At 44.1% G+C, this 288,358-nt stretch overlaps 4 protein-coding genes and 2 long non-coding RNA genes across 30 annotated transcripts; 4 read left to right on the top strand and 2 right to left on the bottom strand.

Moving 5' to 3' along the window:
• The first annotated feature begins 72,422 nt into the window (after nucleotides 1–72,422).
• Nucleotides 72,423–78,089, top strand: LOC118097139 (uncharacterized). The gene is made up of 2 exons (XR_004694010.3): nucleotides 72,423–75,732; nucleotides 75,771–78,089. It is a non-coding gene; the product is annotated as an uncharacterized LOC118097139 (long non-coding RNA).
• A 7,133-nt stretch (nucleotides 78,090–85,222) lies between these two features.
• Nucleotides 85,223–97,154, top strand: LOC148686903 (uncharacterized). The gene is made up of 2 exons (XR_015948209.1): nucleotides 85,223–85,357; nucleotides 97,102–97,154. It is a non-coding gene; the product is annotated as an uncharacterized LOC148686903 (long non-coding RNA).
• Nucleotides 97,155–98,156: 1,002 nt separating this feature from the next.
• On the bottom strand, nucleotides 98,157–119,109 carry RBM5 (RNA binding motif protein 5). 2 transcript variants are annotated; one of them, XM_035105989.3, is made up of 25 exons: nucleotides 119,016–119,109; nucleotides 118,046–118,110; nucleotides 113,639–113,864; nucleotides 113,012–113,215; nucleotides 112,808–112,877; nucleotides 112,304–112,377; nucleotides 110,106–110,189; nucleotides 109,241–109,301; nucleotides 109,019–109,084; nucleotides 107,760–107,920; nucleotides 107,221–107,318; nucleotides 106,937–107,024; nucleotides 106,725–106,802; nucleotides 105,743–105,815; nucleotides 105,290–105,378; nucleotides 104,828–104,906; nucleotides 104,271–104,362; nucleotides 103,343–103,504; nucleotides 102,704–102,850; nucleotides 102,551–102,625; nucleotides 101,562–101,741; nucleotides 100,853–100,927; nucleotides 99,680–99,777; nucleotides 99,460–99,589; nucleotides 98,157–98,790 (listed from the first exon to the last, which is right to left on the bottom strand). In XM_035105989.3, exons 2-25 carry the CDS (start codon nucleotides 118,060–118,062, stop codon nucleotides 98,665–98,667), a joined length of 2,553 nt encoding a protein of 850 aa, XP_034961880.1. In that variant the 5' UTR covers nucleotides 118,063–118,110; nucleotides 119,016–119,109; the 3' UTR covers nucleotides 98,157–98,664. The 2 variants fall into 2 exon arrangements, with proteins under 2 accessions (XP_034961880.1, XP_034961881.1); XM_035105990.3 differs by having other exon boundaries at nucleotides 113,012–113,173.
• Nucleotides 119,110–121,065: 1,956 nt separating this feature from the next.
• On the bottom strand, nucleotides 121,066–175,153 carry RBM6 (RNA binding motif protein 6). Of its 8 annotated transcripts, none has more exons than XM_088662140.1 (21): nucleotides 175,103–175,153; nucleotides 170,992–171,099; nucleotides 168,222–169,755; nucleotides 167,745–167,834; nucleotides 166,947–167,016; nucleotides 158,572–158,645; nucleotides 136,175–136,249; nucleotides 133,702–133,762; nucleotides 132,490–132,783; nucleotides 131,848–132,008; nucleotides 130,901–130,998; nucleotides 129,970–130,012; nucleotides 129,545–129,602; nucleotides 127,638–127,729; nucleotides 127,396–127,548; nucleotides 126,045–126,134; nucleotides 124,707–124,961; nucleotides 123,809–123,883; nucleotides 122,747–122,844; nucleotides 122,218–122,347; nucleotides 121,066–121,321 (listed from the first exon to the last, which is right to left on the bottom strand). In XM_088662140.1, exons 3-21 carry the CDS (start codon nucleotides 169,179–169,181, stop codon nucleotides 121,196–121,198), a joined length of 3,003 nt encoding a protein of 1,000 aa, XP_088518266.1. In that variant the 5' UTR covers nucleotides 169,182–169,755; nucleotides 170,992–171,099; nucleotides 175,103–175,153; the 3' UTR covers nucleotides 121,066–121,195. The 8 variants fall into 8 exon arrangements, with proteins under 8 accessions (XP_088518266.1, XP_088518268.1, XP_034961877.3 ...); XM_088662142.1 differs by having other exon boundaries at nucleotides 132,490–132,777; XM_035105986.3 differs by having other exon boundaries at nucleotides 168,222–169,533.
• A 5,371-nt stretch (nucleotides 175,154–180,524) lies between these two features.
• On the top strand, nucleotides 180,525–197,492 carry MON1A (MON1 vesicular trafficking associated A). Of its 14 annotated transcripts, none has more exons than XM_035105974.3 (8): nucleotides 180,534–181,133; nucleotides 182,146–182,255; nucleotides 184,051–184,189; nucleotides 186,325–186,490; nucleotides 190,051–190,518; nucleotides 192,288–193,053; nucleotides 194,541–194,688; nucleotides 195,161–197,433. In XM_035105974.3, exons 3-8 carry the CDS (start codon nucleotides 184,157–184,159, stop codon nucleotides 195,299–195,301), a joined length of 1,722 nt encoding a protein of 573 aa, XP_034961865.3. In that variant the 5' UTR covers nucleotides 180,534–181,133; nucleotides 182,146–182,255; nucleotides 184,051–184,156; the 3' UTR covers nucleotides 195,302–197,433. The 14 variants fall into 14 exon arrangements, with proteins under 14 accessions (XP_034961866.3, XP_034961865.3, XP_088518261.1 ...); XM_088662134.1 differs by having other exon boundaries at nucleotides 180,697–180,812; XM_035105979.3 differs by lacking the exon at nucleotides 184,051–184,189 and adding an exon at nucleotides 183,882–183,999 and having other exon boundaries at nucleotides 180,697–180,812.
• A 4,033-nt stretch (nucleotides 197,493–201,525) lies between these two features.
• MST1R (macrophage stimulating 1 receptor) lies at nucleotides 201,526–258,519 on the top strand. 4 transcript variants are annotated; one of them, XM_035105970.3, is made up of 21 exons: nucleotides 201,526–202,104; nucleotides 205,380–206,697; nucleotides 226,723–226,911; nucleotides 227,611–227,733; nucleotides 229,582–229,752; nucleotides 232,345–232,523; nucleotides 237,968–238,142; nucleotides 238,713–238,858; nucleotides 240,883–241,044; nucleotides 241,866–241,959; nucleotides 244,076–244,303; nucleotides 245,345–245,491; nucleotides 247,520–247,682; nucleotides 248,673–248,765; nucleotides 249,222–249,413; nucleotides 250,079–250,159; nucleotides 251,249–251,430; nucleotides 254,233–254,342; nucleotides 255,325–255,490; nucleotides 256,685–256,821; nucleotides 257,838–258,519. In XM_035105970.3, exons 2-21 carry the CDS (start codon nucleotides 205,489–205,491, stop codon nucleotides 258,070–258,072), a joined length of 4,182 nt encoding a protein of 1,393 aa, XP_034961861.1. In that variant the 5' UTR covers nucleotides 201,526–202,104; nucleotides 205,380–205,488; the 3' UTR covers nucleotides 258,073–258,519. The 4 variants fall into 4 exon arrangements, with proteins under 4 accessions (XP_034961861.1, XP_034961858.1, XP_034961859.1 ...); XM_035105967.3 differs by having other exon boundaries at nucleotides 249,219–249,413; XM_035105968.3 differs by having other exon boundaries at nucleotides 201,648–202,032; nucleotides 249,219–249,413.
• The last annotated feature ends 29,839 nt before the right edge of the window (nucleotides 258,520–288,358 follow it).

Genomic DNA, 288,358 nt, shown 5'->3' with positions numbered 1-288,358 from the left:
TCCCCAAAGAATGTTAGCCCACTGCACAGGTTGGTTGTGGGGATAAAACATCACTTTGAGACCCTTGGGGGAAGAGCAAGATATGAATGAAGATATTGTACCTATGGGCTGGCATACCCCCAAAGTGTCTCTGAGTTGGATGGCCTATCTAGATAATGATTTTTGCTGATTAGTAAATGAACAGCTGGTGCAGGTATTGTGGCAAATCGCTTCCTTAGTACTCAAGCAAAATGGGGCTTCTTCCCTATGGTACTTTTAACCATGGTGTGGAATATGCTTATGTGAGCATCTGGAGCACCTCTGGCATGATGTCTGTGACATCACAGGCCATAAGTGACACAAATCAGACCTCACCTGGAGTATTGTGTCCAGTTCTGGGCACCACAGTTCAAGAAGGATACTGATAAGCTGGAACGTGTCCAGAAGAGGGCAACCAAAATGGTCAAAGGCCTGGAAACGATGCCTTCTGAGGAACGGCTTAGGGAGCTGGGTATGTTTAGCCTGGAGAAGAGAAGGTTAAGGGGTGATATGATAACCATGTTCAAATATATAAAAGGATGTCATATAAAGGAGGGAGAAAGGTTGTTTTCTGCTGCTCCAGAGAAGCGGACACGGAGCAACGGATTCAAACTACAAGAAAGAAAATTCCACCTAAACATTAGGAAGAACTTCCTGACAGTAAGAGCTGTTCGGCAGTGGAATTTGCTGCCAAGGAGTGTGGTGGAGTCTCCTTCTTTGGAGGTCTTTAAGCAGAGGCTTGACAGCCATCTGTCAGGAATGCTTTGATGGTGTTTCCTGCTTGGCAGGGGGTTGGACTGGATGGCCCTTGTGGTCTCTTCCAACTCTATGATTCTATGATTCTATGAAATCCCTTCCACACAGCACTGAAAGCCCTCGCCTTGAAGTTGCCTTGGTTGTAATTTCGAGCTTTCTCGGTGAGAAAGCACCTACCAATTAGAAAGCATCTACTAGTGAGAAATTGCATCTACCAATTAAGACATGCTAATTTAAATTTGTTTGCTTATGAATCTGTGAATCAGCGTTAGTGAAATGGCCAGGATACTTCTGTTTCTCACATAGAAACTTTGGCCTATGTAGGATGATACGGTGCACATTATTATATCACCCCGGTGGGAATTGTAGTTTGCAGCAGCAGAAACCAATGAAGAGACTGGGCAAGTACTCTGTGCTCAATTTCTTTTCATCTGCAATAAGGCACCCCCACAACCTTTTTCCTGCAGCCGTCTCCCACCTACTACAGTGAGGCTGCCGCCGCCCAATGCATGAAGACAAGATGTTGCTACATCAGGGTCTGTGGCAGCAACAGAGCCTTTAAAAACAAAATACTTTTTTGTCCTCTGGAAAGACCCTGACAGATGCCGGATTGATGGAATAAATCAGAAGAGTTGAAGGTTCTTCAGACTTCTTCCAGATGTTTTGGGTTTAGTAAAAAAAGGAAAAGAAAAAGAGTTTGCCCCCCTGCCATCCTCGTAAACGAAACCCACATTTATTTTCATCAAGATTCAATTAAAATCCGTCCTTTCCCCCCGCAAGGCTGGGTGATGCAAGCTATGAGGCATGGCTTGAAAGCGACCTCATATCATACGCTGCTTTTTCTTTTCTTCAGGAACAACAAAGACAAATCGAAGCAGGCAAACTTCCCAAGGAGCTCAAGTTTCCAAAAGCTCTTCATCCATAGCTAGGTCCAGATTTCTGAGAGAGCCGACTGCTGACACCTGAAATATCATAGCACAGATCGAGGGTGTCAGTGGCACGCCAGAAGCTATTAGCTGCAACACAGGCATAGGTCTAAACCTAAGATGCCCCGGGCAACCCCCCAGGGAGAAGCAACCGTTCAAGTCCTAGAAACAGGTCTCCTTCATTCCATTTCATAATGCTGAAAAAGTTTCTGTGCAGCAAATACGCTTGCTAAAAACCTCATTAAATGTATACAGGAGCTGGTAGGGCACCCAACATGGCTGAAAACAAGAACATTTCTTCCAATGCCTTAGTCAAAATCAGAGAACCCCCACAGTTTGTGTGTGTGTGTGTGTGTGTGTGGGAGACCATAGCTTAGATGTAGATCATACACTTTGCCTGCAGATGGTCCCATGCTAATATGCTGGCATAAGAATAGGGATGGAGGAGAAAGTCAAAGCCAAATCTAGCAAATTTGCGCTTTCCGAAACAATATGAGAACTGAAGCACAGGGAGCCTTCAAAATTCACATGTACCAGAATTTTGTGAGGCAGTTTTCCAACCAGCCAATGTTCACAAAAAAATGCATATATTAAAGGAAAGTGTTGATTGGAATAAAGATATTAGTAAAAATAGCATACAATATGCATTATGTTAGAGGAAATTGCTTGCCATAGTGTATATGTTAGTAAAAACTGCATATAAAAATGTGTTTGTTAGGAGAAATTGGCACTAAAATGAATTTTTTAAAATGAAAAATGCAAATTGTCTCAAAATGGGGAGAATTTAATTTAAGATAGAGGAAAAAAGAATCTAAGAAAACTCAAATGGGCAGATTTTCCATGTATGAAGGAATTCTCATGTATGAAGCCCTGGCGACTTGCTGCCAGACAAATGGGCCACTAGTCTAAGTGTAAAGAGAGCTTCCTAGGAACCTGTGTCCTTTGGGATTGGTCAGGGAGATCCTGATAAGATAAAAGGTTTGTGATAAATTTCTTTACCTGGTAAGATAAAGTCCTTGATAAAACCCTGATAAGATAAGGCCCCTAGGGTGCAGCCACACCCCAGGCAGTAAATGAGTTTGGTGTACCTGCACAGGCTTCCCACCATGAATTGTGAGACTCAGTAAGGATGTGGACCGAACTACACATTACACACCAATGTGCCCCTGCTTATTTGGAAACCATGACCACCCAGGAGATCTGAGCCTGCTTAAAATGTCTCATCCAGACATGTTCTTGTTGTGTGACCCCCAGAAAAGAATGCAGGCATGAGCCAGCATTAAGAAGGGGGAGTGAGAGTGTCAATGAGAAGGAGATGGCTGCCTTGAGAACAGGGTGAAGAAATTGGTGATCACTCTCTGTTTGCAATGTGGGTAGTTCTGGATGTCAAGGTTGCAAAAGGTAAGCTGAAACCTCTGTTCTACGATAGAAAGGTTTGTGGAAAGCAGAATCTTCAGTGCATAGAGAAACCTACAACCTGAAAAGAACCCGATCACCCCACCTTACTACAGATCTTGCCAGTTTTTATTTTTGTCCACCTGATCAATTCCTGAGCAGGGGTTTTCCTTGCCTGCCTACCAGGCTCCACCCTGTCACCAGAGGCAGATGGCACACAGCCAAGCGCCTCATTCTTTCCTCTGTGGCATGAGCCTATTCAGCCCTTCCCAGTGCATAGTCCACACAAGCCCCACAGTGAAGCATCCAAGTGTGTTCTCAGGCTCATTTCCCTGCATTTGCAGGCTTCGGCTTTCTCCAGGGTAAAATGAGCAGTGTCCAGGGGCCAAAGCAAAGGAGCCTTAAGGAAAAGGAGAAACTACTATGCAGTGTTTAAGCTCGGTTGTGGCAGAGTTTGGAGAGAATGGAGAGAAACTGAAAGACAGTCAGCGTTGCCCTGTTCTGCTCAAACAGCCCTGGAAGAAGTGCATGCTAGCATCATCCCACCTTGGATCAGTTTCTTTTGCTTTTAATCTAAACAGGATCTTCAGAGTCTTGAGGAAATCTACTTAAAATGCACATCATTCCCCCCTGTCAATTAAAACCACATTCAGTACCTGCCTTTCATTGCCCAGAAATCCGAACTCTACAGAGCCCCCAAAACAGACTTTATGTGTATGTACCATTCTAGAGTTAGGCAAAATTGCTCCAGAAGTAGCTGTGGACACCCCAGTTTTTCTACTGGCAACTCTCCAGTTATCCAATTACAGTTGTTATGGTTTGATATGAGAAGGACAACTATCTTGGCCATTTCACTTATGCTAATTCACAAATCTGTAAGCATTAGGGTGACATCCCTTAACTGGTTGAATCATTAACAGACTGCAATGCAGTCTTGTGCACACCAACCTGAGAGTTAGCCCTGCTTGACATAGATTTGAGAAAATATATACATAGGACTGTGTTGTAAAGCTGTGGGGGGGGCAAATTATTATCAGCAGGGGCTGATCACTCTTGTTGGCATGTGTTCATTAGGGATTTGGTGCTGGTATAATATTACTTAGATGTTTCCTTGCTCACAGTGACAGTATACCGGATCAAGAATGAACCCTCAAGAGATCCAGAATGTGAACCCAGGTTGAGGAAATGCCCATTGATCATAGGCACCATACAGCCACTCTAAAGCTGCGTACACACGTCACCTCCGAAGCACATTGTTCCCCTCAAGAGAGCACCGTAGTTTGTTAAGGGTTGCTGGGAATTTTAACTCGGGCCTCATCTGCACTATACATTTATCATACCACCTTCAATGGTCATGGTCTCTCCCAAAGAATCATGGGAACTTTTGTTTGTTAAAGAGTGATCAGAGTTGTTCGGAGAACCCTATTTCACCCAGAGAGTTATAGTTCCCAGAGTTCCCTGGGAAGAGGGATTGACTGTTAAACTACTCTGGAAATTGTAGCTTTGTGAGATATGTAGGAGCCACCGAACTGTTCTGACCTCTGAACTCATGTTATGGATGACTGCTAGCCCCCCTGAGACATAATAGCAGCATCATATGCTTTTAGTAGTGTCAGTAAGAATAGGGTTTTAGGCCTCTGTTTTGGGGAACAGTTGGGGACTGACAACACCACAGATAAGGTATCTCTTTTCCAAAGGGATCAAGGCTGCCCTTGCTAATGAACAGTCGCTCAAAGTCCCTGCCTCTGACATCCAGGAAAACAGCTTCTCAAGAAGCCAAACACAAGAGCCTGAAGAGGGAGAGCTTGACACTTACCCAACTGCCTTGGGGTATGTAAGGATGGGAGCTCATTAGGAAAGAACGAGCTGTGCTGTGCCAGCTGATTTTGCTGAAAACACTTCTGTAATGAGGGTCAGCTCTTTGACAGGCAGAGAGCCCTGCTTGAGCTCACCTGAGCATCAGCAAACTGATGCAGCAACTCACTGTGGGCTCTTAGACTTCCATTGTCACCACCACCCCACATACACACATGCATCTCATGTCCTTTCCATGGGATTACCAGTCAACACCCAGACCCAACTTCCCTCCAGTAGGGATGCTTCTTAGCTGAAAGGGTAATCATCAGGCTCCCCCATAAATATTTCACATTCACAGTCTCTGGGCGCATTTCAAAACCCATTTATTGACCCATTCACCCTTATTTGTTTACACAGAGCTCCCCTGGAGGTTATACAATGCCTGCTGTTTATTGAGCATTCATCCTATTTGTTTGTGTGGAGGTTGTATACAACTTCCCATCAATCAATTATGTTATCCCACATTTTCAGGTGTGTTTCCCCATCACTTTCCTTACAGTGAAAAGTCAATTCTTCATTTTTAAAAGTGGGTTTGTTACACCAGAGTGCTTTAATCAATTTCAATTGTGCAGAACTCCCACAAAATATCGCTAGTTTGGAGGGGGGTCTCTGTTGATTCAGTGACAACAGGCTAAGTTTCACCTCAGTTTAGGTCCCTTTAAACCAAAAGACCTTTTATCTCTAAACCATTACCAGAAAGGGTAGCGGCAGTATGGAAGCAATCTTGCTAGGAGGGGGATTGGGAAAAAGAGGGGGGAAGAAAGATTTATGCAGAACCAAAATTCCAAATGGTTTCAGCGGGAAATTTACACATACATTCTCAAGCCTGCAGTAATGTTTCTCACCCTAGCATACCAAGAGATGGTTATCTTGCAGGGACTTCTTTCATAGCATCAATGTTTTCTGAAAGAACTACCTCAGTTGTGAGGGCTCCCAATGTAAGTTATTTACGGAATGGATTTAATAGCCTTAGCCTCTCCCTTGGAGATGTTCTGTTATCAGATTCCTTTGTTCCTTGCTAAAAGCAATGGCAGGTTTCCAAGTCTATGAGCCTTTGGCACATAACCATTACCTTTACCCACACACGTTCACACAGAGAGAGGTGGGGAGGGGGAGAAGAGAGATATCTGGATAATAAGTAAAATATGGGAGGTAGGGCTGTTTTACCCAGCTACAATAGGAAGTCATCTTGGAAAGCCCTCTATGAGGCAACTGCCCCCCATGCAAAGGCATTTCCTGCACCCTGGCCCATTGCACAGATCTGCTCTCGCCTCTCGCCACACATTTTGTCTGCAAGCCACAGTAAACTGCTGCCAGAATTTTGAAGGTAACAAACAGACAATCACGGTAAATTTTTGAAGGTGGCATGAAGACAGATCATGGGGTGGGATCCCCAGTGGTATGACAAACTGGGACAACGTGGTGAAGAAGACGCCACAGAAAAGCAAGTCTTGAGCTGTGGTCTCAAGCACTGTACCTCTGCTGTGTCACTTTAGAAAAAGAGGGAAATAAGAGAGGCCAAGAGGCTGCCAGATCCCCTTCTGTTCCACCCGTTGTGAAATTTGCCTTCTGCAGTGATGTAGTTTCATCATATACAATTGCTCTTGCCATTTCAGCACAAATTTCCTACACGTACGCTCTCTCCACCAAAACTGATGAACAACACTGTACAGTTTTGCCATTGCCTCCCAGTGCGTAGGGAGGGAAACTTTGCATGGAAAAATAAATAAACAAAGTTCAAGGCACAACCGAAGCCAAATCTCCTCAGCTGAGAAGCCCCGAGGCCAAAGAGCTAAGTCACTGCAGAAACTTGGATCGTGTCTTCTTCTAAAAGCTTTTTGATCCTTCCCCGTAAATCAGCATTCTGTGAAATCAGGGTGGCCCTCAGCCTCTGCTGCCTTTTCTAGACAGATCATTTGTCTTTCATTTTGTAGGTAACAAGCAGCAGCAGCAGCAGCAGCAGCAGCAGCAGCAGCAGCAGCAGCCCTCTGTCACTGGGCAATGGGATTCAGCAAGTGTGTGCATGTGGGTGGGAGGGAACCAAAGATCTGGAGGAACACTTTTCATTTTTCATCATAGTTACACATCAAGCTGGCATGGCATGATGGCTGGAAAAAAAATCTATAAATTGCAATCTAGTCTACACAGGCTTCCAACTGTGTAGGCGGAGAACACGCTTGGTGGGTTAGAAGGTAGTAGAACTTCCCATGCAGGGAAAATGTGTGTGAATTGCACCTCCAGCCCCCCTCTGTGCTGTCTCCATCCTGCCTTACTTCCACTGGTTGTAGCCATTGAGTCATCAGCCTCTGCTACCCCAAGAAATCCAGCAGAGTCCTGCTTTAGTGACAAGTACCGTACCAGAGTTTTGAGAGATGGTGACCTTATCGCCATCAGAAGCTAATGGGCCAGCTTAAAGCAAACACGTGCATCTCCCTTACACAGGACTTGCTCATGGGACACCCAAGGGAGGCCATCCTCCAAAATGCAAATCCTCAAGAGCAGCACAACTCCACAGAGCCTTCGCAAGGTCCTCCTGTGCCTGCATTTCTGAACTTGATTTATAGCTGTTATTAATAGCTGAAGCAGTCCCAGCACAGACAATTAAAAGGCCGTTGCAATAAATAAACAATCATTGTGGTGCCATAAAGCCACAAGTGGGAAGGCCAAGCAAAACTGTGAGCTGACTGTGCCAGAGGGGACCTGGCTGTTCCCCAGGGGTTGAGCAGCTGCAGAGGCTGTGAAAAGCAGAGATCCCAGCCCTGGCTGCACTGCTGCTCTGCTGCAGGCAGATCCACCTGCTTCAGCCTGATGGCAATCTTTGCCAAAAGTGACACCCTCCTGGGGAGCTACAAAAAGGCAATGGAAAAGCATGACTTTGGATTGGAAATAGTCATCATGCCATGGTCCAGCCTGAGATGAAGTCTCTCCTTCTTTTTCTCACATAGAGGCATCTAGAGAAAGGAGGAGGAGCAGGCATAAATGACCAGCTGAACATCTAGCTCCAAGACTCCGAGAAGCTCATTCCTTCTCTTTGATATTTTGCGGAGAAGTCGACCCGGGACAGTTCCTGCTGCCATTGAATACATAGGAGCAAGGCTAGTACAGCATAGCAGCTGAGCATCACTGCCTTTAAAATGCTGCATTCCACCCTATGGGGTTCTCTTCTGGCATCTAAGATGGGTGCAGATTAGTACATGTGGTCCCAAGGGCAGCCTCTGAGACTGGAGGATCCAGAAAAGAGAACCTACTTAAGATCTCTCTCTCTCTCTCTCTCTCTCTCTCTCTCTCTCTCTCTCTCTCTCTCTCTCTCTCTCTCCCTCCTTCTCTCCCTCCCTCCCTCCCTCCCTCTCTCTCTCCCCCTCTCTCTCTCTCTCTCTCCCCCCCAGCTTGGGAAAGGATTCCTAGCCCTAGCTCCCTATTCCACACACAGTCTCAGTGAAGGCTTCATTGCTACAGTCAACAAGCAAGTCTAGTCCCACACCCTGTCTTAGCATAACAATGTGCTTCAGGTTAAGCGCCTAGTACAGCTATTACTATTACGCAGGTGGCGTTGTGGTCTAAACCACAGAGCCTAGGGCTTGCCGATCGGAAGGTTTGTGGTTCAAAACCCCGCGACAGGGTGAGCTCCCGTTGCTCAGTCCCAGCTCCTGCCCACCTAGCAGTTCGAAAGCACATCAAAGTGCAAGTAGATAAATAGGTAATGTGATTGATCGGGCGGGAAGGTGAAATATACTCAGAGTTGAGAGTGAAGTTAATGCTCTTTATTCAGCTTGTAGTAGGAAAGGAGAAGAAGAGAAGAATGGCTCTTTCCTCAAAACATCTGCTTATATACATTATTTACACAATGGTCCTTGCGTGATTGGCTACTTCGGGGTTGCACCTGTGGGCCAATCAGGTTGGAGATTGACTTCTGCCAGCAGCCTGATTGGCTGCTCCTGCAGGCCAATCAGGTTGCAGATTGACTTCTGCCAGCAGCCTGATTGGCTGCTCCTGCAGGCCAATCAGGTTGCTGATTCACTTCTACCTGGAGCTGGATTGGGTGGCTCCTGCGGACCACTCAGACTGCTGCATTCTGGATCCTATTGTTCTAGGATTCAGCTCAGTACATAACAGAAGGTAAACGACGTTTTCATGCGCTGCTCTGATTTCACCAGAAGCGACTTAGTCATGCTGGCCACATGACCCGGAAAAACTGTCTGCGGACAAACGTCAGCTCCCTCGGCCTTTAAAGTGAGATGAGTGCTGCAACCCCAGAGTCGTTCGCAACTGGACTTAACTGTCAGGGGTCCTTTACCTTTACCTTTTTTTACAGCTATTGCAGTCCATCAAATGCCTGGAGAGAAGCTCAGTGGAAAAGACTTGGCTGTGGACATAACAACATAAGCCCTGCTGGATCTAGTCCAGCATCTTGTTCTCTCATTGGCCAAGCAGATGCCTGTGGGAAGCCTGCAAGTTGATCATGCACCTGGTCGGAAAGGACCCTGGTCACCCTTCAGTCTCTGGCAGAGCAATTTTGTTACGTTCAAAGCAAGCGTTCCAGGTGAGGTGGTAATTTATGAGCCAGTTATTGCAGTGCTGGGGATTCCACCTCTGTGCACTGGAAGCAAGCCCTGCAATTTCCTGTCCATATCCTGGCTTGCTCCAGGCAAGGACTGAACGCTTCCCACAGAAGGCCCCAGAGGCAGATGCCCCCAGTTTAGCAGTGCGCCGTGTCTGCACTGCTCATTTGTCACACATCCATGGCAGATGAAGCAGGAGGGATGATAACCGTTTAAACAGAAACACTGTGGCATGTAAGATGCTCATACTGATATATTCATACTCAAAGCTACCTGCAGTGCTGATGGATGCAGAGCATGCAGATAGGTAAAGTGCCTGCATTGCATCAGATCTGTTGGTCTGGGCCTCTACAGCACCATGGATCAGAGCCCATAGCCCTCCAGATGTGCTTGACCTCCATCTCCCAACATCACTGGCCATGCTGGCTGGGGCTGATGGGAGTGGGAGTCCAATGACTTCTGGAAGTCCACAGGTCCCCTATCTCTGCATTGCAGGCACTGGCATAGAGAAACAAGTGGCTGTAGGCAGCAGGACAAGCCTTCCGTCTTCCCCGGAACGCACATCTCCTCTTGGATTGCTTTCCCTTCCCTCATAGTGCTCAATAGCCAGAGCTCTGCAGGAGTTTTGGCAGCAGGATCCCTACCTCTCTTGAGAAAACATGCGGTGTTTGTGTTTGCTTGACCCTTCACTCCTTGGGGTTGGGATGCAGGCCAGACTGTCGTGCGAGGGAAATCCCTGCCGCACACAGAGCAAGCAGCAAAGAGGGTCTCTGTTTGGAACTTCCCCCGCCTCTTGGGTCACCCGCCAGATGCATCAGAGAGGTGGGGGATCCCTCAAAGCAAAACTCTAGGAAAGTGCTGCCTACGTTTTTTTCAGCTGGACTTCCCCCATACTTTCTTGTCTACGCTGATTTCTCTCTTGGGTGTACTCTCCGTCTTCTCTGCAGAATTGCAGGGCATGAAAGGGGTGTAAGAAGAAATCAAAATTGGGGACCCATTGCTTGAGCATTTTACTAGGCTGAAAATCATGGGTTGAAAACATGTGCAACAGCTATGGTAGGGAACCTTTGGCCCTCCAGGTGTTGCTGAACTACAACTCCCATCATCACTGGGCATTGGCTATATTGTCTGGGGCAGATGGGAGGGAGTTGTAGTTCAGCAACACCTGGAGGGCCAAAGGTTCCCTGATCCTAATGCATAAGCACCAGCGTTTTCCCCCACCCCATACACTGAGGGCAATGGAAGCCAATCCATTGAATGACTGAAGGTTTGGGAAATCCTACATATTAATGTTAAGTATAATTGTTTAATTGACACTGAAATGGAAAATGCCTGAATGTGTATTACTGAAGGGGATTTTCCATGGGGCTATATTATGCACTCAGAACTCCTTGGTGGGTTGATAATTAACTGTTGATTGTTCTCTGCTCTAAATTGCATGTGTGTCTTTGATCATGTGATGAAGGTATTTGGTTGCAAATCTCCATCTTGGAAGGGTGGTAGATGTTGCCTTTGGTTCTCAGGCCCTGTAAGAAGAAGATGTAAATGAAGCTCTCCAGAAGCATACAGCTTCAGACAAAACGGAGCCTGTAAGGAGAGAGAGAAACCTTTGATTCTAGTTCTGTTTGGAATTATCATTTATTTCTAGGATGCTGAGTGTGTGCTGGATAGCAGAAGGTATTGTATGGAATTATTTGGATGTATATCTTTGATGTTTTTGTTCTGTTCTGAAGAAAGTTCTGCAAGTTAAGTTTTGAACAATCTAATGGGTCTAGAGCAGGCATCCCCAAACTGCGGCCCTCCAGATATTTTGGCCTACAACTCCCATGATCCCTAGCTAACAGGACCAGTGGTCAGGGATGGTGGGAATTGTAGTCCAAAACATCTGGAGGGCCGAGGTTTGGGGATGCCTGGTCTAGAGAATGTTTCATTCCAAAAGGAGTCAGTTTTTATGCATCCAGATGCTTCAAGCTGCACAATATTAATATCTGCAATCATTAATAGGTTGGTAACAGTGAGCATAATCCACATGTTGGTTGAAAAGGGGTCAAGCACATGATGCTTTGCATGCGGGACGTCTCAGCCTCGACCCCTGGCATCTTCAGGTAGGGCCGGCAGACACCCCCATCGGAAAGTTTGGAGAGCTGGTGCCAGTCAGTGAGAAAATGCTGAGCTAGATGGACTAGAGGCCTGACTGTGCATGAGGCAGCTTCTCATTTTCTTGCATGGACTTGGGCTTCTCTTGTTACAATTTGGAGTAGACAGTGATCTGGACCGTGTGAAGGATCTTATGAAAAAGGAAGAAACCAGGCATACTGACGTGTTTGTTGTGAGCGGAAAGGGGGTCAGGCTGGGTGTGTGATTTAGTGCTAGGTGGTGGAGTCGTCACGTGAAGCCTGAGCAAGTTCAAGGTCCAAAAAAAAAGAAAAAAAAGAAGATGCTTTGGCATTTGCTGCTTGATTGCATAGAGTGGCACGTGAGAGACACAGGCCTTTGTCTAAGAAGGATCCTTGGCACATGGTGGGTGTGGTTGACTTAGCGCCAGACAGTGCCTTGGGCAAAACAGGTGTTGTATCAGAAGGGAGCAGAGAGAATGTGGAGCACATTCTGGGCAAAAAGATCCCTGCATTGCAGGGGCTTCAACGAGATGATCATCGTGGTCCCTTCCAACTCTATGATTCTGTGAATGAGAAAGTTGTGCTTAGGTATAAGCTCTGGCACAAACCCTTGGCTCTTAAAATTAATGGAAGATGGGAATCATTGGAAGGCAAACAGTGCGGTACCACCTTTTTTTTTTTAAAGGCAATTCATTATATTACTTAAATTCCTTTCTCACTCTCTCCCAAAGGCCTATGGCTGCCACCCAGTCATATTTTAGAAGCACCCTCCACTATAAATAGAAAACTTGTGTTCCTATAAACATACTATCTCATAAAGAAGGAAATTTATAGTGGAAAACAGTGGCTGTCTCACGAATGCCAGTCAGAGGAGCCAGGCAAACAACAGCTAGAGGGGTTGTGACACGTCCGCTTGCCAAGACCTGCTGGGAGATCAAAGCACATGGCCTAATCCCTGCACATGGGCCCATGAACCCACACCAGGTTATATATAAACAATAATAAACAGCCTCATGACAAATCCCCATTAGGTGATTTAGGCAAGGGAAGAGTGACTTGTTCCAGGCAAGTCAGTGAACTTCATAGTGGAACAACTAGATCTGAATTTGAGGGTGGGGCACTTCCAAACCATTGCAATTTTTAGATGGGTTTCAAATTCAGGTTGCACAGTTAAACCTGATTTGGAACTCTGGCACAACAAGCGCACTTCCTCCCAACTGCTATACTTTTTGTAACAAGGAAAGTGCACCGGAAAGTGTAGGGTAAGACTTGCTTTGACGCAATGTCATCTTAACTCCTCAGCAAACAAATCAAAATGGATGCTGAATAAATAGCTGATGTTGTCTAACCTCCTTACAAACACATCTAGGTGAATGCTCAATAAATAGATTGTCCAGAAGTTCCCTGGGTCTCTCATATCCACAGACTGGTCTATTAACAGCACCTCCATAGCTTCCAAAATGGAGGCATGGGGAAATGACTGCATCCTATTGGCTGACAAGGGAATGCAAATGGAATCGAATGAAAGGAAACCCAAATCCTATACACCAGAAGTGGAGAATCTTTTTCAATCCTTTCCCCCTGGTCATCAGCCATCTGGAGGCCATGTGCCACTGGCAGGTGGAGCCAGAGGCAAAAGGGGGTGTGAGGCAACGCTAACTCCTGCTGTTGCAGAGTATGCTACATTCCAGCCACACAAAAGTGACAGTACCCACTCCCCCTCATCCCTCCGCATCTCTCGATTCTGGCAAGCAAGAGGCATTACTACAATTCAAGGACACATTTCAGCCTGGGGAGAGGGGTAGGGCCTGGGCAGAGGTGTGGCCTGGGGAGAGTATTGCTGAGGGTCAGGTTGTTGGTGGAATGTGAACTATGGGTTAAATCACAAAGTGTTTGGTCTCATGTCCTGAGTTAGCACATCCACCACGTCTAGATGTTCTGAGATAAGAGAGCAGGTGCACCGGGTTACCACGGCAACAGGGCAGAGATCAGGTGTATGACTTGCTGAGTCATTCACCATCCTGTTGATTCAGGAATGTAGAGACATGGCGATAGCTCAGTTGGTAGATCATGATACCCTTAATCTCAGGGTTGTGGCTTTGAGCCCCACGTTGGGTGAAAGATTCCTGCATTGCAGGGACTTGGACTAGGATGGTCCTTGCTGTCCCTCCCAACTCTACCATTCCATGACTCTATGGCACCAAAATGATAATAGCCTCAAGGGCATTGCTTTCATTATGTTCCTGTTCCGGTGTCCTGTTGCATGCCCTGATGTTATCCTGTTTGTTGTCAGGGTCTGACTCTGAAACTGTGAGAGTCAGGGGGAAGGTTGTGGGTTTTTACACAGCAGCGTTAGCTAGCATGGTGATAGTGTTACCTGATGTTCAAAGATCAGAAGAACTATATGTGGATAGAACTATATGTAGATAGTGGTGTTTAGGTTTGTCTTGTGTCTGGAGACAATGAACACTTTGCTACCTTGAACCATGTGGGAGAGGAGTTTTTCGCTTTCCTGGGGACTCTGGAAGAAGGGAGCAGGAAAACTCTGAAGACTCTGCTGGGGCTCCACATACTCTGCTGATACATCACACAGGTTGAGGTGTGGTGAACTATTAAGTGACTTCCACAAGTCACCAACACAGGTAAGGAGGCATGGACCGCCACATTTGGCCCCTGGGCTTGAGGTTCTCCAACATCTCTGAGTAAGCTCAACTGAGAATAATACGTTAGGAGGAAACTAAGTTTTAGTCACAGTAGACCAACTGAAATTAATGGACCCAACTTAGAGATGCTCGTATATTTCAGTGGGTCTGCTCTGAGTGAAACTTAATTGAATACCACCCAACTGAGACTTGTAGAGTAAAGCAAAAATTGTACAGTAATTGTACAGTAAAGCAAAAATTACAGTGAAATCATTGAGGTGTCTAAAGGAGACAAGGCAGTAACGGGTGATTATAGATTGGGAAAATGAGTTCCAGTCACACACACACAAAAAGGTAAAAATTCTAGATACCCTAAACGACATCGAACTGATCACGGGGAAGGAAGGCAACCCTGGACTTAAACTTAGGAACACCTGGCACCTGGTGCAAAATGTAAGCGCTGCTAAACTGATTGGAACAATGACCACAGGGCTATCAAATTCAGCCCATGTGGGAGTGGACGGTTGCCAAGAAAACGCTGCACTGTCACATCTGACTTCAAAAGAGAAATGTCTAAAAAATGATGGGACTGGTGAAAAGGAAGTTGAAACGGAAAGTCAAGGGGATCAGATTTCTCCAGAATGCTTGGGAGTTATTCAAAACTACAGCAATAGAATAATAGAATCTCTTCTGCTTATGTACATACTGCACACCACGAAAGGTACCACCACAGCCCAGAGCTTGCCAATATGGTTAACAGGTATAATTAAGAAAGAAATTAGGCGAGAAGGACTCCTTCAGAAAACAGAAGCCTTGTCCAAACATGAATCATAGAATTGTTTAGATGGAAGGGACTGTGAGGGTCCAACCCCCTGCAATGCAGGAATCGTTTGTCCAAATGTGGGCCATGACCCTGAGATTAAGAGACCTATGCTGTTCCCACTGAGCTATCCACCTTATGAGAACTGCTAAAAAAAAAATCATTTTCTTGTAATGTTAAATATTCAATGAGAATTATATGACTAAACAGGTAGGGAGAGTGCTCTTGTGCTTATGAGCTTCACTTCAGCGTCTGTTTGGCCACTGTGAGAATAGTATGTTGGACTAGATGGGCCCTTGGTGTGATGCAGAAGGGCTCATCTTGTGTGGCAAAAACTGACCTTTCCAGGAAAGAACACAGCCAAGGATGATGACGGGTATTTAAAATTCTACAATTCACAATTTCTCCTCTAAAGGACATAAGATATTATGGTTAAATACCATGGCGATTTTTAAAAAATGCATAAAATTAACACTGAAAAACTTTTGCAATAACTGAACTTTGTAAACCTTTTGTGGCCTGGGCAGGCCTGGAACTAGTTCCCAGGTCTTGTTCCTCTCTAAGGAATCAAGTTCAGCCTTCATGGCATTTAAACATGGCTCAGCATCCTCGGAGGTTAAACTTTGGACCTCTTGGAAGCTTGAAGGTTCCCAAACCTTCTCTGAGTTACTAACAACAGCTGTATCTGCTTTGACTGTTTTAGCAAACTCTTCAGCATACCTTTTGGGTGGTTTACCCTTTGTGGCCCTTTCAGATCTGTGTACTATACACAAGTCTTCCATGCTAGGCTTCTCCTTTTTAGGAGAATGGTGGGCAGGCCGCAGGTCGTCCTCTTATATACCTACTGGGCATAACAAGGCATCTGACCCTCACCTGAATCTCATAGCTCTCCTGTAGCTGCCTCTGATTAGTTATCATTTAACTCTTGGGGGAATAATTAGCATCACACATCATGTGCATGGAAGTTGCCGAACCAATTAACCAACTAGAAGGATTACTGTTAATAGCACCAGTTTTCCTATAACTTGATATTGCTGGATAATTTTGATGAACTGCAAAAGCATTTTTAGTTTGCTTTCTGTTACCACCCTGGAACTTTTCTTTATTAGTGCCACTTTGTTTTGTACGATTCCTTGCAAATGAAGGAAAACAACTTTTCTGCTTGTATTATAATTTTGGTTACTGAGGACAAACAAGATTGTACAAAAACAAGGCTGGGCGCAGGCCTGGCCAGGACATAGGCGTCTTGGCTGTGACAAAGGTGACCTGTGTGCTTGCTTGATTAACAGCTGTTGGGAACTTCAAGGTCTCTGCTCTCCCTTCTTATGGTCTTTGTACTGGACCTGGAGACTCCAATAGAGAGCATTCCATGTCAAAAAGGAGGGCAAGTGGGCACTCTATCAAATGACAGGGCAGGAGTTACATGGAGCAGGGCCTTTTCACTGGTGGTGCCCAAACAGCAGAAATTCCATGAGTTTCCATCATGTTCACTAGGAGCCAAAAATCACTGCCAAATGAAAGGATCTGGAGCTTTCAGATAGTTACCACGGCTAATAGCTCGAGACAAAAACTGTTTGCGAACTTCCCCTCACCTCCTCTGTTAGTGACAATGTGGTGAAATAAAAAACAATTCCTTCCAGTAGCACCTTAGAGACCAGCTAAGTTTGTCATTGGTATGAGCTTTCGTGTGCATGCACACTTCTTCAGATACCAACGCTCACACCAATGACAAACTTAGTTGTTCTCTAAGGTGCTACTGGAAGGAATCTCTTTATTTTGTTTCAACTATGGCAGACCAACACGGCTACCTACCTGTAACTAGAATGTTGGTGAAGTTCAAATTCAGTTTATAAATTATTATTTTTTGAAGATTTGTTCCATACAGACTTGAACAATTTCACCAGGGATGAAGGGAATGGGTAACAAATAAAACAGTCTTCCAGAGGTTACATAGGAGTAGATTTCCAAAGGCTGCATCTTTAAGGGGCTTGCCATATGCCTTGAGGCCTCTTCTCTGCTGGGGAAGTTCAGCAGGCATGAAACCAGAAAGGCCATTCCAGCCTGATGGATGGTGCAAGTTCCAATCAATCAGCAGGCATTTCCCTTTCCCTGCAAGAAGGATGATGTGAGCCCACAATAACTTACACATCAGTGTAGGAGGGCGCAGGTGAAAGTGCATCCTTCCTCGGACAGCAGCCCTTTCTCCCAAATGGCCCTTAACCAGAATTTACAGTGTCAAAATAAGGTGGCAATTTGGGTATTGTGGGTACCCAACTGGAAACCACCAAGAGCTGTTCCCTGCACCTAAAGCTCTCCACTATTTAGAGAGGCTCTGTTCCAGGCCCTTGCTCCTGGCAACTGCTCAAGAAAACATCATCTCTCTGCACAAAGCTATTTATGAGGCGTAAACACCAGCCAAAATCAACCTGGGCAGCTGAGGGTGTGTGCGTGTGGGGGGGATAGAGACCTGTCCCCACTCACTCTGTTCTTCCATACAGTGAGCGACAGAAGTATTCATTCCTTTGCATTCTCCAGCCCCAGGGCCTTCCTGCACGAGGTCAAATGCACGTCCCAGTCACAAGTCAGCCCTCGTCTCATACTTCAAATAGTCATGTTCTGGCGACAACAGCACCCATCATTCCATTAGGTGGCCCTCGGGGCACCATTCTTCCAGCTCCTCATCTTTACAATCAGGATAATTGAAGAGGCCTACCTTGTCTGGATGCTTTCCATAGGCTTTTTAATCTCACGGTCGTGGCTTCAAGCAAAAAGATCCCTGCGTTGCAGGGGTTTGGACCAGACGGCCCTTGGGGTTCCCTTCCAGCTCTACAATTCTATGGTTCTATGCAAAGTGTTTTGAAGAACATAAATGCTAAATATTGTCTGTTTAGCCTGATAATTGACCTCCATAGGTAGATATGCACTACAGAGCAGGAAAGGGGGGAAGGTTCAGCCTCCAAAGTATTGTGTGCATCCAATAGGTGCCGAGGCAACTTGTGCAGCAGCCACATAGTAATCACAAGAGAGGCGAACGCACAACTTGCAGAAGCGTTTCGTTTTCCCAGATCGGAAACAGACAACAACTCTGCAGCGGGAGCATTGTGAAAATGTGATGTCCACAACCACAAGAGGAGAAGAGATCCTTAGTGGGCAAAGAATAATAGAATCACAGAGTTGGAAGAGACCACAAGGGCCACCCAGTCCAACCCCCTGCCAAGCAGGAAACACCACCAAAGAATTCCTGACATATGGCCGTCAAGCCTCTGCTTAAAGACCTCCAAATAAGGAGACTCCACCACACTCCTTGGTAGCAAATTCTACTGCCGAACAGCTCTTACTGTCAGGAAGTTCTTCCTAATGTTTAGGTGGAATCTTCTTTCTTGTAGTTTGAATCCATTGCTCCGTGTCCACTTCTCTGGAGCAGCAGAAAACAACCTTTCTCCCTCCTCTATATGACATCCTTTTATATATTTGAACATGGCTATCATATCACCCCTTAATCTTCTCTTCTCCAGGCTAAACATACCCAGCTCCCTAAGCCGTTCCTCATAAAGCATCATTTCCAGGCCTTTGACCATTTTGGTTGCCCTCCTCTGGTCACGTTCCAGCTTGTCAGTATCCTTCTTGAACTGTGGTGCCCATAACGGGACACAGTACTCCAGGTGAGGTCTGACCAGAGCAGAATACAGTGGTACTATTACTTCCCTTGATCTAGATGCTATACTCCTATTGATGCAGCCCAGAATTGCATTGGCTTTTTTAGCTGCTGCATCACACTGTTGACTCATGTCAAGTTTGTGGTCTACCAAGACTCCTAGATCCTTTTCACATGTACTGCTCTCAAGCCAGGTGTCTCCCATCCTGTATTTGTGCCTTTCATTTTTTTTGCCCAAGTATAGTACTTTACATTTCTCCTTGTTTGCTTTGGCCCAGTTCATCTTGTTTGCTTTGGCCCAGTTGTCTAGTCTGTTAAGGTCATTTTGAAGTGTGATCCTGTCCTCTGGGGTATTAGCCACCCATCCCAATTTAGTGTCATCTGCAAACTTGCTCAGGATGCCCTCAAGCCCATCATCCAAGTCATTGATAAAGATGTTGAATAAGACTGGGCCCAAGACAGAACCCTGTGGCACCCCACTAGTCACTACTCTCCAGGATGAGGAGGAGCCATTGATGAGCACCCTTTGGGTTCGGTCAGTCAGCCAGTTACAAATTAAGGGGAAATCCACATTTCCCATATGAATTGATCATATGGAATAGCACTCACCCACCCCTGTTTTGAGCCACCAGTTGGCCTACCCTGCCTGTAACTGCTCCTCTTTCCCCCAGTTCCTTGCTAGGAATTCCTCCTCGCTACATCTGGAAGAAACTATAAAGAATGCTGCATCCGTGCCCACCTGCTTCCACTTAGGAATAAGGAATTACTTGCCTTTTATTTGAGGGGAAAGAAAAGATTTAAATCCCTGCTGCCCCTTTCCCACCTCCCACTGCTTTGGCTCCCCTGCACCCCACCCACCCCCCACCTTTCCTGCAGCACATATGCTAGGATGAGCTCAGGAATGCAGTTTTTATTCCCCGGACCTTCCATGATTTACAAATACAGTGAAAGGACTGATTAGTAATTGTCTACACATTTGTTCACACACTATCAGCGGGATTAAGGATTTTTTATTGCATTAATTTTATTGCATTTCCAATTTTATTGCCTTTACAAATGGTGATAACAACCTGCGATTGTGCGAACACTCTGGCTTAATTGTAATCTGGAATAAATAAGGGCTCAACCCGAGTTGATAAGGACAGTCATAAACTGGCCCTGGAGATATGCAGAAAACAGACACCTGATTATATGTTCAGAAGGCTGGTTGCTGGCTAATGATTGCGAGCATTTAAAATCAAACAAACCAGAGATTGGGGAAAATGTATTCCTTTTTAGCATTCATATTTTGTCTTTAAAATGGCTGTTAAAGTATGCTTAAAGGGTAAATAATCTGCTCTTTGAATGCATCCAAATATTGAAACTAGTCCGTGCCCATAATTGTATTAACAGAAGCCTTGATATAAATAATCATTATTCCACATGGCATTCCTTTATTATTCCAGTGATCTGGAATGCAATTTAAAGAGTATGGAATCATACCTTCCAACTTCCTATTCTGTTGTTGTTGTTGTTGTTGTTGTTGTTGTTGTTGTTGTTGTTGTTGTTGTTGTTGTTAATGTTATTATTACTTTATGTATACCCTGCCCATCCAACTTGGTTTTCCCAGTTTATTATGTATAAAATATAATAAAACAGTAAACATCAGAAACTTCCATATACAGGGCTGCTTTCAGGTGGCTCAGGGCTAGGATAATGCCATACCCTCCAACGTTTCTCTGATGAAAATAGGGACGTCCTAAGGAAAAGTGGGACTTTCTGGGATTGATTCATAAACTAGGATACCTTCTGTAAATCCAGAACTGTCCCTGGAAAACAGAGACACTTAGAGTGCCTTTGGTATAGAGATCCTGTGAGTTTCATCAAGGGACGGTTTGTTTTGCCCAACCATTCAAAGGAAACACCCCACAACAAGGCCAATGGCACCACTGGGCGATTTGTCCCAGAAAGGATTAAGCGAGGCAGAGGACTCCACTAGGATTTCAGCTGGCTGTCAATCCAGAGGCCCCGATTGTCCTTTGAAAAGCTTTAAAGCAGCAAGAGACATTGTAGCTGGAGAATCATTATAGAAATAAGACTGATGTAAGATGAAGGGTACTTTTCCAAAGTATCAAAGAGCTATTAAGAAGTTATTATTACCCCGTGTATATATAGTCTATATCAGGGCTGGCTCAAGACATTTTGCTGCCTGAGGTGAACCAGAAAATGGTGTACTCCCCACCTGGGAATAAGATCCATTGAACTAAATGGGACTTTCTTCGGAGTAGACCTTGCATGGTTTGTTAGTGTGCATAGCTGCCAAGTTTTCCCTTTTCTCGTGAGGAAGCCTATTCAGCATAAGGGAAAATCCCTTAAAAAAGGGGATAATTTGGCAGCTATGGTTAGTGTGTGTGCAATATTTATAAACAATTAAACATTACAAAACGCCATAGTGGTATGCAACGATAAAACAATAAAAATACCGCAGTTATAAAGAGACAAAAGAAACTTTGGAGTCAACTCATCCTTCTGAGAAAGCTTGTAAAAACAAAAGTAAGAAGTTTTAAGCATCTGATGGAATGTGCAGAATGTCAGAGCCTGTCTAGCTCCAGCAATGGTTAGTGACTTTATAAATCATTCTCTAGCACAAAAGCTACTTTTAAAGAAACTGTTACCTGCACAAAACCCCACTTGAAATTTGGCAGGCTTAATCCATTCAGTAGGATAATCTTTGCCTGCAAATTTCACCTACTTAGGTGAAAAGCGAAAAAGTTCTAGCCATTGTTAGATCCACTATTATAGACAAGGGGGGTAAAACTAAGCTTCTGATTTAACAGATAAGATATGGAGCTAAATAATGAAGCAAGTTGGAATGACACGGAGCAGATCTGAAACTGATTACCGGTAGGCTGCTTCCAAGCATTACAGATACAGATATAAGATGAACATTGTGTTTACTGTACACCCAGGGTAAATGCAAACTTTGGGTGCTATCTAATAGCTTTGGCCTGATAGCATGAGGATTTATGCTAGTTCAACACAACTTTCCTTCTTCGCTCTTCTTGCACATCCCATGCTCTCCCCAAATTGGAAGGCTGAGAAGGCCCCATTGCACTACAGTGGTACCTCGAGTTACAAACGCCTCAGGTTACAAACGCTTCAGGTTACAAACTCCGCTAACCTGGAAGAGTTACCTTGAGTTGAGAACTTTGCCCCAGGATGAGAACGGAAATCGTGTGCCAGCGGCACAGCAGCAGCAAGAGGCCCCATTAGTGAAAGCACGGCTCTAGTTAAGAACAGTTTCAGGTTAAGAACGGACCTCCAGAATGAATCAAGTTTGTAACTAGAGGTACCACTGTAGTGTAAATCTTTTCACTAACAGAACAAGAGAACTGGTGCCACTTTGGATATAAACCTCTGTTGTTATCTCTGTTTCCAGCACCCCTCTGACTACTGTCTCTAATCAAATAGCTTTCGTACCATTCAAAAGCCCGTACAAAGCTCAGACACTTTAGATCAGGGGTCCCCAAACTAACGGATGTGGCTCAAACGCCTTCTTAATCCGGCTTGCGGACGGTCTGGGAATCAGCATGTTTTTACATGAGTAGAATGTATCCTTTTATTTAAAATGCATCTCTGGGTTATTTGTGGGGCCTGCCTGGTGTTTTTACATAAGTAGAATGTGTCCTTTTATTTAAAATGCATCTCTGGGTTATTTGTGGGGCATAGGAATTCGTTCATTTCCCCCCCCCCCCCAAATATAGTCCGGCCCCCCACAAGGTCTGAGGGACAGTGGACCGGCCCCCTGCTGAAAAAGTTTGCTGACCCCTGCTTTAGATTGTAGATTACTTTTGAAATTGTGTTCTGTTTTTAGCTTCGTCATCTTTTGTTTCATTTCGTTATGCTTATGTGTTGGGATTTTAAACTGTATTTACATGTTGCAGGAATTAATTACTCATGCTTTTGTACATGGCCCTGGCCTCTTTCGATGAAGAATGCTTAAGAAACAGGACTGGGATCCTGGACAAAAGAAATGTCTGCATATGCAACAATGGCTCTAGTATGCTGATTTGCTCAAAACTATCATAGTGCCAAGGCCTGCTGAGAAAAAAATAGCTGGTGCTTCTAAAGCAGGGATGCAAGTTCCAGAGCCTGAAAAGGTTTCTGTGCCTTTAAGCATTGCATAGAATGGATAACTCCACTTGGTAGAACTTTTTATGCTGTTCTTAAAGGTACAGGAGTCCCCTTGAAGTCTGGTTCTGACTTCATTTTTCTAAGGATGATCCAATCTAGTCCAGCTGTCTTCCCATCTCTTCTTGTCCATTGCCCGCCCCCCGCTGAGTTCCTTTCTGGCTGGGGTCTGACTAATGTTCATTATTTCATAGCACCCATCCTTCAGCCAAAGGAGAAAGCCCTACATCTGTGTACCAAGAGAGCCCTGATTAAAGGCCACATTCCTGACCATTTTGCTTTGAAATCAAGATGGGCTTGCATTACTGCAGGGCTAAACACTGCTATTTTCTTCCTCTTTCTAACCGGCTGGGTTTTCGTAAGCGGAGGGAGCCAACATCTCATTAGGGTTTTCTCTTTAAGCAGGCAGTCATGTGGAGCTAATCAGGATAAACAGTCCACAAGTGGCACCAAAAATGGAGCAGGAAGCACGTAGAAGGATGAGAGGGAGCATTCAAAGGGCAAAGGGGGCACAGGAGGGGCACTGCGAGGAGACAAAGGGAGGTGGGAGGAAGCAGGGGAGTCCATTGCAATTTTGACTCAGGGGTACAGATGAGGGAGAAACCGCATTTGAAGGTGAACCAACCTAATGGACATGTTCCAAGTGCAGTTCCCTAGCCAAGCAATGTGAGTTGTGCATAAAATTTATATATTAGTGTAAATAAGATACGAAAGTGTGTTATAGTCAGGAAATGTGAATATTAGTGAAAACTACATACAAACTCGAGTATCAATTTGCACCGAAATGCTGAAGAATCTTGATGGACATTGCTATGGAAGGTTGGGGGATCCTCTGGAGCAGATTTCAGGGGAGAGTAGAGGAAGTGCTGTTGTGGGGGTGGAGTTTGGCATTCCCATTGTTGTACACAAACTGCTGCTTTTTTTGTAGGCTCTGATTGCATGACGAGCTGGTGAACATATGGAGGTCAGAGGTGGGACCCACCATTGTGATCCACTCCTCACCCCAATTCATCCATGTGCTCAGTATATCCTGTTTGGTCTTGTGAACAGGGTGAAAATGGCGGTGAGCTTCCCATAATAAAGCATTTAGATTTTTTACGTCACAGCCACCAGGGGGCACTAGGAAGCACCATCCTCCCAGGCATATAAAGTCACTTCTATTAAACTCCTGCCAGATCCCTGCTTTCTTTGGATTTACCAGTGAGCAAATGCTGCCCTCTTGTGGCCACCAGCAGGAATCCTGGCTAAGTACACCATGGAGTCCTTTTTCCTGCGCCGAGGCAGCCAAGGCCTTCTCTCCCCCCAGAGCCCCATTGTTGAGAACGATAGCCAAAGCAGCCAGGATAAACAGTGGATTTACATGCACAATGCTTCGCTCTTTGCAAAAGAATTCAAAGCGACAGCCTCCACCCCAATCCGGCTCCAAATGTCAGAGCTGAGTCCGATCCTCTGGTCTTCATTATAGAGCAGCTTCAGCCCATTGTCTCTTTGCCTTATTAATACCGTATGCACTCTCGGCAGCAGGCATCGTGCATGCAAAGAACAGAGAGCAGAGCCCTCGAGACGAAGAGCTGTGCAAATCACAAAAGCCACCTGCCTGCCTTTGAAGAGCATCCTCTTCAGCCTCTCTCACAGAGGGAGACCTCCTGGCTCTTGATCCTTAGAGGGCTGTTGCAGCAGGAAAGTCATCCTTTGCTCCACAAGTGTCCATCAATGTCTCTGCTCCACCTCCCCACCCCACCTGGTTGCTTATTTCATTCAAACCGTCTGCAGTCATTCCTCCTCAAAGCACATGACATCTGAGCTTTTACTCAAGCTCCATAGGTGGTTCCCAAGCATTTTCTAAGGAGAACCCTTCAAGAAACTTCCCAGCAGGGGATTTTGAGTACATGCCAGGGTGGGGGTATTAGGACTCCTCCAGGCAGCCTGTTTACAGAGCATTCATCCTGATTTCCAAAGTTAACAAGGAAATTAAACTATCTCTGGTCTTTACTGAGACTTCAATCTGATTTGCTTGTGCTCTGTTTCTACACCTTCCCATTGATAATGTGTTCATTGCACACTTTTCAGTGCAATTACCCGTCACTTTCCTAACAGCAAATAGTCTGGTTGATATTCTTTTTTAAGCAAGTTTTGCTGCACCAGAGCAGGCATCCCCAAACTGCGGCCCTCCAGATATTTTAGCCTACAACTCCCATGATCCCTAGCTAACAGGACCAGTGGTCGGGGAAGATGGGAATTGTAGTCCAAAACATCTGGAGGGCCGAAGTTTGGGGATGCCTGCACTAGAGTGACAGACCACTTTAATCCACTTTATCTGCACAAAGCTTAAATCTTGGGATGTACTTTACTTCCTTCTGCAAAATACTGACAGTCTGGAGGCAAGCCCCAAGTCTGAAGATGGCAACTGGGCTAATTTTTACTAATTCAAACAGCACGGCACCTCCAGGGAATGAGTTATGAGAGTCAGCATGGGTGGCACAATGCAAATGACAGATTAATTGGCAAATATTTTACATCTTTCCCTCTCCCCTCACTGTTGCTTCTTGCATACTTTAGCATTAAATGGCTCAACCAGCAGCGGAGGAAATGACCATTTATGTATAGATTTACCGTGTTTCTCCAAAAAAATAAGCCATACCCCAAAAATAAGCCATAGTGATAGGCAGTTTAACCTTGTAGGTTAAACTGTACCATACTTAATAATAATAATAAAAGACATCCCCTGAAAATAAGCCACCGTGTGTTTTTTTAAGGAAAAATAAATATAAGACGGTGTTTTATTTTTGGAGAAATACGGTAATCTCTCTGCTGGGCTGCTGACCAACCTGCTTGATTTTGCAATCTTAAGCATACTTGCCTGTAAACACCACTCACAAATAAACTGCTCACAATCTCAAGTAAGTATGTTCAAGATTGCTGTGACATTTTCTGTCCTCTAAGCTCACAGCTGGAAGCCATGCTTCCAGTCCTGTGAGTAGGTCACAGAATCCAATGCCGTTCTCATCCATATCATTATCAGCAAGGGGTTTCTATCTGATAAACCAAGATTTGGCTTGAACTTGGCAGCTCTATTAAATGAAAATAGTGTTCCAAATCAGCTGGTAATTGTAAGACCAGGTTGCATGCAATGCTAAGCCAAACCATGGATTAGTGTAAACAAACAAACCTGTGGGTTCCTGGAGTGAAGATTGTGGCTGCCGCAGTCCTCCCTGTCGCTGCTACGTACCCAGGACTAAGTCCTGGCTTGGCACATCATATTTATTTCAAAACCTGGGTGCATGGTTTATGTGCCCCACCACCACGATAAACCACAAGCAGTAAACAGGACTTGGGAGGAGTGCAGGGGCTAGGAATCCATGCATTGGCTTGCTTGCCATAGTTTGGCTTGCTGTTGCATGCGAACCAGGTCATAATGCACTCTGCAGTTTCCCACCAAATTCACTGCACCTCATCTGGGTTTTTGAACGACTGCTCCTCCAGCTTCCTACCTCAACCCCAGTCATAGGAAGAAGCATTCCCACAGGAACATAGGTAGATGCCTTATACCAGGTCACACTATTTGTCGATCTTGCCCTGTATTATCTATACGGACTGGCTGTGGCTCTCCAGGGTTTCAGACAGGGGACATTATCAGCTCTCCCTGGAGTTGCTGGGGATTGAACCTGCCACCTTGAACCTGCCAAGCATATCCTCTGCCACTGAGCTACGGCTCTACAAAGAACAGGTGAATCAGGATGCAAATGCAGGTGAAGGAGAAAGGTGAGAAAGACGTGGCCAAGAAGGGGAGGGAAAGGCAGGAGCAGGCAGCAGAAAGAGAGGTGGGTTAGGGCCGAACTTGACATGGGGTTAAATGCGTCTTTGCACTTGGAATACTGCTCTCTGTAAATGCAGGGGATTCCCTCCCAAGGCAAATATCAGCTTCAGGGGAGTGATTTTCTTCAGGATCAGACAGGGGAGAAAAGGGTTAAATCCCCCCTGTCTGCTGCAATTCCCACAATTATCACACATACCAGCTGATGCAGTTTGCATTTAAAAAAACCTGCAGGTTAATTGCATAGACCAGTGGTTCCCAACAGGTTGTCCGCGGACCCCCAGGGGTCCGCGAGCTATGCCAGAGGGGTCCGCAAGATGCTATTAGAATAACAAATATATTAAATATATTTCGTATGATAACAGATTTTTTGTTTTGGCCGCTTCCTGCATGAGCAGAGTCTAGCGCAAAACTAGAATTAGATAGAGGCAGTAGTTCTGCTGTATGCCGTTAGGTGGCGCTTTACAAACACTACTGTTTTGCAAAGAGGCAGCGCGCGCATTCTACTAACGCTCACCTCCCCAAGATGCTTTGTGCGTGTCGGCTTCATTTGTGCGCTACTGCGCAGGTACCCTGTCTTCTCCATTCCCCTCCCTCCTCCCTGGCGCGCGCTGCCTCTTTGCAAAACAGTAGTGTTTGTAAACAAAGCGTTGTTTTTCGCGGAAGCTACAGTTCGTGTAGTTAAAAAGGGACCGTTGGTTAAAAAGTGGTTCGTTAAAACAACAAAGGCCTACAGATGAAGAGGAAGAACTGTAAAAAACGTATAAATATAAAATATAAAAAGACTCTTAATTTGGCTCTCACTTTTTAATTTTAGGATTAGGCTCGATGAGGGGTCCTCGAGAAAATTTTGTTGGGAACCCCTGGCATAGACACTTATAACACATTGCCCCTTTTTTGGCCCTCAGTGGGTGATGGGGGAAGAGAAAGAGACAAAGAAGGAGCAGAGAGGAAGGAGAGATTCTTCCATGGTTCACTGGTTGGGCAGCAAAGAGGAGGAGTCGGAGTCAAGCTGCGCAAAAGGGATTCATGCCCTGGAATTCTGTGTACTGTAAAGAGTCCTGAAATCGCATCCTTCTGCCTCCAGTGTGTTGGTCAACAGCCAGTTCTTTACTCTTCTCGGCTATCAGATGGGCTTCTCTGCCTCAAAGCTAGGCTCGCATCCATTACTGGCGACCTTCAAAGGCAAGCAAAAACTCCAAGCGACTTTGATGAACGATGATGTTAAGAGAAGCACCTACTCGGTGGAATCTATACGCCACATTTTTTTGATATCACACTTGCTTTAAGGAGTTCAAGGCGGGCTTCTTAGCTTCTTCCCACCCATCGCAATGCAAGGTTATCCTCACAACAACAGTCCTGTAAAATAGGTTAAGCTGAGAGAGAGTGACTGGCCTCAGGTTTTCGACAGCAGTTTCTCACGAAGGCCCAGGAGCTACGGAGGTACTTGAGCCAAGTCCAGACATTAACTGGATGCCAGCTGACTATTGCAAATATACCTGTTGGTTTGCCACACTAAAAGTATTGTTAAATAAGTCAGGGCTCCTCCAGGCAAGCTGCTTATTCAGTTGATTTGCTTGCATAAAGCTACCGTGGAGGTTACAAGGTGTCCAGACTTTACTGAGTATTCATTCTGATCTGTTTGCAGGGAGGTTATATGACAATGCACATTCATCCTGATTTACTTGGGTGGCGCTTATGCATCTTCCCTGCAAACCATTTCTTCATTCCACTCTTTTCAGTGAATTTCCTCATTACTTTCCTAACTGCAAAAGCCTCTTTTCAAAAGACAGTGGGTTTTAAGTGCTAGGGTGATAGAGTTCATTTTAGTTCATTATCGGTTATGCAATTGAATCCCTCCCATAAAATATCCACCATCTGGAAGCAATCTCATTGTTACTCATTAATATATCTCCAGCAGGATTTGAAGAATATTGCTAGGGTAGTCAACTATCTCCCATTATAAAGGACTGCCCTCTTTTTCTTCTGATTCCCAAAACTCTGAAATATCATATATTCTCATGTGAACATGCCAGGGTACTAAGATCCTCAGGTGGGCACTTTCTCTCAGTCAAACCAACATCAGGAGCAGAGTTGGTAGTGAAACGAGAGCCTTTTCTGTGGCTGCTCCCATATTGCGGAATTCCCTCCCCAAAGAGAGTAGGTTGGCTCCTTCTTTGTCATCCTTCTGCCAGCAAGCTAAGACATCCCTATTCAGTCAAGCCTTTGGAAATGCTGATCACTGGACTACATACTGGCAGAGCAAACTGTATTCTGCTACTGGTTCCCCATGTGTTCTGATGTATTTTTATTTTTGTTTTTAACTAGTTGGTTCTTAATACTTTGTATTTTATAATGATGCTTCTAAATCTAGGATGCCACCTTGAATCCCACCTTGGGAGAAAGGCCAGTTATAAATGCATTAAATTAAACAAATTAACTAAATAAAATTGTCCAGAGCCCAGTTTATAAAACCATGCTCTGTGAACCATGGTGGTCTGCCAACTGCATTCATGTAGTCAATGGAAAGGTTGTGGTCAGGGCCAAAAGTCCTACCATTAGGCAAAGTGAGGCGACTCCCTCAGGCGGCGGTAGCCGTGGGGGGGGGGGCAGTAACACTGCAGAACACTTGAGAATAACTTCCCTTGGCCTTGAATTATTTTTTCTTACAAAGGCTGCCTTGACCAGGGCCAGATAATCAAACAGGCTGACACTGCTGTGGCTTAGGATCCATGAAGTCCACTAATTTTCCCCTTAAAAATTGCCTGTTGAATGTCACTTTCCGAACCCAACCTGAGGCTAAATAAAGCCGACATACGTTACTCCCGACTTCACAGAACTTTCTCACTGGAGACAGGCACATCCATCACATTAGAAAGGCAAAACTACAATGATTGAAGTATGAGTTATGTACGTGCTTTGATTTGTAGAGTAACAGAAGTTTATTAAGTGGGAGACCCTCAGCCATTTTCAAGTGGTCAGGGGTGGGGGTGGGGGTGGGAGTTTGAGAACCCCTGCCCCAGAGTAATGACTTCCTACCTTTGTCCCCCTTGTTCACACCTCCTGCTCGGGAGGCCACATGCTTGAATTGCCTGCATGGTGGAGGGGTGTTCTGTCTGAGCTTTCCATTTCATTCCCTCCCCACCTCCACCTGGAGTGTGATCCTGCATGAATTGTGTGGATTTGGCAGTCCCTGACACCCAACACCTCCCAGGAGCTGCTCTGATACCAGCCTTCCCTGGCCGCAGCACAAAGGCTCCTTCATCTCCCTGTGAATCATGCTGTGTAAAGGATGGGTGGGGAGGCAAGATGTGGGCTTCACCTGAGACCTGTGAGAAACTTCCCCTGGCCACCCAAGAATGGTGTCAGGATGTTTATGGACTGTCAAAGGCAGGTGAGAAAGGAGTCTGCAGCAGAGAGGAGGACTACCACAAACACTGGTAGAAAGACAGGCCGGTGAATACATTTGGATATACCTTGACTGCTTCTAGTCCGGCTGCCTGGCCTCTCTCTGAGCCCCAGCAACTCACTCAAATGCATACAATTCAATTATTGGTTAAATAGTATTTGCAGTAAAGGTGCCCTACAGGATGGTCAGGTCACTGCAGTGAGGGTTATATGGATGGGCATAGCTAGGATTTATGGTTTTTTTGGGGGGGGGGAGGTTGATGTTGGGTGTGTGTGAAACTGAGCTATCTGAAACGTGATTGGTCAGTTTAGTGTTTTTATTTATCTACTTGGTGGCGGTAGCTGCCCCCCCTGGTTATGCCCATACTGTAGTTATATGCTTATCAGGCAAGAGGAAAGGTGTCCATCTTTGCAAGAGCAGAGAAATGTGCATGCCTGAGATCAGTGGTTATTCTGCCAGTATTCCTCCCCACCCCCACCATTTAATCCAGATTTACCTTTTCCAAGGAGGAGGGGAACTGTTGCCAACAAGAATCCATTTACGATATTAAGCCTCCGCCTGGAAGCATCCTTACATGGGAACCTGATCCATCACCACACTGTACATGCAAGATCTAGGTAAGGATGTGGGATCTCATCTGCATGGGTGAGAGACTGGGACACTCAAATCCTGCTCTCGGTGCATCAAAGGCATGAATGACAGCCCAGAACAAGAGCTGCTGTCAATGGAGGGCATCAATCCAACCTGCTGATGGAACGCAATTCTAACCTCTGGTGATTGCCAAATCCCGTTTTCCCCTGGGCTTGTTGCCTACATTTTCTGATCACCTTTGGCGTCCCTGCTGAGCTTTCTAAAAAGAACGTTGCCTGCACAGTGGGCGGCAGCAGTTAAGGATGCCAATTAAATTACATGGAAGTAAGCCATAACACAATAATAATAGCCCGGCCAATAGCAGCCCTGAGACATTGGCAGCATTTCCCTTTGTCCCTGCCTCCCTTTACTTTACCTGCACAAGACCCAAATTACCCAGAACCGCTGCTGCCTCAGGACCCCTGGAAGCTGCCTGCTGGAGCCCCTGCTGAGCCCAGATGCTGAGAGCAAAATGGTTTCCTATGCTCCTAAATTAAGTTTTGCCTTTGGAGGATGAAATTGCTCGTAATCCATCTAAACACTCTTCTTCCTCCCTCCTCCACCCCTCACCCCCTGCTGGCTCTCTGCCTCCAATGTGTGTGTATTTCTCTCTCTCTCTTTCTCTCTCTCTATACACACACACACACACACACACACACACACACACACACACACACACACTGTATATATCTGGTTTGCATTAGAAGCAGGAGCTAAAGCTCATCTGGTTCCAGGCCTGGAACCAGATGAGACAGCACAGGCAATGTGGGGAGAGGAAAGGCTATGTAGATTCACCCCAAGCTGGTCAAAAGAAGCAGAAGGTTGTGGGTTGCATCTCTGTGGAGATTTTGCACAGGGTTTCCGAGGTAGCCCCACCCCCTCACAAGGGTGTATCCCCAAGGCCCTCAACTCGTGCAGCCTATCCCTGAGGCAAAACAGAGCCAGTTCCAGGACCCAAGGTGCTTTCAGGTGGGGACTTGCAAACGGGTCATTGAGATTTTGCAAACACGTGGTTGGCAACAGGGATGTTGAAAAACACCACCACTCAGGGGTGCTTCCAGACTATTGCTGTTTTGTGGGTTGGATTCATTCACATACCAGCATATTCAGATTGCAGGATTAAACTTGATTCAATGTTTTTGTTTTTGTTTTGCAACAAACCTGTTTCCCACCTCCAAAATTGGGATTTTTGCAGCAAGGAAAGTGACGGGGAAATGCACTGGAAAGGGTGGAATAAAACATGTCTGGTGTAATGTCTTATAACCTCCACACAAATGAATCAGGATGAACGCCCAATAATTACGTAAAAGGGAAAGGACCCCTGGATGGTTAAGTCCAGTCAAAGGCGACTATGGAGTGCAGCGCTCATCTTGCTGTTAGGCCAAGGGAGTCGGCATTTGTCCACAGACAGCTTTCCAGGTCATGTGGCTAGCATGACTAAATCGCTTCTGGCACATGGAGGACTGTGACAAGTGCCAGAGCGCATGGAAATGCCATTTACTTTCCCGCTGCAGAAGTACCTATTTATCTACTTGCACTGGTGTGCTTTTGAACTGCAAGGTTGGCAGGAGCTATGACAGAGCAAAGGGAGCTCACCACCATCGAGTGGATTTAAACCACTGACCTTCCGATTGGCAAGCCCAAGAGGCTCAGTGGTTTAGACCACAGCACTACCCACATCCCCTTCCAATAATTAGGTCATCTGCAAGTAACCTTGATGGATTTTTCCTTGAAATGGTAACTCTAGATTAAACTTGGGGGGGGGGTGGATTTGGGCTGGCAGTTTGACGCCAATGATGTGTGGACAGTGCAAAAAACAAACAACAACCCCCCAAACCCTCACCAAGATGCATAAGGAGCACCAGTCCCACAATCAGTATCTATCTGGAACTACCCCCAGGTTGTGGGATATGAAGGGCAGGTGACATCCAGGGAACAAATCTGAATTTACCCAGATCCTCTTCCCACATAATGGCTGCCACACTCCTGTTCACAACTCCTGTGGACAGTCCATAACTCATTCACTGGGCTGTGTGAATGCAGGCAGCAGCAGCAGTGGTTTAGCTCAGCAGGGGAGATAACCAGGAAGAAAAGATCTGGTAGCAATATCTGAAATGCTAGGGCTGAACAAGGATGAAATGGTCCTGGTTTTTTCTTTCTTTCTTTCTCTCACTCCCCCCCCCCCCGCCTCTGCTTCTTTTAAAAATTAGCACTTAATGTGCATTCCACTGTTGAGGTATATTCTGTCTGCTTATATCCTGGCAGGTTTATCTCCTGCCCTTCATCCAAGGACCTCAGCTTCTCCTTCTCCTTCTCCTTCTCCTTCTCCTTCTCCTCCTCCTCCCCCTCCCCCTCCTCTTCCCATTCTATCCTCAGAATAACTCTGTGATGGAGCCAAGGTTGAACAACAGTGACTTCGCACTATACCTTCAGAGCACATCCAAAGCACACTTTTCCTCTCAAAGAATTCTGGGCAATGCAGTTTGCTAATTTACCCTTCACAGGGTTACAAGTCCCAGCAACTCTTAAGAAACTGCAATGGTTTTATATATATATATAAAAATACAATGTGTCTGGTCCAAGGTCACCTAGTGTGTTTCATGACTGAGTAGGGATTCAAACTGGATCTCCTCAGTTCTAGTCCAGCAGTTACACCCCACTGGTTCTCACATCAGTGGATTGCCACACATATGCCACAAATATAAATGCAATGCAATGGGGCATTTTGGCATGGACAGGAAGACATTATCTCACCAGACCATCAGGAAAGGGGCAAAGGAAGTGCTCTTGCCTCTGACCCCAGCTTCTGGAAGCATCTCAGTCTGAATTTCTGTCTGGAAAATTTGCCACAGATTTCAGTGTGAGAAGGAGGACCCCATTTGCCCAGGGCTGGCTTGCAGTTTGCCATTGCTGCCCCAAGTAATCTATAGTGTTCACCCCCCACTCAACCTGAGCTTCAGAAGCGAACATTTTCCACCTCCAACTTGAAAGTGAGTGGAAATGAGGGGGAGGGGGGGAGAGAGAAAACACTCTGTGTCTCTAGCTACTGAAGTCTTTGCAGTACGGTTTCCATTTCCCTTGCCCAAAGAGCAATATGGAGGGGAGGGCAGGATAAAAAGATCAGTCGGCAAGTGGGGAAAAAGTGAGGGAATAGCAGGGCCTTTGATGAGAAGAGGTTTTGAAGTAAGCCCCGTGCAGGACGGGTTTTCATCCCAGAAACTGGCAGCACCTCGTGTTCTGAGGTAGCCACACAGTCTCAGCCTGTCATGGGACAGTTGGATGCAGAGGAATGGTGGGAGGAACCATGGCCCCAGGAGTGGGGACTTTCAGGCCTCAGGGCCTGAATTCAATCCTCCATGCACCTCTGTCTCGCTCGGGGGGGGGGGGTTGTCTCCACAGGCCATGCCTCTCCATCAGCTTCCTCGAGTGCTTTTTCCTGGCTGAACTGTGTCTTTGCACTGTAAGGGTGTCTTTTGCCTGCCAGGTTTGAGATGTGCCAGGGTGTGGCCTATGTCACAGTCACATCTGGGCCCCACCAATCATCAAAGTCCTGTGGCCTCTGTGGAAGGTGGTAAGGCAAAGCCAACCGAGACCATACCTGGCCTTGAACTAATATGGTGCAGTCCAGAATGGAGCCGTTAGGGTAGCTTTCCCTAACCTGGTGCCTTCCAGATGCTTTGGACTGCAATTCCCACCATGCCTGATCACCATTAGGCATACTGGCTGGGGCTAAGGGGGACTGCAGTCTAAAACATTTGTGAGGCTGCACCAGGTCTTCTAGCAGGCTGGCAAGGAGAACATGTGTGGTCCTCCAGATGAAGCTGCATTCCAGCTCCCATCAGCCCCAACCAATATGGCCAATGGTCAGAAATAATGGGAGCTGTAGTCTAGAGCCATAGATTCCCTGCCCCCTAGTGGGCATTATCAGGGCAATGTTGCCTCAGACTGAAGCCAGGCCAAAGTCAGAAGCATCATCACGTGCTTCCCTACAGTAGCACCTTAGAGACCAAGTAAGTTTGTCCTAGGTATGAGCTTTCGTGTGCATGCACACTTCTTCAGATTCAAAGATGGTATCTGAAGAAGTGTGCATGCACACGAAAGCTCATACCTAGGACAAACTTAGTTGGTCTCTAAGGTGCTACTGGAAGGATTTTTTTATTTTGTTTTGACTGCGTCAGACCAACACGGCTACCTACCTGTAACTAGTGCTTCCCTATTGGGCCCTTGGGTCACCTGACTCTGTGGCACCGGGAGCTGCAATACCACCCTCTGGCCACCTGGAGTGATGTTGGCAAAGTGCAGCAGAGCACCAGCCAGTGGCTCCCTCCTTGGGTGAGCTGCCATAGCCGTGGTGCAGAAGGGAAGCTGGCTCTGTCCTGCTGCCGAAGTCCTCAGTGCCTGACAGCAGATGAGACAAAGCAGAGCCAGGCTAGATTAATATGGCAGAGCCACAGACAGTCCCTGATAAACATGGATGTGCTGCTGCTGTCAAGAGAGAAGAGCTCTCCCTTTCCTCAGGATGTAGCACCCCCAGCCGCACCACAGCCTACAGGGGATCTTAAGCGCATGGGGCTGATGGCTGGCCTGCTGTCTCAGCCGATTGGGTTTCAGACAGGAAGCCGAGTGTGGCCTGAAACTCTGCCAACTGCTCCATTTAAGCCCTCGCGCCCCCTCCCTCTCCTAATCTCTTTACGGGCAGGTCTGAGCATTATCTCTCCCCTCAAAGGGAAATGGCAAACGTTTTCCATTTGCTGCAGGCTGGGGGAGCCCCCTGCCATATGTTGGGTATTATCCTTTCCCTGCAGGGGGGCACTATTACACATCACCTTGATGTGAGCTCCCCAAACTGTAATTCTCTGCCATTAGGCAAAGCTGCTTTTCCCATCCACAGTTCAATGCCGCTCAGGACTCCCTGCGGGTTTGGCAGCCAAGCGAAAGCGGACATGAGAGTAATTCAGACTGCACCATCAAGGCAAGGGGAGAGGAAACGATCAATTACTCACAATGATTCCACGAATGGGCTGGAGATTCCTCACTATCCTCTGTGCCCTGTCAGTGTCAGGAGGAAAGGCAGCAGAATGGTGAGCTTCTGCTATATACCAGAGCCCCTCAAGCAGCAGCTGAAAGCGGGGCACTGTCCCTACAACTGTGCCACCTTGTATCTGAGTCATAATGAACTTAGCCCTCAGTGGGAAAGTCCACCTAGTACCTCAACTGGGCAGGACTGGCCCTACCGTTTTGCAGAGGGAGCGGACTGCCTCAGATGGCAAATACTGGGCTGAGAATGACAGTGCGGAATTGGAGGACAGAGCCATGAATGTCAGGTTACTAGCCCCCTGAGCACCTAAGCTAGGTGTGGTGGAGGAGGACACTCCATCTCTGGTGTTGGAAGTAAGATTCCACTGTAAGTCTGGTCAGCTTCTGAATGTGGAATGTGTTGTTGGATCTTTCCCTTCATCTTAGGTAGGGATGGGGAAGAAATTCAATTCAGGCCACATTTAAAGGCGAATCTGCCTAATTGGAATTTTCTGAAACAACACAGTCATCCTTTGAAATTTTCACTTCTCCGGATTTTGCCATGCAGTTCTTCTTCAGTCTAGGGATGTTTACAAAAATGTGTGCATTAGAGCAAAGTGTGCATAAAAACACATATACTGTAGTGAAATAACATACAAAATGCATGATTTTAGGGAAAACTACCTTGTAAAAATGTGTATAAAGGTAAAGGGACCCCTGACCATTAGGTCCAGTTGTGACCAACTCTGGGGTTGCGGCGCTCATCTCGTGTTATTGGCCAAGGGAGCCGGTGCAGCTTCCAGGTCATGTGGCCAGCATGACAAAGCCGCTTCTGGCGAACCAGAGCAGCACATGAAAACGCCGTGTACCTTCCTGCTGTAGTGGTACCTATTTATCTACTTGCACTTTGACGTGCTTTCGAACTGCTAGGTTGGCAGGAGCTGGGACCGAGCAACGGAAGCTCACCCTGTTGCGGGAATTTGAACCGCCAACCTTCTGATCGGCAAGCCCTAGGCTCTGTGGTTTAACCCACAGCGCCACCCACGTCCCAAAAAATGTGTATAGTAGGCAAAATTATACGCAATGTGTGCACATGGGGATAAATTCACATTAAAATGTTGATGGATTTTCAGGAGAACTTTATTTTAAAAATAGCAAACTGCTGTAGAAATGTGGAGCACTTAAGACTGGGGGAAAATGAGAAATGGAGAGAAACCAAAACTGATTGATTTGCCTTTCCCTAGTTTAAGCCTGGTGTGCTCTGGTCCATGGGGTCACGAAGAGTCGGACACGACTAAACGACTAAACGACTAAACAACAACAAATTTTAAGATAGGAAAATATTTTGGACCAGCCAAGCTGAAAACCAGGCCTTGGGAACCTTTGGCCCTGCAGGTGTTGCTAGAGGACTACAACCACCATCATCCCTAATGATTGGTCGTAGGGGCTGGGGCTGGAGTCAAACACTGGGGGACCACAGCTTTCCCATCCCTTCTGTGCTTGCCCTTGAATAACTAAGTTCTAAGGGTCAATATTCACTGAGGCTAAGCCCCAGTCTATCTACATGCCATGACTGCCACTCAATGCAGGTTATTGGATGTCGCCTCCATGTGGTACTGCTCTATGACCAGTGGTGAAGCTCACACTGCAAGGATATAAGTTAAATTACTGGGGAAAGAGACATAAGGATTGGAAGTAGAAAACAGGACTGCTGAGGGACTCTAGCAGAGTTGGGGGTTGGGGAGAGGAATGAGGTTGCTGGAAAAAGGACCAAAAAAGAAAATTATGGAAGCAGAAACAAACTTAAGAAAAATCCTTTGTTTAAATGACTATATCCATGTGCCTGAGGAGCCCCCCTCCCTTTTCTGACACAAGCCCTTGTTGCTGGGCCATTTATCCAGGGTACAGTTATTCTGAAAGACAAGTCTAATAAGGATTTCTCCAGCACAGCTCAGTCCGCCAGTCACTCACTCAGTCACGCACTGAGCGCAGGAAAGCCATGCTTTAAAGGCTTTTTGTTAACAAGAGCGTGTCAGAAAGAGAAAATGAAGGGGGGGGAAGGAGTACAATTTCCATGCCAGATTTTCTTCTGGCACTGGAAGAAATGTTCTTTCACAAAGTCCTATTGTTTTAGGCAGCTCTGACTGAATAGAGTTAGGGCACAGGTGAACTATTAAACAAGAAAGAAAGGTAGGTCTCAATTTTTCACAGTTTCAAATCTCTTGCTACCAAGCAAAGCGTAGCTGGCCAAAAGACTGTTTCCTTGCAAGGTGAAGGAAGGAGAGGGAGAGAGTGTCCCTTTCACAAGAGCAGGCAGAGAAAGGTCACACAGCTCCCCGGCTGCTGAACCACAAAGCTCAAGCACAACCATCTTCCAAAAGCTATGCAAGACTCTCCTATTTGGGCCAGCATTTATTGGCTGGGTCCCATCAATAGTGGACTATTTTACATCACACACACACACACACACACACACACACACACACACACACACACACGAGAAACACCCTGAAAGAATGAAAAAGGGACATTTATTTACCTCCTGTTTGAAACTCTGGACAAGGAGACAAAATAATGGCCAGCAGAAAACCAGCCAAACCGTATGAGTGTCGCAAGAGTTCCCCTTTCACACGCTTAAAGGAGCCTCACTAGGGCAGCGGGGATTTGTGACAGGAGCCAGAAATGCAAGTCTGAAAATGGAACTGGCTAAATATACTCCATGGAAAGATGTGGGAGCTCCCACTCCACACCCTTTAACATTTATTGGCTTGGCAGGAGGACAGTGGGTGTCCCAGGGGCAGAAAGGAACCTATTCGCTTGTATAGGCAAGCAGTACTTGTTAATGTATTTTTCTGTGGGTGTTTGTGCATGCTTAAATATCTTTGCGTCTATGCATTAGAGACGTATAGTCCATTTAGAAATATGTAGTCTTCTGAACATGGGTGAAGAGTCATTTGTTGCTCCACCCACCTGTTGCCCCTGTTCCTGCGCACCACTGGAAGGCAGGCCCCAGAACGTTGCTCTTGAGAGAGTGCAACTCTCAAGATGAAAAAGGTGCCCCAGCCCTGGAATAAATCAACATCAAATTATGCAACTGCAGAATGGAGAGCGGCTCAGAAGTAGGACTGCAATCCATTGCAGCACTTCATTAGGCTGCATATGTAAACCAGGCCCCTGTTTCCAGTTGTTGTTCCTGTGTGATGTCCTATCTGCACGCTTTGCATGTATGTATTGGGGATGGACTGTAGCTCAGTGGTAGAGCATCTGTTTTGAATTCGGAAGGTCCCTGGTTCAATCCCCAACATCTCCAGGTTGGGCTGAGAGAGGTCTCTGCCTGAAACCCTGGAGAGCTGCTGGCAGTCAGTGTGTAGACAGTACTGAGCAAGATGAATCCATGGTCTAATTCCATACAGGGCTGATTCCTACGTTCCTATCAATGTACTTAAGAATGAGAAATACAGTCGTACCTTGAAAGTCAAATGGAATCCGTTCCTGAAGTCCGTTTGACTTCCAAAACGTTCAAATACCAAAGTGCAGCTTCTGATTGGCTGCAGGAAGTTCCTGCAGCCAGTCGGAAACCGTGGAAGCCCCGTTGGATGTTCGGCTTCCAAAAATAGTTTGTAAACCGGAACAGTCACTTCCAGGTTTGCGGTGTTCAGGAGCCAAAACATTTGAGAACTAAGCTGTTCGAAAACCAAGGTACGACTGTAATCAAATTGCAGCATTAGCTGTAGCATATGGGAACTGCATTTGGATTACGGTAGGGAGGAGAAGGGAATTCTGTCTCCTTAGGACAGTTCGCACGTCATGCATCAAGGGAAGGTAGCAAAGTTGTGCCAAAGAAGGAAGGGATTTGGTATATGTTAAACTGGGTGGGTGGGTGGGGGTGACAAGTGGGGCTTAAAAAAAATGTAATGTGTTATGGATGGTCCCTGCTGATGAGCTGGCTGGAAAAAGCCGGTAAGAACTTGCACTACAGTTTGTTTGTTTGTTTGCTTGCTTGCTTGCTTGCTTGCTTATCAGCTTTGTCTGTTTAAAGAATTTATATGGGAGGACAAAACCCTCCCAATTACAAAGGTAATTCGAACCATCAAGCAATTTTTAAAAATACAAATACAACCCTCCAACTTTTAAAAGTTGAGTGGTTTCTACACATCTTGAGCTCTCATACTCTTCTCCCAACAGCAAGGCCAGACAGCCCAAGCACATTTAGCCTGCACTGGCTCCATGGCCTCCTAACAGCATATAGATCTTGGACGGTATGGAGCCAAAAACCGGGATGCACATCTTCTGGGACATACTCCCAGGTGTGTCATGTGACCCATGCTGTGTTCTCAACCCCCCAAATGTGCTTTTTCGAGGTGATATCTTGTGCAAGATCACAGCCGCAATGAAGTGCTTTTTCAAGGCGCGAGCACAGCACCCAAAATGGCCATCATGATTTCACGCAAAAATAATAGGCTGTCCCGTTTTTTTCTGAGGCACTTGGGAGGTGTGTAACAGCACATCTGGAAACAAAGAGGCCTAGCAGCAACAGAATAACTCTTGGCAAGAATGTGACTTCCTGACAAGCACTTTGACAATGGAACCAATTTGACCGAGATAGGTGGTGGGCTCTCCCTCACTGGAGGTCTTCAAGAAGAGGGTGAGGCAGCCATGTGTTATGGGTGCCCTAGTTCTGGATTTTTCTGGACTACATTTTCTGGACTATTTTTATGGGCTTGGACTACAACTCCCATCAGCCACAGCCAGCTGTGTTCCAAAGCATTTGGAGCATGTCAACTTGATTAATTAAAGTAACAGGATTTATATACATATTTAATCATCTTTGACTGTAGGCAGTTTACATAGAATCTAAAGTGTGTATTTTAAAAGCAAACAACAAGAACAGGTTTGCCTCGACATTTATCAAAATATAAGTCAAATCAGCAGTTAATAACATAAAATAAAATTGCATGTTATAAATTGCATGCCTGGGTAGGCTTGTCAAGTTGGCAAAGTCTGGAGTAGATGGTCTCTAGGTGGACCCTTCCAGCTCTGTGCTTCTATGACTACTTTAAAAGTGAAAGATTGAACCCATCACCCTGAATTCGAGAGGTGTGAAGTAATAGGATGTGGTTCCTGGAGGGTTAAATGTTAGAATAGATTTAATATTTGTTTGCAACATATCCAACAGCAAAGTAAAGCTCAAAGCAGCTCATGAGGATAACAAATAAATTAAATGTTTCTGTCAATATATGCATATCAACAGAATTATCTAAGAGCCCAATAACACATCAGTGATGAGAAAACCCCCAACAAATTCAATAATGGTGGTGAGGTTGATGATGGTGTATCTGTAAATTGCAGAATCCTTCTCCAAAAACAAACAAACCACAAAACATTTGCAGAATCCTTTGCATGTGTTAGAAAAATCACAGAGCAGTGGTACAGCCCAGGGCTGCTAACCCAGTGAGCGGCACACAGGTCAGCCTAATTGGTCAGGTGAGAAAGGGAAGGAGTTTCGAATCCTAGCAGGTGTTTGCATTTATGCGCCTGCCTATGTGAATGTGTGAACAGAGAGGAGTGAAAGAGCATGCCAGGAGTTGGGTGTGGTGGCCAGGAGCCACTGTGAACTAGCTCCTCATCTATGATCAACATTCAAGAGGTAACTTGAAAATGGGGGCAGCAGGGGGATTAAAAAAGATATCTCTGGTTCATAGTCGTAAACACTGCATAGTCCAGGGAGAAATTTCACGTCCTGTAAGAATCCTTCAGGATTGTTGCATGGTCATTCTTCTGTGCCTTTTCAGTTTTCCAGAGACTTCTTGGCACAACAAGGCATGGCAGAAGGATGAGGGGCCCATTCATAATAACTTATGGCCATTTTGTTTCCCACAATGCCCCTCACTGGAACTCTCCAATCAGGAGCAGCAGCCAGAGGTGAGGGAGCTGCTGTGGAATCCATACACCTCACAGTTTAATAACAGCGCTCCTTTGGGGGAGAAAATAAAAGGGACCAAGAGGGGAGCAAAGAGAGGGAAACACTGAACGGAAACACCTGCTGAAGCTCTGGGGAGCGGAGTGGCTGCTGCGCTGCAGCCAGGATGGGCCTTGTTCAGCCAGGAATGCTGGAGCTGGAGACGGCTGGGTCTGCTGCCAGCCGAGGTGTTAATAGGGGCTTACACTGAAGGGGCTGCCGCAAGGAGAGACAAAACAGCCCGGCGAGAAATAGGTCACACCTGCTGCTGGAACAGAAAGAGGCCTCTGCGCTAATGTGTGTGTGTGCTGTGCACATCCATGTTCCTCAGACAAATGAGATTATGAAAATAGCTCTGTGGCCCTTGGCCCCCCTGCCCAGGTAGTCTTCACGAGACAGGCTACCCCCTCATCAAGATCCTGGGGTCAAGTTGCCACATCAGCGTTTTCCAAAACAGTATGCAAACCAAGTTTTGCTATGCAGCTCTCCAGCCAAGAAAGGCGTACAAAAAGTGCATGGACTAGGGTAAAATGGCACAAAAATCAGTATATTAGGAGAAGCATGCTGGGGGAATTTTCATGCTGATGTTTTTTTTTAAAAAAATCAGAAATTAATGTGGAGAACTGAATTTAAGATGGGAAAAGCGGGAAGCAGAGAAAAGCTGAAAACGACAGATTTCCCCTGTAGCTTTTTGCCTGGTCTCTCCGGAATAGAGGATCCCATTAAAGGGATCAAGGGAGGTGCTTCTGTTCAGACATCCATGCGGGGGCAAGGATGCACTCTCTAGCTCAGGCATCTCCAAACTGCGGCCCTCCAGATGTTTTGGCCTACAACTCCCATGATCCCTAGCTAACAGGACCAATGGTTGGGGAAGATGGGAATTGTAGTCCAAAACATCTGGAGGGCCGAAGTTTGGGGATGCCTGCTCTAGAAGCAATCCAGAGGGGGAGTTACTCCTTGATCTGGGTCAGGGACTCCCTCACTTCCAGTTGACCCCAAAATGTAAGTTCTTCTGGCAGGCAAACCAGAAGTGTTGGGATCTACCCAATGCCTATGCCAAACTTCTTACACCTGTAGTTAATAAATTGTGGCCAGATTTCACCCAAGTATTTGTTGTCAAGCCTCTTGTTCTTAGTATTCAGCATAGCTGCCAAGTTATCCCTTTTTTAAAGGGATTTTCCCCTAAGCCTGAATAGCCTCCCTCGAGAAAAGGGAAAACTTGGCAGCTATGGTATTCAGGAAGACCGAAGGGTGGGGGGGGGTGCCTTGCCAGGCAATACTAATGTAATAAATAAAATAAATAAAGTGTCAAGCAGAACAGGATAAGTGTCCGCCCACAATTATTTTGGTTCAAGGAACAATGGTATTTTCTACACAAGAGCAACACAGCAGTTGGCCAATGTGAAAACAGGATGCTGTACTAGATCCAGGCCTATACAAAAGTTCCTTCAGAGTCTCTTGCCCTTATGATTCTTGCCTTCCACACCCAGGGCCCATTTCCTCTCCTTAGTTATAATGGCCATCACTTTACCTTGTGCCCCTGGAAGGCATTGATGTGTTTCTTTATTAGCTCCTAATATTAGTAAGGTTTTTTTCCTTTTTAAGCCACCTGTTGCATGACTTATTCATATGATAGAAATATATACAAGCTTGTTGGGAGTTTAGCTGAGCAAACTTGGCAGGTTTTCTACATGTGCTCAGACTTGGAGGCAGAACCCAGCTTGGAGAGCTGAGCGCTCTCAAGGAATGAATTACTTTGATCCACGTGAGAATTATGGTGATGGGATCAGAGGTGATTATTACAATGGCTCTTTGTCAAGCTATGGGACTTGCCTAGCCGCACAGTGCCTGCTGCCTTGATCCTGCACTCTTTAGCGCCATCTGTTGAGGTCTTCAAATTATGTGTCACAGGTTGAGGTGGTTTCTCAAAGAGTTCAAGTTTTACAAGGGTCTTCGTCTTATAATATGCATCCATTACTTCCCCTTAGAGGGATGCAGATGCAGAAAGTGTATACGAATATGACTGGGGGCTGTACAGCTGTTATTGTAAGTCTGAATAAATAATAGGGTCCTTATCCACTTTCTAGTTCACATTAGCAGTCACATTGCTCTATCACTTAATGGATGCTTGGAAGTGATCCATGTTAAAACACATCCCCTTTGCTCCTTGAGTTAAGGCAACAGACCTCCCAGGGAAAGTGTCTGAGACTGAGAAAATTTATCCCAGCAGAATCACAGTAGACCAGAATCTGACTTCTTAATATTATGAACGCTAAAGTCATATAGTATGTCTTCCCCGCCTTGAAATAAACATGCTTCTATGCCAATTGTATTCATATAACTAGAGGGGGAAATCAGGACAGGACTGAATTCTACTTTTTAAAAATTCCTACACAGTATGTCAGCTTAATTTTCCCATACACTTGGCCATACAATAAAAGAATTCTTCCGGTACAATTTCCCACTGTAAAAGTTGGCAATCAGAAAAAAAGAGTTGTAGATCGCAATGAAATTTTCCTGCACACTGGAACAACATGGAATTATATTTTCTATCACATACCTAGTATGCTCAAAGCAGTCACACACAGAGGAGTGGATCATCAAAATGAGCCATGGAATAATCTGAGATGTTTTGCATAGATGAATACTTCCAACACTTTAATCACAAATGAACTTGTTTTGGGGTGAGGTGGAGACTGGAATTTGTGTGCTACAGAAACACAGTCAATGAGCAGAGTAAAAAAAAAAAGCAACAGAATGTTTGGCAGGTAAGTCACGGTTTTGGTTGGATGGAAGTAGGGAAGAACACTACTTCTTATAGAAAACTAAGACTGCAACACCTTACATACTTACCCTGCCCCCTTACACACACACAGCGTTGCTGCCATGGAAGCACCCTCATTGAAAGAATCTTCTGCAGGATTAAAATAATAAATTCTGAAGTCTGGGGTAGCCTCAAATTTCTGTGCCTTCATTATAGTTACAGTTAAGACTTCTTGTTTTTATGTGCCTGGGAAAGATAATAAGAACTGACGACACACACACATACCAATAAAAAAATAAATCTTGCCTTTATTCCAGTCAGATATTACCTGGCCAGCAGCCTGAGATCTCCGGCAGTGCTGGCTTGTTATTTAGTTTCACTCGTTTACAGATTTGCTATAACAGCAAAAAATGTAAAATTGTAGTGTAGGGTTTCTCACTTCCTTTTTTAGTACGAGAAAAAAGACTCATCACAGAGTAGGTTAACAGTTAGTGCTGGTTTTGAGATACTTTTAGCTGTACATTTTCACAGCCTGGGTCTGCCAGTTACTAGCAACAAAGCAATGACAAGCCAGGAAAATAGATTCACCTCTACTGAGGGTTGTGCCCTCCAAAATAGGAGAAGCCACTCTGAATTATATTTGAGCGACCTGTAAACCAGTCTGAGCTACAGTGAGCTGGTTGTATTCAGCTAACCTTTTTCACCAGCAAGAATTTCCACTTGTGGAAGGGACATCCCCCTCCTTCTCCCTGTGCATGCTCCATACCCTCCCCAAATCTGCTCTGGAGGGTTGAGGAAAGCTCTAGAACAGATATAAAGGTAAAGGTAAAGGGACCCCTTACCGTTAGGTCCAGTTGTGGACGGCTCTGGGGTTGTGGTGCTCATCTCACTCTATAGGCCGAGAGAGCCGGCAGACAGCTTCTGGGTCATGTGGCCAGCATAACAAAGCCGCTTCTGGCAAACCAGAGCAGTGCATGGAAATGCTGTTTACCTTCCCACCGGAGCAGTACCTATTTATCTACTTGCACTTTGATGTGCTTTCGAACTACTAGGTGGGCAGGAGCTGGGACTGAGCAACAGGAGCTCACCCTGTCACGGAGATTCGAACTGCCGACCTCCTGAACGGCAAGCCCTAGACTCTGTGGTTTAGACCACAGCGCCACCTGTGTCCCTAGAACAGATATAGGGAGTGCATATTGAGAGGAGAGGGAGGAAATCCTGCTGCAGAAGCAGAAATCCTTGTGCTGACAGGATTCTTTGTTGGATACAACCCAGAGACTGGGTCTTACCAAACAGGCCAGAAAATTCAAACTGCATTAGACCCCAAATACACAACTGGAGTGCTTCAGACAGATTCTATCAGAAGCAACCAGCTACCTTTTGGATCTCACAAGCCTCCACTTCTAGACCTGCTTAACATGGAGCAGATTTTATTACCCAAATTAGATTCCCGCAAGGAGCAGCATTTGGACTAGATGAACCCCAAACCCAATTTTTTAAAATTCATAGAAAACAGAGGCCATCCCACAAGAGGAATCTGTATGAAGGAAGCTAACAGAATCTCAGTGACAACTGACTAGGACCGGAACTTCCGCAAAGGGCATTAATTCAGGCAGATGAAAACCTTGCACATTCTTTTGCTCTGCTTTTCTTCTCTCCTCTCCCACTGCCCCCCCCCCCCGGCTTCAACTCTTTACACATTTGCAATCTTGCAAATATTTTTACTGATTGCTTTGCATCTTCCGTCAGGAGGGTTGCCAGATGAAAATTGCATAACAGATGGCTTCCGTGTCTGGCTCAATGTGATCCCAAGATGTTCTGAAATAAGGCCCACACGTTATATTGGATGGAATTGTTCTCTTACGGAATAAGGAAACTTCCTTTGGAGCACGAGAGATTCCTTGGGGTACCTGGCATCCTACCTCTTTTAAACAATATACCTCTGAGCTTGTGTGTGAAAATGCAGCAAGGTGGTGGAGCATCGTCACGTAAATAATGAATGAATGAATGAATAAACCTTTTTTAAGGTTTATTTAAACGTCCTCTCCCTTTCTCTTTGGGAGACACTGTAGGTGGAAAACAATGGCTTTAGGAAAGCAAATTCAGTGAATAAGGCAGGGCAAACACACTACAAAAGTCTCCCAACCTCTGCTCACTTAAGATTTCCTGTGGCTGAGGTTGGGTATATAGCAACATGACACTTGGAAGTGTTAAATATTAGAACAGGGGTCAGCAAACTTTTTCAGCAGGGGGCTGGTCCACTGTCCCTCTGACCTTGTGGGGGGCCGGACAATATTTTAAAGAGATAGAAAAAAAGAACAAATTCCTATGCCCCACAAATAACCCAGAGATGCATTTTAAATAAAAGCACACATTCTACTCATGTAAAAACACCAGGCAGTCCCCACAAATAACCCAGAGATGCATTTTAAATAAAAGCACACATTCTACTCATGTAAAAATACCAGGCAGACACCACAAATAACCCAGAGATGCATCTATATATATATACATATATATATAAATAAATGTAAACTGGCCATGTAGGTGTGTCTCCACCTTTCTCCGAAACCGCTTGACCGATTGCGTTCAAATTTTGACACAATGTCCCAAGCGAATATGCAAGTGACCATATACAGTTCGCATAGACAGATGTCACACCTGGGCCAGGTAAAAACTCCAAAACAACGTGTTCCACAACTCACAACTCAGACGAAAGTGCATGCTGGGAGCACAGGAGAGGTTTCAAAACAGCGCCCTCTAGTGACGGCTACACTGGTACTGCAGCTAGGAAAGCTTCCCTCTCCACAGCATCTTGGCTCGGCTTTGCAGACTGGGCCGAGTGGAGGTGGGGGGGGGTCACCTGGGTGGGGAATGGGGGGAGGGGCGGGATAGGTCATGGATTGGGACAGGGTGGGGTCAATCACAGGGATTAGCCGGGGGTGGGGGAGGAGGGGTGGCATAGCTCATGGGTCGGGACAGGGTGGGGGGAGTCACAGGGATGAGCCTGTGTAAACAGAACACGTGTAAAACATTTCAAAAAATGAAGGGGGACTCTGAAGGTGAGGGGAATCTGAAGGGGGACTCTGAGGGTCCATTTAACAGACTGAGCCACAGCAACGTGTGGCCGGGCCAGCTAGTTTTAAATAAAAGGACACATTCTACTCATGTAAAAACACCAGGCAGGCCCCACAAATAACCCAAAGATGCATTTTAAATAAAAGGACACATTCTACTCATGTAAAAACACGCTGATTCCCAGACCGTCTGCAGGCTGGATTTAGGTGGTGACTGGGCTGGATCTGGCCCTCAGGCCTTAGTTTGCGTACCCATGTATTAGAACTTTGTATCATCATCATCCCCCTTATCCCAAATTCTTTGCTTATAATGCTCTCTCTCTAGCCCCCCCCCCATGCTCTGCACATCCCTCCTATTCATTCCACCTTTCCCTTCCTCTGATCATATTGACTGCTTATCCTGTCACTGCCTCTGTCTGGCAGTTCTGGCCCCTTGACTGCTCTGGGTGCTCAAGAGCAGCTGCCATTTCCTCTCCTTTCCTGGCAAAAGCTGCACAGTTGGCTTCTTCCTCCTGGCTTCCAGCTGCTTTAATAAACCCTTTGACGGAGGGTCTGGCTGCCTGCAAAATAGATGGAAGCCGGGGGGGGGGGCAGAACAAGGGTGAACCACCAGATGTCTATAGACCACCAATGAGATCCCCCGTAAAAGCTCAGCATACAATGGCTCAGATCTCCCTGCTGGCCACAGCACATGGATTTTTCTCATGCTCTTACATTGGCCAAACTTTCTCTTTAGGATGTCACCAGTTCAACTAAGCTTGGTCGCTTTCCCCTGCCTTTGAGAGGATTCTTCCCACTTCACACATACCATTTACCCAAATGCCATGCTTGACTTGCATTCTGGCTATTCACAATATCAGAACGGGCTGATATTTCAACACTGCTACCCATGGAAGCATATCCTGATCAGGGGTGAGGGGGTGGGAGGCAGGCTAGGCTTTCCAGATCAATAAGAACCCATTAAGGAAGGCATTTCCAGTCAACGCAATAGAATATAGGTTTGTTATTCGAAATCAAAGAGGGTTTTCTTCCCGACGCGAGCTGAGCAGGTTATCTTTGTACCGACAGTGCACTTGGGTAATTTCAGTCTCTTGTCTTTCGGGGAACCCCACACACTTCTTTAGACAGTAATGTGTGTTACTTCACTTACTTCAAAATGTGGCAAACCAACTCTGATGTTGGGGACCCTCCTGCTTATGCTGCTATGTGTGTGTGGGGGGGGTAACCGAGCACAATTCAAAGTGTTGGTGCTGACCTTTAAAGCCCTAAATACTGGCCTTGGCCCAGTATACCTGAAGGAGTGTCTCCACCCCCATCGTTCAGCCCAAACACTGAGGTCCAGTGCTGAAGGCCTTCTGGCGGTTCCCTCACTGCGAGAAGTGAGGTTACAGGGAACCAGGCAGAGGGCCTTCTCGGTAGTGGCGCCCACCCTGTGCAATGCCCTCCCAAAGGTGTCAAGGAAATAAACAACTATTTGACTTTTAGAAGACATCTGAAGGCAGTCCTGTTTAGGGAAGTTTTTTATGTTTAATGCTGTATTATGTTTTTAATATGTTTTTAATATTCGGTTGGGAGCTGGCCAGAGTGGCTGGGGAAACCCAGCCAGATGGGCAGGGTATAAAATTATTGTTTTATACCAAAGTCCTGACTTGAGGGCACCACTAGTTACACCAACTACGGAAAAGAAACCAATATGGGAGTGCATTCTGCAGGAAGGAAACGTGTCCGCTGCGTCCCCCACAGGCGTTGACCTCGATGAAGTGACGTCTCCTTCAGAGTTGCCCACACTGCTCTTGAGTGGGAAGTGGCCCGGAAGCTGATGTTCTCACCCTTGTCATGGGAAGTCAGTGTTTTTCAAGGCAAGGTGCCAACGTCAGCTTCTCTTCCAAAAGTGAGAAAAAGAAACACCAAGTGCTATGGTTCAGCTAAGTCCATTTTCTGCTCTGTGCTTCAGTCCTCAAGCACCTGACCTTCCCTCACCTCCTCAGAACATCTGACTTTTTTCACAGCCAAGATAGCAAAAAAGTTTAGGAATGAATAAACGCCACTTGGGGCTGTGTGTGCACTAAAGATCAGGTGCAGGATGAAATTAATCCAATCAAGTCAGGATGGGGAAGCTCCTTGACTGGGCATTTTTTAAATCACTCTGCTGTTCCTTCCCAATAAAGAGATTTGCAAATCCATCTTCTGAAAAGGGTGTCCTTTTGTTGCCCAAGATCAGAGAATGAATTTTTGGATTATTATTTTTTTAAAGTCCAATTGCCACAACCATATGGAGGCTGGCAATCAGAGCTATTTTTCAGCTGGAACTCACCAAAATCCAGTTCAGGCACATCTCAGGTGTGTGCCATTCCCATTCTATTTTTTTAAAAGTTTTTATTTATACTTTTCAAATTTATACATTTCATTAGTTTTTCAATCATTTTAACATCTCAAAGTTTTACTTCCTTCCCCCTCTTTCGGCGGTTCCTTCTGCTCATTTAATTATCTACTTGAAATATATACTCTTATGAAACTGCAGGTTATTACAATAACCCTGCCAATGTTTTTATCTGTTTGCAATTTATCTGTAAATATTTAATAAACCATTTCCATTCTTTTATAAAAAAGCTTGTTATCTTGATTTCTTATTTTTCCGGTGAGTTTCACCATTTCTGCATATTCCGTAAGTTTTTGTATCTATTCCTCCATTGCTAGGACTTCTGCTTCTTTCCATTTTGGGGGCAAGTAGCATTCTTGCTGCTGTAGTAGCATACATAAATAAATTTCTATACAATTTAGGTAGATCTGTCTCCATAATTCCCAAAAGAATTGTCATTCTAAGAGAACGAGGGAGGTGTTCATGGTGAGTTCTGGCATCTCTTTTGCCAGAAAAATAGCACTGCTTGCAATAATGAGAGGATGCTAATATTCATGCAAGTTCAGAAAAGAGGCTGATATTTACTGTACAATCAGTGCCACTTTCTTGTTCCAAGGCATGGGAGAAAACAGTGTTGCCTGCTTAGCTATCATGGGTGTTCTCCAGCATTTAGAAGACCAGCAAAATTAAGAACTAATCCTCCAAGGACAATTATGTACAAATCTCAACACAGTGCCATTTCTAATCAAATCCCGGGCACATTCCTGGCACCTGTTGGGATGGAAGAGAGTTCTTATGGGTCAGCTCGTCCCCACCCTACAGTAATGTGTCAAAGTAAATTCCCCCATGCTTAGATAAGCACTCGGCAAGAAGCAATAGGTCATTAACTTCAATGGAAAGCTAAACATCAGAGGGGCACACTCTGTCTAGAGCACAGTTGTCTGACAGCGCCAGACAAGAGACTAGCTCTTCCTACGGCCAATGGCTGCCTACAATCAGTGCAACGTCTCCAATGTGAACCAATTCAAAGTTCGTCTCACTTTGGTGTATTCAACAATGATTCTGAAAATCTACGCTGAAGACTGGACTCAGTCTTCAGGATCATCTCATGATAACAGATGGCTATTGGCTGGCACTTATGCAGCTTTCTTTGGCTTCATTTTAATAGATGGCATTGGGGGAAATTAATCCAGTCGTTTTAGAGAGGAAAAGGAGCACTGCTGGCTTTGTGGAGCTATAGAATTCTGAAATCAGGAACATATGTGATATTCTGTGAATCCAAAAGAAACATCTCTATTCAGGCTGCATTAGGCAGTCACTCAGATACCATGTGTATAATTACATTTGATTTGCCTGATGATCCTCACATAGAGGTCTAAGTAGGCTGCAGTGAGAAAGGACGGCAGTGATTTATTTCAGTCACTTATACTTCCCAAGGGCTTCACATACATGAAAAGCAAGGGCAATCTGAGGTGGACAGAGGTTGCATCTCCCTTAATGGCTTGTATAGACAATCATATTTCAAGAGCCACATCACCATGAACTTGAGATAGTAATGCAATAGCTATGCTAACAAAACCTTTGGACCCTTGGTTTTATTCTGAAGCAAAAGCAACTGGCTACCATCCTCTGGATTTGGGTCAGCGGTGGCAGGGCTGTGCCATTTCCCTCTGAAACACCACCCCTGGCTGCTATTTGCAACGAACAGCACCTTTGGGGGTGGGGTGGGGGGTGGAATAAGATCAGGTGGCTTTTCAGCAGAAAACTGCTGTGGGACCCCAGTCCACACTAGGAGGCCTTGCCAGCTGCTTTTTCTTCCAAATTAAAGTGCCAGTGCTGAACACCCTTTTTAAAACCACATTTCATTCCAATGTCTCAATATGTTGTTTCCAGGCTTCCACGTTTTTTGGCCAAAGTTGTAAAAAAAAAAGCAAGCTGTTTTTGAGCTATTTTTATGGAAAATCAGCAAAAATAGCACTGCCGATATGGGCTACCATGCATCCAGATTTATGTGGGCATTTTCCCAATTCCCACCGGGGCACTGCTGCCAAAAGTGACCAAGTTATAAACCAAGTTATTGCCCACCCCGCTTGAGCAATTAATAGAAATCTGCAAACCAGCTGCTCTTCATCCCTAGAACTCCATTGTCAAAGAGGGAAGGTTCAATGCTCATTTTGAATTTCACAAAGAGGGCTCTTGCCTAAACTGTCTATATAGGTACTGTATACGGTGCCCCCTGGCTGGACCATTCAGGGAGTAATGCTGCATAGTCCTACGGAACACAGCTGGAGCCTTGGGCTAACTTCTCAGTAAACATGCATATAACTAGAGCATAGGCCTTCTGCTTTTGCAGATTCTGTCCTGGAGGACAGTAGGAAACTCTGCAATAACAAGTGCACCTCTAATGCTGGGTTGTAACCAAAACGAACTCAACCTGATCTACACCCTGCCTTCTAGGCAGATCAGAGATACTCAAGCTAGTGCTGCTCCCAGGGTAGGACTTTGGGAAAGATGTCTAGTGCCCCCACAGCTGCAGAATGAGCAGGAGGACCCCAAAATGCATTAAGGCTGCATTTTGAAATAAGTGAAGTAAGTAAAGAAGTGGGGGCACTAAGACCATTAAGTCCAGCCTCTAAACTTACCTTGCTAGCACCACTGTCTTTCACCTGGGGATTTGATGAAGCTTTTCTTTCAAACAATGGAAATGTGAAATCCTGGGGAACATGCACTGGGTAGGGCTTCCTAAGCTTATATAGGCAACCTTTTAAGGTTTCCTTTCCATATATTAGTCACAGCATTGTCCTCTGAGCATGGTACCTAGGCAGTTTCTTTCCAAATGCAAACCACAGCTGTGTGATCTCCAATGCTAATCATACTCAGAGTATTGGGTTTACTCTGCGTATGACTTAGTTGGATATCACCCATTAGCAAAAGGTTGTTTTTGTTTTTGGAAAAAAGCAATAAATTCGTAGCAGAGGGTGAAGAAAAATAAAACCCAGTGTTCCTAGCCAGGAAAGGAGGTTAAGCAAGAACTGAACCATAAAGAAATCACTTTTCAACTGTAACATAAACCAAGGCAAAAAGAGAGGTTAGTTTGCGGCTCTGGTGACCTGAGGTCAAATGGCATCTTAGACTCTAGACAAGCAGGATATCAAACCCTGCAGGTGTCCGCTCTCCCCACAAGGGCCTATCCGCCCTGGCCAGGGCAGGGTCAGCATTCCAGGGCTCTGCCTGATAGGCTCAGGGTATAATGACATCTCCATCCGATGCCAAGAGCCATCTAAATGCAGAGCTGCAGCAGGGTTGTGTCAGCCAGGCCATGGGCCTGAGAAATGATGTGTTCTCAGACACCACTGGAGCAGGCTCCTTCCCCTGGGCATGCCCCCTCCCCCCCCCAGCTCTCATGTACAGTACACAAATCACACACATGCTTCACACTAGGTTTGGAAACCACAAGACGTCTGTGCCCCCTACGCTCCAGATTCCTTTCGCGAATTCATGCTGTGAGAACAGAGCTGCGGTTTCCTGTAGCCTGTTGCCCATGTGTCTGGAGCTGAGCAAGCCCCTGGATGGAACCACTGTTTGCAGGGGGTTTCTTCCCAGACTCTATAGCCTGAAGGAGGGAGAGAGGAGAGGGATCATTGGAAGCTGTCTCATACTGAGTCAGACCACTGGGTCCAGCAAGCTCAGTATTGTGTGCAGAGACTGGCAGTGACAGCGTTTCAGATGGGGGTCTTTCCCCTGCCCTACGTAACCTAAGGAACTCAGCTACATATATAAGGATAAAGCGCTTTGTATGCATTATAACACCATGACACCAGAAGGTTGCAGAAGCAAGATAGATTAATGTATTATGTGTTAAGATTTAGCTATAAGATAGGATGTTATTATGCTCTTAAGATTAAAATTATATCAAGAGGTTTTGGAAATTATTGATTGAAAAGGGATTAAGAGTATTATTTAGATTAGATAATTATGAAAAAGATTTGGTTACAGGTAGGTAGCCGTGTTGGTCTGGATCGAAGTAAAATAAAAAAATTCCTTCAGTAGCACCTTAAAGACCAACTAAGTTTTTATTTTGGTATGAGCTTTCGTGTGCATGGACACTTCTTCAGATAGTATCAAAATCAAAAGATTGGTATCAAGAGTTAGAAAGTGCTAAGTAAGCAATATATAGAAACGTAGAGGGGAGGGAAAGGAGGAAGTCGAGAAAGATATGGAATATAAGATTGAGTGAAAATTTAATCGTTTTTGTAGTTATGTATTGTTATGTTTCTTTGTGTTTTGGGATTTTCTTGTAGTTTGTATGTTAGTTGTTTTCTATGTTTTGTTATTATACAAAATTAATAAATATATTTAAAAACAAAAACAAAAACACCATGACACCAGATGGAGCTGTGGAGTTCTGTTTTTCGCCAACGGAACTTTCCTGTATAACATTTACAATGTGTTTAATTGAATCGCTTCTTTGATATGTCTAGATCCAGCCCTAGAGATGTTTGGGATTGAACCCTGGACAGTTTGCATACATGTGCTCTACCACTGAGCTACAGCTCTTCCACGAGGAAGGAAAGAAGAGCGGGTGGAGGGAGAGAAAGAGATTTAGGAGGGTTTTTTGCTCAGCCCTGTAGTTTAAAGTTAAGCAAAGAAATATGTATTGTATTTCACAAATATAGGCAGCAGAAAAACAGAAAGAGCAACTAGTATGAGAAGCAGAAGAAAGGCAAGATACCCTTGTGAGGAGTGGCTCAATGTGATAATTGCCTACTTTCAAGAAAACCAAATGTTTCATTCATTTGATTAAATATCACAAGCATCGCTGCTAAGGTAGGAAGCTTTCAGCAACATTCTCTGGCTAGGAAAACAGCTTCACATTGTTTTGGCAGCAGCTCTGTTGATTCTGGATTTCCCCACTCACCATACACTGGGCACACCCCAGCCGTGTTTGGTTTTCCCTTTAGTTTGTCTGCTTACTTTCTGGTTTGAGAAGAGCCTCTTTTTCACCTGCACAAGTGGATGCCTGTTCTACTGGGCCCCGGCATAAGATCCAAAACCCACATCATATCAGGGATGGAGAAAAGAGCTTAATGCAACTCTCAAGAGTTTCCATCAGACCCTTGGCCAGGAAGATTTGAAATCAAACATATTTCAAATTATTTCAATGAAAAAAGAGTGCACTACTTCACTGGTCATTTTTTTAAAAAAAAATCTTTTCAGGAGAACTATCTGAAGATGTAGCTTGAGTATGGAAAAAACCCCAACATGTTAGGAGTTTTTGCTTGTGAGATTTTGTCCATTTCTTGGTTCAATCAATTTGTAATGTAAACGTAAAATGGCACTGGCCAGATAATGATCATTCACCTTAGCGATCCTTCAAGTTCTGCATCAGCTGTGATGAAATGTTTACATAAATGCAAGAGAGGCTGAAAGACAGTTTAAGTTGCATGTATGAAAATACTTGCAATTAAAATCGCTTCCCTTTGATGTATTTTGTTTTAAAGAGCAAGTTGTATAATTCGGCTTATATAATTATTCATTGCTAGCTCTATCATCCCCAAATCCCAACATTCCTGGTACCCAGAGAAAGACACTCAAAGAGTTGTTGTTGTTGGCATCTGCCTCAAGAGACAATGGAGTGTCCCTCTGGGGGGTGAAGAAAAACCGCTGCATTAGCAGCACCAAAGTGACCTCTCCAAGGTGCAAGCAGACTTTACCCTAATCTATGCATTTTTGTACACATTACTTGGCTGGAGAACTGCACTGCAAAATTAAAAGGAATGCAGATTTCCAAGGACACCTGTTTCGGTTTGATTCTTGTTTCAGAAAGTGCCAACTAAGTAAGTTCACATTTAAATGTGAACTGAATGAAATTTTTCTCCCCTCCCTAAGTGCTACATAGCCTCCTTAGCTGGTTGGCTAGGAGCATAGCTGCCAACTCTCCCATTTTCCCCGGGATACCCCCGTTTTTAAAGCCGTTTCCTGCTGTCATCCCAAATAGCAAAATATCCCGTAATTCCCCCGGATTTCTTCCGGTGCCGCTCTGCCCATGTCTGGGCACTGGAAATCGGGCAGCGCCAGCACCGGAAGTTGCTTCTATGCATGTGTGGACATGCGTAGAAGTGACTTCCAGTGCTGGCGCTGCTGATCCTGTATTTTTGTAACCGGGACTTGGCAGTTATGGCCAGGAGGAAATGCAGTCCTCAGCCTGAAAAGGGTTCCCCACCTCTGCCTTAGAAGTTCTAGAGCAGGAATCCCCAAACTCAGCCCTCCAGCAGTTTTGGGACAACAATTCCCATCATCCCTGACTACTGGTCCTGTTAGCTAGGGATGGTGGGAGTTGTAGCCCCAAAACATCTGGAGGGCTTGGAGTTTGGGGGTGCCTGTTCTAGGGCATGTTCAAAATAATGGCTCCAGAAGAACAGCTTTTGCAATGTGAGATGCTTTTGTGCATCTCTGGGGCAACATCAAAGTGCAGCAGCAACAACAACAACGACAATTGTATTATTTATACCGCGCCATCTGGCTGGGTCACCCCAGCCACTCTGGGCATCTTCCAGCATATACAGAAACAATAACAAAAATCATACATTAAAAACAACACAAAAGGATCAGTTTGAAAATGGATGGCGTAATGGATCCCTTCCATTGTGCCACGAGGCACTGGATGCCAGAATTATTGTTCATCCCAAGGCAACAGATACTTTGCAGATGAAGTGTGTGTAGAAAGTAGCTTTGCCCAAAGATTTGACAAGATATTACTGCTCAAAATGAATGAGAATACAAGGGATGTTTGTGAAACAGGGTTGTGTGGAGCTCGGTGCTGCCTTTCAGGAGTTGGCTGACTCACCCTGGGAAAATGAGCCCTAGCAAATGTCAAAGCTGCCATAATGATCCCTAGCAAAAGGGTAACGACCTGCCCAGCTCTAGGAAACTTAGTGAGCGACTGGCAGCAAAATTGCAGGACTCAGTTCTGTGAGAAATATGTGCACTTTGTAACCTCAAGGGGAAAGACCTAACAGAGCCAGGTATTTAGAGAGCCAATTTCTAGATACTGCATAATTGTCAGGCCCAACCAACCCTTGGTTCATCTGGCTTGCAAGAAGCAATCAGGGTTGGGGAAGCAATGGCAGGGTTGGGGGAGACAATGGGTACATGTTAGGAAGCCCCAGCCCGGCACCATCCAGATGTAGGAGCACAAACCCAAGCTTATTGAAACAGCTCCTGGAGAACAGAGTAGAGGGTACACAATGTTTGTACAGCGTTAAGAGATGGTGATTTGAATTATGGTGCTGGAGGAGATTCTTGAGAGTCCCATGGACTGCAAGAAGATCAAACCTCTCCATTCTGAAGGAAATCAGCCCTGAGTGCTCACTGGAAGGACAGATCCTGAAGCTGAGGCTCCAATACTTTGGCCACCTCATGAGAAGAGAAGACTCCCTGGAAAAGACCCTGATGTTGGGAAAGATGGAGGGCAGAAGGAGAAGGGAACAACAGGGGATGAGATGGTTAGACAGTGTTCTCGAAGCTACAACCATGAGTTTGACTAAACTGCGGGAGGCAGTGGAAGACAGGAGTTCCTAGCGTGCTCTGGTCCATGGGGTTACGAAGAGTCGGACACGACTAAACGACTAAACAACAACAACAACAAGAGATGGTGCAATGATGCTCAGGCAGCCATGTTTACCCAGGAACTCAGTTTTGCTCTTTTTACTGAAGCACAGAATTCTGCCCTTATAAGACTCACCCATAATGGTGCATGGATTGCAACAGAGCGTTCATTTTCAAATGGCTTCTAGCTGGTTCTAAAGGAATTTGGTGAGCAATCAGTTTTATAAGCTATGTGTAATAAATCATCTTGAACAGTGTTCGAGCAAGTATAAATATACAATCTATGCAAATTCTCACACATCTTCGTGGCAAATCTTTTAACTGTATACATTTTAACATGGTCTTTCTTTCTGGAGGCATTTTGCAGTGATGTGCTAAGGGCCATACACTAGATCATGTTATTCACACTTTTTAATGCTGCCACTTCACTTTCGAAGGAAAAGCAGCCATGCAAGGCTCTGATCTAGTGCCACATTCCTGAACCAGATTTGGGCCCCACCCCAGTTTTCCCACTGAAACCAGGGCCATGGCTGTTAGTTGTCCCCAAAGTTGCCACCTGTTGTTTGTCTGTTTTCTCAAAGGTCTTGTTTGATCTTCTAAAAAGCAAATGCCAAAATCAAAGGAAGCCTAGGTGAATCCAAAAGCCTTGCATAGTCAATTAAAATGCCCCAAGTAAATTGGATCATTGTATCTTCCTAAAAGTCAGGATGTTATTTATGGCTAGCAGCCAGAAAGCTATTTAGCTTGTGACTGACAATTATTATGGGGAGGAAATTTTAAAAAATGTAACATCTTTAGAAGAACAAAAATGGTTTTCTTTTATTTTGTTAAGCATCTCATGTACCCACCCTTGAAAACTGTGTTTGCACATTTCCTTACCATGTTAAAAATTTCCAGAGGGCTAGTCACACTAGTCACCTGCAGCAAAAATAACAAGGAACACCATAGAACCTTAAAGCCTAGGCTTGAGCTAGAGTCTCCATCATGTAATGGTTCTGGTCCTTCATCTGATGAAGGAACTTAGTCCATTAAATCTTATGCCACAATACATTTGTTAAGTCCTTGGTTTCCTAGATAAAAAAGAAAATCCATTCTGTGGATAGCTGGTAACATGGCAAGGACCAGGTTTCATGGTTCTCAGCAGTCTACACGGTGCTGAGAAAAATGACTTCTTAACACTGAGTTTGTGGGGAGAATAAGAATGAATTCAAACCAGCCATTTCTGAGCACTGGCCCTGTGATTTTCAGCCAGATCAAGCTGAGTTTTCACTTGTGCTGCTATGTGTAGCACTGCCCAGTACCGGAGCCATGAGCAGAAGTCAGCGTGGAGCAGATAGCTGAATGCCATCACCACTTGTGATGGCATGTGAACAGATGGCTTCTCTGTGTGTCATCAGTGGGTGCCCCCCCCAAGTTTTTAGTGCTCTTACAACAATACAAACACAAATACAATGAAACTTTGTGGAGTGGCACGATCAGATTACAACCACACAATGCAAACTGAGTGAAAACAGCACAATGTGTACAAGCCTCTACTGCAGCACTAAGACATCCGGAATTCATAACCTAGCCGCTCTATAGGCAGGCAGGGGGGCAGTATTATTGCTTCTGTTTATGTAGATAATAAATGGAAACCAAACTTTGTCAAAATGGTCCTGTTTAACCTGGCCTCTCACCACTCTTCAGTGTTTGGACAGGGCACAATCCCAAACTTTCCCTTCCATCTCAACATCCATGGCCCATTGGGGTGAGAAGCAATTTTGTGTGTCGCCAATGTTTGCACAGAAGGTCTCCCCGCGTAGCACATATTGCAGCTCAAAAGTCAACATACCCTGGTCAAATGGCCAGCCTGTGATGTGTAGAAATGGTTGTGGGAACAGGCCCTGAAAGAGCAACCCTTTGCCTGTCTTCCTTACTTTTGCTTCCCATGCTGACATTTTGCAGTGACTAACTATTAACGCATCCTGTTTGATTCTGCTTGTTGTCACCACCCCACGCAGCATCTTAGAGGTGTCAGCTAGGATAAAGATGCTTAGGTTCATCTGGTCTCAGCTCATAAAACCAAAGCCATGGTGGGCAGGAATCGAGCTGTGCACATAGCACTCCTTCCCAAAGGTCTGTCTGATGGATCACAGCACAGCCACCAGCCCTTAAGCCCAATTCCCTCCAGCAGATGCCATCTCCGTATTGATTCACCAGAGCCGTTTAAGCTCACACCCCAGGTCCCCCACCCCCAAGTTATGGAAAGGTTGGCCCTTCACAACTCCCGGCCCTGCAATATGGTTCATCATCATACAAAACCCTCCCTCCGCCACCCTCCTCCCATGCCTCTGTCAGTTCCTTCTCCTTGCATGTTCCCGCTGTTGGAAACATGTTTCTCCATCTTTGATTCTAAGCCTCCATAATGACCTCATGGCTTTGCTGCACAGAAAGAGCTCTGGACTTGCACGAGAAAGGGGCCAGAAAGATGCCAGAACCAGGCAAGCTGTGTGTAAACTTATCCCCCAGAGACCGGTTAGGAGACTGATTTAATTAACACAAGCAGCACATTAAGAGCGGCCAAGCAGTGTTCCCAGGTTGACATTCTCCAGACACCCTTTTGTCAGGAGAGCTCTGGCTGTCATCACCAGAACCAAATGCTCTTCTGACATGGCCTGGCTACCCCCTCACTGGGGAGACAAACCTATCCAGACACACAGGCTGCATTCAGCTCAAACCCAGGTCTCGGTGCTCTTGCTTGATCGGTGGGGATGACTTTGACACCATCTTGAAGAGCCCCCTGAGGAGCACAGTCTCAAAGCTGACTCCATAGGGGGGGAACAAGGCATTGACCAATGTTCAGCTAGACACTATGTGCAAAGGCCTAAGATGCCATAATGGGGCCTTGATTACCCAAACCTGAATTTGATTGCCTTATATCAGGGATAGCCAATTTGGTGCCTTCTCCCAGGTGGCGCTGTGGGTTAAACCACAGTCTAGGGCTTGCTGATCAGAAGGTCTGCGGTTCAAATCCCTGCAACGGGGTGAGCTCCCGCTGCTCGGTCCCAGCTCCTGCCAACCTAGCAGTTTGAAAGCATGTCAGAGTGCAAGTAGATAAATAGGGACCGCTCTGGCGGGAAGGTAAACGGCGTTTCCGTGCGCTGCTCTGGTTCGCCAGAAGCAGCTTTGTCATGCTGGCCACATGACCCGGAAGCTGTCTGCGGACAAACGCCAGCTCCCTTGGCCTATAGAGCAAGATGAGTGCTGCAACCCCAGAGTCGGACACGACTGGACCTGATGGTCAGGGGGCCCTTTACCTTTTTATGAGTTCTTGAACTCTCTCAACAGTCCCAGCCAGCATAGCCAATGGCCAGGGATGATGGGAGCCCGGTCAAAGCCAACAGAGAAGACGCCACCTTCCATCTGGCAGCCACTGCTTTCTCTTGCAAGCCCTGCGTGGTGCTTTCAAAGGCCCACTTGCCTGGAGTCCACACACACACACACACACACACACACACACACCTCATATTTGACCCACAAGGCTAGGATCTGATAAGGATCTGGCCCACACAGCCTAAAAGGGGTTCCCTGCTCAAGGTTTAAGCTAACTGGCAGTGGTTTTTCAGAGTTTCAGACAGGGCTTTTCCCAGCCGCTGATGCCACAGATTGAACCCTGGAACTTATCCATGGAAAGGATGTGCCAAACAGCTGAGCCTCAAATATCCAGTACTTTTTCCTTCTGGGCAGGGCTTGTCCGGGATATAGATAAAGATTTCTTGTTACGTATTGATTTTGAGTGAATTCAGCAGCTCCACAAAGAAGATCACTGAGGTTAAGTATCGAATTTCATAAACAACTGAATGTCTGACCACCAGCTCCATTTGTTGCCTCCGTTTCGCTACCTGTGAATTTGAGACACCTCCCTGCCTTAGCCTGGGGCTATCTGCCAATAATTAATTGTTTGCATCTCATCAGCTCCCCACCCTGTCCTGCAAACTGCCATGCCAGGAATGCAGCACTCAGGATAAAGCACAAAGCCCATTTCTGCACATGTTATCCTCTGGAATGCTACATTCCTGGCACAGAATGTGTGACATGGTGAGCTGGCTCAGCGCATCACGCTGACAGAACTGCAGGGGTCATTGCTGGTGCGCTAATAACTGCCTCTGTCACCAGGTGTGGTGTGAAGGCAATATGGAAAGTGGTTAAGTAGGTGAGAAGTAGCTGGGGAGGGGAGGACTGTGGAAAATATAGCCACTTACATTTCTGAAGCCGTGCACAATTTGATCCTAGTCCACCATACACAATTTGATTTCACTTGACATACCTATGCCCCTCCATTTTCATCATGCTGCACCTCAAGAACATAAGGAGAGCTTGCTGGATCAGGCCAGTGGCCCATCTACTCCAATATCTACCCTCACAGTAGCCAGCCAGATGCATGTAGGAAACCAGCAAGCAGGACCTGAGCGCAAGAGCCCTCTCCCCTCCTGTGGCTTCCATTCACTGGCCTTGAGAAGCACGACTGCCTTCCACCATGGAGGCAGAGCATAGTCATTTTGGCTAGTAGCCATCAATAGCCTTATTTTGACACCCTTTAGTCCAGTCATCTTTTAAAGCCATCTGGGTTGGTGGCTATCACTGCCTCCTATGGAAGCAAGTTCCATAGTTTAACTACCGTATGTGCTGCAAGAAGGAGAGGAGGTGGGAAATGGACCTTCCAGAATATCACTTCAGCCAATTGCCAAAGAAGTGGGAACCCTGGCTCTGAAATCCTTGCAATAAGAAAATGCCAAATTCTGCTTTTTAAAAAAAGTGTCCATTTTAGGATAAGGGTGCAGTAAGTAGGCCAATGCAAAAGCCAGCACTTGTTCATAATAAAATTAAAAAATTCCTTCAGTAGCACCTTAAAGACCAACTAAGTTTTTATTTTGGTATGAGCTGTCGTGTGCATGCACACTTCTTCAGATACACTGTGTATCTGAAGAAGTATGCATGCACACGAAAGCTCATACCAAAATAAAAACTTAGTTGGTCTTTAAGGTGCTACTGAAGGAATTTTTTTTTTTTTGCTTCGACTCAGACCAACACGGCTACCTACCTGTAACTTGTTCATAATGTTTATTTGTTTGGAGCACAGATCCTGAGTTCGCGTTTGCTCAGCATTGACTTGTCCTATTGTGCTCTACTGAGCAGACTCTGCAGCTCCAAGGGACCCTTCACTTTGACGTCATGCATATATTTTAGATGACTTCTTTAATGTGCACCACACAGGCAGTTCTGTCCATTCACATTTGGGATTTGGGGCCTGGTCCAAGGGCCAGAAAAATGATTGGACCAGTTCTCACTGACTTCACTGGAATGCTCTGGGCCAGCCCTTTGGCGGGATGTAGAGGACGTGTGGTGCTTAATTGAGGCTGTTATTGGTTGGGGGGGGATTCATGTTAAAATGCAAGAATTGTCTAAGCAGAACGAAGGGCAGCAGCTGCACAAATATAACCTATATGGAATAATTGATCTGCTGGATTGTGCAGCTGGCTTTCTTTGTGAGCCGATCCAAAGTTCTCAAATTTACTCATTATTCCAAAAAATCACTGGCAAAATTCTTTGTGGAAGTCTCCCGCGGGAATTCTTTCGTGAATGTCTGAAGTGCACGCTGCTTCAGTTACACACATATCCAGTTACACACATCTTGGCTGGAACTATCTAAACACAACACAAATTCCAAATACTACAACGCAACGTTGCAATCTGAAATTCATTTCCGCAGAACTGTTAATCTTCACCTTCTATTTATAAAGCTCAGTCGGTTACACTTGCGAGGACTGAGGCAAATATACTGCAGCAAGGCCTGAAGTTGTCCACTTTGGCTTTCTGACACGGAAAACCCCTCTACCAAAGCTCTTCCTACGAGATGAGACAAGAACAGGTGAGACCTGCTTCCGTGGATCTGGCAGGCCTGAAAGACCCTTGGTGCCTATTCCACAGGTGGCCAAGCCTGTGGTGATGCTGGGCAGGAGAATCCATAGACCCTGTTTTATCTTAAAGCAGGGATGGGAAATCTGTGGCCTTCCAGATGTTGTTGGAATCCAACAGGGCTGGCCCAAGGCGATTTGGAAACTGAGGCAAAACACAAGATCATGCCTCCTCCATTAGGGGTGAGTGAAGATCTACATCAGGAACAAGTGGGGAATCAATGGTCGAACCTTTCAAGGGAAAGGGATCCGCCCTGAATCGCACTGTGTAGGTGCAGAAGCCAGAAGACCTCAGAGGGCAGCCCTTGCCATTTCCTCCCTACGGTTGGGAGGAGACCAGCAGTGCCTCATATTCACCAAGAGGCTGCTGCAGAGGTGGCATTATGGGGGGTTGCTGAGAAATGCACAGCGGCAGCAGTGATGGGTGATGCACTCCTTGGAGGCGGGATCTGCTGCCCCTGTGGGTCCTGCTATGCCTTGCCTCATGTCCAGCCCTGGACACCAAATCCCATCATTTCCTGACCACTGGCCTTGTTGGCTGGGGCTGAAGGGAGTTGGAGTCTAACAACACTTGGAGAAGGGCTATAAATCCTGGTTATGGACATAAGGAGGAGTCCCCATTATCCCCAAACATTGTAGTCCAGATGTTTTGGACTACAATTCCCATCATCCCTGACCACTGGTCCTGTTAGCTAGGGATCATGGGAGTTGTAGGCCAAAACATCTGGAGGGCTGCAGTTTGGGGATGCCTGCTCTAGACCTTCTTCCAGGCAGTGCTCAGAAGATGAGAGTGAAAACCAAACCAAGGCATTGGGACTTGGTTTGTCCTACAATTGGCTTCTCCACATGGCTTTTTGAAATAGTGCACGTGGCTATTTTCAGAGAGCCTGAGACTGACTCCTAGTCAAATTTCAGGACGGACCCAAGACCAGCCACACTCAGACTGAGTTAAGAAGAACTCCTGCCTCAAAAGCAATTGAAAACCAAATGGAGCAGTGGGCTTTGGATCAGGTGGTCTACCTGGCTAACTAGGGCCAAGAGGACCAGCACACACAGAGCATATTCTCTAACACATCATGGTGAAAAACTGGGACATCATTCAGGGCCGCAGTCCCACACAAGTCACGTCACCTGCGTGAAATCGCAGCCCCCAAAAGCGCTTTATGGGGGGGATGAGATGTGCGGAATCACACAGGATTGCGGTGCCCAAAATGGCCCCTGTGCTCTTGTGGGGGGAAATGGGATGTCCCGGTTTTACCAGCACAGTTGAGGGGTAGAAGAAGTCCTTGGTTAGAATGTGCTTTAAGCAAAAGGCTAGCTTTGGATGGCCTCCAAACTAAGCAAAGCTAAGGGGATTGTCAGGGGGCCTTCCTACAGGGAGCCTCCTCCCCTCTTGCTGACCAGCACTTCGCCCAGTGAGAGCAGCAGCAGTGGGTCAAGTGAGGGAAATCAGGAAGTGAGCTGGACAGAGGTGTCAGGGCTCAGCGATGTTGGAGAGCCCTTGCGCCGCCAGGACCAAGAGGTGGAGGGGAGCAGGCAGCCCCTTCCGGCACCTGAATTAAGGTGCGCCACCAAACGTAAGGTCGATAGGAGGCGTTTCAGGGTGCCCAAACTCTTATGCCGGTCCCGTAGCCAGAAACGTCCACTCCCGGATTCTGCAAGTGACTAGGAGGTCATGTTTTCTGCTATCTCTGCACTGTAAATACTATGCACAATAAAAGTCTTAAAGACAGAGCGGGCTTGGGCGTCTTTACTCAAGATTGGCCGCAACAACACCCTTACAGGGATGCAACAACCCTGAAAGGCAGGGTGCCTCTTCGACTCTCTTCTGCTGCACCTTGGAGCTCCTTCCAGCCTTACTGGCAGCAAACCAGCATTGTGAACCCCCCCCCTTTACAGCTACAGCAATAATAATAAATAATAATCTGCAGCAGCTCCAGTATGAATTGCCAAGGGGGTGGGGATTCATCTGGGCAGCTTTACGTGTCATGTGCAAAAAAATCACAACCTAACCACTTACTTACTTACTTACTTACTTGGAGAAAAATGCTGTGAGGTCATTTGCAAAAGCGCCCTTTCAAAGAGTTATATATGGGGCTCCTTTCTGTGGCCATGGTTACTGTGCGCCATGCTCTCACTTTGCCTCAGTGGCACTAAGGCCTTGGCTAGGGTTCCAGGAGAAGAGGAGGGGACGGAGGGGCCTGAATTTCCTGCTTTCCCTTGCAAATCACCTCATTCTTTGGGGCTTCTAAATGACTAAAGCAGCACACCGACTCGCACAAAAGCAGGCCTGCCCTCTCTGTCAAAGACATCAAGTTAGGAAGCCGGGAATGAGAAATAAAGACAGTTTCCAAGAAGCACATGCGCACATGTTGGCCTCCCCACAGGGTGTCTGCCGCATTCCACGCTTGCGCCTGTCAAAAACCCTAAGCGTGCCCTAATCACCCCCCTCCTGGCAGCTTGTCCCAGAAATCAGAATTAATCAGGTTGTTAGACTCCAGGCATACTTTCACTTCTTCGGGACGCAGATTCTGCAAATGGAAAGTTTTATGTGTAATGCTTTATTTCTGTTTTTCTTCTCTTCCTTCCTAACTCACAGAAGAAAGAAAAGCTTGATTCCTTCACTTTCCACGACGGTAGAGGAGAAGCCTCAGAAACACTTCCAAATCACAGTACTGCCATTAGGGGAAAGCAGGGAACGATTGCTAGCGGGTTACTGTAATAAAGATATATCCTGCAATTCCTGCATTTGGACAGTGGATGGACTAGTTCAGCAGAGAGGGGGACCTTCCAGCCCATGGGCCTAATTCACCCCACCTGGTCTCCCCACTTGTCCATTTAGCACAAGCCATGCCCACTTGTCACACGACATGTGACATCAGGTGCAGGGCAGGTAAAGCTGCAGCGCCAGTTTCAAAGAGAAGAATCAAGAGCTTGTTCCAAGGCTGACAACACAACACTGTTTACTCTGACTCCAGTGCACTCCCACCACTAGTGTCCGAAGCTGCGAACCTGTGACACTAGTCACAACCCACAGGTTTCTTGTAGTCTTATAAAGAAATATGGCCGTTTGATGCATTTGCCCTCAAACCAGCTTCATCTGATTTGGAAAAAACAACAACCATAAACTGCAGTTAAGCTGAGGTGTGTACATTTGAGACAGCCACTGCACATGTGCAGATACCCACTTCACTGACTGGGAGTTTTGGTTTCCCATGGGGAAACAAAGAGATGCACCTCAGGTTAACACAGCACCCACCAAAAAACCTCTCTTGAGTAGCTGGGAACTCTCAGGAATGGTGTGTCTGGAGTGGAAGCGGGGAGTGGGGAGAGTACAGGGTTCCTCCCCCTAATTTTCTGTTTCCCACCCCTTCTCACCCTTTGGCATTCTCTCCCCCCCCAGCCTTTCTGACCACCACCCCCTCTCTCCAAGCCATGCCCCTAACCAGCCCAGCTCCACTCCCTGCCTGAGTGTTTCTGCCTGTCCAGAATGTGTGCTTGAACTCTGACAATGCTTCTTGCCTGGTTGGAAGATCAAGAGGGGTGTGTGGTCATGCGGAGAGAACAGCCTAGTGTACAAAGGAGAATTCAGATTATTTGATGTCCCACCCACTAGTAGTCACTGGCAGGAAGTAGAAGTAGTAGAAGATGATCATTTTATGACTAGCCCAGTTATGAGCCAAACTGGAAGCCCCCAGTGGTGTTAACCAGAACGCCACGAGGGTTTATCACCCTCGCTCACCCCAATGCTCCTCCCCATATCCTGCAAGAGCTCTAAAGCACCCCCTCCTTTCCCTCCCATCTGCTAATTGGGTTGTTGGCTAAAGTGATGGCTGCCCATTGGAGATCTCCTCCAACCCCTTGCTCTGACACCAACCCCTCTGGCAGAAGCAGACTGTCCAGCTCTAGGTATGGTGCGTGAAGAATGCAGAGCCAGAGCCAGAACGAAATGGAAATGAGGAGATAAGAGGGCTGAGGAAGATAAGAGGAAGGATCTCATTGCAGGCAGTTGCCTTAGTAATCTGATGGGCAGCAAGGAACTTGGGACATCTGCTTAGAGTTCAGCAGTATCTTCCTCTATGCTCAGCCTGGGTCCATGTGTAAATAAAGCCTCGATCACAAAACACCAGCAAGGCTCCAATGATCTCACTGCAAGGAGACGGAACCTGAGTCCACCCTGGCTCCACGGTGCTCTCTCTGCTTGGCAAATGGATGTCACAATGGAAGAGCCAACATTTTGGCCAGAGAATGATAATCCAACAATATCATTCATTTGGACCGCATCAGTAATGCTGATTTAAGGCATTGTTTTTTTTGTTTCCTTTCAGATTTAATATTGTGGTTCTAATGTATCTTGTACATTACCCCTTCAAGTAAAGGGGGGTTATAAATACCGTAGATAAATAACCTATGGGAAATGAGCAAGGTCCCAAGGGAAGAAGAATGGCAACTTAAGCTAACGGGCTATGCGCAGCTTGCAGACTTAACAGACAGAATAAGAGAACGAGAAGAATATACGTTTAGAGAAGATTGGAAAACGTTTATTGAATATAGGGGGGGGATCGTGTATACCTGAAAACACTGGCAGCATTAAGATAAATTCAACTGTGTAAATATGTTTTGATGGATGCAATAATGGAATACTGAATGGTTTAGTTTTTGTAAAGTATGCAGGGATTTACGATATGCAAAACGAACCATCTTCTCAATCCAATGCATATGTACCAGTTGGACAATAGAATGGTGGTGGTGGGTAGCTGCACTTCTTTTGAGCCTCAGGACTTTTTGCATTAGGAGAGAAGTATGCTCCAGAATTACACAGTGTGTGGTACTTGAGATGGAAATATGCAAAAGCCTCTTCTGGAAGCCTCTCGTGACAGTCTTCCCAGTAGCTTTGTATCAGTGGGTAGGAAGAGAAACCTATGTACATTGAAACATATGTACTTACCTTTTCCGAGTCAGACCATTGGTCCATCTCGCTTGGCATTGTCTACACTAAGGTTACCATATTTTTTCCAATGAATCCGAGGACACTTCATTGAAATGAGTTGGAACCTTAGTCTACACTGACTGGCAGTGGCTCCTTAGGGAGCTGGGTATGTCTTAGGGAGCTGGGTATGTTTAGCCTGGAGAAGAGAAGGTTAAGGGGTGATATGATAACCATGTTCAAATATATAAAAGGATGTCATATAGAGGAGGGAGAAAGGTTGTTTTCTGCTGCTCCAGAGAAGCGGACACAGAGCAATGGATTCAAACTACAAGAAAGAAAATTCCACCTAAACATTAGGAAGAACTTCCTGACAGTAAGAGCTGTTCGGCAGTGGAATTTGCTGCCAAGGAGTGTGGTGGAGTCTCCTTCTTTGGAGGTCTTTAAGCAGAGGCTTGACAGCCATCTGTCAGGAATGCTTTGATGGTGTTTCCTGCTTGGCAGGGGGTTGGACTGGATGGCCCTTGTGGTCTCTTCCAACTCTATGATTCTATGATTCTATGATTCTATGATTCTAGTGGGTTTTGTGGCGGGTCCTCTCCCAATCCTACCTGGAGATGCAGAGGACTGAAGCTGGGACCTTCCGGGCTGCCTGCCTTCCCAAAAGGAGTGGCTTCCTCCAATAGGGCTCAGCATGCAGACATCATTCCAGACAGGACAAAATGTCCCTTGTTCGAAGCCCTTGTTTCACGAGCATCCTCCTCCCACTCTTCTAACCTTAGGCATCGCAAACACAAAGGCCGCTGTTACAATAATAGACTCCTCATGTCTGCAGCGTTAGATCAAAGGTCTCCCTCCCGCTCTGCTGGTAGCGTTCTAAAGGTTAAGACTTCAAGGGAAGATTGAGTTCTAAATTTGAACTCGTGTAGTACGGGACAAACCTGCAGAGTTGCCTCCACTTATTACTACTAGCTGAGCAAAAGCGTGCCCTCCCCCACTCAAAAACAAAACAAAAAATACATGTAGCAAATGTTTGCTGAGAAAATGAAACATGAGTTCTGAACTAACAGTGACTTTTACAGATAAAGAGCTTTCGACAACTTGTTCCCTCTTAGTCATCATGGCAGTCATTATAAGGTCTAACCTTATAATCCTAACACACAAATGTTATTTACAGTCTTAGGGCCAAACTATATGTTATGTCAACAATGTGGTTTGCCCAGATGTTCATGCTTTTTCCTTCAGATCAAATTAGACTGTGTTCCTCATCCAGACTCAGAAGGGGAAACTGCACCTGCTGCAGGGGGGACTCTCATTCATACCCCACCCCACTCCACTCCCGGTCCAGTTCTGGATAAGCACCCCCACAGCTGCTATTTGTGAAAGAAAAACCCTGCACTTTAACACCAATCATGTTATCAATGTAATGTGTAGTTTGACCTTTGCATACCTGTGGAAATCTAGACTTTCCTTCAAAGTAGTCTTTCTCAAATTCCATTGCTTACATTTTGCTTGTTGGTAGTGCAGTTTTGTTGACTATCAATTGCGTTTCCCCCTCTGTGTGAATGAAATCAAGGGCTTCTTCAAGAGCCAGTGTGCTGTAGTGGTTAGGAGTGGTAGACTCATAATCTGGTGAACCGGGTTCGCGTCTCCGCTCCTCCACATGCAGCTGCTGGGTGACCTTGGGCTAGTCACACTTCTTTGAAGTCTCTCAGCCCCACTCACCTCACAGAGTGTTTGTTGTGGGGGAGGAAGGGAAAGGAGAATGTTAGCCGCTTTGAGACTCCTTCGGGTAGTGATAAAGCGGGATATCAAATCCAAACTCCTCCTTCCAGACAGGTTTCCTTCCTTCCTTCCTCATTTATTTTGCAACACGTCATTGATGCAATAATGCTGCGTGAGTGGTGGATGTATGCATCATTTAGTTTTATTAATGGTTCTGGAATGCTTCCCCTATGCTACCACATTAGTGCCATCTAGAGGGGCACTCTTGCTCTGTAGTGCAACAAAAGTGGGACTGCCCCGCTTAAAACTTTGTGGTATGGAAACGTAAAGGATTTCACTCAGCAGGAAGCTACAGAACATGGATTGATTGGCAAGGAAGCAAGATGTCTGCCTGAAACCTTTTGCAGCAGCAAACAGTGCCAAAAACTGGATCACAATAACCACCCCAACAGCATCATGAGCACAAATCACCACAAATGCACAATAAACAGCATGTCTGGGGAACTCCCCCAAAGCCACAACTATATACCATTGCATATTATCGTCAGGACTATGGGGAGGAAGAAGAGGAACACAGTGAGGGGTGTAGCTGGACTGGGACACACCAGGGCAAGCTGGGGATGGGGAAGAAGAAGAGGAGGAGTTTGGATTTGATATCCCGCTTTATCACTACCCTAAGGCAGTGTTTCCCAACCAGTGTGCCTCCAGATGTTTTGGGACTACAACTCCCATCATTCCTGACCACTGGTCTTGCTAGCTAGGGATGATGGGAGTTGTAGTCCCAAAACATCTGGAGGCACACTGCTTGGGAAACACTGCCCTAAGGAGTCTCAAAGTGGCTAACGATCTCCTTTCCCTTCCTCCCCCACAACAAACCTTCTGTGAGGTGAGTGGGGCTGAGAGACTTCAAAGAAGTGTGACTAGCCCAAGGTCACCCAGCAGCTGCATGTGGAGGAGCGGGGAAGCGAGCCCGGTTCACCAGATTCCACCACTCCACCACTCTTAACCACTACACCAGGGGAGGTTGATGTAGGAAGTACTCACAGAGGATGGCGAGGAGATGGGGGTCAGTGTGCAGGAACCAGAGCAGCAGGACCCATCGCCAGAGCCAGAGGGGCCCCTGTCCCCACAAACACAGTGGGCTCTGAGGCATAGGGAGCAGCAGGAGTAGCACTCCAGGAGGCTGAAGCAGGCAAGGGCCCACAGCCCAGCTCACTAGCTGGCCAGGTGGGGCTCGCTAGCTCTGGGAGGAGGTGTGCTATTCATCAGTTGGAATAGGCTTGGAACAGGTGAGGGTCACACGCCTCATCAAGCCAGATGCTGCAATAAGCATGTAAAGTACAAAAGGTGCTGTGTCTGCTCAACTGCCCATGTCGATGGACCTCAGCTTGGATGGTACAGAGATCTCTGCAGGACTTTGCTTTGGTTTGGACACTGGAGATGTGGATTGACCCTGGAAAAGGGGATTGGTGGACTGACTTGCTGCCAGGTAGGCCAGGGGTTAAGGACAATCACCTATTGAATCCTCCCCTAAGTAATCCATTAGACAATAAATACTGGAATCAAGTATCACATTTGGTAACTATATACAGCTAATATCAGAAGGTTAGGGTTTGATATTTGAAGTCTGAGGAATAGTCAACATCAAAATGCGCAGAGGAGAAATTGGCAGGCCCATTTTGGCATTATTTGCCATGTTTGATGGGGCGTTTGTGTGTGTTTTTAGAGCTCCGGTGTGAGAAATCACATGATTTGCAACAGCCTCTCCTTTTATTAAAACCAGATGCCTTGAGCCCCCTTTGTGGTTGTGGAGGGAGGTTAAGAAGCCAGCCCTTTTGGATTTGTTACCACAAACACTGAAGATGAAGTTTAGGGGCGGGAAAAGGTTGCTACATCCCAATTTCAAGGCTCTCTGCTGTCAGTCACGAGGCTTGTGATGTTCCAAGCAAGTGCAGGTACTGCCTTTTGTAATTCTCTTTGAGAAGCCAAGGCCTAGGGCGCTTTTCGACTCGAGCCACAACTTTGCAGTGAGCTGGAGTGATGTGTTGCTGTAACTTCAAAGAATCTATTGATCCAGGTGGAGCAAGCGTAGACTGTGCCAGCACTTTGTAATTCTGTTTGACTCCCCCCGCCCTCCCCAAGGCAGAAATAATAGTTAGGGAGTGGGAGCTGCAGAGGAAAGAAGGAGAGCCAAGCGGTTATAAACAAGGGAATGAGGACTCGGAACTCCTGGAGCCTATTTTCGTCTCCTGGTGATATAGAAATTCTAGCTAAACCACATTTTGTTCCTTTGTTCCATCCTGTCTAGCATAAACCACAAGAGCACATCCTGTAGAAGCTTTGTAATTTACATGGGGGTAGGGAAGTTTTGTTATAAAAGCACTCTGTGTATGCCCATGGGTTGGGCAGAATGAGAAACTCATTCTCACTGCCACCATTTATTGCAATAAATGTTTTAATAAATCTGTTTTATAATATGTACAACTGCCTGAGATTTCGTCTGGTCAATTTGGGAAGCCAATCATCCATATAACATTTCTGGTGACCTTACATTTCTGGTGCCGTGACTCGGATGAGGGCATTTCCCTGAACCAGAGGCAGTCCCCTTTTGCCCCACTGGACAGGGCGCAGATTCCTAACGGCGCCTCTGGTCTGGTGCACACCGGCAGACTTTTTCCGGAGGATCAGAGGTGGCCCTTGAGTTTCCGTGCCCTGGACGAAGAGGCAAAAGGACCGAGGTTGGAAGGGAAGAACAGGAAAAGCCGGCTGGGGTAAGTAGAAAGGGAAAAGGTACCTTGAAGGGAATTGGCCCCCTTTAATGAGGGGAAGGGAGATCCTGATCACATCTCCAGCGTGTTGGTAGTACTCAGTTAATCAGAGGTCAACTGGGAAAACCAGGCGCTTTGGGTAAGAGGCAAAGGGAGGAGGAAAATGTGTATGTTAGTAGTCAGTAAGGAGGAGGTCCCCTGACAAATAGATACTTAGGAAACAAGGAAAAACTGGGAGGTAGAGTGTGGTAAAGTGTCCAATGCATGGTATGTGTGGCAAAGTTTGCAGTGTGTGTTGTGAATGAGGGGATACTTTACAGGGCCATAAATGGGAGGAGTATGGTAAAGAGGAGGGAAAAATGTGATTTCCCTAGAATTCATGATAGATAAATTCAGAATGTCATAAAAGAAATTTAATTTACAAGTCCTGCCAACAACAAGTTCAGAGAAAAAAAGGTGGCGTCAACCAGTATCCCCCCCCCCCGAGAGAAGAAAGGCATTTTGAGAAAGAAGATGAAGAGAAAGGCAGTGGTTAAACAGCAACAAATAATGGCTCAAGGACCAGTGAGGAACCAGAAGGGGTTCAAAGGTCACTGGTGAAGGTCAGTTGCTAGGACGGAGATGTCTCGGTCAATGTAAAAGAGGAAGGAAGAGTGTTCGGAGAAAGATGGGACAAGGGGGTCCCAGCAGAAGAGAGTTCGTCGGTTTGGCAGGCATGGCAAGGAGCCATGGTCAAGGTGACTTAAGAGTTACCTGCATCTGGACTTTGTTATAAACATAGGCACCCAGTATTCTGTTTTTAAATATCCTTGAAACAGCACCAAAAAGCCAAAAGAAGCATCAGACTGATTTTATGCCTAAAAGGGCTGTACAAACAGACAGCGGAGGATTGGTTCAGAAAAATCATCTCTGCAACCTTTAAAATGCTATTCACCACACTAGAAATGAGGCTACCGCCGCACAGGATACTGACAAAATGCCAGTAACGGTGCTCAGAAAATGTTTTCATATGCTTCAGCTGGCTTCAAAAAAAAAAGAAAAGGAAAAAATCATGTACTTAAGTAGTTCACAATGCAAGAGACAATAGATTTTATTTGAACAATTAACATCTTTTCCCCAAGTCCTGTTGGAACTGTGCAGACTTTAGTTTTTGGGGAAACTTACAAGAATGGGGAAAAAGAGACATTTGAGTCCTTCTAAAAGCAAACTACGTTTAAAGGGTTTAACCCTCCTACCTGCAACCCCATTTCATGTTTTTGTGACAGCAACATGTTGGAAAATTTGTAGAACTGCATATTTTAATGAAATGAATGTCTGTCAACTAAAGAATTCAGGATAAGGTAGAAGGAAGTTATACTGAATTGAGATTTGTGTGTAAAGACATTGTTTGAATCTAACACTACGTTGGAAGACAGGCTGCAACATCTCAATAACTCTCAAACCTCCGGCAGAGATGTGTGGCGTAACCCCCCTTATTTGGTTACACAAGTGATTCTGCATGATTTGTATTTGCACAACTTGTTTTCTCCTGCAACCTGCACTTAGAGACTGTGGCTGTGCCTGGCTGGTGTTGCCATTTCGGACATTCTATTGTGTGACATTGTGTGACCAAGACCGTTGCTGTGAAAGTAGGGAGAAAAAGATGTTATGCTTTGGAGGTCCATGTTTCGGCTTACAAAAACACTACTGCTCTAAATGCTTTGACTTTAAAAAAAATTTATGTCTCACAGAAACAGCCCGTTGCTACAAAGCATCTGTAAGTTTTTCTTCTTCTAGAAACCACAAGACTTTGCATAATTTGAAAAACAGGCTTCAGTATCCTAGCAGAACTCAGCCGTCGGCAGCTGGATGGGAGGCAAATACGGATTTAAAGGACCCCTCCTTAACCCTGCACATGCATGAAGTTCTGTGGAAGGAAAGAGAAACCACGGGGAGATCCTGAAAGATGGACCAGACGTGGAATCCTGTTGCAAGCCTTGTGAAATTCTGCGAAGACTGCTGTAAGGCACTGCTGCTATATCCCAGAGATGACTTCTCAACTAACTGCTGCTACATCCCAGAGATGACTTCTGTGTGCCAGACACACCTCAATGTCCAATACGTGGGACGCACTACCTCGGAGAGTTTGGTGGTGGACTTACCAGCAAGAAGTTCTAAAACAGCAGCGGCAGCTACAAGGACAAGGACAATCTCTGTCTCCCCCCCCCTCCTTTGTTTTTTATCTACAGGAAATCACTCGAGCGAACAGCGTGTAGCCTTGCGGAGCCTGACACGATGGTTCCAGCCTGATGCTAGCGAGTCCCTGAGTGAATCCCTGAAGGAATGGAGACGAGACCCCCCTCATTCCTAGGTGGTGAGGTATCCATTCCAACCAGTGACCCCCTGGATGCACACCCTGCTGTGCCTAATCAGAAGTGGGCACCCAGCGCACGGTGCACCAGTTTCCCCTTGCAGCGTCTGACCGGCAAAAGACGCCCAGCGCATGGGAAACCGAAGTAGCCCCTGCTGTGACACTCCGGACGCTGTCACTCGACGCACGGGTTGAGGAACGTCCATCTTATGCAACGCCATCAAGAAGACACAGTAAATCTTAGACCCTTATGTATGTATGTATGTATGTATGTATGTATGTATGTATATTTGTATGGGAGGCATCAATTGAGTGGGACCCACAGTAGAAGTCTACCTGCCCCCAAAGCAGTATCCTTAATTTGGAAGGAAGGGCAGTGTACCTGCCTCACTTGAGTGAACAGACCCAAAACAGTTTCAGAAATTGAACCATGGGGTGGGTTCCAGCAACTCCCTAGGTCATACAGATATGGGGAGGGTTCCAGCAACTCCCTAGGTGATACAGGGCTATAGCTGGGTTGGGGATGTAACTGGAAGAGTTGGCCAGGTGCACCTCTCAGTTCTGGCTTTGGAAATGATGGGAGAAGCTTCTGGTAGCCCACTGATGTCTAATGTAAGCCTCTCCTGACTCTGGCAAACTGGAACAATAGCCATTCTTTCTGTAGCCAAATGCTCAGCTAGGACAAACCTCCAATTGTTATATATATATCTTCCTGGCCTTTAGAACTGTGTAGGAACTCTTGAAACCCACTGATTTGCATTGAAGCCCAGTACTGAGCTGAGAGAGAACTGTGTATTTTCCTGCTGACATAAAGTTTTGGAAACAGTGGCCAAAGCCCCTTGGCTTTTAGATTTCCAGCAACTATAGTATCCCAGTATCTCTGAAGACTAGTGTGGCCATTATAGATTCATGGCCCACCTGAGAGAAAGAACCCTTTGTTGCCAAAAGTCTGTATTGCGATTTTTTTGTTGTGCCTCAAATGGAAATGCAATGTAGTAGAAAGTGGCACTTGTGCTTCGACAAAAATGATGTTTGTATAATGCAAATATGTGTTTCCAGTTAGGTCTAACACGAAGGCTAAAAACTTCAACAGAAAATGCTTAGGAGTTATGGAAATAGATTAATCAAAAGCTGAACCAGGCTTAAATTCAGCAAGCATTTTTACTCTGGTTTATAGCATCAAGCTGAAGCAGAAAAAAAAAACACTTTCATGGTTATTTTACACTGACAGTTCTGCAGACTGAATGCCTTAATCTACAGGCTCTCAGAGTTTGTGTATAGTCCTATGAATTAGCTGATGGTGTCTGTCCTAACAGTGAATTATTATTCCCCCCTTAGGAAAGATTTCCAACCCCATGTGTATGTGTGGTAGCACTTTTAAGAAACTGTTTAGTAGTGCACGTTATTCATTTGTTTTAGAAACACTAGCTTGTATACCTTAAGTTAAGAAGTTTCAAAATGAAGGTCTGAAATGTGCCAGGTAACAAAATGTAGGTCTGTTTGTGAAATATTTTGCTATTTGATTTAAGAAAGTAATGCACTAATGTCTTTAATGACTGCTAGTTCCTAGCACCTTCTTAGTTCTGGTGACCCTAAGAAACATTTAACAGCCTTGGTCAGGTATTTTAACTGTTCAGTAGAAAAGGCAGCCCCCACCCCGAAGTTATCTATCTGCCTTGCACTATTTCCCTGGAAGTCAAAAACCTAACATTTGAGCAAGCTTCCAGTTAGCCTTCTTCTGCCCTACATACTTCTTTGAAGCCCAGCAATCTTCTGAGGGCTCTGAAGTCTCTCAATAAAAAAGCATGAGGTTTTGGCCAGACTCTCAGGACTAGATGTAGCTGGCCAGGTAGCCCTTCTGAACTCCTCCTGCTGTGTGTACATCAATCAGGATCAACGCGTGGTGACCGATATTGGACGGATCAGGGAACTAGCATCTGTATACAACTAGAGTACACGTGTTGAGAGTGATGTTAAAAACATTAAGAAGCAGGCTGATCTGTACCACAAGGTTAGCCTAGACGGTGAAGGTCTGCCCAGTGTATGGAGTTAGATTAGTTCTTGGCTCCCAGGTTGGTCATAGTTAAAAGAGATTCTGCTCGTAATATCAATTTTCTTTCTTATTGTCTTAGCCCTATGCAGAACCTTGGTCTGTAAAAAAGCTTCTGGTAACCCTTCTGAGACAAGCTGAGTAACAAGCTGGGGAAAGTCAGCAGAAGCTTCCTCACTTACTTTGCTCTCTGTTGCCCATCCTTTGGCCTCTGTAGAATCATAGAGTTGGAAGAGACCACAAGGGCCATCCAGTCCAACCCCCTACCAAGCAGGAAACACCAGGAAACACTGTAGTGTGATGGGTCAATCAAATGGAGATGCAGAAACACACCTGTTCTTCATCTCCATATTGAAGAGGAGGGAATATAGGGTGGCAATGACCAGGGCCAGAATAATCCTGGTCAGGCCACGCAGGAGAGCAAGAAGAACTCCATTTTGTATATTCAATTCTAAATCTCTCTGCCTCTGATAGAAAGCAAATGGGCACAGCATGTTTGCACATCTAATGCAAAGATCTAACCACACACAGCACTTCTAAGAAATTCTAGCTAAACCACATTTTGTTCCTTTGTTCCATCCTGTCTAGCATAAACCACAAGAGCACATCCTGTAGAAGCTTTGTAATTTACATGGGGGTAGGGAAGTTTTGTTATAAAAGCACTCTGTGTATGCCCATGGGTTGGGCAGAATGAGAAACTCATTCTCACTGCCACCATTTATTGCAATAAATGTTTTAATAAATCTGTTTTATAATATGTACAACTGCCTGAGATTTCGTCTGGTCAATTTGGGAAGCCAATCATCCATATAACATTTCTGGTGACCTTACAGTGAGGAGGTGGTAGAGATTAGTGGCTAGAATATGGAGAATTGGACTCGGCAAAGGCATGCTTGTGTTCTCTTGCCAGCTCTTGCAGCCTAGAGAAATCCATGGATACTAGTCCAGGGTCTAGAAACGAGCATTCTCAATTGCCCAGGATGGGTAAAAGACAACTCAATCCCTACCTCCTGTCCCACATGAAGTAAACACTGGGTTATAGTGATGACAGGATTGACAAGGAAATTGTCTTTCTATTTTCTTTACTTCTAGAGAGAGAGAAAGTGGATTTTATATACAGAAAACAGAATTAGCTGGAGGTCTCTTAAATCTCACTGTGGGGTTCAGGTGGTGGTGGTTAACATTTAGCAGAAGCTTAATGAATTTTACAAGCTCCACCTCGTGTTTTAGACAATTACGCCTTTCCCATTGCCTTCTAAAAACAATAAAAGGTAAGGGAGCAAGCTTCTTCTGCCTCCCCTCTGCAATTCAAGCTACTGTATTATGTTGTGTTGCACAAGAGGTTGGACTTATATGGATTTACATATAAGCTAAACAAGCTATAGCTTAGGGCCCCACTCTCCTGAGGGCCCCCATAAAATGTTAAGGGAAAAAAACAACTGGATGTACATTTCCAAAATATAAGATAAAAAAACAAATAAAATAAAACCTACATGCAGCAACAGTGTTTTTGTGTTGTGTACGCTCCTATGATGTAAGTCAGGCATGTCCAACAGGTAGATCGTGATTTAGGATACTTTTAAATGCTGATTTATTTATTTTTAAACATAATTGCTGTTTTTTTATGTTTTGTAAACTACCCTGAAGGTGTTCTGGACATGTGGTGGGATACAATAAATGAACAAAGACTTAGTCTATTCTTCCTAAAAACAAGCTCTACATATATATTTACTTGAACCCCCAAAAAGGGAGGTAGATCACTGCCAGTTTTTAACTCTGTGAGTAGATCGCAGTCTCTTGGGAGTTGGCCACCCCTGATGTAAGCCTATAAATTACCATATAGCATATATTCAACACAAAAAACAGTGACAATTTGTTGTTGACAAAGGACAGCTGGACATATAAAGGGTCCCATTACCTTCAGTAGCTTAGGGCCTCAGCAAACCTAAATGCGGCCCTGGCCAGCCCCCACCTGCTGCCCCGATGACCCCCATCTATTGAGCCGATCTGCTTGCACAAAGCTTGCTTGGAGGTTACATTATATCCAATCTTTCTTGAGTATTTGTTGTGATTGTTTGCAGGGCAGTTATAGTGCCATGAACATTAGTCATACAGATTCACTTGCAGGAAGTTAATGCATCTTCCCCTCACTCATTCATTCATTCGCCCCACACCTTACAATGTGTTTCCCTGTCACTTTCTGAACTGCAAAAAAAAATCCACCTTTTTCTTTCTTTTTTTAAGATATGTTTTTATTCATTTTTATATATTTATAAAACTATATGCCGCCATCTCATGCAAACTATCAAGGTGGTGTACAAAGATGTATACAAAGACAATAAAAAATAAACATAAAAACAATACAAAACAGTCGTTAAAACAAGCTCATCTTACGAAAATTAAAACGAATAGGCTGGTCAGCATAAAGGGTCAAGACATGCCAGGAATGTAACAGTGAGAGTGCTTACCTACCGTAGTCTCTGCTGGAAGAGTATTCCAGAGCTTGGGACCTAGTGACACTAAATGCCTGACTGCTCCGTAAGGCCAGGTGGGGCTCTGTAACCCAGGGGCAATTTGTTGTGCCAGGTGACAGAATGCTTTAACCTAGGGTCCCTCCAGACTGATGGGTTTTTGCAGGTGTTTCCCCCCCCCCCCCCACGTAACATTGATGCAGCAATAGTGCACTAGGAGTAGATTTATAATGGACTGTCCACACATCTTTCTGATTTATCTGTTGTTCTGCAATGCTCCCCCTGTGCTACCGCATTGTCTTATTTCTGAGACCTGGGGAGGGGGAGTCTGAGAGGAGTCGATCTAACCCAGCTGTGCCCACCCAGATGCTTACTGCAGCACCAATCACAGGCTGCGGGGATGGGATGGAGGGGTGGCCAGTGGTCCACAGGACTTCCACCACCACCACCACCAGGAAATCCCACTGTCTTAAGAGCTGGCTGGGAAAGCTTGCACCTGATTTGGGGCCAAGGAAACAGTATACTAAGTTTTACTGTTCCTAGCAAGTGGTTCAGAAATGGACAGCAGCAGCAACTGCTGTCTGGAACACACTTCAGCACACACACAAAAAGTAGGAGAACAAACCTCTGGAGTGTTTGATGTGATGAGCACAAATCATTTTGGATGCACCAAAGAAAGGATGTCTGGAAGAGTCCCTACATGCATAAATCCAAAGTTCAGGTATTCAATTAAATCCCTTCTGCAAAACACCAAGAGCCCCTGGAGGTGCCTTGGGTTATTCTCAGTGGATATTCTGCACCTCAGGTGGTATGGCTGTTATCCTGGCTTGTTCTCACCATAGCTGGTCCCAGTTGGGGATAGAAAGCATGCTTCACTGAGGATGAATTCGTGTGGGCACAATCCTAGAGAAAGCGGCATGCATAATGTATAAAGAAATCCAGCTGAAGTTTGTGAGCACTGAAAAGTGTGCTTAAAACCCACTGGTTTCAATGGGGCATAATTGCCACTACTTCATCTGGAGATTTTCCAGTGTTTTTTTCCTTTCTGTGTGCTGCTGTACCTGTGCTATTGCACAATCTCTCGTTCCCCCCCCCCCAATTTTTTTTTGCAATGCTGTTTGTATTGTGTAGGAGTATTGTGTGGGAGCATATAATTTCTTGCTCTTTTTTTTCTTTTTAAAGGGCTATGACTGAGTGCTCATCTGTCTAACCAGCTAAGGGCTCTCATTGAAACAAGAACTCACTGAAGTAAGAATAAAATGTAAAGCAGTTTAAAAATAGTTCTAACACTGCACCTGTAATGAGGGGTGGAATGTGCGCTACTTGTAAGCAGTGATGTCACAAGAACTATCCAATAGTTGCCTGCAACAGCATCACAATAAACATTCACACTTCAGCTGCACATGTTGGTGTCCCCCCCCCCCTTTCCTTTCTGGCAACTTTATTTTAGGGTTTTAGCAGGCACCTTTATTTGTTTGATTTTTTTATTTATTTGAAAAGTCCTAATATCCTCAAAGTCCTTCAACTAGTAGGTTGACTCGTGGGGGGGGGGGGAACGGGGACCGAAATTGGGTCTGCCAGGGAGAGTAATAAGAGAAACAAACATGTTGTTCTGCACAGTTAAGAAGGGAGTCTTTTGCATTCCTCTCCCCCCACCCTTTGTACAAACCCTAAGGCTTTCTACTGCATTATAATGAATGCATCATAGTCCAATACTAGGCAGAAAAGTTATCACTTGCCAACTGCATGAATAGGCTGGATTGGAGCTCCGTGTGTGTGTGTGCAGGGCAGTCTTGAGCAGGTCGGCTGCCCTGGCGCTGAGGGGCGGAGATCGCTCTGGTGCCCCCGCCCTCGCAGGGTGCAGCATGGTTTCCGCGTGGCTTCGCTGCGCGATGCCCTGGCGCACCGCACCACCGGGGGTGTACCTAGAGCCGGCCCTGTGTGTGTGTGTGTGTGTGAGAGAGAGAGAGAGAGAACTTTCTAACATTGAACTTGATGGTCTCATGCTCATTAATTTACTAGCAAAATGGAACCACAGTTGCTGCATAATTAGGGGTGGACGTGGACCTGGCACGCAGAAATAAATTTGTTTGTAAATAACAAGAGAAACAAACTTGTCCCATTGGTTCCAGATGGATTTAGTCATAATTTACTTTCTCTGCTTCTCAGCTGTAGATCTATGAACATCAGATCAGATCTTCTTTCACATGGCAGATGTAGCAGATTACTTCTGGTAACAAAAACTTATGGATGGTTAAGATTTTAGGTACGGTATTCCCAAGCAATTTAAAAATGCTAGAACCGCTTCAGTTTCCTGTTGTGAGGTCCCCAAAGGGTTGCAGAAGTGCTTGTAGGGCAGGGACTCACGAAGAAACAAAATAGGAGTGAACACTGATGTTTTCAGATATACAAAACATATTGTCAAAGAAGTGAGCACAGTGTTTCAGCACACACATTTCCTCATGCACATGATACGCAGAATGAGAAATACTGTGTATTCCTGCATATAAGACTACTTTTTAACCCAGAAAATTTTTCTCAAAAGTCGGGGGTCATCTTATACGCCGGGTCGTATTTCTTATACTGCGAGTATATCCCAAACTCTATATTTTAACTGGAAAAGTTGGGGGTCGTCTTATACGCCCAGTCGTCTTATACGCCGGAATACACGGTACATGAAGGAATGGAAAGCTGCGGAAGAATTAAACTGTGCAGGCCCAGTGATCTTTAGAGTCCGGGAATTCGATCCGGAAAATGGTGAACATAACTAACCCACTAGTGCTACTGCATAAACAAAAATGGGTAATTAAGAACCACACAAACTGGGGCAAAATTTGGTGGGAGATAATTCTGTGAGCATCTCTATATTCTGGGTGGCCTGTCACAGAAATGTGGCCTTTCACAAATCATTGACACCAATCAAAGCAGTACTCAAAATGGGGTGCCCCCCCAAAAAGGACAGTGGGCCTTTTAAAACAGTTTGGCACTCTAGATAACTCCTTTCTTGGGTGACTGGGAATACTGAAACCTTTCTTAATCAATTATGAAATCTCTTTGAAGCAAGAACACAATCCAGGGAAGACTAGACCTGCTGTCCTCTTAAGAGGGGCCACCAGTCAGAAAGCCAGACAATACATTTATTGTCTCTATTAAGCAGAAGGGCAACAGGAAACTTCTGACTCCACCCAAACATAATGAAGTCCAGTGCTACCCAGTGACTAAATTTTGTGATGACACTGTCCATGGACCTTGGCTCCAAGTGAGTATGAAAGCAGCATTGGTTTGTTAAAGCTTTTCATAGTAGAATCAACCTAATCAGTTGCACGTGTTTTCTCTGAAACCAGTATCTGCTTCCTCCCAATCTTAGTATTTCCTTTGTCCTATTCTACATCTTTAAATTTCTGACACCTGACTTAAATGCTTTGCAATTCCAAAGAAATACAGTCATGTGCATATGATAGCCAGTTTCAAACTCATCATCTCATATAAACGCTTTGCCAGAGTTGTCCGTTGTCACATCCTAGCTCAGGAACTGAACTTTGGCAAAGGAGGCAACCTCTGGCATTTCCTAGGAATTGGTGAGAGGCAACGCCCTGGAGATAGGTTCCCCTAACACAGGCATCCCCAAACTTCAGCCCTCCAGATGTTTTGGACTACAATTCCCTTCATCCCTGACCACTGGTCCTCTTAGCTAGGGATCATGGGAGTTGTAGGCCAAAACATCTGGAGTGAGTGCCGCAGTTTGGGGATGCCTGCCCTAGCAACTGACACAAAATGTTGGTGTGGACAAGTATGGAAGAGGTCTCACGGCAAGTCTGTCCAACAATCTATTGGGGTGGATGTTTCCTCCTGCTCATGCTCACGCACGCACACACACGCACACACACACACACACACACAAACAGAGAGTGAGAGAGAGTGTGTGTGTGTTAAGCCCTGTTAGGGTTCCACATGCTCCTCCCAAACGGCTATTTTTAAACTTTTAATTCAAGTGAAGATGCATACAGACACCTCCGTCATAACATGCAATTTTGCCCCAAGTTGGATGCCCCAAAGATTCCAGACACCAGTTTTGCCCTTGGGACTATTTGATTTGACTAACACAATCCCCACTTTCCTCTTCCCCTCTCTAACTGGGGAAGCTTCCAATGTGTGGGAGGGATGGCTCCCATTTCACCACACCCAACTAACAATAGAATATCCAGACTTTTAAAAGAGTTGTCAATCTTTGTTCAGAACACATCAGTTATCGCCCAGTCTTGTCCACTGGGCAAGCAGATCACTAAGAACGAGCCCATTGTGGTGACCTGGGTGACATTCTGTGCCAGAGCTCTCATTTCAACTCTCCTCTCTCTCCTCGCACATTTAATATTAGAAATGTTACGAATCGCTGTTTGATTGGAGCAGCCTGCTTGGAGATAGAGAAAACTGCCTGCATTAGTCCTCTCTCTCTCTGTTTCTCCTTTCTTCTCTCTTTACTTTAAAGAAGGAAAGTTCAAGGTCTGACTCATCTCCCCTTGCCAGGAGGAAGGTATTTTTGAGCAAGATCAATAGACCTAAAGAGAGAGTGAGATGAGGAAATGCATTTTATCGACCGGCTAAATCTCCATGCTGGGAAACTCTCGCCGTGAAATTATTTCCCTCCAGTTAGAAACAATCGCCAAGAGAATCAAAGCACTTACTGTGCGCCTGGCTCTCTGCCAATGGGGGTGCTGCAGAAGTTGCAGGACCAGATGCTTCCTGAAGGGGGTGCTGCTGCTGCTACAGCCCAGGCAGAAAGAACTATCTTCTTTTATTGCCCCATTCCACCAAGAGCAGAGCCACAAGACCACTAAGAGAAGTTTCCATTGTTACCTCGCTGGAGGCGGGACAGGATGTGCAAGTTCCGAGCATTTCCTCTGCCTAGAGGACATCATAGTTCTATTTACAGGCAGGTAGCCATGTTGGTCTGCCGTAGTTTGTCATTGGTATGAGCATTGGTATCTGAAGAAGTGTGCATGCACACGAAAGCTCATACCAATGACAAACTTAGTTGGTCTCTAAGGTGCTACTGGAAGGAATTGTTTTATTTTGTTTCCAGGACATCATGTTTTACTTTTTCTCCATGCTGGAGATGCAAATTCCCAAGAACAGATCCATTTTGGTTTGAGACAATAGTTTTCATGTTTATTTTTGTTAAAAACCCAAACAAACCAGCTAATGAGTGTGGGATGGAACACTGGGGCAGACAAGTCACAACAGTTCCTAGAGTGTCCACTAACAGGAACTTACCTGGAGGGACACCTGATTAAGTTCCTGTTCCTAAAGACATGCAAATGAGATGGACTAGCTGGGACAAAAGCCCCTGGCCAGCAGCCTTTCTCTCTCTTAGCCTTCTCTCCTTCGATGGGAACACATCTCCAGAGAATCTTCTGTTAGGATGGTTCTCCATCTTGGCCTGCAGCCAAGACAGAGACCAAATGGAGCCTTACTTTACCAAGTAGTCTCCACATGTATATAACTGTAACTTTTCTAAGCAAGCCTGCCTTTCTGAGATTTTGCTGTTAACTCAGGATGAAACTGTAAGTAAACTCTATACTACAGTGGAACCTCGGTTTATGAACACCTCGGTTTATGAATTTTCGGTTTATGAATGCCACGGACACATCTGGAACGGATTAATTCATTTTCCATTACTTTCAATGGGAAAGTTCACTTCAGTTTATGAACGCTTCAGTTTATGAACAGACTTCCGGAACCAATTACACCCATGCTTCAGTTTATGAACGCTTCAGTTTAAGTACTCCGCGGACCCGTCTGGAACGGATTAATCCACTTTCCATTACTTTCAATGGGAAAGTTCGCTTCAGTTTATGAACGCTTCAGTTTAAGTACTCCGCGGACTGTCTGGAACAGATTAATCCACTTTCCATTACTTTCAATGGGAAAGTTCACTTCAGTTTATGAACGCTTCAGTTTATGAACAGACTTCCGGAACCAATTGTGTTCATAAACCGAGGTACCACTGTATTTTATAAACACTGTGTTGTGTATTTCTTTTAAGAGGGTCAAAGGGGACTTTGCCGGGAAGTATAATATTGTACAGGTTTTAGCAAACCTGAGCGCACACGCTTTGCTGCGCACAAAAGGGGAATGTCACTCTGCTGGTATTGGAAGCTTGCTAACACAAGCTTGGATAGGATCTATCTAATAATATATCCTAATCCACATCCCAACATTCCCACAATGAGGGCCGGATTTGTAGTCACCCTCTTTCCTGACTAGTTGACAATTGAGTGAGAAGGAACCGCGTGGGTTGGGTCTGTATTCCAACCCTTTTTGGAACAGGGGGGCTTCTACCTTGGGGAACACAGTGCCCAGGCCACTTGGCAAGAGCATACAGATGACCAGTTTAAAAAGTGGTTGGTTACACATCATAGCAGGCTCCCAGTTTGGGCTAAATAATCTCACAAATTTGCATACTAGTGGGTACGAGACTGCATTTGTTGGCACAATTGATAGTTGTCATGTGGGTCGCTGATCGAATGCAGCAATCTGTAGCAGTGCAAGAGACTGTATGATAGCATTTGTCCATTATCTCCGCGGCAAGTGGCTGCTTTTAACTCTTGATCAAGCAGCTTGAATCTTTTTGCATGATTTACAGACATCAGCTGTGCCAGCTGTTGAATTGAATGTTTGGAGTGAGTGCTGTGCAGGGGAGTGTCCTAGTTTGATTGAGGAATTGCCAGAAAGTGGAAAGTTTTGATGGCTAGGATAAGAAGCAAGGAAAAGCACCCACCTTTCCCTCTCTTGTCAGTTGTTGCTAGAGCTCCCAGGTAGCAGGGGAATTCATTGCAAATCAAAAGAATATGGAATTCTTTTGAATTTTTTCCCCGCACATTTCCCTGCTTTTCACAGCTGTCAACGATGATAAACAGAAGGATTATATTGAGTGTTGTATAAAAAAAGGGGGGAGCCAGCACAAAACACACCATAGATTCCCCCCTCCCCCCCCCGACTTTCTGATAGTGCCCTAATGCATTAATTATGAGACCCAGGTATGTATAATTTAAGATGTGTTCAATCTCCACTTCTTTGGAGTGGAACTTTACTTTGCTGAGGTTTGGACTGGTTTTCCATCACATGCATTTGCAGCTCTATGTGTGATGAGATTATAGCAATTGCTTGTAACGTCATGATAGCGTGTAGGTGGCTATTTCGTCTCGTCATCCTGAGCTTGATGAGTAGCTCAAGATCAGGCATCCCCAAACTGCGGCCCTCCAGATGTTTTGGCCTACAACTCCCATGATCCCTAGCTAACAGGACCAGTGGTCGGGAAAGATGGGAATTGTAGTCCAAAACATCTGGAGGGCCGAAGTTTGGGGATGCCTGCTCAAGATGGCTGGGAAATTATCGATGTGTTTAATAAAGAAGAAGTTTGAGCTGAGAATGGCTCTCTTGTTTACACCCTGCTGGTCTGAAGTCTCTAATTTGTTTTCAGAACACATCCTTCATTTGATGGATCTGTGCACTGATATAGTTAGATCATATGTTTTTGCTTCAACACTGTCCCTGGATGCCAGATGAAGTCAAACATTTTCTTGAAGCTAATGGCAAATATTTTCCCTTTTCCATGTTTGTGGACTATGTTGCAAAGATACAGTCAGTGGTCCCACCTGTGGTTTTCCCCATCCAGTGAGGAAACTAGTTTGACTTAATTCCGCTATTGATGCGTCAAGGATATTTCATTAGTATTTCAGTAGAACCAGGAAAGAGGAGACTTTTTTCCTGATTGCTTACTTTAGAGAGAAAATGAATTTTAAGAGTAGCCCCAGACCCAGAGTATGAACCCAGCTTCTGCTACAGACATACATCACAACACATCAAATACCACAAGTAGATTCCCATGACAAAGAGATATGTCAGCCAAAAGGTCTTCTGTCCTTAATTTTGGATGAATTGAATTCATTGAATTAAATTTTCTATTTGATTTGGGTATCTGCAAACATGACATGAAGGCTGGCAACATCAACCTTGTCATGTGGGTTGCAGACGACCACAGTGCCTGGAGAGTCAGGTTGTGTATCCATAGCAGTGACCAGAGAAGGAATGACTGCTGGGAGGAGCACACAGAGAAGGAATGTCGTGTTGCACCTGAAGCAGCAAAACTGGATGTCTTCATCTGCCCCAGCTGCAACAAAACATGTCTCTCCCATATTGGTCTCCACAGCAAGTGCTGCAACCTTCCAACAGTTTGACTTCACCCCTGAAGGTGTACTCCATCATTGTCTCCTGATGCCAACAACTGAACAATTGATTTTATCATTTGCAAGTACAGTTTAGCTTTTAATGATGCTAAAATCAAAGCCTTCGAAATGCTGAAGGCACTGGCATTTTAGAACATTCAAATCTTCCATAACTTGATATTTCAGAACTTCAAACTGTGGCAGACTGAAGGTCAGCTTTTAGAGAAATGGAAACTTTCAAACTGAGTGTACAAACAAGTATGAGCTTATGAATTTAGCCTCCAAAATATGCATTAGTTTACTTTAGTTTACTTCATCTATTTCTGAAGATGTTTACCCATGATGTAAGAAAGTAAACTGTAAGAAGGTGGAAAGTATTTAACAATGTGACTAGCTTGTTTGCTGTAATATCTTATCGTCCTGGGTTGGAGACTAGACCCTGAAGTGACTTTTCTCTATCTTATCACTGTAGCCCATACAATTAGGCTGCGCTCTGTCCCCACAGAGAGAGAAAAGCTTACATGAGTAGAAGTAAGATTTAAACTCATCAGGCAGGGTCCCTTGCCTCTCAACCTAAGATTATTCACTGAGGCTATATGGACAAGCTATTGCTTAAGATCAGGTATCCCCAAACTTCGGCCCTCCAGATGTTTTGAACTACAACCCCCATCTTCCCTGATCACTGGTCCTGTTAGCTAGGGATCATGGGAGTTGTAGGCAAAACATCTGGAGGGCCAGTTTGAGGATGCCTGCCTAAGATGTTCAGCAATCATTTCTCAGCCTAAGACTGAACTCACTGAACTCACTTCCAGAATATTCATTCTGATTTGTTAGTGGGAAGGATAGGCAATGTCTTATCCAGTGCATTTTCCTGTCACTTTCCTTGCCACAAAATAATTCATAGGCAAGGGTGTGTGGATTTCCTCCCCGCCCCCAGTGGGTTTGCAAGAACACCAAATCCACCTTAATTGTGCAACCTGATTTTGCTGGTATGCCATAAAACCTTACCTGCAAATAGCAACAATCCGAAGGGGCCTGAGACTATATGGACCAGTTGTTGTTCAATGACAATTTCTCAGGACTTTTGCGGACTTTTCCTTTAGTAATAAGCCCCTGGGGAAATGCCCAATTGTTAGTGCACTTGTTTCGCACACAGATGCTCTGAGGTTCAATCCATGGCATTTCCTGCTAGGGCTTTGAAAGACACCTGTCTGAAACCCTGGAAGCCCACTGTCAGTTGTTGTAGGTCAGGGGTAGGGGGGATAGACTACAGCTCCCATCCAGTGGCGGAGCTTCATGCTCTGGCACTGGGGGGGGGGTGCCGCGGAGAGCTGGCGCGCATCCCAGGAGCACCATCTGCGGGGGCGTGGCTCCCAGCGGGGGCGGAGCTGCGATGGCCTCCTCTTCCTCCGCCAGTGCTCCCATCATCCTTGAGTGTTGGCAGTGCTTGCTGTTGCTGATGGAAGCTGAAGTCCAACAACATCTGGAGGGAAACTCTTGTGTAGACAGTACTGAGCATGCTTGTCATTAGCCACTTACTCACTGTAAGACAGTTTCCTATGTCCCCTGTTTCCTACATGAGACCCTGTTTCCTGTGCAGTCACACACACAGGCTCTGCATCCCTTCAGAGCCCACTCAAGGAGCATTCTGCAGCTGTGATCAGGGAGCTTGTGCTCTGAACTTCCTCCTGAGAGGAAAATCTCTCCCTCTCCCTCTCTCCTGCTTGTGCAAGTCTTGAAAATTGTGGGATGGCCACCCATTCAGATCTTTTCCAACTGTCAAGAGAACAGCTCAGGAATTTATTTATTTTTAACTATATTTTCACAGTGAGATTTAGAATTTAGTTTTTCTCCGTTAGGGAGCTCCCTTGTTCTTTTCTCCTGGATTCTTTGTGCGGTTTGGCTATAATTCATGGTTTTCCTGATTTGTTCCCCCTCCCCTTAGCTTTTCTGCATACTGATGGTGCAGCAGTCATCTGTTAAACAGCACTGTGGTCCCTACCACGGATGGGCACAATTGATTTTTGATTTGTCTTGGCAAGGAGCAGAACACGGATTCTTGCCCATGCTGTTTAAAATCCACTAAGCAGCGCATTGCAATCACTCCCCGAGGCTTACAGCATCATTTGGAGAAGGAAGTATTGGCAGGTGCTCCTGCCAACTGGCCCATTGAGCTCAGATCCTGTCTTTGGAGATGATTCTGTGCTCAATTGGTATTCCTCTGGCAGTGACCTCTGAGAGCTCCACCACATCGTTGGTTCCACCAATGGCTTGGAAGCACACCACTGCCACAGTTTTCATACAGTCTTTGAAGTACACCTGCCCTTTCTGTGCCTCCAGTTTCTCACCAAGAGAAGAAGAAGAAGAAGAAGAAGAAGAAGAAGAAGAAGAAGAAGAAGAAGAAGAAGAAGAAGAAGAAGAAGAAGAAGAAGAAGAAGAAACATGAGTCTAGCATGTCACCTCAGGTCCTTTTTTGGGAGCAGATATTTGCCTAATTGCTCAATCTGAGCCAGCCAGTCCTGGCTCAACCCTGGTTGCAGTGGCAACTTAACCAACCACACCACTGATGCTCCTTTTGGAACAGTGGCGTAGCATATGCCCGCGCTGCCCAGGGCATGGCAGGGAGTAGCAGTTCATTATGTTACCAGTTGGATGCCCAATAGAGTGTCAACACAGGTATATAAACCCCATCTAGTGCTTGGGCCCATGCCATTTGGGAAACTCTTTCCTTGTCTGTCATTCCATCCAGCCTGTCAGGATCTCCCTCTGCAATATGTAACAGAGCATTGTGGTAAAGGTAAAGGTAAAGGGACCTCTGACCATTAGGTCCAGTCGTGACAGACTCTGGGTTTGCGGCGCTCATCTCATGTTATTGGCTGAGGGAGCCGGCGTACAGCTTCCAGGTCATGTGGCCAACATGACAAAGCCGCTTCTGGCGAACCAGAGCAGCACACGGAAACACAGTTTACCTTTCTGCTTGGGGCGGTACCGATTTATCTACTTGCACTTTGACGTGCTTTCGAACTGCTAGGTTGGCAGGAGCTGGGACCGAGCAACGGGAGCTCACCCTGTCGCAGGGATTCGAACCACCGACCTTCTGATCGGCAAGCCCTAGACTCTGTGGCTTAACCCACAGCGTACAGCAAGAGATTTGTGAGCCCTTCACTGACTAGCGGCAGGTGGAGAAGACATGGAACATCTGCTATAATAAATAATAATAATAATAATTATTATTATAATTTATTTATTCATACCCCGCCCATCTGGCTGGGTTTTCCCAGCCACTCTGGGTGGCTTACAACCGAATATTAAAAACAGTACAGCATCAAACATTAAAAACTTCCCTAAACAGGGCCGCCTTCAGTTGTCTTCTAAAAGTAAAATAGTTACTTATTGCCTTGACATCTGCTGGGAGGGCGTTCCACAGGGCGGGTGCCACTACCGAGAAGACCCTCTGTCTGGTTCCCTGCAACTTGGCTTCTCTCAACGAGGGAACCGCCAGAAGGCTGCATCCCAAAGAAGAAAATAAAAGGATACAGTATTGTGGACAAGAGCCCACAATCCCTACCGGAGCTTGCAGCCCTTTTGTTTTAGTGGAATCATCACAGGGCGTCTGAAGTCAGCATAATCTAATCTTAAAACAATCAGGTGCAAGGATTTTGCTGTCCCTCCTCTGATGGCAGTGACACACAAATATATCAAATAGAATCATAGTATTCTATCACAGTAAGTTGTAGCTTATTAAAATAATTTCCCTCTCCTCCCATACATGGGCACACAACATGCACACACCCATACTTTCTGTGGAAGTGAGGTTCCTGAAAGTTAGTGAGAGAAGATGATAGTTTTTAGGTCCTTTATAGTGCCACTTGGGTTGGAGGAGTGGGGCTTATGTGCAATGGCTATTGTGGATCTGCAGTATACAGGTATTTAAGCTCATGGATGCAGCATCTGTTATTGGTTGCAACTTGATAAAGTTTGGTAAAGTTTGGCAAGTTTGGTAAAGACAAATGTATCTTTTCTGAGCAAGCCACATGAGAAAGCACTGTGTAGCAGGGGTAAGGAGGGACTGTCATTATTGGGAATCTGCTGTCACCTAGTGGGGGTTGCGCAGCACTGCAGATGACAATTCTGTGCCAAGCGCTATTCTACCCTGCCCTGTCCTGATTCTATAGATAGGCATTTGTGACACACCCAGCTGGAAATGAAATGCATGGATATTTGAAAAACAGGAACAGAGAAGTTAAGATAAACATGTGCTCCTGGATGTGTAAACAAATCACTCACAGAATATTAATAACCAAGAGGAGGGGAACACATTCACAGACAGCTATTGGATGCAGCAACGGTGGTGGTGGGTTGCAGGTGTAGATTTTTATTCCATATATGTATATGTAATCTTCCCATCCACCATGTAGATTACCATTTTATCATATGTGGTCTGCATATGTACATTGTACATTTTATTAGGTGGAAGGGATATTCATACAGGAGAAATGTTGGAGAGGGTGAATAGATACATCATGAGAAGCAAACAGATAATGTTAGTGGGATGAACCACTAACCAAAATGTTAGTGAAACATATGAAGGAAAAGAGAACTAGAGGGAAAAACAGGTCTACTGATAGAGGAAAAAGTAAAATATTTGGGGATATGGCTAACAGCAAGGAACTTAAATTTGTTTCACGGTAATTATGTTAAAACATGGAGAGAAATCAAGAACAAGTTGGAAATATGGGGAAGAATGAAACTTTATTAGGAAGGGTCTCAGTCATAAAAATAAATGTTCTGCCGAGGATGACTTTTTTTTATATTTCAGACAGCTCCAGTGATCGGTAATGCAGGATGCTTCAAGGAATGGCAAAGAAACATAATAAAAATTATCTGGCAAGGGAAGAAACCAAGAATAAAATATAAAATTTTAATTGATGCAAAAGAAAGAGGTGGCTTCTCCCTGCCAGACTTAAGACTATACTTAAGCATCCTGTCTTTGCTGGTTAAAGGAGCGGTTTTTATTGAAGAATACGCAGATTTTGGATCCTGAGGGACAGAAGAAATTTGGCTGGCATGCATATTTGTGGCATGGGAAAACTAGAATGCATAAGGTTTCACCAGTGCTTTCCTCCCCCCCTAAAAAGATGTTTAGGGGTACTCTCATTTTTCTACTCATATTGAAATGCTCAACAAGGCCAAACGTAGATTCACAAAATGTTTAGGGGTATGCATACCCCTGCACCACCCCAGAAAAAAGTGCTGGGTTTCACCAACCATATACAGTCGTACCTCGGGTTACGACCGCCTCGGTTTGCGAACAGTTCGGGTTACGAACTGCGCAACCCCGGAAGTGTTTTCACCGCGCGCGCGTGCGCAGAAGCGGGGCGCGCTCGCGCGATCTGCACATGCGCAAATTGCGAAAATCGCGCTTTGCGCATGCGCAAAATGGTGGCGCCCATCGCGTTCGGGTTACGAACTATTCAGGTTACGAACTGCGATCTGGAACGGATCGCGTTCGTAACCAGAGGTATTACTGTACAGTAATTAGTAAAAAAAATTATATAGAGTATGGGATAAATATAAAAAACTTGCTGGGGGAAAAACAGCAATGTGGCACTCACCAGTAGAAGCCATAGTGGTGGTGGGGGGGGAAGAATATGGACACGGACTGGGTAACACATAGGGAGTTGCTAATAGAGGTGGAAGGGGAGGTTAAACTAAAAAAGTTTGAAGAAATAGATAAGTGGAATATTAAGTTGGCTACAATATTGCCAATTAAATTAGATATTTAAGATGGAGAAAAAAATGTCTTTACAACTCAAACCTCCCAATTAGAATAATCAAAAGGTAATGTCTAAAATGTATAAATTATTATTAGAATGTGAAACAAAGGATGAAATGGTCAAATCGTCAATGATACATTGGGCAATGGATATAGGTTATAATCAATCAAGCTTTATTACGGTCATATACCAGCTATTAAAAATAAAGATGCTTTTCAAGGCTATGGGAGTTGTCATTTGGGGTGGATATAAGAGTCTATGAGTTTGAAGGGGCTATGTTTCCAGAGGGAGGGTCCAGCTGGCCTTTCCCCTGGTGCTGCTCAAAGTTCTCAGTTTCGTACCCGAGCGGAGGAACTACTTCCCACAGTCCAATACCGAGTTTGCTATTCCAATGGCTGTCTTGTTCTTGGGGGTGGGGGTGGGGGAGACTGGTCCTGCAGATCTGCGTGCAGAATCTGGCTACTGTCCGAGTTAACTTTTGCTCCTTTCCTAATAGTAGGGCCTTTAGTTTGGTCTTATGGTATCTGGGAGGTCGGCCAGGCTCTCCAGAATGGGGGCGATGGTATCTCTGTGTGCCTTATCGAACAGAGGGCATCTTAAAAAAAGATGTTCGGGGCTGCCTACTTCCCCCAATGGGCAGGAGCAGTCTCTGCTCGTATGGGATCTTTCCGAAGGAGCCTAACAGCACTGGCGAGGGCAATGGCGAGCTTTGGGCGAGCGTGAAGGCTCTTCTTGAGTTTCTGGATTCAAGGTAAAAGGGATACGCTGCCGGGGCAGCAACGTATTTCTCGTTTTCAGCTATATTGAAATCCGGGGACCTCATGCTGTCCAGCTGTTTCTCTGTGTCCACAATTTTTTGTCTGACCTCGGATCTCACTTGGTCTATGCCCATGGCCAATAGGGCTTGGGGTGAGAAGCCCAGTTTCCGGAGAGTGACCTGGACCTCAAACTGCCAGCCAGACTGAAATTGGTCTCGAAGAATCAGAGGGGCCAGACCTCGAGGGTGTGATTGTAGGGTCAGCCATTTATAAATTGAGGTAAGTCTGATACGAGCCTCAACCCTCATATGCCCTGTTTCTAATCTTACCCAGGCGTTCAAGACACACCTGGGAACCTGCAGTAGGGCTCTGAGAAATTTTGATTGGACTCTCTCAAGTAAGATGAAGGAAGGGGAAGGTGGGCCCAAGAAGGTCCCATAGGTGAGCTGGGACAATGTTTTGGCCTTGTATAGTTTTAAGGCCGCAGGGACGTAAAAGCCTCCTTTAGGTTGCAATATTGATATGGCAGCATGGGAAAGAATTTGGAAAGATTTAACATTTACAGCATGCTACACTTTAAAAGAAAACTACATGGTGATGTATAGATGGTATTTGACGCCTAGCAAGCTGGCAAAAATGTGTAAGTCTGAATCCAATATATGTTGGAAATGTAAAGAGAAAGAAGGAACCTTTTTCATATGTGGCGATCTTGTAAGGTTGCAGAAGCCTTCTGGGAAATGATTTATAATGAATTGGAAAAAAAATGTTTAAAATAACTTTTGTAAAAAAAACAACACCCCAGCTTTTCTTTTAGGTATACTTGGAGAAGAGGTGCCGAAAGACAAACAAAAAAACATGTATGCTACCACAGCTACCCAAATAATATATGCCCAAAACTGGAAAGAGGAGCTGACCCGTTTTCTGTACCCAGTGAGTGTTCAGCCTCCTCTTCTGGGGGGTTATGCTTCTTCAAAACAATCAGACCTAACTCTGGGGGTGCGGGAGCAGTGTTCATCTTTTGCCACCCAAGGTACTAGCACAGAGGACTTTTTTTTTAGCTGTTTAGGTTGATAATGAGAACTTTGACCCTACCCTCACATGTAATCTAGCTAGAATAATCCATGCCTTAGTAACCTCCCTTTTAGATTACTGCAAGGTGCTGTATGTGGGACTGCCTCTGAAAACTCTCCAGGAACTTCTGTTGGTGTGCAAAACAGGGTCTGTTCCTGTAACAGGACTGTGGTCTGATCCAGCAGGGGTCTACTTATGTTATTGCTTCCTGTGCAAAAAAATTGAGAACCAGTTCTCTCCTCCCCTGAATGTGCCCTCATGGATGTTATCCACATGGGCAAACGTGAGATGCAGGAAGAGGTGGCCTGCAAAACCCAAGGGCCAGAAAGAAGCCATGGAGCTCCAGCCACTAGCTGCTGTGCCATTGTTCCAGACAGCTCCATTCTGAATCAAATGACCCTACCAGGACCTGCTAAGACAGGCCTCTGCCATGGAAATCCTCTTCAGAAGCAAATCTCATAACACTAGAAGTCTGCTGGATCATGCCAATGGCTGATCTGGCGCAGCATCCTGTTCCCAGTGTGGCCAACAAAATGCCTGTAGGAAACTTGCAAGCAGGACCTGAGCACAAGAGCACTCTACTCCCCTGCTTTCCTGCAACATCACCCTTCCTGAGACAGGGTGCTTCAGCCACCAACTAAAGGTCATCACTGGGAGGGGTAAAATTGAATAGCCACCGGGATTGACAATCTGACTCTAATGTGGCAGGAGCTACTCGAAGGGACGTAGGTAGAACTTGTCCTAAGGCACTACTTCAATTCAGATTCTAAATCATCATTGGAAGGGACCCAGAGGGACATCTACTCCAGCCGCCTGCAATGCAGGAATCTCACCGAAATCCTACATGACAGGTGGCCATCCAACCTCTACTTAAAAGCCTCAGGAAGGGGAAACCACCACCTCTCATGTCTGTTGAACAGCTCCTACAGGATTTCCTGTTTTGCAACTTGAATGCAAGCTTGCTCCATCCTCCATGTGACAGACCTTTAGATATTTGAAGATAGCCATCATACAAAGGCCAAGCAGTTCCATCTCCATGGGAAGGAAAGTAGGGAATAGAAAAAAGAATGACAGCTAGCTGCCTGCTGCACTTTGGCTTGTGCTTCTCTGCAAGGATACACCTGGAGAGAACCTCACTAGGCAAAAAGGTCTTACAATGCCATGTAGAAGCCTTCTAGTGATGTTCCAGTAGCTCCCCCATTCAAGACACCACCAACTACTCACTTAAGGAGCTGAGGTATTCTGCCCTTTGCTGAAGTCCAAATTGCCTACTGCATCTGAAGCCAGCCTATTTGTGCTGGCTCCCTAAATAATGCATTAGGGATTCTACAGACAGCAACTGAATAAAGCTCTTGGCCATGCTCAGGGCCTAGTGAATCCTCTCCTGAAGTGCAGTGAACTGCACTACTGCAGCTCTAGCATTCGGTTTAATAACTCTTCAATGCACTTTACACTTGCTTGTATCTTTATTCAGGAGGAATGCTTTCTTACCAAAGCCACCAGAAGTGGAGAAACAGAACCAAGAGAGACAATCCAGAGAAAACAAGAGGTGAGAATAAAGCAAAGAAAGTGAAAAACCATCAGACAGAGCTGAGAATGTAGGAGAAACCACTACTGTATCCCATACTAGGAAGGAAATTGATGTGGCAGTAGGGGACTGGCTATGTAGTTGCTTGGGCATATGATCAATTTCTTTTCCTGGAGTTCTGCTGGCACACTTGCTGTCTTCCTAAATCTTTATTTGTTAATCCCCAGATGGATATATTCCCGTACCGCAACCCCAATTATGTGATAGAGCTCAAAAGTGTTGTCAACAGGATTGCTGGTGTCATGGGAACTAGGGCAGTAGGTGCCATTTTTTGCATAAAAGTATACCATACATTTAGGGATGCGGGTGGTGCTGTGGTCTAAACCACAGAGCCTAGGGCAGGCATCCCCAAACTGTGGCCCTCCAGATGTTTTGGCCTACAACTCCCATGATCCCTAGCTAACAGGACCAGTGGTCGGGGAAGATGGGAATTGTAGTCCAAAACATCTGGAGGGCCAAAGTTTGGGGATGCCTGGCTTAGGGCTTGCCGATCAAGTTGGTGGTTCGAATCCCTGCGACGGGGTGAGCTTCCGTTGTTCAGTCCCAGCTCCTGCCCACCTAGCAGTTCGAAAGCACGTCAAAGTCCAAGTAGATAAATAGGTACTGCTCTGGCGGGAAGGTAAACTGTGTTTCCGTGTGCTGCTCTGGTTTGCCAGAAGGGGCTTAGTCATGCTGGTGGCCCCATGACCCAGAAACTGTCTACGGACAAACGCCGGCTCCCTCGGCCTATAGAGCGAGATAAGCGCCGCAACCCTAGTCATCCATGAGTGGACCTAATGGTCAGGGGTACCTTTACCTATACCATACATACAGATCCTTTTCTCAATACTTCAGAGCAGGACCAGAGGTATTTTATCTATTTGTTATCAGCAAACAGGTAGTTAGACATCGTCACCTATTTTTTTTTGCCACAAATCAACTTTTCCCATTGAGAAACAAAATTTGGTTTAGGCTTTATTTCTTCTAGAAAGAAGCCTAGACTGGCATCTATAATCAAAATCTTCCAAAAAAAAACCTATACAAAGACATATTTTACAAAATATACAGGAAAGTTTTGCCAAAAATGAGAAACAGTACAAAGTAGGCAGATATAACAATGTAAAATCACATTAACACTTCCTCAACTGCTCCACAGGACAGGTGTGGGTTTTAGACTACACAAATTTAATAGCATGACACATAAATTTACACTATATACAAAAATGTATAAAGATCCAGCACCCCCTTTTAATCTAAGTTATGGTTCTTCCAACATGAAGCTGTGGTGCTTTGTGTTTTATGATCCACAAAGAGAAGCATTACACACTGGAATTAATGGAAATCCTGAAACCGGAAGTAAGTTAAGTAAGTAACTGCAATGCCTCCAAGGTCATAAGGTTTTTAACAGTCTGTTTGGGGAAAAATTGGGTGAGATGTTTCATGCTTTTCTGCTTCTAAGATGGACAGAGCTTATTCCATTTCAGTGAATCGAGCAAACATAGCTTTCCGTACTGCATCTTTGTAAGAGTCTGCTGTGGAGACACCATAAGAACTACCTTTTGCTCCTAGCCCAGCTCCCCTCATTCTCACTTGAGCCTGCAAAGAAACACAGGTATTTTTACAGCAGCAAAGTAAATATAATGACCACAGAAGTTACGTTTCATTCATCACAAGTCTCAATGGGTGAACAACACCCCACCTCTGAAAAATAATTTAAACTCACTTTTTAGCCAAGCAAGTATGATTCCCCCCCCCCCAAAAAAAATATTCCTCAGGTATGCTGTCCCAATTCAGCAACCTTTTTTTGGGCCAGTGGACACATTTGGGAAAGTGCCATGAGTGTTAATCAGAAAACGTCTGCCATGGTTAACACAAAATGGCTGTCACATCCATAAAAGCAGAAAGAAACAGGAGCACAAAATGGTGTGAGCAAGTGTGCCCCCCAATGGGAAAGTCACCTAAATCTGCACTGCCACACTTGCTCATGAGTTCTGAGCATCTCTCCTCTGTTCAAGAGAGATGGAAGCGTGGGCATGTTTAAGACACTTAGTGTAATTCAGATTTTAAAACAACTTTTAAACTATCTAGGACAGGCACCCCCAAACTTTGGCCCTCCAGATGTTTTGGACTACAACTCCCATCTTCCCCGACCACTGGTCTTGTTAGCTAGGGATCATGGGAGTTGTATCCCAAAACATCTGGAGGGCCGCAGTTTGGGGGTGCCTGATCTAGGATGATAACCATATACAACTCATCCTTGCTTACCTCAATGGGGGCTGTGATACCTTGGCATTTCCTTCCTAATCCTGAACCTTCCCTCCAGCCCATAGCTTGAAGCATTTTGTTGCCAATATTACTATGGTCAATGCCATCTTTTGTGGGCTGTTCATAATTCCTAAAAAAAAGAAGAACACATAGTTAAACTAAGGAAGATTTAGAGAATTTTATTTTAACTGTAAAATGGTAAAATATTTCAAATACATACACGGTGCCTGCATCAAACACTTTTTTCCGCTTTGGCTCAGGTGGCTCTGGTATGCCGTATTTCTCACGTCTTTCAGCTGCTCTGTCTCTGTATTTCATCTGAAATTATATCAATTTCATCAACTTCTCAACTCATTGTCAACCCCAGCACATACTCTAGTACTCTTCTGCCTCTAAGTATCAAAACAATGTGGCATCTATTGATATAGGCAGCATAGAACGCAAGAGAGTCAAGTACAATATCCAAACAGTAGAGAAACAGAGAAAGAACGGATGCACACCATACAGACTGATCCCACTCTATTGCTACTGGATTCAATTACTGTATATTCAGGCGTATAAGACGACCCCCAACTTTTCCAGTTAAAATATAGAGTTTGGAATATACTCGCCGTATACCCCTGACTTTTGAATACATAAAGTACATGCATGGCAATCATTCTGCACATTTTGGCTGCGTAACTAGTTGATATAAAATCTTTATTCCCAACCCCAAAAGACACATGTAAACGAGATGTACTATTTTCTATGTGTTCCAGAAAACTAGGACACTGGAAGCTCCTAAATGTCAGGGGTTGGCAAGATATACAGGTGAAACTCGGAAAATGAGTGTATTGTCGAAAAGTGCAGTTATTTCAGTAATGCAACTTAAAAGGTGAAACCAATATGAGATAGATGCATGACATGCAAAGCAAGATATGTCAAGTCTTTATTTGTTATAATTTTAATTATTTGTCGTTAGGCGGGTCAATTATAAATGGAATGTAATTAATGAAATGTAATAGTGATGTTTATTTTTGTATTATTGTAACCATTTGTTTTATTACTGTGGAATTTCCCAAAGAAAGCATTTGTAAACATTAAAAGAAAAAGAAAAATATAGTTGCATTACTGAAATAAATGCACTTTTCGACGATATTCTAATTTTCTGAGTTTCAACTGTATTCCTTCTCCTTGAGCTTTTTTCAACTACCAAGTTTCAATCCAGGACTTCCCATCTTTTACTTATTTCGTGTTTGAGAACCATAGTTTGCATTTCTTCCATTCCAATTTCTTTTTGAAAGCAACAGAATTAACCCAAATCTTGGGGATCGCAACAGAATGCTTGTGGAATGGTTGCCTGGGGGCTGAATGAACACCTCAAAATCTATTGTCTTGTTTACATACCACTCACCTCTCTCTCACGCATTTCCAAGGCTTCAAGCTCTTGCTCTGATAGTCTCGATCTCCTGTAGATGTCCATGTTTTGCTTTATAGGAAAAAACAGTCATCAAAATTGAACTGACACTTGCGCAGGAAGCTATTTTTTTTTTTAAAAAAAAACTTTTCTATTTAAGACTACTTTACGGTTTTATTCCTAATGAGCGATATCCATAAGTAATAAAACACTGCAAGTGAAAAGCTCAATGCCACATACTATTTTGTCTATGTAAAAAGACAGACAAAATTTGTGCGCACCCCCCGCCCTCCATCATGTGGGATACAACCCTGTGGAAAGTATCCCAACAGAAGACATAGACAGGCATAATAATATTAAGTGTGCTCCAGCTCACTACTGCCCCCCACCCCGCAAAGCCAGGGCTATTCTATCAACTACTCTGTGGAACAACTAACATTTTTTATGTTGATATTGCTTATTGTGCTTTTTAAAATGGAGTTTAGTAATACTTAGTAGGGTGAGATATAAGTAACTATAATTATGACAAGGTTCAAACTACAGAGGGAAAAGAGGGAAATATCCACTTGTCCAGAACCTTTTTGACCACCTTCCATGCTCCCCACCCCCCAGGCCAAGCCAAGAGAACAAGTTGATATTCTGTTTTTTGGGGTGGCAACTGTACAATTCTGCAATATTGAGTTTATTGTTTGAAGAAGTTGATTACCTTATGAAGATCAGAGAGCTGTTGGTGCCTGACTAGAGCTTCTTTATTTGGAAACTGCCTTCTACATAACAAACAGGCCATTTTTTTCCAGTCTGTTAGTTTTTCTTCCTCATTTTCCAGCCTTTCCAAGAAATCCTCTTCATTATCACTGTCTCCGCTATAAGCAGCCACCAATCCACGCTGGAAGAGTAGTAATGTCATTTTAGCCCAATAAATACAAGCTGCCAAGTTCTATCACACTAAAGGGCAGCAGGTGATAGACAATAGATTGTTATGGGCTCTACCAGGTACTAGAGCAGGCATCCCCAAACTTCGGCCCTCCAGATGTTTTAGACTACAATTCCCATCTTCCCCGACCACTGGTCCTGTTAGCTAGGGATCATGGGAGTTGTAGGCCAAAACATCTGGAGGGCCGTAGTTTGGGGATGCCTGTACTAGAGGGTTGATATAGGCCACTGCTGTTCTACAGCTCAACATGCTTGACAGAGGCACCCTATGAACATGTAAACTGCATTTGATTCCCTGACAAGATTAGAACTCTACTGAATGTCCCATATCCCATAACTCTAAGGTGTTGCTTTACTTCCTTTTTAGAAGGAAGACTCTAAAGAGAAAGGAGTTACTGTAAAGATCAGTTTCCCAGCAAAGAACAACAAAGTTTCATCACAATGGCCAACTGCCCTTTTGCAACTCCAAAGATTAAAAGGGTCCCAAAACACTCCTTCCTGTTTTCAGTACCTCTATGTCTGCAAACTTCTAGATTATTGCATAAAGGACACGGAAGCCTAAGCTAACATGTTTAGCTGAAATAAGATTAACCACTAAATATAAGCTTGGGGACGGGGGGACGGGGACTGATTCTTGCTCCATAACAAAAAGAACAGGTGTTTCACAGCTTAAAGGAAGCACTAGCCAAAACTTATTTATGAAGTAGGCATGTTAACAAAAACCTTAAACAACACTGTCAGTACAAGTTTCCATTCACTCACTTTCAGTGGGTTGTCATCTTCACCACCATTCTTTATAACTTCTGTTATTATCTGCTGTCTCTCAGACAAGGTACCCTGAAGAAAGAAAGAACTGATAAGCCCAAAGACCGTATACAATATCCTTTTTAGATACTAAATCTTACCAACCTTTACCTTTTTCTCAAATAGAGCAAAGCCAGCATCAGCTGCTGCAGATTCTCGCCTTTCTTCCTCCCTTGCATTCAGAGGCTGGAAGCTATTCTTGAAGTTCTCCTTCTGTTTGTTTAGGCTCTTAGCCCAACGTTCCATGTCTTTAGCAATCTGAATAGGGAAACATTGACATAAATTCAGTCTATACCAATAAAACAAATCAAATTTCGTATCTGGATACAATACCACATTTTCTGCACCTATAGATTTCAGGTTATTCACATGCAACTCAATTTTGTCAAATGAGTTATCAAACTAGTGTGAAAAGACATGTATTTGGAAATCTTTAATAACCAACTCAAGTGTTTAGTTTGTTGTTTAAAGGTTATATTACTAAATTGCCTAGGTTCACTAGAGGTGTCATTCTGTTAGTGATTTGAGCATATTGGGACCCATTAATGATGTAAACATGTAACCATCTTTCTAGTAAATATACTTTTTTCTGCCTGCTTATGGTGCCAAATACTTTAAGCTATCCAGTTTTTCACTTAATATTGTTAATAAGACATGCAATTTTCATTACGTGATTTAAGTAAAAAGAGTGTTTTGTGTTCAAACATGCAAACTGATCTTATCAATTAAAGCTGTCATTCTGATAATCACCTGCTGAGCTGTTTTACTCTTGGGCTTCTCTTTCTTCTCTTTCCCATCTTTTGTGGAAGATGCATTACTTTGATGGTAAGATGTACCCTCTGCTGCAGGCATGTAGGTCTCTTTCTCACCATCCCAATAAAGATACTGCTGTGTTATCGCATTGTAGTAGTACTGAGGGGGGAAAACCCATATCTATTCATATTTATATCCTATAGATCAAGTCACCTTTCAAAAAAAATTTCCTCATATGCAACTCGTGTAGAGACTGATACCAAAACCAAGAACAAATTTGAGCTAAATTTGGATTGTTACGGGTTCACATTATTAATCGACAGAGAAACTCTCTATGCAGCCCCTGATTTTCTGAAATATAGTCTGTTTGTGCAAACATTGTTTCAGATAATACCAAAGATTTGAAAGACATACCAATCAAATGGCTACAAGGCAGCTTGTGAACAGCACATGCATGAATGCACATGTCACTACTGCAAATTAATACCGTTTCCCCTATTTTAAGACGTAGTCATAAAATAAGCCATAGCAGAATTTTTAAGCATTCAAGGAATATAAGCCATACCCAAAAAATAAGACATAGTGATAGGCACAGCAGCAATGCCGGCCGCGGCAGGAGGAAGAGGAAAAGATTAATACATCCCCTGAAAATAAGCCAGAGTGTGGTGTTGTTTTTTTAGGAAAAATAAATATAAGACGGTGTCTTATTTTCAGAGAAACACGGTACCAAGCTGGACAATTGGTCCTTCTACCCCAGTACTCTCCACTGACAGTAACTGTTCAAGGCCTGGGAGACAGATTACTCCCAAAGTTGCTAATCCAGTACTGAATGACACTCTGTTTCCAAAAGGTATGCACGATTCAGCACAGGTTATGACCCCATGTTATTTTTAGTTGATTAAAAAGAGCTGGGAGCACTGTTTACCTGGGAGTTTGGATCATAATAGAGCCCTGTTACAGGATCATAATAGAAACCTGATGATTCATCATATTGGTATGTAGAAGTATCTGGAACAGCTGAAAATTTAGAAGTGTGAGCTATTATTAACTGCGTGTGTTAAATCACCATTACTTAGTAGATGTCAAGAAAACCACAAATCGCAACAGTAAATATGAGAAAGCAGTTGTCTGACCAACTTGCTCATAACGAACTAATGAAATGAAGTAGCTAGTCTTGATCAACCCTAGGTCTGAGACACCCAAAAGCAGCAATGCTGATAATCATTCTCGACTCCCTTTTACCTGTTTTCGGTATCACTCATTTCCTTCAGCAGTGCCTTTGCCCTTTCATTTTGCCTCCCAACCCCCCCAACCCCAAAAGGTCTTGGATATTCTCACTTCAGGAAAACACTGCAGCGGATTAAAAACAAAGTTCATCCTATCCACATGCTTACTTTTGTCCTAAAAATGGGCACTGTCAAGACGTATGAGTGTAAACTGCTGTCTATTTCCACTGATTACTTGGAAGGGAAGTTTGCTTACCATACTTGGTGCCAGGGACCACGCCAGTTGGAGATGCTGATGGCACCTGTGCACTAGTGCCTGGCTGTGCTACTTGTGTCTATAGAAAGGGAGGGGGGACAATTTAAAAATAGGATCTTTAAAAGTTACAACAATTGTTCAATAACTTACACTGAGTCCTCCTCAACCTGGTGCCCTCCAGATGTTTTTTTAACTACAATTCCCACCAGCCAAATCAGGATGGCCAAAAGCAGAGTGAACTGAAGCTGACGCCCAAAACATCTGGAGTTCACCAGATCTCGAAGAATGCCTTAAATGAACCTATCCAGTATACTACATACAGTACAGTACAGGTCAATACTTCCAAAATGGAGTTTACACAGGCAAGCTCTACTAAGCCACACCAATATCTTTCAGACGAATGTACCTTCCAAATTATTATAACCTAAAGTCTCAGTCCAACAGAATACAGATTGTATTTACCGGAGAATCGGGAGAGCTGGTCTGTTGATTATATAACTGAGGACTCTGGGAAACAACAGCTGCTGTAGTAGCACTTGTCACTGGAGTACCTGGCAACAGAGTTATTAGAAGTTCAGCAAAGCAATCTGAAAAACTACAATAGCACTTTGTTACTCCAACTAGAGCAGGCGTGGCCAAACTTGGCCCTCCAGCTGTTTTGGGACTACAACTCCCATCATCCCTAGCTAACAGGACTAGTGGTCAGGAATGATGGGAATGGTAGTCCCAAGTTTGGCCATGCCTGAACTAGAGCATTTAGATTTTCTAGACTGTTCAAATACAGAAACTAATTGTTTACTCTTGTATACCACTCTACTGAATGCAGAGACCAGCACTGAATATTCCATACAGATCTTGCACAGGAACATGGGTAAGTAGAATTTTACCACAGTAATAGGAAGAGGAAACTGTTACCTGATATTGTAGCTGTATCTGTTTCCAATGTTCCTGCTTGATTCTGGTAAAACTGCTGATAATCCTGTGAACACTATGCAAAGAATTAAGACAAAATTACTTGTGTGATCCATAATATAAATAGACAGGCTTGGCTCTTAACAAAAGGAAATTTATAAAAGTCCTGGAAGTTCTGCTACCTGCCCTGTATAATTCTTTCCACCCGGCTTGGGAGGGCAGGCCTTGACTGACTCCAGCTACAAAAAGCTAAGGCTGCTAAAGAGGTCGGAGACCATTTTGGTTCTCTCTTTAGTGCAGACCCGGGTCATCAGGCCTGAGCTGTTACTGCCACCACCCACCATGAACCACCATTGGCAGGACTGGCTGCAACGGCAGCAGATACACTCCATGTTTAAGATAATATTTTATTCTCTTGTTAATTATGCTGTTTTAAATGTGCATTTTGTATTTGACTTCCTTTAGCAATGTTTTCTTATGAAATGTTTAAGATATTTTTGTTGCATTAAATTTGCATTCTGTGGTTTACTTCTTTTGTAATGTTGTACTTTGAAATCTTCAGTTTCCTGTTATGTTGTTTTGAATATATACTTTGACTTTCTTCAGTAATGTTTGATTTTGGATTGTTTTATTTGATGTTTTAATGTGTAGTAAACAGCTTTTGAGATTCCCCCTCCTTTAAAATATAGTGTGGTATAGAAATGAAATGCATAATAATGATGACGTTTTCTGCCTCCTGGAGGGTTGGGGAATCTTCTGGATAATGCTGTCTAAGGTTCAGCTTAATTGCAAAAAAACTGGGGAAGAGCCCAATCAAATTTTGGGACGATTCATTATCCTCCGAGAAGCTCGTTGGCCCCCCATCTCATAGCCCTGGATAGGCTTTTTGGAGTGGGGTGGGAAAAAGGGGAAACTTTCTGTCAACTTCTTTCTGTTCGCTTGTGAACTGTGGCTTGGATCCTAAGATAATATTAATCATACGTACTTGAGTGTACTGGGTATAGCCATCCTGTCCCAGCTGGAGGTAGTTGAATTCAACTGCTCCACCTTCTCCACTTTGAGGCTATAAAATTAAAGGATATGGTAAAGTAAATAACCAAACCAAACCAAACACAAAGGCTGTTTAGATGGCTACTTAAATTGATGGAATAAGGCAAGGTCATTAACAACCATCCATTTTAGACTCAGATCCCCTACCTGGGTTGATGACCACTGGGCTGCAGCAATGGCTGTACTAGCAACAGAGAAAGCACTGACACGATTACCATCTGGGAGAAGCAAATCCCTAAAAACAAGAAAAACATCTAAGAACATTTCACAGACAACCTGCTATCATAAAAAGCTTCAAAACACCATTTCATTTCAGTTTTAACACTGACATTTGCAAATATAGCAGCAATACCAATTTCCAATTCTTTACCATTTGGAGAAAATTTGACATACATTTTAAATATGAAAGAGCAACAGTTAATGAAACTCACTTCCTGGCACTTTTGGCAAAATCCACACCAATCGTTTTGCCATCTATTTTAAGAGGTGGCTGAAGACTCTGCAAAATTTGCAACAGCTGAGAAGCATCCTAGAAAAAAAGTAATTGCAGGTATTGGACAAAGCTCAAATTAAAACACAAAATTCTTGCTCAGAAGGGCACTGAGCTAGGCAAGCACATCACATGGACTGCATACCTTTACACAAGATTTTGTTCTATTAAGAGTATTAATGGCCTGATACAATGCCACTGACTGATAAGATGACCAAATGCTGTACCATTCTCACCACATTTAAGAAGTGTCTTGTCCACTCATTTAATACTATGTAAGCCATAAATGTGGTACTTCAATAAGATGATACTCCAAAAGTTGCTTTAATTCCACTACCTCTCCAAAGCTAGAGAAGGTGCAATTGCTCAGGATGCTGCACATCTCACTGAACTTGAATATGATCAGGAAATAGGACTTTTACTTCTTTCCAGTGACCATATGCGAAATTCAGTATCTAAGTGAAAAAAGTATGTTCTCACCATTGCTGAAGACAATTGTACAAAAGCAAAGCCTCTATTTTGTTGGGTCTGTTTGTCTTTAATAAGTCGGATGTTATTTACTGCCAGTGAAGCATATGGTGACAGCGCTGTCATGATCGATTCCACTACTGTGTGAGGGGCTATGTTTCTGAGAATAAGAGCTAGGGGAACAAATAACAAGTTATTAAAAGATGCTCCGTATATTACCCTTTAAGTGTAAGAATCCACCAAATTCATGATACGTTGTAAGTTTAAAAATATTGTATTAATATTTTGCAATAACACCTAAGGTATATTGATATAGTCATTTATATGTTACACTCACTATCACAGGAATACATTAGTAAGATGTAGTTTTAAATATGAGTACAAGCAACCCCTGATTTATGTGGGAGTATGTTATCGGTCATTGTGCACAATGGTGGAATGCGTATAAGCTTCCCCCACCTCCTCTTTTCTAGCGATTTCTGGGGCGGGCGTTTGTCACTTGGAATCACATAAATCGGTTGATGCCTGTATGTTAGAACTTCTTAGTATAAATATGAAGCTAGAGAGGAAGCCTTTCCTATATGTACGAAGAATGGGGAGCAGGAAGAACCCCAATAAAGAGAATCAAGTCTTATAGGAAATAGCATGACTGCAGGGGAGGAAACAATTGGGGGGGGGGTTCTTGTCGACAGCAAGGGACCCACAAAGGGGAGGGAGAGCAGTGAGTAAAGGGAAAACCAATTCTCAAAGTGCCAAAATGTTTTATTATGCTTAACATTATTTCATAATTAGAAAATTTCGTTATCAAGAATAGCTTACAATATCTGCAGCAAAGCATTTTGAAACTTGAGAAAATTTTGAAACTTGAGCCATTGGTGAGAAAGAAAAAGAAGAGTAATGTATTAAGGAGGGGAAGCAGGAGTATGTGCTCCTAGAGTGGTGGTAGAGAAAGATCAGTTTTAAAAACATCAACAGAGAAAAGCATGCTTGAAGACTGAGGGGGGGAGGGGGGTAAAGAAAGCCCTGCAACAGCTGTGAGGGCTAAATTTGGGTTTCAAGTGTCCTGAGCTAAAACGATCTCATACTACTTATAAATCTCTGGGTTACTGTGCTTCAGCACCTTGGATTTTTGCCCTATGGTCTACTCTTCAGAAATGAAAATGAAAATATTTAATCAAATCTATGGGGATCTTGGTAGGAAATGGACTTCTTGCAACACACTTCGGCCAACCAATCCCACAGTATAATAGAAGACTTGAGACTTTACTCACTATCACAGTAGTAGTCTACAGACTGAACAGCCTCTGGTCCTCCAGGTGGTACCTCCTGTTCTGAATCTTTATTGCAAATCAGGAAAAATAATTTTAATCATGCAGTAACTTAAGTTGATACATCAAGACGGTTCTACTATGTCAGAGTAAGAATGACATGCATAATTAATAATTGTGAAATAAAAGTATCTATTTAGTGTAAGTTACTCAAATAGAACTTACCAAATTTATCTGCTCCACAACGGAAGCATTTTAGACGCCTTCTGAAGTTGTAAAGGCAGCACTAACAAACAAACAAATCCATTACATTTTTAGATCATTCAGCTGATGAAGCTTGCTGTAGCATACCACATTTATACCAATTAATTTAAAGTGAAACTGTTACCACATATAATCATCTGCAGCCTTCAGATACCAGTCTCAACAAACTTTACCCGTTCACACAAATAGCAATTCTGCAAGTAGCCTCTATAAAATAAACTAGCCTATCCTCTATAGCATTTTCTTAGCAATGCCCATCTTTCTATTGAAATATTACAGAATTTGGAGTAAACATTGTTCAGTGTTTGAAAAGAGCTAGAGCTCACAGTTCCATCAGCTGCATGGGTCTATAGCCCTGGAATGTGCATTAAGAGCAGATAAAGGAAAACACACAGAATTTCTCATCGTTTTAGAACACCATACCATCTCTACATAAAGCCAATAATCAGTGGCTTTCGCCTTTAAAGTTTGTTAACCTTTCTATTTTCTCATATTTATCCCCAACTTTTCTTCCAATGTGGAACCCAGGGAAGTGTACTAGTGGTCCCCAGAAAGTCACCAAACCAGGCACTGAATACTAGAGACAGACCTGCTTAGCTTTAGCAAGGAATGGCCTCACACACCTTCAGATCATTCCCTGGGTATGTATATTCTTGCTCAACTGTTTGTACTTGTTTGTGGCAAGCCTTATACTTTATTTAAATTTTGCTGTAATAGCTCTGAAATTTAAATGTTACTAAAATTTAATAGTCACTTCCATGGATGTAGCCAATAATGATTAATGAAGTTAAATAGCAACTAGGAAAGATGTGAAACATTGCTTTACCTTGTTGCAAAGCCAGTCTTCAAATTTAGGCCTGGGATTACTGTAGTGCATTGCGATTTGTTTCCCTTGAATCAACAGTTTTTTCTGCAAAAAAAGCACGTTTTGTTATTCCTGTATCACGGCACAGATGTCCATTTTCCCATGGCAGAGCACACTTCGGAGGATTCAGTGCTCATGAATTAAATGGACAACATATGGGGAGGACGTAGAGAACCAACCACCGCCTCCTACACTCTGCCCATTCAATCCTGCAGGAGGACACGGGCAGTAAGAAAATGGGATGTGCAGTAAAAGTAAACGGAATCAGGGAGTGTTGATCAAGCTGCCAAAACTAAGCGCTGACATGGAACCAGGAAATGTCTCAAAGGAGACCGAGTCCTACTGGCATAGCAACACGCTTTAAAAATATTGTCAAGTGATTGCTTCGCTTCTTTCCCAACTCCAAACACCCTAGAATTTTAAAACTTCAAAACAAATGGACTGTTTTCAGTTGCTTTCTTCATGAAGTGCCCCTTGAAAGTAATTTCTCCCAAGAAGACCCTGGTTAGCTTCCTGGAGGCTGAACAAAAGGTCATTAACTGAACACATGTTCAGTATGAATCTTTTTTGACTAATTCATCAGTTCACATAAAAGCTTGTATAAGAAATTTGCGTTCTTCAGACAGTAGCTTTCTTCAAATAACTACAATGCTACTGAAATTTCACAATAGGGTAACAGTTGATTTTGCTCTCAGTGCCCCTTCAAAGTTAAAATGACGTTATAAATTATTAGCTGCTTAACTGTATACGAAGAAGCCAAGTTTCTCAACTTAAACTTTATTGATTCCTACATATACATAGTTCCTCTATGCCTCCCCTAATTTCTGTAAGCCATTAACAGCTATTCATTCAGAGAGATGCACCTTTAAGTATGTTGAGATGTGTATGCTAAACCTAATTTTTAGCTAAAATATTACGTCCGAAAGTAAAGTTCTAAATATAAATGGCATGAAGAAACTTAAAGTATCTGGTAGATCTAGGGTGCATATTTCATCCTTTTATTGCTAGAGTAGGCAAGTAAGGGGAAGGTTGAAGGACCCAGAACAAACTGGGTTATGCACACACACGTTGCTGGCATATTTACACTAAATCATGTTTGTCTGACAGTTAGCAACAGGGCCACTGGGGAGATTTGACTACTTTTCCCTATGCTAGAGGATGTGTGGTTATTTTTTGGAGTGAATTTGAAATTTATTCAGTAAGATGAATACTGATATAGCTTTGTATATGTTAAAAATTGTGCAGAGTTTACTAGTAAATCCAGTTAATGTTAATTCAGGCACCCATGTGTGCCACCAATGCATGCTATGGACATCATAAAAGTCATTTAATGTATGCAAGGATTAGGTACTCTTTCAGCTTAATTGCTGTGGTGGTTGCCCATGATATGAAGTCCACAGAAATACTCATTATACTTCCAGTTATTGGATGTCAGAAGTGGAAAAATTCAGCAAGAGATGCATTTTCAATCTTGTTTTTAAGCCACAATAATTGTATTTCTGCTCTTTATAGATTTTTAATATCTCCACCAGCTGCATAGGTCTAGCTTAACAGCAATTCAGTAGGAGAGAGGTTTTGCTATGAAAAACTGAAGTATTGGTAATCCAGAAGCATACCAATGCACTGGAAATAAGTAGGAAGATATTTCAGTATTATTTTAATTACCATTTTTTGTTGATTACATTAGTAATACTGCACAATGTTCCACTTTCATTTGTTAAGTAATATTGAAAAGGCATATGTGTTACTATAAAAGTGCAGCTGTAGTTTAATAGATTGCCCTTTCACAGCTAGCGCTAGCATAAAGCACACATACAGTATTGCTGCATTCAGAAAAAAGCCTATATGGTTTGAAACTTGAGATGTTACTATGGAAATAATGTTTAGAGACCAAATCAGTCAAGTAAAATGCTATACATTATTACTATCAGAATAGTAATATGCTGATTTTATAACAGGCGGTTTGGCAAATCTATTGGGGCTCTCTAGCACTATGCAAACACATTTTGAAAATTTTAACATATACAAAGCTTTTAAATCTTTAGGAAGTCATGGTTTTGGAACAAACCACTCCTTCAGCCTTTCATTTATTCCTTTTTAAAAACTGTACAGACTTGTTCCATTTTCAGGAATAATCTAGACTTTGTGAGTGAAGCAACCTGATTGGCTTCCATCCAGCTGGTAGCATCTTGAAAGTGATAAAACTCCACGAAGGCGAAACCACGGCTTACACCTAGAGACAGCATTCAGATATAGACGGGATAGTTGTGTTAGTCAGTTCCTTTAAAACAGGTGAATCTCTCTCCAACTGCTTCATTACTTCATGACAAAGCAGTTTTATAAATGCGACGTCAACTCTGAATTTGCTTCTTGTTTTGCCATGGCAAGGAAACCAAGCTGCCTTAACACCTGAATGGGATCCATGTTTAAAGGTAACCATGCAATGAACTACTAAAGTTTAAAAACAAATTAACAGTGTTACTTACCATACCCTTTAATATATAAAAATCTGAAGGCTTCTTCCACTATCTACAGCCTTTCAAAAGGCTAAATTCCTTACCCATGGCAAACCTTTCATTCTGATTGTACTTGCAGGTGTGGGGAAAACGTTTTAGGCCTGGGGAAGAGGAAGGTACTGCCAAAAAATAGGTTAACACTCTCACCTGTCTTTCTCTTCATCAGCCTTACATCCGCGGGCCGAGGGCCTTCACAGGACTCAATGATCTCGCGAATCTGTATGCAAGTTTAATTTTTAAAAAAACTATTACTATTAAAAATTGAGTGCTTTTCAAGATTATATAAGCTGTTTGTGCATTTATTCTAATGTAATCCAAATATTCTAAAGACAATAGTTAAATATTACTTACATCATAGTCTGTAACAGTGATAGGGAGCCCACGCAACATGATGGTCTTGCTTTCTTTCTCATCATTAATGTCATTTCGATAGTCATGCTCTCCATAGTCCCCATCAGAATGATATCCATCTTCTGATTTGTCGCTATTACGCCGCTCGCGTTCACGCTCTCTCTGCCAAGTGAGCATGTGTTTTAGCAAGCTAACTCTATAGCACTTTATCCATTAAAAAAAAAACAATCAGGACTTGTGAAAATCATTCAATCCATATTCAAACAATCCTTTCTTTGCTTAAGAAACGTGATACATTTACTTTCTACAGTCAGTATCCGGAAAAAATATTGGCCATATGAGCTCCATATAGTAAGTAAAGCTAGGAAATGTACCATTTATTAACACAGGAAACAGCACAATACAAAAACACTCATTATGCCAGGGATAAGGAACCTGTAGCCCTCTGACAATCAAGGTTCTCCAACCACCATCAGTCCCAGCCAGAATGGACAATGGTCAAGGATGATGGAAAATGCTAACCAAGAGTATTTGGAGGGCCACCTGTTTCCCATTTCTCCATAACAGTAACCAAAGTTAAAACATGTGTTGTTCAAAACTTTCCATGCACACAGACATTACGCTCACCTCAGGACTGTCATAATCTCTACCATCATAATCTCTGCCATCATAATCTTTGCCATCATAATCCCGACTATCGTAATCCCGGTAGTCATCGTATCTGTCACTTCTGCGCTCCTCGCTAGATCTTTTATAGTCAGAATCCCGTCGACGACTTCTGGAGTCCCGCTCATCACGATCATCTCTATCTATGATAGAGCCGTATCTTCCACTCCGTTCAGTTCTGCTCACACTACACAAAGAGATAGTCAAGTCAGACAGTTTGAAAAATGTAATTAATCAGCAACGCTTTTAACAGGATCAGCAGGGTTATGAAAAAAAATGAAATAAAGCCCCAAGTGGGGCATCATAGTACAATGGCTTAAAAGAGAGAGAGAGAGAGAGAGAGAGAGAGAGAGAGAGAGAGAGAGAGAGAGAGAACATGGCTATACAAGTAACTCCCAAATTATGTGGGGGCTACATTCTAAGTAACTGTGTCTTAAAGTGAAATCACATATGCCGTATTGGCCTGAATATAAGCCACACCTTTAAAATTCAAGGGGGGGGGGGAGGAGAGACAATACCTGAATATAAGCCACTCCCTTAAAATTCAGAAGGGATTCACACCTGTTCCGTTTTACCAAATCTTGTTTCAGCAGGGTAAAAGCAAATTTTTGTAAAGTTGCGAATTTAAGCCGCACTTAAAACTTTTCACAGTCGGAAATTGGGGGAAAAAGTGAGGCCAATACAGTATTTGAATCACCATTGAAAAAGCCTGCAAACACCCCACCCCTTTTTGTGTTAGTTCTGGATTCAGCGAAATGCACATGTGCAGTCACACACATATTGGATGTGCCTGAAATGGTCGCTGCCTGTAATTTGTATGTGATTCTCCCTTTTCATAAAGACCTACCCAGGAATATATAAAGGTGGCCGAGAGTAATTTCAGGTACAACTTTGACTAATAAGAATTATTATGCACTTGTGACTTTATAGGGAGACATTCATGTTAAGAAATCCTAACTAATATGTGTCCTTTGGTAAAGAATGTTAAATTGCAAAAAAAAAAATCAATTCTTTTCCTGTGATTTTTGCCTCTTTATAAAAAAATTCAAATTAATTGATGACTGACTAAATAGCTAACACTATAGAAGACAGCATGAAAATTGCACTCAATTTTTGCAAGTATATAAAACTGTAAATGTTGAAATTTGGCTGTTTTACATTGAATAAATAAAGGTTTACTTCAGGATTTTAGTTTTCAGGGCTACAATTCCAAAACAAATTGCTAGGTAATAAGCTTTGGGGGAGACGGGACTTAAGAAAACATGTATAGGATTGTTCTGTAAATTACTTAAGAGGACAACAAAGGTGTAGAAATGATTGATACATTAACTGCTTTTAAAATCCCAGTAGCATTTCACTGGAAAACTAATTCCCTACCTGCGTTTTTGGGGTTTGTTTTCTAGTATTTGGGACATGGCTAAAATGCTAAAAAAAAATACTTAATATGGATCTTACTTAACATTTGTAAAGACAAAAAATAAGAAATCTATTTGTTAAAAAATGAACTCCAAAATTGTTAGCTTTCAGGAATGATTTAAATTTACAGGGATATATGTCCTTATTTTCTGTTTACACTAGTGTGGTAAAATATACAAATAGTTGGGTCCTAAGTATCGTACAGTCTCTCTTGCTCAGGTTCTTGTAAGTAACGTATTAGCTCAGGGGTCCCCATAAGGCCTGGGGGCCGGATGCGGCCCAATTGTCTTCTAAATCCGGCCCGCGGACGGTCCAGGAATCAGCATGTTTTTACATTGGTGGAATGTGTTCTTTTATTTAAAATGCATCTCTGGGTTATTTGTGGGGCATAGGAATTCATTCATATATTTTTCCAAAATATAGTCCGGCCCCCCACAAGGTCTGAGGGACAGTGGACCGGCCCCCTGCTGAAAAAGTTTGCTGACCCCCGTATTAGCTCATTTTTAGCTGTGTTGTGTATTTCTTTAATATGTTAAATACACAACTGTTTTTCTATGTTAATACACACACAAAAGTGGTTCAAATGCTTTATAAAGACACTTATTTATTAAACACATTTTTACTCTTCCTTTCCATCAAAACAATCAAAGCAGCTTTTATTACTTTACCTGTGTAAGGTGAACACGTACAGGGAAAGCATCAACACAGGAGGAAAACATTTGGTGAAAGTGGTTGTGCATTTAGGACAGGCATCCCCAAACTGCGGCCCTCCAGATGTTTTGGCCTACAACTCCCATGATCCCTAGCTAACAGGACCAGTGGTCGGGGAAGATGGGAATTGTAGTCCAAAACATCTGGAGGGCCGAAGTTTGGGGATGCCTGTGCTACATATCCAGTATGCTAGACAGGCACAGGTGATTAATCTCAATGCATGGATAAGACAAGTGATGACAGGAGGGATTTAGAATTTTTAGGCACTAGGGCAGGGGTCAGTAATCTAAGGGCCATGGAGGTTGTTTGACTGGCCCCTGAGTTGCCCCCAAACTGAGTTGCGCCCTTGCGCGCTAAACCGCCACAGTGCGACGACTCACTTCCATGGCGCTGAAAATCGCAGGGGCGCATGCTCACGTGCACCCGCAATCTGGCCCACGGAGGGATCTCCGTGGGACGGATCCGGCCCAGGCAAGATAAACTTTGCACTAGGGGACAAAAGAAAGTGTTTCTCCACAGGAGGCAGTGATTACCACCAACTGGGATGGCTTTAAAAAGGGATCAGCATAAATTCATAGCTATGGCAGTGTGCTTTTTTACATACCTCATTGTCCAATGTTCCTTTTTGTTCTCATTTCGATAGGACTTCTACTTATTTAAAGAAACCTTACTCCATATACAGTAATTATTTGACTTTGCTAGTTAATTACATTGGCTTGATAGTACCCATTCTAACCTGCAATATACATTTTAGCTGAGCTTTTATTATTATAGTTTTGAACAACCCCCAAGCATTTTGAAGTTTCTTCTTTTGCAGTCGTGTGAGACTATCTTGACAATTGTTCACTTACATGTATGTTCAATTTGAAAGCATTATGGTCACTGTTTGTAGCCAATTCAATAACATTTACAAGTCACGAAAGGTGCTGGATGCCAAAGATCAAGTAGAGTAGAGGGTCACCACCATTCAAGGGCGCTGTCATTTAGAGTAACTAGAAATTTTACTTCTTTGTCATGAATGGATCTAGTGATGAGCAGTGAGGCGACCAAGTTTGCTGAACCCACCAAATCATTCAAGGTGTTAAGAACAAAAAGCATTGCAAGATACTCCAAAAGGATCCACCCAAAATGGGTAAATGGCTATTAAAATGGAAAATGCAATTCAACATAATCAAGTGTAAAATGATGCACATTGGGGCAAAACGTATCCCAATTTCACATGTGTTTATAGGATCCGAACAGGTAGTAACTGACAGGGAAGAGGACCTTAGTGAATAGTTTGATGAAAATGTTGTGTTGTGCAGCAGCGGTGAAAATGCTGATTTTCCTATTAAGGATATTAGGAAAGTCACTGAAAATAAAGCTACTGTATCATAATATGGTTATACGAATCTTTGGTTTGACCATACACAGAATATGGAGTACAATTATGGCTTCTGTTCCTAAAAAGGATGTTGTAGAGCTGAAAAAGGGAGACTGAATTTAATCATGGGGATTAAACAACCAACCCCCCCCCCCATGAGGAAAGGTTTCAACATGTGGGGCCTTTTAATTTAGAAAAGGGAAAGTAAGGAAGGACCTGATAAAGGTGTACCAAATTATGAATGATGTGCAGAAGGGGGCTAGAGAAAAGCATTTCTCACAGTACTTGGGATCATTCAGTGAAACTGAATGTAGGAAAATTCTGGACAATAAAAAATGTTTTTCCCCTCAGCATATAAAAATATGGAATTGATTCCTACAAGATCTAATAAGGGCCATCTTGGAAGGCTTTAAAAAAAGATTTAAACAAATCCATGACACTGGAAGCAATATGCCTCTGAATACCAATTGCCAAAGGTCCTATGTGGGCAGAGTGCTGTTGAACCCAAGTGCTGCTTGCAAGCTTCCCACAGGCATTTTGCTGGCTACTGTAAAAACAAGATGCTGGACAAGATGGGTATTTGGTGTGCTCCAACAAGGTGCATGCAAGCTTCCTACACAATTTAGAACCCTGATTGTCCAGGTTTTTGTATTGTAGAGCGAATAGGCACTCTGCTTCATAAGCTGTATCCCAAAAAGGCAGAAGCAGGGGCTATTCAAGTGACCATGCAGCCCCCCTGGCCACACATGTTCCCATCATGCAAGTAATGCTTGAAGATGGCTAAAGAGATATACCACAGATTTAGGAAACATCAGAAAAAAGTGTTTCTGAAATTGCAGCCACCATTATGTAATACTTCAATGTTTGCTTTTGCCTACCGTTTGTCTGAACCCATGGCTTGCCTTCAGTTCCTGATTAAACTGCTTCTAGTGAGTTGGATTGCCTATTTAGAAAACAAAACAAAATCAATCAATCAATGCAGACACCGATCATTTTAAAAGCATTGTGCAGAAATGCAAGGCTCCAAAATAATGCCTACAAAAACCTGGTCAGGCACCCTACTAATGAATGCCCCTCCAACAGCGTACTTTCAACTAAAAATTAGCTTTCAGTACCCTCGCTGCAGCAAAAAAAGAGAAAAATAACAAGATAATCAGGGAATCGCTGTAAAAGGTTTATCTGCAGAGCTGTTAAAAGGCACATTCAGATACCCACAAAAAGTCACGCTAAGGTACGCATATGTCGAGAAGGAATCAGAAGCGGAATGGCCACGCTGGTCTTGGTTAAATTAGACCAGAATAATCCTTTCTACAACGGGTGCCTCCCCCTGGGCATTGCAAGGGACTGGCGCTGACAGGGCGGCGTTTAATGGTGGCCGATATTCCGCAGGGGAGAGAGAGAGAAACGCAGGACGCAACCACACCTGCGGCGACCAACAATAGGGACCACAATAGCAATTATGCGGAGTTCTCCACAAACGCAATGAAGGGGAAGCGGCGACTCGGAGGAAAGGCGTTTCAAAGGACACCCAAAGCTGAAGCTCCTTCCCACCGAAGCATTTCCTAAGCCTCCCCCTGCTTCAGAGAGCGGACGGTTGGCGCTCCAAACCGCCGCAACCACCTCCGCCCCCCCCCCCGGCAAACAGGGCTCCCTATAGCGTCTCTTCTCTCTCTTTGCCGCCTCCGAAGTTGTAGAGGCTCCAGTTACGGCTTAAAAGTCCCATGAACAGCCAAAAAAAACCACCACCCTAATTCGTTATTCCCAAATCAGACTAAGGACTCTTCCCGAGTTCTTCTCTACTGACTATATAGCCGTCTCAGCATCGGAAGTCCGATTTTCAGTACCTACCGGCGAGGAGAAATGGGCCAAGGGCCGCCTCTGCCACCGCAACAGCTACAGCAGCAGCCACAGCAGCTTCTGTCAAACACCACAAAATGGCGCTGAAGGGGAGCTCGCCGTCTTCTACCCACAATCCCTCGCGCTCCCCGCCTCCTCCTCCTCCTCCTCCTGCTGGAAGCTTCCAGCGAGCCGCGAGCTCAAGAGGTGGGCTCTAGCTCCGCGCGGCCTGCTGGGTAGCGTCGCTGTGCTGCAGCCCAACCTTCGTTTATTGCGTTTCGCGGGGTGGGGGTGGCGGACGGAGGGCGAAGAGAGGGATTGTGCCCAAAAATGTTCGTGATGGGGCATCAGAGATGCGAAGCTGGTTACGCCCCGGCAAGATTGTAGGTCCCAAGTAGACCATGCGAAGTGCTTTCCTCTTGACTCCAGCATCTCCCGGGATTTCTTCACCGCCGGCCGCGGAGCCTGCTTTGTGCAAAAGTGTGAGGTGTAGCGACTGCAAAGATCCCGCTGGGCAGACAACCATTTTGTGAAATTTACATCGTCGGCAATCACGGCCATTTCATAAAGCCGGCGAGCTGAACAGAAGTCTGGAGCGTGTGAATACATCACGATGATGTTTACTTTTTTAAAAAAAATAATAATAATGGCGAAATGGTATTAAGTATGCTCTCTAACACACGCCTTAATGGCACATCGCAATGCACATGCAGTCTATAGAAAAGCCTTTTCTTCTGCAGAACTGCCACGTTCCGGAGTAGAGAAACAAGCGAAGCACGTAATGGGTGCGGTCCTGTGCGCATTTACTTGGTATTAAGTCTCATTGGGCACAGTGAGGTGGGGAAGCATACACAGTACTGTACAGGAATGGGGAAACGTCTCCCCCGCTGCTCGACTGAGCCGCTTTGTAGCCGACGCCGCCCCTCCCTCTCCAGACGCGCCTAGTCAAGGCGGACTCTGATCCCATTCTTGGTCCTATTGCAAATACATAAACTGGCCTTAATAAGGGCAGGTAGGCCAGGGAAATAAAAGGCTTGCCGCTAGTTTACTCAGCGTATGAAATGGCAGCGAAGATGGTCTCTACATAAGTGGGGCAAGAGAGAAAGCGATCTCCCAATTTCTCACACACACACACCCCTCTTCCCTAATTCTAAACCAAAATGGCTGGCGCGGGTGGGTAGACGTGGGATGCCTCTCAATACCAAAATATGCACCCCATAATTAAACCCTTTGCCCAAAAGGAGGCATTTGTTGTGAAAGCATGGGTTAAGAGGATATTGATATTGCCCACTCATCAAGTGGGCGAAAAAAATACTGGGTTCTCATAATATTGTAGCATACTCCAGGCTAGACTCCTATACATATTCACCTAAGATCAAATCCCATTGAACACTGTGTGACTTGCTTCTGAGTAGCTATGCGTAGGGTTGCACTGCCTGTGGCTAAAACCAGCAGCATGGTCAACATTGAGGGGGCAGCTTCAAGATTTAGAAACAGCAATCTTTTTGCAATGTTTTCCATGTCTTTTAACCATGCAGAGGGACATGACCTTTTCAATTGAACTGGAATTGCATGAGGGGAGAAGACGAGCTATTGTTTAGTCTTCCTTTTCTTTTCCCTTCTTTTGTTTTTCTCTTACTGCCTTGTTAGCGATGGAGGGATCCTTTGACTTATTGGCTTACTATATCCGACTGGTGATCAACTATGATTCTTCTCTTCAGCTTAATGCTAAAATACCATGTGGCTAGAAACTTACAGCTAGGAAACTTAAGTGCTTTAGAAATAGATGGGCTGCAGTAAGTATTAGGAGGCTGCAATGTAGAGCTTGGGAATTTTATATAATATCTGTATCCATCTGTATACAGTAATTGCATTTATTACTTCTTTAATATTTCCATATTGTTCATGGTATATCAATAATCTTATTTTCTTTCACTTTATGAAAGAATGAGGCTGCTATTATATAACAATGTACTATCATTTCAAAGGGATTTGAACAGCACTATTTCCCCAGTATGATTTAGCTCAAAAACCTGGAAAGAGGGAAAGAAGAGACCAAACATTGACTTTTCTGTTTTATTCCAAAAACAAAAACACACCAGCAGCAAAAAAACATTGATTCAAAAAACAAGACAGACACAAAGGGCCGAAGGGTATGGGGTGTGTTGGTATGGTGGGATTTCTTTCCAGATTTATTCAAGTTCCTTGTAGCGGGCAAACATGACTCGCCGCACAGCATCTCGGTACGTTTCATTAGATAGCCTCCTGCTGGGCCTCCCTTGGGTCCCTAATCCTGCTCCTCTCTTTCGACTTTCAGGCTGAAAAGAGATAGATTAGATTAGATAGATAGATAGATAGATAAGCAGCTAGTTGTACTTGCACCTAGAACGTTCACCTAGTGCACTTCTTATCACTAGGGAAGGAATAAACATTGCTTGGCATGTTACAGACAGGTCCCGTTCAGGCATTCACCAAACTCACGAGGGTGAAAACTGCCCCCCCCTGCAAAACCCCACCCATGGAGGCTCCTCATGTCTTTCCACTCATTGGGAAAAAATCAGAAAGCAGCCCCCATGCAGGGACATTGAGGGCAGGACTTGCCTGCACATGCACACATCCCTATCTCTAGACAGTTTTAGCTCTTTGCATGTTCAAGCAAGTACCTGAACAATCAAAAGCCCTTTCAAGCTATTTAAAACATAGCTTAACAATATTGCTTTGAGTAAGGATAATGTACAGGAAATACATCATTTAATACCAGCTAGCTTTGCCTTTAAAAATGCTGTAAATAAGGACATTGAGTGTTTGGTCCTTTAAGTGGTCATGCTATGCCACCTCCATTCTTGGGGATCATTTTCTGAATCTCACCTTCAGCACCACAACCCACCTTGCTCCAGTATTGCCAACCACATTAAAAAAATCATACCCCTCACTTTTCACTTCAGTTAAGTGCTCAAGGCAGCTAATGTAACAGGAGTTAAACAAAAAATATAACTAGAACAGTAATGTTTTCATGTGAAGACTCTGCTAATAAAGAGGACAATTTGACTTCCCAGGGCAGGAAGTTCCATATCCCGGGTGCTGGAACCAATAAGACTCTTTACGTCACTTCCACTTAATAACACTTCAGATGCCAGTATGCAGAGATATTGCAGGGATACTGTTCATGCTCGTAAGATGCAATAATTCAAAACAGCAAAAACAAGAATTTTACCTCCACTGGTGACGTCATGCCCTGTTCATTGCGACCCAGACCTGAACCTTCCTTCCAGCCCATAGCCTGCATCATACGGACTCCTTTGTTATTGCCCTCCGCTCTTCCTCTGTCTGTGGGCTTATAGTCACTGCAAACAAATTTAAGTATGCTGGCATGAATAAACTTTCAGGAGTACTGTATATCTGCTATACAAATTATTGTATAAGCAATAGTGTGCTTTATAGATGCAAAGAAACATTAGGAGCTGGGCTGTTAGCTGTCTAAAGAATGAGCATCTAGGCCAGGCTGCATTAATTTTAATAGATCTATTCTGAATATAACTTAGCTGGATACAACCTAAAGAGTTGGGAGCCACTTCAGTTCCCACCATCACCACCATCTGTCAATGCAGCAAAGCCATTACTACGGCATCCCTGTAAGATAGTCATCAAGCCTCTAACAAAAAGAGATCCTTTGCAAAGCAGCCTGTTTCACTGTTACGGAATAAGCTGGCAAAAACAACTTTGAGTTAAGAGTGTCCCAATACCTTTCAGAATTCCTGAAATTCTTCGGTCGTTTTCTCTCTGGAGAGTTCTGTCCCTCAAATCTCTCTCTTCTGTCACCTCCCTTTTCTTTAAACCTTCCCTTTATATTAAAAGGCAAAGTTAGTAAAGATGGCATCACAGATTTTCCCTCCCAAAATGCATCCATTCACTAAAAATTATACATTTGTGCAACATTTGTGCAACTAACCTAAGGAGTGGGGGAAATTTCTCCAGTAGTCCCTCAGTACTGCAACAGAGCATCTTGCTTTATTTTCAAGACATTTCCAAACAAGCATCTACAAGAGCCTACCCACCTTATTAACTTTGTATTATCAATGTAATATCAAAGTACAAGTACTAGTCATTTTGATCTTGCATCTCCATAAAATTGAAACAATTTGGTTATCTTTAAGGGTGTTTAATTTTCTTTGGAAGAGAGAGTTCTGACATTCAGATCCAAGAACACTGCTGCACACTTGAAAGCAAGACTTTTCTGTGGGCATAAATTTAGCAGTCAGAGTCTACATCTTCTGACAGATCAATTTTGTGTCCCTCCCTATCAAGGCAAGACGAGAGCCAGTGCAGTCTCTGTGCACAGCTAAGAGAAGAGTCCCCAGGGCTGGGTGTTTATAACAAACCATGTTCCTACACGATCAGGTTGTTTAATTCTTTCCCACTTGCAGCCTTTATTGGCACTTGACTTTATTTCTAAATAGCAGGTAGACTAATGGCACCCAGAAAAACAAGGTAAACAACAGCACTCTCCAGATGGCAAGGGAAATCAGAGGCATAGAGGTCACACAAAGTAAAATTCTCAATATCAACTGATGGTGCTGCTTAAAGCTGTCACGGAATGACAAAAAATTGAGTAGATGGTAGATGGTTGTTTAATTCACTCTCGGGAGTCACTTCAGCCTAGAATCTAGATACCTGCTGCACTGTGTATGTACACTCTCTCTCTCTCTCTCTCTTGCAAGTAAGCATTGGTGGGGCACACAGGGAATTAGTGTTTTGTTTATGCAGAGCCACAGCTGCACAGGACCATACAAAGCAGATTTAATTACCTCACGTTCTCGCCTCTCCAAATACGCAAGCTCTTGCTCCGATTGTTTTATTTTACGATGAATTTCTAGGTTTTGCTGTAAGAAGCAAAATTAATGAATAGCTTTTGAATTGTCTCACTTCATGTAATGAAAAATATTTCTTCTAGCCATTTAATATATTTAGCCAAATGGGCAAACATTTGGAAATAAAATGAAGTATTATACTGAATTCCAACAGCTGAGTACAAATTGGTAGAAAATAAATATACTGTACCTAAGAGTGCAAAATGAAAGCAAAGAGATTAAATTTATTCATATCTATTCCATGTATTGCTGTTCCTAAAAAGACAGCTTTTCAATCTCTTTCGGGTGTCATTGCCAAATGAAGCTTGGGCACCAACTTGGTGGAATGCCCTCCCCAGAGAAACTCAGCAGGCAATGACTGTTCCCTTTCAGGTATAACCTATTGTTGATTTCTGACTGTTGTTCTGATTTTTATTTCTGTTGAGAAGGGGATTGAAAAGGCTTGCATTGAGCTAAATTTTGGGAAAGAGAAAACAGGATCATAATGATTATCTAACACGTTCTGATATCTCCCACAAGCTGATATGTACCATCCGCTTTCCTCCGTCCCTTTTCAATATGAACCATGGTTTAATGCTACACCTGCCTTGTGGTTAACACAATCTGAAACCAGGATTTGAAGCTGTTTTCAAAAGCAGGCATAAAACTAGCAGATCACAGCACTGAAAAGAGAAAGGAGTATGAATTCAAGCAGGACACAATACAGGAAGGAAAGAGAAATCAGGAAAAATTACATCCGTGAGAGGTGCTTGTGAAATATGGATAAGTTTTGTTAAATGAAGCAAGATAAAGCATGAATAGCAGATTCTCCTGAATGGGTTGCTTTTTTCCTTACTTTGTGAAGATTGGAAAGTTGTTGATGCTTGATCAGGACTTCTTTATTTGGGAACTGTCTCCGGCAAAGTAAACATGCTAACTTATTCCAGTCAGTCAGCTTTTCTTCATCATTTTCAAGCTTCTGTGGCCGTTCCTCCTGTTGTACTGGTGGCCGTGGAGGCTGTGGCTGTGGTTCCTCTTCTTCCTCCTCCTCATTGTCACTGTCTCCACCATATTCTCCTAGGAGTCCTATCAGAGGATTCACCACCTTTGGCTGAAGGGGCGGGAGTGGGGGGGGCAGAATGAGAACCACATGCAAACCAAAGCCAATTCAGTGGATCTGAGGTCTTAGATGCCTTAACTGATGTATTACTGGTCTAGTACAGTTGCTAAGCGACTAAGCTACAATCAGGGAAATCCCTGGTTTGAATCTCGCCTCTACCAAAATAGCCAAAATGTAAGAAGACAAATAGAAGGAGTGCCTGCATGCAAAATAAAGATTATTGGGAACTGGTACCATTGTTGCATAGGTTTGACTTTGACTCCATCCCCGATTGAAACAAAAGACTGAAACAGAACAGGCCATTCAACTAGCTCACAAGTTGAACGTAGCATTCTGCTGCATGTGTAGACCAAATCTAAGTCAGCACTGCTGCCTCTTCTGTCTTGCACATGGTGCTCCTGTTGACATGTTGCTTTTTTGTTGCACATTACACAGACAATTTGAAATCTGTTACAATTTATCCTCATTTTCAATCAATTTTAAAAAAACTGATAGGAAGAGAAATGAAATCTAAACAACTTAGTCCATCAAGAGAAACACTGACAACAAAATCCCACTCATGCAAGTTTATTCAGAATTAAGTCCCACTAAGTTCAATGGCTCCCACTTGAAAAGTAGGTTTAGGGATACAGTCCAAGAGACCACCTAACCACACTGCAGTCCATTCAGTGTTGCTGCAAGAAAGAGGGGGACAGGATACTTCCCCTGCTACAATGCTAAGAATTGTTCCTGACTAGCTAACTACAGCATGTACAGTCATACCTCAGTTTACGTCCGCTGCAGTTTGAGTACTCTCGGTTTGAGTACTCCGTGGACCCAGAAGTGCTTACTTCTGGGTTCCACAGCGGGTTCCACATGCACAAAAGCGATCTGCGCAGCATGCCAGAAGTGCTCTATTGGCACTCAGTTTAAGTAGTTTTCGGGGAGCGAATGGCTCCCCGGAACCAATTAGGTACTTAAACCGAGGTGCCACTGTACAGACAAATTTCAGCAGGACAGTAAGCCTCATACTTAATAAGATCAATAAATAATAATTAAATGTTCCAGATGACAAATGCCAAGTAAAGTCCTTACTTGGGGTGTACTCTCTTCTTTTTTCAGTGTTGGAGGTAGTGGTTTTTTAAATACATCATCTGCAGGAAGCTTTTCCTCTGGATTCTCATTCTGAAACATTAAGACTTGGAGTTAAAACTTATTGCCAGCTGGGCTTCCCCACTGCCTGCCTCCAACCATTTTTCTTACTACTACCTTTACTTCCTTGTTTACAGCAACAAGCATAGAGGAGATATTTGGTTTCTTGCCTCACACTTTTTGCTATACTCAGTTATACTCTTTTGCATCTAAGAATGACAAGCTGTGGCTGAGAGTCGGAGGGGTGTTCAAATGGGATTGTGTAGCTGGTAGATACTTAGCAAACAGCGCATCAAAGCTGTAAGGAGGAACACGTATGCCAAGTGCTGACATCTACTACTGGCTGTATGGGATGTTGAAAATATGCTTTCAGCTCCTGTTCTTGAATTCAATTAATGTTGCTCTTCCCTCCCTGTTCAGATCAAGTCAAACTAGCTTTTAAACAAGGGCAAGTGCAATGCACTCATTTACTGGGTAACTCTTAGCACGTAAGATTCCCTGGAGATTACACCACAAGAATTAGACCAGATTTATTGTGCGTGGAATCTTGGTGTTTTAGATATCCAGTTTATTACTGGAAAATTCTCCTATTCAGGATGAGTCACAGGAAAACTGGAAGCTTGAGCAATTTGAGGAAGCAGCCTGTAAATCAAATTACAGCCCTTTGTCACTCTCAGAACTTTTATCTCAAAAGAAGAAAATAATTATTGACAGTTACACTGAACTATTTCTGCCCACTTACGGGCTTACTAACACCTCTCTAGAAACCCTTCCGTTCTGGATGTGTTCTGGGCTTTGGTCTCTTGGCAATTTCAGGGACAAAGTAGGATTGTGTGTTTTCAAGAGTGAATGGTCATTTTTAAAATGTTGTGTACACTCAAGTGGTCTGATCTGCAGCCTACCATCTCAACAGTCCAGTGAATCATAGTATTTTCTATAATGATTTTTATATTTTAGTTACTTTGCTTGCATCTTTTAAAATACGCACTTAGGTTTAATGGCACTTGGTTTCTGGATCCACAAACCCATGCCCTCCTTTGAAAGAGTGATCTGCTTGTTTTTTATGATCAAATGAGCTTTTGTGCTCATGAAGAAGCTGGGTGCCTTAAAAGGATTACGAGTTTAAAAGGAAATTCTATTATCTACAGGTTAAGCTAAACCCTATCTATTGCATATTTTGCAAGTTCCTAGACTTGCCTAGCTGCAAAAGCAAGCTTTGACTATGGCAGTATTAATCTTTGGACCACGCCAATTTGTACAGTCCATAAGAATGATTATGGCGCAGATATTTTACCTTGGCTGACTTGTTTCTGTGTCTCTCTCTTCTCTCTCGGTTATCTCTACTGGATGGCTCATCTCGTTCACTTGCCCTATCCTGGCTCCTGCGCCTCCTCCCAGTGTGTGGTGGTGGGGATGAAGATGCTTCTCGACCCACTGGAACATCTCTCTGGAAGGAGATATTTGGCATGTGTTTAAAGAATATTTTTTCCTGGCACTGAAATGGCAAAGTGAGCACACACATGCACATGCCCTCACCTGAGTATTGGGATCATAGTATACCCCTGTAATGGGGTCAAAATAGTTTCCAGTGTCTGGATCATAAATGAATGTGGACACATCGGAGGAAGCTGATGGGAAGAAATTAGGACAAACATCATATACTTCTGAAGATGTCAAACATTATTTAAATAAAAACAGAGATGGCGCAAGACATTCTGGTGTTCAAGGGGGAAGATTCCAAAAGGGTTGCCATATAATAAATATATATTACACTAAATAACTGCTGTTGCTTAAGGATACTTTGAAACTCTGCCTTATGGTTAGGCCAGCCCTGAAAGAAAGGGGAAATGCATGGGTAAAAATTATCCTGCTGAAAGACTAGATGATGAAATTTCAACCTAAAAATTTAATAGCACTGCACATCTCTACACATTGTGCTTCAATGTACTTCTCTCCAAGGAGTGAGAAGGTGTCACTTTTTTTGTCTGATAATTTCCTGAGGCCTCCAATAAGTGTCAATCCAACAGTAGAGAAGCAGTCAAATTATAACCAAGTCAGGTCTTGGGATGCACGTAAGAAATTAGTGATTGCATTTGGTATGACTCCAAATACCCTTTATGTAGGGCAGTGAGAGCTAGCTTTTCAGCCAAAGACATCGAGTCATCCCTCCAAGGGCCACTCAGCACTTTCACAGAGCACAGTCACACACATACACACACACACACACACACACAAACACAAATGCAGTTAGTTACAGGTAGGTAACCGTGTTGGTCTGACGTAGTCAAAACAAAATTTAAGAAAATCCTTCCAGTAGCACCTTAGAGACCAACTAAGTTTGTCATAGGTATGAGCGTTTCAGTGTATCTGAAGAAGTGTGCATGCACACGAAAGCTCATAGCTATGACAAACTTAGTTGGTCTCTAAGGTGCTACTGGAAGGATTTTTAAAATTTTGTTTTGACAAATGCAGTTAAACACTGAAACATGTACTCTTTCATATACAAACACATGCAGACCCACATACACAAAACCAGTACTCGCAGTACACCCCACTCCAGCACTAAAGGAGAGAGGAAATGCTGGCTTTTCATCTTAAAGACTAGGCCCAATCTTCAATATCAGTGCTATGGTACATAGTGCTGAGATCAGAGATAAAAGATTCCATTGGCTACCTATTAGAGTAGATCTCTAAAGAAGCAGCAGAGGGATTCTATCTCCCAATCGCTCTCTAAAGGATAGATAGGTTGATCTCCTGATCCCATCAGGAGATAAAAGTTTTGGGGACCAATGTCTACTTCCTATGACTTGGTAAGCCAGATATGGCTCACATGCAAGCAACATTTAGCGCAGGGAAGCCTTATGATTCTACACTCGATTTGGGTGAATTTTTCAAGTAAGAAAAAGTTCTTGCAAGATCCTGCAGTCAGAATAAAAGTAAAACATAGGATCAACACATATTTCCACTGAAAAAAATCTCCAGTGTCCAATACAAAATCCAAAAACAGGAAATTTAAGGCTGGTGTACACGTTTCATTTTGTTTCAAAGCATACTCAGCTTTGAAAAGTGCATTTGCAAAAACTTCTAATTGTTATTGAAAACGTCAACAATCCTATGGTCAGAATTCAACCAAAACATCTTGTCGGTGCAAGGATTTCCATTTGCACAACTAGACTTCCCCCTGCCCCCTGCCCCAAATCTGCTCCAGATGGTTGGGGAAACCCCCAGAATAGATTTAGGGGGTGCACAGGGGGAAGAGGAAGGAAGAATGTTCTGTTGCACAAGTAGAAATCTGTATACTGATGGAACATTCACATCAGTGCTTTGTTGGATATAACCCTAGATAAGGAACATTTTTAAAAAATGGAGTAAGGACACTGAGCTTTCACAAGTAGAAAGTGACCAGAAGAACACCGTAACAAGAAAATGAAGTTGAGTCTTACACTCTGATCTTCGCTTCTGTGAGTCGGCGCCTCTCCTGTCACCTGTGTCCCGTTTGCCCTAATACAGAAAAGGCATTTAAAAATAGAAACTAAGAAAGCAGAACATCTGGTGGACATTTCCCCACAATTCAAAGTACTCCAGACTAATCTGCATGTACTGGGTTGTCATAAAATAAAAGCCACGATGTACGCTTCTCTGACCTAAATGTGCAACTCAGCCAGTATGTGGTCCTCTATTGACATCAAAAGGCGCTATACTGGAAAATACAGGTACTGTAACTTCCCTAGTATCAACTTCTATAGAACAATTAAGAATGCCACCAAACACTCATAAATCAAACTCTTCAATCCCTCAGTGTCCGCATAGCCGAGAGGCAGGAGTCAATTCCCTCAGAGTGCCATCACAGATTGTACTACAAGCATACCTGGCTATAGCGTGGAACATCACCATAGTCTCCATATTCATTTCTAGCAACAGAAAGAGAACATCTGAATTAATACCAGTTTAAGTTTTTCAAAGATACCACATACATGGCAAGTGTTACTTTTGCTTCACTCTTAACATTACTAGTTTCAGTGGGCCATTCGGTCAACAAGAAACTTGGCTTTATAGCTCAGTCAGCTGTTGCTCATGTTCACTATGACTACCTTCCAAATGGCTTAGTTGTGATATCACCACATTGTTGCAAAGGAACTATGAGCTCAGTTCAACAGCACAGGCACCTTAACAAGGGAGATTCAACTGCATATACAGTGGTACCTCGCTAGACGAAAGCCCTGCTAGACGAATTTTTTGCTAGACGAATGGGTTTCGCGATCGGAGGTTGCCTCGCAAGATGAATTCATTTTGTGAAAAATTCGCCTAGCGAATCACGGTTTCCCATAGGAATGCATTGAAATTCAATTAATGTGTTCCTATGAGCAAAAAAAAAATTCAATGCATTCCTATGGGATTCGCAAAACGAATTTTTCGCTAAACGAATTGACTCACAGAACTAATTAAATTCGTCTTGCAAGGCACCACTGTAATCATAACACTACTGTTTTGTTTTGGGGTTTGTTTGTTTTTGTAAAAAACAACAACCGTCCTCTGCAAAACTTCCCCCAAATGTTTAATCAAGCATCAATCTGCATGTTTTGGTGCCTGGTGTAAAGCATGTGTTGATAACATAGAGCAGGCATCCCCAAACTGCGGCCCTCCAGATGTTTTAGCCTACAACTCCCATGATCCCTAGCTAACAGGACCAGTTGTCAGGGATGGTGGGAACTGTAGTCCAAAACATCTGGAGGGCCGAAGTTTGGGGATGCCCAACATAGAGTCATAATTGTGCATTTTTAGTGAGGGGTTTCTATTACCTCCTCTTTCCGGTGGCTAGGTTTACATCCACAGCACGGCCAGCTATGCTGAATGGGGGATCCAGATGTTGCAAAACCTTCACTAAGAGGACTGCTTCCTGTGGAGACAATAATCCAATTAGGGGGGGGGGGAGAGAAGTTTGAGCCACTAAGCCAGAAATAAGTTCTCACAATAATAATAATTATTATATTATTTATACCCCCACCCATCAAGTTCCTCTAGCAGCCCTAAGTCTAAGTGAGTCCTACTGGTCCCTAAAGGAGCTCTCACTTTCATCATCTTGGTCACCAGTTCCCTCTGACACCAGTTGACCTGAGGCTTACTCTTTCTCTTGGCCCGGCCTTTATGCCCTGAAGAAAACGCTCAAACCCACACTACGACACATAGCCACAAAGAGTTCAGAAGCTTGACTAACTATTGCTCAGCATTACAGGTGAAATTAAACAAAATAGGTACTCTATACCATGGTTTTCTAAAGCAAGTCAACTTCAAACTATGGTTTATGAAGCTGGCTTGTTTTTGTAAACCATAGTTAAAGATAACCACAGTTTTGTGTTTGGAGGCAACACTGAGCTGTGCTTAATAAACTATAAAGTGGAAGCTTTATGGCCACATCAGGAGGAAGAGCATCCTCTTAATGCATTAACTAACTATGCAACCACTGCTGGCTGGCCTTGGACAGAGAAGGCAGAAGAAGTTCCAATATTGTAATTAAACATTATACACAAAAACACAAGCCAGAAGGGGGCTCCGTCACATAAGAAGATAAAGGCACAGGAAAACTAGTGTTGCTCCAGATTTGACAGAATTGTTCTTCCTCTCCTTCCCCGTGAATCACATGGGGGGGGGGGCTACAGGATGGGTGACACTGCTTGCACAAGTGTATGTCTACCATAGAATTGTCAATACTATACTGTGCGGTGGTGGGTGGCGAATGATAACATACAGCATGAGAGTCCAGTTCAATGAAGCCATAGGTGTAGCCCATCCGACCGGCTTTGTTCTTCATGACACGCACATTTGAAGTAGACAAGCGGACGTAGGGTGCCAGATATCCTACAATCACTTCCGGAGGAATGAAGCGAGGGATGCGTTTTAGCATAATTGCTGTTACAAAGTTACAAGGAGAAAGGGAAATATTACTTCAGGAGGAGAAATGTACTTCATCTTTTCTGTCATCCTGTGAAAAGCTCCTGGTACAGTCATACCTCGGGTTAAGTACGCTTCAGGTTGCGTACTTTCAGGTTAAGTACACGGTGGAAGTGTTTACTTCCGGGTTTCGCCGCGCACGCATGCACAGAAGCGTTATGCGCGCTTTGTGCACGCACACTATCATCACTCGGGTTAGGTACTTTTCGGGGTGCGAATGGCACCCCGGAACCAATTAAGTACTTAACCTGAGGTACCACTGTATTAGGCTCAGCTGACTTGAAGACTACTCTGTTAAAATCAATAATGCTGCAGAACACAAAGAGAATTGTAAACTGCAAGATTCAATTCAAGCCTCTTTTTGCAAGTTACTCAAGTCCAAGTGTCCATTATGAACTCAGAAAGTAAGACCAAATGGTTGCAAGTATAATCTACTTACTTTTACTCTCATCCTCCTCATGTTTGGTTTCCATGGATTCTCTTCTTGAACCATGTTCTTGGTTCTCCCTTCGAGGTGGGTACATTTCAGAGTCCCTTTTCTTTTCTTGTGAATGCCATTGTTCCCTACTTTCATCCTTCTTGGGTTCAGGTTCCTGAGGTTGACTTTCCTGCTCAGAAGTAGGTTTCTGAGGAGAAGGTTCCTGTGGAGGAGCAGGGTCCTTAGGAGGTTCTTCCTCTGGTGTTGGTTCCTCAGATAACTCTTCCTCCCCCTTTTCAATCTTTTCTTCTGTTACTAGCAAAAAGTAAAACAAGTGAAGCCCTGTCTGCAGTAACCACTATATTAAAACGGTTCTTTTAATCCCTTACAGTGGTGCCTCGACTTACGAATTTAATCCGTTCCGAAGGCACCTTTGTAGGTCGAAAAATTCGTAAGTCAAAAGTGCCACTGGAAACGCGGTTTCCCATAGGAATGCATTGGAAACGGAAAAATTCATAAGTCGAAGCAACCCCATCTAAAAATTCGTAAGTCGAAAAAACCCTATCTAAAACCGCCGCGGTCTCCATTCGGATGTCGAGAAATTCATAAGCGTGCGGCCATTTGCCCCATTCATAAGTCGAAAAATTCGGTTGTCGAGTCGTTAGTAAGTCGAGGTACCACTGTATATGTACTAGTGAAAACTGTTTTCAGCTTAGCCATCTTGTTAGCCATTTACACCAATGATAGGCAGGATCACACTAACAAACCGGATACAAGGATCAGCATAAACATGAGTAACACCACTTGTTCCTCTAAGTCTCCATCATTAGCCTTTAACCGCTTGGGAAGTAATTTCTTCCCTTCCTCTCTCTTTGGTAGTGCCAGCTTGCCAACACAGCATTACTGAAGAGAGAGTCTTTGGATGAAACACTGCACTTTCAAGCAAAAAAGAGAGAAAAAAAGTATTGCAACTCATACAAACTTAAAGGACTGTTCCAAGTCTGGACCAATCTCTGTCTCTCCTTATTTCCCAAGTGCTTGACTAGTTTTAAGTTAACCATCTGCAGAAAGGAACACAATTGCTCTACTAATAATGCTGGCAATATTTGCTAGGACATCATAGTTGAGGAACCTACAGCTCTCCAGGGCCACATGCACCTCAGTTTTTTATTCACTTAGAATTCACACTACTATTTCTTTGTTTAAATGCCAATTAAACAAAAGTAGACTCACCATCTCTTGGGAGTCTGCAGTAATAACAGGATGAACGATACCCTACTGTGGACACTTTACACTGCAATGAAAGAGGCACAGCATGAGGGAAAGACACTTAAAAGGTTTTTCTCCATCCAATATACTTTGTAGCTCTTATACTAATGTCATTGCTTTATTAAAGCATAAGCTGAATGTTGCATCAAAATGTGTGTGTGCTACCACCTACATTTCCAGCGTTGTTGGCACCTGTCTGTTTTGAGAGACAATGGAGTGCGCCTCTAGTTATGAAGTGAAACCACTGCATTAGGCAATATGTAGGTGGTTCTGGACTGCCCGGATGACAAGACCTCACTGATGTGGTCCAAAGGGAAGCAGAGCAATATGTTTGGCACCAGCTTGGCTGCAGGAGTTCCCGGAAGGAGGCATACAAGGAGCCATCCAACCCTCTTAGGGCTCCACTCTGGATTTGTGTAGGGTTCACTCCTGAGCCTTTTCTTGTTCCAAAGATATCCCACAAGAAAGTAGAGGTTTGAGATCAGTTTTCCTTCTCCTAGATGGATGAGGTTCTTCTTCCCAGGTTGTTGAGCCCCATCTGCCCCAATCCCCATGGTATTGTGCAGATAAAAAACATGGTGTGTTGTCATGCTAGTGTTTACCCAACCCTTGAAAGTGGCAACTAAATGAATTCGGGCGGGTGGGGGAAGGAGGGAGAGGAAGGATACTTACAGAATGACACATTATGCTTCCCTTGCCCCCCCAAATTACACATTATTGGAGAGACGCAAGCTGGCAACACCCATGCATCTGCTCATAGTGTAGTTTAGGCCTTAGGCAAGCAGCACCGGAGCCTGTGTCATTAAGAGGTCTTGAGTTCGATGGAACAAAATCTCAAACCTGTTGATTATAATCACTCCTCATTGGCAATATCCAGGTCTTACTGTATTTCATTGGAATTTACTTGTAATAAAACCTGCTCTTGATCAAGCTACATGTGAAGCTTATTATCTTCATTGTTTACAGCAGCCCATATATTACAAAACATTTTGAAGTAGTGCAGGTTCCTTACTTTTAATGACTATTTTTAAAGTACTGTACTGCAGGTGCCAAATGATGCCCATTCTGCATTTGTAAGAACTTGATCGTTTAGTATGGCAACACCGACACTTTGGAACTCCCTGCCTATTGAGATCAAGCAGGCACCTTCACTGTATTCTCTCTCTTTTTTTCTTTTTCTTTTTTGCACATACTGAAAACGTTGCTGTTTAGATAAGCCTACCCAGATGCTTGGGGGTGCAGGTGGCGCTGTGGTGTATACCACAGAACCTAGGGCTTGCCGATCGGAAGGTCGGCAGTTTGAATCCCCGCGACGGGGTGAGCTCCCTTAATCACAAGAATATTAAGGACTGTTTTTAAAAGACCAGTTTGAAAGCTCATGGTCCAATGGTGGGTACCTGTGTGGGTTAGATCTAGTTGCTCATTGGGATTCTGAAAAGAAGTAATGGTCAGGCCTTTTCCTTGGCTACAACAATGAAGCAAGGGCATAAAATCCAAGTCCCTGTAGACATTACTGTCTTTACTGGCAAACTATTCAGTGGTGTAAACCACAGAGTCTGGGCTTGCCAATCGGAAGGTCAGCGGTTTGAACCCCCATGATGGGGTGAGCTCCCATTGTTTGGTCCCTGCTCCTGCCAACCTAGCAGTTCGAAAGCACGTCAAAGTGCAAGTAGATAAATAGGTACCGCTCTGGCAGGAAGGTAAACGGCATTTGCGTGTGCTGCTCTGGTTCGTCAGAAGCGGCTTAGTCATGCTGGCCACATGACCTGGAAGCTGTCTGTGGACAAACGCCGGCTCCCTCGGCGTACAGAGTGAGATGAGGGCGCAACCCCAGAGTCGTCCGCAACTGGACCTAGCGGTCAGGGGTCCCTTTACCCTTTTACCCAGATGCTTAGGAAATTTTTGGACTTCAACTTCTGTATGTTTTAAAGTAGGGTTATAATTTTTTTCTTTATTTTACTGTTTTATCTTTTGTTAACCACTTTGAGGGTTTGTTTTTTTCTTTTTACACTCAAGCGGTGTATAAATTTTATGAAATAAACAAAAAAATAAAACAAATAAAGGAGGGAAAGATCTCTGGGATTTTTATACTAGATGCCGATTCACAAAAGCCTCATTTAATTTGAGGAAGAATTCTCAACTCAGAAAGTGTCTAGGTCTGTGCACATTCCCTCCCCTGCCAATGGGAAGACCTTGGCAGCACCATCCCTTGCATCACCCTGTGGGCTTGGGAAGATTCCACATCCAAAAAACCCACGTTTATTTTTCTCAGCAGAGGGATGGTACACATATACCCACAACATTCTTCGCAGCTGGAGATCTCTCCCCCAGAAAGTAGCACACCAACAGGTTAGCATTCAACACACTGTATCTGTGATCTAATTCTCAATACTCTTTCTGAGGTAACTTGCAGTTAGTTCTCTTTCCATATACTCACACGCCTGCAGTGCCAGAATTCAGGAGACTGGCTGTATTCCAGAGTCACTTCTTTCCCACCAATCACAAGGTGTCCCTATTAAAATCAAAAAGAGAAAGGGCAATTTACATGCCAAACGTAACAAAAGCAAAAAAAAATAAACACCCCCCAAGAGGGACTTTATTGGGGAAAGTCATGTGGCTGACTTAAACACCTGAAATGTTGGAAATGAATGAAAACAAACAAGGAAAAGGTGACTTGCATTTCATATACATGGATTCTATACTGCTATAAGCTGACAGAGCAAAAATCTCACACATTAACTCTACAAAGAAGAGGCCAAATGGTATTGCCTTTAATAAAGGTTATACATGTGCATGTTAGAGAAAATGGAAATGATCGAACTAAGTTTTATCCATAGGCTACAAATACAGGCTGGACTTAATAAAGCAAATTTAATGGTAAAGACATTTACACTCTGATCCTAAAGAAGCCACTGCTTGTCTAGTTTGCCTGCCATGACACTGTGGCACAGACATGTAACAGCATGGTTTAGTAGAGATTTTTGGAGTTGCGAGGGACCATGACGGTCATCTAGTCCAACCCCTGCAGGAATCTTTCACCTTGAACCCACAACCCACACTGCTCTATGTTGTGCTGATATGACTGCTACCCAGTCATATGATATGAGGTCCAGTGCCGAGGGCCTTCTGGTGGTTCCCTCCCTGCGAGAAGTGAGGTTACAAGGAACAAGGCAGAGGGCCTTCTCAGTAGTGGCGCCCGCTCTGTAAAACACCCTTCCATCAGATGTCAAGGAAAGAAACAACTATCTGACTTTTAGAAGACATCTGAAGGCAGCCCTGATTAGGGGAGTTTTTAATATTTGATGTTTTATTCTGTTTTTAGTCCTCTGTTGGGAGCCACTCAGAGTGGCTGGGGAAACCCAGTCAGATGGGTGGGGTATAAATAATAATAATAATAATAATAATAATAATAATAATAATAATAATACCACCACCACCCCTTACCTGATCCTAAATGGTGTGTGGCAGTGCAGAAAGTCTTAGGGCTTAAAAAAAAATAATTACTTTTCCCATACATGCATCTAAAACTCGGATGCATATTTATTTCACTGGCAAGCTAGATGCTTGACTTGCAGACTGAAGACAAGGCTTAAGTAATATCTTAAAACACGTCTCCCTTTAAAAGCTTTGTCAGAAAAGGTAGGTTACATCTCAAGAGATTCTCAGCAGTGTTCGTCTCATGATGAAAGCAAACAGGTGACACTTTGGCAGTTAGAATCAACTTATGAAATATTAAGCACTGAAAACTTGTGATGGCCTACATAAGAGGATTTAATGTTCAGCTGATATGTGGTACTCAAGTTTATTAAAACGAAAGAAATATCCTGTATTCAGAACAGTCGGTTCCTTCAAAGGATGACTAGAAGAAAGTAAAATACCCGCCTCTCTACACTTTTAACCTGTCATTGATACAATGATGATGAAAAGGTGACGGACACACATCTAGCACCATTTTACAATACAGGAAATGCTTCTGGCACTTATGCATTGCTCTTCACCGAAAAACAGCAAGACAGACCTCTGGAAAGAAACAAAACCGGCACCTTCTTTTGACAAATCACCAAGGAACAATCACTCCAGAGTTTTGTTATAAACTCCAGTGGGTTGGCAGACCTGCCAGAACAGATGGGGTGTGTGCATGAAGGGCTACAGGAAGAGGAGGAGGGGGAAAGTCCTGTCACATCTGATGGTACGGAACTGGATCTTACCATGTATGACAGCCCTTTAAATATTAGTTCCATGGAATAAGAGCAAGTTAAGAGACTCATTTTAAGAAAAGCTCCCAAGATGGGCATGTTTAATGTCTATTTACAGGAGATCAGCATATGTCCCAAGACAGCAAAGATAAAAAAAGTGCCTAGCAGATATAATTTGTTTTTCTTGATTCAATTTCCTACTCACTCCCTAGATACGATTTGAAAATTCCATCCCTAGTGGTATTCACGAGTGACTCCAATAATATTCTATTTAAATTAGCAAGAAAACTAGTATCCCCCCCCCCATGGATATCCAACTCCAAACCTGTTCTCTATAATTTGGTTCAGACATCATTTCCCTTCAAGTTTCATTAGTCATTAGTTTTATCATCTGTGAGGATTCTGTGGTGAAATAGTTTCAAGTGTAGCCCCAGCACCTTCCAGCAGAGATCCTACTACCATGTTTGAAGACATGCATTTCTGGAGTCAACCCAAACTAAAGCAAGCTATGACAGATCAAGCAAGTTAAACTAATTGTAAAGTTTTATTAAGCTCAGACTAAGAAACACACACATTGCTTCTAATGTCCAGGTCAACCCTGAGTTTAGTTTTTCTTCCTTCCTGTCCTTGCTAGCCCATTCAGACAACAGCCTTTTATCCACTCTGACCTTTTCCCTTCAAAATTTGAGCGTCTTTTCTGATTGGCTCCCTAAATTGTGTCTTCCTCTGGGGATAACCTCTGGCCCAGCTCATTTCACAGACAGGAATACTGTACAGCATGCCTTCCCCCTTAACCTAGACTTTGTCAGACTCTGATGCTAAAACTCTGATGCCCTCCTGTGCTCATTAATTTGTTAAAGGGTTGGCCTATGCAAATTTGCTACTAAATGCCTGTATTGTATTCATCAAATCTTTTAGAGGTCTTATGCAAACACATTCACTTCTAAATAGGTACCAAGCATTACTTCTGCTAATTTTGTTATTTCCAAATGCTTTTAGCTATGATTTTGTTTTAACCTTCTTTCTACAGTGAGGGGGGAAAGTATTTGATCCCCTGCTAAATTTGCCCATTTGCCCTCTGACGAAGAAATGACCAGTCCATAATTTTAATAGTAGGTTTATTGTAGCTGTGAAAGACAGAATAACAACAGGGAAAACCCCAGAAACCCAGAAGACAAAAGTCAGAGATTGATGTGCATTATAATGAGTGAAATAAGTATTTCATCCCCTATCAGCCAGCCAGATGTCAGGCTACCTGGTATCTTCACTGTATGTAACGAGCTGAGATTAGAAACGCCTGCTGAAAGGGAGAGGTCTTACCTGTAATCCCAGCTCGTTACAGTACCTGTACAAAAGACACTTGTCGACCCTCTTCTGGGTTTCTGGGGGTTTTCCTGTTGTTATTCTGTATCTCACGGCTACAATGAACCTACCATTAAAATTATGGACTGGTCATTTCTTCGTCAGAGGGCAAACGGGCAAATTTAGCAGGAAATCAAATACTTTCCCCCCTCACTATATCTATCACGCTTACTCAAAGCATGATTTATCAGGCATATATTAAATGAAAATGCATGTATTCTTCTAATCCTACACAAATGAAAGAAAAAACCAGGAGCCTTTGTTTTTACAACAATTTTTTACTTAAGTCAGATTATGACAAGCAAAGTATTTCCTGTCTATCAAGGCTAATTTATTAACAGCAGTAATATACTAATTTCTTCGGTTTGTTGTGTTTTTATTCCAATTCGGATTCTCAAACTGAAGACCAGAGCTTCGTCGCGCTCCACATATTCCTAAATGTTCGGTGGATTCCAACCTGGAAACAGCTGATCTCCTGAAACACAAAAAGCATCCATAAACAATAATATAGCTATATTACTTATTAGCATATTTTTTTATATTACTTCATTAACAATTATAGTTACTACTTACCAGATGTGGTCATCAACAACAAGCTTTTCTTTCTTTATAAGAACCGCTTAATAGTGGCTGTGTTAGCAATGCTGCATTGACCTTGGATCCCTCAAAATTGTAAGAAGTCAGAAACTACAATAGCCTGGTCACCAACTTCTTGCCATGACAGGAAAACACTCCGGGGAAAAGGTGTTGGGTGGGTTTGGCTTTTTTGAACCCTTTTCTATTTCTATCCCAGAGACTATAGCTTTAAAACTCATCTCTGTACTTTAGCACATTTTTAAAGGAAGGAGAATGAAGCACCTAAGTCAGGCAACCCCAAACTTCGGCCCTCCAGATGTTTTGGACTACAATTCCCATCATCCCTGACCACTAGTCCTATTAGGTAGGGATTGTGGGAGTTGTAGGCCAAAACATCTGGAGGGCCGCAGTTTGGGGATGCCTGACCTAAGTGATGCTTAACTTCTTATTTTAAGAAAAAAAATTCTTATTACATTTTTATCCTAGCCTTCCCCCTGCTCACATGCATCCTTCTACCGCGCTCTGCCCAAGACGTGTCTTTATGTTGCATCTATTTTCCATTTCCAAAACAGATTATACGCAGAGATTTTCAAACAGTCTCTGATAATATACATTGAGTTTTATTCTCAGACAGATCATCACCATAAATGGCACATTCTGGTAATAGTCAAAGGGTGAGAGCCCATGTAGCATGAGAATGCATCTGCTCACTCAAGGGAGCTTCTCTTTTCTCTCCCCTCCCACCTACAGCCCCCAATTGCCCTGGAGGGTTGGGGGACCCTCTGTCACAGTTTTTGGGGGTACACAGGACTGTAGGGGAAAAGAAACAGGAAGTTCCATTGCACAAGTCGATTGTCACTGTGCAAGTGGGCAGATATCACCTGTTATCAACCATACTCACATACTCTTTCTTTTTAGAAATAAGAAATAAGAGGCGGCGATGGATGGGTGTGCAATGTACACCATTACATTTCTGAATTATAAAGCATTAATAATAAGGGCCAAATGACATGTTAAACACAGGGATGTATAAAACAGCTTCTGGCGCATTCCACTTTCAGCAGAGAAGCACCCTTTTCACCTACTGTAACCACCCCCCTCTACTTGCACTGCTGATATGTTTCTAAAACCCCATGAATGAGGTGAGGAAAAAGCAACTGGGGAAAGAGGCACGTGCAGGTAAGTTTAAGCGCAGTACAGAATTGTCCTTCCAAACCTGCTTTGCTTTACAGAAAGCAACAACTAGGAATTAAATACCTGGAATGTTGCGAACTTAATTTCAAAGATCCAATATACACACCCATATCTAAAACTGCTTTGAAGATCGTCTCATGGCATGTAGTATGGATGGGGGGGGGGGACTGACTCTAAAGCTCACTTCCATATACAAGCAGCTGTGATGCTTGGTGCCCTTGCCATCGTTTCCTTAATTGAAATCTAGATATGTGGTCTTAATACATCTTCAGGAATTAATCATTCAAGTTTAAGTGTAAATCGGTTTATAACACAGTTACTATAGGCATGCCGTTTTGAAATAAAAATTAGTGTCAAGAAATAGTATTTTCACAGAACAATCCATCCTTCTGAATTGCAATGTTAACAGAAAATAATGTTGCACAACTCTTCACACTATATCTTACAATACTTTCACAATCCATGTAGTCTAATGCTCAAGGCTAAGGTTGATTAAAGTTGAATCATTCCACAACTTAAAAAAAAAAAGGATGGCACGCTTTGATCATTACAATTTGGGCCCTATTAGTAGAAACCTGCACAATGGGGCTTTCCACTCTCCCACCCACCCACAAACTGGTTTGGGGAAGATCAGACAAACCCCCAGAACAGCATGTGGGGGGAGGAGAGGAGGGATTGATCCATGTAGTGAGCTGAAATGTTTGTGCTGAAAAACTGTCAGTATGACATTCCTCCCTTTGTTCTCTCTATTTGATGGGTGGCAGCTAAATTCGTCAGCACATATTTGAGACAGGTGAGAACTACACAGGAAGGGGTGAGAAGAGGAAACTGCCCTCTGTTTAGCAAAGTGGGTAACATGTTTATAAAACTGTACACAATAGGACATGCAAGCACCCAGTTTCTTCTGCTGCTTGCTTCAGGTGTTCTCCCCACCACCACTCTTTTAAATTATGACAAGAGTGCATTACTGAACAAAATAGGGAAAGCCTAGAGTCAGTGTCAAGCTAAATGGTGCTGTTTCCAGGCAGTTCCTAACACTGTGAATTTGATATTTATATACTGTAAGCTAGATGTGGGATGTTTCACACTGTCTCGCTTTGTGTGTGTGAACATCTTGCTATCTTTTGTCCATGCTAGTATATATGTCGTGCTGGAGTTAGGTTAGGGTACAATTCATTCGAGCAGCTCCTATCTTTAAAGTTTCCTCCTTTTCTTTGCCCAAATCCTCTCTGGCTGATCAGTTCAGCATGAGTCTTGAGCTGCCAGAAACTCTGGCCGCTGTGAATTCTCCAGGGCTTCCATTCTCACAGAAGAAATTCTCTTTCTTCTGTGCTCCACACAGAGGAAGCTCTTTTACTTACACGGGGAAGACTTTGTGGGGATTGGATGGGAGAACACACACATGAATGCCAAAACAATGAGAGATTTAAAGGAAGTGCAGCTGCTATTCAGTATGGGAGACACTCTTCCACAAAGATGGATAATTAGTCTGCTTAAAGCAAATAAGAAAATGCCTTTATTACCACAAATGTGGCTTTCAAAAGTTCTTCTAACTATTACTAAAAACCCTTTTCCCAAGCAAGGTCCTGCAAGCTACTGGTATGTGAGTGGGATATTGGCGGAATGGATGGGGGCAAAGGAGGGAATGGAAAAATTTATTGAGAATGTCTATCGAGTTTGAACCCGAGCTTCGAGAGAGAGAAGACAGCCACCAGATGTATTGACTTTTATAACAAGGAAAATTAAAGATGCAGTAACGCAAAAAAGCTTTGAGGAGGGTCTGGTGGTTGAAGGACAGAAAGTTGACATTTTCAAAGAAATTCCATTTAAATTGAGAGTTAAAAGAAGGAAGCATCAAAACCTGACATCAATCCTTAGAGGAGCAGAGATAAACTACAAATGGGAATTTCCGAAAGGAGTTTCCTTTACTTACAGGAAGTAAAAACAAAAATAAAAAAAAATCCTTCCAGTAGCACCTTAGAGACCAACTAAGTTTGTCATAGGTATGAGCTTTTGTGTGCATGCAGACTTTTTCAGATACACAGGAAGTAGAGATTTAGATTAGTGACAAAGAGTCAGGCACAGGAGTTTCTAGACAAACATGGCAAGGACCCAGAGTTTCAAAATGTGAGAAGAGACTTCAGAACCCTCTATGAGAGGCAAAGAGACAAATTGGGGAAAAACAGGAGGAGCAGGGCGAGAAAGTAAAACGTTTTTAAGTAAACCAGACAATGGCAAATCTTAAATTACTAACTTGGAATGTGAACGGCTTAAATAATAAAATAAAAAGGAACATGAAATTTTAAAATGAAATTTGGATATAATTTGCCTACAGGAGACTCATGTTTCAAGGAAACTTCAGAAAATTTTTGACTAATAAGAGATTAGGGAGTCAATTTATTGCATCAGACTTTTCCAAAAAACATGGAATTGTTTTGTACATAAAACCTGCACTTGAACCACAATTAATTCAAAAGGATGAGAAAGGGATAAAAATGATGGTCCAAATTAAAGTTCAAGGGAAAAAAATTATTTTGGTAGGGATATATGCAGCAAATGAAAATAAATCAAAATTTTCCCAAGAGTTAGAAACACAATTACTAGATTTTGCAGATGAGAAAATAATAGTGATGGGGGACCGTAATGGAGTCCCATCACTAGAGAAGGATAGAACGATCAGGGAAAAAAAGACGCAAAAGAAGGTAGGCTTCCCAAAACTTTTTTTGAAATGACAGAAACAGTAAGACTGATGGATATCTGGAGAGTTAAGCACCGGTTTGAAAAACAATTCACTTTTTTCTCTCATGTTCATGGAAGCAGTGCCAGACTAGATGCGGTTTGGGTTTCTAAGGAATTGGAGTCAAAAATTTTTTAAAAAATCGAAATAGATCCAAGAACATTGTCAGATCATAATTCTATGATTATGGGAATACAAAAAGATACTCAGTCCACCTTTCAGTGGAGACTGAATGAAGAAATATTGGATGACAAAGTTTTTCTGGAAAAGACAAAAAATACAAAAAAAGGAGAATATTTTGAACAGAATTTGAATAATGAAACCAAACTCCAAATAGTCTGGCACGCCAGCAAGTCAGTGATGAGAGACATATTCATCCAACAAAATTCAATTAAAAAGAAGATAAGACAGAAGAAAAAGAAAGAGATCTTAAATAAAATAGCAGAAAAGGAAAAAGAATTATTAATAGCACCAAATAAAGAAACAGCAAAACAGGCGATAAAATTATTACAAGCTGGTTCCCCTTTCGCTAGACAAATGCCTTTTGCAAATAGGTTTTGTGATCAGAAGTTTTCAAGGCACGCTTCGCAAGACGAAGCGGTGGCCATAGAAAACCTCGTCGTCTTGCGAGGCAACTTCCGATCGCAAAACCTATTCGTTAAGTGAAAAAATCGTCTTACAGGGCATTCGTCTGTATGTAGAAGATAAATAATATAGTGTATCTTTTAGGAAACTGCAGTGTGTAATAAGGGGAAAACAAATCAGAAGTGGAAGTTGAGGGAAGCCCAGGAGGGGAGGGAAGAGGGAATGGAATATAAATGTTATGGATACGAGATGTATGTAATGATAGAAAAAGAAAATTGAATAAAAAATTTTAAAAAATAAAAATAAAACCCCTTTCCCACTCACCACAATTTTAAAAGGCAGTGATGGGAAACTTTTTTTTTAAAGCATTATAATGTTACAGCAGTATCACACTTTTTTGTTTAAGTAGACGACTCCCAACTTTTCCAGTTAAAATATAGAATTTGGGATATACTCGCCGTATAAGAAATATGACCCGGCGTATAAGACGGCCCCCGACTTTGAAAATTTTCCTGGGTTAAAAAGTAGTCTTATACGCAGGAATATACTGTAGTATATTTACTAATAGCTCAGGGTGCAATCCAGGCACCATTGTTGCTGTTGTTAAAATTTGTTAGCCACTTTATCTTGCCCAAGGCAACCCAAAATGATTTACAACCAAGTCCCCCCCACATAGATACATTAAAACAAAGTGTGGAGCGCTTTACATTAAAACATCCCACCCATATCTAGAAGCTCGCAAATAGTTAAAGACCTGGTTATTTTTGCCTGGTGCCTAAAGATATAATGATGGTGCCAGGCGAGCTTCCCTGCGGAGAGCATCCCGCAAATGGGCAGCCAATTATTGCTTAGGTGCTCCCAGAAAGGCTTCTGATCCAGCAAAAGCCTCTGCTAATAGAAGACCCAATTTGGGGGGCTGCAGGGGCACTGGCAAAAACTGCCTCCCCTCTTCCTCTGTTAGCAGATGGGTCCACTGGATCAAAAACCCTTCTGAGATCACAAGAGCACCAACTGGATTCCACCCTTAATATTTAAACACCTTATAACCGAAATAGCATTTTAGCACTTGCTTTTAGACATTTTCCCATTTTGCGTATGGCTACTCTCTATTACAAATATGTTTTCAGCCATTTTGGGGTCTTCTCCATTTTTTTAAAAGGTAAAATTTGGAAACATTCCTATTGAATTCAATGGGACTTATTCCCAAATAAATGTGTAAGAATGTAAATTCAGGAAAGATTTTACACTTCAACACCTGCTGAGCAACCCTCAAACATATGCCTTAAACTCTCTGTCAGCTGCAGAAAAATCTGGAGTGTGTTTTAGCCTGACATCTTGTTCAGAAGAAGCACTCGACAGGTTTACCAATACTCATCATGGTCCTGTGTGAAATAACAGTGCATTTTAAAAGACACCAATGCACACACTACAATAGCTGCACATTACAGGGAAAGATAAGTTCTAGTGGGCAAGCTTGTATGCCATTATTATCTTCTTCTCAATGAGGAAGTCCAGGTTTCATCAGAACACCACTTGAAAAACATAGGGCTGAAATATACAAATTCTAGAATGCTCTCCACTGAAGAATACTTCCAACACTACTTTCTCTTGTTTGCACTCTGAGAAGTGCAAGGAAGTGGTTGAAACGCTGACCAAAGTCATGCTTGGGAAGAGGCAAATCACCAAAAGTCATAATAGCAGAGGAAGGTTCTCCACGCTATTCTGGTATGGAATATTAACACACATGCTATAATAAAATTTAGTCATGGGCACATACAGAGAAGCAGCAGACATACACAAGTTACAAATGGAGCCAGAGTTTGGGGCTCCTGGGGGAGAAGGCATTAATCACAGCAAAATGTATAAAAAATAGAATTTATAAGTCAACATCTTCTAATTTAGATTCTATTTTCAGTCGCCCCATACTATGTGGGCACACCATTATGGAGCACTTACTGTGATCATACAGATAGGAATTAGATGGCTGTCAAAAGACAAAACACAGGGTGAGCTAACAGAGCATTTCAAAGATTTCAAAATGGGGGCAGGGAGAGATTCCTGGACTTCAAACCCAACCCCCAAAGAATGAATGTCCGCTAAGTTCAACTTGTTTACAGTGGTGCCTCGCTTAACGAACGCCCTGCTTAACGAAATTTCCGCTTAACGAAAGGATTTTTCGAGCGGAGGTTGACTCGCTAGACGAATGCGTTTTCGTCTAGCGAATCGCGGTTTCCCATAGGAATGCATTGAAATTCAATTAATGCGTTCCTATGGGCAAAAAACAATTCGGAAAAAATTCAATGCATTCCTATGGGACTCGCTAGACTAATTTTTTCATTATAAGAAAAGACCCGTGGAACAAATTAAATTCGTCTAGCGAGGCACCACTGTAGTGCCATTCCCAAACAGTTTGTCAATGAAGAACCATTGCATTTTCAGTATATACTATTTTCAGTTCCTCATTTAGCCAATATAACCATGCCAAAGCACGCAGATCTTTAGCAGTGCGAATTTTGCTTTGTATCTACCTTGCTCTTACACTGCCCTGTGGTATTACAGGAGAGAAGTCATAGCAGGAAAAGGCCACCTCATGACCTACTCTAGTTGGGCCACCCCCAAGGCTAATCCATTGTCCTGTGGGAAGACCTTCTCCAACCCCAAATGCCTTGTGGAAATGATCCTGATGACTTCTAATATTGTTTGGTGAGTGGGTGGTATTCATCTAAGTTTTACTCAGGGCAGAACCACTGAAATTAATGAACATGACTAAGTTAAGGACAATGATTTTCAATTAGTCTGCTCTGAATAAAACCTGAATACCCCCCCCCCCTTGTGTGTGATGGTGGTGGTGGTCTTTAAAGAGAAATGCCGTTTGTAAGCAGTCTTGGAAATATGTTCATCCTAAAAGGTCAAATTTAAAGAAAAACAAAAACACAGAGTTTGTTCCCAAATTACGCATACGTTCATTTTAAAAACAAACTTTCAAACTTCTAATTCAAGGGGTTCCCTTTTGTCACAGGATGCTTAGAAACGAGTACTGTAATCTGAACCTAAGATGATAAAGTTCCAAACTCAGATACTCAGTGGGGGCCAACGTGCCCACTATGGGGAATTAGTTCTTGAGGAAGAATTAAAGAGATGTGACAGTACTATATTGGAGAATCCAGAGAGATAATTTACAAAGCACTCTCAGGCTGAGCAGTAACAGAATTTTAAGAAATCTTTTTAATGGGAGGAGGGTGTCACAAGATAGGCTTAGGGTCTCTACAGTTGCAGAACTATTTGTTGCTTTACTGTATTTCTTTGATGGTGTACTTTACTATGTCTTGACTATTTTATAAATTTGATTAGTTGGTTTTTATTTTGTGTTCTGTACCCCAACCTTGTATATGCATTCACAAAGGGCAGACTATAAATATTTTTAATAAATAAAAATAATGCCTCTACCAACAGATGAGCACTCACTCAATTTTGTTGCATGTTAAAACTAGACCTTTGTGGCTCAAAGGGCTACAGCTGAACTAGTTGTTACTAGTATGAGCTTTCATTTTATTGCCTTTGCCCAAATAGTAAATACCTACAGAGGGACAATATTTGCTGCAGTGATCTAGCCATTTGATGGCCTCTACAAATCCTAAGAACAGCTTACTCATTAAAGAAAGTTCCCCTTCTGTAGGTGTCCACTTACACTGGTGACCGTGCTACATCTTTTCATCACCAGTGGCTGTTAGTCATGAGTGGATGTCACCACACTGGTTGAATCTTCCATTTCTGCTCTCCTGGGTACTGTTACATACCAACTTCTACTGACTCTTTGACCTTTCATTTTAATGCACACATCTTCCCCTTCTCCTCTCTGAACTTGGGATAACTTGCTATATACCAGGCCCCTTAAATTACCACTTATGGATCTAACAGTGGGCTTTGTCCTATGGAAAGATAGGCCACAAATACATGTTAGTGTTTAAGGTTCCGCCAGATTTTGTTTTTGTTGCGACAGACCAACACAGTTATCCTTTTGGAATTTGTCTCCAAGATGACAGCAATAACTTTTATGAAATGCAGGCGCAAGCCAGCACCAATGAAATGAAAAAATATGTGTTGGCAGAACTCCATCCATGAGACTCCTCTGTTAAGAGGTGGGGAGGCACTCATTCCCCCTATCCCCGGAAAAGCTACTCAGGAGAGCTGTAAGACCCCCTCTAACAGTGTGGAACTGCAAAAGAATATGCAAAAAAATCACTTTCTCTGCTCCCCCTTCCCTTCAGCGGTACGCTCTGCTGGAGCTTGGTCCTTCCACAAACAGAAGTCTAGATCCAACCACAATGAGTGTTGATAATTCTCAAAGCCCAAACTGAATTTCACCAGATAGCACTGTGTATCATTATCTTGAGATCTGGATGCAAAACTGTTAGTGGCGCTTACTTTCCACAGTTTATTCAGCTTGTGACAAAATAGAAAGGAATTGTGGAGAGCACTGAAGTATAAGTACCTGGAACGTCTAAACATTCCCCATACACTGGACACACATTTTCAAGGTGGCTGAAGACCTCTGATTTCAGCGTGCTTCTACTGTTTGATTTAGTCTTCAAGTTTGCTATCTCTGGTTCTTAATCTGGCTAACTGGTTTTAAACTATATGATTTTATTCTTAAGATTTTGCATACAGTGTATATTTTACTGCATATTTTAAAACTTTTGTAAGCCGCTTTGTTTACTTGCCAAATGAAACGGGGAGGATAGAAGCAGCACTAGTAATCCCCACAAGCACAAAGGCTGTGGAGCATGCTATTTCTTTCCAAAGATAACTAGGCAGCCAGTAGCTGTGTGCCTGTGGATGGGGTGACAAAAGGCAGTGGGCAGGGCCACACATACCTCATCACAATTATGCTTATTCACACATACACAGCCACCCCATCAAGATTACACACATCCATTTACACCCACACTACCCTCAGTTCACCTAACAGCTTGATGATGGGCTGAGGAGAGCACAATTTACATGGAAGGACAGTTCCCACCCAGTTCTCCTCACCACAAACACACTCCTATTTGTTGAGCTGGGAGAGGACAGCATGATTTGCATTAGGAATTTTGCAGTGGGAGTGACTTGGGCACCAACATAGGGCACTCCAAAAGGTTCCAACTTGTAGTCGGCAAGTTGCCCACATGTGAGATATAGCACCTAAATATTTTGGCTAGCTTCCAACAATGTCAGCAGAAAGATTTGACTTTTACATTTCATGGAAATCTGCTTGAGAAGGTATCCTGACATTCAGGTAGCTTTTGAGGGACACAAAGGTAACTGTGAGTTGGAAAGTTGGTCCCTGAGGATCATCTATTCCAACTCTCTGCAATGCAGGAATACAGTATGCAGCTGTCCCATACAGGAATCAAAACTGCAACCTTGGCGTTATCAGCACCATGCTTTAACCAACTAAAGGCATCCAGAATCCTAAATGCTGAAGGCAGGAGGCTAGAAAGCCCTGCCCAGGAGGTTACACATGGCCCTTTAGATTCCTGATATTACCCTTGCATCATTCCCATATAAGATTTACTCAGTCAGTGAGGGTAATTCAAACTTACCTCTACAGCAAAGAGGACTCACTTGCTTCTTGCTAAAGAAAAGTTGATACTGTCAGGAATCCCATGGGTAATCTGGATATGAACCTGCAAGCTCTTTTCTGTAATATGCTACATGATTACAGCCAGTGAGTAGTTTCTGTAGATGCACACTTTCTGTCATGGATTGCTACCATGGAGCTCGCTGCTACTTGGAGACCTGTATGATTTTAATTTATTTAACCATGCTAGTAAATTAAACAAAAAAGCCGGGATCCACTGGACTCCTAACAGCCCAAACAACCACTTGACTACAACCAATACACAGTAAGAAGGAGCAGCAGCAAACCTTTTCTTCAGTTGTTTCACTAGGCATGTTTACACCACACATTTCATCACCAGACAGATTCTTGTGAAAAGCTCAATAAGGCAATCAGAATGTACACTAATTTGCAGTCCAACCATGGAAGGACAGTCACAACAGGATAACTGTATATGGACTATTGCAGACTCAAATATTCATTTCTCTACCAGCACAGAAAGCACAGAAAAGTAACAGCCTGGATGAAATGTCTCAAGAAAGCAACTTGACTTGACAGAAAGACATCCTGTGCTATGTCTTCTAAACTGTGAAAGAAAACAATGCTATGGGAAGTCTGCCAAGGTTCTTCTAATACGTTCTAGCATGTCATAAAAAGGATATCAAGGAACTCTTCACCATGAATGCCAAACACAAAATAAAAGTGATCTATAAAAAACTGAAATGTCTCCATACTTGAAGTCCTTGCTTTCACTAAGATTTTCTAAGAAGCACATTTTTTCCTACGGCACAGGATGCATAGCTTAAGGAGTCAATGTATAAGCTACAAAATGAAATGATTTTGTTTAAGAATGTTCCACCCTATATGTGAAATACAACAAAATAGTCTTAAACATATATAAGAACTTAATCATCTTCACGCCTCAACAGTAGATATCATCACCTCCAAGCCTTCAAGAGCTACTAGTTCCTTGGAGGACAAGAAAAGTCCCCTGCACACTGCTTATGTACTATCAATCTGCACACGAGGGACTGTGCACAGGGTTATTTTTCTGCTTTGCTGCAATGCATTGTTTTGGCCTGAGGGAAGCAACTGTACATTCAGTTCTCACCACTGTGTCCTTTATTAATAGGCTAGCATTATGAAAGTTCCATGCATAGTTGTGACATCCTACTTTATAAGACATGACCCATGGACTTATTTCTGAAGTGAAGAAAGTGAAGAAAGCTTTATGAGAAGCCATGCCGATATTTCACAGTATACAAACACTTAGTCTATATATGTTAGGATTATCAAGTGAAGCTAATATACCCATACAAGATGGTGAACAATGACCGATCTGCACCCTGACATTCACTGCTGGTGATTTGGATATTGCTTGGTTTTTGCACTTATTGAATACAGTAACGGATTTAAAGGGAGGGGGACATCAAATTCACAAAACAATTACCAATATGATGGGACTTCCCTTGGACACTGCCATACTGTGTCTCAGTATGGTCTTAGTTGATGTTCTGTCAAGACAGGAAAGGGTTTTCATACTCTCATTTTGGCAATAACTAAAATACATTCCTGTATCATCAGAAGCAGGGCTTCATTCTTTTATACAAGGTATGACAAAAAGGATGATTTCAACCAGAAATGTTTTTTGTAAGTTTTGTAAGTAGGCTGACCCGCGCAGGAGTTACCCTGGAGTAAACATGGTCATTACCTTAGTACCCCAAAGAGGAGGTACAAGAATCCTTCAGAGCATCTCTCCTAAGAGATTAGCTTCTTACTACTTGACTTGGTGTTAGAAGCATGCACTTTAATGCCACGTATATTACATGGGAAGAAAATCGTTCATGTTTCTTTGTGCCAGGGGGTGGTACCCAATGCCTTGAAGGGTGCAGTAGTGTGACTGTTCCTACAAACCCTTACTTGGACTCTGAGAAAGTTGAGAATTGTCTCTTAGTCACAAATACCACTTCTGGTGGTAAAGCGCTGTACAACTTTAGATTTTGGGGGGATATTGGCGGCCCTACTAAAGACCCTCTTGGAGGACCATTTTAATCCAGGACTGGTTTGGGGACAGAATTGGCCTTGAATTACCTTCTATGGGAGAGATATAGGGGAAGCACAACCCTGTTGTTCTTGCTTGATCTCTCAGTGGCTTTTGATAACATTGACCATGGCTTCTGACTAGAGCAGCCTTTCTCAACCTTGGGTCCCCAGATGTTGTTGGACTACAACTCCCACTATCCTTGACCACTGGCCCTCCTGGCTAGGAATGATTGGAGTTGTAGTCTAACAACATCTGGGGATCCAAGGTTGAAAAAGCCTGGACTAGAGTGTCTCCAGAGTTGGGAGTTGGTGATACCGTTTTACCATGGTTCCATCCTACATAGAGTGGCAGGTTCAGAGAACAGCATTAGATTACTGGGTTGCATGGTGATGCCTATCAGTCAGGGCTTGTGAACCTTCTTCAGCCCAGTGGCCACACTGACATATGCCACCCCTCTAAGGGTCACATACCAGTGACTGGTATGGTCAATGTATACAGAGAACATGCTACACACATACAAACCACACAAACAGCATACACTCACCACCATGCCACTACCCAATGAACAACTCATTCCCTCCTCCTCTCCAAAATGCTGAGTGTGTTTCAAAGAGATTACTACAACGTGTTATACAAGGAGCTGCCTCTGAAGACTGTTCAGAAAGTCCAGCTGGTGCAGAATTCAGTGGCCGGGGTGCTCACCAGGGCAAGTCCATTTGAGCATATTGCACCAATCCAAGCCTGACTGCACTGGCTGCCAATCAGTTTATGGGCCTGATTCAAAGTGCTGGTTTTGACGTATAAAGCCTTAAATGGCTGAGGACTGCAATATCTCAAGGATAGCCTCTCCTCATATAGACTGACCCAGACCCTGTGATCATCATCTGATGCCCTTCCTCATCTGCCTCCTCCATGAGAGTGGAGAGGTCCAGAGAGTGGCAACACAAGAACAGACACTGTATTTTATTTTTCTGTTGGAAGCCGCCCAGAGTGGCTGGGGAAACCTAGCCAGATGGGCGGGGTATAAATAATAAATTATTATTATTATTATTATTATTTTATTATTATTCTGCAGTGGCTTCATTTGTGGAATGCTCTCCCCAAGGAGGCTCGCCTGGCACCTTCATTATATATTTTTAGACACCAGGCAAAAACATTTCTCTTTAAACAGGCCTTTGGCTGGTTAACATTCTAAGTCCTTTTAAATGTGTTTGTGGGAGGGGGCTACTGTATTAGTTTTTGTTTTAACATTACACATGAATATGGTCACTATTTAGTGTTCATATTACCAATCTTCTACTAGAGAATCACAACAGAAATGTGACACATCTCCCTAAAACTCAGTGGGGCCTCACTGTAGACTGGGAATGGAACAGGAACTGATAGTTGTCCAGGGCAGGGGGAGCAGTAAGACTAAATAAGCAAGAATTGAAGGGGGGAAATAGGAAAAGTGAAAGAAACTCCAGACAGTGTAGATTCATATTTCGCACTGTAATAGCAAACTAGCTTTAAATAGTATTATTCCATTGTTTCCTATGAGGGTAGCATCACTCTTTTACAGTACAGGGTGGACACCTCTTCCAAATCCCACAGCAATAAGAGGTTCCCCTAACCAGAGGAAGAGGACAGAAAGCATTTTTAGTTCAATCTCAGCAGGATCCTATATTGAAATGAGACTTTGCTTTACAAAAACAGCTGCAGAAAGAATAACAAGAGTGACTAGAGAAGACAGAAGGGTAAAAGCTACATGGAAAGGACTGTTGTAATCTCTTGGTTAACCAAACGTCTCCCCCTTTGTATGGAGGCAAAATATGCAAAACAGTATTGCCAGCACACGCAATCCAATTATGCAAAGATATGATCGCCAAAGTATTTACACATAGATGAAAGCAAAAGGCAAATATTTTTCTCATGCAATTCTCCTAACATTGTCCAACTTGTATTATGCCTACTTCTCAGGTATTTGACCCTAGTGACATTTTTAAAAATTCCATTATATTTATGTCCTGTTTTTCCATGCTATATTCAACACTGTCAAGAGGTAGCTTTAAAACAATGAAACCACCGCAAAACATAAAAGAGTATAAGTAGCCACATTAATAGGACACAATAGTCAAAGATTAAAATGTTAGAACAAAAAGGCCTTAGCTGTGGACCTGCATGAAAGTAGGGAAGGAGTCCAGAGCTTTCACCAGGGACAGTATTCTAGGCACTACCAGAAAGAAGGCCCTATCTCTGCTGCTCATCTACCATATCTCTGATAGTAATGGGATATACAGACAAGGGCTTTTCACTGTGTCTTTAACACTCAGGCAGGAGAGTATGACCCTTAAAATATCCTGGTCTTAGTCCTGCCCTAAAGCCCTCAAGGGCCTACCTTTTCATTGTTGAGGGTGCACTCCCTCAGGAGTAAATCTGGTATTTAAGAGGGAAGGCACATGCTAGTAGTGAGCGACAGAGCCAGAGAAAAAACTGTTTTGGATTAACTAGTCCAGAATAACCACTGCCCTGCTTCAATTTTCACCATGGCTATCTCAGATTAGAATTCCCAATCCTAAATGCCACTGGGGAAGGAACAAAAAGCAAGAAAGGAACTGGTGGGGGTGGAAGATGGGGCCTTCTTCAGATGATGTCAGGAGCTGTGCTTACATGGTAGCTAATGGAGATGTTATAAGACAGGACAAGCTGGATTCTGAGATCCCATCCTGAAGACCTTTTTTACCAGTGGAGTGAGGCTGCCCACCTGTCAATCATACCTCATCACCTCATCACCATGGCATTAGGTGAACCACTTAGCCCTGCTATGACTGGGGATTATCTGCACAACGGAGTTCCCAATGAGATAAACCATATATGATAACGTATTTCAATGAAATGTCATAATAGTATTTGAAAACAGAAGCGTGTTTAGAAATCCTAGCCACTTGGTGCAAACAAAATTAGCTGCAGGAGCAACTTGTCGTCTCACATTGTTTTCCACAGTAGTTCCATAGATCTCACAAGGATACCCAAATAAATGCTCAGCCTGAGACCTCAGATGCACACAAAAGAAGTTCTTTACTGGAAAAAGATATTGGGCTGTAACCTATGATGCCTTGTACTAGTGGAAAGCGCTTCTGCTCATGCAAGTTGAGCCATCCAGTTTTTAGTATTTCCTCCTCCCCACAACAGCCTTCCATGCCATATCCCATGTTTTCAAGAGTTCCCCAACCTATAGGACCAGCATAGAAGGCATGGAATGGAGTTGGCAGGATCAATCCCCAAAAAATAATTTACCCCACTATGCACAAGCATGTACTTTCTGCTAATGCAAAACCATTGCTGGGTACTGCAGCTAACAAGTGAATGTGCCACAGACTGCACATAACAAGTAAAAGAAGAACTGCAAGAATTGCAGCCACATACTTCACCAGCCTGTCTTCCCAATAAAGTTCTCTTTCTTTTATGTCACAACTGGTCAAACGTATCATAGATGAACTGCTGGCTTCAATGTTTCCTCCTTAAGTCAATGCTCTAAATTGACTTAAATTGCCTGCAGACCATCAGTGGTTCATGGACCACAGTTAAGAACCACTGTCGGCAAAGGGCTTCAAACTTAACATGAAGCAGGCCTCACAGGAAAGATAAGAGAACATCTTTTGTGGTTCTTCTACAGTTCCTTATCCAACTCATCCTAATGATTTATCAATGATCCAGAAAATGATGAGAAACAGACCTGCCTATGCTTACAGCTACTTAACAACTGTGACAAATTGAACACACTTATCAATTTGTTTTATGGAATTTATATCCTTTGTTTTACAAGGGCTATAACTAACTTGAAATGGATCACCCAATTCAGGCATAGCAAATAAACCTTGTAACATACCCTTGTGTCAGCTCAGTTGTTTCACTGACTGGCAACAGTATCACGAGAGCTATACTAATGCCATCATCTAATACAAATATCCTTCAGTTTTCAATCACAGGTAATCTATGCTTAAAATAAATGAGACATTGGCTATTTTAGCATAGGAACCAAGACAAGGCAGAACTGGGAGCATTTTAATCTTCCTCGGCTCCAGGTGACTATAAAGAATAAAAGCGCATGAATACCCTGGATAGCTGAGATTTTGAAAATTAATACAGGTTGCTTCCTCCATCCAACACAGGGAGCTAAATACGTCCTCAAAATGGAATAACTTTTTGAAATAATTGAATTCTTCAAAAAAATTTAAGGCATACTCAGTAATTTTCTATTAAGAAGAAGTGCTATATTCTTTCCTTTTCAAGGCTGTTGTCTGAAGAAGGAAGGAGCCAGTTCATTAACTCTGAAGTCATTTTGGTAGTGAGATAACAATTCAGCTTCGTGTATGCAGGCGATGCAAACTACATAAGACATGTTACTTTCTGCACCTCTTCCCTACCTAAAAAGGCATCTCACCCCAAATGGACAGCAGCAACATACTAACAGAGAAAGTGATGTCAAAACCAAATGACAAGACAACTGACAACAGACCACCATGAAAGTCATGGTATTAAAATTTTACAAATATCACACAGTGGGTGTGATATCAGTGAGAACAGGAGACACATTCAATTATCATTTGCTTTACACATTTCTCTACCCTGAATTAAATGACAATGCACTTGCAACAACAAGAGTGCCTGGAATGCCAAATAAATCCCTCTGGTGACAAGGACAACAGTAACCCTGTGGATTTCATCATCATAAACAGATCCTGCTCAGTAGCCTTGGTGCCTTCACCTATATGGCCAGACACTGAATAAATTTCAGGGCTTTTCTCTGTATCTGAATAGGAGAGGTTCTAAAACTCTCCTGGTACATAAAAAAAACACACACACATTTTAACTGGTTTCGCTACAGCAGTCCAAACTGGCAGAAGATACATCAGGCATACTTCCTATAAAAAGTAAAGTAGCTTTTTGAGGATGAGGAGTCTTCATGTACAATACGTCAAAGAGAGATTCTGCCCTGATACAGAGCACATACCCCCACACACGAACTCAACAGTTAATGAACAGGCAGAAGCTGAACCTGGTCAATCCTGAATCAGAAAGAATCCAAACATTATAAATCGAAAGTTGATCCAAATGAAGGGAAGGGGTTCTGCAATATGCCCTCTGCTTATGTTTGACAGTTAACCTTGTGCCAGTGCTTTTTTGAGCCATGTGTATACAAGAGCCACTGTTCAGTTTAATTCGGGACTCTTTGTTTGTGGTTGCACGGCTACTAGAAACAACATCTGAGGTTGCTGCAGCTTAACTGAGGTGAAGAAGAAACAGGTAAACTGTTTCCAGGCCACTGGTGAAAGAGACATGTGGGTTTTGAAAATAAAACCTTGTTAGTGGGCAGCACTGTGGTAAATGCCAATCATATTTAACATAAATCTAAACTATGCTACCAAAACAGCTAATCGGATCTCTGCGGGAAGCCTGCAAGTTGAACCTGAGGCAAATAGCACTTTCCCCACTTGTCAGAATAAAGCTGCAGACAGACTACTGGAACAGCAGCTATGAAATGCAGTAAGAGTTAAGAAATAACCCCCAAGAACTACAGAGCTTATGTATGTTATGTTTATCAAGCATGTATTTTACATTGCCAAGTCACTTTGAGACTTTTTATTGTACCAAGTGACTGATAAATGGTTAATAATAATGAAGTATCATCTTCCTTATTGGTTAAGCCAATTTTTTAGAAGGAAAGAAAATTCATATTCTGAGTTATAATCAGGCTTATATATAGTGCTGCCCTAAGTTTTTGAGCTATTGGGGGGGAGAGAGAGAGAGTAAACAAAAAAAAGGATGGGCAATGACAATATCTATATAGCTGAAGATATAATTTGGAGCTATGCCAGCGACTTTCTATTTCTAAGAAAATGTTAAGACATTCAGATTAACCAGGTGCAGCTGGAACAGGCCAGACTTCTCTTATGCAGCTCCAACTTGCATAATAATATAAATATGAATACTCAAGGAAACAGACAAAGCCCACCCCACCAACCAGATGAAAGCACATAGACAAATGAGGCATGCAAATTGGATTTTTCACTCAGAGCTGCGTATTAGTGGTCTAGCCCATGAATACATGTAGAGGGGTGTGTGTGAGTCTGCACTCGCAAGAGCATATTTTGCTTAGAAGAAGTACAGATTTTCATTTTACTGTACAATCAAGAAAGTGAAACATCTGACATTAGCATTTTAGCTACTGTCACTTGAAATCTACCACATATACAAGCGCATAAGAACAACCACCAGAACTTGAAACCTTTCCTTAACTGCTACACTTAGAAACTATCAAGCCTGCGAAGCGTGCACAACATGAGAGGCAGACTATTTAGGAAAACAAACAAACTTGAAGTTCATTCTGTGGAACATTAAGCCTCTCCAGATTTCTGTAATACATCAGCATATTGGCTGTTACTATTGGGGGGGGACTTTCTCTGAATCTTTGTTTATTTAAAAAAAATCACTAGGTGTCAACCCTCCCCACAAAAATATTCTTCTAGCAGCATTTTCGACCGAAGTGTAAAGCAACCTGGTTGGCTTCCATGCAGGCGATGGCCTCTTCCAAGAGGGAAAACTCCACGCAGATATAGCCATAGTCGTAACCTGGGGACAGCATTTAAATACAGACGGGATTTGCGTTAGTGCCAGAAAGCCACAATTTCAGTACCCAGTTTCCCCTTCCCTTCAGCACACACCCATTTACCGCCACCCTATGCTCCCCATAAAACAAAACAAAGGCAATAGTTGGTGCTTTTTAAAACTTCTCTTAAACACTATAAAATTCAGTAGGCAATGTGGGGTTCCATTAAAAAGCCAACAAAAGTGTAAAGGGCTCATTCTCCTAGAAATTAAGGAGATACTGAACACTCCAGAGATATGCTTTTTTAATAAGTGTAACACCCATTTCAAAAGTCCAGACAGCAGAGTCTGGTTTCAATGGCATCATTTCAACCCTTGTGAAACCAAGAAGTCAAAGTGCTTAAGTTTTTGTTAATTTTTGACTACAGTAATAGTATTAGTCTCAGATTCTTTTTCACCCCAAGTGAAGATCTATTTTTTAACCCTTTTAATTTAAATTTTTAAACTGATCTAATGCACTTCTAAAACACTGCAAGAAAATTAACAAGAGTATCCTAAAGTGTTGTTGTTCCTTTCTTCACAAGTAGTCCAAGTTAAAAGACAAGCTTTTTGGGGGGGGGGTCATTTGTAATCTCTTTAACTATATTGTAAAATGGTTAGTTAACCATATTCCACTAAGAGAGAATAATATTTTCTAGTGATGAAATCTATTTCAATAAGCGATGCACCCATCTGCCTGAAACGGAGGCCAGAAGGGTACATAAAGGTGTCCTTACCTCAAAATTATCAAGGATTCATAACCATCTAAATTAATACCAAGGCTTACTCAAGGGAAGATGTGTCACTTTAAGCAGGGAACAGTGTGCAAAGTTTCCAAGGCTGAAACTGCAAGAACTGGTTTGCAATGGTATAATTCACAACGAAAGAAAAATAAAACATTTTGTTTTGACTGCTTCATCTACTCAGATGCTTCAGTTCTTTTCACAAATAACACAAAACACAAACATGATGTACTAACTCTGTCCGATCTGGTATTGCAGATAGAACAAATTAATGCAACAGAACGCCTTGTGTAGCACAGATAAGTAATTGGCACAGGTGTATGAATAGGTTTTGTTTTTGTTTTTTCTTTAAAGAAAACAAGCAAACAAATACCAGAAACTTTATGTGGAATATATATAAACACACACACATCATCTTTGTCTATCAGGAGATATCCACCTTCCTCTGACATGAAACCACTGGAGAGATGCTGTGTCCTAAAACTAGTTTGCAATGCTTCAGTCTCCTTATCACTCAGTGCTGAACTTTTTACAGGTAGCATAGGGATGTGTGATGTAAGAACCTATGGAATTTGGCTAAGGTGGGGAGAAGGAAGCACACATCAATTACTGTATTCTACACAAACGATAGATAATGCCTTCTGTCATTAAATCTATTTTTACTTCCATGTACTGAGACAATCTCCTACTTTAAGATCTTAATAAAAAAAATCAAATGTTTATTTATTATACCTCTCACAAGGCCAGCAAGAGTTGCATGCAATTTTAACGAGTTTATATTTTAATTTACACTGAAATATGGAAATAGTTTTCTTTTAACCCAATAACCCTGAAGTATATGTTAGGTTGGCTTCTCACAGCCTGTCCAATGCCACTTGGTAAGCTATGTGACCAAGCAGCAATTTTCAAGCTCATTCTCTGCCAAACAAATTCAGCACTATCCACATAGCACCCCCCAACAGATTTCTCAGCAATTCAGCAGGATGAAGATGACAATTGCCTCAAACTTTCTATGCACTGCCTATTTGGATTTTGGTTTAAGCATATTTTTTTAAAAAATTATTTGCTTATTAACAGGATTTTTAGACTAAGTTTCACTTTTCAAAAATACCAAAGTGGTTCAAATCATAACAAAAAAAAACCTTAAAAAAACCCCCAGCAAGTCACAGTAAATAAAAACAGCAAGTTTTTGTAACAACATCACAGTAACCAACGGCAACAGGAAGCAACACTAGCAATCAGGGAAAGTTCATGGCAGGCAACATGACACCTTTAGTGCCCACCAAATCTGAACAGAAAAGGCATTCTACAAGGTAGGTGCCACAACAGAAAAGGCCCTTCTCCAGGCGCCCACCAGTAGATATGTGTAGGTTGAGGCACAGTAAGGAGGGCCCCATCAGCAGACAATAATGACTTGGGTCAGTCTATAGGGGGTATCCATGTCTTGAGCTACTCAGGGCTTTAAAGGCCAACACTAACAGCTTACAATTGGTTCAGTAACTGATCAGGAGCCAGTGCAGTTCCTTCCGCACAGATGCTGTGGGTGAAACAGGAGACTCCACTCAGCAGTGTAGAAACCATTCTTTGCTAGCTGCAGATTTTGAACCAAACCTAACAGTAACCCCACATAGATTGCATAATAGCAATCCAACCTAGGGGTTACGAACACATGGATCACAGCAAGGAGTTTATCTCCATCCAGAACCCATTGTAACTGGTGCATCAACCTAAGATGGCGAAGGGTGCTCCTTACCACATAGATTAGTTGAGCCACCAGTAACCAAGAGCAAACCCAGACTATGTTTCTGCCCCTTTTTAGGGTAAGCACAACATCAGCCTCAATTCCCAGACCCAGGAACCACCTATGCAGTGCCTCCCATCTTGTCAAAATTCAGCTTCAGATTATGGGCCCTCACCTGGCCCACCACTGCATTCAGACCAGTCTATGCCAAGTACTAGACTAACAAAGAACTAATTAATTGCTCCAAATCTCCTAATGGCCACTCCCAACAACGTCATACAAATGTTTTGGATCATGGTAGGGGCCTAGAGTTAACTCCACAATATCCGTATGTTCCCTATTTGGTTCTCTTCCTCACTCCATACTAGATATTTTAAAAAAACAACAAGTTGTTGTCAACAACAACAACTACTACTACTACTGCTACTATACTACTACTATCTTAGTTTGGGCTCAGAAGTTCATGGCAGGGGAAAACCTCAAAAAAGTGTTATGTTAACTATACAGCGGTATGAATTTCTCTAATGGTGACTATCATCTTACATATCTTTCTAAGCACATATTTATCAGTCATCACTGGCATTTGAGCATAAGGATACCGGTATTTTACATAAAATATAAAATACATGAAGGTTCAGATTGGTCTATCTATTATAGGCATAGCAGACTGCCGGAAATGGCCTCCATACAATAGCTTACACTTGACCATATCTAACTCACTATATCATTTTTAATAAATTGAGAAATACGGATTCAGTTCAGACATAGTGGTTATTGGCCAGAGAACTGACCACGTGACTGTACACTTGTATGCATAGAACCTGGATTATTTAAGCCACAACTATCCATGATATCAAAAAAGAAAAGAAAAAGAAACTGTGGTTTAATCTCTGATTTTAAAAATAAGACATGAATTTTTTTTTGCAGAAATTACACCACATGTAATTTCTATGAAACTGTATGCAGAAATTACATCACATGTAATTCCTATGAATTTGAAACCAGGGAATTGTGGTTTGATGAATCAAATGGAATATGCCTCTGTCTTAATTATATTTCAGACAAGTGGCAACGTTGGGAGAGGGTTTTTTTAAAAAAAACCTTTTTATTCAATAATTTATTTTAGACTTTTAGACTTGATGATCATATCATTCTTGGGAGTTAACAAGCAATCACAATGTTGGCTAGAAATTGAAGTGACTTGCTTACAAGCTCATTCACTGGATGTGGTGGTCAGCATTATTAGAGACAACCTACTCCTTAAAATATTTCTTGACTCATATGAAACAAAAGGCCATATGTCCAATTTCAAGCTGCCTGCCATAAAAATGGCATTAAGTTCTCTCTTCCTGTGCTGTACATGCCCTAAATAGGGGAAATGAGATGCTTCAATGCACGAAGGCACAAACTGAAAAACCATTCCACCTCTCCTCCAAAGTACTCATATACAGATCTCTTCTTCTCTTTGAGCTTCAAATAATCAACCGTCTACCATCATGCTCAAATCCTCTAGCTTGCTTAAACATCCTGTCAGATCTAGGCTGCCAAAATATATGGCAGAACACAGGCTGAATTATAACTAGTCAAATCCCAGAAACAAGAGCATGTAATTGATCGTGTTTGATGAGGCTAGGTGAAGCGTGCATCCTTAAGAGAAGTAAGAACAAATGTATTATGCCACATTATCAGAGAGGATAGATTCAAGCCACACTTGCTCACTTTTCACATGGAGACTTACAGTTGCTATCTGGTCACATCAACATAGCATACCTGCCTAAAGACGCTACGTGAATTATGAACTAAATATGCCATGTTTTCAACAAGCTGCAAACTCCCTGCCTACCAGAGCTTTAGCATGGATTATACAGAGGAAACTCAGTTCCACATACAACTATTTTCTAATTGAGTTAGAGAAACATCAGGGCAGCCAAAGATGAGGAGCAGAATTCAGTTATGGCAAAAACGGGTAAGAGAAGGACTGAACGAATATCTTTCATCGAACAGATATAACCTGTAATACTCATTATAACCTAAAGTATTCACCAAACCTTATTTGTTAAATTTATATCCCACCTTTTCATATATATATATTTTAACAAGGCAGCTAACATGAGAGGTTCTTAACCTACACAAATTGTGGTAGATAGAGAAATTTTTACAAACTCTTGCACAAACTCTACCCTCATGCCACCCCTTCAGGGCTTACCTCCTGAAAAACCGCCCCAAGCATCAGTACAAACATCAAATCATAGTTGCAAAATACGTATCTCAAAGTGCTTTCAGTTGCTTGTAATTCAAGAACACATTTGACTATCAAAAAATGTGAACAGAATTCAAATATTTTCGTCCCTTTCAACATCCTACCATTTTCAAAATATTTAGATTTATTGCTCTGACAAATATATAAGGCGGCTTAAAATAGAATTTTCTTCCCAGAAAACCTAGATACCTGTAGAGTACAGAACTTTCTCTGCACCCAGAATCCCCTCTTTATATTATTTTTTTCTGCTGTATTGCAGCACACAGAACATTGCATTCAATTTAGTTTTGGCTGAATGCTCTGTAAATGGTTGACAGGATTGTTCAGCTCCCTAGTTTGGGTATAGCTCCTCAAGCAGTGCCAAGGACTGTTGGAAATCAAACCCCACCAGGCACGTTTGTAATCCCCCCCCCATACACACACACACACACACACACACACACACACACACACACACACGTGTCAGGATCCAAAGAGAAGTTAGACCTTAATACAAATGAAACACATACTTTATGCCTGCTTATACATACCAGAGTGCTAAAATAAATTTCTCTCCTCTAAATTCTAATTTACTAACGATTTAGTGAACTTTTCATTCGGTGTAGTTACTCATGAAACGGAACTCAACCCTACTTTATCCCAATTCTCTATTTCCAAACATACTTCTCAGAAACATAAACACTGGGATTAAATTCCAAGGATTTGTTTTTCAGCTCAAAGGGTTTGCTTCAAACATTTCAAAAAGAAATCAGTTGACACTGAAAGTAAAACAAAACTGCATGCACCTATGTTTTAACTCTAGTTTTTCAATATGATGCTGTATTGCTTTTAACTATTTACTACTAGTAGTCAACCTCTCTGGGAGTAGAAATAAAGAAGGGTGTGAAATTATCATTTTCAAATAAATATTTTATAGTAAATATTTCTTAAATTACTAAAAAAAAATTAAAATCATAAATTTGACCAAAATCACATTGTAAACAGCAATACATAAAGGAAGCAGAGAAGTACTGATCATATGATTTCCCTCCCAGTTAGGGGTTATTACACTGGATGGCCTCTTTCTCACTGTGATTAAGAACACTGTAGGGAAAATATCCACATACTGACAAATGTTTGTATCCAGCAGAACAGACTTACTTATTACCAAACTTAAAACCATGGAGAGACCTGGTCTGAATAGAGACATTGGATAAAGCCATCTCACCCCTTGCTTTTTCCTGTAAGACCAATTGCCGTCGTTGTTAACAGTCAACAGGTTTACCATACCTATCAGCCAATCACCCATTCCCACCACCCTTCTGAGTAATACCCCTCCCCACCCTCTCACTATATATAAGGGTCTGGTGACTTCTGTTTCAGTATATCTGAAGAAGTGTGCATGCACACGAAAACTCATACCAATGACAAACTTAGTTGGTCTCTAAGGTGCTACTGGAAGGATTTTTTTTTTATTTTGTTTCGATGGCGGCGGACCAACACAGCTAGTACCTACCTGTAACTAGGCTTACTTAAGCTACTCAGACCTAACAGCAAAACATGGGGTGGTTTTCAACTAAATAATTGTGCGAACAGAACAACCTCTGCTTGCACAATGGATCTTTCTCCCTACATGCACCCCATAAAGGTAAAAGTAAAGGGACCCCTAACCATTAGGTCCAGTCGCGGATGACTCTGGGGTTGCAGCTCTCATCTCGCTTTATTGGCCGAGGGAGCCGGCATACACCTTCCGGGTCATGTGGCCAGCATGAACCAGAGCAGTGCACGGAAATGCCGTTTACCTTTTCGCCGGAGCGGTAGCTATTTATTTACTTGCACTTTGACATGCTTTCAAACTGCTAGGTTGGCTGGAGCAGGGACTGAGCACTGGGAGCTCACCCCGTCGTGGGGGTTCAAACTGCCAACCTTCTGATCGGCAAGCCCTAGGCTCTATGGTTTAACCCACAGCACCACCAGCGTCCCACATGCACCCCATACCAGCATCAAATCTGCTCCAGAGGCCTGGGGAAACCCATAGAACAGATTTAGGGGGCACAGGGAGGAGAGATGGAGGACAGAATGTTTGCCTAAGTGCTATCTTGAATTTCACCCATGGTTTGGCATCACAAAAACAAGCCTTAGGGCTTTCACTCTGCTTCCTACCCCCACACGAGAAAATAAGGAACTTCCAGCCATGATCTGCATCAAACCACCATTCGCAGTTTTGCCCAAACTATGGCTTTACTGCAAGCGGTGTTCAACTCATAGTTTGCAAACCTGGCTTATAGGCATTTTGCACAAAGTTTAGTCAGCTGGGTTCAGACAACTGCAAATTATGATTTGCCTCAAACCGTGATCAGAAGCTTCTGATCTCCATGTGCAAAAGGAGGAGGAACTGCATGATGCTAAGGTACATATGGCCTGGTCTTACATCTCCTCACAGCCCCCGAGTTTCCTTCACAGAAGCAGCCCTAATAGCACAAAGACACTGCTCTTTATACACCAAGTTCAAAAAGCAGTTTGAATTTTGCTTCCCTTCAAACTGATGCAAAGTCTCCAAACAGATTCTGTACTCAGGATACTGAAAGCAGTTTGGAGGTACTCCAAGAACAACTTCTGAAAAGAAAAAATTGCAACTTTGTGGATGTTTTCAGTGCCGTTATCCAGACTGAGGGTATACTGTATAAGCAAACTATTTGATTCCCACATCACAGCGACCCAGGAAATAAGTGTACTAAGGATGTAGCACGCACTAGTAGGTTACATGACTGTTTGCTTTAAAGAAGTTACAGATTTTAAATCCTTATAGAGATTTCTGTTACAATCAGACTGGAGCAGGAAAAGGAAAGGAAAAGTTCCAGAACATCTCTCCATTTTTCCTCCTGCATCTCTCACCCCTCCTGGAACTATAATATTTATGTCTCACATTCCCTACCTTCATGTTTAACCTTGTCCATCTTTGTTTGCCTCCCCAACCCCCAACAAGAAAACTGCTAATTATTCCCTAACCAAACTTCATTTGGACAAGTCAGGAACTTAAGGATTGAGGCCAGGAAATTTTAATGAAGCCATCCTCTGAAATGAGAAGTCCAACCCAACGTATAGAAACTTGGGAAGCATATAAGTATAGAAATGTTTCCACTGAGCTATTTAAAGCTATCAACATCTGAAGATACTGGAATTAGGTGCCACTTTAGAGGTGCCACAAAATCACACAAGAAGACTATTTGTACATAGTATGTTACAGGGCAAGTATTTCAGGGATGAGAAAAAATCTTGCCCAATGAGAAGATTTAATAAAGAACATCCACTAGAAACAATCCACTGTCATCTCCAGAAGGCTTCCTTAGGAGTGTTTTTTGGGGGTTTTCACGGCTAACGTAGAATTAGCAAGTCAGCTGTAAATCATCTCTGCTAAACCTGGGCTCAATCCTGAAGAAGGCAAGGGAAGACTAGATGACCCAAAGGCCATTTAATCAATAGTAGTAAGGATGTCAGAAAAGGAAGCCATAATTGCAAGGTGAAATGTAAATCCACCCAACAGACACTGAATAAATTCTCACCTGTAGTATAATCTTTCAGGCGCATATTCTTCACTGGTGTCCCAACACACGCTTGGAAAGCATTAAGAATCTACAGAAGCAAACAAAGTTTTAGGTTAAGGTTTTTTATTTTTTTAAAAAAAAACCTACATAACATTTTTTAAAAAGGAACATTCTGTTCTACCACAGGGCTGCCTCTGAAGACAGTTTGGAAACATCAGCTGGTGCAGAATTCAATGACCAAGTTGCTCACTGGTGCAATCCTGGCACAACTGCACTGGCTGTCAATTAGTTTTCAGAGCCAATTCAAAGTGCTAGTTTTGATCTATATAGCCTTAAATGCCTCAGGTCCTCCATGGCCGCCTCTTCCCCTATGAACTGACCCAGACTCTGCAATCACCATCTGAGGCCCTTATCTGTGTGTCTCCTCCATGAGAGGCCCAGAGGGCAGCAACACGAGAATGGGCCTTTTACACAGAGGCTCCCCACATAGAATGCTCTTCCCAGGGAGGCTTGCCTGGCGCCCACATTACATACATTTAGGTGCCAGGCAAACACAATCCTCTTCAAATAGGCCCTTGGCTGTTGAACTATATTTGGCCTTTAAATGTGTGTGTTGGGGGTGTTATTGTTTTCACTATTGCGTTGTGTATTTTGTGTTTTTATGTTGTAAACCACCTAATGATCTTTGGATGAAGAACAGCATATAAATTTAATGAACAACAACAACAACAACAATAATAAAACATATGGAGAAAACTGTTACTGTGGAATACTGGCTGTTCTAATTAAGTTTCAAGAAGCAAAATAAATACTTACATCATCTTTTGTTGCAGTTTGAGGCACTTTTCCTAGTCGAATCAGCTTGCTTGGTTTTATATCTTTGAGGCCGGTTCTATAATCCTGGTCCTTAAAGAAAAAGTTCAAGAAAAATATAAAGACAATAATGAAGGCCTATCATTTTAACAGTTTATAATGATTTAAAATAAATAACACAGTATTGTTTTTATATAAAACATTCACGATGTTGAAGCACAACCAGCTTCACATGTTAACTGTTTGAAGTCCCCTGTCAGTCAGAAATGTGGAATTTGAATTACTAGTAAACAAAGGAAGACTACTAGATTTGAGAAAGTTTCAACATTATAGACTATCATTGCAATATTACCTTACAGTAGCTTAACTAGGTTTTAAATATACAAAGGAGGGGAGGCTGTAATTAACATATTCTTCCAAAGCTTTCATAAATATGTTTACACATGATTATAGATACAAGCTTTCCAACGAATCACATACCTGAAGATCTGGCTGAGAATCTTTAGAAGACCTGCCCTCTGCAAAAGACTTGCCATGTTCATAGTCAAACAGCTGACTTCCTGGCAGTCGATGATCTACATCTCGATACTCAATGCCCCTATAGTCTGTATCTTGCCTTCCAAGGAAATCCAGGTCACTTTTTTCCTCAAGTCCAAGAGCAGATGGTTCAGATACTTGCTGTTCACCTGCAGGGAACTCCTGATTGCTAACGAAGGCCTGAGAAGGCTTATCTTGGTCCTGAAGAGTGGGAAGAGGACCACAGCTACTTTGGAAGTCTAGTGAAGAGTCAGTCTTGGGCTTCTGTCTTTGAGATTCTTCTTCTCTGGCTCTTGGTTCTGAATGTGGAAACTCCTTGCTTTGAACACTAAAAGACCTCTCTCTGGCAGCAATTCCAGCCTCATCTACCTCACATTCTCTATCTGTTGGTGGCACTGTAGAAAGGCTATGCTGGTAGTCCACATTTGGGTCCACCGAGGGCACATCTCTGTCTGAAAAATCCACAGGAGGTGGCACATCCCTACCCCTAAAATCCTGATCAGCCTGAGATTTCGGCCTATTTCTGAAATTTGAATGGGATACATCTCTGTCTCTGAAGTCTAGGTCAGCTGCACCCACGCTCCTCAAGTCCATATCAGGCATTTCTCTTTTCCTAAACTCTGAATATGGCTGCTCCCTGCCCCTATAATCCTGTTCAGGCATGTCCCTTGCCCTAAAGTGTGGGTGAGATCCATCTCGGTTTCTGAAGTCTAAATCAAATGTTCCCCTTGCACGAAAATCAGATGGAGCATCATCTCTGCCTCTATAGCTCATATTATGAGCTTCCCTATCCCTGTAGTTCATACGGAAAGAATCCCTATTCCTGTAATCCATTGGAGGAATGTCTCCTTCACTATAATCCATAGATTGCCCCTCCCTATCCTGGAAATCTCCTTGATACATCTCCCTGCTTCTAAAATCTGGAAGAAGTGGCACCCTGCCCCTGAAGTCCAAGTGTGACTCATCTCTATTCTGAAAATCAGAAGGTGGGTAATCTCTGCCTCCAAAACCATGCAAATGACCCTCCCCACCTCTGAAGTCACTATGTGGTCCATCTCTACCTCCAAAGCTGAAAGTAGGTTCCTCTCTGTTGGCAAACTGAGGATTGAGGATGCCTGGGTGTCCCTGGATATCAAAAGGAAGTGATTCTCTGCCAGAGAAGTTGCCAGAGTGTCTTTCTTGAGCAAGACTATCAAGGGGAGGAGGAGAGTAATCCCTGTTCCACCCGGGAGCAAACCTTTCTTCTTGGCTCCCACTGTAGAAATAAAGACAGTGTTATTCATAATGTCCTTCGAGTTTGTAATCTACACATCAGCATGTTCTTCTCTAAACCTTTTACAGAGCTGTTCAACAGTAAGATCCGCAGAAGATATTGATGTTTGGTAGTTTAAGAGGAGGTAGTATACGACAGGCGTGACAAGTAAACTTGCGTACTCCCATTTCACCATAATTCCCAGTTGAACTCAACATGGAATACCTGAAATATTAATGAGTCATTGAAGGTAACAATCTACATAGTCTCACAGTACATACAGCTGGGGCATTTGGAATTCTCCATTAAGGAAGCCACCGCATTTGTCCTTGATGCTCCTCCAAACAAAGAATTTCCATTAAATCTGGTTTTATCACTTTCTTAAGCAGTTGAGCAACTATGCTCATGCTGCTATATTCATAAAACAAGGCCTTTGTGGACAAGCTCAATATCTGAATGACACTGCCCAGTCCATGTGTTAGTTGTACTAATGTACTATCAGGGAGGGGAGACAAATATGAAATTTTATATACTTTCCCGGCTCACACCATTGTCTTACTTTGATCTCAATTTGCAGTAAAGCATACTGCACCTTCCCCATGTGCTCCTTCATCTGCACCATAAAAACTGCGTACCCATTTAACATGTCTCATGCGTATTTAGTAGTTAGACCCACGCATAAAAGCAAAGCATCTCTGTCGTCTGCTGATGGCTACTATCCATTACTCTTTGAAGACAATTCCCCAAACCTATCAATGTGGTTCTGTCAGTATAGCTGTTTCTCTCAAGATTTTTCACTGTGTCAGAGCATATGCATGCATGCCATAAAGCTTCCAGGAGCATTTGATCCTAGAAACTCCAAGGCCCTACACAAGGCATAATGTACGGTTCTAGTAGCCTAGCAAAGTAGCTTTGGCCACGAGGGTCAATTTCATGTCCTCCACATATAAACACGAGCATAAACACTCTTCCATGACCATATAGTGTCCCAACATTGAGTGGAATCTATTTTCTGGAATCTACTTTCTGCCAAAGCATCATTCAATAATTCTTGTAGGCATTTATTAATATAACTGCCAATTTGACAAGGGAAATGTTCATACGTTCCAAGTGTACACTGAGTTATATGCACCAGCTACATCTGCTTCCAGGATACTCCCTTCTATCCTCTTCCTCTCACCAGCATTCCATGACCATTGAGCATGGTCCCCCCAGAACTAATGGTACCTCCCTCATGTGTACTCGAGACGTTATTCTGACTACATACAAAGCAGCACTAGGAAACCTTGGGGAGGAGCTGGTGGAGGGAAAGGGCAAGCCCTCTGAGGATGCTGTGCAAGTGGGTTGTCACAAGTGGTTACCAATTATGAAGCAGAGATTTTGTGCCGTGTTATTATATGGCATCTAGCCCAATGCAGGACAAATATAAATACAAAAACGAATTTCATGTTAAACACTTACCGAAAAGGACCCATTCTGTTGGCTGGTCGAGGGTTTCCCCACATTTTGTCTGTGGTAAGACAAACAGAAGAAAGAGTTCTTGTTTTTGTCAAACTGCAGCTTTGTTTTCTACAAGATACAAATATGATAAAAAGCCAACTAAATTAGCATCCTTCTGGCTAATGAATTTTATCTTTTAAACCAGAAAATATTACTCAGTTCAACTTCTTGAATGATTTGAACCTACAAGGCAAGAGTCAAAAGCTAAGCAGTCGACCACTGTGCAACAGAAAGACAGTCTGCCTTTCCATTGTGAACGGTGAGACTTAACTATTCTAAATCAAAACATTTCCCCATCAACTCTGCTGATAAAGAGGTTTGCAAGGTCCTATGTTTCACAAGAGTGGTTGAATCAATGACAGCCTAGAACAAGCATCCCCAAACTTCAGCCCTCCAGATGTTTTGGACTACAATTCCCATCTTTCCCGACCACTGGTCCTGTTAGCTAGGGATCATGGGAGTTGTAGGCCAAAACATCTGGAGGGCCGCAGTTTGGGGATGCCTGGCCTAGAACCTTCATCAGGTCTTTCAACATCTCAGTGAATCCTGCACATCTACAGACAGCATTTAACTCAATCAGAATAATAAGCCCATTGTGATGAGAGCAACTTAAACCATAGCATCAATACCGCAACATGGGTCATATCGAAAGGAAAGCAACAGGTGCTAATTTATTGTGTGAAGCTGTTCCATAATTTATTCAGAAGTGTCAAAGGAGATGAGATATGGAGAATGGAAACACAGGAAGAAGAAGTATGAGTAAGGAAGGAGGACCAGCAAAGCACACTGCACAGCAGAGAAAGGATCTCTTATTTAATCTTCACTGAACTTTACACACATCTAAAAGGTAAAGGTACCCCGACCGTTAGGTCCAGTCGCGGACGATTCTGGGGTTGCGCGCTTATCTCGCTCTATAGGCCAAGTGAGCCAGTGTTTGTCCGCAGACAGCTTCCGGGTCATGTGGCCAGCATGACTAAGCCACTTCTGGTGAACCAAAGCAGCGCACGGAAACACAGTTTACCTTCCCGCCGTTTACCTTCCCTATTTATCTACTTGCACTCAGTGCCACTTCCAGTCCATCCTAACTGCCCACAAATAAATCACCTGTGTTTTGCCAAAAACACTAACAAGATGCTCTTTATTCTGGATATTGGCAAATGTACAGCACTTCCTGAACTCCACCACAATTTGCCTTAAACACCCACTCTATAAAGAACAAAAGTCTGTATGCATCCCAATTTAAATTGATGCACAAGATGTTGAAGGTGAAAGAAGAAGAAAGATCAGAACCATCACTATTAATCATAAAGGAACAACCATGATACTAGTTGCATTATGTCTTGATCAGAAGAACTCTGCAAATGAATAATATGACTCAAAAATGGGCAAATATGTGGCTAGCACTATGCCACGTTGTCCAATTGGGCTGTTTCCAATGTTTGTATCAAAAATACTTTTGTTTCCAGAATACATTCTAGGGCTTGGCTTTAAAAATAAATCTATTAATCTGCATTTCCACAACCAATAGGCAGGTTTTCACTTAATACAATACACATTCCAGTCCAGAAAATAAATATTATTAATCTGATACTGATAAGTAAAAAAACAAACCTGCTAGCATTAATTCTGCATGGAAACTTGTCTTTTCATGGATGGGGAAGTTTCAGGTAAAGATTATAATCTAAACTAAAGCAAAAATGTGCTGAGTTCTAGATACCTTGCACACAAGTGCACTGGCGGGGGCATATTTTGGTACAGTATACATTTTCTTCCTGAATTATAGTTTGTCACTTCCTATACATGCATTGATTTGAGCATTATAAGAATAACTACTGAACAGATAACTAACTGCATGCTATCCAAGCAAAAAGCAATTACAGTACTGTACTACATTCTCTGATGATGACAAACAACTTTCCATCACTTGCAACAATGAACTGCTATAGTTTACACAGGACAAACAGGATACTTTCTACAAAACAATGAAAGGACAGAAAGCAGCGATTAGAAATGGCAGCACAAGAGAAACTAGGTGACTATTTCAATCCAAGGACATTCCATTTTTGCCCTGAAGGTTACTGTACACAACTTTAAAAAAGAACAATTTTTAATGGCAGACAAACTAATTGTAGAGGTATGTCCTTTGTTTTCCAAGAACTCAATGTGATGCATTTTAAAATATACCTTTTATTTTAAAATAATAATTATACTTTAAAAAGTGTTCAATATATTGATTTCCTGATTTTGAGTGTTTTTGATGCTGATGATTTGTAATGATTAATGCTTGTTTTAAAACTGGTTCTTTTGTTTATTTGCATTTTCAGTTATTTATTATATTATATTATATTTAATAATTGCTTAAAGCCAGTTTGGAATGGGTATCTTCTAGCAGCATATAACTGCAGCTGTAACAAAATTAAAATATGGCTACAGAATTAGGTGTTCCCAAGCCAATGCTCAAATAGTGTGTGTTCTGAATAAAAATTCTACCATATTAAAACTAATAAAAACAAGAATATGCTCTATATCCATCAACAAGTCTTTCCAGATACAGTATTCAGTAAATATAATGGGGGGAAATGCCACATAGTTTTTAATTATTTCATTTCTGTATCCCACTCATACTCTAAGGAGCTCAGGGAGAGGTAAAGGGTTATTGAGGGTTTGCATAATTAGAATCTGTCGTTCGTTTATGTGTTGCCTGCAGCAGCAACATGTCACTGAACAAAGTGTGACCGCATTTGCTTTGATTCTAAGAGTATGGTTATTACTCGTAGCCAATTAATTAAGGCCACACTCCTAATTCTACCATCTTGGGGGTAAATACAATGGAGTTCAATAGGACTTGCTTCTAACCAGATATTTTTAATTAATTTATTAATATTCTATCCCACTCTTCCTCCCAAAAGGCCAGTTAGGGATGAGCTGTAAAAATGATAGGATTACATCTACACAACTTCACATAAAATTAAAATATTTTTTTAAGGGAAGAGCACTAGCGTTTTAGATTATCATAGAATTATAGAACTGTAGAGTTGGAAGGGACCTCAGGAGTCATCCAGTCCAACACCCTACAATGTGTGTGTGTGTTACTGCTAGCATTCTGTCGTGTGAGACATGGGAAGGCGGGAGGCCCCCTTCTAAGACAGCAGGTGATATCTGCTGTTTTCATAGTTAACTATATAAAACAATGAACACATTTTAAAAAATAAAAACGCCTTCTTAAGATCATTTGAATTTACTAACTTTTCACTTCCTCTCCAGATGCTTGCATAGTTATTCCTAGAGTCAGGGATTTTATTTTTGTTTCTGTACCTTCAGTTCCAATTATACTTCTGGATCACAAATCTGCAAGCACCCCACATCTCCTTGACAGAGTTTAACAGCACAGGAATCCATCTTACTACACAAGCCAAGCCAATGGTACATCCTCCAGCTTAGCCTACACTGGCAGCAGCTCGCCAAAGTGTCAAGGAAGAGAGGCCTGCCAACTGAAGATATCAGTACAGTACCTGAATGGGAATCTTCCAAAGGCGTTCTCACAGGAAGCTTGAAACCCATCGCACCCCAATTATTTATTTAATTTAATGTGTATACAGTACCGCCCTTCACCCGAAGATCACAGGGCGGTTCATAAAACAAAGAAACAAACAAACTACAGAAAAAGGACACAAAAAACATAATAAACCAACAGTCCTCGCCGTCGCCGGGTGCAGAACTTGTGTCTACCTCCTTCACTGTTAACAAGCGGATACCCCTCGAGGCCCACCTCTTCCGGAAGAGCATTTCTACGGCCCAAACGCCCCCCTCTTATAGCCCCCCACCCTGTAAATGCCACGAGCTGAGGTATGCCTGGCAAGAGGTTCCCCTCCCCGCCGACCTGTCCCGTGCGGCCCTGTCAGCGCCAAGCGCGTTTCCCGCATGCGGTCTCGCTGCTCCAAGACGGACAATGGGGGGGCACCCTTTCCCTACCCTACGACCCAAGGCGGACGGGAGTCGGCCGCACATGCACAGCGAGGCAGCCCCGGGGCCTTTCACGCCAGAGAAAGAGCGGGAGCGCGAAGATACCCACCACAGGCAAGGCAGGCAGCTCTGCCACTCTGGGCCTCCACACCGAAGCCGCAACGCCGATCCGGAGGAAACCGGAAATTCCGGTGCTCTCAACCATGTGACCTTGCAAAGCGCACCCAGCCATCCTGGGGCACGCGCACAGCGGCCTATACGGCTAACCATAGACTTACGGAGGATAGAAGGGCCAGCTTCCCAGATAGCTTCGGAATCCATGTTTCGGGGTCTCCCCAAGAGGCGGGAGCTGCCCAAAGAAAACAATGGAGAAATCCAGGATTTTATCGTCGCTGGGGTTGGGCAGCAAAAATAAGAAAATCAAGGTTTCCTACGGAATTTCCTTTTTCTTTTCTTTTTGTAGTTGAGTGCTTTCAAACTTTAAAGCCCAACGGATCTGCAGTCAAGTCATTGAAGCATAAGTTTTCTTGTATGCAGTAGGAAGCTGGGTGGGGTTGGTAGCCCTTTGTTGCAAGAAAGCTAGACCAACGTCAGCCCGCCTTTCACTTAAAATATTAGCAGGAAGCTGCACCTAAAACTGGTGTAAGTTGAACGCTCTTCAATTTGGAAACAATGCACTGGCATGGGAACCGCTTTAAAGGTTTTTCTTACAATCAGTGGTATATAAATATAATCAACAAAAAGAAATGAATTTTTAAATTTCTTAAAACTTAATAATAATAATAATAATAATAATAATAATAGAAAAGGCGTGATTTGCTGTCGGGTGCTGGAGGTGGAGAAAGTGCTGCTGCTACCAAATCACAGCTATGCCAAAATCCTGGATTTCTTTATTCTATATTCCAATTTTGTTATCTGCTTGTTGCTACCAGAAACCAGACAACAGCCACGTACAAGAGGGAACTCGGAGTACAGTACCGGTAATCCCAAGGTTTGAAAAAGTACATACATAAAAAGGCAAAAGAAAACCCTGGGAGAAATGAGAAGTCAACCTAGTGAGGACTGAGCATCAGTAGCTGCAGGACGCTGATCGATTGTTGCAGGGGTGGGGAAATGCAATGGAGTTTCGTGGACGAGGGCTGGGTTGAACCGCGAACAAAATCACTCTGAACTAGAATATGGTGAGGAGCAGACTGTAAATCCATAAATTAATAAACGTTTTGTGTAGACAGCTCTCACTTATGCCCCATGGAATAAGAAAAATATAGCTAAAGATTGACTCGGAAAATCAATCATCAGACAACTGAATTGTAATTCTAATATTTGTATTTTTATAATGCTCCTATACGCCCTAAATGCCCTGCTTGGAAAGAGGAAATAAAGAAAAAGAAAACTCACTTGCTCAATGCGGAGGGGTATGTGTCTTATAACTACATTTCCCAGGATGCTCCGCTACCCACTTCCTCCTTTTCTCTAGCGTCGATGTGCCTACTGGGACTTGTAGCTTTATATTCATGTGTTGAGCCTGTAAACGACGGAGACGACAAGATTTGTGCTGTTGATTTTTGCTATTGATGAAGTTGGTCAGTACTGCGGTGGTGGTATAAACATTCCAGTCATATAGAAGAAAGGCGGAAGCAGATTTATCTTGAAGGATAGCAGAATTTTATGTGAAGCTCCCCTGATAATGTTATCATATATATCGAAGTTTGGGAGGGCATTCTGCACATGATCTGAAACACTTTTTGTTGTTATTCCGCATGTTGTTTGAACAAGGCTTCTCATTGAATACGTTTGGAGGCTGACCTCAAGACTCTTCTTTCACCCTCTTTTCTCCTGTTTTTTCAATAAAATTGATCAAGTAAGGCATGCTTAATGAAGTTGCAGGCAGTATTTGGTTCTTTAATTGTTACAGTGCTACCTTACATTTTATATAATTTATTTGTTTAAGTTTTAAACATTGTAAACTGTCTCGGGTACCTTGGAAGAAGGGGGTGGAGAGTAACAAATAAAATAAAATAACACTTGATAACACTTGTGGAGGGTTTGTGTATTAGTCACACACTATCATGACTTGGAGATGGGTTTGGGCTGTGCATGTCAGCATAGTTAGCAGAATGCAGTTAGGTTTGCAAAGCAGAAGGGAAGGTGGCACTAAGACACAGCCTTCAGCCTCATCAAGCACTGGGCAGTAAACCTGTCCCTGTCCTTTGGTTTCATTGTGGTGATGGAGGCTTGAATGTGTAAAGTTGTGGGGTGGAATGCAAACACATCTCCCCCAGAAACCAGTAGGCCAAGCCCTGCCCTTTCATCACAGAGGTGATGCAAATGGCTATAACGGTGAAACTATGTTTCCTATTTCTTCCACTTTAGGCTCCTCAAGAAGCATTTCACACCTTACCTGTCTCTCTTGAAATGCGTACACCTAGTCTTCCTTAAATGTGGGCTTGACGAGACATTCATATTCTCAGTGTAATTACCGTAACTTTTCTGAACTATTTTGTCAAGCAGCGTCAAGGGAGCATTGCCACCGGTTTCCAAGTTGAAGAATGAGATACTAGTGGCATGTTCATAAAACATTATGTTCATTCATTTAAACCACTTAATGGCAGCAGACCTCCAAATGCCAGTTTCTGGGAGAGAAACAGTGAGAGAGGCCTATTGTCTGCTTTTGTGCTTCCCAGGGGCATCTAGTTGGCCACTGTAGGGAAAGGGATTCTAAACCAGGCATCCCCAAACTTCAGCCCTTCAGATGTTTTGGACTACAATTCCCATCTTCCCCGACCACTGGTCCTGTTAGCTAGGGATCATAGGAGTTGTAGGCCAAAACATCTGGAGGGCCGCAGTTTGGGGAGGCCTGTTCTAAACTAAATGGGCCTTTGGTCTGATCCTCAAGTTCTTAAGCATTTTCAGACAAGATGTTGCAATTCTGCATCTTCAATTGATAGAATCTTGCCTACCTTCACCAGTTTTTTTTTCTGCACCAACCCTAAAGTGCCTAATTATTGTGATTTCCAAAATAGTGCTATAAGGACAAACACAGTAGGTTTTGGGGGGGGGCGGGGATCCTTCAAGATCAACATGTTGCTCCTTCAAGAGCTTTGCACTTGTGGAGCTTATTTCACAGATCATAATTTGGAACAGGTGCAAGGAAGTAGCTATGACTGCCATTCCACACATACTTAAAGGTAAAGGGACTCCTGACCATTAGGTCCAGTCGTGACCGACTCTGGAGTTGCGCGCTCATCTCGCATTATTGGCCGAGGGAGCCGGCGTATAGCTTCCAGGTCATGTGGCCAGCATGACAAAGCCGCTTCTGGCGGACCAGAGCAGCGCACGGAAACGCCGTTTACCTTCCCGCTGTAGCGGTTCCTATTTATCTACTTGCATTTTGATGTGCTTTCGAACTGCTAGGTTGGCAGGAGCTGGGACCAAGCAACGGGAGCTCACCCCGTCACAGGGATTCGAACCGCCAACCTTCTGATCAGCAAGCCCTAGGCTCAGTGGTTTAACCACAGCGCCACCTGGGTCCCATTCCACACATACTTACTTGGGAGTAAATCCCATTGTATTGGATGCGGTTTACCTCTGTATAAACCTGCAACAGAATGACCTGAAAAGTTGGGTGAACTGTGATTATGGAAGTTTTAAGGACTGCCAAGGTTGAGTTAACTGAGCTGTTGTTTAGTCATTCAGTCGTGTCCGACTCACATAGCTGCCAAGTTTTCCCTTTTCTCGCGAGGAAGCCTATTCAGCATAAGGGAAAATCCCTTTAAAAAAGGGATAACTTGGCAGCTATGCCGACTCTTCATGACCCCATGGACCATAGCACGCCAGGCACTCCTGTCTTCCACTGCCTCCAGCAGTTTGGTCAAATTCATGTTGGTAGCTTCGAGAACACTGTCCAACCATCTTGTCCTCTGTAGTCCCCTTCTCCTAGTGCCCTCAATCTTTCCCAACATCAGGGTCTTTTCCAGGGAGTCTTCTCTTCTCATGAGGTGGTCAAAGTATTGGAGCCTCAGCTTCAGGATCTGTCCTTCCAGTGAGCACTCAGGGCTGATTTCCTTCAGAATGGATAGGTTTGATCTTCTTGCAGTCCATGGGACTCTCAAGAGTCTCCTCCAGCACCAGAATTCAAAAACATCAATTCTTCGGCAATCAGCCTTCTTTATGGTCCAGCTCTCACTTCCATACATCACTACTGGGAAAACCTTGCGGACCTTTGTCGGCAAGGTGATGTCTCTGCTTTTTAAGATGCTGTCTAGGTTTGTCATTGCTTTTCTCCCGAGAAGCAGGCGTCTTTTAATTTCGTGACTGCTGTCACCATCTGCAGTGATCAAGGAGCCCAAGAAAGTAAAATCTCTCACTGCCTCCATTTCTTTCCCTTCTATTTGCCAGGAGGTGATGGGACCAGTGGCCATGATCTTGGTTTTTTTGATGTTGAGCTTCAGACCATATTTTGCGCTCTCCTCTTTCACCCTCATTAAAAGGTTCTTTAATTCCTCCTCACTTTCTGCCATCAAGGTTGTGTCATCTGCATATCTGAGGTTGTTGATATTTCTTCCGGCAATCTTAATTCTGGCTAGGGATTCATCTAGTCCAGCCTTTCGCATGATAAATTCTGCATATAAGTTAAATAAGCATATAAGTTAAATAAGCTTATTTAACTTATTTATTTAACTGAGCTAAATTTATTTTTTGCATTTATATCATACCTTTTTTCCCAAGGAGCTTAAGATGCTATACATGGTTCTTCTCATTTAATCACAACAACCCTGTGATGTAGGTTAGGCTGAGAGTCAGTGAGTGGCCCAAGGTCGGCCAGTGAACTTCATGACTGAGTGGAGTTTTGAACCATGGTCTTCCAGGTCCTTGTACAGAACTCTAATCACTAAAGTACGCTGGCTGAATGTGAACATTCTGATTTACAGCTCAAAGCCCTTCAACTTATTTTTGTAACAGACTCGACTTCTCTAGGAGTAAATCCGAATGAACACAGGAGAATTCAATTCTAAGTAACGTGGCAGCATGGCTGTAATCACAAACATATTTATTTGGGAATAAAACCCAGCGAAACCTCTGAAAAAACATGCCACATGTTTGTTTTGGCTTTTTTTCCTCCTTAACATTGAAGGATGTGATGTGACTTAATAAAAACATCACAACAGAACATTTTACAGGTTTTAATAGCTTGAAACAGGACTTCCTCCTCACTCCCCCATCTTCATCATGAGGATAATAGTGTCACCTTACTTTACTAGGCTGCCATAAGGATTCAAGATAGAATGCACGTAGAGTGCTTTGAACTCTCAGAAAGTGCTACTTAATTTACACCTATGTTGTATCATCAGACACAGACACCAAGCTCTTCTACGTTAAGAGAAAGCTTAAATCTGCTTCATGGATTTTCACATCTAGGCAGATGTGCATCCACCAGAAGTCTCTTCCATTTTCTGTGAAGATTGTATTTTGTCGACTGAAACGCCGTACAGTAACTGCAGAATTTGGAACTACATCCCCCAAGATGCACTGGGACTTGTGGCCCTGAAAGTGACCTTTGAAAGGAAAAGTAGGTAGTGCACTGTACCTTCCTGGCTATAGCTGGCCAGGGCAGACTCAGCTGGCTAGATAGGGAATCATGTCTGTGTGACTGTGCAGCATCAGAGTCCCCAGAGGAGATAGCAGCATGCAGAACCCCCTCTCTTCCCCTGGAGGCTCACGCTCTTCCCTTTCTGCTTAGACATCACCGGCAAGGCAACTGCAGAAGCAGACACTCACTGGCGCTTTCCACTCCTCTGCAGGCTGTTCCTGTCAAAGCTGTAAGTATCCTTTGTGTGCTGCGAGACCAAACAGGAAGGCACATACAGGGGCTGGGCCTGTGGATTTCTTTCTTCAGCCTTGCATATTTTTCGTGTGATTTGAGCAACATAAATGGCCCGCTGTGGAATCGGGGCAACTGAAATTCTTCCAAACTGGATTTCGTACACATCCGTCTGCTGTACATCCAAAGCCAATGACAATAAGGTTCCTCGGGAAACCAGAAGCAAAGAAACCAGAGTGGTTTGGAATCACACTGTGCTCCCTGGGAGATTCTTCTGAGAGAGAGAGAGAGAGAGCGCCCAGGAGGAAATGTAACAAAGGTAAAAGTCAGGGACATTTCTTGAGAAGGGCTGGCTATGTCACCACATGCTGGTGCTCTCAGTGTGGCTTAGATGGTGTCAGAAGTTGTACAAAAGCATAAATAATTATTTGATTTAGAGCAATGGGCTGGGCTGAATGTCTGTCCACAGAGCAATTAACTCTATCAAGTAGCAACAGGTCAGACTTGTGGCCCTGTGTGCCTCCTCAGCCAAGAGCAAAAGGCTGTAATACTGATATCAAAATGCCTATGTTACACTTTACAGCTGCCAAAGCACTTTATAACCATGATCATGCTGATACCTTGTTATAAATGGCCATTATTGTCATTGCATAGGGAAACGACTGAGCCTGAAAGAAGAGCAGCTTGTCCAAGGCCACACACTCAGTCTGTACTCTGCAGCAGTGTGAGAAACTCCGATATATATGCTCGGCGTCAAATGGCTCCTTAAACCAGGGTTACAGTTGCCAAAACGGAATGCCTAGTTGCCGTTTTGGGGCCAGACGACTCAAAAGTCGTATTTTTCAATACGACTTTTTGATTCCTGTAATTCATTCTGATTGTGCAGATGGATATACCATGGATAGTGTTGCTACAGGATGTGTTGCTAGTGTGTGAAAACAGACAAGGTCCAAGGCCTCGGTCCTGTATACCTGAAGGAGCGTCTCCACCCCCATCATTTAGCCCGGACACTGAGGTCCAGCGCCGAGGGCCCTCTGGCGGTTCCCTCACTGCGAGAAGCAAAGCTGCAGGGAACCAGGCAGAGGGCCTTTTCGGTAGTGGCACCCACCCTGTGGAACGCCCTCCCATCAGAGGTCAGAAAGATAAACAACTACCTGACATTTAGAAAACACCTAAAGGCAGCCCTGTTTAGGGAAGTTTTTAAGCTGTGATATTTTAATGTATTTTGGTATTTGTTGGAAGCCGCCCAGAGTGGTGGGGGAAACCCAGCCAGATGGGTGGGGTATAAATAAATAATTATTATTATTATTATTATTAATCATAATCCCCAGGCTTACACCTCCAGATGGTGGAGAGATCAGGCACCATCCTTGATTGCAAGTGACCGATAGCCAGGTGAAAAATGTGCCTGGCAGATTTCAAATGCTGCTCTGTAGCAATGGTAAGAACTGAACTCAGGTCTCCCAGGTCTTTGTGGGTATATGGCAGCTCACCCAGGAGAAAGTAAAGCCAGTGTGGTGTAGTTGGGAGTGTCAAACTAGAACCAGGGAGGTCCGGTTTAAACCACAAACTCACTGGGTTTGTGAGTTCAACCACATTCAACCATAAACTCACTGGGTGACCTTGGGCCAGTCACCATCTCTCAGCTTAACCAACCTCCCAGGGTTGTGGTGATGAGGATAAAAGAGGAGAGAATATCATGTGTGCTGCATGGAGAACCTTGGGGGGCAAAATGGAATAAAATTGGGTGTGTGTCTTAGCTTGCCCATGTTGATAGCAGAGACTGGATGGGCAGGCAGGTTCTCACCACCACTCCAAGTCTGGCTAGTTGGGAACCATTTACCGTACTTTGTGCTACATAAGACAGTGAGTTTCTTTTATGTAAAGAAGAAAAAAAGTTTGCTGCAACTGGGGATACAATTTGGGGTGACCCAAGTGCCTTGGAATAGAGACAGGGGTTGTTTCCTGTCCTGTTGAAATAAACATTTTGGTAATTTCTAAATAAGGAGTTAGTTGGCCTGATAAAACGTTAAGGCTTGATTAATTACAGTTTTTAGAATTTCAAACTTGTAAGCTCTTCAAGGTTGTTAAGGAATAATCATAAGCTACAATTATCTTAATTAGTGTTCTGCTGAAGATACTCCAGCTCATCAGTAAATTTTATTGTTTGGTTGTACTGTATGCTTTCATATTGTTGTAAATTGCTGTGATCTTTATGTGTATCTTTATGATACAGTGGTATATAGATATTTTTTAAATAAATAAATAAATTAAGCTGCAGGCTGTCCAAAACCACCCTCTGAAGGGTGTGTCGTGGGACCTAATTGCAGAACATATGTACACCTAGGAACAGTGGAGGAATTTCCTAGCTCCTGATATCTCTTCAACTATGCTTCTCGCACATCACCCAGAGTTATTGTATGGAGTAGCCCCAATACTTCCATCTCTAAAAAGAGACAAACATCTATCCTATGATTTTTCTGATAGACCAGGGATGGGGAACCTCTGACCTCTAGATGATGTTGAACTCCAGCTCCAACAGCCATTGTCAGCCTGGTTAATAACCAGGGTCGGTGGGAGTCACTGGTTCTGCTTTTTCTTTTCTTTTCTTTTCTTTGTAAGAATGGAGTTCTCTAATCTTGTCTAAAACAGGAATAGGGAACCAGATGTTGCTACCCTATGTCCTGTTCCATATTCCTGTGTTAAACCACAAAAGCCCAATTTCTTATAAAAAATGCAGAACCAGTGACTTTTCCACCAATACATGCAGATTATGTATGTATTCTGAACCAAACACCTATTAAATAGTTGCTCTTTTTGTTTGCTAAATTTTGAGTTGCTCTGTTTTAGCAAGAATATTTTTAATGTAGCTATTTATTTTTAATATATATTGTGTATATTATTTTATCTTTCTCTGTATGTCATTTAATATATTAAACCTTGATAGATTTTAGTAAAATTCATGCTTAAATTTTCATTGTGTTTTACTCAAATTCTTTAATATGTTATCTTTCATTAAAGCCTATTAGTAGTTAAGCTATTTGTATTTTAGGTTTTTGTTGTTTAGCAGTGTTTCCTTGGGCCAAGCATCGCTTCAGAGTATACAGCTGGCTATGCGTCATTGGTTTGCAGACCTAGAATTCTGAAACAGCATGCAGCCCAAACCTTTGCATGTTTATTCAGAAGTAAGTTCTTCTACTGAATTTTCTGGGTCTTACTTCCAAATATATCCATAGGATTGCACAAATTTGTGCTGAAAATTTACACTGCTGCACAAGGGGAGAAAAGCAAACCACCCACAAAAGCAGATGGGGTAATGGCTCAAGTCAGCTAACCAGGAAGATGGATGAGAGAGCAGGAGACGGGCACAAGGTGGTAAGAAAACAGACCAGCTTAACTCAGGCCAGCAGTCAAGTACAAAGTTAGTTCTGGATGTCCATTTCTACCTATTTTTTAATCACGTTGAGTGGGAATTTCCCCCCTCTTTTAAAAGCAATGCAGTTGAAATTACATTCAGGTCAGCACCGATCTGTTCTATAATAACTTTATTTATTTTGTTAATCTTTGTGCAGATCCTGTGTACCTTGACTCAGAAATAATTTCCACTGTGCTCATTGGGACTAACACCCAGAAAAAGTGCATCAGATGGTAGCATTAGTTCATTCACGCTGTAATCCTATAATAATAATAATTCATTATTTATACCCCGCCCATCTGGCTGGGTTTCCCCAGCCAATCCTATACTTGCTTACCTAGGAGTAAGAACCATTGAACTCTGTATTACCTCAGAGTACATAGGTTTAGGTTGCACTGTAACAAGTTAGCTCAGCACATTCCAAAGTCCTGCGGTAGATGACAGAGATTAAAAATAAGTAACTACAATTTGTAAATATATATGAAGATGGAGGATTTGGGGGAAATGATATATTTTTAAGGGAGAAATTAAAGGCTAAAGGATATAATTAGATGAAGTTAAGATTAAAATTGAGTAAGAAATACGATTGAGTGAAGAATAAGAATTGTAATTGTTGAGTTATTTTGTAAGCATTGTGAAAGCTGCATAATGGGATATAAAATAGATTCGGGGAGGGAGGGACGGGGAAGTCGATGATATGATATTAATAAGATTTTGCTATTTGGCTTTGTTGTTGTTTTTCTCTTTTCATTTTTTTTTTGTTTTTATTCTTTCTTTTTTGGTATTTTTTATATTTCTTATATTGTAAAACCTTCAATAAATATATTATTAAAAGAAGTAACTACAAAGGACATATATTAAAATAAAATAAACATCCTGCTACCAACCAACTTAACATACGTAAACACCCATCTTCATACATGACACTTAATTTTTTACATCACCAGGAGGTGAAAATTCCCCAGTGTGTAGAATTCTTCAACATGCTATGGATAGCAAGGTATCTGGGATGGAACAAAAAAGGGTGTTCAGTGCTACCAGCTCTTATCATTTAATTAATTTCATTATGTGCCTGGATGTTTGAAGACTAAAAGCATGCAACTTGTAACCAATTCTGCTTTAATTGAAATAATCAGAATTTCTTTCCCATCCTGTGTGTGCCGTCAAAAGTTCAAAAATATGGAAGTTGTGTGCTTTAATAGCTGTGAAACCTAAAGAACCCACTTTCATTTGCTTTTGAGTCTTTTTGTGATTTGTCCACCTAATCTCATAATAAGGATTTGACTGCTCTGTTATCATTTGATTTTAACAACCACAGGCAAACACCGATGAGACATGGTTGACATTTAATCAATCTAGATGAAAAAAGTCACATTTTTATTGACTCTGTGTTAACATGAGGAGTTTCTTGCAGAAGCAGACTGTTCATCAGTGAGGAGAGATCTATCTCTGAGTACATTATCAAACCCTCCTGTCCTTCACAGTTTCAAATAAAAACATTATTCTGTACATATAATACTTTTATTGTCCTGTGAATACGGACCACAGCCCCTGCTTCCTGTTCGATTGTTACACATTGCAGGAAAAGACTGACCATTTTATTGCGGGATCAACAGATCTAGCCACTCCTACCAAACATTTGAATCATTTGGTGTTAGTGCCGTTGCTGTTGAAACATCTGTCTCCATTGCTTGCTGGCCAGAGCCATACTTCCAGGTCTTGAGAGCATTGTTGAGTTCAAATACCTGCTTAGCCATGGATTCAGAGGGTGATTTTTGGGCAAGCCACTGTATCTTAGCCTCCCTTCCCCATTTGTAAAGTGAAAATGATAGTATTTCTCATAGGCAGGTGCTGAGAAGAAACTAACGCTGCACTACACAGTTAGAAAATGCTCACTCTATGTGGGATAACTATGGCGTAATTAAAACTGAAGCATTTCCAGGCTGACTTCCTGCTTCATATAAATCTGATGCTATGGAGGGGCTCCAATGCAGTTGTTTTGTCACTCAGGTTAGGTAACTGCGTAAGATCTGCACTGCTTTGGGGAATAAAGGCTAGCAGGTCTTTTTTTGTTTGTTTGCTTGCTTGCTTGCAGGTCCCCACAAGCTTCCAAGGGATGGCTGCTGATGTTCACAAGAAGGATGGAGATGTTCACAAGAAGGATGGAGATGTGCCCAATGGCTCATTGGTCCCATGCGACAGAAAGCATGTTGAGAGGTCAGAGAGTCCTGCCCCAGGGCTCACTCAGGGAACAGAACCAGGTAGGTGTGGGCAGAGCAATTCAGAGGGGGCTGGGGAGGGCGAAGCAAAGGAAGAGGGACCACCCAATCCAAAGCTTTGCCAGGCAGGTGAGGCTGTTCTCTGTCCCACTCCCCTTTATTTGGAGGCCAGTGTTTTAGCGCTTTCCCCTCCCACCAACACCTGTTTTTGCCAGTTCCACAGTTGGCACACTTACAGCGGAGTGGCAATGCAAGGGGGATGCTGTGTTTAATCTACAATTTTCTTTGTGCATCGCTTAGACCAGGGGTCAGCAACCTTTTTCAGCCGTGGGCCGGTCCACCGTCCCTCAGACCATGTGGTGGGCCGGACTCTATTTTGGGGAAAAAATGAACGAATTCCTATGCCCCACAAATAACCCAGAGGTGCATTTTAAATAAAAGGACACATTCTACTCATGTAAAAACACACTGATTCCTGGACTGTCCGCGGGCCGGATTGAGAAGGCGATTGGGCCGCATCCAGCCCACGGGCCTTAAGTTGCCTACCCCTGGCTTAGACTGTGTTCCCCTTGCTATTTCCTATGAACCCACTGCCTTTTCAGTTCCGGGGATTTTAATCTGTGTTCACACAAAATTATCCAAATGCATGTTATCCTGTACTTGGTTACAAAATACTATTCTTCGGTGCATTGTTTCTCAAGCTTCACACCTCTTGCGAATACCTTTGCATAGGGTAAAGATATCTCCGCTCCCTGGTGTGAACAGAAACAAACTGACACTAAGAAGCTGGACTGATGTGAACAGCTAGAGAGGGAAGAGGTGTGAAATGCACCAGGGGGGAAACAACATCACTATGCTCTAAGCCTAAGGCATGGGTAGGCAAACTAAGGCCCAGGGGCTGGATCCGGCCCAATCGCTTTCTAAATCTGGCCTGCAGACGGTCCGGGAATCAGCATGTTTTTACATGAATAGAATGTCTCCTTTTATTTAAAATCCATCTCTGGGTAACTTGTGGGGCATAGGAATTTGTTCATTTTTCTTTCTTTCAAAATATAGTCCCCCCCCCCAAGGTCTGAGGGACAGTGGACCGGCCCCCTGCTGAAAAACTTTGCTGTTCCCTGCAGTCTAAGGGGGTAATGGGAACACACCCTTACATACCTCTTTGACTACCGTATTTTACAGACCATAACATGCACCGGATCATACCACGCACCTAGTTTTTAGAGGATGAAAACAGGGGGGGGGACATTTTTCTGGTTTTCCTTCTCTAAAAGGCTGGGAAGTGGCAGCAACAGCAGCAGAACCTTTTCGGCCGCTTATCTCAACCCTCAGCTGCTGGTTGCGGTGGCTGCGGAGGCAGCACCAGCCTGATTTCGGGCTGATACTGCCTCCCCCATGTCGCTGTTGGCAAAGGGGGACAAGCGGGCAGCAGGAAAGCGGCACTTTTGGGGCTGTCTGCTCTTCTCCCTTCCCCTTTGCTGACAGCAACAGTGAAGGGGGAGGAGCTGCCGGCTCTCCAGGGGCAAGCCCATCTACCCCTCCTGCTGCCGCTGCCCGCCGCTCGCAAAAGCGGAGTGCGCTGGTGGCGGTGCGGGAGAGAGGAACGAGCAGCTTTTCCTCCTCGGAAGCCGCTGCCAGCGCGCACCGCTTTTGCGAGCGGTGGCAGGCGGTTTCGGAGGAGGAAGAGCTGCTCGTTTCTCTCCCTCCCCTCCCCTGTCGCTGCCACTCGCCGCTTGCAAAAGCGGAGCGCGCTGGCGGCAGTGGGGGGGAGAGGAATTAGCAGCTCTTCCTCCTCCGAAGCCGCTGCCAGCGCGCTCCGCTTTTGTGAGCAGCGGGCGGTGGCTTCCGCCCACTCACAAAAGCTCCTCCCCCGCTGCCTTTTCAAGGAGCGGGCAGCGCGAAAGCTGCTGCCTTCGGTCCATAACACGCAGCGACTTTTTCATTTCCATTTTAGGAGGGGGAAAGTGTGTGTTATGGTCCGAAAAATACTGGTAAGTGGTTTATAAGTCTCCTACTTTATAAGCTGAGCCAGAATTTTGTTTATAATAGGAAATTCATTTTCAAATCTATTTTCAATCAAGTATACATCATATACACAAAAACATTTTTTCTGTGATTTGGGCTCTTCACTGCCTGCTGATCTCTCCACCCCACCCCACCCCCAAATTGTTATGAACTTATAGTCAGGCACCATTATCTGATCAACTTTGTGGACTGACCCCCCCCAAATAAAATCTCCAGCCAACAGTGCTCATCTGAGGCTGGCATAAACACAAACTGTGTCATAATGACAAAACCAGAAGCTTTTGACCTATTCATTAGGCAGCATTTCCAGACCGCGTACACCCACACCTTATGCCAGCAATAATAAATGTCATATTCCCTTGATCAAAACAAGGAGAGGACACAAAACAGAGCTAACTAAATTCTGCACTGCTGGAAAGCAAGAGGCAATCCAGAACAGTTGTTGGCATCCGTCTGTCTCAAGAGAGAATGGAAGGGTGCACCATTGGGGGTAAAGTGAAACTGGAGAGTTACAGTGCCTACTGTGGCTGTAGAGACTTGATATGGGAGAGACTGATATGGGAGAGACATGTTTTGTTGCAGCTGGGGCAGATGAAAACATCTGGTTTTGCTGTTACAGATGCACCAAGGTGTTTCTTCTGTCTGCGCAGAACAGGGTATAGACCAGGCATCCCCAAACTTCGGCCCTCCAGATGTTTTGGACTACAATTCCCATCTTCCCCGACCACTGGTCCTGTTAGCTAGGGATCATGGGAGTTGTAGGCCAAAACATCTGGAGGGCCGCAGTTTGGGGATGCCTGGTATAGACTAATAGACCTGATTAGAGGTTCAGCATGGCTGGATGGTGAGAATAAACCTGTCTGAGGTCACCTTTGTAATAACAAGCAGCCAATCCCACACATGCTTACCCCAGAATGTAAATTCCACTCTTATTGATGGGACTTACTCCCAAGAAGGTGCTCCTAGGATTACTGGTACATCCTTAACCTGTACTTTCCAGCTGCTTGTGGAGAATTGTTTCCTCATTTCTTTCTTTGTAAAACTGCTACAAAAGGCTCAGTGAAGCAGTTCCTTTGTGATAGATCGTGAATGTACCTATAGAATGCACATGCTCTTCTTTAGTATGGAAGATAATGAATATCAGATACTTAGATGAGAGTCAAAGGGTTCCGGGTGCAAGGACCTCAATTTCCTGCTATCCCACAGTGCAGTTACCACATCAAAATGTTAAAATGAAAGGCCCTGACTGTTCTAAAGAAAGCTATAGAATTGGAGTGCTTTCTAAGGAGGAGCATTCATTATGGCTTAGGAAGCATGCATGCTATTTAACTAAAGGATATTTCCTTACAGCATGGCACAACCATTGAAATCTGCTGTTTGCAGCTTGTAACCCACTAAACGAGGAGCACAGAAACAGAAACTCTGGCATAAGGCTAAGGAAAACATTGGCCATCATATGTGTCTTGTGGGCATTTATGAGTTTTCCTAGTCACTCTTTGATGATGCCTTTGTTGTAGCTTTCTATCTGCTCCTTCCGGGAAGTAACTCAGTATCTGTTCTGGCATGTTGTTTACAAGGGGCAGGTCAGGAGGGAGCCATGTTTGTTCATGCCAAGTCCTATGAGGACCTGACCAGCACCGAGAATCAGGATGCGACTCCTCAGAGCCCGGAGGAAAGCGAAGAGCGCCAAGGTGAGCAGGCAAAGATGGAGGAGATCAGCAAGGACTTCAGCGAACTGAGCACCCAGCTTACTGGCATAGCCCTGGATTTGGAAGAAGAGATAAGGCACAGCAAAGAAGACAAGTGGGAGCTCTCTCCACAGGCCTCACGCAGAGACTCTGTGCTGTCCGGGAAGGAGGAAGAAGACGTGACCATGGATGCCTGGCGCATGCACCAGAAGCATGTCTTTGTTCTGAGTGAGGCAGGCAAGCCGGTGTATTCCCGCTATGGGTCTGAAGAAGCGCTGTCCAGCACCATGGGGGTAATGATGGCTCTGGTGTCCTTCCTTGAAGCACAGAAGAATGCCATCAGGTCTATTCACGCAGGTATTTAAGAGTCACACTGACAGGGTAATCTTACTGTTTTTCATTTGGCCTCCCAATTGGAAAAGAACCTGAGAAACAGGAGCAAGGAGTGCGAATGATCTTTCCCCAGCATAGCCCCCTGCCAGAGCGCTCCTTTCTAACCCAGCAGTTTTAGGAAATATTAGATGTCATTGAATATCCGATCGCCAGTCCCAACTTGTACAAAGAATAATCAGAAGAGAACAATATGCTATTTTGATATTCTGTTTAGAAAATGCTTCAAAACGAAGCCAGAGAAGGAAGCTATAGATGTCTTTGAAAGGCAAGTCCCAAGCCAAAGTGTAGTTAAAATGGTTATTTAAATCCATGTCTGGTCAAGAGAGCCTTTCCAGATTCGTCTGGAATGAATCATTATGTATAAGACGTAATGACAATAAGATGATATTATATAAAGAATGTCAAATTAAGATAGAGGGAAGTCACAAAGATGTAATCTTGTGTTTATATCGTTTCTATTCAATTTAGATTGGTTTCTTTTTTATCTTGTTTTCTTTCTTTTTTGTATTTTCTTTCTTTTTGTATTTCTTGTAGGTTTTTTTTTGCTTTTCATGGAAAAGAAAATGAGAGAGAGAGAGAGAGAGAGAGAGAGAGAGAGAGAGAGAGAGAGAGAGAGAGAGAGAGACTTTCCAGACTGCTAGCTATGGATGTTGATAACCATGTTGAACACCAGTGCTGCAGTCTCTCAGATGGGGAATCTACATGTAGATACCAGTCAAAGGCAATATGCCATAAGTATGCTTGCTTGACAATCACTGCCCTAACCATTAGGAATTAACTTAGATGCTCTCCCTGCCTCCTTTCATTGCTTTCTTACCCCTAATTCTCATTGAGCAGGGAAACCCAAGCTTGGACTAGATCATTTTAAATTGCTAATGGGGATCACACAAAAATCCATGCATGTTAAATACACAGACACACCAGAGAGAAGGCTAGGTTAGAACCTTTCTCCATGACGTCTAGGTTTGGGGGGGTTTTTTTATGTAGAGGAACTTTTTTTTAGTAGAGTAGCTGTCAGTCACATTAACCCTCACCTGCAATCTGAAGTAGTAGAGCTCAGAGGCAAATTGACCAACTTGATGAGAAGTAGATATTTAAGAATGGGAAGCCGAACCATGTTTTTCACCCTTCTATGAAGTTAAAATATAAGCCCCTGTTAAAGATGGGTTCCTTATGCCATAGCAAAACAACCTTGCTAACTGCATACGGGGTAGAGTTCTGTATTTCCTATTCATCTTTGTTAGGTTTTAAATACTGGGTTTCCAGGAGAGTGTAGGCTTCTTATCACACTGCTGCAAGGAAATTTGGTTTGTAACGAAAGTGATTTTCTTCCCACCATCTATAATAGGGTTAGGGAATTAGGTCTGGCCAATGGGCTGGAGTCTTCCTTGCCCCACTCTACATGGCCAACTTTGATAGGCAGGTGGGACTGCTCACCTGTCAATCCTCTGACATCATTATGACATCAGGTGACAACTTGAAAGGGGCTTGCTGCGGACTGTGGGACAGGTGGGAGTGGCTTGTGGAAAACAGACCCCAAGGCCAAATTAGGACCCCTGCCAAGCCCAGTTAGACCTGCAGGCCAGAGATTCCCCCACAAGTGATCTATGGATTCAGAGGAGTAGCCTCAAAAGAACCATAGCTGCTTTGTGTTCAAGACTTCACACTGGATCCTAAGGAAACTGATGTGCTTCTTCTCGCTTTCTCCCTCCCCATCCTTGCCTTCTTGGCAGATGGGTACAAGGTGGTGTTTGTGCGCAGGAGCCCCCTGGTGCTGGTTGCTGTGGCTCAGACACGGCAGTCAGAACAAGAAATTGCTCAGGAGCTCCTTTATATCTACTACCAGATCCTTAGTCTCTTGACGTGGACCCAGCTCAACCATATCTTCCAGCAGAAGCAGAACTATGACCTAAGGAGACTGCTGGCCGGCTCCGAGCGTATCACGGACAACTTGCTAGACCTGATGGCGAGGGACCCGAGCTTTCTGATGGGGGCTGCACGTTGCCTCCCTATGGCTGGTGGAGTCAGGGATGCCGTGAGCTCCTGCCTCCAGCAAGCCAAAGCTAAAAGCCTGGTCTTCTCCATCCTCTTATCCAAGAACCAACTGGTGTCTCTGGTGAGAAAAAAAGACCAGTTCCTGCATCCGATTGACCTTCACCTACTCTTCAATCTCATCAGTTCGTCCTCCTCATTTAGAGAAGGTGAAGCCTGGACTCCCATCTGCCTGCCCAAGTTCAACTCCAGCGGTTTCTTCCATGCTCACATTTCCTACTTGGCGCAGGACACGGATTTGTGTCTCCTTCTGATCTCCACTGACCGGGAGGACTTCTTCACAGTGTCTGACTGCAAGCGCAGGTTCCAGGAACGGCTGAAGAAGCGTGGTGTTTATCATGTCCTCATGGAGGAGCTGTGCGCTCCGTCCTACACTGTCTCCCAGGTGGGAATCCCAGACCTCCGACACTTCATCTACAAATCTAAGAGCTCAGGACTCTTTACCAGGTGAGAATCTGTTCTGGGCCGCATCTTTCTTTCAGCTCATGAATATTATCTGATGCTTTGCTAAGTGGCAAGGATGGGTGGGATTTATCTATTTATTTAAAAGCATTTCTAAACTACTTAAGTGTTTAAAAATATCTAAGTGATATATGAAATGCAACATAGAAACAATAGAACAGCTATAGCCAATGTTAATGATACACAGAGTAAACCCACTGAAATGAATGGACATGATTAACTTAGATGAGTCTACTCTAAGTAAAAGTTACTTGGATACAACCCAGAGATACAGAATAAAAAAACCCAGTATTATAAAAACAGGAATTCAGTATAGGGCCCAATTTTATGGGTCAGGGAAAGTGTCTATTTTGTATTGTTTTAATTTTGCTTTAAATATACCTGCTGTTTGGGAGGGTTTGCTAGTTTTGTGCCTTAAAGACGATTGTGTAGAAGGCGATCAAAAATTAATGATGATGATAATAATAATAATAATAATAATAATAATAATAATAATAATATTCAAGGGCAGGTGGTCTTTCATGTATCCTTGTTCTGGTTGGTCTACCCTTCTCTGTGACAGAAAGGACAATATCAGTCAGGATGGCCTCCATGTTTAGCTTTTGGGCACCAATAATAATAATAATAATAATAATAATAATAATTTATTATTTATACCCCGCCCATCTGGCCGGGTTCCCCCAGCCACTCTGGGCGGCTTCCAACAAAACACTAAAATACAGAAATCCATCAAACATTAAAAGCTTCCCTAAACAGGGCTGCCTTAAGATGCCTTCTAAAGGTCTGGTAATTGTTGTTCTCTTTGACCTCTAGTGGGAGGGCATTCCACAGGGTGGGTGCCACTACCGAGAAGGCCCTCTGCCTAGTTCCCTGTAACTTGGCTTCTCGTAGCGAGGGAACCACCAGAAGGCCCTCGGTGCTGGACCTCAGTGTCCGGGCAGAACGATGGGGGTGGAGACGCTCCTTCAGGTATACTGGACCGAGACCGTTTAGGGCTTTAAAGGTCAACACCAACACTTTGAATTGTGCTCGGAAACGTACTGGGAGTCAATGTAGGTCTTTCAGGACCGGTGTTATGTGGTCTCGGTGGCCGCTCCTAGTCACCAGTCTAGCTGCCGCATTCTGGGTTAGTTGTAGTTTCTGGGTCACCTTCAAAGGTAGCCCCACGTAGAGCGCATTGCAGCACTGCAAGCTATTACAGAGCTCACAGGATGCATAGCATATCGTTGCGACGCAGCATGGCACACTGGTTTTACCTCTAGAATCAAAAGTGAGTCCAGACTTGGAACTGCAGGAATTCTGTTTCAGTGACAGCTCATCTGATAACCAGGAATGCATTTAGCTTCTGCCCCAGATCTTTTTCTTTCTGAACTTGTTTCTGAATAGTTTTCCTTTTGTCCTATTCTGCTGTCGTCCATTTTCATTTCCATTCATGACGAGAGGTTTAACCAAGGGGAAATTTCTTTTTCCAGCCCAGAGATTGATGCTCCCTACATCACTGAGGAGGAAAAAGAGAGACTTCTGGGATTATATCAGTACTTACACAGCCGGGCCCATAATTCTTCCCGTCCTCTGAGCTACATCTATTACACTGGATCTAATGAAAATCTCCTGGCTTGGGTAAGTTATACCTCAGCAGCAGTTGCTAGAAAAAATCACAGTAAAAGCAAAACCTGAGGCTGTAACTGGATGTACTAGCTTCTTATCTGGGTTCACCAACTTAGAATTACAAGATCAGAAATAGATGCCAGCTTGTATTGCAACAAGTGCTTTGTTTTTTGTACGTTTGCTCTTTGCGGGTGTGTCCTCTGGGTACATTTTCCAATGTCCATTAACTTAATATTTAAAAATTGCATGGTAAGTGTGATGGTTAAAAGAGCATGCAAGGTTTAAAGCAGCAAATAATTCTTCATCAGATTTCTTCTCATTTCTTCTTATTAACATCCTCTCTCACTAACAACATCTGGACCAGTGAAAAATACCAAAAATATCAATCCTGGCCACCACCACCACGGCAACAATTCTTCTTCTAGAGGAGTGGGCTTGCATTGATGGCATGTTGTAACCGAGTTTTAACGTTTCCTTTCTTCAGGTAACTAGTGCCTTTGAGCTCTACGTATGCTTCAGCCCCCTGGGAACCAAAGCAGCAGCTGTCAGCGCTGTCAACAAACTTATGAGGTGGATCCGCAAGGAAGAAGACTGGCTCTTTATATTAACACCCCAGACTTACTGACTGCTGCGGCCTGTGTCGTCTGCCTGGGGTTCCTCAGTGCCAGTGAATGCCCAAAGGGATGTCCTCTCACCTCTGGGGACACTAGACCCTCTCTCAGAGATTCCCTCCCAAACCAGAAATGGGAGGAGGAGGAGAAAAGGTGGGTCTGAGAAGAACAGAGTTTTGTGCCTACAGGGAGCATCTGGGAAGGAGACTTGCATTTCAGTTTGTACTACATTTTAAACATTATCCCTACTGTGTCTGGAACTGAAACATGGATCCTCCTGGCCTTCATCCATGTGATTGCTACCCAAGATGCTCTTCATCCCAAACATAGAATGTAATCTCTTATCCACATCTCCAGACCGTGTTTTCCCCTCCTCTCCTAACAAGCTTCTCTTGGGAGAAGCTCAGGCAATAGTTTTCCTGTATTGTTGCCCAAGCTAATGCATCAAGGAGTCCAGTGTACTTCATTGCCCATGGCTTCCCTAATCTTTAATGACTTCCCAAATGTCCTCTGTGTCCAACCTGTGCCACGCTGCCTTGCACCTCAAGCAGTGGGTCATCAAAGGAGCACATACCGGGGAGCAGAGAGAGCATTTTATGAACAGTCTAGCTCCCTACTGACCACTTCCCTTTGGAAATGGCTTAGGTTACGGATTCCTTCTAGTTTTTATGCAAGTTCCTGGTTTGCAAAGCTCTGATGTATCCACATCTCTGCTATTATACTCCACGTGCTGCTCACACAGACAGGGGCGTAGGAAAGGGGGTGCGGTGGGGACGGTGTGCCCCGGGCGTCATCCCAGAGGGGGTTGATTAAATCCTCCCTGGGCAGATCACTGCCACGCTGATCACACTCCTCCCCCCCCCCCCCCCGGTGGATTGCTGCTGCACCACGATCGGCATATGTGCCCAATAGACTTTTCTTTGTTAGATTCCTCATAATTTCAACCACAAAGGAAAGCTGCAGGTTCAAGTATAGGTGTGGCTGATGCAAGACTCTTTTAATTGTTTAACAATTGTTTAGACTGATCACTTTCAGACTGAGGACATACTGGAGGAAATCAAAAGCTCAGATTTTATCCACCCCAAGGACAGAATGATTTACACTGTCAGAAGACAAAAAGGCAAAGGTGTTTTCCACATCAAGCTTAAATTACCTTTTTCTTACACCTGTCTGAAATTATACTTTGCATTCTATCCTTTCGTTAATAACATTCCTAAAAGGTGCAAATAGGAAGAGAAAAGACAGAGATGCTTTTTTGGCCTCGTGTTATAGGAATGCTCGGAGCCGATGCTGTCCACTGAGGAGGTGGACTTACAAATTTCACGGGCGACAAAGGAGTTAAGTTCTACTCCCCATGCCCAACACATCTGTGATGTAACAGGAGATTATTCCCATCCATGGTGAAGCAATCCCATTCCACGTACCGTATACACATAATTAAAGAACGCCATGTGCTCCAGGAATAACAAATAGTATAGTGAAGAGCATACATATGGAAGTGGCGGTTGTGCCTGCAGTCCACTCTGTAATTGCTTCAGTATAAGAAATGTCGAGACAGATCTGGAGGGAGGCACATGTATAGCTGATCTTCTACCCAGCGAGAAACATAGCAAACAACAAAATCAGCTGAGATGGAAAGGAGGTGTGGACAGCATATAGCATACATACCAAACTGCATTTGAGAGGTTTGGGAGAATACAAAGGATCGTGCTTAGGTTCTCCAAGTCCCAAAGTAGATCAGCAAAGAGAATTCTCTCTCTCGGATTGACCTCTGTAATATACACAGAGAAAAGACCATACAGTTATTCAAGTCTCATTTACCACAACCAAATACTGGGCATTATTTATCCTTGGTCATGGTCTCAGACAGGTAGTAAACCTTTGCCTAGGTTGCACCACCTCAGATTGCAGGTGGCGGGGGGCACATGGAAAAATAGCTTGTCAGGGAAAAGGCTAGACTGGACCCCTTCTCCATGGCATCCAGTTTTCCATGTGAATGATGTTTTTTGGAATGATAGGCATTCAGTTTTCGCATGCATGCTGCAGTTGTACAGCCCTAGGCCCAAGTTTGCTGTCTCCGTGTGACTCCAGCCTTAGATGTGAGACTTTATAGAAACTCAATGCTTAAGCTTGTTGGGGGGGGGGGGAGAGAAAGGTAATGTGACATTGCAATGGCAATGTAATTCATTAAAGCGATGAGCAAAAGCATTGTGTCAACTCCTGTCTCTAAAAGGCTGGGAACACGACAGCCATAGGGTGGCAGCAAAGGGTCAGAAGTGTGAAAGCTTTCTTACCGATTAGGGCAGTGACAACATAAACAAGAAATCGATCCAAATGGAATTTTAAAAATGAACAAATTTCCTGTGCTTACAGTCTGTGAGTCCAAGGTCACATCTTCTGCGTGAATTAGAAAGTCATATAGTTGCTTTAGATTTCTACAGTCGCAATCTTCGTGATCAATTCCTTAATACTTTTAACTTCCATTTTCAATATATTGGAACCTCCGTTGAGAAAACCTCAATTACCCAACTAAAAATCCTACTTAATCCACACTCATTTTTGTCCTTCACATATCATGTCAAATCTCTCTAAATAGTACTTTCATTAATCCAAAGTACATCATTTGAGTTTTCTGGATAACATCTCCCCATACCATTTGCTAATTACCCTGTTTCTCATATTTTAAGACATACCCATAAAATAAGCCATAGCAGGATTTTTAAGCATTCAAGGAATATAAGCCATACCCCGAAAATAAGACATAGTGATAGGCACAGCAGCAATGCCGGCCACGGCAGGAGGAGGAGGAAAAAAATAAGACATCCCTTGAAAATAAGCCATAGTGTGTTTTTTTGAGGAAAAAATAAATATAAGACGTGTCTTATAATATGAGAAACACGGTACTGTAAACCATTTGGTTTCAGGAAACTTGCAGTTCGGCATATGTGAAATAATTGTTGCTTTCTTTGTTGGGTTGTGCAACATGCAGTTGGTACATTCCATATCAAGGGTTCCCCCAGATAGGGCTTGCTTTAGGTTTAGGCAAAGTTATCAATTCCAAAGCAGTATAGGAGTAGTTTTGCTGTTCATCCCTTAAGAGCATCCCTGCTTGCAGTTCTTTTGCTGCAGTTTGTGTTCCTTTTTGTTCTTCTCATTTGGACAAGACTTCCAGTTTTTGAAGGAAGACTTCTGCCTCTAATAGCTTCTTTGACTACTTGTTAACCCCACTGACATCCTCTTGCTCCTTTCCTGACCTGTAGCATACATTCCAGTTGAGCTTCTAATATTGTGTTTTTAAACAACTCCCTGCCGTTTTGGAGTGACTTAACCCTATTGACTTTGACTTTCAGCTTCCTTTTTACTAATCCCCTCTTTTTGGGGAAGTTTTCTCTTTTGACAAATGTGACCGTGTTGAATTTTCTTGGCAATTTGCCGCTTACAGGTATGTTTACTTTAATAGTCCTAGGGGTCACTGCTCCCAATTGTGTTCAGCAACACTTATAGCCTGCAGCAGGTTCTGGGCACCACCAAATATTAAGCCCAGGATGCTGCCCTCTGGTCAGCTCCATGACCTTATGTACTGTACATAAGGTCTGTACTGTACATACCGAACTGTACAGTTATTTAGGGTTTCAATAATTTTTGCCCATTTGTCATGACTGGAACACATATGTAGCCAGTCTATGTGATGGTAGTTGAAGTCACCCTTTTCTGGATGCTTCCCTGATTTTATTCTTTATCTCAAGATCTCCCTGATCATTTTGAGTGTGGATGATCGCACATCCCCAGTATTAAATTACTCTTGTTGTCCTGTGGGAGAATCTGCCCTTTTGGGGATTTCTAGCTTGCTGAATTAAATCTCCTGTTTGCATTGTTTGCTCTGTCCTTCGAGGGACAGAGAGAGATTCCCAGAAAATATTTCACAAGGGCATTTAAAATGCCTGGAGAAAAGCAGGAAGAAACTGGAAACAATAGCATGAATGCCAGAGATGGGTGATTTAATCATGGTTTTGATTTTGCTACTTTAATTCAGCGCAAGCAATTCCTGTGTAGAAAGGAGCTCTTGATGCGTTTTGTAAAATAGTTGTCAGCTTTAACAACCCTTACATTGCCTTATTTAAATCTTCTCAACACAAATCGCATTTTAATAAGCTTTGTTAAGAAAAATGTAGGGCAAGATTGTGAAACTCTTTGCAGATCAGTTGATAACTAAAACGTTTCTCTTTGGGGATACAGTTACAGTTATGGTAAGATGATGGGAATTAGTGTCTGCTGCGTGTGGGAGAAAGCAATCCCAGATCTGTAAGGTTTATTTATTTATTTATTTATTTATTTATTTAGAGCATGTCTACCTTGCTGCCTCTCAGTCCTGGTTTGAGATATCTGGATGACCCCCCCTCTTTCATAGAATCATAGAGTTGGAAGAGACCACAAGGGCCATCCAGTCCAACCCCCTGTCAAGCAGGAAACACCATCAAAGCATTCCTGACAGATGGCTGTCAAGCCTCTGCTTAAAGATCCCCAAAGAAGGAGACTCCACCACACTCCTTGGCAGCAAGTTCCACGTTTGAACAGCTCTTACTGTCAGGAAGTTCTTCCTAATGTTTAGGTGGAATCTTCTTTCTTGTAGTTTGAATCCATTGCCCCGTGTCCGCTTCTCTGGAGCAGCAGAAAACAACCTTTCTCCCTCCTCTGTATGACATCCTTTTATATATTTGAACATGGCTATCATATCACCCCTTAACCTTCTCTTCTCCAGGCTAAACATACCCAGCTCCCTAAGCCATTCCTCATAAGGCATCGTTTCCAGGCCTTTGACCATTTATGTTGCCCTCCTCTGGACATGTTCCAGCTTTTCAGTATCCTTCTTGAAAGAAGGGAGAACTCTTTGATAGTTCTCCCTTCTTTCATAAAACGTGTTAGATTTTTAAAGCCCAGCCATCTTAAAATTAGAACTGTTTCCTTCTGAAAGCAACACTGCTCCCTCTGCACAAAGACAGTAGGTTGTAGAGGGACTCCTCTCATGATTTCAGAACACAGAATAATCCTCCCCTCATACTTGTACCCTCCCCCCCCCATTGTGCTGCTGTTGCTGAATCTAGCATTATGTAGTCCTCCAGGCCACTGAGGGCATGCATGCTTGTGCCAGGAAGGAATGATTGCCTCGGCATGTCAAGTCTCCTTTTCAGATGTGTTTCTCTTGTGAACATTATGGCAATACGGTATTCACCTGGAGATATTCCTAGCTGCACAGACAGAGTGCAACTCTCAGGTTCCGGCTCTACCTTGTGGTGGTAGGAAGTGTGCAAGGGAGGGAATAACACTGACCGACTTTAGGATCCATGTGTGGGTCTTTACCCATATTACACAGTAGCAGCCCATCTACCTATCCATCCCGTATTTACATTTGCCACTGCATATTTCAAAAAGAAGAACTACTTTGCCTACTGCCCGAGGCAGCTGATCTGGCGTGTGGGAAAAGGGCAGCAAATTGTTCCTTATTTATATTATTGCCTTTTCCTCTTCTCAGCGAGAGGTTGCTTGTAAAGTTTTCAGGAGCCAAATACCTAAGTTGGCCTTGAATAACTACTATGCTCCTTGACGGTGGATTGAAGTGGGGGGGGGGGAGAGATTTGCTATTTCTCCTCAGGCAGCAAAATGTCTTAGGAGGGTCTCCTTTCTCCTTCACCTGTGAGAAAACCGATGGGAGAAGGCGATTTTGAGCTGCAAGGCGACAGGAGTGGAAAGTATTAAAGAGGAGTATATTGTACACACATCATACATTTAAAGCACCGCAAAAAAAAGAATCCTAGTTTACCCCTCAGAGCTATAATTCCCGGCACCCTTAACGCAGCCAGTACGGTCTCTCCCGGGCAGCTTCCAGTTACAACATACTGTAGCCTTTCCCAGGAACTTTTGAGTTTATTTTTATTTTTTAAGCAATAAATTTCATGCAACTCCTCGTAACCATCCACCCACATACTTCGCATGCCAGACAAGTGCCGATGCCGCTGTAATTCGTAATGTCTGAAATCAGAACGAGCCTACAAACACAGAAGAAAGGCTACTGTGGAAAACATTAAAAGCAACAACTTTATTACGGCATAATAAAATGTTTAAAGTCTTTAAGAGTCCCCTCCTCCCTCTTTTTCTTTTTGCTACTCCAAACCAACACGACGAAACTAAGGGATACACGCCGGGGAATCACGGCTTCCGGTCAGGCACCGTGGTGCTTAGTACAGACACGCGTCTTTCCCTTGCAGGCGTTAGAATACCCTTCTAACGCGAGCCGCAGGCGGTCAAAGTCCTCTGGCCGCAGCGGAAAGTGCGGGGTGAGAACCGGGACGGGTTGCGCCCTGTTCCGCTGAGAAGTGGCCCCGAGAAGTAGCCACAGTCGCCAGCGCCGCCGGCTATCAGGACACAGCCCGAGGGGACAACCGCTTTCCCTGTCCCGGTCTCTCTTTTGCCAGACAGGGCGACTTCTGAACGCGCCAGCGGCCAACCCGGGCTGCGCCTCCGTCCCTGGGAAGTCATTTGTCCTACAAGAGCGTCCGCCCCGCTCCACCCCTAGACTACGGTTGCTGCGGAAGCGGCCCGGCAGAAGGAGGAGGCGGAGGCAGGCTGAACGCCGCCCTGGGCGCGCTGTCCCCGCCCGGTGCCGTCCCGTCCTCCGCCTGCGAGACTCCCCGACCAGGTGTGTAGTCGGCGCAGAGTTCAGAGAGTCCGAGACGGCGGCTGCGGCGGGGTGAGTCCTTGGCCACTGGGAAGTCGCGCTGTATGCGGTCAGAAAGGAGCTCAGAGGGGCCTCAGCCTTGAGGTAGGCAGTCCACGAGGGCGTTGCGGGATCTGAATCAGGATCTGGTCGCGTGGAAGGGGCGAAACTTCTCGTTCCCCCGTCGCGCCTGCCCCGAGGGGGATTTGCGCGGTGCGCTCGCCCGCCGGGGGGATAGAGCTTTTCCCGCCTGGGTCACCTGTTGCCCAGGGCGCTTGGGAGAAGGGATAATTCGGGCGAGGGCAATTCCGGCAGGCTTGGCTTTCGCTTCTGCTCCGGAGTTGGCCTCAGCTCAGCAGGGCACACTAGACACCCATTGCCCACAGCTATCACATGGCTTTTTCTCTTTTTCTTTTTAATGCACCCTTTTATATGCGCGCACACGAAAATTGCAATGTGCGAAAACGTTCGTTTGGCATACTCACTGCTGCGCTTTAGATAGCAAGCAAGAAGCTATGAAAAAAGTCGATTACTGTACCTCCTTCCTGGCATTCTCTTGATAGATGGGTGTGTCAAGGGCAGTTGCTTTTATCTGATTGAATCCTGATGTTTTGCTGTGTTTTGGAGTTGTGATTATTATTTTTAATGGTGTGTGTATATATAATTGATATTTATGCAAGCTGCCTTGACCCCTTAAGATTGAAAGGTGAGGCAAAAATGTTTCATCCCGAAACAGTGCTTGTTGGTGTGTATTAGGCAGGTAGGGTTGCCAGGGACTTTGGCCTGGCTGGGGCTTCCCAGTGAGTGTACACTCCTGGTGCCAAATGTGGTTTTGCTGTTGTGTAATGTTTGAAGTCCTAACCCCCTTAAAACCCCTCCATCTTTTCAGTTGTGCACTGGGGAAATAAACTTACTGGGTGATTCATGTTGTTGCACTTGTTTGGGAGTAAACTCAGTTGAACTTCCTGAATAAGTATGCATAGGATGAGAATTAATGGATGGAGATATTTCTACAGGAGAGTAGGCACTTTTAAAAAAAGTATCTGGGTGTTCCATTATTATGTGCTAGCCGCACCCAAGAATGCACGTTTGCACTGTGTGCACATTTCATCCCATATATTAGGATTGTGTGTGTGCTGCACCCAGTGATAATGAGATTTGATTATCCAGATCACTTAATGTTTGCTTCATTTGTTAATTCAAAGAGAGAGCGCCATTGTTTATTCTTTGGGGATTTCAGGAATATTGAAAGCTTCATTATAGAAAATCAGACCATTGGTCTATCTAGCTCAGTACTGTCCACACTGAGTGGCAGCAGTTCTTAAAAGAGTTTCAGCCAGGGATTATTCCCAGGCCCACCTGGTGATGCTGGAGATTGAACCAGGGATGCCCTACCACTGCAGGGCACGGCACTTACCGTGGGGCCTGCAACACACCTGAGCCATGCATCTCTCCTGGAAGTGACTTGGGTGCATTGAGGCTCTGCACTGCCCGAAATGACAGCGTGGGGCTTGTGCCCGCTCTCCCTCACCTACCCTACAACTGAGGGGGAGGCAGCGGTGAGGCTTTGGTTAGCGTGCCCTGCCCCAGCTTGCCCCCCCAATGGGTGGCTTGCCCCACCCAATGTAAAACTGACTGTAAATATTAAATATTATGCTGCTGCATAAATTAAAAGTGGCAAGAGGTCACCCAAAACATATATATAGATAAATTCCATGCAATTTGCTATGATTTCCTTTTCAAACTCTGAGGCCTTTGGCAGAGGGGTTGTCCCAGCATCCAATATAGAATGTTGGGGGTAACCTTGTCTCTTGTCTCCAGAAACAGAAAAGTTTATATGGCAGACATTATTAGAAATGAAATAAGGCTCACGAAGAAGTCAGTCCCAAATTGCCAAAGCCATCTGGCAGTTATATCATCCAGATTATGTAAAAACCATAAATAAAAGGAAAGGGGATTATTATATTGGTTCAATTACTGAAGGATGTTGTAAAAATAACTTACGGTGCTTGTCAAATTTTATTAATAATAGATGTACCGGTCATCTCTTGTTATGTTTTACTTTTTTGTATTCTATTGTTTGTATTGTCATATTCAATTCAATTAAAATAATTAATATGAATAATTTTAATTCAATTTTAACATTACTAAAATCTTTTCAAAATATGGTAAACCCATTGATAGTCAGTGTAAAACTGCCTGTAAATTAACTGATGTAGACCAATTACATATATAGGAAATAATACTTACGAAGTTATTATTATTACATACTCCACCTGCTTTTTAGTATAATTTTTACTGATAAAAGAAAGGAAATTTTTTTTAATCCATGAGATTTTCACACCCTAGATCCATAGCTGCCAAGTTTTCCCTTTTCTCACGAGGAAGCCTATTCAGCATAAGGGAATTTCCCTTAAAAAAAGGGATAACTTGGCAGCTATGCCTAGATCATTTACTGTCTGGTGAAAACATCAGATCAAAAGCAACAAGACTTAGGACACAGATGTGATGATGGGCACCAGCTAAAAGTTGTTGAGCTTTCTTGGCAAAAACGCAATTTATTTGCCAAAAACGGCACTGCCAACATAGGTTGCCATACATCCGGATTTTCATGAACATTGTATGGCCGGATTTTCATGGACAGTATAGCCTCTGTAGAGGATTCCTGTACACAAGGAGATCCAACTCCCTCTTATTGTGCGACCCACAAAAACTTATGCTGTAAGAAAGGAACTTCTGTTTCAACTTTTAAACACCTACTGAAAACTTTTCTATTCCACCAGGCCTATCCAGGCAGTTAAGAATACACCTTCCCACAATTGTTAATTGATGTCTGCTTTTAACTGGTTTTTACAATATGCTTTTATGCAGCGCTTTTTTTTTTCCTAGCCAGAACTTGGCGGAACCCAGTTCTGGCACCTCTCAGGTGGGCACAATTGCCATTATAAGAGAACAAGGGAGGTGTTCATGGTGAGTTCCGGCACCTCTTTTTCTAGACAAATAGCACTGGTTTTATGTATTCTATTTATTTTTGTTGTAAACCAGTAGAATGCCCTTCTATCAGATGTCAGACAGATAAACAACTATACAACTCTCTGAAGGCAGCTCTGTATCGGGAAGTTTTTAATTGTGTGATGTTTTGCTGTGTTTTTATTATGTTGGAAGTTTCCCAGAATATGAATTATTTTAATAAATAAAATATAAAAATATAAGGAATCTGTTCATCTTTAAGGTGCCACAGAACTGTTGTTTTTGCTGCAGCAGACTTAACACAGCTTCCCAATATCTTCCTCTCCTATCAGATGCTCCATAACACTTAAATGCAAGCTTGTTTTCTTTTTTCTTCAGTGTCAGTCATTCATATTTTCTTTCCTTTTCAGCTGCAATGCGATGGTAGACTATTCTGGATGGATTTCAGCTCCACACAGAACTGAAAAGCTGAGGTAGCCTCTGAGGTCTGGGACTCTGCATTACTGTTACCTCCCTAGTATGGGTGTGTCATTGTTATTTTGCCTCACATTGGGGTTATTGCCCACAATAATCATTGGGAAGGCATGGCAATGCCCACCTCGATGGTCTAACTCATCCAGAGATTTTACAGTGAAGTACAGCTTCCCTACATTCGATGCTGGGAGTTCCATTCAGAACATTGTCACTTCTGAGTACGGTGATGTGATCTTTGTTGCAGTTCGGAACAAGATCTTCATGTTGAACTCAAAGATGGAAATTCTGTCTACAATAGTGACTGGTCCCTGGGGTAACGCCGCGTGTGAGATCTGTGCCAAGTGCCCCGTGAAAGGGCCAATGAATCCCGAAGATACAGATAACAGCGTTCTGGTGATGGATCCTCAAGAATTTTGGCTTTATAGTTGTGGGACTTCCCATCATGGTGTCTGCTTCCAGCATGAGTTTGAAAAAAAGGGCAAAGTTGTGTCAGTTGACACCAGATGCCTGTTCTCTGCTAAATTTAACAAGCCTTCTGAGTGTCCAGACTGTGTGGCCAGTCCTTTAGGCACTAAAGTTGTAGTTTCTGATGTGGGACACACAGTATACTTTTACGTTGCATCTACCATTAACAGAAACATTGCGGAGACATATAGCCCCAAATCCGTGTCTATACGGAGACTCAAGAGTAATGCGGAAGGGTTCGACCATCCTTTCCACTCCTTAACGGTGCTACCTGTGTTTCGAGACACATACCCAATTAACTATGTGTATTCCTTTAAATACAGGGACTTTGTATATTTCCTAACAGTCCAAAAAGAAAACACAGAGTCCAGCGTGTACCACACTAGGATAGCAAGGCTCAGTACTGATGAAACGGACGTACGCACGTACCGTGAACTGAACTTGGACTGTCGCTTTAACACCAAGCGGAAGAGGAGTCTTGCAGCAACCCCCAGGGATGTCGTTTTTAATGTTTTGCAAGCAGCTCATGCTACCCAGCCTGGCTCGAAACTGGCTCCTGAGATCACTGTCAGTGATGCCGACAGAGAACTGGTTCTCTTTGGGGTGTTTGCTGAAAGCCTGCCAGGCAGCAAAGTGCCCCAGAATTACTCGGCAGTTTGTGCTTTCCCCGTGAACAAGATAAACGAGGCTATCGATGAAGGGATGAAGGAGTGCTGCAATGTGGACGTCCACAACCATGTGCCTCGAGGACTGAAGTTTTATCAGGGTTTGGAGTACTGTCCACATAATGTGAGTTCCCAGCAATCATTTCCCGTCTTCTTACATGAAATTATTATATGTGATATCAGAGGTGATTCTTAGGGCTGGTTAGAGGAAATTATCATTAGTCACTTATATATAGTATTTTTTACAGGGGTTCAATTCCTCTTTGAACCTGTTGCGCAATAAACTTTGGTCTACACTATTTGTTCCGGTTGGTGGCTGGACTCCTTCTTTGTTCCGCAGGGACCCCCGGGCTCTGCCCGACGTGCTAGGTGGCTGAGCAGCCTCGCACCTACCGTAGATTTTTTCCATAACAACCTGGAGGTCCACATATTGGCCTACTTCTACGTTATAGGGAAGATGGAGAGAACCAGACTCTGGGTTGCCATTTTTAGCAGCAGCTCCATGCTGTGAGCAAAGCATAGTTATTTTCTCATTCATCTTGGTGTGGAAGAACTAATCAAAATCCTGTATGCTTGGTTTGTGGATGCCAGTGCAAATCCCCTAAAGATCCAGGATAAGTTTTTTCCCCCTTTAATAATAACCTTACTTAATTTGCTGATTATTCATCAAACTCAAAGCAAAATACAGTTATTGTTGTTGTTGTTGTTGTTATTAATACCCCGCCCATCTGTCTGGGTTTCTCCAGCCACTCTGGGTGGCTCCCAACAGAATACTAAAAATAAAATCAAACACTAAAAACTTCCTTAAACTAATAATAATACTAATAATGATAATAATTGGATACTAATCCATGAAAGCGTGTGCTACAATAAATCTGTTATTCTGTAAGATTCCATAAGGCTCTGTTGTTTTAGCTTCAACAGACTAGCATGGTTACGCATCTGGAAGTTGTTAGATATATTGATAACTCCTGTGGGAATTCTTTATAGGATTGTTTCCAGACCAGCATTTTAATCTTTATAGTCCAAGATTCTCTAGAACTCATCCATTGATTAAAAGTATTGCTGATCTTCATTTATTTATCAGAATGGCCACAATACATTCAAATACTAGGAAAAGAAGATACTTTGAATAATGGAGGGTGGGGTACCACTAGAATAACAAGCATCATGTTTTGAGGCAATGTGGTAACTGGAATTGCATGCTTTAAGGCTTCTGGCATGCTGGGGATTTTTTAAATATATATTTTTTAAAGTTTTAAAACAGAATCAGTCAAAGCATACTTATCTTCCATATTTGAGTCCCCTCCCCACACCAACTCCCGAATCCTTTTCACATTCTGTGCCTCTGGCTTTCTTGGGTTTTTTTTTTTTTAATCTACCCATTTCGTTAATATTGAAGCTGTGAAGCAGTCTCCATCTCAGCAGTCTATGTTCATCAGCTTCACTAGCATCGTTTAGCCCACGCAGCTGTTTCATGGCTACTTGCTGCAACATGTACTTCCGCTTCTTTCAAAGGGAGTGGGGAGGCTTTTGTGTTGGTGGGTGTTTACGGAGTCTCCCATGGCGATGATGTTATTGCATCATTTTCGTTAAAGCTGGAATAGAAGAAGATAAAATGATTAGTCCAACGAGTATACGCTGGATGGGGGCAAAACCAGAATTCAGTTGTGGTGGCTGGAATCCAAGTGCACACCCTTTCTGAAGCGTAGGCAGTTGGAAAATCAAGTATTTCTCCTTTGAAATCTTTTTCATAATCTCCCTGCTGTGATGGGTTGGGAATGTGCATTCGGTCTGGGCTCTTCTGATTGAACAGAGGTGAGAAGGGGTAATTTAAAAAGCACCACTGCCCTTAGGCCGACGTTGGCGTTCCTCAGTGCTGCGGCATGCATGCTACTGTTTGCTTTGGTACCCGATATCCCAGGCATGCTTACAAACACGGAAGAAATACATAGCAGCTCTAATGTGTGTGAAATTTGGTTCATATGTTACTTGGGAGCGATCTGCTTGTGCAGGCAGCATAGGGTATAAGAATGTAAGAAGAGACTTGCTGGATCAGGCCAAAGCCCCACATAATATCGCCTTCAGTTCTCACAGTGGCCAACCAGATGCCTATGAAAAGCATGCCAGCAGAAGTGCAACAGCGCTCCGCACAAGTGCAATTCCCAGCAGGTGGTACTGCCTCCTCTAGCATTGAAAACAGCACAGCCATGGTAGCTAGTAACCGTTGAGGATCAGTATTTGTCTAATCCTCTTTTAAAGCTATTGACGTTGGTGGCCATCACTGCTTCCTGGGGGACCAAATTCCATTATTCACCGTGAAGTGAAGGCACTGGACGGCAGCGGGATCCCTTGGTTGCCGCTGCAGTCGCGAGCGGAGGGATGCCTTTGCCGCTGAAGCCATGGCTCCCAGCTCTCGCTCCGCTTGTTTTACAACAAGCCGGGAGGAGAGATGGATGGGAGCCCCATCTGTCCCTCCTCCTGGCTTGCTGAAAAGCGAGAGCCGCTTACACACTCTGCGCAGCTCTCGCTAGCAGCCTCCCCCTCACCCTGAAGCCCCGGGAAGGTTTGGGAGCAGCGGGCAGGGTGTTCGCCGTTTCCCCATGCTCAGATTTTTTTTTCTTGTTCCCCTGCTCTAAAAACTAGGTGTGTCTTATGGTCGGGTGTGTCTTATGGAGCGAAAAATACAGTATTTATGTTGCACACAACAGGGGTGTAGCCAGGATCAAAACTAGGGGGGGGGGGAAGCCATGGTCGTTCAGGGGCGGGGCCAAGGCACGGAAGGGGAGGGGCCACAAAGTGGGCGGGGCTAAAGGGCCAGTGGGCCTGATGACATCGTGGCGGGGGCAGCAGCGGCCACCTTGTGCTTCTGGGGCTGGCAACGACGGCGGCTACCCTGCTTAGCTGGAGAGGACGGGAGGGTCGGGCAGGCGAGAGGGGGTGGCAGGGCGGGCGAGGGCGAGGCAAGACATGGCCGCAGCCACGACGGCTCCGAGGCGTTGCTGCATATCAGCATAATATTTCAACCATGGTTCAAGCCCCACCTTAGGAAAAAAATCCTGCATTGCAGGGGGTTGGACTAGATGACCCTTGTGGTCCCTTCCGACTACAATTCTATGATTCTATTGATATATTACCATAGCATATGCATCATTCTGCTTTCTTGAATTGTCCTACTCCTAGGCATAGCATCCAACTCCTAGAGGCCTAGGTGGCCCCCCCCCCCCAATTACTGGTAAATACCGTATTTGAAAGAGTCATCCCCCCATGTTGATGGGCTTTCTATGTGGGGCTTATCTGGCCCCCCGTATTTTATTAAGGATGGAAGAGGGAGGGAAGGAAGGAAGAAATAGAGAGAGAGATAACTCATATTTGTGGGTGTCTCTGGATGACGCTGTGATGCTGGAACTCTGCAGCAAGAGGACAGGAGGGTCGGGCAGGCGAGAGGGGGTGGAAGGGCGGGCGAGGGCGGGGCAAGGCATGGCCGCAGCCACGACGGCTCCGAGGCGTTGCTGCATATCAGCATAATATTTCAACCATGGTTCAAGCCCCACCTTAGGAAAAAAATCCTGCATTGCAGCGGGTTGGACTAGATGACCCTTGTGGTCCCTTCCGACTACAATTCTACAATTCTATTGATATATTACCATACCATATGCATCATTCTGCTTTCTTGAATTGTCCTACTCCTAGGCATAGCAGCCAACTCCTAGAGGCCTAGGTGCCTCTCCCCCCCCCAATTACTGGTAAATACAGTATTTGAAAGAGTCATCCCCCCATGTTGATGGGCTTTCTATGTGGGGCTTATCTGCCCCCCCCTGTATTTTATTAAGGATCGAAGAGGGAGGGAAGGAAGGAAGAAATAGAGAGAGGGATAACTCATATTTGTGGGTGCCTCTGGGTGACGCTGTGATGCTGGAACTCTGCATGTACAGGAGCCTTGTAAGCAGCTTTCTCTCTGCTTGATTTACAGCAGGCATGTCCAACAGGTAGATTGTGATCTACCAGTAGATCACTGGATGTCTGTGGTAGATCACTGGTAGGTCACTGGCCCCCCTAAAAAAAGCTCACCCAAAATTTTCCTCCTCCCTCAAAAAAGTTGAACTATGACCTGAAGCCCTAAACAAAAATGGGCCTCCCTCCCTCCTAAAAGAAGCTCAACAAGTTTGACCTAAACCCCAAAAAACAGGGCTTCCCTTCCTTTAAAAAAAACTCAACAGCTTTGACCTGAACCCCCCAAAAGGGGGTAGATCACCCCCAGTTTTAAACTCTGAGTAGATCAGAGTCTCTTGGGAGGTGGCCACCCCTGATTTACACTATACAGATGCAGGAGGAGGGGCAGACTGGAACACCAATGCTTTTTATAAACATCACTGTGTCTGTCAAAGCTACAGCTCCCTCCTTTCTTATTCACTTCTTTTTAGCCTTGCAGAGCCACCTTAGTCAAATTGAATCCTCTGAGTCTGCACCCTCATTAAATCGCCAATAGAACTCTTAATGCTCCTGAATGCTCATTAACAACTCCCACTTAAGAACAATAGGGTGAAATGGTCAGCTATCGAATCTTGCCTGGGGATATATGCTCCATTGTCTTAACTGCTTAACTACTGGTAGCCACTTTGCTTTATTTATTTGATGTGTTTTTGTTACTGCTGTGTCCCCCCCCCCCCAGCAAGCGGAGACTTAGCTGCTCTTGCTAAAGCAAAGCCCTTTCCACTTCAGTTTTTGGAGGGGAAAAGTGCTGGTTATGGTCTGTAAAATACATTATTATTTTTTGCTTCTAGGGGGGGCAGCTGCCCCCTCCTGCCCCCCCTGCCTACGCCCATGGCACACAAAGAAGTGATTTCTTTTGTCTGCCCTGAACCCTCCAACTTTCAGTGTAACTGGATGCTGAGAGGAAGAAAATCTTCTCCCTGACCACTTTCTCCATTCTATTTATTTATTATTACATTTATATGCTGCCTTTTCTCCAAGGAGTTCAAGCTGGCATAAACGGTTCTCCCCTTTCCCATTACATCGTGGGAGGTAGGTTAGGCTGAGCAGAAGTGGGCATCCAGTGAGCTTCATAACTGAATGGGGACCTGAACCCTGGTCTCCCTGGTCCCAGACCAATACTAAATACTATACTGCACTGATTTCTATTTATTTTATGTATTAAATTTGTATATCGCCCTTCATTTGTAAATCTCAAGGTTGTTTCTGTATGATACAACAGGAGGGAAAATACTGTAAACTGTTCATTGCAACCAGGACTGAAGTATAAAATTCCAAATACAGTGGAACCTCGGTTTATGAACACCTCGGTTTACGAATTTTCAGTTTACAAACGCCGCGGACCCGTCTGGAACGGATTAATCCACTTTCCATTACTTTCAATGGGAAAGTTCACTTCAGTTTATGAACGCTTCAGTTTATGAACAGACTTCCGTAACCAATTTTGTTCATAAACCGAGGTACCACTGTATTTAAACCAGTTACTTTTTTAAAGACAATAGGCCAGAGGGCATGGCTGTTAATTTTATTTATAGAAGGCAATTGGAAGGTATGCAGAAAGTCTCAGTCAGCCGTTTGCAGCTGCTTGGTTTTCTCGACTTTGTTACTGGTGAATGCACTTCAAATGTTCAGCATTTCTCCCCCTTTCCAGAGCCAAATCATATTCCTCTCATGTTCCTTATCTTTGTTAGGATGTAGCTGCTAATAGTCCCATTATTACATCGTGTATTCCCAGGTGGCACTGAAATAGAGCTGATTCAAACACTGAGAAAAGGCACATCGCACAGTCCTCCTGGGACAATGCTTCTTGAAAGTTAATTATCTCTTGGTGTATTCGAGGATTGAAATTTTTGTTTTCCAGCCATTGAGAAAGGATTTTGAAGCTGAATCTTCATTTTGTGCCCTTTAATCTGTGGGAGCAAGATGTTTAGTTACAGTGTACGGTACACCAATATTGACACAAGACAGAGGTAAAAGTAAGAATTGGAAAGAGGTGTGTGAGCAGATGAAAGAGTAAAGGCATTTTGAGTATGAGGGCAGTGGAGAGGCAAGTTAGAGCAAAACTAAGATTAAAGCAAAAATAAGTTCATGTAGAAAGAGAGATGGGAAAGAGAATGCAAGCAAGCTTATTTATTGGCATAGGGTATAATCTAATATGGGACACGGGTGGCGCTGTGGTCTAAACCACAGAGCCTAGGGCTTGCTGATCAGAAGGTTGGTGGTTCGAATCCCCATGACGGGGTAAGCTCCCATTGCTCAGTCCCTGCTCCTGCCGACCTAGCAGTTCAAAAGCACGTCAAAGTGCAAGTAGATAAATAGGTATCACTCCAGCTGGAAGGTAAATGCCATTTCCGTGCACTGCTCTGGTTTCACTAGAAGTGGTTTAGTCATGCTGCCCACATGACCCAGAAGCTGTCTGCGGACAAATGCCAGCTCCCTCGGCCAGTAAAGGGAGATGAGTGCCGCAACCCCAGAGTCGTCCGCGACTGGACTTAACGGTCAGGGGCCCCTTTACCTTTACCTGTATAATCTAATATACAGGTTGGCCTGGGAGCAAGCCCCATCTGCTCCCTATTCATCAAAAAGTGTCATAATTCTTTCCCATCTTCCCCCTCCTGCTTGATGTATGGTTTATGGCTAGCCCCATTCTCAGACTGTCATGCCTCGGTTCTTCCAGTAGCCACTGTGATAAACATGGCCAGAAGTGGTAGCTTGGTCTGTTTCTCAAATATTTACTAACTCTTTAATAAATGGACGTATGTAACATTTCTAAATGGGATTTAGGCTAGATGAGACCTGATGGCTGCACACCCCCTCCTATATATTTGCCCAAACAAAAACATTAACAGGATGAATAGATGGATGTCACTGGCTCTGCAATCCTGTGATTAAAGTCTATGGATTATTATGCAATAAAGCTGAGTCACCCCCTTTTCTTGATCCTCCTGCATCCTCCTGTCTGACTGAAGCACAGATTTCTTCAAAAAGAGGAACAGGGAGTAGGTGATAGTGAAATCCCCATGCAATGTAACCAGAAAACAAGGCCAACAACTCCTGAGGCCTGGTTCTCATGACATAAGTAAGCAAAACTATGGCTTACTGGGACTGTTGTGAATGTGTGGGCTCCCAGAGAAGAGCTTGAAGCCACTTTGCTTTTCCCTGTTTGTTTTTGCTCCTGTACCATGCTGAGCTAAGTTAAGAAGAGTTTGGATTTGATATCCCGCTTTATCACTCCCCGAAGGAGTCTCAAAGCGGCTAACAATCTCCTTTCCCCTCCTCCCCCACAACAGACACCCTGTGAGGTGAGTGGGGCTGAGAGACTTCAGAGAAGTGTGACTAGCCCAAGGTCACCCAGCAGCTGCATGTGGAGGAGCGGAGACGCGAACCCACTTCCCTAGATTACAAGTCCACTGCTCTTAACCACTACACCACACTGGCTCTCATGAGCTGCAGCCAAGAACAAGTATTCATGTGGACTCCAGGTAAACCATAACTTGGCTTATCAAGTCCTGCAGACTAGGCAGCCAACGTGTCACAAAGATGCATTTTCACAAGTTGGGTCCCCCCAGCCCTCAACACACAGCGAAATGTTTCTCATATGTGACACAAGAGTCCACACATCTTCTCTTTCGGCTACGCTATTGTTGTGGAGATACTGCATCTGTCCAGCATGCAAACTGTTGCTGGTGAAAATGCAGTTTGTCCCTAAGGTGTGCATCTACAGCTATTAGGTAGGGCTGTTGAATGAAACAGAGTTCCATGAATGTCATAGGCATGTGACCACAACTGCTTATTCACTTCATTAATGGTTTTGAGAGATGACAGGGACCATGCAGGGAAGTGCTGTTCTTATACTCTTGTCTTATTTTACGCTCATGCCCCCCAAACCAGGCCTGGAATCTTGGGCAGCAGGAAGAAACTACTGGTAGGAAAGAGGCTTTGCCTTAAGGCACTTAGGCAGCCGTTCCAGCTAAGTTTGCAAATCTTTGACAGGTGAGGTTTAATTTGCCTTTGAGGAGATATTATGCCATGAAGATGCTGTTGTTGAAGATAATGCAGAATAGAGAGCAGAAGAACTGCATTTGGAATCTGATTATGCGTTCTGACTGTTGGTTAATAATATTCACATTACAAACAAATTTATACAAAAAAATTGTTTAAGTTGCACTTGTGAAAAGTCTCCTCGTCTTTTTCTCCTTTCCCAGATTCCCAAGTTTGATTCAAGATGGGAGACCCAAATTGGGGATGCAAATCTGCCACCCCTCCCTGAGTGCCTCTTGGGACAACTGCCTCAGAAAGGCTTGCGGTGGCACCAGCCCTGCACTTGCCTTCAGAGCATCTTTTAATCTCTTGGCTTTGTTTCCATTATGAGTCACAGCAATGGAAGGGAGGATTTCATCTCCTTTGGCCAGGTGTAGTGAAGTCATTGGTTTAGTTGTCTATTTGGCATTTACTTTTTTTGAGTAAGTTTCTCCTTTGAGCATTGAAGTATCAGAATGAAATTTGGCATGCAGTCGGGAGGACACAATTCTACATTGTAAGTCTGAAAAACAGCTTGAACCCCACATTTATATGTGTGTGTGTGTGTGTGTGTGTGTGTACACAAAATATATTATAATGCAATATCATCCTAGAAGACTGAAATATTGGAATGGATGTTGGTGGACAGCATTCTATATTTCACATTTGACCCCTAGCATAACCATTGCACGTGGGACGCAGGTGGCGCTGTGGGTTAAACCACAGAGCCTAGGGCTTGCTGATCAGAAGGTCGGCGGTTCGAATCCCTGCAACGGGGTGAGCTCCTGTTGCACAATCCCAGCTCCTGCCAACATAGCAGTTCGAAAGCACGTTAAAGTGCAAGTACGGTAGATAAATAGGTACTGCTACAGCGGGAAGGTAAACAGCGTTTCTGTGCACTGCTCTGGTTCCCCAGAAGCGGCTTAGTCGTGCTGGCCACATGACCTGGAAGCTGTACGCCGGCTTCCTCGGCCAATAATGCGAGATGAGCGCTGCAACCCCAGAGTCAGTCACGACTGGACCTAATGGTCAGGGGTCCCTTTACCTTTACCTTTATAACCATTGCACACCTTAGCCCAGACCCTCTAAGTGTCTCCGTTTTCCAGGGACACCCCTGATTTAGAGAAGCGGACTGGTTTCTGATGTGATCCCGGAATGTCCCACTTTTCCTTAGGATGTCCCTATTTTCATTGGAGAAATGTTGGAGGGTATGGAGTTATTCAACCCCCGAGCCATCTGAAGGCAATCCTATACAGTATAAATAAGTTTTTTTAAAAAAAGTTTAATGTTTAATTGTGTTTCTATATATGTTGGAAGCTACCCAGAGTGCTGGGGCAACCCAATAAGATGTGTGGGGTATAAATAGTAAAATTATCATTATGGAATGGGATGTCCCTATTTTCATCAGAGAAATGTTGGAGGGTATGGAGTTATCCGACCCCCAAGCTTTCTTGTCTGAAGGCAATCCTGTATAGGGAAGTTGAATTTTTTTTTTAATGTTTTGATATATGTTGGAAGGTGCCCAGAGTGGCTGGGGCAACCCAGTAAGATGTGTGGGGTATAAATAGAAAAATTATCATTATGCAATGGGATGTCTCCATTTTTATTGGATAAATGTTGGAGGGTATGTTAGCCCTCCAAGACCCAGGGCAAGTGTACTCAGCTGCCCACCCCCTCGGCATGGACCTGCATATTTGGGTGCCAGAGTTTGTGGGTGCAGAAGCATCCATAACTCCTTGAGTCAGTAAGTGTCAGCGATGACTAAATAATTGGAATTACTAAATGCTGGGAGCCTTCCCCTGTGTGCCAGACAATTTAACAGTGTAAGAATACAAGTTGAGCTTGTTTTTCCGGACGGGCATCGCCTGGCAGATAGGCCATTAAGACAGAGTTGGGAGGGGGGGACATTTTCAGGGTTACAGTGGGCAATGATGTAGGAAAAATTGTGGGTTTTTGCAAGAGGCTTGACAAGTGGGGGAGAAGCGGAGCCAGTAGAATTCCTGGCAGGCTGGTTGAGACAAGCTGGGGCAGAGACATGAGGGTGCTCTTTTGGCTGCCCTGGGGTCCAGTGTTGCATTCCTGCAGAAAGCAAGCCCCTCTCGAGATGTGAATGCTCTGAACTCCATAGTAGACTCAGGTGTCTATACAGTGGAACCTCGGTTTATGAATTTTCGGTTTACGAATGCCGCGGACCCATCTGGAATGGATTAATTCACTTTCCATTACTTTCAATGGGAAACTTCCCTTCAGTTTATGAATGCTTCAGTTTATGAACAGACTTCCGGAACCAATTACACCCATGCTTTGGGTTAAGTACGCTTCAGGTTGAGTACTCCGTGGACCCGTCTGGAACGGATTAATCCACTTTCCATTACTTTCAATGGGAAAGTTCGCTTCAGTTTATGAACGCTTCAGTTTATGAACAGACTTCTGGAACCAATTTTGTTCATAAACCGAGGTACCACAGTATGTGTAAATAAAATCATATGTCTTAAAGACACGACAGTCTCCACTGTGCCTCATTTTTCTAAAGGAAACACAGACCCTGGTAAAGTGGCCCTTTACAGAATTTTCAGGACACAGTTTTATTAATGAGTACCCTAATATGGAGTAGAAAGATTTTAGTTGCATCTTGAAACCAGGTCCCATACTAGGGAGAACAAGGAAGTTACAGGAAACAAATACATCTCTTTTAAAGTCAGTCAAGAAGACCACTTTTCAACAACTTTTAAGAACCACAAGAAAATCATAGAAAGTAAAAACACACTGTGTGCAGACACTTTGCCACTATTTTCTCCCTGTGGGCTCATCCACACTTCCGCTTGTCCCATGCCTAGAAAGCATGGATCCGAGTGGTTTTTCATTTGCCATTCTCCTTTCTCAGGGAAAACCTACTCTTCAATGCTAAATTGGATCAGACAGCAATCCAGAGAAAACCCGACTCTTTGTTCCGACTTAGTGCTAAAGAGCAGTTTCCCCCCCAGGGGAAAGCAGTGAGACAAGAGGACATGTGGGTAAGCCCATGTCTGCTGTAGACTGCAAAGAGGGCCACCCACAATATTTTGATGTTGTTTTTAATTTCAGTTTGTATTGATAAATTTTAGTGTTGTATATTAGCGCTGTGTTTTGTTCCTGCTTCCCTGATGTTTGTCCTAACAGGAGATTAGATTTGCAATTGTGGAAACTGTACTATTCATATGTTTTGCAATGCCCATTGTGCCACAGACAAATAAAATCGCTCACAGCCTTTAAAAAAACCCCACCAGTTCCATCAGGTAAACTGCAGAACCCTAAAAAATAATAGGAATTTTTTTCATGCTTAGTAATACACCTAAGCATGTAGTAATGTGGTGCTATATTTTTCTTTTTAAGAGTGTGACACTTCTTTGTTGACAAAGGTGGCTTCAGGGAGTAATATCATTCTAGGTTTTTGAACTTCTTGAAACTGAAACAATTCTGGTACTGTGAGCTGTGAGCTGTGACCTTTAGGCTAGAAAGTGAGTGAAGTTTACCTGAAAGCTTAGTGGTTAGAAATGTAATTTCAACCCCTTGCAGAATACAAAGGGCACGTGATTATCAAAGTCCTTTCCAGCTTAGCTGCTGTTTTCCTTGAGCTTATTACCTCGAAGTTATAGATACACAAAGGAACTCAAACAAATAAACTCACCTATGCTTCCTTTGTGTCTGGCACATTCGGCACCTGTTTTTGCAAGCTGCTCAAATTAGCTAATGTATTCTCTGCGTCTGTGTTATAACATCTGTGTTATAATATCCTGCAGTTATGCAGTGTTGCGTTTCCTCTGCTGTTGTAGACCAACCTTTACCAACTGGGTGCCCTCCAAAGGCTTTGGATTACGACACCCATCGGCCAAGCCAGCACAGGAGATCCCTCATCTATATAATGATACCATGAGTTGACAAGGCTAATTCCTGACATTGGGTCTCAGTCCTACTGAGCCCTGGTTCACTCCCACCCTACGGTAGATGTAACTGGGAGGAAGAATGCCTTGTGTTCTTGTGCTGGGCAGATGAGGTATTAGAGATGCTGCAAGGAAATCAAGAATAAGATGGTAGTTTTCCTGACTTTGAAAAGTGTTACTCACTTCACGATTGGGGTGAGGGTTCTTGAAGCATCTGCTGGTGCTCAAATGGTTACACAGAATGCTTTCTTTATGTAGAATCCTTTGAAGTGGCTTCATATACAGTATATTCCTCTTAAAAATCACCAGTAAAGTTGAATCAGGCAGTGCATAGTAAAATCAATGTGGAATTTATGGGATCCTGGTTATCATACCTGTGGAGATAACCAAAGGCTGATCTAGGGGAGCGCGATCAGTTTGGTCATACTGGGCACAGAGATTCTGGGGTGCTACAGCAGGAGCAACAACTATGAAGTTCAACAGAAGGGAATAGGTGGAGGGGGCACCGGATTTTGGCGTCGCACAGGGTGCCACTGAAATTTGAAACACCCCTGAGAAATGCACTGAGATAACAAGCTGTGCAAAAGTTTTGTGGAAGACATTTTAGACTGCAGCATTTTCCAGCTCTTGTTAGGTGGTTTGAACCTGTTCCTAATGTTCCGGAAATAATATGAGAATGGCAAAAGAAGTCTAGATTGCTCCAAACCTATTAAGAGCATGACTCAGCCCATAATTGCTCTTTCTGCCGCTTTCCTTGTACGGAAGAACCACACAATGGCACTTTTAGGTCAAAATAACTGTCCCACAGGCCCTCAGAGTGCTCAGCTCACTTCTCTGCAGATTCATTCTGTGTTAGAGAGAGAGAGAGAGAGAGAGAGAGAGAGAGAGAGAGAGAGAGAGAGAGAGAGAGAGAGATTCATTGTCCATTTCCTGGCACTCATGTGAGCTTTGCACAACTTTCTATTTCATATATTACTGTGCGTATGTTCTCTTTTGTGGCTTTGAGGTTTGTTGCTCAAGTAAAAGCAGACCAAAACTAAGACTTGTCCCAACTATTTTAGTTCGCTGCCATGCACTACATGTGTTGCCTCAGTGACAGCCCAAATCTGCCTGAATATCTCCCACAATGGTAAATCCATGCTATAAGAAAAACAGCAAATGTCTTCAATAGTTCTGCTCCCCCCCCCCCGTTCTCTTAATATGTGACTGGAAGTGCCTGTTGGCATCTGTCCTCCAAGCCAATGGAAATGGTGGCTTTCTCAGGACCCTGCTATGAGTCCCAGACCTGTGCTTGGGACATACGCCTGGGGTGTCTTCATCTACCCCACCCCTTCCCCAGCCACAGTCTTGCCAAACCAACTTTCCACAAACCTTCACTACCGTATTAGAACGGACAGACTGACTCAGGTTGTGGTGAAATGGTGATGAAGATTTCGTCTTCACTGCCTTCCTCTCAGAAGGTAGGAAGGAAGCACGTGGAGAAGAGTACAAGCTCATTTTTATTACTTCATTCATCTTCCTCTTGCAGTGCTAACTTGTTAAAGAACAGCGGCGGTGGAAATTGTTGTCTTCATGGCACGTGGCAGCATAGTGGCTGGTCGTTTGATCTGGCAGCTGGGTGGCATCTTGAGCCCTAGCAGTCTTCAAGGATGGGTGTGTCAAAGCACCATAGAACAACAGAAGCTTGACTTTGTATCAGTAGCAGCCTTGTGGTTGCTTCGCAGCACAGATAACTTATATCTATGTAAAGTCAATACATGGATGGGAAATTGGCTTCACAGTCTGCTGCCATAAACCCTTCCATACACTCACTGCAGAGAGTAGAAGTTTGAGCAGGGATTTCTGCATAGCTGCCAAGTCTCCCGCTGAAAAATGCGGGATCAGCAGCGGCGCAGCACCGGACGTTGCTTCTACGCATGTCTGGACATGCGTAGAAGGTACTTCCGGTGCCACGTTACCTATGTATGGGCACCAGAAATCGGGCGGCGCCGGCACTGGAACTCACTTCTACGCATGTCTGGACATGCGTAGAAGCGACTTCTGGTGCCGCTCTACCCGATTTTCAGTGCCCTAGCACCGGCTCTGCCGGACATGTGTAGAAGCAACTTCCGGTGCCGCTCCACCCATGCCTGGGCACTGAAAATCGGGTAGAGCGGCACCAGAAGTCGCTTCTACGCATGTCTGGATATGCGTAGAAGCGACTTCCGGTGCCGCGCTACCCATGTATGGGCACCGGAAATCGGGCGGCGCCGGCACCAGAACTCACTTCTACGCATGTCTGGACATGCGTAGAAGCGACTTCTGGTGCCGTTCTACCCGATTTTCAGTGCCCAGGCATGGGTGGAGCGGCGGAGGGATCCATCGCACCATGGCGCCAGGGCGCCAGAGGTGCTTAAGACAGCCCTGGTTGAGAATGAAAAATGAGGCAGCCAAGTATTCGACTGTAAAAGACCTGCAACCTGAGGACTGAGGGGACTTTCTCCTGACTCATGTTTGCTGCTTTTTCCACTCAGGAGAAGCAAGCACAAACCTGCATGAACACTTCTTTAGTATTTTTGAACTGATTAGAGGGAAAGAGATTTTGGGGTCATACTTTGATTTATAGGTCTCGCCCAGTCAATTCTTACTCAGTGACTGATAGCAGGAGAAAATGGAAAAGTTTGCAAGGTGGGTGTGAAATGCATCAAGGAAATTCCCGCAGAAAGACAGGCGAGGCTCTGAGTCAGCAGAGCATTGAAAAACTAGTTAAAAGGTTACATGACCAGCTTCCCCACAAGGGACCCTGGGAGCTGTAGTGGAGTGATGTGTTGATGTGGAATTACCCCTAGCCAAGAATGAGGATTACCTCTGAGAAAGTCCGTCCATCCATCCATTCATTCATATAGCCGTTTTCACAAAGCACTTCATCCTATAATTATACCCCAAGGCTGCCTTGTTTCAAATTTAGGATTATTCACACAGTGTGGTGTGATTTTAAACTAGTTGCCTCAGGGTGACTTAACCCTCATACCGTGAGGTCAATTGCTGGAGTAAGGAATATTTTAAGAATTTCCTCCTGAAATTACCAGTTCCATCACATGAATGTCTGTTGTGTAATTGTTTTTATTTGAACAATCCACTGGGAGACATTTTGCCTTTTTTGTTTTGTTTTCCCCAAACCCAGCTTCATTTCAAGTGTAAAAATAAACAAATCCTGATGTGCAGGAAGAAAGCACCCTTTTATTTTATTTCTACCTCTCTCTCTCTCTCTCTGAACATTTATTACATATTGATATTTCCTGAAGATGAAGGATCTTTCTGCAAAATCAAGGGAAGCCAACAGGATTTTCTGGGCCTGATACACTAAAGGGGATGGGCGGGTGGCAATTTCACATTTTTTGTGAAACCTTCATTTCAAGGGAATTACCTTTGAGTAAAACATTCAAAAGCCAGCCAGTTATGCTTTGTTCTGTGAAGGTAGCATACTTGGGGCATGAATGAAATAATGTAGACATGAGGAAAACGCTTAAACAAACATACCAGAGTATCTTCCTCTATCCCTGTTTAGGGAAGTTTTTAATGTTTTAGGTTTTATATTATTATTATTATTATTATTATTATTATTATTATTATTATTATTATTATTATTATTTTATTATTATTATCCCCCTCTTGCTCTGGGATGGCTCCCCGTCCTGAGTCCCAAAACATCCCTTCCTCTGGTTGCTTGGCAACAGTGATTAAGCATCCTTCACAATGGTGTTGCCTGCAAGTGCCAAAGCATTAGAGTAGCCTTCATGTTTTGTAACTTTCTTTAGACATGTCATAAAATCGTGTCCAATTGACTTACTTTTTTTTAAAGAGAAAGCTAAGAGGGGGACCTAGTACATTTGCACCTCCTGTAGCCCCCTGTTGGTGGCCTTGTGCCCATCTGCATATTGGGTCTTTAGCCCGCTTCAGACATTACATTACCTATTTATCTACTTGCACTGGTGTGCTTTCGAACTGCAGGAGCTGGGACAGAGCAACGGGAGTTCACCCCGTTGCAGGGATTCCAACCTTCTAGCTCAGGCATCCCCAAACTGCGGCCCTCCAGATGTTTTGGCCTACAACTCCCATGATCCCTAGCTAACAGGACCAGTGGTCAGGGATGATGGGAATTGTAGTCCAAAACATCTGGAGGGCCGAAGTTTGGGGATGCCTGTTCTAGTTGGCAAGCCCAAGAGGCTCAGTGGTTTAGACCACAGCACCACCCGTGTCCCTACAATGGTGGCCTTGTGCCCATCTGCATATTGGGTCTTTAGCCCACTTCAGATATTACAGGAAACTATGTTTCCTTGCAGTTTAACTAAGCTGTGGTGAGCCCTGGGCTCACATTATCTCTCTTCCCTAGAAGGAGATTGTAACCTTCTACTTCTGATTTTAAACAAACTATGGTTCTTCATGATGTCCAAACTCAGGAGTTTATTAAAACTAGGGTGACTGAGAACAAGCCAGGATCTTGATTTGATTTCTGATTTTAGCTTGTTCTGAAACTTTAGTTTAAAAACAGAAATGATCAAACTTTTGCAGACAGAAATCCACACCCACCCTTGACAAACACTGCAGGGGCTGTATCCCAGCAATGGGTGTGGCCAAAACTACGGTATGTGTGGCCACCCAGCACGCGGGCACTCACATGCACACTACACACATCACAGGCTTAACACGAGTCAACAGTGTGATGCAGCAGCAAAAAAACCCTCATGCTATTTTGGCTGCTTCAACAGAAGTGAGGTGTCCCAATCAAGGGAAGTAGTAGTGTCACTCTATTCTGCTCTGATTAGACCACACCTGGAGTACTGCGTCCACTTCTAGGTAACAAGCAGGAATGTGTGCAGAGGAAGGCAACCAAGATGATCAAGGGTCTGGAAACCAAGTCTTATGAATAACAGTCGAGGGAATTGGGTATGTTTAGCCTGGAAAAGATGAGAGTGAGAGGAGATATGATAGCACCATCTTCAAATGTCTAAAGGGTTGTCACATGGAGGATGGAGCAAGCTTGTATTCTCCTGCCCTGGAGGCCAGGATCCAAACCAATGGATTTAAGTTACAAGAAAGGAGATTCCAACTAAACATCAGGAAAAACTTTATGATAGTAAGAGCTGCTTGACAGTGGAACAGACTCCCACAAGACGTGATGGACTCTCCTACCTTGGTGGTTTTTAAGCAGATGTTGGACGACAGTCGGTCATGCATGAGCTAGTTGAAATTCCTGCATTGCTGGAGGCTGGACTAGACCCCTGAGATCACTTCCAACTCTATAATTCTATGGGTCTATGACCCAGGAGAAACCTTTTCAGTTGAACTATGCAGATCAGCTGATGAGGCAGGTTGAATCTCCTCCCTTATCAGATAATTGAGCTAAAGAGTGAGGAGGAGCACTTTGCACCCCCATAATGGCATTGGGTTGCCAGGGAGCTGAAACTATGACGCCGTGATGGGAATAAACTATGCCCTATTCCCAAGACATCACATTGATTTTCTGAAGTGCCCAGGAGGCACTGCATCTCTGCCCTGTCCATTGCCATGATGGGAATGAAAATCATTCTGTCACCACTGGTGCTCCGCAGACTATTTTTTCCCCAGCAGTAGCATCCCTGCCAAGAAATTCTGTAAATGAGCTGACAGGCCACCAGGGAAGACTTGATGCACTGATTAGGCTTGCAGGACTGTGGTATAATAGGGCTGCCATACGTCCGGATTTTCCCGGACATTACTGGGATTTCAAAGGCGGAATTGATGTCTGGGGGGAATTTCCGAAAGGCGGCACTTTGTTCTGGATCTTAGGCAAGCCAATAAAAAAATTGCTTTTGGGGGGCGTTTTCGTGGAAAAAAAAGGCTCAATAACCCTGTCTTTAAAAAAGCTCAATAACCCTGTGGCAATCCTAGGATTTAAGGAAGCCATAGTTCTCTGAGATTGATTGTTATTGGGATCTGTGGTTTGCTCAAAACCAGAAGCAGGTGGCTTATTCATGTAGCCGGAAACTATGGTTTCCTCTTAAATCTGAACTGGGCTTTCGTGGGGTGTTACTGCAAATTTTATTTTACTTCCTTTCTTCTATAAAAAAAATGCCTGTGTGTGTGCTCGATTATTGTGAATTCAGTTAAGCCTAATCTTTTCTCTTCTTCTCTGAAGAATGACTGACACTTTCCTCTTTTCTGTAGTTGTCATTTGGCTGCTTATATTGCCCTTTGCTTTGTGTCTCATTAATCTGATCTTGAACAAACTCCAGATGTCTCTTCCATTTCATAAGAGTGCCTTGCATAATTTTTTGTGTCCTTAAGGCTTGCTTTGTTTACAGTAATTGGTCAATCTCTTCTGCAGCATCTGCTCTTGCTCCTTATAGCTCTGCAGGCTTTGACTGTGACTAAAGTGTACTGTCTACAGTACTCTGAAAACATTTGGTTGCTTGTATGCTAGGAATGGCTGGTGTTAATCCAGGGCCAAGTGAGAAGACTCTCATTTCCTTGTGAGCTCAGCTTCATATATTTGGAGGAGAATGTCTCTAGGCCACATTAAGTAGCAGGATAGCATGTGGCGCTGCAATCATGCAGGGAGAAGCAATGCATCAGGAATATATTGTGTACGGCTGAATGTTGTGTCCTTAACTTCGGACTATTTGGTTAAAAATGCAGACTCTGATTAGTTCAGTTATATAGTCACACCTAACAGACACATGGTTTATGTTGCAGGACTATGGGTGAAATATGGTATCGTAGGTTTGCCAGACTCAATAGAGGACAGGACCTCTGTGCCTTTAATTGCCCTGCTCTCTTTTGAGTTTGGAAACCTTAAAGAGAAACCAGCAGAAACAAAGGGTCTGCTGGTTTCTCTTCAAGGTTTCCAGACTCAAAAGAGAGCAGGGAAATTAAAGGCACAGAAGTCCTGTCCTCTATTGAGTCTGGCAACCCTAATGGTATGGTAAGAGTATGGGCCATTGGAACATTGGAGGCCTGAGGAGAAGCTTCTAACACCTTTTCTCCATTAGCACTTCCTGCCTCTGCCACCAGAGCCAGAAGCTGTGAGAAGCCCAGTGAGAAAGACCTGGCTGGGAGGGACCTCACATCCAGCTCCTTTGACTGCCATTTATGGGCTGGGATTTGGGGGGGGGGAAACATACAAATACTGTACATTTTGTGATTATGCACATAACTCAATTTTTAATATATTGGAAGCTGCTTCAAAAAACTCAGTTAGTAGGTGTGTTATCAATTCTATATTAACAACAACAACAACAACAACAACAACAACAATTTATCATTTATATGCTGCCCATCTGACTGGGTTGCCCCAGCCACTCTGGGCGGCTCCCAACAAAAAATAGTAAAAACACAATACAACATCACACACTAAAAAAAACTTCCCCGAACAGGACTGCCTTCATATGTCTTTTTAAAATCACATAGCTGTTTATCTGTTTGACATTCCTAAATAAATAAACAAACAAAACAGAAGTGGGTACAATAGAGGAAGAATGCAGAATACTGTATATTTATTGCTGGGGTATCAAATAAAGAGGCAGCTGGGCTTTCTAGCATGTAAACAAACCAGGATTTCTAGTCTCCTAAGGCTCCAGCAGAGGGCAAGGGTGGACCTGGAGAAGCTGTTGTCTTACAATTCTTCGCTTTGGCAGGCCGATAGAGAGGGAATAGACTAGATAATTGGTATTTAACCTTCCTGTTCAGTGTCAGGGCCCAGCAAAGTCAGAAGCAAACAGCGTGATCCAGACCTTCCATTGGCTAGGTTACAGGGCAGGCAGCCAATGATCCAAAGGCCCAGAGGCAGATGATGTGGTCTAAGGTGGGCTGTATGCCAGCTGTGTTTGTGTGTTTGTTTGAGGGTTTACGCCCCGCCCATCAAGAAAACCCCCAAATTTCCGAGCAGAATGATGAGGCAAGTAGAGGCAGGGGTCTACTTAGTACCTTCTGTCATCAAAAAGTTGTTCAGCCTCGGACAATTGTATAGGTTCAGCCAAGCTTTTATTGAAACTTCAAGTCACTTGTTATGGTTGGCGCAACAAAGCATTAGCGCCCCCTCTGGCCATTGTGGGGGTTGCACTGTGTACAACAGAGGCCAGACTAGGAAGCTCCCTCTGGTGACCTGGTGGTGCAGGGATGCCAAAGTCCCCAGTTTGAGACTCCTGGCATGTTTCACTTAGCATCTGAAACAGCACCTGTTCTCTGTGTCATGCCAGGTAAATTTCTCAGCCCCAGTGGTGAACACCAGCTGCTGGAAGAAACCCACCTTCATCTCTACAAATTACTACAGGGTGGACCTCTTCAATGGACGTATGGCTGGAGTGCTGCTGACCTCCATCTTTGTAACTGTAATAGGTGAGGTGACTGTGGCTCATCTAGGCACATCAGAAGGATGTGTTCTGCAGGTCAGTTAAGAGCTTGCAGCTCTGCTTTTTATATCTATTAATATGCGTTTATAATATGGTGAACCTGTGTGCTATCATCTGCCGTGAGTGTTTAAATATCTCTTTAAATACCGTCATGTATTTAAATGGCATCTTGTGGTACTTTTAAAGCTGTAAAGCTGAAAGCCAATCCATTAACATTTAGGCAATGTTACCATGTTTCCACTGTCAACTTAAGCTAATTTTATTTTATTCTCTTCTTGTTCTTTCTACAAGAAACCCTTTCCCTAGTTCTAGCTCTTTGAGGGAACTAGGGATAACAAACAAGGGGTTTCTCAGCATGCTCACAAAATTACAATTCCCAATGTTTCTTGTAGGAAGTGTCAACAGCTAAACTTCTCAAGGATTTATCATAATTGAGATTGCTATTAGGAATTACTCTTGGGGTTGTTGGAGAGTCGGCCTGCAGAGTATCAGGAATTATGAGCATGAATCCCAGGTGCCCAAATCTATTCATACATCCATTTCAGCATCTCATAGCACTAAACAGTGTGCAGAGATGTTCATAAAAATGTGGAGTTACTCTCCTGCTTGCAATTCGCAGCCCCAGCAGACAGATGTGTTTGCCAAATAAATGAAGAAGTTCCCTACAACTGTCCCTGTTCTACTAAAAACAGCTGCTGAGGGTATGTAAGCTTTTGTGTGTGTGTGTGTTCCTAGGTGGTGCTTCCATCCAACGTCTACACAAATGTATTGGCCAACTTCTCCTTGGGGGAGACATTGCCAGTGCTGCGAGAAGTCAGCAAGCTGAATGACTCTTTGCTGTTTGTCACAGGAAAAAAGGTAAGAGTTGTGAGGCTCTGAAGCTCGACTGTGCATGGAGATTGAGATTTCAAAGGAAGCATTACTTATTTGCTTGTTTCTGGGTGGGAGGAGGGTTATTCTACAGGTGCTTTGATTTTACATCCGGAAAGAATGCTGAGGTTGCTCTGATCTCTTTATCCATCATCTCAGACCCAAAGTACATGTTCAGGAAAACTGAGTGGCAGAGGCATTCTACACCAGTTTAGAGTGCACATAGAGTGCACATGTTTTGATAGCACCCCACATAAAAGCCTGCCTTCCTGCAGAAAATGCATACATCAGGGATAAGAGTTCTAGCCTAGTCACAGAATAATAGAATTGTAGAGTTGGAAGGGACCCCAAGGGTCATCTCCTCCCTGTCATGGTAGCTTTCCACAGGCAGAAAATTTGTGAGGCGGAAGACCATTCAATCTACCTCTGGCATTCTGAGGAGATATAGTCCTCCAGGACTGATTGACCCTAAGCATGATCCTTTTGGGAAAGAACTATCTTCTTAAGCTCTGTCAGAGTAGCAGATGTCTCCCCCTTCAAGATCACAAAGGTTTATTTGAGCTACTTTTTCACCTTATTCTTTTATTAGCATTTCCTTGACTCTTCCAGCCCTTTAAATTTTCATTTCTTTCTACAGAAATCCTTTGAACTTGCTGTCTCTAGCAGTCATTTATCTCTCCTAGGATGTTGGAACTTTAATTGAAAAATTGGTGCTTCTAAGTCACCATTTCATTGGGCCTCACTTTCTTCTTCTGATAGCTCTAGGGCTGCCTACCTAACCTTTTTTGGTCTCAGACTTCATCAAATGGCAAAGAGTCAGTCCCATTGGATTTCAGCAAGGTTTTTTTGGCATTTTCTGCTGCCAACTCATTCTAGCTTTACTGGTCAGGCAGCTGTAAAACTGAGCTCAGAACTTGATGACAGCTCCTTGCTGAGACCAGGAGTTTTATGAGCCCACCTGCTTTGTCTCTCTGATGTCTTGATACAAACTACAAGCACCAAGTGTGGCAGATGCACAAGGGGGGTTGTTCTGAGGGTAGATTGCATTCACATTTTAATTGGTTTTTTCCCTGTTGAATATTCCCTGGGAATATGGTTAAAGGACAGTATAAAAATACTTATAAGTATTTTGGTGAGCAAAGTACATTTTTTGGTGAGCAAAATTACATGCTGTTTGAAAGATGTGCTGTTGGAAAGACCATCTGTCCCCCTTGACAAATGAACATAGAATTCTACCTTACAGTAAGTCAGATCATTGTTTCATCCTGCTCAGGCTTGTCAGCACCAAGTACGGGGGAGTTAAGTGCCACCCCCTTCCAATCACCTGACATCAACATGATGCCCAAAGACCCATTTTTACTTTGCAGTGTAGCTTGAGTTCAAGCTGTGCTGCACAGGAAGATCCCAGTGGATCCAAGCCAGCCATTTACCTGTTTGGTGGTGACGTCATTCCCTGCTTGGATTGGCGGCACCCAGGGGTTTCCAATACTTTATAGCGAAGCTGATCCAAGTGGGGCTTGGATTCTTTGATACAAACCCATTTTCCAGTGAACACTTGGGTGTGCATTTTAAGGCTCCTTTGGAGAAAATCTTTCCCTGCCCCACACCTGACTGTCACACATGATATCAGGTGGGTGGTCAGCCTGCTGGGGAAAATGGTCTCACAGAGGGTTGGAGGTTCAATGCTGCTGCCTGCACTGCCTGGCAGTGGCCATCCAGGGTTTCAGGCAGGGGTCTCTCCCAGTCCCACCTGGAGATGTTGAGGATTGAAACAGGGACCTTCTGCATGCAAAGTTGAGCTCCCCTCATCCTCTTTGGCAACTGTCCATCTTGCAGGTTTCCCAGGTGAAAATAACTGGTCCAGGCTGTCGCCATTTCCTGACATGCTTCCGCTGCCTGAAGGCAGAGCGTTTTATGCAGTGTGGCTGGTGTGGAAATGCATGCACCCGTCGGGAAGACTGCAAGGGAGAGTGGAACCAAAAAAGCTGCTCTCCCGTCCTCACTGATGTACGCAAGTATTTTCTTATATATGAGATTGCCTAATGGTACATTGACATGGTGGCTTATGCACACTGCAGCTATGCTCACTGAGCTATTTGGTGCTTTGGGACTACTTTAGTTCTCCCCCCCCACCCCACCCTTTGTTAAATGTCTAGCTTTTTATATATTTCTGTTTGTCAAATGTGTTTGTCATAAAGCCTAAAGTACTCTGGGCATCTTGGGACCCATAATGCCTGCATTTCCCAAGACATGCATCACCTGCATTTTGCATTAGTTATTATGTTTTCCACAGGATGTTTTTTTCTTTGTCTTAACCTCTTGCTTTGCATGTTCTTCCAAATAGAGCACTTAAGACACGAGAGCCAGTGTGGTGTAGTGGTTAAGAGCGGTAGACTCGTAATCTGGGGATCCGGGTTCGCGTCTCCGCTCCTCCACATGCAGCTGCTGGGTGACCTTGGGCTAGTCACACTTCTCTGAAGTCTCTCAGCCTCACTCACCTCACAGAGTGTTTGTTGTGGGGGAGGACGGGAAAGGAGAATGTTAGCCGCTTTGAGACTCCTTCGGGTAGTGATAAAGCGGGATATCAAATCCAAACTACTACTACTCCTCCTCCTCCTCCTCTTCTTCTTCTTCTTCTTCTTCTTCTTCTTCTTCTTCTTCTTCTTCTTCTTCTTCTTCTTCTTCTTCTTCTTCTTCTTCTTCTTCTTCTTCTTCTTCCCTCACCACTGGCTCAACTTCTCGAGTGGAGCCATGGGATTGGGGGGGGGGCAAAAAAACCTCACACCCTTCCTCTTTCTTTTACTCTGTGCGACCCTTTTCTTCTTTCCTGAAAGGGTGACTTTAGCATGGCATCATTGAACACTGTGTTCTCCTGCATTTTGCCTATAGTGAGGGCAGTGTTGTTGTGGTTTCCCAAACAGAGAATTAGAAAACCCACAAACCTAGCACAAAAGCCTATATTGATATTACACATTCACATCCTTCGTATCTTTTGGAACGACTCACTGCATTTGACGTACACAAGGAACAGTCATGTGGGGACAAAGGTGGGCTGATGAGTTTTTAGCTATTGTGCGAAGCCCTTCCTGGTGTTCTGGTATTGACCTTCCCCCTTTGTTTCAAGCAGGTTGGGGCTGGTGTGCATGAAACAGCCAGTATATGGAGACCACATACATTTGCTCCTCTTACAGCAGGGGTGGGGGAAAGCTTTTTCAGGCCAAAGGCCACATTCCCAACTGGGCAGCCTTCTGTGGGTGTCATTCCTATAGTAGGTGACGCCTGAGGCAAAAGTGGGCAAAGCAAGAAATGTAAACACAGCCTCTGTATGGCTGTTATCAGAGCTCAAGGGCACAAGCACAAATGCTCAGGGAGGATATGACTAGGACTAGTGAGAGGTGTGGATGGGAGAAGGCGGCATGACTGAGGACTAGATAAAGAAGAGTTGCCCTTGGCCCCTGGGCTTGAGGTTCCCTAGCTCTGTCAGAGAGGCTGCCTAGACACACACTCCAGGTGTACAGTGGCTCCTCTGGGAATGGGGTCATCTTCACACCACTGTGGGCATCTTAAAAAGTATCCTTGATACTAATAAAGAGTCTATGCATAATCATGGTTTGCTGCTGTGGCTTTTGATGTGTCCGCATTCCATTAAGGTGAGTTAATATTTAGCAGAGCAAACCATTCTGAGGTGAACTCTTAACCATTAACATTAGTCACTTGTCGTCACAGGGAGTCATTAGGTCAAATTACTTTGGCTTCAAAAAGAGGCAGAGTAACAGCTTGATAAAGGAATAAATTTAAACTTCTACTTCACTCTTTATTCATTTTTAACTAGATAAATAACATATAAAAATATTATTAAAGAAGCATACTTCAGGTTGCTTATATGTTTTGCCATTTGCACAATCCCTGTATTAAATTTTAGCCAAATGCTGTGATACCATGTTTATACTGATTTTGAATATGGGTGACAGATTCTGATTCTTTCTCTTGGCTTCAACAGTTAAGAAAAATAAGTTTGTTGTGAGCATAAAGCAAGGGAGTAGTAAATGTTCATGCTCAAATGTTTTCAGTACCAAAGTAGCACTTTAAAGAAGTGGGAATATCCCAGCTTGCTGCTATTCACTCTTGTTCAAGGTCTGGTTGGTGACTTCATCGCACCATTAGTTTAGCCTGACCATGCCAGCCTTGATCCTAGGCAATTTTTGAAACCACATGTTAACTAATTGCAGATAATCGGGATATCTGCCAATTTGTGTTCTCCATATGGACTGTGTGCACCTTTTACTGCACGCAGTTGAACTTTCCTGCACTTGGTCCGAGCAACAGCTTATCCTAATAATTCATTCAACATGTTTCCTCCAAAGGAAAGTGAATCATAACCTAAGACTTTTTGCAGCAGTTAGGGAAGGGCCTGGAGAAAAAATTGCCATTCCCATGTAAGTTCTCTTTGTGTCAGAGTATGTCTGCAGCATTGCCTGGTGCAATAACTGGGACTTATTGGTGTTTGGAACTTGAGCAGCAGACAGGTGTATCTAAGAGCTATTTGAATCTTGCTGGTGACTGCGTAAGTAAAGCTTTGTGTATCATCTGCTTTCACAGTTCCACCCCAGAAATGCACCGCTACAAGGCAGCACTAAGGTGACACTCTGTGGCTCAGGCTTTCGTTCAGGTTCATATTTCACTGGCATGGATGCCTCACCTTCAACCCTTGGTGACTACAAGGTTACAGTGGGACAGAAGAATTGCACCATACTGTTTGAAGAGAGCCTAGAAAACAGGTAACATTTGAAAGTTAAAAAACACGAAGCCTGCAAACAGTATTCCCCCTTCCTTCTTTCCTGTTCACTTTCTCAGCCCTCCATCTACACAGACTAGCATTCTGTAAATGTGCCTTATCCATGTAAGAAAGGTAAGCAGAGAGGAATTCTTGGTGGCTGTTTTTCTTTGGAGATTCACCACAATCTAAGCCTGAGCACCTTCTGGAAGACTTGTTAGGCCTGTGAGTCTGGGCTACCTTTGCAGGGTGAAGGCAGGTTGGGTAGGTCAGTAGAAGCATGGAGACTTCCCATGGTGTTATAATTATATATAAATTCTGTTTTAAATTTGGAGAAGTTAAGGGCCATGTTCAACCATCTGGTCCCACTAGCGGAAGTCTGCACAAGGGGGAGGAGAGGAGAGAGCATGCCATCAGGCAAGCAGAAATGCTTCAGCTGGTGGAGCAGTCTGATCAGCACTATGTTGAATTATCCCCTATATTTTGGGGTTGAAAGCTGCCCTGAGCCTTCAAAATAAGATGAACTATAAGCAGGCAGCCTATAATGTACAATGTTAAGCAATATTCCCTCTCATCCAGGAATTTTGCATCCCAGGTTGGAGTTCAAGATCGAAGGCAATTCCTTTGTGCATGCTTGCCCCATGGTCCCTCTGAAGAACGATCTCCCTTTGGTGTTGCTCTTCAGTGCTTCACACCAGGAGCATACTGAATGATGCGTGGATTAAGGGCTGGTCCACATTTCCACTTGTCCTGTGTGCCTAGAAAGCACGGGTCTGAGGGGTTTCATCCTTGTCCTGTGCTTTCTAGGCACAGGTCTGAGCAGTTTTCCATTTACCCCGCTGCTTTCCCTGGGAAAACCCAGCACTGAATGGGGGGAGCAAATGCCAATCTGCAGAAAACCCGATTGACATTTGTTCCGACTCAGCGCTAAAGAGCAGGTTTTCCTAGCAGAAAGTGGAAGGACAAGTGGAAGTCTGGATGAGCCCTTAATCTCAGAAGTCTAGGCTGAGAATGGCACAGTGCTGTGTTCAGCCTCCACATGGTATGTGTGAGGCCAGATGGAGAGAGTGAGGCCACAGCTGATGAGCTGTCGGGGGGAACCAGGTGTAAAAGTGCTCCCTTCTCTTGATTTTCACAGAGTTTCACTTCTGGTGTTTTGCTAAGGGACATTAAGCCAGCAGTGGTCTAATGTTTTCTTCAGCTGGTATCTTCCTGACGGAAAATGGTGCCAGCCAAGGGACAAGTTTAGGAAGACAGGGGTATGGTGTAGGGTTGTGTGGGAGCCTAAGTGAACAGACTCTCTTTCTCCTTTCACCTCGGAGTGTTTGTACCACTCAGCTGAAATGAATTTTTGTGTGGTTTGTTGTTCTTTCCTCACAACTCCCTGAGCACCATTAGAGGGGAATTATAATATGAATAAAACATTGGTGCTGGTTTAGAATGTTCTTTTCCAGAGCTCTCAAGATCCGCATGAAAGTACTGTGGAGTGTAGAATATATGTGGCACCCAACAATCTCAGTAGAATCCTGAGATTCTAAGCATTTTTTTTGCTGGGGGGGGATTTCTAGTCTTCATGGTTGCAGAGGTCCTGCCAGTTCTGTGAGGGTAGCAGTTCAGTCATTGGGTAGTTGGCCCCTTTTACTTAGCACAGTACTATCCATGTTGCTAAATCCATCTCTTTCTCCTTCTCATTCAATCAATGTATTCATAGACTAGATGCAAAATGCGGGGCTTATGGTTAGAATATGAATTTCCCTAGAGTTCCTTCTGGTACTCCTTTCTGCCTGTGTGAGGCCCTCAGATGATGTCATGGCAGCCTTACACTTACATGTTGAAATCAGGAGAGGAGACATTTCTGTGTGTCACAGTTTAGACATTGGCAGCTTTCCCGGAGCGGAAATGAAGCAGCAGTTTCTACCGTTCCCTATTAGTACAAATAGAGTTTCACCTCCATGGCCCGTGCTGGAGTCGGTCATTCCAGTGAGCTTTGATCTGCATTAAGCAAAAAAACTAAAACTAAAACCAACAACTGAGCATTGTCTGGCAGCATTTTCTTTGAAAAGGACTGAATGTAGGTGAGAGGGCAGATCATATTTGGGTAAGGAAATGCCTCTTTAAAACTGTTTAGAGGGAGAAACAGAGGTATATAGGAAGACATAACAGGAGTCAGACTTGTTACGTCTTGCTGTCTCCCGATCCATTTTTCACATCTAACTCTGGACTCGCAAATGGAATAGGTGAATTAAATTCTTCCGTTCCAGAAATGATCAAGTATTTCCAAGTTGGAGCCCTTGCTTGACCCAAGCTGATCCATCACCACTGAGGATGATGATAAGCCCTCTGTGAAGGAGGCAGTTGATGGAGTTATAACAGCATGCTGGAGCCCAGGCATTGTGTATTTACAGAAGCTGATTCCCTGAGTTCACCCTGCAATATGCAGGTGTGCATTCAAAGAATATTGCCACAATAATATATATCTATGGACAGTATTCAACTAACTTATTCAGAGTGAACCTCTTGAAATGGATGGGCCAAAGTTAGCACATAATTTTTTGCCTAATTACATCACGAAAATTAGGGTGTGCATCAGATTTGATGGCTCATTTATATTCGCCAGCAAATACTTTTTGGGTTTTAAGGTTTTGAAAATTGAGGCATACATTAGATTCGATGGCACATTAGATTCGTGTAAATACGGTAGATTCCAAAAACCATGGAATAAGCAACCATAAAACCTAAATTTCTATATTTTTCTGAAGGTGCTCATCTATTAACAAGAATAAAAAGGACTTCTCCTATCCCATTACTCGGTCCCAACTCCCACCAACCTAGCAGTTTGAAAGCATGTCAAAGTGCAAGTAGATAAATAGGTACCACTACAGCGGAAAGGTAAACGCCATTTCCGTGTGCTGCTCTGGTTTGCCAGAAGCGGCTTAGTCATGCTGGCCACATGACCTGGAAGCTGTATGCTGGCTCCCTCGGCCAATAACGCGAGATGAGTGCCGCAACCCCAGATTCGGTCACGACTGGACCTAATGGTCAGGGGTCCCTTTACCTTTACCTCCTATCCTATCCCATTAAAAGAGAAGCATTAAAACAGACCATAGAACATACCACATTTCAGTTTAAATTGAGATCCCAAAGTCTAGATCAGGGGTGTCAAACTCAAATTCATCGGGGGCCGCATCAGCAGTTTGGTCACCCTCAAAGGGCCGGTTGTGTCTGTAGGACTATGTGTCCACTCTTTATTATCATAAATTATTGTCACTGCATTCAATTATTACTGTTTTTTGTAATAATGTAAGCTCATTCCCGCCCCCACGCGGATCACATTCCTGCGTCATGGCGCGTGTGTGGGAGGGGATGTAAACGAGGGAAATTTGAACAAAAGGTGGGGATCGACGGCTTCCGGGGGGGGGGGGGCTCAACTAAACCTTCGGCAGGAAGGAGAAAGCCACTGCTGGGATTAAAAACCTGCAGATGGAAAGAGGGCTTCCCTCTCCCGCCCTGCGCACACCCAAACCCCGCTAGGCAGGATGCCACACGCTGCAACCCACCCCATGCTTTGGAGAGGAGCAGGAACATGCGGTGCAGCGCCAACTCCCTGCTTTGCTTTTGCATCCTCCCTCCTCAGCGCCAGAGTCCCTTGCCCTCGCGCTGAGGGAGGGCAGCGGATTTCCCGAGGAGGAAGGCGGCGGCAGCCCCAGCGGACATGCATCTTCGCCTCAGAGCTGCTCTTCCCCCCACCGTCTTCGCCGCCGCCGCCTCTCCCTACCGGGACTGCAGGCAGAGGAGGCTTGAAAACTCCCCCCCCCAAATTCCCCTCCCACCTACTCAAACCGCGAGGCGACTCCATCTGGAGCCCTACATCACAAGGGGCTGAGAGGAGGCGGCGGCAGAGCAGGAAGAGCAGGAACCCGTGCCGTCGTCGTCGCCTCCCTCCCGGCCGCCCCCCCGGGGAGCAGCTCTGCCGGAACTGAGAAGCCAAAGGGCGGCTCGGGGGTGGGGGGCAGAGCAAAAGCCAGGCACCCTCCCGAGTATCTATGAGGAGAAAACGGGGGAAGAGGGAAGGGAAACCCGGCTCCATCAAGAGAGCGGCTGTTGCGCTTCGCCTACTTCCCCCTCAGGCTCACTCCGCGTCCCTTTCGCCCGCTCGCTCGCCCACCTCCCGGATGCAGCCGAGGAGAGGAAGGGAAGCGGCGGGCGGCGGCTCCCAGTGCCGCCTCGCTCGCTCTCGGAGACAACAGCAAAGCCCGCCAAAAAAAAGAAATCCAGCGCTGCTCCGTCCCGGCACCAACTTTGCCGGCGGCGCCTGTAGGGCTTTCCTACCTCCTCGGCGGGCTTCCTCCTCCTCCTCCTGCATCTCACTTCCCCGTCTGGCCGCTGTGCCACCGCCTCCCTCAGCCTCATTCGAAATTGAAATTCCCTGGCCAAGGCCGTCAGCGCGGCTCCAGCGCCCCGGCCTCCGCCTGCAGCCCCGCCCCCGGTTTTGACCCTCGGCCAATTGCAGGCTCCAGAACTACTGTCAGCGGATATTGTCGGCGGCGGCTACGCGGGCCACATGACGAGGTCTGGTGGGCCGGATTAGGCCCCCGGGCCTTGTGTTTGACACCCGTGGTCTAGATGAAGAGGAATGCCTTTGCCTGCTTCCTCAAAACTGGCAATTTTGCCATAGATAGATAAGCTTTCCTCGGGACAGCATTCCATTGTTGGGCAGCTACAATGGAAAAGACCCACCCTCTTGTTGCCACTTTCTGCAAACACACCCTTCAGAAATGAATTGCTGTAAGGGAGAGATGTGGTACATTATCTGACCTGCAGGCCAGTTCCTTATCTCCCTACCTCTGCAGTACCTTACCCACCTGTCAGTCACTTGCCATCACTATGACATCAGGTGATGCTGCACTTTGAAGCCCTGATTGCTGAGACTTCAAAGCACAGTGTGGGCTGTTTGAAAGCCCTTTTGCAGACAGCCGTCTCTGCTCATTAAACCTCTAAAAACCAAATCTACTCTTTGAACCTCCAGCTTTCAGAGGTACAAGGAAGAATGGAATTGGTTTCCATTCAGTGGAACAGCTTCCTTCTGCTGGAGCAAGGGAAGCAGGCATTGTTCATAAGCTGATGGGAGTGCAACTTGCTCCAACAAAGCAATAACCCTGATCTCATGTTAAATTCATTAATGTTCCTTTAAAGCCACACCCTCATGTATGACATCAGGTGTAAGGCAGGTAGGTGTGGCTTGCCTGAAATGTGGAGGTCCAGCTGGCCAGGTCTGGTTCACAGACGGGAGGTTCCCCATGTGTGCCCTGAGGTTGGAGTAGTGTACAAGTGAACTATTTTGAATAATTTTCCATTTCATGCTGCTAAAGAGCCACTAGACTTTATCAGGCAGATCATAATCACAACTAGTTTCTTGTGCATCCTTTCAGCACCCTTTTTGCTTTTCAGGTACAGTGAAGTGCCGCGCTGGAAAGATTATGTTGAAGTTATTGTCTGTACTTTGACACCAAAAGAGGAAGTGAACATGTTGGGGCCACAGAAGGTTGAGGTCACTGTTGTAGAGAAGGAGCACACCCCATTTTACATCAGTGGCTCCTCAGTCCTCAGTGGCTTTGAGTTTAAGGTGAGCCTTGGTTTCTGTCCACTACCTTTGCTCCTGCAGGCTTCTTCATGACTGTTGTTCATTGATGTAATGAGAATTGAATAGACCTGCTAAGAGCTAGTGATAGGCATTCTGGTGCTCTGCAGCTGGTGTTCCATGGGGGCTAGTGGTGCAGAGGCATAATGCAAGATTGCTGATCTCAGCTATTGGGTTTGGGTGCTTTGGTGGGAAACCTGCTTTGTATTTTTAAATTCCCAGGTCCAGCCCTAGCTTTTCTGCTTAAGAAATCTCTAGTAACAAGTTTTATTACTTGAGAACGAGTAATCAGCCACTCTAGGCAAACACTTCTCCAGATGAAGGTCTTGCAGCCTCTACTTTTGTTCTGTTTTCTGGCTGTTGGTACTGATGGTTAGGATTTCTTTTAATATTTTACACCAAACTACCTTGCCACAGCTTAAATTCATTACTTCTTGTCCTTACCTCAATGTCGTTGAAAAACGGTGATCTTCCCTTTTCTTTCTCAAAGTTGGTTACAGGGCTCAGAGAGTTTGATACAGTGAGTTAAGCATTTCTTCTCTTCACTATCAACAGCTGCCTAAAATAACGTCTATCCATCCACCATACGGCCCACAGGCTGGAGGAACAGAGATCTTTATCCAAGGACAAAACCTCCTGGTGGGAGGCACAAGGAAGGTGATGGTTAATGGCCGGGATTGTCCCTTGGTCACAAGGGAAAGGTATGGCAAATAGTGACACTTAATTGTAACATTGGCTTGTCAGGCTGGGAATTGCATTCATGGCCTTTGATAAAGGATGGAGCTATGGGTTTCAAAATACATTTAGAAAGTTGATTGGCACATTTTTGACCACCTTCTATATATGTTTGATTTTTCTCATTTTCTGTAGCACTGTAGCATTAATGTGAAAGTAAGGAATGACCACAGACATTAGCTAGCGTGGTTTGAGGCAACCTTATCAGATGTTACCAGCTTCCTTACCTCTCCAGTTCTTTTGGTATTATTGCCAGGAAAATGATACAGAGTACCTAAATATAAATGGTCAGTGTTTGAGGTGTTAAAAATATCCTTCCAACATCTTGATGATGCAACAGACAACTCTTTTCCTGTGTTCTTTTGTGTGTAAATCTGTGGTTGCCTGCCCCTACAACAGTCATACTTTCCTAATGAGTCACAGTCTCTATTGCTTGTGTGAAAGCAAATGAACCGAGTAGAGCTTTGCAGGGCGAGTGAGTTCATAGCCATCTGCCATCTCCCTTTGTTATGAATGGTTATGAATACTCCCATAATCATGCTGAGGGAGAGGACAGCCACCACTCCTCTTATCAACCATCTTCTGCCTATACTGTAAGGAAGGAAAGTTTTAGCTTGAACCCACTATTTTTTATGGTTCCTCAAAATGAATGAGGATGACTTAGGATCTAGTTACAACTTCAGTGGAAGATAGTGTCAAGGGACCTTCCTACAGGGAACCTCCCCCCCCCATCCTGTTGACCAGCTCTTCGCCCAGTGAGAGGAGCAGCAGCAGTGGGTCAGGTGGGGGGGAATGAGGAAGTTAGTGGTATGGAGGTGGCAAGGCTCAGTGATGTTGGAGAGCCCTTGCACTGCCTTGACCAAGAGGTGGAGGGGAACAGGCAGCCCCTTCCGGCGCCCGAATTAAGGCGCGCCACTAAAGGTCGGGAGGAGGCCTTTCAGGGTGCCCAAACTCTTATGCTGGTCACGCAACAGGAAACGTCCACTCCCGGATTCTGCAAGTGACTAGGAGGTCATGTTTTCTGCTATCTTTGCACTGTAAATACTATGTACAATAAAACATTTAAATACAAGCATGGACTTGGGCGTCACAACACCACCATTACAGATAGAAACATGGTTTTGCACCTCTTCTCTATCCCAAAGTGCTTGGTAGTTTTGGTCAGGGCTGGTACCAGGCCATGGCACAGTGCTAGCAATCCACTCCTCAGCACCCACCCCAACCAGACAGGACCTTGCCTTACTTGCCATGGCTGTGGAGGCTGCCACATGCTTTATCAGCCTTCATCTGTCCTCCATATGCTTCAGATGGATGAGGAACAGCACTTCAGAATGGGAACTAAGCTTGGTTCCCATCTACAGTGACTATTCACCATCTTAAGTTACCCACAAGGCAAAGCTCAGACCCATATAGCCCTAACCAGACTATGAATCTATGAAAACAACACATTTGCTAGATCTATGTAGTGGGGCATGGCATTTTGAATCCCTTAGAATTGTGGGTGTCCACTGCAGATGGGGAGACAAGTTGTTTAACAGCAGCAGCACCCCCACTCACCAAATGAAAAGCATCCAGGGTGAATGGCAACACAGCCAGGGCATAGCAGTGAGGGGGGATCCTGCCCCCAAGTCCTTGAACCCCTCAGCCAGTGCCTGACCCAGATGGACCACGGGCACCGGGTCTGGTTATGCTGCATCTCCTTAACTAAATTAGTCATGCTCTGATCAGGCTGTGCCACATGAGTCTTGTCAGGACCTGCAGCCCTGGTGATGCATTCTCACATCTCCCAGAGTGAGAAGGCACAGATAATTGTCTGTGGGACCACCTCTTTACATGGTGGCAGTTTGCAGGCATGGCCCAACATCGTGACATAACGTACAATGATGCAGTTATGCAAAGGACTGCCTCAACCCTGACCTTGTGGAGGATGGGACTAAATGGTAGGTGGCTGAGCAGGGCCTTACCATGCTGTTTGTCTTCTTTTCCCCAGCCAGAAAGAGGAAGCCATAATTTGTACCACGCCTCCTGTGAACAACCTGGGCAACGCTTCTGTGACTGTAGTAATAGATGAACAGCCGTTTCTTTCTCCGAAGCCCTTCTGGTATCAAGAAGATCCCCAGATACACCATATCTCTCCCAACTGCACCTATGAGTGAGTGGACACCCTTATTCAACCTGCATGAACCTGGTGCCTCCAGATGTTTTGGAATATAACACATACATACACACAAACACACAGCTAGCACTGCCTGGGGCTGCTGGAAGTTGTATTCCAAAACATCTGGAGGGCCCTTGGTTCTTGGAAGAGCCTGCCCTGATTCTTGGAAGAATGTCTTCTTTCCGTCATGTCTCATTGCATTCCCTGTGATGTGCATCATGTTATTTGTGAAGCAAAGTTCCTGGTCCATCAAATATCTCATTTAACCAAATTAAATGGAAGCTCCATAGCAACAGTGCTATTCAATGCAGATAGGTAAAGGTAAAGGGGCCCCTGACCATCAGGTTCAGTTGTGTCCGACTCTGGGGTTGCGGCGCTCATCTTGCTCTATAGGCCGAGGGAGCCGGCGTTTGTCCGCAGACAGCTTCCGGGTCATGTGGCCAGCATGACAAAACTGCTTCTGGCGAACCAGAGCAGTGCATAGAAACGCCATTTACCTTCCCGCCGGAGCGGTCCCTATTTATCTACTTGCACTTTGATGTGCTTTCGAACTGCTAGGTGGGCAGGAGCTGGGACCGAGCAACAGGAGCTCACTCCGTTGCAGGGATTCGAACCGCTGACCTTCTGATCAGCAAACTCTGTGGTTTAACCCACAGCGCCACCTGGGCAGATACCTGGAGGTAAATTGAACTGGATGTACCATTACCGATTTCCTATGTTTACTGCCCAGGTCCACCTACACAACCAGGCTATACCTGTAGGATCTCTTGATAAGGAAACTTTTTCACAGCCTTCTGATTTTTCTTCTTCTTCAGCGGTTCAAATATCTCCATCAGTGGCACCAATTTGGATTCAGTGTATTATGCAAAGGTGCAGTTTGAGTCTGCTGGAGTGCTTACTGAAGCTAAGGTGAGTATTCCAGGTGGAGGGAGAGAAATGAAGGCTGTAATCCTAAGCACACTTTCTAGAGAGCAAGTCCCATTGGCCCTAGGAAACATGCTGCATATATAAGTACTCACCATATCAAAGTGACCCTTCTTCATATGCTTTTAACACTTTGAAACAAGAAGGACTTACAGCACTTCAGAGGAATTCTAAGTTTAAGCATTAGAAATTCTTAGTTTTAGCATTTTAGATGTTTTCTGGGAAACAGATTCCCACAAGTGTGGGGCACCCAGTAAGAATACCTCCCTGTATGCCTTTGTAGGGACTTGCCTCAGAGATGGACTAATGGAGAGGATGTTCTCTGTCAACCCAATAAATCATTACAATTTGAAGGGGAAAGGCATTCCATAGTGACGTTGTAGCTCACTAACAGGTAATGCAAAAGCAAAGTTTGTGCGGGGAGGTGCCTCCCTGTTGCTAAATGAGTAAGAATATCCTTGAATAGTTCTTCCAGGACTGCCTAAAGGCATTTTCTTTCATTTGTGTGAAAAGATGAACTGGGGGCACCTAGCTATGCATAGATTGTGCTTGTCTTATCCTCAAACATTAACATACACTTTTACAACTGTTTTAGTTGTCCCTACCCCCTTATATTTAAAGTACTCGGTTGGTGTTGTTTTTGACTTTATTTTCATTATTCTTAACAATTTCTCCTTATGTTTTGCCTTAAATAAACCTGGTTTTGATTCTGCTCATTGTAAAAGCTTTCCCCATCAAATCACATGAAAACTGCTGGAATTGTGAATAGTTTGTTCAGCAATTAACATCCTTCAGAATTTTTACCCTGGATGATTGTATCATGTCTTGCTGTGGCAGATTAAAATAGGGATTGGAAAAAGAGACCAAAAACTGTAGGAAGGGGATAGAATACTGTGCAGTATATTAGCCCTAACTGCTAAACTGAATCAATGTCTTCTATTGAGTTAAAACAATATTTTCTACGAAAATGAAGAACTACCGGTAATTCAATTATTTCTCAAATATGAATTCTTAAACTCTACCTCTAAAATTTGCAGATTTTAGATGTTTACCATTGTTTAAGAAATATATGATGAAATATCATCGAGAAACTTGATTTAAATGTGCCCTTTCCCTCTCACTGATTTAATCATGATTTAAATCCCATCGATGCAGCATGGTAAAATAACAGCATCAAGGAAGCAACAAAATTGATCATTAATAGTTACAGAGCAGGCAAATTAAATACTGCTAAATCATTACAATTTGAAGGGGAAAGGCATTCCATAGTGACGTTGTAGCTCACTAACAGGTACAGTGGTACCTCTGTTTATGAACACAATTGGTTCCAGAAGTCTGTTCATAAACTGAAGCGTTCATAAACTGAAGCGAACTTTCCCATTGAAAGTAATGGAAAGTGAATTAATCCGTTCCAGACGGTCCGCGGAGTAAGCGTTCATAAACTGAAGCAAACTTTCCCATTGAAAGTAATGGAAAGTGGATTAATCCGTTCCAGACGGGTCCGCGGAGTACTTAAACTGAAGCGTTCATAAACTGAAGCATGGGTGTAATTGGTTCCGGAAGTCTGTTCATAAACTGAAGCGTTCATAAACTGAAGCAAACTTTCCCATTGAAAGTAATGGAAAATGAATTAATCCGTTCCAGATGGGTCCGCAGCGTTCATAAACCGAAAATTCATAAACCGAGGTGTTCATAAACCGAGGTTCCACTGTAATGCAAAAGCAAAGTTTGTGCGGGGAGGTGCCTCCCTGTTGCTAAATGAGTAAGAATATCCTTGAATAGTTCTTCCAGGACTGCCTAAAGGCATTTTCTTTCATTTGTGTGAAAAGATGAACTGGGGGCACCTAGCTATGCATAGATTGTGCTTGTCTTACAGAGCAGGCAAATTAAATACTGCTGCACAGAATGCATAATTTAGCTATGGAATTTATGTAGTTTGTCTTTCATGGTAAGGCATATTCTTCAACCCCTGAATTTCACACTGCCCTTCCAATTTAGTTTACAGTAAGGTGTGCCCTTGAACTGAATCCAGTGTTCCAGCAGTGATCAGATAGATACAACCAGGTCAAATGAAGTTAAGCTGTTCTCTTGGTCTCTTCAGGATTGTAAGGGGGAAAGGTCTGCTACGAGCCTCGTGTGCCAAGGTCCTCACTACCCATTGGAAAACAAGGCAGCGAGCATTCATGGGAACCTGAAGATCTTGATGGATGGAGCTCTGAGGCACAAGAAGTTTCTCATGCGCTACTACCCCAAGCCAGTGATTTACCCCTTTGAGCGGCAAGACCAATTGTACACAATCAATCCAGGAGAGGATGAGATTGAGATCCATGTATGTAATTGTCAGTCGGGCAACGATATGTGTGAACAATGTTGCTGTGCTCACCTGAGCAGTGTGGCATCAGAAAAACCTAGGCTGCAACCCTAGGCAACACCTGGGAACAGGCCCCATTGAACACAGTGGGTTGTACTTCTGAGTAAACATGAACAGGATCACAGCCACGGAGGACATAGCAGCAGTGCCTGCAAGTGGGGTTTTCTGGGAATGTGTAATTCTCTGCACAAAGAAGGTGCTCCATTCTTGGCTATTTTGAAGTTTCTCTGAAGTTGCAGTGCTCATATCTGTACACCACTTCCTTACGTTGAAATTAACTCACAGAGCCATTTAGCAGCGTATGAATTGGCACCAAGAAATCAAGTTGTATATAGTGAAGGGCGTCCCATTAAATAAAATTGCAAGGGTGGTGCTGTAGAGCAGTGTTTCTCAACCTTTTTTGGGCCACGGCACACTTGTTCTGTGAAAAAAATCACGAGGCACACCACCATTTAAAAAGTTAAAAAATTTAACTCTGTGCCGCCCTATATTATAATTATGACTGTAAGAAACACTTGCCAAATATTGCTTTCCGGTGGGTTAGCGCTGTGTATTGGCGGCCGCCAGGCTCGTTTGCACTGAGCTTTGGGAAAGAGGAGGAGAAATATTGCTTTCCGGGCGGGTCAGTGGTGTTTATTGGCGGCCGCCAGGCACGTGACAATGCAAATCGCCCTTCTCGTCGCCGCATGTCGCGGCACACCAGCCAGCGTCTCACGGCACACTAGTGTGCCGCGGAACAGTGGTTGAGAAACGCTGCTGTAGAGTCCTGCTGTTTATAGCTCCCCATGTAGCAGATGTGAGTCGGAGGGGATTGGGATGAGGGTAGGGATGCTAAAGCGCCATCAGAACAGTTTCTTCTGGATAGACCAAAGTGCTTGTGGATTCAGAGCAGGGTTACACGGAAGTCTGGGAAACATGGGCAAATAAAGCCAAGAGGCCCAATGAGGAAGATCTTTTCCCGAAATGGGTTAACATCTATGTCTTTCTTTGTTTGTATAGCATAGAGGACTGGATGCTCTGGCAGGCTGCATGGCGATCTCTATGACAGTGGCTGGCAAAGAATGCCACCCCACTGTGCTGAAAAACGAGGTGACCTGCCGAATCCCCGGGGACCTGAACTCCCCTCTGCATCGTATGCCAGCACAGGTGAAGCTTGCAACAGTTCTCCGCAACCAGCACTGATGCCATGGCATGCTTCTCTCTCTGCCTCCTCTGGCCCATTCTCCTTTTTGCAGCTTGGCCTCCTCCCATCTTGTCTGTTCTGGCTGCTTATTCCTCTGATACCTTTCAGTCACTCGTTTGGTTTTTTCACTACTGGCTGCAGAGGAAATGGAACTGAACACATGTGGGGCAGTAGCTCCATGCTTCTTCTTCTTCTTCTTCTTCTTCTTCTTCTTCTTCTTCTTCTTCTTCTTCTTCTTCTTCTTCTTCTTCTTCTTCTTCTTCTTCTTCTTCTTCTTCTTCTTCTTCTTCTTCTTCTTCTTCTTCTTCTTCTTCTGCCATGCATTCTCATTCAGACAAGCTTTTTGCCCTCTTCTGCTTCTCTCTCATTTTAAAACATAGAGGCTATTTAATAACGCATGTTTGAAAAGCAGCAAAGCCAGCAGCTAAGCATGACATGGCACCCAGGAAAACTGATCTGGGTCGCATCCTGTGGGTGTGTCATCCCACGTCATCTATAACATCTGGCATTTTTAGCAACTTGTGAGCTCAGAGCAGACTTAATTCTGACCTTTAAAGAAAGTCTTTAAAGAAATACCTATCATATCCAAACCAGACAAGCCACAGATACATTTTTACAGCAGAACGTTGGGAAATTTCTTTTTCCCCTTGGCACTACTCCTTAGACTCATTTTTCATTAGGAAAGGCTTTTTTTTTTCACCAGGGAACTCTTAATAGTTTAAATTAAAAAAAATCCATCTGTGTATCCACAAGACTCTCGGGAATGGGGGTGAGGAAGAGGTGGATAATCAGTTCTACTGCCCTGGAGTTCTTGCACTGAACAGCACATGGTGGAAAAATTGGTTCTGGTGCCCATGCTTGCATCACTACCCACATTCTAGATGGCACTGATTTTCAAGGCCACACCCAGTATGACTCTAAATACTTTCCCTGGGTCATTCTCTGCTGGTGGGGGGGGCACACTCTGTTCTCAGAGACATTGCTACAGGCCAACTATGGAATGCATCTGCGTTCTCTCTCTCTCTTTTTGTCTGGCCATTCCAGAGTTTAGAATTTTCGTGTGTGTGTGTGTTTTAAAGTTTGTTTGTGTACAGAGCATGCCAAATCCTGCCTAAAGAAGGAGTCTGCTACTTGTGGTCTGAACTACTGAAGAGGGGGGTGGGGTGGGGTTTCTGTCCCTTCTATAAATTCTGTGAGAGAAATTACACTGTATATGTGACTCTCTGATTGCTTTCTGCCCCTCTTGGGTTCCTTCAGGTTGAGAGAAGGACAAAGGGGAGGAGATGTTTATCCTTTTCCTTACTAGCTGTTTTTCATCCTCGGTGTATCACTCCCTGACACACACGCTTGCTGCTTTTCTCCTCAAGGGAATAAAGGACACAGCTCTGTACCATGTGTCCCGCTGCCATCCTGCTACCCTCCCTCCAAGACATTTCATGGTCCTCCTCCTCCTCCTCCTCCTCCTCCTCCTCCTCCTCCTCCTCCTCCTCCAAGAGCATCACAACCTTAGCAGAGATGCCTTCTTTGCACTTGAGTCTAGACTTAAGGAATCCTGTGCAAAGATGAAGCCCTGCACTGCCCCTTTCCCATGATCTCTTTTCTTCCTGCCCAGTGATTCCTCCTACCGCTATCATCATCCCCCTTCTGAGCAGGAAACAGACCCAACAGATGGACTCCAACAGCCCCCTTCCAAAATGTCACCACAGCACACATGGAGTCTCGCCAACTATGTCCTTCCATGGAATCCAAACCTTGACTGACCACAAGCTTTGGGACTAATAGTGCAGTGTACACAACGGCCCTCCAGGCTTCTAAACAACTTGGATATTTGAGTTGCTCCCTTTCTGTCCAGCTGGCAATTTGTTATACAAGTTTACTAATGTGTGATAGTTCAGTACGCTGAAGCCTTCCTGGCTTCTTCCTGCCTACTGGATGCCATTGCTCTGGCATGGCTGATAACCTGCTTCCATCATGTTCTTTCCTCCTTTTAGATTTGTGTGAATGGAAACTGCACAGACCTAGGCTTTGTGGTTGTGAAATCCTCCTTATCTCCTGTTGCTGTTACATTGGGGACCATTGTAGCCATCCTATTCCTCTGCTTCTTGGCATTTTTCGTGACGAAATTCATGCAGCGGAAGAAGAAGAAGAAGTCAGGTAAACTGCAAACTTCTCATAAAGCTTTCTGATCAGAGCAGAGCAGAGCCCTAAATGGCCTCGGCCCAGTATACCTGAAGGAGCGTCTCCACCCCTATCATTCTGCCAGGACACTGAGGTCCAGTATCGAGGGCCTTCTGGCGGTTCCCTCATTGCGAGGAGCCAAGTTGCAGGGAATCAGGCAGAGGGCCTTCTCAGTGGTGGCGCCCGTCCTGTGGAACGCCCTCCCATCAGATGTCAAAGAGAAAAACAGCTACAGATTTTTAGAAGACATCTGAAGGCAGCCCTGTTTAGGGAGGCTTTTATGTTTAATAGATTGTTTTATTTCATTTTTCTGTTGGAAGCCGCCCAGAGTGGCTGCGGAAACCCAGCCAGATGGGCGGGGTATAAATAATAAATTATTATTATTATTATTATTATAATTATTATTATTATTATTTTCAATAAAGGTATTCATTCAACTGCAATTATCCAATGTTTTAATGATAGTGCTGGTTTGCATCTAACTGTGAGGTCTCCAGTCAGAGCACTAAAGGGACCCCTGACCATTAGGTCCAGTCATGACCGACTCTAGGGTTGCGGTGCTCATCTCGCTCTATTGGCCGAGGGAGCCAGCTTACAGCTTACAGGTCATGTGGCCAGCATGACAAAGCCGCTTCTGGCGAACCAGAGCAGCGCACGGAAACACGGTTTACCTTCCTGCCAGAGCGGTTCCTATTTATCTACTTACACTTTGATGTGCTTTTGAACTGCTAGGTTGGCAGGAGGTGGGACCAAGCAACGGGAGCTCACCCCGTCACGGGGATTCGAACCGCCAACCATCTGATCGGCAAGCCCTAGGCACTGTGGTTTAGAAGACCACAGCACCACCCATATATCAAATCTGGCTTAGTAACTGGGCTGGCAAGATGGGCAGGGTTAGGCATGGAAGGGAGAGGCTGGGCGTACAAACTAGGTAAGAGAACTGAATGTTCCTTTTTGTTTCTGCAGGAACTGAAAACTTGGAAAGACTCTCAAGCCTCAACAGGGGCATGACGAGCATCCCTCTCCTTCCCTCCAACCCTAATTACACAGATACTGCTGGTAAGGATGCATAAAGAGACTCTTAACAGCTCCTAGTGCTTTGGAGCAGCTGGGATAGGGTCATATAAGTGGTCTGGCCTAGTGATTTCCTATCGTGGGATTGCCTTGGCTTGGGCAGCAGGCTTAGTCGTATGGTATATTTGGCTTTGCACTAGCAATCATGTCCCAAGTTGATACCAGGATTCCCATCACCATCTCCACAGTTCACTCTAAATGTTCCTATAAGCAAAAAGCACTGTGCTCAAATACCTCCCTTTCCATGCCCCAGTTCCTTTGGTCGTTTAGTTTGGGAGGAACATGTGCCATTCCATTGACATGTGGGGACATCGTCTTGCCAGGAATCCAGAAGTGACCCCGTGGCAGGAGATGCAAAATGAACAATTATTATCATTTTGCTAGCACCTATCTAACGCCAGTCCCCTCTCCTCCGTTCTCTTGATGGCACTGCTCTAGCAGAGCCCCGTACTTCTAGAGTGAGTCTTGGAAGCGCCTCTTACACAGCAAGCAGTGACGGTTCTGCCATGCCCTTCATGCGGGTACCTTCTTATTCCATTAAAAATTTTCGGCCGCAACTGTTAGAAGAGGTGAAGGACGTTCTAATCCCAGAAGAGCAGCTGCTTATGCAACAGGACCAGATCATTGGCAAAGGTAAGTGCTCTTGAGGTTGCCTGTATCAATCACCCATAGTGTGCAAAGCTTTGTTACAATTTCTACAATCTGTGTTTGAAGAGTGCCCCCACCCACCCACCCACCCACACCGCCATGCTAGATGCATTTTTAGGTGCTTTTCTCTGCTAGGCATTTCTGATTACCATCTTGAAAGCACAGGCTTTAGGGTTACATAGGGTAGCACCCCATGAAGTTGTCCTACTAGCAGAATGATTTCTGCCTTTGCACTGCTTTCTCCAAAACCCCTATCTGTTCTCTTAACCCTCTGGAGCATAAATTGTGTGTGTGTGTGTGTGTGTACTGGGAGAGGAAGTCCCATTGCGCAGGCAGAAGTCCTCGCACTAATAGGACAACTTTGTTGGCTGCAACCCGTTGGATTCTTGTTCAGGCTTAAGTGTTTCAAACACAAAGCCACAACACACACCCATGTTAGCCTGGTAAATGTGGCAAGTCGTCACAATGTTTTCTGTTCTATTCAGAAACAGCCTATGCATCCCTCTCGTGTTATGCTGCACTCAGGTGTGCAACCTTCTAACTGCAAGAGGCGGATGCAAAAACTCAAGGGAATGGATTGCGCTGAGAGTGCCTGATTTGCATGCTGGGCTGTGTGTCTAGTAGGTCTTTTTGTTCTTTTTCCTGTCCAGGTCACTTTGGGAGTGTTTATCATGGAACGTACATAGATTCGGACCATAGACATATACACTGTGCTGTTAAATCTCTGAACCGTGAGTAATCCCCTCTTTCCTCTCACAGCAGTGGCAATTGCACTTAACTGTCCTGCAAAAGGAAGCCAAGGGATAAAGGGCCTGTTCCCTCTCCCTCCTCACCAGCTGCAATGAGGTCATGCCCCAGTGTTGTTGCTATTTAAACTTGAAGGACATGCACTATGTCCCTCTTCCAGCACTGGAGTGGACAGTTTCTAAGAGTGTTCTACTTGCTTAACAAATAAAAGTGAATGGGCTCTTCTACTCCCTCCCCTCCCCTGAGAAAAGGGGCATCATGCTACTTCAACTGGACTATAACTAGCATAGATTCAGTACTGTAAGGGAAGACTTGGCAATTTAATCATGAAAGGAAGGCCCTTGGTCCCTTCCGTAAATGGCTCCATAATCTAGGGAGACTTGCCCTACTTTGCACTCTCCTTCGGCTTGCTCAGTGACATGGTACAAGGAGACACCATTAGCTTAAGTACCATTTTCTACGGCAAAGTCTTGATGTCCCTTTGCAATGTCATTCCACTCAAGAGTAGGTGGATATAGCTGTGAAGAGAGGTTGGGGATGGGAAGACATGCTGTTAAAAGCTTCCCCAAGGAAGCTCTTTGACACACTTCAGGAAACACTCCTGGACTGGGTTGAGGGGAGAGGGAGGAATGCTTTTGTAACCAACTTCTGCTGTTTGTTTATCATCTCCAATGAGACATACCAAAGGCTTCCAGTTCAGCCAATCACCTTCAAGGCCTTGTCGGCCTTCTGAGTGCAGTCTGAGAAGAATCCTCCTTATCAACAGCATCCTTGGGGCCTTGGGAAGCAGAGGGACCCACGTGCCACATTGACCTAGCCCTAAGCAGTTCTTACTCCGGCTAGGCATCCCTCCCTAATTACCTGTAATGTTGACATTCAAGGGTAGGTTTAACCTGCTGGCATGTCCTGTCCCATGTCCAAACGAGCTACTTGTGCCATCCATAACGGATCTTGTGTTGCTTTCGTGCGCACCTCCTGCACTCCAGTGACCCATTTCCCAAGAGTTTTGTGGTTCCTTGTGTGGATATGCTGCTCCGGTGCTTTTTCACAACCTGCTTCCTTTTCTCCCCCAGGAATCACAGACTTGGAGGAGGTGGAAGAGTTCTTGAAAGAGGGTATTCTGATGAAGAGCTTTCACCACCCCCACGTCCTCTCTCTCATTGGGATTGCTCTCCCTAGGGAGGGGCTTCCCCGGGTGGTACTGCCATACATGAAGCATGGAGACCTGCGGCACTTTATCCGTTCAGAGGAGAGGGTGTGTACTGCTTCCCACTTTGGGTTTACACCAGGAAGCCAGCCCTTGGAGGGCTTGCTCTGGGAAATGAGCATCTCAATGCCACTATGCTGACTTCCTGATCCTGAAGCTACTGTTGGGTTGAGGGTGGTTCACACCCACCTAGTGAAGTGGAACATTTAAGAAAAGAGGGTACTGAGACAGTGCTGTTTCAGACATTTCCTTCCTCTCCCTTTCAACTCTGGTCAGCTTTTGCTTTGGCCTTGTGAACCCCCTACATCCCTGTTGCAGGATGTCTTCCTGTTTAATCACTGCGGTCTTTGCACATTCCCCCAGTTAGGTGTTGACCACCATGGAATGAACAATGAGTCAACTGAGGGTTTGCCTCCCTCCCCCCCCCCCCCCGGTGCGGCAAGGAGAGAAATCCATCCTTCAGCACAGCAAAATTTCTTAGCTCAAGCATTCTCGTCAGGTTTCTGCTGGAGCCTTCTATATGTACGAACCACCTTATTTTTGCAGTAGCTTCTGCTCTTGCAGCCGGGACCTCAGCATCCAAGGAGCAGAAGTTGTGTGTTTCTTTGCTTTTTGCTGACTCGGAGCCTTCTTGAGCAGTAGGAACGTGAGCTGGTGGCTGATGTACCTGCTGCTGCTACTGCCAGAGACGCAGAGCACAATCGTTTCTCCCTCCCACCCTGGCCAGTGCAGAACTAGCTACCCTCTGCTGAGAGCTGCAGCAACACCATCTTCCCTTTCACTTTGGGGAGGAAAACAGAGCCAGGGGTAGTAAGCAGGCTTCAGTCCCCCTGCCACCTCTGTAGCCACTGTCATCTTCATCATTACTGCTTGCAACGATCAAATAAGTGGTACAGTTACCATAATTGTGTGTGGCCACCTAAGGGTGTAGCATTTCTACATAGGAGAAATTAAAACTTCATGTACACTGTCAGGTGTACACTGACAGCTCAACACGTGTATTTTTACCATGTGTATACATGGGATCATTTCCCCGCAGGTTTTGTATTATTTCTACATAGAAACATTTTATCTACGTACACAATAAGTGCCATGTAGTGTCATTTACAAAGCAGGATTTGACATGCATCGCACATTCCCATGACAGATTTATGACAGGGAAGCAGAATTCCTTCAGACTGTTGTCATCTTGCCTAAGTCTGGAGTTTGAGCAGTGACCTCTGGCAGCGCCTGCTGTGTCTGTCTTAAAGAGTTTGAAAACAGGTCCTACAGCAATGTCATCTTGTGTCCAGTGATTACATAGATAGACTTGAATCTTTATGGGGGATCTAAACCAAGCCTTCGCTTCCTTCCAGCTACTTGTCAGTAGCCAGGCCTTGGGGGATGGGGGGGGGGAGTAAAGCTTTTCTCACAAATGCGCTTTTCAGACGATTGCTGCGCATCGTCCACAGGCCTCACCTCGAACAAACTGCTGTTTGAGGTGCAGCACACTTTTAGAGCAGTTGTACGTTCGAAAAAGGGACGCTCGCTGAGGCTGCTCATTCGCTGCCATTGTAAACACAGCACGGAAAGTTGTTGCATCTGCACCGTGTGTGCTTATTGGACACGGGGGGGGGGGTGTCATTAGCTCAATGAGCAACAAAACTCCTTGGTAAGGGCAGTGACTCGGTGGTGCAGCGCATACTTTACATGGAAAAGGTCCCAGGTCCACTTCAACTTGGCGCCTCCCAGTAGGGGTGGGAATGCCCCCTTCCTGAAATCCTACAGAGGTGCAGCAAGTCAGTGTTGACAATACTGAGTGAGATGAACCTCAGCTTCCTATGTTCCTTCCCCCTTCTCAGCCCTATTTCATTAGCTAGCTGACCAAATACAATCATGGCCAGTTTTAAATCTTTCACACTACAGCAATATGATTTTTTTTGTTGCAAGATTTACTTTCTTCTCCCCCAACCCTAAAATAACACGTGGCTTAAAGAGAGAGAGAGAGAGAGAGAGAGGGAAGAAGAAGAAGGAGGAGGAGGAGGAGGAGGAGGAGGAGGAGGACCATTACATTTACTTCTTATGTTCAGATACTCTATCCCACTATTTTTGCTGAAATGTTGCTCATGGGACAAGGACATTTAAAAATAGAAAGTGGTTGGGACACACTTTGAATGAGATAGGGAGAGGCAATGAGAGCCTTTGCCCACTAGGGGGCCACAAAGGCATACTCATACGCAACGCATTATTATAAAGTCTTAAGGGAAGCTGCACATAAGACTGTATTTGTGCGTCGATATCAATTCCACTGTTTCCATGTTGGGAAAGATTGAGGGTACTAGGAGAAGGGGACAACGGAGGATGAGATGGTTGGGCAGTGTTCTCGAAGCTACGAACATGAGTTTGACCAAACTGCGGGAGACAGTGGAAGACAGGAGTGCCTGGCGTGCTATGGTCCATGGGGTCACGAAGAGTTGGACACGACTAAACGACTAAACAAGAACAACATCAATTCCACTTATGGCTTGCACCCTGCACAGGCCTTGTCAAGTAATGTGCAAGTGTCTGTGCCACATGCGCTCCCAAAAGAGAATAACTTTCTACTGGCAGAAAATTCCTACAGCCGAGTGTCTGTCGGCTCATGCGCTCATCCCATAGGGCTGTGCGCATGGAGGGCGCACTCCATTTCCCACCCAGAAGTGATATCCAAGTAGCAAATTTCCCCCATGTGAAGTAGCCCTGAAATTAGCTTCAGATGTGCTGGCTTGAGGGAGCTACAAGCAAGCAGTTCAGACCTCGAGAGAGGCATAAACTCTAGAGCCAGATGGAAAACTCATTTTAAGTTTCCTCTCCCTCCCCGCTCTTCCCCAGAACCCAACTGTGAAGGATTTAATAGGCTTTGGGCTGCAAGTGGCTCAAGGGATGGAATACTTGGCCCAGAAGAAGTTTGTACACAGAGACCTTGCTGCTAGGAACTGTATGTAAGTATTGAAGTGAGTGGTTGGAACATAGTGGTTGGAGTGCTGTTCTAGGGCCTGGGAGGCCAGGGTTCAAATCCTCACTTGGCCATGAAACTGGTGATTCTGGGCCAGTCACTCTCTCCCTCATCCTTAAGCTACCTCGCAGGGTTGTTGGGAGGACAAAATGGAACGGAGGAGAACTCCGTATGCCAGCTTGAGCTCCTTGAAGGAAAGGCAGGATATAAATGTAATAAATAACAAATACCTGGCTTCCTGGGTGAGTCTGTCAGGCATCTTCCCCTGTTAGATGATTTATTCCCAGTGTTTTGGCAGAAATACAGTGGTACCTCGGGTTACAGTCGCTTCAGGTTACAGACGCTTCAGGTTACAGACTCTGCTAACCCAGAAATAGTACCTCGGGTTAAGAACTTTGCTTCAGGATGAGAACAGAAATCATGCTCCGGCAGTGCACCAGCAGCAGAAGGCCCCATTAGCTAAAGTGGTGCTTCAAGTTAAGAACAGTTTCAGGTTAAGAACGGACCTCCAGAACAAATTAGGTTCTTAACCCGAGGTACCACTGTAGACCCTCCTTGGTGTCAGTATAGCTATTCCCTACCTACAGCTGCTTTACCTTGGCACCTACCATTTTTGTGAGAGCCTGTGCATTAGCAGGTAGAACAAGCCACACAAGCTTCTCTCACTGTGTGACAGCTTTGCCTTGGTTGGGAGGAGCACCCATTCAGTATGGTGGTTGCTCATTACATGCAGGGCTAAGCTGTTCTCTCTTGCCCTTCTAAAAGCTGCTTGGGAAGCCGCTAAGCGCTCATAGGTCTTGAAAAGAGCTGCAAGCGCTGATTTCTCAGGCCTGGGCTGAAATGTCAAAAAGTCCAGAAGTGGGACTTGAGTCGCTTAATGGTGCCTCTGTGACTGAGGGACTGTAATTCATTTGGCTGCGGTGTGTGCTCTAAACCCTCCCCTCCCCTCTCCTCACTCTGCTTTGCAGGCTAGATGAGACCTTCACAGTAAAAGTGGCAGACTTTGGGCTGGCCAGGGATGTCTTCGACAAGGAATATTACAGCATCCGGCGACACCGCAGAGCAAAGCTGCCGGTTAAGTGGATGGCCCTTGAGAGCCTGCAGACCCAAAAATTTACCACCAAGTCTGATGTAGTAAGTGCAAGCAAAGGCAGTGGGTGCTATTTAGACATGGGAACCATGGTCGTCTTTGGCGATCACTCGTAGCCTAGTAAGATTGTCTTCCATGAACACGTTCTTAACAGTGAGTCCATAAGTGACTGTGGAGGCCAATTCTGGACCCACACATCCTTTCACAGTGGGGACATAGGTTTCCAGATGGAAGTTGATCGTGGTGAGGGTTTGCCAAGCGTGCCTTCCTCTTAGCACATTTCTCCCTTTTGCCCTGAGTTCGAGCGCCTTCAAAGTCCATGACACCTTCGGTAAAGGCTGTTCTCCAATTGGAGCAATTGCAGGCCAGTGTTTCCTAATTGTTGGTGTTTATACTACGGTACATTTTTAAAGATTTGCCTTGAGAGAGTCTTTAAACCTCTTTTGTTGACCACTAGCATTACGCTTTCCATTTTTAAGTTCAGAGTAGAGTAGTTGCTTTGGAAGACGATAATCCAGCATCCAAACAACATGACCAGCCCAACAAAGTTGATGTTGAGGAATCATGTTTACAGCGTTTCCTGTCCTAGCTGCATAATTGCTGCAACAGGAGTAGGGAACAGTTTTTTCATCCCAAGGGCCACCATCCCTCATGGTAAACTTAACGAGGGCTGCATGGCAGCAGTGGGTGGAGCCAATACCAAAAGTAGGTTGGCCATCCACATAAACGGCCACTCATAGAATCAGAATGATAGCGTTGGATGGGACCTCAAGGGTCATCTAGTCCAACCCCCTCCGATGCACTCATATACATCCACACACATGCACATTCATACCTAGCCATATACAAGCACATACATTCATTCACACTTACTGTCTCTCTGACACAGAGATACTTCCAGACTCCCACTAATAATTGAGTGACATAACCCATAAGACTCTCTGGATTATGTGTACATATTGTTAGCTCATGTCAGAAAACAGGTCTCTTGGCTGTCCAAGCTAGCCAGGGCAGGCCTCTCTTCAATGTCTTTGTGCCCCTGTGCATGAAAGGCTGCATCTTGGCACTGTGGAAATACGCGGTGTTTGGTAGGTGGGGGATGCTGAGGAACCAGGCAAACCTCTCCTGGGTGCCCTCCTAGGCTGTTTGTGCCCCATCTCGGGGTCACAGATCTGCACTGCCACCTGTGCGTTCTGCTATATGTGTTCTCCATCTGTGCGTTCTGCTCTTCTGCCCAGTGGTCCTTTGGGGTCCTCATGTGGGAGCTGATGACACGAGGGGCTTCTCCGTACCCTGAAGTGGACCCATATGATATGACCCGCTATTTGTTGCGAGGAAGAAGGTTGCCACAGCCAGAATACTGCCCGGATTCTCTGTGAGTATATATGAACTTGGGGCAGGGCTGTTCAAAACCTCTGCCTTAGGGAAGGAAGGGTTAACAAGGCCCTTGAAGCATGTGGAGGGATAGGAAGGCTGAGATGGCATCCAGCTGGTCTCCACTAGGCTACATGGAAATATGTGCGGAGAGGCACAGGCAGTCATACTTGGGGGAAGTGTTCTAGAATTCTATGCAAAACAATGCAGATCAAAAAATGTGTACCCCAATAAACTGGGGGTGTGTGCTACACCTAGAGTATATTCCCCTGGCAGAGGGGAAGGTAAAAAGAAGCTATGAATGAGATGGTGTGGGGGGAAAGGTTGGACTCACTGGAAGGGGGACTACACCTTTCTTTTAATTGGCACCAGCCTTTTAAAATTCATTTTTTCTGTACAACCCTTACTGCTAGCCTTACATGGGCTTCTCCGTGAACAATGAGGTTCAGAGACCTGATACTGTTCAGATGACCCAGATTCCCAATGTGATGAGATTTGCCAGAGACAAACTTCTGGCGAACTTTTTGGAAGTTCCTCTCAAAACAGGCCATGTGGTAACTGCAACACAATATAGCACTGTGATGAAACTTACCAAGTCCATCAGACTTTGGGATGCTTGTGAAGCCCAAAAAGCCTGTTCTATCAAGTCAGATTCAATACTGCCTAGAGCTGCCATAAATATCCAGATTGATAGACCCTCTGAGGGCCTCCATCCCTTCCTTGCAGCTCCATCCTAAGTACACAGCCTATTTGCCAAATGTTCCAGAGTCCCTATTTCCCATACAACTCCCAGTGAACATGAGCCAACAAGCAGGATCATTGCCTGTGGGCCAGGGATTGCTGAAGAATGAGGAATGGGCATGCATGGCCGTTTGTTATCTTGGAACGTGCCCAGGAGATGGTGTATGGCTATGCAGTACCACAAGACTACACTGTCCTTAGGATTTGAAGCTAGAGGTCTTGGCCTAGCATTCCCCCTGCTGTAATATGTGCGTGTGACTGTGTTTAATCTGACAGGTACACCGTAATGCTGAACTGCTGGGCCCCAAGTCCTGAGGAGCGACCAACTTTCTCTGCAGTAATCCAGGAAGTGCAGCGTATTTTAGCCTGTCTAAAGGGGGAGCATTATATCAACCTGAATGTCACTTATGTCAACCTTGATCAAGACCAGCCTTTCCCCCCTATGTCCAGTTGTGAGGATGATTTGGACTCCAGCGGGCTGAGTGAGGAAGAGGCTGCTGCTGTGCACTGACAGATGCGAGACAATTCTCAGGTAGCACACCTGAGTTGAGCCTAACACTATGCAAGCACTGCCAGCCTTCCTGTAGCTTCACTTCTCTGACTGAGGAAGCTTCCTGACTCATCCTCCGTTTGAACCTTGGCTCGCCACAGCTTGGTTTCTCCAGTTGTCCTGCATCTTCCCTTCAAGCATCTCCCACCTATGTGGGTTCAAGAAAACTATGGCCGGATACCTTCTGTGATATGATCCCTCTGCTAAAGGGCTCAGGAAAAGGCAGAAATAAGCTCATCCCTTCCATAAGAGGTGGGGGCAGGTCCCCTTACCCCTCTTAGAATAGTGAAACATCCAGAATATGTGGGGCCTTGGGTGCTGGCCTGTTTTAGAAAGGGCTATAAAGTAATTTAATGTCTCAGCCTGTGGCTGAATCTGTATATAAAAGAATAAATTGACTGTTGTTTACTGTTTGTTTCAAGGACTGTTTTTCGAAGCGGGCCTTTCCGTCTCATGTGCTGTCAGAGGGTCTGTATTGTTAAGATAGCATCCATTATGCAGTGGAACTGCAGGCAGAATTGGGAAGCAGGCCGAGTGACCCAAAATGCCCTCTTTTCAACATTGATCAAGGCTGGCCCCCTGTCCCTCCCAGCACGCTTAGCATCACATTGTATTGCTCCAACAAGAAGTCCTTTGTCTTTGACAGCTCTTAAGTGGCTGCACTTCCCATGAGTTCTTCATCCCAAGGTCCTACTGAATCAGCCCACAGAGCTACCTGTTTTTCTGATTTGGGAAGCTAGGAGTGGGGGAGTACAGTAATCCTATTCCGATTCCAAAGCGGACTCCCCTGATTCAATCTGGGCAGACCATGACTGATCCACTGAACGCCTGGACACAGTCCTCTTACCCTTTTTCTCTGGGTCATCCAACTTCTTTTCCATTCAGTGGTGCTCAAGTGAAAGATACACAAAGAATCGCACGCATCAGATAATTGTGTGTGATCTGTGTCTTGTGACTCTGCATATCTCTTGTGAGATGGCAGAGGGTGTCACCACACCTAATTCTGGTCATGCAGGCCCCAGAGTGTTAGCTAAGGGATGGAGTCTGCAACTTTACTCTAAAGTAAGATCCGCTGTGTTCAAGGAGCCTCAGCTTATGCACATTTAGCTCAGGACATCTTATTTAGCTTTCCCTTTGAACTGCGTTCTCGTCCCATCTCTGCCACAGACCCATTAGGTTTACCTTGAGCCTGTCTCTTGGCCTCAGCTCCTCTATTTATAAAAATGGGAATAACAGCATGCTACTTCCCAGGATTGTTGTGATGGCACACACAATAAAGGTTGCTTATGAAACCAAATAAAAAAATTCCTTCCAGTAGCACCTTAGAGACCAACTAAGTTTGTCATTGGTATGAGCTTTTGTATCTGAAGAATGCACACAAGACTGCATGCACACGAAAGCTCATGTTGTTGTTGTTGTTTAGTCATTTAGTCGTGTCCGACTCTTCGTGACCCCATGGACCATAGCACGCCATACCAATGGCAAACTTAGTTGGTCTCTAAGGTGCTACTGGAAGGGTTTTTTTTATTTGGTTTCGACTACGGCAGACCAACATGGCTACCTACCTGTAACTAGCTTATGAAACCAGTTATTGTGGTGCTAGCAAAGGGATATCATTTTAAAAGGAAATATAAAGCAAATTTTATGGTTAGGCTACTGCTCTGGAAAGAGATCTGGATTCAAATTCCCATTCAAGCACAATATTTCACTGGGTAATCATTGCTCTCAGCCTAACCTACCTCACAGGGTTGTTGTGAGGGTAGGCTACAGAGCAGGAACCATGGAAAATGCCTTAAACTCAGAAGAAAGCCTGGATATGTGGTAAATTGTATTATATATATATATATATATATCTAATCATATGCAAAATTATCCACAAAATACACCTCATGTAGTCCTATATATCTGCAGCATTATTTTTATATGCATGTATTTTTATACAGCTATGTGCATTATTATATGTGTCAGTTTATGCGCTGGCTACGTTAGGAGACCTGGCGTATATATGCATATAATGTGCATTTAATATTAATGTGAGAATAGTTTGTATTTTTAGCTGAGCAGGTTGAAAAATAGTAACTCTAATTAGAAAAAAAAAACCTCCATGTGGATAAGTTTGACATTTTCAGAAAATTCAATCCCTAGCTCTCACAGTTCTGACTGTTCCGGCATTTTTCAACAACTCGGGAGTGGAGAACAGTTATCAGCTTGAGGGCCACATTCCAGAGACCACAAGCCAGAAGTGGGCGGGGCCAGAAGCAATAATAGGTGGAGCAACAAATGTACATTTTACTTTTGCACAGTGGGCTAGTTTCTTGCACACACACACACAGCCTTCTCTATCCTCCATCCATTATTATTATTATTATTATTATTATTATTTTATACCCCGCCCGTCCAGGCAAGGAAAAGGCATTGTGGGTTCAAGGACACCTCCTAGCTAGGCAAAACCAACTCAGTAATGGGTGCAAAGCAGGGCTGGTGAGGGCCATGGCCGAGGGCAGAGCTTCCCAAACTTTTCATGTTGGTGACATGCTTTTTAGACACACATCATTTCGTGACACAGTCATTCAGGTTTTTTTAGCAAACTGGCGGTTAAACTAACCCCTTATAATTTATTATTATTATTATTATTTATTAAAGGTTTTCTTGGTTTACAAAGATATGTGCAATGTCTCTCATAACATTTTTACAAATCAGTTTCAATTGTTGAGACATTGGGAAGAAAAGGGGGAGAGGGGGAGACGGGGGGAGGGTGGGTGGGGTCGGGTGACGATTTTTCTATTTTGCTTAATATATGGGTTTTTTTGTCAGCGTCGCTTGTGTAGGTTCTCTGCTGTTCGCTTGTGTTCCTTTGGTGGTGAGAGATGTTGGGGTTGGTCCAGGATATGGTTGTTCATTTGTGATTGGCTGTGGTGGTCTTTGTTTCGTGTGTTAAGAGCGTTCGCGTGACACACTGCAGCCGACACACTTAACGCGGCCCAACACACAGTTTGGAAAGCTCTGGCCTAGGGAGAAGGTGTGGTCTAGGGTCAAGCCCAAGGGCCAGATAGGCTTGGAGAGCTACATTTGCCCCCCACCCCCAGGCCTGAATTCCCTCCTGTTATAACTTACCAGTGGGCTACAGTCAACACAGTGAGATGGAACCGCCATGTACAAGAGCAGAATGTTGCCAAATGTCCAGTGTAGATGAGAGCAGATGAGCAGCAGGGGAAGAGCATTGCCTCTATGCTCTGCTTGTGGGTCTCCCACTTACGCATCTGGCTGACCGCTGATGGAACAGATGGAAGCTTGCTCTGCTTCCGCAAAGTAATTCTTATGTTCTTAACTGCAGTTTCTTCTTAGATACTGTGAAATCATCTCGTCTGTCACTGTTTTTAACATTTTATTAAATGTTTTAATAAACAAGTCTAAAAATATAGCAAACACTTCTCATTTCCTGTTACATCCCATGTCAACCAAGCATCTTTCTTTCTGACAAGCAGGACGGGCTGCGATCCAAGGGCTGCGATCCGGATTTGCTGATGTGGAGGATGCCAGCCCACCACTAAGACCTTTTTCGTGACACTCCATTCTGTTCCATTCTGCACCCCTGGTTTCATCCCCAACAGATACTGAGCATGCTCACTGGCTGCAGAATGCAGAATATTTATTGGAATGTTTTACCCACTCTCTGCTTCCCCCTACTCTCTTTTAAGGATCCCCCCCCCCACCTAAAAATCTGCTTGGAAGCAGATTTAGTCCTGTCCCTTCTGAGAACTGGTATGGACCAAACTTCAATGGGTCCATCAATCCCTTTGTGAGATGAAGGCTCAGCTGTGAGAACATGCATTTAAGACCTCCCTCCGACCACCTAACGGAGATGTATTGTGATTATTAAGAGAATTAAGCAGAGGTGTCGGAAAGGGCAAAACCACTTGAAGGTACATCAAGGCCTGCCTGGACCAAAAATAGCTTCATTCATTCTCAAGGCCTTGATCGGACCAGGTTAGCCTTGGATTCCCGCAGCTGCACAGGAGCATACAGACTCATTGTTCTTTGTCATTTAGCAGAGCACAAAACCTTTTTACCTTGTTTCTGAAAGAGAAATAAGACCCTTGGCTCAGGTACAAAAGCAAGTGGCAACAGAGGAATTCAAAGCAGTGCCCCAGAGAGAACAGATAAATGAGACCCCACAGCAAGAGAAACTGTGCCCACTCTAAAGCATAGTCTTAACTCAGGCATCCCCAAACTGCGGCCCTCCAGATGTTTTGGCCTACAACTCCCATGATCCCTAGCTAACAGGACCAGTGGTCAGGGATGATGGGAATTGTAGTCCAAAAATCTGGAGGGCCGAAGTTTGGGGATGCCTGTCTTAACTCATTTGAAGGATATTTTATTGTAGGACAGGCATCCCCAAACTCAGGCCTCCAGATGTTTTGGGACTACAACTCCCATCATCCCTGACCACTGGTCCTGTTAGCTAGGGATGATGGGACTTGTAGTCCCAAAACATCTGGAGGCCCGAGTTTGGGGGTGCCTGTTGTAGGAACTGCCAGAGCTCACCTTTACTCTGTCCCAGAACTTTGTGCATGGGGGTGGGTGAGGGTGGGAGAGAAGGTAATGTTAAGGAAATGCCTTAGCCCTGGAATTCACCCCCCCCCCATCAGAAGAGTGCCTCTCCTATTTATCTACCGGAACCTTATCTTCTTATTCCCCTTCCCTTTTAAGGGAAAGGATTTTCAAGTAGAAAAAGCATGACTTCTGGACAGGCTGTGAACTCATTAAGATGTGGATTCTTGGGGGGGGGGGGAGGAAAGGGAGAGAAGAAAAGATCCAAACAGAACAGAATCGGAAGAAACAAGAGATGGCCACCTACTTACTCTACTGCCACCCACACAGCAAGCCAATGTTTGATGGACAGAATGCTCTCCACATTGAGAACTCCTCTGGAGGAGATTTCAAGTTACTGTAAGAGAAAAAGTCTCCTACAGTATAAAGAAAGGTGGCAGCTTCCTGAAGTGCTAATCAGGGAGAAAAGTGGAATTGGCTAAAATAATTATAAATTGCACACAGGAGCTGAATCCTCCATCTCTAAGTTCCTTCCTGCCATCTCTCTTCCCTCGAGGGTGTGTTCTGTCATTCTCTAGGCTTCCAGACTTTTCTATTTTGATGCCATGAGGTATAATCCTATGCATTTAAGTCTCAGTGTACTCAATAGGGGCTCCCTATTTATTTTATTTTATTTTTATTGAATTTATATACCAAGGCATTGATTGAATTTATATACCGCCCTATACCCGGAGGTCTCAGGGCGGTTCACAGAATAAAATCAAAATAAAAAACAACAAAATACACAATCAATATAAAAACAACAACCCAATAAGTGTCTGTAATTAGGATTGCGGCCTACATAAAGTTGCGAAGAAATCAGGTTTATTTGAATTAAGTTTTCAAGGGTATTGTGTAATGTGTTCTGACATTGGTATTGTAATGCGTTTGAAGTTTTTTGTCTGGTTCAGAAAAAGTTAGTTTAACTGTTACACGGTGCTAGCCAATCCGTCAAGAAGACAACTTGCCTTTGGATCCTTCCTGAACAATCTGGAGCCTTATTTATTTATTGCATTTCTACTCCACATTTTTCTCCAAGGTGTAACATAATGGGAGGGGTGTTTCCAGCTACCCTCCCCCCTGCGCCCCCGCCCCTGGAAGCCTCATAAGAGAGGGACTGTGAGCAACATCGTGGCAGAGGACCAAGGTGAAACTGTCAAGCTCCCATGTAATTCTTGCTCTTGCCAGGAGGTGTAATGTTGTTAATGTAATCTTGCTGTATTTATAGCGTTGAAATGCTGATTCTTTGGTACGCAGTTATATTTGCTATTGTGTTGTTGTCTTCTGTTATTATGAAATTATTTTTTGCATTGTTTGATTTTGAAATGCTTTCCTGATTTCTTTGTTGTAAGCTGCTTTGAACATGATAATGCCCCCCCCCCCGGTGGAAAAGCGGCATACAAATAAAATGACGATTGAAAGAAAGAAAGAGCTCAAGGTGGCAAATATGGTTTTCCCTCTCCTCATTCCCCACACAAGCCCGATGAAGTAGATTAGACTGAGAGCAAGCACCGCAGCCTCCCTCCGCAATTGAGGGTGCCAGCATCACATGCCATGGGACGGGCTGACATCACCCCGCATGCCGTGCAACATGAGCATGTGAAGTGAACACATGTGGCGTATGCGCACAGTTGTTGCAGAATTTTGAGGGTGCTAGGACCCCTCCTTGAAAATGTTGGGGGGCCCTTGGCCCTCACACTCCCCAGATGGCGCCCCTGACGAAGAGGCAATGGCTGGTCACTGATCACCTGGTGAGCTACATGACTTTGCAGGGAATTGGACCTTAGTATCTCAGGTCCTAGTCCAACACTAACCACTATTCTACACTGCCTCATCCTGTCACATCACACCCCAAGGCAACAATGCTGAATTTATAGCTCTTAATAATGTTAGCAAAGCTGAACATGTGTGAAGTGGGCTCATTGCATGGAAGGGGAAGAGGGAATCACAGTGACGATGAGCTCCACCTTCTGGAAGTGCACTTATTGAAATAATAATAATAATAATAATATTAATAATAATAATAATAATAATTTATACCCCGCCCATCTGGTTGGGTTTCCCCAGCCACTCTGGGCGGCTTCCACTCGAATATTAAAAACAGTACAGCATCAAACATAAAAAGGGCTGCCTTCAGTTGTCTTCTAAAAGTAAAATAGTTGCCTAATGCCTTGACATCTGCTGGGAGGGTGTTCTACAGGACGGGTGCCACTACCGAGAAGGCCCTCTGTCTGGTTCCCTGTAACCTCACTTCTCGCAATGAGGGAACCGCCAGAAGGCCCTCGGTGCTGGATCTCTGTGTCCAGGCTGAATGATGGGGGTGGAGACGCTCCTTCAGCTATACAGGACTGAGGCCGTTTAGGGCTTTAAAGGTCAGTACCAACAGTTTGAATTGTGCTCGGAAACATACTGGGAGCCAGTGTAGATCTCTCAGGACCGGTGTTATGTGGTCCTGGTGGCCACTCCCAGTCACTAGTCTAGCTGCCGCATTCTGGATTAATTGCAGTTTCTGGGTCACCTTCAAAGGTAGCCCCACATAGAGCGCATTGCAGTAGTCCAAGCAGGAGATAACCAGAGCATGCACCACACTGGTGAGACAGTCTGAGGGTAGGTAGGGTCTCACCCTGAGTACCAGATGGAGCTGGTAGACAGCCGCCCTGGACACAGAATTGACCTGTGCCTCCAAATTGACTCCCAGGCTGCGCACCTGGTGCTTCAGGGGCACAGTTACCCCATTCAGGACCAGGGAGTCCCCTACACCCGCCCACCCCCTGTCCCCCCAAAACAGTACTTCTGTCTTGTCAGGATTCAACCTCAATCTGTTAGCCGCCATCCATCCTCCAACTGCCTCCAGGCACTCAAAATCAATTTCCCACAGAATGCTTAAGAAGCCCCTTCAAGCCTCCCCTTGGCAGCTCAGTTGAACAGCATACAAGCAAAGATACCAAGACCCCAGTGTGGACTCCATATATGGTATCACTATGACTCGAGCAGGGCACTCCTTCTTGGAAGAACTTGCATGTTTCTCTCTCAGCTATGAAACCATAATTGACTCTTTCCCCTCCTCTTCTTGAGGCTGTGTTTAAACTGAGTGACGTTTTCTGCTTGTCTAATACATACCCTCCAACATGTTGAGTCCCAAAGCCGGGATTCTCCATTCCTTTAATTGGGGAGGGTCTTTTGTCTCTCAATACTTTACATACAGAGTCCTTGTTGCCACAATAATATAAACCAGTAATTTCTCTTTGGTCTTATCAAGATGAATGCCTTCAAAAAAAAAAAAAGACTGTCTGAAAAACAAAGTAAATTTTTATCTTGTCCCAAATTACACTACATAGGGAAGATAGGTCATATTCGCAAATGGGCAGTAATGATCAGTGAAGCAATCCCAGATGGTGAACTATTAAGAGAAATATACAGCATCACCAACTTGAACTAATAACTCATTAAAACTGTGGACAAGGTGCTGTTTATTTAACTCCTCTAAGAATATCCAGAAATAATAATAATAATAATAATAATAATAATAATAATAATAATGTTAGTTGCTAGAAATGTAGAAGACCCCCCACATCCTTGGCTGACCTGACCTGAGGCAAAGCAGTACTGACAAGAAATTGCACAGAATATTCAACTGAACTTGGAACAGCTTGTGCTTTGTACATCCTAAAATATTATTACTAACCTATTTGAAAGATGTTATCCCAAATGAAAAGGGGGGAGGGAGTCCCTCACAGGAATCTGTTTCACAATCCCGATAATTTCTGGGAAATGGGGGTGGGTAGGTAGCTAGGAGTTTGGAAAGCTCTCTGTCCCATTGGTTTTTATAGTAGCAATGTTCCAGTCTAGTACTGTTTCCTGTAATAGCCCCACAGGAAACTGAGGGACCAGTTTTATGATTACATGTGCAGGAACATCTCACCACTGATCCATGCCCACACTAGAACCTTTCAAGTCAGCAGTAAGTCAGAGAAATTTAGTGTTCCTGCTCTCGGGGGATTTTCCAGTTTCAGGAAATTATAGTACCTTCCTTCTTTGAAAGCGTTGTTGCAAGCTATGTCTTTTGAAAAAAGCAGAGAGCTTTTATATCGGGCTGAATAGCTCTCTGGGCCCAGGGTCTGATGAGTCTCACAGTAAAGTTCAGATTGGAAAGGCTGATGTTGCAAAGATGACAGCACTTAGACCAACAACAAGAATATATCTATCTCTATCTACCTATATAATAAAAATGTTAGGCTGTCGTTGCACAGTTCCCATTGGAGGATTCGTAGTGCCTCATTGCAATCCTGGATTTTCAGGAAGTCAGGATGGGGTAGGGGATCAAAAATGAGGGCAGGTTGCATAACACAAGTGACCACGGCATGGGAGTGAGAAGGGAAGGACACGGAAAGGGTCTCCTTCTTGCTTCCTCATCTTGTTTACTGACTCCACCTTGTAGCAATGTTCTTTCCAGATCTGTATCGTTGCTTACTTAGTGTGACGTGCCAAGATTTGCTGAAAATCTAGAGGGGATGCTTTAAGGCGAGTTGGAGAACGGGAGCTCTGCAGTACCCTGCCTGCAGAAATCAAAGCTGTGGTGAAGCAGCCCTTGGGGGAGCCCATATTTGCTGGAGCTTATGGCAAAGGACAGGTCTTTCTGCCAGGGGCAGAGCAATTTAGAGGGTGAGCAATTTGGGTTGGCAGCCAGGAAGCAGAAAAACACCATTTTCCAACTTCATAAATGCTCTCCAGGGTCTGAGTTTCAAAGGACAACCAATGTTAGCGCAAATCACATGACAACAAGCCTACAGTGCTCAAATCACAAAGCTACCAGTGCTTCAGTGCTGGGAAGAAATCGTGGTTACAGGGTCTTAGTCACCAAGGTAACGATGGGTAGGTACCAACAGAGCTGAAAAGACTAGGCAAAATTTAAAAAATGCACTGAATTCTCTACAGTCAAATGTTTGGATTAAAAACACATTTGTAGTTTGTCAAGGTTTCAAAAATATGAATCTCTTGGGTTGAATGGTCATGTCATTCTTCATACATTCAAGGAGCTGCTTCTGCATCTTTTGAGATTCACCAGCCTTGAGGAGAAGTTGCCAGGTTACCTGTGAGTCATCACTTGGTTAATCCGAGCACATGGTATGAAATGACGTTATTTAAAAGGACCTTTCAAAGCAACAGGGGAGCAAAGTACCGTGAATGAAAGGAGACATGTCAGACAAGCATTTTTATGAACTTCACAGCATTATAATGCAAACTTTGGAGATGTACTGAAGCATCCGAATACCCACACTGTGTTTGAGAATGCAATATTTTAATCTTACCTAGTGGTGGCGGCTAGAAACACAGTGAGTTCTTGGAACCGAAAACTGGAGGTGCTTAGGAACAGAATAGGAAGCATCTGAGAAATAGTCAAGGAGAGAAATGCGCATGAATGGATTTCTCCTCTTAAAGTCTGTAGCCTACATCCATGTGATCAGGGCTTTGAGAAGTCACATTTTAATTTTTTCTGCAAAGGAACTTAAATTCTCTTACAGCTCTCACCATATGCTATAGGAGATTTCAAATATCCCCGCTCATAGTAAAAGACAAAGGTTGTGATGAATGCAAAGGAGATTTAGGGTGCAATCCTACACTGGTGTTCACTCTTCAGGGCACAGGGCTGGCCCTACGGCCAGGCTGGGTGGTGCAGGGCGCCATGGCGCCAGCCCGCCCGGCCGCTCCGCCGCGCAGCTGCGCCTGCCCACCATGCTGGGAAACGGGGCGGGGAGCGCCGGAGGGATCCGTCACGCCACGGCGCCAGGGCGCCAGAGGTGCTTAAGACGGCCCTGTCAGGGCATGTAATTGGCTTTCCATAGGAAACACTTCCATGTGACTTTGCTGGGTGGCAGACATTGAACAGCAGTTGGTGTTCAGTACTATTACACTTGTATGATATTCCAAAAAAGAAAAAGAAAAAGAAAAAAAGCTCAGGGAAGTGATTGGCTGCCAAATATTACTTTCAGTCCTGTACATTGGCAATCACACAGCTCAGCTCTACTGTCAAGGAAATGGGTGCAGGATTATTTGGACGGACACACACACACACACACACACACACACACACACACACGTTTATGGGAGCAAATGTAAATGCCATATTCACATATGCAGCAGCCCTTCTTCTCCTCCCTACGGGATCAGAGAAAGGGAAAGAGGTAGGCGGGGATCTCACTGGGACAGTACCACTATAAAAGGTAAAGGGACGCCTGACCATTAGGTCCAGTCATGACGGACTCTGGGGTTGTGGCGCTCATCTCACATTATTCGCTGAGGGAGCCGGCGTACAGCTTCCAGGTCATGTGGCCAGCATGACAAAGCCGCTTCTGGTGAACCAGAGCAGCGCACAGAAACGCCGTTTACCTTCCCGCCAGAGCGGTCCCTATTTATCTACTTGCACTTTGATGTGCTTTTGAACTGCTAGGTTGGCAGGAGCTGAGACCGAGCAACGAGAGCTCACCCCGTCGCAAGGATTTGAACCGCCGACCTTCTGATCGGCAAGCCCTATACCTGGGACATATTTGCATGTCTGGCTGGTGGGATGGGTGGCTTGATTATATGGAAAATATATAATAGGTATTAAATATTGTGAATATGCACCTTGAGTGGCTTTGTTTGACATTTCAAAGCCTCTTAAATCTACCAAATGGAGCAGACAATAATAAAGAGGTGCACAGCTCAGATGGAAAGAGTTTGGCTAATTAAATGCAAGCATATTTCCACCAGAAAGTGCTGTCTCTCTCCCTCCCTCTCTCTCTTCCTCCCCCTCCCTCCCTCTCCCCCATGCATGTGCACAGCCTCAGGCTCAGGCTCATAGAATCATAGAATTCCTCCTGGAAGGGGCCATGAGGGTCATCAGTACATGAATTGAGAGACGGGCTTTTTAAACCCACTCTTTCTTAGCCACCTGACTCTACAGCATTGAGCATTCTCCCCCAGAGGGTCAAAGATATGGGGACATAACGCTAAGGAAACTCTTTGTTCCTTTAGGAGAAAATCATCCTGTGGGCTCAAGTCCTACGCAACCAGCCCTCTCACTCTGGGCCATTATATTCCCTGTTCCCTGTTGAGTGTGCACCAAGGGCAATGGACATATCACAAAGCAACGGATGATATTTCCGAGGCTGAAGAAAGACAATGTTGGTGGGATAGATAGGGCTGGAGCAAGAAATTCATTCAGTCTGCATTTTAAAGCTACCGTATTTTTCTGCCTATAAGACGACCCCATCTATAAGATGCCCCCTATTTTTGTGGACTCAGATTTAAGAAAATGGGAGGAGATGGCCCAGAGTATAAGACACCCCCTAGTTTTTGACATTTTTTAAAAGGGAAAAAAACCTAGTCATATACACGGAAAAACACAGTAATTTGCCCCATCCTGGACTTACATGTAGAACACAGCTATCAGGTGGATTGCAAACTTCTCCAGATTTTATCATGCAGCTTTGCTTTAAAAGTATGTGCACAAAAATGTGTATCTTATGGGGGTGGGGTGTACAAGAAAGTGTATAAAATATGTACATTTTAAATATGTATTTTTTAAAGACTGCAAAAAGTGAGACAGGATTGAGTGCATGCAAAACTGGCGTGGAACTGAAAGAGACTGATCTCCCTGTGTCAAGTGATAAGAGACATTATTGCTCTGGGTGTATACATGCTTCTTTTGCCTCCCTGGTCAAGCATGTTTTGAAGGCTTTGAAACACAGGGCAGACAAATCACCCCTCTAGCTCCAAACGGACTACTCTGCACTGACTGGCAGCAGCTGTCTGGAGCCCCTGGCCCAGGGCTTTTCCCATCCCCTGACCCTGAAGACTGAAACTGGAGCCATCTGCATTCCAAACTGGGGCTCTACCACTGAGCTGCCATTCTTCCCCTGCAGTTTGAAAACATGGAGCACGTTTTCACCGCAGGTGACCATGGAATGGGTGCACACACAAACACATCCAGCAACCATGACTCTCCTACAGCACCTTCAACACTCTGAAAAATTAGCTCTCTTCGGCTCCAACCTAAGAACTGCTTGAAAGCTCCATTTCCTCTACCTCTGCCAAAGGGGTGAGTTTTGATAAGTATAGTAATTTAATTCACTGAAATTAAAGTCCAGCCATGGACGACTCTGGGGTTGTGGCGCTCATCTCGCTTTACTGGCCAAGGGAGCCGGCGTACAGCTTCCGGGTCATGTGGCCAGCATGACTAAGCCGCTTCTGGCGAACCAGAGCAGCGCACAGAAACGCCGTTTACCTTCCCACCGGAGTGGTACCTATTTATCTACTCGCACTTTGACGTGCTTTCGAACTGCTAGGTTGGCAGGAGCTGGGACCTAGCAACGGGAGCTCACCCCGTCATAGGAATTTGAACCGCCAAGCTTTCGATCGGCAAACCCAAGCGGCACAGTGGTTTAACCCACAGCACCACCAGCGTGCCCTTGTATGCATTACTATGTGTTTAAATTCAATTGGCTGGTAACTGAATTCTAGAGAGTTCTCTAGTTGTTCTCATGTGATTGGCTAATGCTGCTCACATGGGAGGCATCTAGTGAAGAAGGGACGCCATTTTATATGAAGCAAGATGACTGTGTTTTAGAATCCACTGTGAACACTGCTAAGTTGAATAGAGTGTTGGAGTGCTTGAAATAGAGAGAGCAAAGCTGCTGGAAAAGGTAAAAGTGGAAATCTCTCATAGGAACTGCAAGGCATGGCCTAATTGAGAAACCACAGGCTGAAGCTCTGGAAAGAGAGGAAAAACAGTCGTTTGGAATTTAGGAGAAGAGACTGTAAGCCCATGCTCGGAGAAACATGTGACTGTAAATATTATGTTTTAATTCATCTATAACTATAAGTCTATAAGTTTCTGCAAGTAAAGTTTTTGAATGTTAAATTCTGGACATTGGTTGAATTTCCAAAGTAGGGTGTCAGTCATATATATGATCTGAGCTTCTTAGCTGTGATTTTGCTACTCTGACTTGTGGTAAGGAACTTGGCTGTTGTTAAGGGGCCCGTGTTAAATCATTTAAGTGTGTGTTCAGGGAAATGTACTCAATGTCAAGGACCCAGACTCAAGCAAAAAATAATGTCACCACTCACCCCCCAAAAAACACAGGGGGTAATAGAAAATGGTTAGCCAGGGAGCTTATCATCTAAAAGCCCTTGAGCACCACCCAAGATGGTAAATTCCTGGAGAAGCTGCTTCTTCTATGAGCAAGGAATAGAAGAGAGAAGGTTGGCAAGACTTCTTGGAAAAGGAGCTGGATTTTGGACTGGAACTTTATGATAAAAAGCTTTTTCAATTGCACAAACGGCTGTGAATGCTTGTTTGTGCTAAAGGGAAGCCGATGCCATTCCTGGCAACAAACTGCTTTAATAATCTCGTTAAGAAAAGAGAAAGAGAGACACAGAGAGAGAAGTTGCTGATTATGCATTTGGAGGATGGTTGCAACGCTTGTAGCAAGGGAGCGCCGAGCAAAAGCTAGAAAAGCCTCCAGACAACGCTAACTGTGTTATATTGTGCTAACTGGATTCCTCTACAAAGCTTCTATTGCTACCGAGGAAATTGGAACAAACAAACAACACAACCTTGGAACTGTTCATCCCGAAGCTAATGCAAAGGAAAAGCTGGCAATGCAGGCGTGCGAAAGGGAAGTGGAGCTGCAATTATCCGTTGCTCTTTCCTGCTGCTAAGTAGAGGTTATTACCGCAAACTTAGTCATCGGAGATGGCTGCAAAGAAGCCTTTGCTTCAGGGAGGGAGCTCTGGGCTGCACTGCAACAGCTTTCTAGCTTCTGGGGTGCCAGGGATTGAGGCCTAGTGGGTGGGGTTTCAGGGCTGATACCTGTCCCAAGCATTTGATGTGCCATGCATATTTTGGAAGTGTCAAACAAAATGGATTTCAAGGGGAGTTTCTCCACATCAGGGATCAGCAAACTTTTTCAGCAGGGGGCCGGTCCACTGTCCCTCAGACCTTGTGGGGGGCCGGACTATATTTTGAAGAAAAAAAATGAACGAATTCCTATGCCCCACAAATAACCCAGAGATGCATTTTAAATAAAAGGACACATTCTACTCATGTAAAAACACGCTGATTCCCAGACCGTCCACGGGCCAGATTTAGAAAGCGATTGGGCTAGATCTGGGCCCCGAGCCTTAGTTTGCCTACCCATGGTCCACATCTTCTCATCCAGGGCTTCTTTTAAGGGTACGCGGCACCGCTTTTTTATTGTTTAAAAATGTGACACTTACTGTAACAACATCAAGGTGAGTACTGGCACCTTTTTTAAAAAAAGAAAAAGAAAAAAGGCACTGATCTCATTGGAAAACATCCCCATTCCTCCCACGGACAATAAGGAATTTCACATGAAAGGCCAATTAGAGATGTTGGGTGCAATTGCCACTTGAGGCAGAATTGCAGCAGACTGCCTCCCCCAGTGCAGGGAATGGCAAGCTAGGGTGGGGACTGGGGGAGCAAGAGCAATTTCTTGGGGAAAGGGTGCTTAACCTTCTCCCCAGACTCTCCTATTTTCCAGGGTCAGTCCTGGATTTACAGAAGCCATCCCAGTTCCCAATTTTATCTGGGAATGTCCCGCTTTTCCTTAGGACGTCCCTATTTTCATCGGAGAAATGTTGGAGGGCATTTATTTATGTACTTATTTAGTAATTGACATACCACCCTTCCTCACAAGTTCAGAGAATAAATTACAAGGTAAAAAAGGACAAGTAAAAACAAAAACAACAAGGCAATAACCTTCCCTTCCCACAAACACATATAAAAGGCTGTAGAATATCAGTCAGCCAAAGGGTATAGAATAGGGTGTCCCTATTTTCATCAGAGAAATGTTGGAGTGTATGCAGCTGTGTGTATGTGCAGTAGGGGCGTAACTGGAACACCATTGGAAATACTTAAAAAGGCCAGCAAATATGCACAGAAGCATTGGTGGACATACTGCAAGAGCAAAGACTGTAGGAACGTGGCATTTTAACCTAAGGGCGGCAAGTGGCGGAGGAGGAGACAACGATAATAGCAAATGCCCAGAGCCTTTCCTTCTCAGAAGCAGTGGGCTTGAATAGGTGCTTGGCATCAAGGCTCGGCTGCTGAAATGCAGAAAACAGCTGATGCAGGAGATCTAAAGAATGGTAGGAATTGTTTACAGCTGCCAGTGTGGAATTAGTTAGCCTCCAGGTCATCCATCTATGACGGGAAACCGTGTCTCCAGCTGTTTGTGTCCCTTAAAACTTTCTCTTCCGCTCACTGGGAGGAGTGTGGCTCAGGTGCGTAGCTTGCCATTGGCTCACACCCTTGTGATTGTTCATTGCACCAATAAAATGCCAGCTCTGTGTGCACCGTAAATTATGGATATACTTATGATTGGCATGCTTCGTTTGAAAGCTGGTAATGGGAGCCTTGCAGAAAGTGGAGTCGTTTATACAAGGGGTAGAGTAGAGGCAGAACATCACTGGTAGGTATATGATGGGGAAGAGAGAGGGGACAGCAGGACCAGCACTCATGAGGCAACCTGAGGCAATTATCTCCAGCAGTGGACATGATGGGCGTGGAAAGTTGGTGGTCCCCTACTCACTTGACTCTGATGATGCCTCCAGGAGTCAACCACCCAAGCTCGCCACCTCCCTTGCTCTGAGGAAGGAGAGAAGGGTCACTTCCTCACATTCTAGGAAAGGTGACTGCACTGCCACAGCTGTTAGAAACACCACTTAAAATTATTTAAAGATTTAAATGATGAACAACATGTTTAGCCACCACAGGAGTGGCAGAACAGGCCCTCTACTAGCCGCCACCTCCACCCCAACCCCGGACTGCCTTGATCTGACGTAGGATCCCCTTGGCCTTTCCTCAGAATGAGGCAATGGGGGTGGGGGGTGGAGAAGCCCAGGAACAAGGGAAAAAACAATGGGTTGTATCCCGTGTTAGTTGTACTCAGAAAAGACCAACTGAAATAAATAGACATGACTAACTTAGGCCCATTCGTTTCAGCTGAGCTCTGAAGAACCTAGATGGATGCAACTCTTACATGCATAAAATCCTTAGCATGCTACTTTTAGAATTGGGGGAATCATTTTAGAAGAGGAAATTAAGGAGAATCCTGTGCTAATCAAGAGAGGCTGCCTGGAGAAGAGGAGGGATGCTGAAACAAGTGAGAGTGTGTGTAGGCTGGGCTGTTTGCTTCTCCTGGCAGAGATGAGCAAGCCAATAAGCTTAGCATCACTACCACCCCAGCATGCAGGAAGAAACTCTAACACACACACACACACACACACACACACACACACACACACACACACTCCACTGCCAGAGTGATAATTTTGCTTTGTAAAAAAAATGCCTGGCCCACGCTCACCTAAGTGTTCGTGTCAACACTTATTTGTGCATATATACCAAGATTAATCTTGGTATATATGGGCTGCAAGAAGATCAAACCTATCCATTGTTAAGGAAATCAGCCCTGAGTGCTCACTGGAAGGACAGATCCTGAAGCTGAGGCTCCAATACTTTGGCCACCTCATGAGAAGAGAAGACTCCCTGGAAAAGACCCTGATGTTGGGAAAGATGGAGGGCACTAGGAGAAGGGGACGACAGAGGACGAGATGGTTGGACAGTGTTCTTGAAGCTACGAACATGAGTCTGACCAAACTGCGGGAGGCAGTGGAAGACAGGAGTGCCTGGTGTGCTCTGGTCCATGGGGTCAAGAAGAGTCGGACACGACTAAACGACTAAACAACAACAACAACACCAAGATTAATGGGACGCGGGTGGTGCTGTGGGCTAAACCACAGAGCTTAGGGCTTGCCGATCAGAAGGTCGGTGGTTTGAATCCCCGTAACGGGGTGAGCTCCCGTTGCTCGGTCCTAGCTCCTGCCAACTTAGCAGTTCGAAAGCACGTCAAAGTGCAAGTAGATAAATAGGTACCACTCCAAGCGGGAAGGTACACGGTGTTTCCCTGCGCTGCTCTGGTTCGGCAGAAGCGGCTTTGTCATGCTGGCCACATGACCCGGAAGCTGCACCGGCTCCCTCGGCCAATAACGCGAGATGAGCGCTGCAACCCCAGAGTCGCTCACAACTGGACCTAATGGTCAGGGGTTCCTTTACCTTTACCAAGATTTAAAGGTAAAATGATTGTCCCCAAGACTCTGTTAGTGATTTAAAACTAAACTGCTATGGTCAGCTTCCTAAGCCACCCTCCTTCAGAAAGTCACTGCAGGTTGGGTTATTGCAGATAAAAATCACATCACACACCCAGAGCAAGCTGGGAACAGCAATTGCAGTAATTACAGCTTTTGACACTTTCGTATATTTTTAGGACCCACCTTATTTTTGTGATTGTAAGTTGCTTTGAACTGTATTCAATATTACGTTTTAATGTTGCAGCCCACCCTAGGACTCCTGTTATCACACACAGAAACTTTGCCCCTGGCTGGGGCTGAGGGTGATAAACTCTGGGTGAGCCATCTTTTCTGATGATCATCTGACCCTCTCAGCTTCCATGTAGACACTTCCCTGGAACATCACCCCATATCATATCCCTTTGTCCTTTGACACTAGCCAGGTATTGCCTCGGGGCGACCCACACCAATAGCCCACCTCACAAAAATCTGGAAGGAAATCGTAACAGTATTTCTGCAAGCCGTTCCATAAGTGACATTTAAGTCTAACAGAAATTTCCCACTGAATGAAAACGTCATATTGATCAAAACGAGGATCAGCTTGAAAAATCACCAGCTTTCTAAGTCAGGAGAACACATGACATTAAGAAGTGATTCATTGCAGACAGTGTGTGTGTGTGTGAGAGAGAGAGAGGGGGGGGGGAGATACACAAAGCCATTATTAAGTTCATATGCAAGATCCACATGGTGTCCTCACCCAGTACTCTGCTTCCATTGCAGGTGACTCAGATTCCCAGCACTCAGAGTGGTAACCCGAGTTTCCCGGGGGAATTTCAGTTTCTTCCTTTCCCAACAAACATGCCCACTGCAATCCAAATAGTAAGGTGGAAATAGGAATGGGATTGTGCAATTGCCATAGCCACCTTTTTCAGTGCCTGTCACAATATGAAAAATGTTAGCACAACTCCACATCTGCAATGTAAATGTGTGTGTGTGTGTGTGTCCTAACTTCCATAGGATGCTGCACTGCCCTTTCATATCACCCTTTCCTTTCTGAGTTTGATCTTGTGCTGGGCAAGGTTATTATCAGGGTCATGGCTAGCAGGGGATGGGGAATGTAACCCTTTCCTCCCCTGCTGTGGACCTGAGGGAAAGCCCTCTTCTGAACCTGGTATTAGCTTTGCAGGGTGGGTTGGGGAAAAGGGGTGGGTTGGGGAAAATCCCCCACTGGTGCCACATGCCTGCAGGCGGTGATCTCAATAATCATCAACTGCCATCCCCAACTGATGCCATTTCCCTGTTTATTTTTTTTAAAGTGCATATTAAATGCTAAGACACATCAAATGCATCACATTTAATTTAGCCCTTAGGCAGCAAGTGTGCTCAGGTGTCCTCTGAGCTCTGTATCAGTGTTCAGTGTGTGCGTGTTTGTGTGCACACATGAGTCCTGTCCTCAACATCTCTACTTGGTTTGGGAATGATGGAGACAAACAAGTTGCCAGAGGTATGTTCCAGGCTCCTATCTGAGCGATTTCCCCCTCTCCACTCCACATGGAACAGGGGCCTTTGATGACCCAACCACCTCCTGGCTGCAGGGGAGAGGTAAAATTTGGGAGAAGATGGAGACCATCTACAGATCTGCCCCCTTTCATTCCTGACAAGGTCCTCTTTCCAACTAATCTTCTCCTGGTGGAAGAAAGGAACCATCCTTTGCAGCGCCCGCATTTCTGGTTCAAGTGGCTGACTCAGATTTTTACAGAGAGACCCACCGCTAGCAATACTGCAGAAGAAGGGAATGATCAGTGCTTTTGTTCCTAGAAAAATGTTTAGGGGTTCTCTCCTTTTCCTACTCATATTGAAATACTGCCCCTCAATGAGGCCCAACTTAGATTCACAAAATGTTTAGGGGTATGCATACCCCTGTGTCCCCCCCCAGATAAAAAGCACTGGGAAAGATGAAAATGGTGCACCTCAGCTTTCCATTTCTGGTCGAGTGGCTGTACTTTAGACCAATGTTTCCTACTATGGTGTTTATTCCTTTGAGTACCTTCTGCAGTGGAGCAGTGCAAGGCTCTAACTGAATAAATATGCCTCCACAGACAGAGGCAGTGATGCTTTGAATGCCAGTTTCTGGAAACTGCAGGAAGGGTCCTGCTGGTGAGTTTCCCCCAGGCATCTGGCTGGCCAGTGATGCTGTACTAGCTGGGCCATTGGGCCTGATCCAGCAGGCACTTTTTATGCTCTTAAATGAGAGAGTTGGAACAGATATCACAGGTGTTGGGCAACTAGCACCTGCACAGCCATACTTGCTGAGAAGACATAGGGGCAACTTTTTGCAGCCATTCCAGGCATGATTCAGTGCTGGGCATAGCTGCCAAGTTTTCCCTTTTCTCGCGAGGAAGCCTATTCAGCATAAGGGAATTTCCCTTAAAAAAAGGGAGAACTTGGCAGCTATGGTGCTGGGCAAAGAGGATAGGGGACCCCTGCACCTTTTATAGAGTGTTAGAAGTACAAACAGCCTTGGTCCAGTATACCTGAAGGAGCGTCTCCTCCCCCATCGTTCTGCCCGGACACTGAGATCCAGCTCCGAGGGCCTTCTGGCGGTTCCCTCGCTACGAGAAGCTAAGTTACAGGGAACCAGGCAGAGGGTCTTCTCGGTAGTGGCACCTACCCTGTGGAATGCCCTCCCACCAGAGGTCAAAGAAAACAACAATTACCAGACCTTTAGAAGGCATCTTAAGGCAGCCCTGCTTAGGGAAGCTTTTAATGTATTTTGATGTTTTGTTGGAAGCTGCCCAGAGTGGCTGGGGGAACCCGGCCGGATGGGCGGGGTATAAATAATAAATTATTATTATTATTACTTATAGCTTGCATGGCAAGCTACACCTGTTGAAATCTCCTCTGTTGCACAACTGTTAAAGGTGCACGAACCCTCTCTCTCTCACCCTCGTTGGGAGCCACAGTGGTATGGTTCCAGTGTTTGACGTAAAGCGGAGAGACCCGGGTTTGAATTCCTGCTCAACAGTTAAGCTGAGTGGGTGACAGTGGACCAGCCAGCCCCTCTCTTTCAGCCTAACCTTCCTCATAGGGTTGTTGTGAAGATCAAATGAGATTACCTCATGTATGTCTTTCTGAACTGAGATGGTGAAACAGAGTACAGTGGTACTTCGCTAGACGAATGCCTCACAAGACGAATTTTTCGCAAGACGAATGCGTTTTGCGATTTCAATGGAGACTCGCAAGACGAAGTTTCCTATGGCACGCTTCGCAAGATGAATTTTTTCGTCCCATAGGGTGCCTTGCAAAACAAATTTTTTAAATTCGTCTTGCGAGGCACCCTATGGGAAACCGCACTTCAATGCGTTCCTATGGGAGCCGCTTCGCAAAACGAATTTTTCGCTATACAAAGCGACTCACAGGACGAATTAAATTAATCTTGTGAGGCACCACTGTATGGATATGAGAGAGCTCCTCAGTCCCCCCCCCCATCCCTCCCCACACTATAGGGGGCAGATTGCAAAGTGGACAGGAGAGGGTTTTTTTTTTTAAAAAAAATACTTTATTCATGTTTTAAAGCATTAGAGAAAGCAAAAAGAAAGAAATCATATACATCTATGTTCATCTATACAGAAAGTAAAATACATCAACCTAAGAAACAAAAACAAAAACTATTATCTCCCTCCCTCTCCCCTGCTCCCCTTCCCCCCTATCCCACCCTCCCACCCTCTTCTTTCCCTCCCTTCCCACCCCCTTTTCCCCACCCCCTTGCCCCTTCCCCTCCGTCGTTTGGATTTTATCATATATTGTATAAAGGAAGGAAGAAAAGGGGGGGGGTGAGAATAAGCGGAGAAGAAAACAGTGAATAAGAAAGAGGGCCTAACTATATTTCCTACATTTGTTTCTTTTCATATCCGACTTCCTGCCAATTCCTGATGTATTTCTTTAACCTTAAGTGAACGTACTTAACCCAGTATATTTCTCTAAAGCACTTATCAAATACGTTCTTTCCTCTTAATGAATCAAAGCTGATTATTTGATTTTAATTTTTTCTCCCTTTCCTGTTCTTCAAGTTCATTCGAATGTTACCAAAGTTTACTGTATTTTTGAACATATTGTTTATTCTTTGCCCATTTCTCTGAAAACTTTTGTTGCGATTTGTCCTTCAAGTTGTTTGTTAATTGTGCCATTTCTGCTAGTTCTTGCATTTTACTCTGCCAGTCAACTAATGTGGGTGCCTCGGTCTCCTTCCATCCTTTAGCTATTAATAGTCTGGCTGCTGCGGTCGCATATAGAAATAATTCTAACATAGAAGTTGGAATCTCCTTTCCAACAATACTTAATAAGAATGATTCCGGTTTTTGGTGGGAAAGTTATTCGTAGCATTTTCTTAATTTCATCATAAATTTGGTTCCAGGAGAGGGTTAATGGATACAAGGATAACTGCTGGAGACTGCCAGTAGCCACATCAGCAGCATACATTTAAAGCACATTTAAAGTGAATAATAATAATAATAATAATAATAATAATAATAATAATAATAATTTATTCATACCCCACTCATCTGGCTGGGTTTCCCCAGCCACGCTGGGCAGCTTACAACAGAAAAATGAAATAAAATAATCTATTAAACATTAAAAGCCTCCCTAAACAGGGCTGCCTTCACATGTCTTCTAAAAATCTGCTAGCTGTTTTTTTCTTTGACATCTGATGGGAGGGTGTTCCACAGGGCGGGCGCCACCACCAAGAAGGCCCTCTGCCTGGTTCCCTGCAACTTGGCTTCTCGCAATGAGGGAACCACCAGAAGGCCTTCGGTACTGGACCTCAGTGTCCGGGCAGAACGATGGGGGTGGAGACGCTCCTTCAGGTATACTGGACTGAGGCCATTTAGGGCTTTAAAGGTCAGCACCAACACTTTGAACTGTGCTCGGAAACATTTGGGGGAAACGGCTTCCCCCAAATAATCCTGGGAACGGAAGTTGGTTAATGATGCTGGGAACTGTAACTCTGAGAGGTAAGCAACATCTCCTTGAATTTCCTTCTTCTCTGAGAAGCATGGAATCATATGAAACACCATACTTTTGTAAATCCAGAATAATCCACACACAGGAACATGACACATAAAAGCAATCTGTTGGGATTTCAGAGCACTAAATGGTTTGTTCTTTCAAGAAGTGTTGAGCAAATCTGCCTGTGCTGTACTTCCTTGCATCTAGGAGAAATCAATACACCTCCATTTGTCTTTCATATTATTTACTGATGCCCATCATTTCTCCATCCCTTTCTGACCTGATTGTAGGCGGAGTCTCTCTTTCATGGAATTTGGAATGGCTTGAAAATCATGCTGCAGAACCAGTTATTGGCTTCTTCGTTTTTGTTAGATCCCTTGAGGTTGCTCAAAACCAACCCCACCAGCTTCGTTAAGTTAATTGGCTGATCCAGATATCATCTCTCCCCCCCCCCATTTCTGCTGCCCAGGGACACAAACCTCACACTAAGAAAGATCAACTGCACATTTAAAAATAGCACCTCCTCCAATTATGCCCAAGCTAGGCTACGTGATGTGCTCTAGCGGGGCTCTGAAACGCAAGCAGCTGCTTTCAGATCAGATCCAAGGGCGATGGCCATCTCCCAGCACAATGGAGCAGCTGGAGCTCCCACAGCTCCAAATAGCAACATGTCGTCCCAACAAGGCCTTTAAGCAACGGGCGAGGCAGAGATGCTATACTGAAGATGCAGCTGGTGGTGCATGTCAGCTTCAAATGAGAGATGGGTTTTAATTTTGAGTCCTTAGAGAAATCATCTCCGAGCTGTAATTACAGAGCGCAGCCGCCACGCCATCTTCCAACTTCCCCCTCCCGCCATGCACGCCCCCCCAAATTGAAAGCAGAAGCCTCCTAGTTTTTAATTACAGAAATCAGTCTTTGAAGTCAATGTTCAAAATTGGTTATCCCACTGTCGGATCCAGTGATCTGACGCTTTAGCAGATGTTGCCCTTCTAGGTTGCACTTCCATACATGCAACAGTTGCTTCTTCCCATCGCGGATACATCTTGGGAAAAGCAGTTACTTTTGTTGGTCCAGCTTCCGTTGATGGCGGCAAAACTGGTGGGCTCACAGCTTCTGCCCTTGACTATTTTGGAATGCTAACAAACTGAGGATGCGCCCTTCGTCTTCTGCATGGTTTCCCCCTGAAAGCAAGGAAGAAGACCACTTTGGCTAGACAGGATTTAGCTGTCTGAGGCAGAATGGTCCCACAACATGACCCAAACAGGATGATAAGAAATATTGCACCGTTGTGGTCAGCATCCAATCATACTGACACATGGGAGGACACACACACACCTCTTCCCTGTTGTTAAAGAAGAGGCAAAAGTACTCTCACCTTTGCAAGGTAGCACGGTCGAGAGGTGCCCCTTGTGTTATTTAGACATGGCTAGACCTACCTGGTGGTGCTGTGGTCTAAACCACTGAGCTTAGGGCTTGCAGCTCGGAAGGTCAGCGGTTCGAATCCCCACAATGGGGTGAGCTCCTGTTGTTTGGTCCTAGCTCCTGCCCACCTAGCAGTTCAAAAGCATGTCAAAGTGCAAGTAGATAAATAGATACCACTCTGGTGGGAAGGTTTCCGTGCGCTGCTCTGGTTTGCCAGAAGCGGCTTAGCCATCCTGGTCACATGACCCGGAAGCTGTCTGTGGACAAACGTTGGCTGCCTCAGCCTATAGAGGGAGATGAGCACACAACCCCAGAGTTGTCCACGACTGGACCTAACAGTCAGGGGTCCTTTTACCTTTACCTTTAGACCTACCTGATGTGGTGATGGATATTTTTCAAAGCTAACCACTGGCTCCTTTCCCCATCAAAACTGGTGGGGGAGTTGGTGAACAAGCCTGGGATTCACTTTAATCAGCTATGCATCCTGTTCTTCTAATACTTTTTCAACAGCTACATGGTACCCCGAAGGCATATTGGCAAAGGCCACGGTGCAGTTAAGATATGCTAAAATAAGAGAAAGATGCTGTAGTTGAAGGATGGAGTCAAGGGACCAGAGAGAAGCTTTGCCTCCAAGATATAGATTAGTGCTCTTCCTCTATATGTGAAGTGTCACCTCTCATTTGTGAAACAAGACACACCATTTCTCTCCTATCCCTCCGAAATAAATGTTACTTGAATCCCATCAGCGTCCATTCTTTTCTGCATGCACTCCTCTAAACCCTGGTAACCAGAATGGCCATGAACATTTTGATCAGCTAACTAGGGATAAGAAGACCTTGCAGGAAACTAAGGCGGACAGGACTGACATTTGACTCAGAGAAATCCTTGTGCCAAAGGCCTTTGAGCCTGGATTCTTTGGCCATTTGCTCCAAAGCATTTGGCTCCTGGGCTAGAGACCCTGCACTAGTAACTGTCATCATCTGCCTGCCTGCCTGCCTGCCTGCCACTACTCTGGGTACTGCCAAAACTTTGCAAGCTCTATTCCTGAGCCCACAACTGGAATCAGACTGAAGACTGGTGTCCTGATACAAGGCTAACTTTTCTGCACATTGCTTGGTCGGAGAACTGCATTGCAAAATACAGAGAAATACAAATTTTGAAGGATAGCTATGTTTCAGTTCATGGATTGTTTTGGAAGGTATTGATTTTGTAAATTTGCCTTTAAATGTGCACTGAATTGAATTTCTCCCCCGTTGGTAACTGGTTCTATTTATTTATTTATTTAGAACTTCCCTGATTGGGCAGGACTTGGTTGGCCCTCCAATGCATTGCTTTATATTCAGTCCCAGAAATACAAGAGTTTAAAATCTTAAGGTCTCTGGCAGAGGAGGGCAATTTGAGGCTGATCCAATTAAAGTCTTACTGAATTCCAGCACTAACCACAAAGGTGAAGGTATGTGGAGAGCATTCAGCTGTGGCTGGTGGGGGAGGATCAGAGGAGCAGGGATGAAACCAACACATAGCAGCCGAAAGCTGTGAGAAGAGAACAGCCCTGCTGAATTTTTGTTGGATGCCGTAATGATCAAAGCATCATTCCTCGGAAGAAAAGGTGGCAAGCAGTGAGCACGAGAGGAGCCTATGAGACTGGAAGTGTGGCACACGCCTGAGTACAGAGAAGGAAACCAGGATGGGGATCTAGATTCTAGGTGAAGACTAGAGTGATCCTATAAGCAGTGCATAGCAGTGTCACAGAGCAAGTGGGCCGCAATCGAAAACAAATGTGGTATATGGAAGGAAAAGCAAATATATCATATATTTTTTATTTATTCAATTTCTATACCGCCCTTCACTTGAGGATCACAGTTTGCAAAATAAACCCCCACCCACAAAAATACATACTACAGCGACAAACAAAAACAGTAACTTCCACACAGAGAGAGTAAAGGTAAAGGGTAATGGGACCCCTGACCATTAGGTCCAGTCGCAGATGACTCTGGGATTGCAGCGCTCATCTCACTTTATTGGCCGAGGGAGCCAGCGTACAGCTTCCGGGTCATGTGGCCAGCATGACTAAGCCACTTCTGGCAAACCAGAGCAGCGCAAGGAAATGCTGTTTACCTTCCCTATTTATCTACTTGCACTTCGTGCTTTCGAACTGCTAGGTTGGCAGGAGCAGGGACCGAACAATGGGAACTCACCCCGTTGCGGGGATTCGAACTGCCGGCCTTCTGATCGGCAAGCCCTAGGCTCTGTGGTTTAGACCACAGCGCCACCCACGTCACAGACAGAGTAGATTGTTTAATTAGCCAAAGGCCTGGGAGAAGTTTTTGACAGGTACCGAAAGGTATGTAACGAAGGTGCCGGGTGAGCCTCCCTGGGGAGAGCATTCCATAAGCAGCGAGTCACTGCATAAAATGCCCATTCTTGTGTCACCACCCTCCAGACTTCTCACGGAGGAAACACACAGAGAAAGACCTCCAATGATGATCGCAGGTCTGGGTTGGTTCATATGGGTAGAGGCGGTCCTGGAGGTATTGTGGTCCTGAGCAATTGTAATGGATGAGGCATTGTAATGTAAGCAACACACTGGGGAAGCCGCAAAGATGAACCACAGAAGAATGCCCCTAGCTTACCTTCCAAGTCCCGGACTGCAGAATCCGGGACCGGCAGCCGTGTGACACCGAAAGTTGCGTCGATGTAACTTCCGGTGTCGTTTTGCCCTTCTACGGGCACAAAAAATGGCTGCCGCCGGCCTCGAAAGTTGCTTCTACGCATGTCAGGAAGTGCGTCAACGCAACTTCCGGTGTCGCTCTGCCCTTATATGGGCACAAAAAATGGCCGCCACCGGCATTGAAAGTCGCTTCTACACATGTCAGGAAGTGCGTTGACGCAACTTCCGGTGTCGCTCTGCCCATCTATGGGCACAAAAAATGGCCGCTGCCAACACCGGAAGTAGCGTCTATGCACTTCCAGACATGCGTAGATGTGACTTTTGAAGCCGGCGGCGGCCATTTTTTGTGCCCATAGAAGGGCAAATCAGAAAGAAAAAAATGGTCGCCGGCAGGAGCAAATAACGGAGAAAAACGGGAGACAAAGTGATACGGGGGACCACCGGGAAAAGGTAAGTAAAAACGGGGTTTTCCCGGGGAAAACGGGGTACTTGGCAGCTATGGCCCCTAGGACTCCTATCAGGTTAGGCAAAAGGCATCACTTGTGTGTAATGGTTGGCTTTGGTGCAGGCAGGAAGAAGCGGGAAGGAATTACTGTTATTTCCACTACAGTCAGGTTGTTAAAATCTTCTGGGTATTAGCCAGATACTTCATTGTTGCTGTTGCCGCCATTTTATTTTATTTTATTGCCTACCCTTCATCATAAGGTCCCAGGGCAGGTTACAACTTTAAAACATTTTAAAACAGCTTGCAATCATAAAAATAACGTAGGTCTTGAAAAATATACTGTAGTTCCGTATACCTGACCCAGCTGCATCCTCAAATTTTGTGTAGACCCACTGAAATTCTCTGTGACAAAGGGTCTCAGGAAGGTGACTCGGTCCCAGCATTCTTCAAAATGGGCAATATCCTTGGAGCATCATAGATTAGCCATCTCACCTGAAGCAGAAGTATCGGAAATCGGGGGGGGGGGTGAAAGGTTTTATACTGCATGCTCAAAGATCATACTTACTAACTTTTTTTTAATGACAGCCTCCAATCAAGAGGGCTGGTGTTTAAATGTTTAATGTCTCTTAATTAGGCCATGCAGAATGGTTATAAATGAGAAGCTTGTGCTCATTGTTTTCCTGGTTGTTCATCCATGATACCTAAAAATATTCCCAGCAGCACATTGGCAAGGGAAATGAACAGGGGCTTTTTCCAGTTCATAAACTAAATATTCCACTTTAAAGTTCGAAGGCTTTTCGAGAACTTTACTATTTCCCTTCCAGAGCCAAACACAGTCCGCTCTCCAGACTGTCCCAACTATTTTGACTTGACTATTCCTGGAAGTTATTAATCGACCTACTCTGTGGATAGGAAACAAGGACTTGAGCTGGACTACAAGCTTTCCCCAGCACAGAGCAACGTTTATAATTAAGATCTACAGGTCCAAATGCTATAGACCCCGGGCTGATTCACGCATTCTTAAGGTGCCCAGATACACAGGAAATCCTGTGTCTATTAATAATTGTGCGAAATAAGCCATTTGAGCCTACGTTGTTTTTCTCATCACTGTAGGGCAATCTGCATCTGCTGAAATCTCCTTTCCCCCATCCACACAGGCTGGCACATGAAAGGACCCTGGCAAAATTCATGCAGGAGATCCTTGACCCAGTCTCTGGCATCTCCAATGAAAAGGCCCAGAGGGCAGGTGACAAGAAAGACTTCTGCTGGAAAGCTGCTACTAATTAGACCAGGGGGAAGGAAACATCTGCCTTCCAGATGTTGTTGGATGTCAGTTCCCATCAGCCCCAGGGAGCAGAGCCAATGGTCAGGGATGGTGGGAGTTGTAGTCCAACAACATCTGGAAGGCACTACATTGCCTACCCCTGAGTTAAACAATACAGACTAGACTCTGGCCGCTGCTGTCCGGCCACGAGATGGACATATGTCGTACGTATATGTCTTATCAGTCAGTGACTGACAAATGAACATGCTTGTTAAAAAAAAGAGTTGTGTCTAAGGTGATGAGGCCCGTTCGCAACATGAAAAGGCCGCATCCTGAACCGCCGCGTCTGCGCACACGTGTGACACGCTTCTTTGCATGCACAAAGACCAATTTAGTGCTTCTGAGCATGCGCACGCACTGAACCTGGAAGTAACCCATTCTGGGACTTCCGGGTTCAGCGCATCCATACACTGAAAAGATGTAACCCGCAGCGGACGTAACATGAGGTATGACTGTATTATGAGTTGGATACGCAATAGCTCTTTTTATATGTCCAAGTCATCCCATGATTTTGCGTCTGGGGAAAGGGGGAGAAACTTCCCTCTCTGAGCTTCTAGAACTTAAGCACAACAACGTGCATTCCCCCTTCGCCTTTGTTCTATGCTGTTGCATCACTTTATGCACCCCTAGGCAAGTTCCCAGGCAAATTTTCCATCCAGAATACAGTCAAGGTTGCGTCAAGGTATTTCATTTTACATGTATTTTTAAGTCTAGAAGCAGTAGCAAAAGCTGTACTCTGAATTCCTGAAACTGCACTTTCTGCCAAAAGGGCAGAGTGGGGCTTTGATTTCTCACTGCTCTTTGCCATAGACCTCCAGGAGTTATTATGCAATCAGTAAATACCAGCATAGGGTGTTTATGGCAAGTATTTTGATTTTGATTTCTTGGGTTCTAATTTTTCTGTCTTTGGCATATGTCAGACCATAAACCCAACATATTGGTGAAATAAACCTGCATGTTCTGATCTGGGTTTGTCTGCTTTTTAAAAAAAACAAAAACAAAACAGGCTTACCTGATCCCATATTGATGTCTAGGGGCCAGATTCAACTAGCCAGTCCAATCCAGCAGTTGCACCATCGAGGGGCTGATATTTTTCCACGTTTGTCTTCAAATGTTATACCTTGTGATGGTATGGGTAAATCATACACGAGGGAGCTAGATGAAGTCTTCCTCATTAGGCTTTGCTGTTTTACAGGTGATGGCATCACCTAGGAATTCTCCTAACAGCAGGAGTGCAGGTGCCAATATATAGGATATTTATTAACCAGCCTCTAAAAATCCCCTCCTCAGGAATTACAGGTTGTGCATGTGGAATGTAGTATGCAAATGACGAGGGAGGAGGAAGCTATTGTGAACATCTTCCCTCACCTGAGTCGAGAGATTCAGGGCAAAAGTTGGCAGGGATTGCAATGTGAGAAGCCTTGGCAATGTTGGGGTGCTGAGCAGGTGGGCGGGACTGATCACTGGGAAAGCAGAGGAAGTGACTCATAAGATGTTGGTCCCAGCCCACTCTCAGCTACGAGAGGCAGCCTGAACTGGTAGTGTCTGTCAAATCCTCATTCTGTTATCTTTTATTTGGGGGGAGGGGAGAGAATGTCTGCAATAAATGCCAAAGAAGAGCCGCAGAAGTAGATGATGATGGCTCCAGTGCAGG

The sequence above is a fragment of the Zootoca vivipara genome, chromosome 2 (genome assembly GCF_965207765.1).
Source record: "Zootoca vivipara chromosome 2, rZooViv2.hap1.1, whole genome shotgun sequence".
In the NCBI taxonomy this organism is placed as follows: Eukaryota; Metazoa; Chordata; class Lepidosauria; order Squamata; family Lacertidae; genus Zootoca; species Zootoca vivipara.
Note: the sequence above shows the minus strand (reverse complement) of the source record. Positions and strands in the feature narration are given on the sequence as shown.

Excerpts from the sequence above, each read along its gene's own strand:
- RBM5 (XM_035105989.3), bottom strand. Across the intron at positions 112,378-112,807 it reads GCTGATGAAGAGAAAGACAG|GTGTAAGCCGTGGTTTCGCC; the intron begins GTGAGAGTGTTA and ends TGCTGTCTCTAG. Across the intron at positions 99,590-99,679 it reads GTGTTTGATGCAGGCACCGT|GAATTATGAACAGCCCACAA; the intron begins GTATGTATTTGA and ends TCTTTTTTTTAG.
- MST1R (XM_035105967.3), top strand. The coding sequence starts at position 205,489 with ATGGGTGTGTCATTGTTATTTTGCCTCACATTGGGGTTATTGCCCACA. Across the intron at positions 206,698-226,722 it reads TGGAGTACTGTCCACATAAT|GTAAATTTCTCAGCCCCAGT; the intron begins GTGAGTTCCCAG and ends GTGTCATGCCAG. Across the intron at positions 244,304-245,344 it reads AGGATGAGATTGAGATCCAT|CATAGAGGACTGGATGCTCT; the intron begins GTATGTAATTGT and ends TTGTTTGTATAG.
- MON1A (XM_035105976.3), top strand. The coding sequence starts at position 183,967 with ATGCAGCCCAAACCTTTGCATGTTTATTCAGAA. Across the intron at positions 193,054-194,540 it reads AGCTCAGGACTCTTTACCAG|CCCAGAGATTGATGCTCCCT; the intron begins GTGAGAATCTGT and ends TTCTTTTTCCAG. Across the intron at positions 194,689-195,160 it reads ATGAAAATCTCCTGGCTTGG|GTAACTAGTGCCTTTGAGCT; the intron begins GTAAGTTATACC and ends TCCTTTCTTCAG.
- RBM6 (XM_035105986.3), bottom strand. The coding sequence starts at position 171,035 with ATGTGGGGAAACCCTCGACCAGCCAACAGAATGGGTCCTTTTCG. Across the intron at positions 169,534-170,991 it reads AACAGAATGGGTCCTTTTCG|TGGGAGCCAAGAAGAAAGGT; the intron begins GTAAGTGTTTAA and ends TTATTTCTACAG. Across the intron at positions 133,763-136,174 it reads AATTCTGGCACTGCAGGCGT|TGTAAAGTGTCCACAGTAGG; the intron begins GTGAGTATATGG and ends CTTTCATTGCAG.